The sequence below is a fragment of the Chaetodon trifascialis genome, chromosome 3 (assembly GCF_039877785.1).
Source record: "Chaetodon trifascialis isolate fChaTrf1 chromosome 3, fChaTrf1.hap1, whole genome shotgun sequence".
NCBI classification, from domain to species: Eukaryota; Metazoa; Chordata; class Actinopteri; order Chaetodontiformes; family Chaetodontidae; genus Chaetodon; species Chaetodon trifascialis.
In genome coordinates, this window is record NC_092058.1 from 19,106,270 (window position 1) to 19,322,736 (window position 216,467).

The following is a 216,467-nucleotide window of genomic DNA, read 5'->3' on the forward strand; positions in this document are numbered from 1 at the left end:
AAGACCAACATTAAAGCATAAATCTGACCACTGATCTTTGTCCTACTTTACCATACTACAATAGCTAATGGCGTTCCTTCATGAACGATGCTATTCCTTTATTTCTTCTACATGAATCGTCAACTTGAGGTCATATTAAAGACCCACAGGTTTTGTAATTTATAACTTAATCAGCTGTTAACATTAAAAAAGCCTTTCCAGCCAACTCAGTTTTAGTCAGCATAAACTCATCCATTTCCGTGGATGTCAGAATGTTAATCTGTCACTGCTGCCATGCATGAACGGAAAGTTTGAGAGGTGCGGCAACAGTAACAGAGGCAGCAGAGCTTATTTTGCCCATAGCCTCATTTTTTCTCTTCAGACGTCATCATTTACTCATTTCTTTTTGCTTCATACACTGCATCACATGCTGTCGTTACAAGATCCTGTTACGGCCTTTCTGCTTCACTGGACTGTTTTAAGTGGAGAATAACGAGGGATGTGAGGGAGGGCTGGACGGGTAACGTGCAACATATGAGTCCCACACAGAAGCCAGTCTTTGTATGCACACCCCCACCTCTAAAGATTTGCTTGTCTATGTTTGGTCTGGTCTAGGCTTACCAGGAATATCCGTTTTGGATGATGAATATCATTTATCAAGCAATTCTGTCACTTTTTTAAACAATATTGAATTTGGCTTCAGCCACATTGTTTAATTTGAGATTGCTATCAGGTTCAGTCATAGCAAGCAATTTTGTGCAAAAAATACAACTTAAAAACACTGATAATGTGAAGCTTCAGTACTTCTACTTAACTTCAATAACTTTTATTAATAAGGTCATTTGCCCCACAGAAAATTCTTACCAGGTAAGTTATTGTAAGTAGATAAATGACACTAAAAACTGGAGTTACTATAACACTGCCTACTTTTACTGTGCCTACTTTGTGTTGGAGGGAGAGCAAAGGGGGCAAGAGAAAGAGAGAGAAAGCAAATGAGAGCGTGAGGGAGTCTTGGTTCAGTGGGCACTGAGTTTAGTGGGCCTCATTAGAGATGAAGCTTCATAATAGAGGATACTCACTAACAACCCGCTGCTTTGACTCCACCGGGCCCCTCAGGATTCAGAGTGGACAGGCTTGGATGAATACTTCAGGATTAGGGGGTGCCCCGCTCGGGTCCCCGGGAGTCCTCTGCTGTTATTTATCTTGATGAAAGAATCACCCTGAAAATCAATAACATTAATAGACTAACCCATTAAACTGAACTGGCCGAGCTCCAGGAAAGGATGAAGTGATGCAAGTGATTTCTCTACACCAGCACCCTGACAAAAGCTGGGTTCTTGATAACTATGGAGAGGTGACTGATGATTTGAAGATAATACAAATAACTCTAACAGTTCCAGGACAAAAAGACTTCAACCTGTATATAAGGCCATTTCCTTACTTTTGCCACCATAAAGGAAAATTGAAATGAGATTTAGGATTCTAGCTATCTAAAAAATGTATCCTTATCAGCCTTTTAGCAGAGAGGCTCGTTTGTCTTTTGAAATATTGAGTCATGAACTTAAGGTAACAGTTAATTTAGGGCACAGCTTTTTAAATAAAAATAAATAAATAAATAAAAATAAAAAACAGTTCTCTCACAGACTGCAGCTTTTCCACTGGTGAGCTGTCCGGTCAGGTTTATAGGAAGGGTTCATGAGGCCATTACAGGCTACTTGGCAAAGTATTCTGAACAACTGATAAGATCAATAAGTGTGCTGCATCATTTCCACATATTCAAATACCTTGTACTTCAATATATTGTATGCAATAAGAGCTCTAAAGACAGACTTATTTTGACATTAAAATCTCACCCACAACAAGTTTATAGTGATCTGAGCTCAGGAGAGGGTCCTCAGTGAGTGAATAGACCTCAGTTTGGTTATGCTGTGTGCATTCAGTCGTTATCTCTCAGAGATTTCTCTTCTTATTTATCCAGCGGCTAAGTGGCTGAAACTTAATATGTATCATCTAGAACAACCCTTACATTACAATATATGGGCATTTATTTTGCGCAGAGTTGGCACATGATTGGAATTCATGACATTCTGTATTAAATGTCTTTTTAATCGTTCTGCTGGTACGAGGCCTCTTTGCTCATTGCTTCAGATAAATGTCTTTTGCGTGCAGTTGCTCACAAGGTGTACTTAATCATACATGACGGATACATATTTTACTACTCACATGGCAATTACAGTTTTTTCAGGTAATTTAACAAACAACACACAGTTTAACAATGACAGGATCAGTGAGGGTCCTGTCAGATGATCCTGTGTTTCATAAGATCCTAGAGGACTCACCAAACCCAAAACATGACAAAAAAGCTGTCAAAGCATGTTAGATTAAAAACTCTGTAACATTTTAAAATGAGCATGAACATGAACACAAGAGTGCACAGTGAAAGCATGACAAGCTGACAAAATAAAAACTGTTAATAGCATAAGCTTGGTCACATCAATACAAACATCCCTCTGCGTATCACCAGAGGTAATTCTACATTTAGTCCGGTCAGTCATTGAAATGGGTTGATCAAAATGTCATAGAGAAGCAGAGGAGCTGACGCAGAGACACATGGAGGCCTTTGAGTCAGTGAACGTCTCGGCTCGGTTCCTCAGAGAGGAGCAGTCTGTCACGGCTATGTTTCTGCATGAATGGTCAAGTGGTTCTTTGAGGCAGTGATGTATCAAACAAATGTCAAACCAACACATTTACAGTGGTAACACTGTGGAGAAGCCGACAACATTCAGCTTCTCTGTTTAATATCCCTCCTCCCCTTCATGTGCTCCAGAAGGACACAATGTCAAAAGTAGTGCTGAGCATTTTCTTATTATTTAGTGCTTAGTGTCAAATTTAACTATGAGTTGGTCAAATGCAATTTGCAGTTCCTCTAACCTTCACTTGAGATAAGCCTTTTCTTGTGAAAGTATGCAGATAAACAAAGACATAACTTATATTTTATTTCTTTCTCCAACTTTATCAAATCTTATGGAGCCCCTAAAGTGCCACGAAGAAAAAAAAACTACATCGTGCCCACGAGATACTAAAACGTGGGCACAAGATACTAAATTGAGCACACGAGCGCATGAGATGGAGTTATTTCCCATGCTTTGACTTGTCCGTGCATACGGCTCTCCATAGTGACCACTTCAGATGTTCACAGTCACAAACGCACTCAATATGCACTGAGCTAGCATCATGCAGATAGGTTGTTTGCAGACCTAGTTGTCCCTTTCCAGAATCATTTACACTCACAATATAATCAAATTAACTTACCAATACTTGAAGTAGGTGTACTTGTAGGTGTAGTACTTTGACGCTTCAATGGAGCTGTCTATTGTGTTGCCTCCTGTCTAAATAAATGAATGTGTATAAATGAATGAGTTAATTAAATCAAACGCACGATTTATCTTAAACGTGTGCACATTTTAGTATCTTGTGTGCTCGATTTAGTATCTTATGCGCACGATATAGTTTTTTTTATTTTTCTTCGTGGCACTTTAGGGGCTCCGTAAAATCCAAGGGTCACCTGGATGGATGTTACATGAACTTCGCCTTCCACATGTCCTATTAGCTTTCCGAGCCTACAATCCATAACCAACATGGTGTCTAAAACCCTGCAGTGCTGACATTTGTTGCTGCAAAAGTGTTGTACGGCACACACAATGACTACCTGGGGAGAGAAGGACACGGACAGTTTGAAGACATTTAGTGCCACTGTCATGTAATGCTAATGAGTGAAATGTGGCAAACATCATTCAGCTGTCCAAGGATTCAGAATATTCAGCAGGGACAACAGTGCTAACCCCCACGGCTGCATACAGATCACAGTAAAGCAGACACAGAGCTTGCGGATGCTTTCACACTACATAACACAGTACGAGCCAAATGACATTCACAGTAGAAAACCGAGGCTGTCGAAGTGAAGGGACGCTCTAATAACACAGTTTACAGCACAAACTAGTCAATTTAAGGACAAATCCATCCCAGCCAGTAGACATTTAGCTCATCTTAGCTTAAAGACTGGAAGTGATGAAACAGGTAGCCTGACTCTGTTCAAAAGTTAAGCTAAGCTAACCGCTTGCTGGCTGTAGCTTCATATTTAGCGTACACACAAGGGTGCAATCAATCGTCTCATCTAACTTTTGGCAAGACAGACGGTAAGAGCGTTTTCCAAAAGTTTAACTATCCTTTTACTGCTATTTCTGATTTGTTATCTGTGCAATTGTTGCAGCCGAGTGTCATCTAGCCAAAAGTCCACTTAGCTGAGATGAGCTCTGGGCCTGAACAGAGCCACTTTTAGGACTTTGATGAGTAAAAATAACAGAAGACCTTTAAAAACACCACTAACATACAGCACATGATGGTATTCTGTCAGCAAAGCCGACCTTAGTGAGCGGCACACATTTTTTTTATTTCAAGTAAATTATGCTGTTTTTATGTGATTCTAAACTTTAATGTGAGGATGATGTGATGTCACATCAACCTAACTTAAACCATTAGAAAATGAATTCTGTTGTCAGCTATGACAATCTGTTCCTCTACAACAAATCACAAAGCTGCTACCCTGTTTGTGTTTGGACCCAGAAGTAGAGGTTAAAAACAATAAAAGACATCCACATATACCACAGATCCACGTGGAGGTCATTGTAACTGTTCTGTTCCAGTGCTGCTGTCTGCAGCATTACAATGAGCTTTGGCTCTTAGTCTGTCTGAGTCGATACTGCAGCCAGAGGAGAAGAAAGAGGAGGAAATAGATGAGGGGAATGGTGAAAAAAAGAACAAAAAGGTGGGTGAGCTTTCATGATGTAAAGGAAGATATTCTGTGTTTTCTATTTACACTAATAAAATCTGAAGTGACGAATTTAGCGATTAGGAAATAATTCCTTATGATGGATACACTTTGTCCTTTTCTACCTGCAAAAAGATGTTGATTAACTGCCTTGATTAAAGCTTGTTTCCGTTCACTGATCATCTCGCTCTTTGGGATTCTCTGATGCATGTGCGCAACCAGCTCTGACAGGATCTTCATGGTGGGTGGACACAGGTGGAGAATGAAACACATATTGGACAGCAGCTGTTTTAGTGGACAGCCATAACAAAGCCTTTAAACAATCTGCTGAGAGACAGGACTTGTGTGGGCAGCAGTTTACAGTTAATCTCCCATCAGTGTGCCATAATATGGTGACTTGAGACAGTGTTGATGCAGCTTCGTAGGTAAGCAGTTTTCTTAATGAAACCGACCTTCAGCCAAAGTGCTGCTGTTGCACTGCATGAGCTAAATCACTTCTACTATGGCATGGATTTAAATGAACAGTTTTGACAGGTGTTTGTTTAATCTCTGCGAAAATGAAAGTGTAAAAATGACAACTGTTTTTGGTTTTATGTGCAGGCATATTAACAGGCGATGACATCCTGGTGTCCCCTGGTTGCCTGGCAACCTCACAGTGACAACAAGACTGCAGGGAGTTACAGCGTGCAACCGAGAAATAGTCCAGGACACAACGTCCTGTGAAAGATGTTTTATATTTTAGTTTTTATTTGGAGAAAAACTAATTCTACTTATTCACAATCACACTGATATTTGTAATAATGTAAATAACTAAAAAACAGACCACACCTTACTCAATATAGTGTAATATGCCTCAGTCAATATGTCAATATGTAAGTATGTGGACATTTTTTTGAGTTGAGTCTCCGGACAAGTCAATGGGAGTTTGGAAATATTAACAGCAGGACAGAGAGGGCTGCAAAACAGGAAATTAATCATGGTGTACATGAAGCACGTGTCTCAAATGTCACTGACGTTTCCGCTCCATTGAAGAGATGAAGCTCGACGTCAGCTGAAAACATCAACTCTCTGTGGAGATGGGAAACTGTGACCTTCCACAAACTAATATATATAATATATATATATATATATATAAACAAATATAAATGCCATATTTCATTATGTTTCTACTGGGGTTTACATTATCTAAGGTTTAGTTGGTGCTCTTTGAAATACATCATCTTGTTGGGCCTTGGTTTAATCACACCCAACTTGACAATTGGCACGACGAACTGTTCATCTTGATGCACTCACCTGCTAATATTTGCATAAGAATACTGGATAGAAATGCACCTTAATTCGCATTTCTCTTTGCAGATTTCCTAGAAATTTGGTTAAAATTTCCAACACAGTGGAGAGCATGGTTGATGCTATGCTATAGCAAACCAAGTTATAGTGACAAGAGTACCTATAATACAGCACCAGTACATTTTCATGGGAGTTGTAGTTTTTTGTATGGATGCCATTGTGTTAGAATATGAAAAGTATGGTCCAGGAATGCAGCTTTCAGACTGATGAAAGAAATGCTGAATGGCACACTGCATCGAGTTGCTGTTGGAGCTGAGGCCAGCCTGGACAGAGTCATGCTAGCTGATTCCCCCTGTTTCCAGTATTTATGCTAAGCTAAGCTAACTGACTTCAGCTTCGTATTTCCCAAAATGTCAAACCACTCTTTTAAGTCAGAAAATACAGGCCCACACACAAAAAACATATTATCAGGTCCTTTTGAAAAATGATGTTGGTTTCACTTTCATTTCAAAGCCCCTGCAGGCATCTAAACTTTTAATCCTATTTTTTTTTTTTTTTGCCCACAATGGCTCACTTTACCAGCAAGACCCCTTTAAAGTCCAAGGGTTTCTGTTTATGACACCTTGATTTTTGACAACTTGCTTTATTCCAATATATTTACATTAAGCTGTGACCCAGAAGATTAATGTTTGTGTTATGTTGGGGTTTAAAAATGTGTCTTCCTTTCAAACAGCCTGAACTGTCTGAGAGAGAAAGAGGAGAGAGAAATGATTCAAAGGCCCAGCCCGTAAAAGGTTTGGATTGGAGCTCAGCCTTTACAATGATCAAAGTGAATGTCACACTGTGTACTAGAAATCCATAATGAATCCAGGGTGATCTTATTAAAAGTGAAGAGACACAACATCTATTCAATCCAGCAATATCTTTTAGAGAGCAATATAATGCCAAAGGCTTTTTGGTGTGTGCCTAATTCATTTATATTCTGGAAGCCGGTAGCTTCGTCTTAAAGGTGCTGTGCACAGAATAACCTCGTGCACCGTGACTGAGTGCAGATATTGTCATGCAGACTGAGATGTTGTTTGTGGTACAACTTGGTTTGCATACATTTCTGATACAAATGGAAAGTCTCTGATATTATTTTAAACAACAGGAAATATTATCTCTGTGGATCAGAGGCATGTAAAAGTCCATTATAGCCATTTAGTTTAGAATAATGCTTGTATTTTTATTATTATTTTTTTTTTTGCCTCTGACCAATTTAATGTCTCTCTGCAATTGCTGTTGTATCAGGAGAGCATTAAATTACAATCTGGAGTAGTAGCTTGTTTTTCTTTCCTTCTTGAGAGCCTCTCTGCCCACAAATTACAATGGAAATATTATTAAATCACTCTCCAATCCGTCTGTTGCTCAGATAATTTCAGCCTTAAACAGTCAAGTGTTTTCTGATTGTAACAGTCTCAGTAATTACACCTGTTGTCTTATTTTATGCACCAGAGGCGCTTCATGAATCTGCAAGCAGATGTTAGAAAGTTACAGTCATTTGCTCATTTTTATAGACAAGTTTCAAGCTCAACATTAAGAAAAACAAGCTTGACTTTATGTTTTTTTCATGGAGTGAGAGAGACATGACATGAAGGAGAAAGGTCACAGCAGGATTTCATGCTAAGCCAGGAGGCGATATGTTGGCTCTGCAGCAGGGCTATAAAAGTACACCACTGAGAGGGAACAGTTTTGTGATTTGGTCCAAGGGAGAAGAAAGTACCTATTATTAGCCTTAACCGAATCTAACCGATCAGCAGCATGAAATAAGGATGCCTGCCTTCTCATCTCTTGTTATTACGCAGTGAAAAACTGCTTGTATTGTTTTTATGAAGATAAAACTGCACATTATAAACACTTCAACTGTAACACAATGCTCATGTTGAATTGAAGCTAAAACACAAATTAAATTGCAGACAATGTTAATTGTTCTAATTGTGTATAAGCCATCTAACTCTTGAGAAATGAGAAATCATTTTGTATCATTTTGATATGAATGTCCAGACGCCTTGGACTGGAACTTCAAAGCTGGGTGGCTGACAGTTCGGTGGCTTTTGGGGAGCTCAGTGAAGAAATGAGACAAAATCAATCAGAATATAAATCTATTTACACTGTACCGATAAAGCTGAACATCCTTTTTATGTGAGCAAACTCATTTCCCGGAGAATCGCCTGAATGATAAATGGACAGTGCCACAGTGAACCACAGGCTCATAGCTCACTGGGTGTGTGAGAGACGATGGAGGTCCACAGAATTCATCCAGAAATCTCAACATCTATTTAAGGAATGCAAAAGCATTAACTCTGTCCTGCAGGGAAGGAATATTATCTGGTTTATATAGCAATCTTTCTCACACCACTTTTTATTATTCTTTTTCTGTTGGTTGCTTTGGCCTCATTAACTGTGTGACCAGGCTCCAGTGAGAGCTCAGTGTGGTGCAGAGCTCAGTTTTATTCTCACAGGGCTCATAAGCCTCTTCTGTGGCATCAATGTTAAATCCTGATGCTCTGATGATGCATTTATTGTCTCTCATTATAAGCATGGAATCACTCAGTTATGATATTATGATGCTGAGATCATGATAAAGGCACATGCTACAGAATCTACTTTAGCTCAAAGGTCAAGATGTTATCCAAACTTCATTTAACAAATTGAGCCAGTCAGGTGACAATAGAGGCTGTTTGCTTACAGGCCAGAGGCAAGTAAGAACGTGTTGCATGACAGCTTATAAAAGGTCACAGTATACTTGTATTGACTGATGTGATGTAAACACAAAAAGCCATGTTGAACAGCACATGCTTAGGAGGATGGCTGTTCATTATCTTGAAGGTGTAGCACAGCGATTGCACAGAACTGATGCAACAAAGGCTGAAATATCCCGACTTCATATTCTCATTATGAGTCGAACACCAAACATATTGAATCCGTCAGTTCCCGTGATGAAATTTAATGCCTGGTGAGATCATCAGAGTATTTTTTCAGACTTGACAAAGCTCACCAAGAAAAAATAAAAACAAACAAACAAACAAACAAACAAACAAACAAACAAACAAACAAACAAACAAAAACAGCTAAAACTACTGTTATTATTCTATGTGTGCGTATTTTTAATTCTAAAATTTTAATGATTGTGTTATGTGTCTGTTCTTGACATGTTGTATTTTATAATTTTTCTGACTTTGTAACGTACTATCTTGGCCAGTTCTCCATTGAAAAACAGATTTTAATCTCAGCGGACTTCCTTGTTACATAAAGGTTAAATGAATACAGTGAAAATAAATGAAATGATGACTGGTGATGCTGGAATATCAAAGGTAAATACTTTGTGTGAAGAACTTAAAATTTCTATAAAAATATTTATGAAAAAACTTTGTTTCCTGTCATTATTATAATGGAATACAAAGAAGAATTTAGTGTAAAAACTACATTAAAAGCCTTGAGAAAACCTTGACATCCAAAGTCAAATGGCAGAAACAAGCAGACATACTCTTTTACTGTGCTCTCGTTTTACAGACTTCATCATCTGCACTGGTTCTTTGGAACAAACATCATCTGCAGAAACGGAGAATAAATCCCTTTGCAATCCAAACATTCCTCTTATCCTGGGTCATGAACTGCAAAAAAGTGTTCAATCATCAGCGAATCTATTGGCCAGAAGTAGTTGCTGAAGCCTTTCAATTTTCCAGGACACAGCACAGGAGCAGACCTCATATTTGCCACAAATACAAATAAGAAATAGGCCGGTTGGTGGTAGAAAGCCTTTCCAAAGCCCAGCAGGGCCGGCTGATTGGCCAGGGCCACTTTCCCTTCCCAGTGAGCCAAACACAGATGATGTAATGAGCATTATCAAAACCAGCATTGTGAGCACTGTCATAGTTTTTTTTTTCCTCTATCAGCTTAATTGGGGTACAGAGACATGCTGGGCAAGTCACACTGTGGCACTGTACTGATTCTCCAGATTAAAAGCAATCTGTATGATAGATGCGACCACGTGAGCCATCAGAAATGAGGAAAACTTGAATTTCCTTTTATGTTCTCCTTGTATTTGATAAAAACCCACCATTTTCAGTCTGGCTGGCAAACTGTAGCAGAGAAAGGTTGTAATATGTCTTATGGTGGTCTATCTTTATTACCCCACAATTCACTGGAGCAGACCATACATGATACTCACGAAATGCAGATGTAGGCTACATCCACACAAATGTATTTTCATTTAAAAACACTTTTGCTGTGTTTACTCCATGCATCCACAGTACTCTGGTGTACTCAGTAGCATTTTGGAAATGCTGCGGACCTCATTTCAGTTTGAAAACACTCATGTTTGCTTCCTGATTGGGTCTGCTCAGTCACGCTTCCTGGAATAAATCAAACTACACTGGCCTGTATATATTAATGAGCCTTTACTTTCAGACATTCAACGTGGATATGAATTACAGGTGTTGCTAACCCTGTCTAGCAGCTGTCGTGCAGTTAAATTCTGCATTTTATCATGTTACCACTGCCTATATGTGCAGGATGCAAACACCTGCACACCCAGTATAAGAGCAAGATCATTTTAATCCTAAAACTCTGGTTTAAAATGATGTATGGATGTAGCCATCGTCTGACTTTGGTTCATCATTAGTGATAAATCTCTGTTGTGCTAACTAGCTGTCTTTCTACTAAATTAAAAAGGCCATATTATGTCCATTTTGCAGTTCATACTTGGATGTCTACTAGAATGGGTTTACATGCATTAATGTTCAAAGAAGACATTATTTTTTCATACATTGGTGCAGCACCTCTATTCATCCTCTATCTGAAACACTGTTTTAGCTGCTGTCTCTTTAAGGCCCCCCTCAAGTAAAGCCCAGTCTGCTCTGATTGGTCAGCTACCACAGGCCTAAGGCCTGAGCAGGCGCTCACAGCTCTGCCAGAGTTTAGCTGCACTCCTCTACCATGAATACCACCTCAAAGACAGATTCTAATAAAACTTCATCACACATGTTTGAGCAGGAATCTGATTCGTATCCGCCTCAGTGCTTGGTGGCCCACTAACATTTCAGCTCAGTAATGGCCTTTGTATGGTCTGAGCAACTGGTCTGAACTTTTCAAACATACTTATCTATATCATTACCTTCAGGGCATGTCTGTCAAGTAAATTTAAATACAGTACGGCAGCAACAAACACATACTGGTTAGGATCCTGGAGCTCAGCAGGCTTCGTGTATCAACAAAGCTAACGAGAGCTGAGCTAGTGCTACAGTATAAACACACCAAAAAACAGCAGTTACTGTCGTTATTTAGTTGGCTTCAAATGAGGTTTAATGTTCACACAGTTTCTCTGAACTGTCCCTTAATATTGCAAAATTAGTCAACCATTATTCCCAGTCTGTGGAATAAGCCACATTAGCAACATGCTAACACCATGTTAAACAGGCTAACTAACAAAATAAACAATAACACATAAACATGCAACTCCCAAATTTGAAGACAGGTCACAGACCATTGCTAAAATTGTACCTTAACTGGCTCCCATTGACAAAGCAGTCCTTCTAGTCCTTGTGGGGCTGTTTCTGTCACATTTCCATTGAAATAAAGTTAATCCCCTGAGTTCTGACATCCTCAGATGGTAGGAGCAGATGAAGAGTTTTGTGTTGCTTTACTAATTGGCATACTTTGCTCATACCCACATCTTCACAGCAGACACTCACTATGTTTACATGCAGTCAATATTCGGGTTATGGTCAATATTCCGGTTTCTGAAACATTTGGAATAATCTGTTCACATGCGTGAGCAAACAGGGGTAATCAATTGGGATATCCCGATCAAAACAGCAACGCACGGACAACGTGTCGACGCACAGAGAACGTCATGACGCAATGCGCGTCATTTCAGCTTCTTCTTCCTGTATCCAAAAACAACAACAACTGCGGTAGCAGTCGCCTTCGTTTGCGCTTTGGTGCTGGTACTGACCCACCACCAGTACTTGACACTATTCTGTCTCACTTTCTTCATTCATGGAAGGCGAGAACGTGAAGAAATAGGAAATGAAGCCGGAGCTGTGGCATCCATATCCATGCTACCTGCACTCAAACGACCAAGATTCCTTGTGAACAGAACATGTGCAGAACACAAATTAATGTTCCGTTCAGTGGGGATATTCCGATAGGCATATACAAGACCAAAAATTTGCGTTAGAAAAGGAGTAACCCAGGGGACATATTCGGGTTTTTAAAAAGGGTTTCTAAAGGGTTATTGGTGTTTCCATGGCCGTGCGCAACCGGATTATTGCTGATATTCCGGTTATGAAAGGGTTACTTGACTGCATGTAAACGTAGTGAGTGAGGCAGATCCAGGCCTCAGTGGGCAGGATGTCCACCTGTCACTGAGCTGGACGTGTTGCTGTGCAACATAGTGAGACGGAGAAGTAACGGAAGAAAAGGCAGGACTCCTGACAAGGCAATTGAGGACCAGTCATTTCTGCAGGAGAAGATAACTCACTTTGGCATGGACTTTGGGCTTTGTTGCTATACAGACATTTTACATGCACAAAAAAGACAAAAGGAAAGGGAAAACCCCCCAAAGCATAATATGGCCTCTTTAACATCTATGCTGAAAGGTATATAAAGATTAATCCCTATATATAAAACATTTAAATGTGTGATTTGAAGCTAGTTTAATTACACCTAATCACATGTCCTCTGAGCTGCTCAGTTTTGTAATCAGAGGAAATATTCAGCTGCTTTGTACTGTTATCTACAGACCTCCCAAGAGAAAATCCTCTCAGAATTCTCAGAGCAGGTGTCTCTAATTATCCTGAGCTATGAGAGAGAGTTCTGCTATTCTGTGGTTTTAATATTCATGTTTGCTCTCCTTCAGATCCTCTCTCTGTTGACTTCATTAATCTGATTGGCTCGTTGACTTGTTCTCAGACAGTTAAAGGGCTGACACACTCAGAAGGTCACACACTTGACCTTGTTTTTTAATTTGGGATTTGTTTGGAGGCAAAAGACAGCTATGTATCTGATTACCAAACAATCACTTTCAATGTGTCAGTGATACAACCACCTCAGATAGTGGACTTTGAATACTTTTCATGTACGCAGTCTTCAATCTTACACCGGAACAACTAACACTGATGTATGTGCCAGTTTGACTTAAGTAAGACTCTTAAATAACCGTGCTTCCATCCTGGACTGGATTGCTTCTGCTTCACTGAAGGAACACAAATCAAATTCATGTCTATGGCTTAATGAGTACACTTACATTCAAAACAGCCAAAAAGGCAGAGTGAAAGCAGAAATCTGAACTATCATCTCTTGACAATCTGAAGACTCTAATGTGTGCTTGTTAAGGATGCAAGAGTGCCTTTCTTTCTCATTTAGTTGCAGACCACCACAATAACGCGTTCAATATCATAAACCATGTTATTATTGCCTCCTCACATTCTGAACGTCAGTGCAGCCCCACTAGATGAGAAGAATTTCTCGTTTATTTCTACCCTCAAAGGCACCGTTTTTCTCTCAGTCTCTTTTGCAAAGCTGAAGGACTGTTTCGCTACTACTTCGCTACTTGCAGCTAAACAATAACAAAACAGAAATTTTACTAATTGGTCCACACTGAGCAGCTGAGGTGCTGAAACATCAGCTGGGTTCTTTAGCTCCCTGGGCCACCTACTCTGCCAGAAACCTAGGAGTCACATTTGACTCCAAGCTTGTTTCCTACATTGGATCCAAAATAAAACTGTCTTTCAGTGATATGGAGAAGGTCATACATGCTTTTATTTTTTCTAGACTTAACTATTGCATCTCTTTGGGTTCACGCCTCAGCCAGAAGCCACTTTCACAGCCACAGCCGGTTCAGAATTCTGCTGGCAGGATGTTAATGCACCAGGGAGCACATCACACCTACTCCTAGTATCAATGCACTGGCTTCCTCTATATCTTATAGTACCATCTGCTCTATATGGAAAGTGTCCTGAGGCAACTTCTGTTGTGCTTTGGCACTTTATAAATTGAATTGAATTGAACAGAGTGAAAGACTGGGGCTTATATACTGCAGGCTCCAGGTGCAGCTGATGAGTGGATTGGCAGCAGGTGTGCCGGTGAGTAGACGAGAGGAAGAAATATTGATGTTGGCTAATCTGAATTGATATTTTTCATAGAGAGCTAGCAGCTAAATTTGTCTTCAGCTAAAGCTATTGCGGTTATCTCTGCAGCTAGCTCTCACTTGATGCAGCTCTCTAGCATTAGTTAGCTGGCTGTCTATAGTAGCTGAGGAATCCTGGCAATAGCAGGTAAGGCATGAGGTACTGAGGTGGAGAGCAGTTCAGAGATATGCTGGAGCACACAGAGTTCAGGTGGTGTGAGTACTTGTGTTGAGGGCATGTGTTGGTAGAGGCAAAGGGTAAAACTAGGTGGTAATGGTTGTGGACTTGAAGCTCGAGGCTGGGCGACACAGGAGATCAAGCATTGATAATTCACACGAGCGAAACAAAACTAAACACTTATACTCACAGGTAGGACTAGTAAACAGCCAACTCTACCACTAAGAAGCAGAAACAATCCGACGAGTCCTCTGCAGTCCACAGTCTTTATGCTGTGCTTGATTGCGATGAGTCCCAGCTGTGTTAAAGCCGGCTCTCAAGCCACCTGGAGAACCACGCCCAGCCTCTGCCAAAGAAGGAAACACAGGAAACAAAGCCCCACACCTCTCCACAGTACACAAAAAAAAACTGACCCCACGTTTACACGTAGCAGGGTATTTTGGAAAACAGATATTTTGGCCCCTCCATTTTCAAAAATAACATCGTGCACACAACATCGTTTTCAAAAATGTTGTCGTTTACATGAACCTGGATAAATACACCATCGAGCGGCATCATAACTATGTCAAACCTATGGGCGCGAGTGTAAACATAGGTCGCTCACATGACGTTGAGTATTTTCATGCATGTTGTGACGTTTTGGAACCTAAAACGCTGTTTAACCCTGTTTACACGCCAACACATAACCAGCGTTTTCAGAAATTGCGTGTAAATGAGAGGCCAAACCGCATGAAAACACATGCGTTTTCCCTAAGTGTAAACGTAGACTCAGTTTCCCAAACCACCACACTTTGCTCTATAGTTATTAGCCTGTTTGTATTTTCACAACCAAACACCAAAAATTGAGATTCACACTTAGTGGAATCGATGCATTAAATTCATTGAATGAATAACATGACAATCATCAAATCTGTAAGCACAAAATGCAGCTTAAGAATATGACAGGCTCTGGTATTATTAACCTGAAGCAGAGATTTGTTTGCTCACTGTGTCACATCAGTGCCAGCTTTGTCTGAACCCTCTGACGACGCAATGCAAGCAGCCCAACTGTCACAATGAATCACACTAACAGCAACAGCTGCCCAAATACTTTTTTATATGCAGGCTGTGAAATTTCAGGCTTAATCTCTCCCATCACGTTGATGATGACGATGTAATATCCCAACTGCTGTGAGACATTTTACTGTAAAGTATGTCCAACACGGGCATTCTGCAAATAATCTCCCAGGCCCTGCTGAGACTACTCGCATCCTGCTTTCTCCATCAGAGGTTTATCACTTCCACACTTTTGTCGGCGTGTTGTTAACACACCATGTGGGACTGAGACGGTGTGGACGGATGGACGGGTCACCAGAGGTTCACTTTATAGAGAGAGACAGGCAACGAAGAGGGGAAACAAACAAAGGCACCTCCTTCTCACCAGGAGAGGAGCTGACAGAGAGGTGAGGGCTCAGCTGGCACTCAGTGTCCGACGGATGCTCGGTCCTGTCAACGTGGCTGTGAAAGAGGCTGACTCTTAAAAAACTCCGGCAAAAATTTGCATTAATTTCCATTTTGCGAGCAAACCAGCTTCACTTCTACTGGAAATAATATACTCAATAAGTTTGTGTTTCGCACCAAATCAGAGAGAGATTAAAGAAGTTCTAAAGGTAACAAGGAGACATGCTGCATTCTAAAGTCACAATTGTATGTGTATAACAGAAAAGAAGACATGAGAAATTATAAGGGCATATTTCAATACACTAAATTTGTATCCGCCTCCTTAAATAATGAGAGAATGAATTTACACAGTGTCACCCACAAATCCCTTCCACAGAGTCAAATGTGGATGTGTTCCTGTGACAATGTTAAATATTTGAACAATGATAATGAGCAGATACAGTATGTGTGTTGATATTTCTTATCTTCTTGGGGGGTATATGCCATAGATAACTGAAAACAGATTTAGAGGGATTTAAAGATTCCCTTTTCACAGACCGTTGATCCAAAGGATTAGCTTCATGGCCCAGAGAGAGACCACTGGTGAATGTTATTAACAAGTCAGGCTGGACACCACATCAACCTTGGTTCAGAGCTCAGCATTTACATATCACCTGACTACATGACACACACACACTGGTATATTCTTTCATGGCGATCCAAATGTTAGCGATGAGAATGAAATGAACTACTTTAATTACGCAGACACTAGCTGTGAATTACCATCAGCTCCTCTTTGGTAATGATGTTATATTACCTCAGCTTCCTCGAAGTGTGTTTTAAATAACAAATTAGCTGTACATATAAATGGAGAGTGGGTTGACAAAGAGTCTGAGGTGCATGGAGACAAACACACACTCACTCATTACTCACAGAAACAAAGAAAAGAAATGCTTCTGAAATGCTGTGTTTATTCATTATTGTGCTCCCTGCATTGTCTGCTAAAAGAGAGGCACTGCATAGCTCTGATATGCCTAATTAGCATGTGTGTTTACCAGAACCAGAGACTGTGGTGGAGTGAAACGTTGAAAATGCCACATAAATATCTGCAAGTAAATATATTCTGACTCATAATGAGACAGTTAGATGTGTCTGCGTATTATCCCTCAGTGTAGAGACACACACTCCCACTCATTATTGCATCTCCATTCTGTGTTAAAGGTGCACTTCATGACAAAGTATCTTAGTGTTTATTTGCTCCATTCATATTATTTGTTCTCCACACAGCAGTCAACAATGGAGCAGTTTTAATTAAGGGGAATAAATGCAACCATCCATCCATTCTTTAAAGTGCTTATCCTGTCCGGGCCATGCAGGGCTGGAGTCTATCCCAACATGCACTGGACAGGTCGCCTGTCCATCACAGGGCAAACACAAACATAAACAGACAAACACATTCACGCCGACAGGCAAGCAAGAGTGCTTCAGTTTGGATAAACTGCGAGTCTTTGGACAGAGTGAGGAAGCACGCAAACAGAGGGAGAACATGCAAACTTATTCAAATCCCCACAGCTGGTGGTTCTGAACTTAGAACAGCTAAATGACATCATAGCAGACATATTGTTATTACTGAAAGTATTAGATAGATTGCAATGAAATTTCACATTGATGGTCCTCAGAGGATGAATCCTACTGACTTTGGGGGATCACCTGACTTTTCTTTTGGTCCCACCATTAAGTTGTATTGACAACTATCAGATAGATTTCCATTTAGTTTCTATGAATATTCATGGCACACGGACCAAGATTTCTTAAAACTTGTGTGATCCCCTGATTATTAATCTAGTGCCACTGGTGGGTCATTTGCTTTATTCTTTAATTTCTTCGCCCTGTGAAGCCTTCAGTACTTAAATGCATCAAATCTACAGTAAGTTGTATTTGCTGTATGCCTTTATGATACTTTTCAGTTTGTCTGATGTCCGCCTTGGAAAATGCTTTAATTGTCTCATGTTCTAATGCTATCTTGAATCCAAAAGGTAAAAAAACAAACAAAAACAAAACATTATTATTGAAGTTTCCTTGATTTTTTTATTTACAAAATGAGTCTTTGCAAGCTCTGGCATTTGTGTGTCACACTTTAATTGATTAATATAATGAAAATCTACTGCATGTGAGAAAGCTGCTGTGTAATCAAATGCAAAGTAGGAAGTCAGACTGATTTCTAAAGGGAACTACTGGTATAAAAACTATTGGCAGGACAAAAACCACATTTCCTCTCTGAGACATTACTGCTGGTCTTGATTTGATTCAACACATCACAAAACATACAGGATTGATTCCAAAGCAGATAAAAAGTAATTAGGTTTGATCAAAGTTTCATTGCAACAGTGAACAGTGAACAGTTCTGGGAAATTCATTCAAAACCCTTCAGGACTTCTGTATCTAATCTCAAGAATCCACTCATTGCCTAAGATGAGATGAGATGCCATAAATGTGTTGTTACTTAAGATTGTTAAGAGTCAGTCTTACTGGCATTGTTTCAGTCATGTTTCATTTACGGCGCCTCCGGATTTAGAGAAAAATAATGGGAAAATGTAAGGAGCATCGTTTCCTCATTTCTCCCATATTAGTGTCTTTGAGAAACATTTCCCAATTGTAAAAAAAAAAAGTACACTCCAAAATCCAATCATAGTGGAGTTATGGACATCTTGCCAGACGTTTCTTTAAAGCCTTGAAGATTGAAGTGGAGCCTGCACCTGCTCATATCTGATTCTCTCCGACGTCTCACAGATTGAATACTCAAAGTTGCAGGAAGCTCAGATCATCTCCTAATAATTGGTGGTTCTCTGCTCCGTCAGAGAAAAAAAATGTGTTCACCTCTGCAAATCTCTGAGGATAAAGCACTTTGCAGTTAGACAGACATCAAATTGATTCATTTTTCTCAGTGCAAATTAACAACCTTTCTCTAGCAGTGAATACAAAGAATTATAGATGGAGAAGAGCTTGCATGGCTGAAACATTGTTTCAGAACAGTGATGTGAGCCCTAAATACTGCTGCCCACAGTGCTGCAGCTCATATCCAATGCCACAACTTCTTATCTCATCTCTTCTTAAGTCCTTTCAACTGTTTAAGAACAAGAGCAAACTGATTCCGGCATTGAAACTGTAGGTTTGAAATAGTTAGTAGTAATAGTTTGAGTTATTTAATATGCCAATTCCATAAAGTTGGGGAACCTATGAGCATGAGATTTAAAGAAGAAAGATTCAAAAGGATGCATTGAAGGTTGAGATATCCAAACTTTCAGTCAGAAATGGTTCTGAAAGTAGAATTCATTTCCTGTATCTGTGTCACGTGAGTTTCACCACTGACCTGACGAAAGAAGGAGAAGTAAATATTGGACCCATTTTTCACAAGTCACATATTTTCTGAAAAATGAAAAATGACACAAAATTGCATTTCTCAGATCGACAAATCAGGAGAAGATTAATTTTGTTGAATTTGTATTGTGTTTAGTGTTGTATTGTTTTGACATAGACAAACAATAGTCCATCAGGAATGGATTGGAGACAGAAAGTATATTCCATTTCTTTAAATTGCCTTTCTTTGAAATGTCACATCTTTCGTTATAGAGCATCTTTGTTTCAGTTGCTTGTACAGGTCAAGCTATTAAACTTCCCCTGATGCAACCCTGTCCTCAGTCTCACTCTAATGGATAAACAGCCTCACATTTCAAACTCTGAACCTTCCAGATGCAGACTTTCTGTTTAAATTTGTGCTCTCTAAAAGCAAGCAGAGATTATTTGAGTGATGTCATTTGATTTATTTTGCCTGACTTTTCAAAGCTCCTCCAAAGCCACAGAATACACTCAGAGGCCACTTTGTTGGGTACACTACAATCTATTCAAGTTCATACAAAGCTCTGCCATAGGTTCTACCTTTAAAAATGTATAATGTTAAGTTTTTGTTGTTGGAAATGTATAAATCCAATCATATTTATTGATCGTAGTTAAAAGGTGGTGGTGTTGTAGTGGACTAGTTTATATTAGGAGGTTTTTCAAATCTTTTGTCCTTCCTATTTACATACATATCAGTGTCAACAACAAATGAACACTATAGCGTCATAAAAATGTACTTTATTAACAGGTGAGGTGTTGGATTGGGTTGACCAGCTGCACCTAATATTTGCTACAGCTTTTACTTAAAGTAAATATTAGGGCTGTCAGTTTAACGCGTTAATTAGATTAATTAATTACTCTGCAAATTAACGCGCTATAAAAATTAACGCAATTAATCTTGAGTGGCAAGTCAATGCGCAAGCATTTTAAATTTGGCCCTTTGAGTGACCCGTAGGCTGCAGTGGCAGGTCGCATCTTACCTGCGCCACTAGTCAAAAGCAGGGTGACAACAGACATTGATGCGACACCGCAGAGCGAGGCAAGCCTACTTGGACCTTTGAATGGCAAGTTTATTTATGAAAAGAACAAAGACCGGACTATTAACAAGAACGCAGTGATTTGTACCTTGTGTAAAAAATAATTTTCCTCTCACCGTAGCAGCTCCAGCCTGAATTATCATTTAAACGCTACATGTAAACATGTAGTTGCTGCTAGTGCCGCTAGTGCCGTTAGCTGCCTCACGGTAGCACCGTGAGCTCACTCCACCAACCCACACTTGCTGAGTTAGGAAAACGAATGAGCAAAGCCACGACAGAAAAACTGACAAACTCAATCGCAAAGTGGGTTGCTGCTGATTGCAGGCCGATTTCAATCGTGGAAGACGAGGGCCTAAAAGAGGCGTTTCAGATAGCGTCATCTGACTCGAATTTCCAGCTACCGTCGAGAACTACAGTGATGAAAAGAATTCACCAGCTGTAATGTGAATGTCAGTGAATTGTAATGTCCTAGAATTCAAATTCTTTATTTGGGGACCGTTAGCAGATATGAAATTAAAATGCGATTAATTAGATTAATTAATTACAAATCCTGTAATTAATTAGATTAATTTTTTTAATTGCCTGACAGCACTAGTAAATATATTTGCTCAATGATTTTAATATTTCTAAATGCTAAATTATTGTCTTTTACTGGCTTCTGTTTTTAATTTTCCTTTAATTGTATTTTATCTTTCTTTCTTTCTTTCTTTCTTTCTTTCTTTCTTTCTTTCTTTCTTTCTTTCTTTCTTTCTTTCTTTCTTTCTTTCTTTCTTTCACTGAGTGCATGCAGATGACCCAGATGACCAAAGAATGTTTCATGTAGGTAATGTTTTGGTATTTCAGTCAGGATCAGACGTCCTTCTCTCAGGATTATCGTGCTTCTGTTTCAAACATTCATGCATTGCTGCATGCTTTGCTCTATTTCTTGGACTTCAGCACACACGTGTCATGTCAATATTGTAATTGTAACAGTGCTGGAAGTAAAATCTTGCTGTTCCCAAACAAAGAATTCATTTAACCTGATTGAGTTTTGCAGTTCTTGCAGCTCTACAGTCTTTATATGCAGCGAGAGCACAAACAGGCATCTGTTGTCAATGATCCCTTCACTCACCATCTGCCTTTGAACCAATTCCTTCTCCCCATCACTGACATTTTCAATTTTCTCTCCATCTTCACTTTAATCCAGCTTGATGCTACTACCTGCCCTCTGACTCCTCTTCCATACTGCATGCTGTTTGCTATGGGCATCTGAGCAGCAGTCAAGGGCACACAGTGGCACTTGACAAATTTCTTTAAAAGCTTCTCACCAGATGAAATGTAACAGAAATGATGCAGTGTGTCTTAAAACGTATTTTAGATAATATGTCATCTTCCTGCAGGGTGGAGAAGATGAAACAAGCTGTGACAAAACGAGAAGAGATTTAGTATCTCCCCTTATGTCTTTGGTCTGTTCCCTCTGGACTTACCAGGCTGTCTGGGTTGGTTTATACCTTGCTTATGTACAGCTGCTCTGTGTTTATCAGCTGCTGCGTCAAAATGACGATTGGATTTTAGTTAGTTAGTAAATGGCACAACTGGTGCTCATGTGCTGCACCAGAACGTAATAGTCCTGATGTTAAGGACATACTGTATGTATTTGTTTGTTACTGGATAGGATGTAATGGATTGGAAATGTACAAGCTATTTGTTCTATGGCACTCAGACTTGGTATTTTCTCACACTGGTTGGCCAAAACAAAGTCATTTTCAACAGAATTCCAGACAACAAGGGGGCGGAAACACGACTCTGTACAGTATGTCAACACAGCCCAAGAGACGGAAATGTGTCCTTTGGGAAAACTAAAGGACTTTGATCAGAGCAAATGTCAAAAATACAGTTTCATAGCAGTTACTGTCATCTAGCTTTCAAGAGAATTAGGAAGTTGTGACAAAATAATGCATTAAACCACTCATGAAACAGAGTTTTGGAAGAAATAGGTACATTGTATATGATCTACTGTATGCATTATTTCTCTTCACATTAAAAAAGTGTAGTAAAAACACCAAGTTAGTGGCTGAACAAACTGTCAAGCTGTCTTTCCTTGGAGACGTATGCAGTAAAATGAAAATGAAGAGAAATTGAAAAGAGGAAGTGTTAATATATGGACTTTTTGAAGAACATCGGAGAGAGTCAGAACTGAAGGGGCATATGAGGAGATGCCAGGGGAGCAAACAGTGGAGATGCTGAGTTAAGCCATGCCAAGATCATCCTGAGAGAGCGGGCTGCTTGATTTGTTGTTTTGGGCACTTTTTCAACCATCAATTTAGTAATTTGTGGGACTTACAAGAGACAAATTTCAAAAACAACCATCAAAATCAAACTAAGAGAGGTTGAGATGTCCTGATTTTAAGACCCTTGGGTTGAGCTCCAGAAATATAAGCCATACATTTCCAATCAAACGACTGAATAGTCTCTTTCAAACACCCCACAGATCATCACTTGACTTTCACCAATCAATGGCACCATATCCAGAGACCAGACATTTATAAAAAATATACCCAAACACATGCATCCAGCAGTCTGTGAACACTTACACACACATGCAAAAGACACAGGCTGTTTGTTGCAGACATGACACAGCACACGTATTAGATGACGGATTGTACAAAACGTCTTGTTCACTGGTATGCTAATGCCTGTGTTAAATAGTGGACAGAAATGGACAAATCTATCATTAAAGGCTTGAAGGATGACTGATGTGAGACAGGCGGTGAGTCAGTGTTTATGGGAACAGCGATGACTGTGGACAAATTCAAACAATTCTGTAAGTTTACACAAGATGAGAAAGTTGTGAAAGATTTTTGTAAACTCAGGAAATAGTTGTTTGGTAGTGGTACTTAAAAATTACTTCATCTTTGCAAAATATGCATCCAGCTTCCTCTAAATTCTACAGAAACGATCAATTACGAGAATGGCAATTTTACATAAAATGACTTCAATTTTTCCCTACTTACATTCATGTCTTGCTGAGGAGGTTTGCAGCTTAACTAAATAAACTTACCTCTCAGTCTTCTTGTAAACTGCTGAAGTTGATCAGAACGACTCTTGGTGCCAAATAAAACAAAGCAGAAGATGCCTGTTAAAACTCTCCAAGCATACTGGGTGTGTTTGCAGACAAAGACCTGCATCTCATTATGATAATATCCTTCAGTGATGGTCTAGACGAGCCATGTGAAGCATTACAATGTTAGGCCTGTGCAGATAATGAGGGAAACACCTCTTGGATGGACCCATGATGCAATCATCTGGCTACCATAAGATTTGATTCAGAACTGAAAAATACAAACATAAAAAAACCTTCAACGATGCAGAATAAAGTTTAACCTTCATTCTTCAGCTACTTTTCACACACATCTATCAGAATCAACCAGAATATGTTCACGTGCTGTATAAAACATGTATGGTTTAACACTCACGTGAGGCTTGTCAGTGTAATTTCACGAGAGCCTTTGAGATGTTTTAACACTCACATGAATCTACACAGTGACGTCAAATTGTCTTTACATCAAGATCAGTTTACTCATCAAGGTGAGCACTAATTAGCCTGTAAAAGCTGTTTTGAAACATTATTTATGGCTCTGGGGGGAGCTTTTGACAGTTTAAAAAATAGCCCTGATGAAATCTTCAGGATTGTCTCAAATTAGGAATAAATATTTTTAAAAGAAAGTTTTGAGTCATAAAGTGAAATGTGAAGTTTGGGAGAAATGAACCATTTGTATTATTGGAAATGTATGATCTAGTATTTCTTACTGTAAATGGACCAAACTTCAGACAGATTGCACCACACACATTTATTTGTCTTATTTGTGCATTTCGTTGTTCCCATCTTTCTTCATGATGTTTTGTTGTCATTTGTGACGCTTCATAGCATTTAATTGTTCAACCTCTGTATGTTTTAAGTATGAGAGTGCTTCTGCTATTTGTTAGCCACACTCACGTCAAGTTTTCTATTGTAACTTCTCCAGTTTCCATTTGGTTTTGTTCTCATTTGCTTAGTGGGTGAGATATTTTTACAAGATGCCTGTTCTTTGTCTTTCCTATTTAGACTGTCTTACATTATTTACTGACTGTACTCTTTTAAAGCCTCTTTACACTGAAGCCACAACTCAAAATTTTGCTTGAAATCCTCAGCCCTGCAACTCAAGAGACAAGGCTCATGCCGTGATTCGATTGGCTGAGTGGCAGGAGTGCCAATGTTAGTTATTGCCCATATTGCAGGTTTTGACATCAGCTCATATTCTGATGCATTTTGTAGGTCAGCAGATGAAGTGCTCATAATACGCTGCTCAGCCCAGCAGTAAAGTGTCTGAACAATTCCCTTCATTTGCACAGTGCTGGAGAGGGTTGATGAGGAGCTGCACGTTCTCTCCCTAAATTATCATGCTTCAACAGCCACCACACAGTTTCAACACAATGGACCTCAATACAAGCTGGAAAACATTCAGCAGGGCCGTGAAGGGTCATTTCTGGGGAAAAAAAAGTTGCTTTTGAATCAAATATGGTTTTTAATCTGTGGTGCATCAAAACCAGGTGACGATAACTATCAGCTATTAGAAATGATAAACTGTAGCTAGTAATGTGAAAACAGAGACAAAAGATGATCCTGTGTGTTTACTGTGTGTGCACTAAATGCATTTATTAATATGTAAATCCAGGTGGAGTAGAGCAGGTCCTGCTTCTCCTCCGCTGGATGAAGCAAGTCTTCAGACTTTATCAAAAAGTGACATTGTTGATAGCATGTACATTTTATCAGCAAAATTCACTTTTTTTGTGAAAAAAAAAAAAAAAGATACAATTTTCCCTCTTTTGAACAATTATTTAATTGAAATCATCTGAGATGTTTAGAGGGTATGTCTGTCTGTGGTGGAACTACTAACAACTAATAGACATCTGAAAGGCCCCAACTAGACACTGCTTTTTTATTTTTTTTATTCAACTTTAATCTTTATGCAGTACAGTAAAAAGTAGAATATTTAACTCTTAGGTTTGGTGGAGTAGAGGTAGAGCCAAGCATAAAATAGAAAGAATCACATACAAGTACCTCAAAATTGTATGTATGTACAGTGTTTGAGTAAATGCACTTTCTTTGTACCACTGATGGACACATACTGTATAAACTTAATGCACAGGGCAGAGTAATAGCTTAAGAGCATAACAGCATCATTATTAACAGAAAAAACAGTGGACTCTTGTTTTTAATCGATAATTCTGACATTTCCACTGTGCTTTATCTCTCCTTCACTATGGACAAGTAAAATCTCTTTGAAACAACTGTTTGATTGGAACGCGTGGACCGAAGTGAATAAGTAAAAGGGCCGTATTACAGCTGTAAATCCCTACACTGTTATGAGACTATAACACAGTGAAGTTAGAATCCTGCCAGACCAGTTTCAGTGTTTATGGACCTACTGGGCCTCCAACTGCCCTGCACTCATGGATCTAACATAGGCAGTAAATAAATATTGAGCAGTGATCATAGACTGTAGCAACACTGTTCTCGGTCCGGTGGTGTGATGCTATACAAAACAGGGTGATTACACACTAAATAATAAACTTCTCCATTTCCAAACACAGTGCATCACTGTTTCGTGTAGTTGTCAACCTCAGTTTGCACGAAATGCTAAATGCACTGATGAATTTGCCAGTTGCGTTGGCTTAAATTGAAGTGAGTGACAGACGCAGCAAATATTTACAGAGATTTGCTCCAAGCCCAGAGTGTGCTGCTTGAGTGAGATGTGTGACGGAAGAACGAACGCTGTGGTTTTACTTCACAGCCTCATCCATCCTCATGCTGCCTGCCTGCACCTGTTGGCTCAGTGGTGTGGACACAGACTGGAGCTGACAATCTGCAGCTACACCAGGCCAATATGAAAAATAGTCCTCGCTTAGATTTGTCTTAATTAAAACAGCTTCCAGATACTGTGTGACACCGTTAGGATTACTAACGACCCTGTTGCTGTGGTAAAGTTTGGACCATTGTGCACTGGCAGCAAGAGTGAACAGCAGTTAGGTGAAAACACTCACCCTGAAAAGGGTAAAATCAAGAGGTTCCTTCCTGGTTGTTAAAACATGCAGTGCTGTTGTACATGTGCATACGTGTGTGGAGGAGATTGCTGGAAAAAATGAGTAGTCCTTACTTGGCATTTCTCTAATGATTTGTCTAATAAAACTAGTTCTCCTTTCACTAAGTAAGTCATTGTTCCTCAGAAGACACTGCTCCATAAAGGCTGTTGCGATATTTCTGCTGTGACTTTTTGCAGAAGGTCAGCAGGTTGTATGAATCACTTAAAAATGGTCATCTATCATCAATATTAGGTTGTTCCAGCAAAGATCAATGCAAGATAATGACTGAACACATGCACTCATCGTCTTCAGATATGTCATCAGGAGGCAGACGCACAATACTTATGCCTTTACACTGAGATAAAGGCCAAACAGAGAAACATTCAGACTTTCATCCAATCTGTTCAATATAGAAAACATCAGTAATGTAGAACAGTCACAGTGATGGAGGCCAATGATACAGACCACCCAGAAGCTGCCTGGAAGACACAGAGCACGCGATTACAGTGGATAAAGATATGTAGAAACATTCAGCCAGTTAACTGCTAATACAGCTCGAACATGAGACCTCATCTCAACACTTTCTGATATGGATTTGTCCATGTGGAAAGCAAACGTCATCATCATCACACTTCAAGTGATTATACGAGCTCATTCAAGGTGACTTAACTGTGGTCATAACACCTAGATATAATGAGTTTTATTATTGACATTAATGACAATAATAACATTCTAGAATGGAACGTTCCTGAACATTCTGGAACAGAATGTTATTGTTGTCATTAATGTCAAATTATTATGCATTCAGTGTGACAGCACCCCTACACACTAGATTAATATGGTCATTCACTGGTATTGTGCTGGTCAGAAAATCTCCACTTTGTTGATGACTTCACGCTGTTTTCTGATGATCTACTAAAATAACAAGAATCAATTTTTAAGAGGTATGACAATTATTACACGCTGCAAATTTTAATTTAAATCTGAGACCGTGATTCAAAATTTGCATTTTCTGGTGATTAAATTGAATGAATTAGTGAGTTTTTCCAAGTCAGTTTTACTGTTATACCAACAGTACTGAGCTTCAGCAGAAATCAAAAGGCAATAGATGCAATACTGTACATAAGAAAGTGAATGGATTCCTATGCCTGAACACCAAGACACATTGCTTCATTAATGTACATGTCAAAACACCTTTATTACCTTGGTTACATGTATAAAAACAAACTTATGTATCAAACACAAACCAGTTTTAATGTCAATCATACAAACAAGCAAGTGATGCTCATGACACTCAGAACACTTGAATCCACTCAATATCATGATCTCATTATTTCTCATTATCTCGGAATTCTTTCCACCTCAGCAATGAATTGTTGTATTTACACGTCAGTAAGATGTTGTTAAAATCTTGGAAAGTGTTTAAAAGGACATTTGGCTCTGTGACCATGAGCTGAGTGTTCCTGGTGTGGACTCTGACAGTTTCATCACTGGAGGAAATTTTGTAGGCGTGATGAAAGTCGGAGAGGACTCACAGACACATGAATGATTGAGGACAGAGACAGGCTGAAATCATTCTCAGGGGAAAGGCCGTCACTGTGGTCAAGGTGAGAGAAAGAGATCTATGAACAGTCTCAGCCCATTCACAAACTGCAGTCCCATTCGCAAACATGGTGCAGATGAAGGCACCACATGTGCTGTATCTGCGTGCTATGTAATTGCATGCTTTTATGCACCTTGTTCTTGAGTCTCATTTGCATCTTTATCGGCTTGTTTGTCTGTCGTGCAGCTGAGTCCTGCTGTTTCCGTCTGATACAAGCTGATGTTGTCTTGTACTGTTTTATTGTCTCCCTCCAGCATAAAGCATGTGGCCATTTGTCTACATCCAGCTTCCTTTCTGTGTGTCCTGTGTCAAAGCTTCACAGGCTTATACTTTTCACCCACTCATGCTTTCAACCTGTAACTACAGTCATACTGAGGAAAACCATGAGGGATATACAGGAGTTAGGATCACATTTTTAAGAGCCTCCTAGTCTAAATAAGTATTGTATGGTATAAAGGTGAGTCTAAATGATTTAAGCATGTGGATTTTTTTCTTTTTTCTTTTTTTTTTTTTTTTTTGCAGGAAGAGAATAATGTTTTGGTATTAATCTAAATTCCCTGGGTGAATGTCACCAACTCTTAATTGGGCTTATTTCTGAGAAATAAGCCTTCGCCTGTCTTGAGCCCGTCATGTCCAAATAAAGAGCAGAAATTCTGCTGCAGTGGCTGATGGCGCAATTATCAGGATGACAAATTCAGCAGGAAACGACACTATCTGGAACTAATTCAGTTTCTTTTTCCGACCTTTGACACATGCCTGACGCGCTTTTGGAACCTGCTTATGACTCATTCACTACCCCTCGTCCGTCCTGTCCCTCCGCCAGAAGGACTGCAGGGACCGTTTAATTCTCGGGAATCACCGCCTCGGGACCGTATGGAGACCAAGTTCTGCGTCTGGCGCGCAGCTCGATGTCCTGGACCGGATCCTAAAATAATTCAGAGCAACAGACATTACCTCTACCACTGTGGGGACATAAAACATGCGAAACCTAAGTCAGGGGGTCTCAGTCGGTGCCCACAAACTCAAACAGGGAACTCCCTCGACGTGTTGAGGCTGTTTTCTCCGCTGAGCGCACTCTCCTCCAGCATCCGCCAACATGCCTTCGGGTCTGCCGGCCTCGAAAGCCCTCTACATCGGGATGGAAGTGGTGATCGCCGTGTCGTCGGTCATCGGTAACGTGATGGTTGTCTGGGCTGTGCGCATTAACCGGTCTCTGAGAGACACCACGTTCTGTTTCATCGTCTCCCTGGCCTTGGCTGACATTGCGGTCGGGGCTCTTGTCATCCCGCTCGCCATAACCATCAGCATCGGACTCCAGACGCACTTTTACAGTTGCCTGCTGGTCGCCTGCACAGTGCTCGTCCTCACGCAAAGTTCCATCCTGGCGCTGCTGGCCATCGCCATCGACCGCTATCTGAGAGTCAAAATACCCATGAGGTAGGCACAAAGGTGAATTCTTCTAGTTTTCAGGTGTCTCTTTTACGGGAGCCTTTGTGTCTGGACCGCTGCTTGGACCAAGGACACCCATCAGATCGGTCGTGACAGTGCCAGGCTGGATTTTCATTTCAGCTCCAAGCAGAAATGACTGTAATCTATAGTGTTAAGGTGTTGCTAATCATTTTCATTAGTTTACAGTGGCGGTAATGTTGGGCTACATTAATCTGCTTTGACATCTAATATCTCTACCTGGAATTACAGTAAGTCAGCGATTCAAATTTAAGGCTATGCCATTGTATTACCGGATTTTAATATAAATTCTAATTATACTTACACTTATCAATTCATCATTCATTTATTTCCAACCGCTTACAAAATATCCCAAATTTAAGTTGTAAACTGAAATAAAGTAATAGACATGTCATGATGAAAAACAAAAAACCCCACACATACATGTTGTGACTCTACTAGTTATTTAGTTTAAAGAATCATTGATTGTTAAACATTTTTCATCAAAATAATTTTAGTTTATAGGATACTTTCAGATGATTTTGGAAGTCTGAATTTACTGCAGCTACAAACATATTTGTAACATGCATGGTAGTTGTATAGATTGATAAGAGTTTAGAAGAAAGATTATCTTGGTGCACAAAAAAAGACAATTTATTCTATTTACATAGAATTACATTGGGATGCTCGATGCCCAAGGAAAGGTCAAAACCCATCTGGCACTTTTAAAGCTGTTGAATTTCACATTTGTCGGGAGGCAAGCTGTTCCCCAGCCTGAGCTATAGCAGCATGTATAAGAAGCATGTGGAAGTCAAATATTGCTCTTCTTTTTGTTTCATTCTGATCTGGTTTGTTAATAACTAAATTGATGGTGAACTGGCATTTCTGTTGCATGGTAGATTTTCTCCTCCTGTCTTGCCTCACCCATCGTTTTAGTGAAAACTCAAGTTTCCACTTTAAGTTGGCTCACAACAATAAGCCTGATGAGTCTGGCAGAGAATGCATGATTGGTCAATAGGCTCATGGTGGCTGGTTGATGGATTGCATAATTTCTAAAGCTGGCAACCCACACACACAATGAAACATTCACATACACTGGACGCTGTCACCTAGAGGACACTTACACAGGTTGCAGTGACACTACAGGAACAATAGAAAATATATTGTGTAGTATTATCTCAGTATTATCAGCTTCACCCTGGTCTATCAGTGTGCTGCAGCATTTCTCTGCCCTTTTCATCACACAGTGGTGTCCTTGTGTACTGGGTGTAGTGACAGTACAAGGTAATGGATGGGAAATATCTGTATTAATATTATCTTGTAATTCTAATCCATTTGAAGATATTAAATCTTTTCTGTACAGTATATCTCATCAGGATTGGCATCAACAGCAGAGAGAGGTGCCAGGTGCCTCCCTACAAAGAAAATTAACAAAAAGCATATTCTATAGTCACAAGTTAGATAAATTAGAGACTTCCCTCTCACTGCTGACATGTTTGGCTTGATACTCCCATCTGGACAAGTTCAGATTTAAACACCAGTTGTATTTTTTAATGTCTCATGGTAAGTGATAATGGGAGCCACAAATTGAAATGAGAATATTGCAAGTGTGCTTAGCCGAAAGATTGGATTTGTAGGTGGGAAGCACAGATTTAAATTCCTCAGCAAAGCGGAGGTAGATGGAGGACAGTCAATTCCAGAAAGACAGACAGCTGATCTGTATGCAGACAGACAGCTGAGCTTTCCAAGCAGCTGCACTGAGAGTTATACAAGTCAAGATAAAAACCGTCGTCACATATGGGAAGATTTACCCAAGACAGAGTCTAAACATATCTGAGTATTCATTCATTTGTCCTGTGTTGTGTCTGCCTCACCCTGGCTGAACTCTCGAGTCTGAGTGCACAGAGAGAACGCAAATGGGAGAAAAAGAGAAAAAATATGACAGTTTGGCGCATGTCTTAATATGTGTTTATGTGCTTGCATCAGCGCTAGCGAGGTTAGCCAGGGACTAGACATGATAAGAGCAGAGAGAAAAATATACTTGCCATGTGCAAGAGAGCGAGAGTGAATGAGTCCCTGACATGAGTTACTCACCCATTTCGTCTGATTGAGTCAGCGCTTGTTCTTTTGAAATAAAGGTGGAATTAGAAAAATCAACAGCCCAGTTGACCACAGGAATCTTTCATGTCCGTTCGACAATGACTAATTGACGGATCTGTCCAATAGCAGACCGTTGTGTGGGAGAGACCGGACCAATGACATTTCATGAAGATAGCAAAGACTTGCAGACTGTTATGTTAGGCATCACCTCCCACAGTTTTCCTCATTTGAACAGCAGAGATATCTTAGCCTGGGTCTCCCTAATGTTTGATAGGTTTCTAAGAACACAGCAGTGATTTCCAGAAAAAGATGATCAAGAAGGTCAAGTCACCTGCAGCAAACCCACACAGATCAAACAGAAACTGGAATAACAGGGCAGAGCCACCTGTTGGCACTCCAAAGTGAGCACTTCCTGCATTCCGGCTGCGATGCGGCTGCCTGAGCTGATTGCTTGATTGCCAGAGCTGACAATGCTTGCAAAGTGACTCTCTGCTCTGCTTTGCTTTGAGAAAAATACACGCCTCGTCTGTTTTTGTCACCAAGCTGCACAGAGCAGATTGAGCAAGGCAAGTGGTCAGATGGAGAATCCAGTCATCCTTTGAAATAAAACACCCTGTGCAGACCCCCGATCATATATCAACAATAAACTAAACTGCAACAGACAATAAAATAAACCATTTAACTGCATAGCCTACTTATCCATGGCACAAACATCAAGGAAAAAATGACCAAATCAACAAAATCTGAGTGGCCGTGTCCGGTGAATCTGTGGGTCATGGACATTGCTCTATAGCAGACATTACTAAGCCAGTTTATTGACTTCATGACTCCTCTGCTTTTGTTTCAGCATCAACTATTATAGATAAGAGAACACATTTTTATCCTGTAATAGTTACATTATCTTAAGAGTTGAACCAGCTCCCCAAGATAAAACCAGTACAGAGATGTACTCCCTTCACAAAGGGAGCATTCATTTTAAATCTTTTGCAATGAGTTAGATATTTCATTGGACTGAATTAAAAACAAGATACCCCTGTTACTTTGCAGATTATTTAAAGGTCCCATATTGTAGAAACTGAGATTTCCATCTCCCTTTCTTTATGAATTATTATAAGTCTGTCTAGGTGCTATATAAATACTGTGAAAGTACTAAAATGCTTAATCCGTTGAGAAGTGTACACAGCCTGTATTGCAGAAAATGTTCCTTTAAACGAGCCGTCAGGACTCTGTAATAGGTTGAGATGTCAAAACTACGTAGTGATCACTCTCAGCCATGACCCAAGAACAGCTGTGGTAGCAGAGTGGATGTGGAAACATGGTGGGTGGTTCCGCTCAGGCCAGCTGACCATTCAGAGCAGACTGGACTGGACTGGACGAGGCTTTAAAGAGACTGGAGCATTTCAGACTGAGGGGGAATAGAGGTGCTGTAGCAATGGACAGTTTGAAAAAATGAATGTGCTCTTTGAACATTAAAGCATATAAGCATTTTCTCGTATGCACCCAAAATAAAAGTATGAACCTGAAAACAACCATAAAATAAGGCCTTTAAGGTGTCACAGTGTTACCATTTTAGGTGAGACATCAATAATAATGCATATGAATTGATGGTGAAAGCACTCGAAGCATGAAATATAATATTCATTTGGCAAAAATAGAATAATGTTAAACAAAACATGTCTGTGTCATAAATGTGTCACAGAGGAAACAAGGAATCGAACCCAAATGCAGACTAACAAAGGCGGAGCTGGTGCAGTTCAATAAATGTATTAACAAAAAAATGGCAACCAGGCAAAGATTCACAGGAGGATGATGTCAAAACCAAAGCGTAAGCCACAGAAACGGGGCACAAAAATTCAAAAAAACACAAAAACAACAACAACAACAACAACAACAAGAACAACCCCAAAACCCTACAAGGTAGAGAACAAACAAAACAAAAATCCAAAAACTCTGGGAAAGACAGGTTAACTCCCAAGAAGGCTGCAAAACTTGACACATGAGGTTTTAAGACAATCTGGCAAAAACAAATATAATTACACTGAGGAGGGAGAACTAATGAGGCACAGGTGAAAACAAATGAGGGACAGGTGACAGCAATCAGTCAATCACACAGGAGTAAAGCAAAATATAACACACAACATAAAGTTTCAACATAAAACAGGAAATAACAAAACAAACCAGATGATGACAGTCTGTCTGTCTGTCTGTCAACAGAAGTTTTGTTTTTCTTAACACTTCATCCTTTCCCTTGTTTCTATAGCTACAAGCGCGTGGTGACGCCTCGGCGCGCTGGCACGGCCGTGTTATTGTGCTGGCTGGTGTCCATCATAGTGGGCCTCACGCCCATGTTGGGCTGGAATAACCTGCAGAGTCTCCGCGACAACGGCTCCCTGATCACTGATGACCTCTTGGTGACTTGTGAGTTTGAGACCGTTATCAGCATGGACTACATGGTCTACTTCAACTTCTTTGGCTGGGTGCTTCCTCCTTTGCTCCTCATGCTGGCTATCTATGTCGAAATTTTCTACATGATCCACAAGCAGCTCAACAAGAAGGCGAGTACTTCCTCTTGTGTTTGACAGATCTGGTCACTTTGTTTGATATGCAGCAATCGAAAGATTAAAACAGACTTAATGTGAACTGATTGGAGTAAAGCTGAATTATACGCTGATGACCTTCTTCTTTATCTCTTTGTAGGTGACAGCTAGCCACACAGACCCCAGCCGTTACTTTGGCAAGGAGCTCAAGCTGGCCAAGTCGCTGGCCCTTGTTCTTTTCCTCTTCGCAGTCAGCTGGCTCCCGCTTCACATCCTCAACTGCATCACCCTCTTTTGCCCTGCTTGTGATAAGCCAGTGTTCCTCATTTACATCGCCATCATTCTCACACACGGCAACTCGGCCGTCAACCCCATTGTTTACGCTTTCCGCATCAAAAAATTCCGCACAGCATTCCGGAAAATCTGGAAACTGTACGTGCTTTGTCACGATCCAGTTGGTCGTCTTCCTCAAAGAGGGAGCCAGAGAGGACAGAGTCATGAGAGGAGGCTGAGGCAGAATGATGATGATGATGATGACGTGTGACCTTTGGCAAATAATTGAACTCCTGTGCAACTGTTAAGTTTCACTCCACTGGTCCACAGAATGGAAAAGACTCCAGCATTGTTTTCATGCTCAAGGAATTACCAGTCAAACAGCCTCAATGGCATTGAAGTATGTCAGAGGGGTTAAAGAGTTGATGGAGCTCCATCGTGGACTGACTGATTTCCTCAATTCAACACATTGTAAGAGGACAGGATGTCAAAGCAGCATGGAGATGGGATAAACATCCTAAATCAGACTTTGATTTAAATAAGACTGATTGCTTGTGTCTCCACTGGCTGACTGATGATGTCGTATGGGACAAGGGGCTTCTCATCAGCTTCAACACCAACCTGTTGAACTTGAGTAAGTGTTTATCTGTTAGCACACACGGTACACTAATAGATTATGCTGTATTATACTTTTGACCAGAACTAAAACTGATGGCCTTTTTCATGTGAATGATCTCAAATAGTGAAGCATCATGTTATGTTCTACATTTACATGCTTACTTCTGTGGCCTTAAGGACAGAAAGTGAAATCAAGAAGGACTGTGATTAGTATGAATCTGATAAACAAGTGGAGGGTAGCAGGAAGTTTGCGCAACCAGCTTGTGCTTTGAGAGGAACCAGGGCACAGAATTTACCGTATGCTGGCTGGATGAATGATAAAATGTAGAACTTACTCACTTGGAACTGCACTGATATCATTAGACTCATGGCCCGATGTGTGGTGCATTCCAGAGCATGTGAAGGTTTTTTTTTTCATATTTCTGAAATCATTTGACTGACAGAATAACTAATTCTAACTAACAGTTAGTTGAAAATAGCTTTCATTCTAAAAAAAATCAAAAAAACAAAAACTTGACGCTTTTTGTTAATTATTTGTGGTCATGGACAATGGTAAAATCCACGGAGCCATCTATAGAACTATGTAAGTGTAGTTTCATCAGTTTTTTTGAAGGGATGACTGTGAATCTAAAGAATAATGGAGCTCCTCCATCCAGAGAGCTTCATTTGACATGGGTAATAATCATTGAAACCTGATAATGAACCTTGTTGTACATGTTTCACCAGGCCCTTTCCACCACTCGCTGGTGCTTTCAGTTTCCTTTTCGCATTGTTTTCTCCTGTTTGTTTGTGATGAACTACCAATGTAGCATCATCTCATTTTCAGTGCCATTTTTTGTTACAGGGCTGACTTAAACTGACCACTGTGGCCCTTTAAAATGAGTGAGATTTGACATGAAAGATACAAGGAGAGACGGGACTGCCGACACTTATAATATGTACTGTATGTAACTACTATATGTATAAATACAAATGAAAGCTACTGTATAAAATTCACCTCACTGAGCAAACAGCTCTTCTCACAGCTGTGCATCTCATTGGATTCTTTTATGACATAGATAGCAGAGGCAGGAAAGTATGCAAAAAATTTGACAGCATATGGTGAGCCTGGATTAAAACTCATGATGCTGTAGGTGCATTAGCAGGTGCAAGCACCAAAATCCACACACCCTTTCTCCCCTTGCTGCTGTGTATTAAGGCTAAAGCCATTAGTGGTTGGAGGCCATTTTTATGTGTGCACACCTCGATCCTCTGTCTCTTGGCAGACAGAGGGCTCATGTGTGAATAAGTGAGCAGGTTATGAAGGTGAGGGGTGAGGTGGGGCCGGGTGGAAGGATGATTCTGTTTACAAGGGACAACTACAGCTGAGGAACTCATCAAGAGTTTACATCTCTGTGGAGGTCAACATCAAGGCCATCCTGATGCTTTCCCATCAAATAAAGAGACCTGTTAATGTGACCCTGTTGATCTCTGTCTTAACAAGCTGTGGTGCTGTGTGGTACAACATATACAGTTTACACACACACATACATAGCGTCTTCATCAGACAAGTGTACCCACTGTATTTTTAATGCTGCTTTTGTAGTAATGTGATTCTTTTCTGTGCTCGTGGGAAATGCTTTTAAAGCCACTATGTGTAGAATTTGACATTATACAAGATACGTACATTATAGCATATTTCTAAGTCTTTCCCAGAGGAAAATTAGTGCAACATTACCTTTTAGCCCATTCATTCTGTCTCTTTGGGCCAACATATGCATGCAGATGTGGGGATTACACAACATCTAACAGTCTTTTTTATTACTACCACTGGGGGGTGTCAAATCATAACATTGTCAATTCTGCATATAGAGGCTTTAAGTTTTGTTCTGTTTACTTCTGTGATAAGTTAAACATGATTTGTGCAATATTCTTGGATATAAATGAACAATATCAAAAGAAAATATATAGACATGTAGACACTTAATCAGAAAGCAGTAGTACGTCCATCTCTAATGATGAAGGAATAAGTCAATAAACAGGTGAATAGATGGAGTCAGAACACAGAAAGCAGACTCTTAATCTCAGCCGAATGTGTACATTGTGTCAATGCAGGTGGTGTTGAGTGCTGTGCTGCTGGGAAATGCACCATTCCATCAAACACAAGAGAAAGACAATAAAGTTGCTTTTATGATGGATGCTGAGTATAAAGAATTTGATGTCAGCTGTTATCAGGTAGTTTGGATATTCAAGAGAAGTTCATCGTAGGTTGTAACAACACAATTGTTTCTCATGAGAAGAGAATCTCCTTCTTTGTATTGGTAGTTAACGTGTCTATATGGCATCAGTGTTTGTACTTCTAAATGGAGCCCCTTGGTTACGGTACTTTTAAGTGGAAGCACATGCTTAAAGGCATACACAGTGTCTGCTGGAAATATCCACCCTATAAATAAGAGAGAGTGGACTCCAGCTCTTTCTGGGCTGAAAGTTAATTTTCCTCTTGATCCACCTCTCAGCTGGTTCCATGTGTGGAGGCTTCAGGACGCCCCCATCATTGGTGCAGACTGCCAAACAGCAGCACAGAGAGAGAGGTGTTACTGTGCAAACAACCAGTCGACTTTGGGAGTGGTCGTGAATGTCTGCAAGGCCGAGAATGCCAACGGCTGTATATTACTTAAAATAAATACATGACAAGCTAATTTATCGAATGTCAAAGTCATTGCTCTGCAAAGACGGTATCAGGTGTGTGTTGAGTCAAGACTGTCAGCAAGAATTTCCCACATATTTACGAGCACCCTTGACTTCCCACCTTCCTCACAGAGGTGAAAATCTACAGTCAGATGCCTTTACATCTCAGTGTGAACTGCAGCCACAGAGCAGTGGGCTCTGTGATCACGACAACAGAGGAAAAACAGAAAGACTCAGTAAACGGAAGAGAAGCATTCAAACGCCATGCAATAATTTGGTCCGGGCTGGTTTGGTTTATTTTTTTGTCGCTTACAATCACAAACTGCCCTCTCCATGTGCACTATATGTGGCTGGTTTTAAAGTACGGGTGGCAGCTTTCACACTGGTGTCTGGGGATTGAAAGTGCTCAGTGCTGCACTCTGCTGGTAACAGGCCAGTAGTGAAACAACATGTGAGGTAAGGCAGGGCTGTGGAGAGATTATGAAGACAAGTTTCCTCAGAAAGTTCCAGATGTCAGCTATTTTTCTACCAATGCAAATCTTGCCTATTATCCAGTACTGGAGCAGTTTAATGACTATGTACATGCAGATTATTAGCAGCCATAAAAACATCTATTCATCCTTACAGACACAAGAACAAGTCTCACTTCTCACTTCTTCACACACTTATAGGTTTTTCACAGGAGCATTATATATGTGTATACACATATTACACAGTATGTACAAGGTAAAAGATCAACCTTTTGCCAACTGAGATGAAAGGCTTTCCTCAGACAGGAACACTAAACACATTTGTTAGGCCTGACATTTCTCATATCTCAAGTCATCTGCTCGTGTTATTTTCCTCCTCTGTATTTAATGTTTCCAGTTTATCCATCTCATTAAAAATGTAACGGCCTGGGAAGTATTCACTTAAAGTTCACCATTTGTATTATTCTCTGTGAGATAAAAGAGGCAGATACTCGAGGCAATACTTCTACAGAACAGAAGATAAAGCATGTTGGTGCAGTGTGTGAACAGCAGTATTCAGTACACTGCCCCTGGACACATGGGAATGGGGGTGGGGGAATAGAAATCAGGCTGTCTAAAAATGATAAACAAAAAAGTACATGCCAGATATTTCGCAAGGCTGACTGCAGACTGACAAATGCTTGTGATTTACTTGAAATGCTCAGGTAGAAGTATTTGTCCCCTGATAGATGCTGAGGCTGTACATGAGGACATCAGTTTGGGAGAGACTGCACAGGCCACTGTACTGTGTAGACACTTTTCAAGACAGACCACATAATCAGAACAGATTCTGTACATTTCTGATTCATAATGAAGCAGTAATTGGAAAATTGGTTCAACACAAACTGAACACAAGGAAGTCTGTGATGTTGAGAAATGGCAGTAATGAGTACCTTAATTCTTTGCTTAATTTGCCATTGCATGCTTTTTATTAGCCATGCCAAGTGGCATGGCTCGACAGACACCAATGTCCGTCTGTTGGTCTGTCCAGCATTTTGGTCCAATACTCAGTCATTCACAAAGAAGGATGGAGCAAGGTTCACTGCTTTGTGAACACATGATTGTATAAAGGATATTACTACAGTTCATTTGCACATGATTGTTTTTATTAACTTTTTACACAGCATTCAAATTTTTTAAAATTGGGATTTAAGTAAATATTTGCAAAACCAATGACAATCCCATCATCCTCTGCTGTACTCTGTATTTAGTGCTAATTACCATTTTAGCATAACTAAAGGTTAGTACCAGACTGACAGACCCCAGCTGGAGACTTGTACTATAAAGCAAGATGAATGGGTTAGTGAGGAATGTTGAGCTGAGAGCCAGATTTTTACTGTAAGGGAAGTGTCTCTCTTTTAACCTGGCTAGAGTAACTGATGCTGCACACCCCACCTTCTTCAGAAGAGCTCATGTTCATCCTTTCACTAACCACTTTCCTGTCGATGAACAATATCATCAGCTGATGGAATACACGAGTAATGTCGCAGACTGAAGACATGTAATAACAGTAGCACAAATTGTATCCTTCAAGTTGTGATTTTTTGAACCACAGACAACATAAAGCACGGATGTAGTCTCCATGACAACACCCATAGTTTTCTAAAAAGCCATTATGAAGCTCAGTGACAGGGGATTGTGCTATTACCATCTTGGTAGCACTTGAGTGAATTATCTAAAAATTCACTCTACACTCTTAGGTATAGAGACCAAAACAGATTTTTGTAGCAGGCTGTAAACATGTTTATGATTGCTTTAAGTTTGTAATTTTAATATCTATCTTTGGGTTTGACTGGCTTTTTTTTGAGTGGCCATTTGAGCAACTGCAGTTTTTGGCACCTTGGCGTTGGCTTCATTTCTGAGCCTTGGAGGTTCCCTCATGGCGGGAACCAACATGCATTCAGTGAGTGATGTTTTGTTTGGTTTTTTTTTTTCCCGATTTGCTTCAGGTAATATTAACGCTTTAATCTTCACACAGCACATCATCCATAGAATGAAAGAATGTTACATAATTGATTAGTCTATGGGTATTTATCACTGACAGTATTTGATCAATGAAATTTGTTTGACTTTGATTTGGCCAAAGACTAAAAAGATTTTCTAGAACCCTTCATTAGTCAGACCAAAACACAATTCCAGAGTATGATATCTAAATATCGTGTTTAAGTTTAAGAGCTTGAGGAAGTGCAGTTTTCAATGAGAGTGAGTTGATATTAGCAGTTTTCTGCCAGCATGCCCCTCTTGTCTTACCTGCATGTTGCTCTTTTTTATGTAATATCCTTGTTTACACTATGCATAGCTCTCTGTTATAATCTGCTCCTCTTGGCTGAAGTAGACGGCACATAATCTGCTTATTTTGTGCAAAAGAGTCAATTGATGCACCAAATGCCCCTTTTTATGCAAACACGCCAGAGACAGATGAAGAATATCTGGGTTACCAAAGAAAGTTGATAACCACTATTTTGATGCTCATTATCTCTGACTGGGGTTTTAGGTTTTATCAAGCCAGATTATGTAAAGAAAGCCTGGAAATGTCAGTCTTGCTTCATAGTTTACCCCCCTGGTTTCACTTTAGCTGTCACTGTGCTGGAACCAGCTCAAATGCATTGAAGAGATGGGTTATTACTGTTGGGCCTAATTAGAAACCATATGGATCAGGTTTGCCAAATGCTTAATACGAAAAATGTGACACAAAGATTCTGTCATCAAATTTTAGTTTTGATTGATAAATCCCACCATTTGGCACTCCAAGCTGAGTTTGAGTTAAAGTAACAATTTCAGGGAAATTCGTCCAGAATCGACGTGGAAATCGTCATTCAACAGACCAAAGCTGCAGGTGATGATTGTGTTACAGGACAACAACTTCTGACAGCATGTTGTTTGTGATGTGTTCATTAGTCAAGCTTTGTTTTAACAATCGCCAGATTTCAGCACAGAAAGTCTGCAAACATGCACCAGCAGTACTATTTTGACTGAAAATGAGCTCATCTCCACATTTCTAGTATTTAGTTTTGTTTACAAAATGTTAAAACATTCTCTACAAAAATATCTATCATGTCCAGAATTTAAGACACAACTCATTTTAAAGTTTCACTTTCTTTTTTATTGAAATTAATAAAAAAATTACCAAAAAGTGCCCTTTTCATTAGGTCTTCTATATGCCGTGAATAACGACAAAGCTGACAACAAAACATTTTAATGATTTCGTGGAGTGTGCTGCTTCAACCCTGCACATGTAAACGAGCATCATTCAAGTCTTTCATGTCTGGGTTTGAATATTTAATTTTAACTCCATCTAAACATTGCATTCACTGTTTACAACTTTGAACAACCACAACCCAAATATATGTAAAGCTGTATGCGATTAAGTCATTCAGCAGACTTTAAAAAACACAAAAGAAAATCAAGCTTTAACAACTTAAAACATATGAAAATACCCGTAGATTTTTGGGAAGTTACAAGTGAAAGAAAACACAATCAAGTACTTGAAGTCCCAGCATGATTCAGCTCCAAAAATGACACATTGGATGCGTACAGGTATGAAAGTGTGAACAAGGTGGGTTTAACGGTTTCACTGTTTGTGCCTCTGTGAATTCTGTACAACAAGACAAGCAAAAGGAGCCCCATTAGCAAAACTAATCAACTTAAATATTATTGTTTAAATTAGTGAGAAATTCAGAAGCCCAATGAAAATACCTGCATAAAATCGGAGCCTTCACCACCGATCGCACAGAAAACTTAGAAGACAATCAAGAATTCTTTCTAACTGTGCAGCGGAGAATAAATTCATTAGTATCATGTTGTGCTTGTCAGTGTCTTGTGATGAAAAAACATTCGATTTATGAGAATGAAAGGGACATATTTCGATTGTCGAGCGTCTACTTCATAATAACCCACTTGCTTGTTTAATAATTCATATTATTTTTCAACCGGTGCAAAGAGTGCAAGTCAGCAGGAAGCGAAACTATTTATCTCAATTGCAGCTGCAATCCATTTTATTTACTCCTATAAAAGGTCTTAACACACATGGTTTGCATCAACCTGTGACTTCCATCACCAGAGCATGGGGTTACTACCAGATTGTTCAATGTGAAAACTCTTTCTAATTCTAATTAAGACGTTTAATGTGCCGTCAGAAGTCTGCCTGTGTGACGAAAGAACCCTGAACGGACAGATTTCAGACTGATACAGTGCTTCCACGAGGTCGGCTGGTGAAATGTTGCTGTTCAGGTGGTTGTTCTTTACAAAGAAGCTGTTTTGGCAAGATTCAGTCTTCAATGTGTACTTTGTCCTGAAAGAAACCAACAAACAGGAATTTAGAGAAGGTCATAAAACACAAGAGTCACTCAGACTGAAACTGGACATGTGGCTTAAAACAGAGCGACAATGTAAGGGTGCAGATGCAGCCGTTTCAAAACATTTGCATGGTTTTTCAGTGTGTGGATAAAACAAATTACAATTTTGTAGATGACTTGTTTTTTAGCTAGTTTTACTGTACATTCAATAGTAATAAGTATAATAAGTATTAATGCAGGATGCATACACAGTAGATACAAATACAAATTCTAATACAGCAGCGTGCATTGGCTCAGTTTTGTTTTTTAAATGACAAGAAAACCCCCCCTAGAAACAATTAATTAAGCATTCAAGCTAAAAAAAAACACACAAAAAATCCCTTGGTGGGGCTGTGTTCAGGTGCTGGTCACATAAATATGATTCAGGAAATCCCGTTTGAGCGATGGATCTGTATCAGAACATCATTTTATCTATGATTGCAACAAGTGAAGTAAACAGTAAAACATGGCGTTCGTCTAACAAAGTATTCCACCAAGAAAGTGTGCTTGAACATGTTAGCTCTGCCAGGTGAGGCTGCATCATGATGCTGCAAAAGCTGACAGACAATCCAGCGTTTTCTTCTGGATCTGAAGCGGACGAAGAAGTTTAATCTAACCAAAATAGATCACGCAGGAAGTTCACAATCTATTTTAGAGTTCACTTACAGAAGTAAAACAATGATAAGCTTGTCAGCTATTTCCTATAAATTAGGGTAGTGAGGTCCAGTGCTGCTTCATTTCATAAGAATTAAATCAGCCGGGTAACATCAGGGAAGTTGTAATGGCTGCTGTACTGTGCCAGTGTGGCGAGGTGGTTTGATAAAATGGAAGAGGAAGCACTTTGCCTACATAATGATTTCTCGTAAAATGAGGGAAGGTAATGAAAAGAAAGTGAAACTCAACTTACATGGCATGTACTGAGACACACCTCCAATAATAAACTTGCTGCATGCTGGATCAAAACCTTCCTCTTCTTCCCTTATATTGTTGGTGAAATATAAGCTTTGATATGTCAACGAATTGGATTCATTTGTATGGCTGAATTTCGAATCGATCATGAATCATATGACAGTACATTGTTATCTATTGTAAGTTGACTGCTTGTATAAACTGTTATATTGCACTAAAACGTCTGGGGTAGCACAATGAGAAAGGTAACTTCCTGGACTGACACCATATAGTTTAGTTTCAGTGTGGGTGCAAAGGGCTGGTGCACTGCTTAAAAACCTTGACCCTAGCAATAATTAACATCTAATCTCATAACATCAAACACACATCAAGTCTCCTTTAGCTTTAATGTTGTAGTCGTCCAGCTGTCCTGACTTATGCAAGCAATCACAACTGAAAGAATAAGAAAAACCTACTTACCCATCCACCTTGCTTGATCACCCATGAGCGAACACGCTGGTTAAGGAATGCATCCATGGCACTCTTGACTCTATCTTTCAGCTCTGGGGATGATTTGACAACATAAAGCCCAAAGGCTGCTGAGGCCCTGATCAGCTGCATCTCTGGACTCACTTCAGCCCTCTGAGAGACCTGAGTCTTACACAGAGCCTCCACGCCATGGCTGAACGCTGCTTCTACGGCCTAGGGTGAGATGAGACAAGGGTCAAGACATCACACAGCAGGAAATTCAATGCAAACACATCACAGCTGACATAAAGGTGGGTCTTCCTTGCTACACCTATTTTCCATTGAACTTCCTTCAACCACCTTTTTGAAAAGGTCAGTGTTGTGACATTTGCACATATAAAAAAACCTGCTGATATCCAAGTATGTCATCATGTTTAGAAGTAAGCGTGACTCTTCTTCTGACCAGAAATGTGGGCTTTTGTATTGCGCATGCATCTTTAGCCCAGCCTTACAAACTGTTGCTAGGCAACACACAGAACGGACTGTAGACCAGCAAGAGGCCGCATGTTCTGAATACGCTGAATAGATGTCCAAAGAATGCTCCTACAACACAAATCATATCAGCATATCCCATCTTCCAAACGCTTCATCAAAACGCTGCATTTGGAATAAGGTGTGTGTGTGTGTGTGTGTGTGTGTGTGTGTGTGTGTGTGTGTGTGTGTGTGTGTGTGTGTGTGTGTGTGTGTGTATGTATACCTCCTGTGCTGCTGCTTTCTTCAGGTCAGCCAGCGCAGCTTTGAATGTGAGGTCGTCATTCAGGGTGTCGGCCACAGTCCTCAGTTTATCAGCTATCACAACTGGGTCAAAGTGATCTGAAATAAACACACACAGGAGCACAGGTATTGTCAAGCGTTAATAAGCATGGACAGCAGGCGGAACGTCTGCAGTCACGGACGTATTTTATGCATTGCGTAATTTACGTACTGAACATACATGCCGATACGGGACTGAAAACAAGCTGTAGGTGCCGAGACAGAAGAGGTAAACAGTGAAGTAAAGGCGCATAGTGCCTGCCTGTAGCCTACACCAGTAATGTCAGATATTTAATTGGTCAATAACAAAAACAATGGACGGGCGCCCTCTTAGAAAAACCGTCAGCTGATGAGTCTACATAGCTATGCTGGTACACCAGCATGGTGTTGCTAATAACGCTGTTGCTATGCTGGTTATACCAGCATCACTAGCAACAACATGCTACAACAGGGCGGAGGGACAAATACCATATCCGCGGGGTGAGACTACCTGCCGTGTACAGTTCATCATGGGTTTCAGTATTTTTAGCTACAGTATCTCATGTATGCTCGGACATAACCTGACTGTAACAGCAGCCGAACGGCATCTTTTCTTTGGTTCTCCGTCGGAAATTGAACGTAACACACAACATTACCGGAGCTGAACAACCGAACTCACCGTCGCTCCCCGCCGGGCCGTCGGTCAGAGAAGCGTCCAGTCTAACTGGAATGCAACGAAGACTAACAATGTGGTCGTCCTCAAACAGACAGTTGATAATTTCCCTCGTCTGCCACTCGACCTGTGCTTCAGGTGGAGCCATTATTGCTGAATGACTGAGATCGGCGCGAGAGCGCAGCCGCAAACCTTACTCTTGAACTTCCGGTTTTATTGACCTGAATGAGCGGTGGGAAGAAATATTACTCTGAACTCTTACTCTTTACTCTTCTACTGCACTACATACTTCACACCTGCAGTTACGTTACATTTCGGATAAGATTTTATATATGAAACATAAGATTGTTTTGTCAAATGTGATTCATTGTAAAAGAAATACAACCCTCAGTATAAAAACTACTAAAATAAGTTACACATTTGCAGCACTGAAATGCTTCTCACATGTTATTGTATCACTAATTTCAATCAAGTGAAGCATAAATCTAAATCAATAAATATATACATATGTTAAACACTCTGAATGGAGCTATTTGCATAAGTGCTTTTACTTTTGGTTCAAGTACTTTTTGCTGTCAACACTAACATTTTTGAGTGCATGACTCAACATCTGACTTCTGACACCAACGCCTGGAACATATTCATCCAAAACTGTCAATGCAACAGTGATTTCCTCAATCGATCATAGATTTTTCATTTAGGATTACTGTAATAGGCCAGCATGTACATTTATGTCCCAGAGCTGAAGAAGGAGGAGGAGGAAAAGAGAACATCTGTCCACTCATCTGTTCGTTTAGTGTAAATGATGGATATATACCTTTGCATTTAAGAGAGGAAAATCAAATCAGTATGTGACTTATAATGTGTTCAGTTAAGCTTGACATGGAGCTTTTTCAGTTCAAATAAGAGGAAGCCACAAAGCCACTCTGTAATGAAAAAATAACTGTGCTTCCGCTGCCTGCAGAACAAAGTCTGAACATTTGGCCTTTTTCCATATTTCAACACCATGAACATCATGGGGAGTTTTATTAAACTGAAGCATACATGCAGGGATGTGTCCAGAATCACAAAACATTGTTCATATATATTGAGTTATACTCATTGATTTTGCTCTATAATATCACATCTATTACAAATTGAAATGTCAATGAAAATACAACTTTTAATGCAAATAAGGCTTAATCTGTGCAACGGGTACATTAAAGAGGCTCAGTAATAATTTCTGCCTCCACCTTTAATAGAAATGAAACGAATGGAATTTCATTTGTAGTGCTCATGGTATATTATAAAGATAATTTACACAATTCAGCAGCAACATCACTTTCCAGGGTTGGCGCCCAATACAGATGAGATGAAAGGATAATCCACATAATAAACTGCCTCCAGTTATCATGGAAATGTGAGAAAAATGCTCTCACTTCCACTGGCTGAAGGCAGAAATCTCAGAGACAGATATCTCTAATCTTTGACAAATAAAAAAAGAACTTGTATTATTGCTGCAGCATTTCATAGTGGAGGTGACTTGCTTATCATTGGCGTACCTCAACCTGAAGCTAGTTATGTCAGCTGATGTCATTATTGTGGCAGTGATAGCATTATCCCCTCTTTTTCAGCTGATATGAGAAAGTCAGTCAGCTTCTCAAAACTGGATTGGAATGGAAAGAGGTATTCAATTCAATTCAATATTCCTTTATTAGTCCCACGAGGGGAAATTCCAATATACAGCAGCATCAATGAAGTGTACAAAGTATTAGAACAAGTGCCATGCAAATTCAAAACAAGTATATATACAAGAGTGGGATAAAAGAATAACGTCATCCTAAGAAATTGTAGATAGTATTTACAGATTGTTATGCACTGATTATGGCACATTATTGCATTATTGCACAGGTTATTGCACAGATTGTATACATATTATTGTACTGATTACTTGGAGCAGTTTCTGCAGGAAGGAATGACCTGCAATACCTCTCCTTCACACAATTTGGATGTAGCATCCTGTCACTGATGGAGCCCCTCACTGATAGTAACTGATAGTAACTGAGGTAGTAACCAAACATAAAAATAATGGAGTATAATGTAGATGAACCATCAGCTGGGTTTATGGGATCAAAAATAAGGCCTGCTAGGTTGAAAAAAACCTTCATTGAAGAAGCCTGATCCACAGGACTAGAATGCAGGAATGATAGTAAGGTGCAAAATAGTTTAAATACTTTCCCCTGATACTCAAATTGAATGTTTTTACAGCCAGAGAGCTCAGAAAGCTTAGTAAAACCAGTGTGATCAGTGCTTTATGGGGCGCAGTGACATAAATTTAAACACACATGCAGATATGTGAAATTCGTTAGTATTCCCAAACCAAATGAATGAATATACAAGAAACTCATGATGAACAACAGCTGACACTGCAAATAATTCTCCTCCCTACTATTTCTTAAATGTATATATGCATGCTTTCACACAGATTGCTGTGCAATCAGTATTTACTTTAGGAACATAAAGCTCTCTAGTTTTTATTTTGGCCATCTAAATAGACATGGATTTATACCTGGGCTACGAGGAACAGCTACAGTAATGAAATATTGAGAGGGACAGAAAACTAGTTTCTGTCTGAGACCTGAGGACTGGTAGCCACAGCAGTGATGAAAAACCATTCTGCCATTCTTAAAATGCAGCTCAAAAAGCAGCTACGTGTTCGTCTGTAAAACTCTACAGAAAATACTCATTCTGTTGGTTAAATGAGTGTTAAGATGCTGAAAGACAGATAGAAGGAGTGCACAGTCAGGCTGACAACAACTGGGATGGAACAAATTGAACCAGACTTCTCTCATATGCTAATGTAATTTTGCTGCTCACAACAGGGGAACTCCAGGCCATGCAGAGCACTGGCACCAACAATTTTCTGAAAGTTGTGCTACAGTTGAAAGTAAACTCAAACTCAGATCTTTATTTACATTATTTCTGAACTTTACTTGCATGTCAAGTAGAAGGACCATGACCTGGATGAATGAGAGTCTTCACAGACATAAACATGACGCGGTTGCTTTAGATATGTTTGGACAACAGTTTGACCCAAATTTGACCACTGATCACCTGAAGAAAACACACACACACACACACACACACACACACACACACACACACACACACACACTGCACACTGGCTGTTGCTTTTTTTCTCCAAAAGATGGCGACATTCACTTACTGATGGTGTTCTTTGTGGCACGCTGCCCCACCCTGGTTCACACACACACTGTGACAGAAAATGAATTGAAGCTGATCACCAAAACAATAATGTTTTTTCCACAGCATCTGATCACTCACATTCATAATTACAACAGGTTTCCATTGGTGATTGTGCATATTTGTGAGAACCTAGTGGGCACACACATCAGGATGATTACAAGCACAGACAAGCAGCAACATCACACAGTATCACAAAATACATACAACAGCAAACTGTGACTCGTCTACAAACTGAACCAACCATGCACATGTGTGCTGGTGCCTTTGTGCAGTGACCTGTATTGTAGGCCAGAGACACAAACTAAATTATTCAGTGCTGGTACTATCTGCTGAATCGAGGGTGACTTGCTGCATCTCTGTCAACACTTATAATCCTTTCTTTTTTAATCTTTTATAAATCTTTTGGTACCACTAGCTTAGGCAAGCCAAACGGCTTGGGAACAGCTTTGCGTCTGAGGGTGCCTCACTTCTCTAGACTTGTATCAGATCATATATTTTCACACTACTTTCTGTTCCTCTCTCTCTCCACAAGGAAGCCATTCACTCATTAGCATGCACCGTATTAACCCGCCTCCACCTGTAGAACTTGGCATCCATCTTGTGACACCGACACCAGCATCCATTCCCAAACCTTTCCCTCCACTCAGAATCAATTTGATTAAAGACAAGCTGGAGGGTTAATGTTACAGACCAATTATGGTGTTTCAATGTCAGTCGTATTAATCCCACATTCTGATATGAATTGAAATGAAATCAAAAATGTCTTGTCAAATATATATTTCTGTAGTTCCACTAAGTCATCTCTTTTGGTTCTTTACACCACATTATACTCATCTTGATAAAAGAATGTCTTGTTTTCAACAATGAAGAAGCACGATTAATCCAACACATTGTGCTCGCAGGATGAAATGGAAATTGGGCTGCGATCATCGCTACTGGAAAGAGTAGAGTCCTGATTAGGAATCGGCACCAGGATAATCAGCAGGGAGGTCACAGCCACATCTGTGCTGTCTGACACACTAAAGACAGTGTGACGGGGCGCGCACACACACACACACACACACACACACACACACACACACACACACACACACACACACACATACAACTTTGTGTTTCCACAAGTCACAGATAAAATAAACATCATCAAAACTCATTTACTTTTCCATAACAGGACAACGAAATCTTAACACATCCTTCATCTGTTGAGAGTAAAATGCAACAAACTCATTAAAAATCTGAGAGGGTAGAGGATGTGAAGCTTCTTGACTGACATTATACATTGAATGCATAATGCTTAAAGGTGATGATTTAATCAATTGCAGCAGAAGCAGTGACAGAGTGACTTTGCCTTCGATACTGTCACAAGCTCACATTTAATGGACAGCAAAATCACACCCAGTACCTCATTAATGCAAAAAAAAAAAAGCAAAGTAAAAGAAAATAAAGTGAACAAAGTAAGTAAAGATAATTGTGAATTCTCTGCTGGATCATCTCCTCTGATAATGCTGTGATTTTAGGCACAGGCATAAGACAAGGCAGCATGACACTTAAAACTAATTAAAAACACTAAGACAGGCAGCCTGTGAGAGAACAGCAGTACAGTAACAAAGACAATCAGAAGAATTAACACAGACTAAAGAACAGTATATATGTATACGGGGAGGGGATAATAATGATATCAATAACTGAAACCCACGTGTAATGTTTTTATTGATTTCTGACTAATAAATAAATACACACAGCGACAGCGAACTTGTCTTTAAGTACTCAGTGGAGCAGAATGTTAAACTGGGTGTGTCTTTGCTGTGGGAAGGACATGTGACGTGACCCCCCACCCCCACCATTAAACGAGGTTGGAGATGTTTGACAGTGGCAGCAGCATCAGTTTGTTTTCTGGCTTCATGGTTGTAAAACCAAAGGGAGTCATTTCTGCATCTTTCGAATTAGCACCAAAAGGAAATTAGAAGCCAGAGAAGAAAAGCTTTCAATTCTTGTCAGCTTAGCTGGGATCCTCTCCTCTGGGCCTGTGTGATGAAACACCTGATCAATAGTTGCAGGTGTTGTTGTTTTTCCGCCAATGCTGCTACAAGTAAAGGTTCCCAGCATGTCGCTCTGTGTTATTCTACCTTATTTCACCATTTTGCTGGTGAATTTTTTTTTACAAAGCACATGGTCCTGGTTTAAATTCTCTTCTACATTTCTCTTCTTAAAATACATTGTGTCCACTTGGTCTTATCTCTACTGTACAGGTGCACATTGGAGTGAAGCCTGCTGATCAAGTTCAGTTAGACTGGAGCTGCTGCTGCTGCCGTCTTGCTGTAACATATATCAAATGCACCTTATGCAATGTGGCTGGCTTTTGAAGCTGGCACTCTGTAGCTCAGTTTTGTCAAGTACTGCTGCTGCTTGCTAGTTCTGCTATTACTCTGGAGGTTTGAATGATTGCAGTTGTGCTGCTCCCAGCTGCTCTTTTGCTTGTGTTTCTTGCTCACACTGCTGCTATCTGCCTATGCGCTGAACTTTGTATTGGTATGGTCGTGGTATTGCATGAACTTACTTGTCTTTTTGATTGGTTATTTGACACATTTATTATGATACCTCATTAGGGCTTGTCGCACTGCAACTTTCTTAGCTCCAGGCTATGGGAGCTGTTAGCCCCAGGCTAAGAGGGCTTTCACCCTTGCACAATCCTAGCATGTTTCAAAGTGTAAAACAGACTTTAGCCTATAAGGCTTTCTGGCCCTGCCCCAGAGCAGGGTTAGCCCTGAGTTTCTGAGGTTCGCAACTCAACACTGGGCTAAAAGGTATCAGGGGCTAAAGTCAGCCAAACAGAGTAGTCACATGTCAACCTAGAACATAAACATTAGTGGCACATTTCAACACACATTTAACCCAGGGCTTGGGTTAGGAGGGTTTTGTGCCTTGCTCGGATGAAAGGGTGTTGGACAGCCAGAGCAGGTGCTTTGGATGTCTAATTGTTGCAAATGGGTTCCCAGTGGAGTTAGTTGAAAGGCCGGTAGAGCGCACAAAGTACCCTTCAGCATCTGTATGAGACACCGTGTGGTGTGACAAACTGGCTGTATTTGATGCTCTGTGAATGAGAACAGGTTGGACAAGACAGCAGCACAACATCTCTCTCATAGACTGTATAAAACAATGGAGGCAGTTTCTGTAACATTGCTCATAGATTTCATAGATTCACATGGGTGGAGCTGAGATGGGCCAAATGAAGCCTGGTTGCTGAAACCTAGTGGCTAGCTGTCAATCAAAGCAACCATGCCCATAATTATGTGTCATATTAAGCCTTGCTATAATTTAAATGGTGAGTTGTATATAAAAAAAATCACCCCTATACTGTTGTCATGAACAGGGAGCTTAGCTATCGAGATCAAAAGTGTTTTTTGTTCCAGCCTGTAAACATGTTTATATCTGCTGTAAAGTTGGGAATTTTAATATGGGGGTCTTTGGGGATTGACTTGCTTTTTTGAGGAAATGCAGTTTTTGGCACTTCAGCGTTGGCTTCATTTTTCAGCCCTGGAGGTTGCCAGGCTGGGTTTTTTTGCCAAAACATGTATTGTAGTGAAGTGGTGTTGTTGTGGATTGTATTATACTGAGAGCTGTTTCTAATGTTTTTCCCTCTCCATTTACAATCATGAATACTTTCCAGCGGGCTGCAGCACCACCACTAACGATGGCCTTAACAATCAACAGAATTAACATCACTATGACGATGTCAACAAAAATTCTAATAATAATTCCAAAATGTGTATTTTGTGACAGATGTGCTGGATCGCATTAAAATGCAAAGCAGTGACCAAGGAGTGTATTAAAGGAAGAAAAAGCTTATTAAAAAAACAAACAAACAAAGAAATACATACATAAATATATGCATATTTCAGTTACATATATTAATAATAATAATTCATAATGATAACACCATGAAGTGTTTATGAATAGAGAGCTTACTTATACTGCACTGCTCTCTTGAACCCAGCATTATTCAAAGATATCAGGGATAAACCCATAATCGCCACTGACAACTTTCCCTGCTGACATCTAAACAGACAGCAGACAGGACAGACCAGCCAAGGTCTGATGAATGCAGTATGCTGCAAGAGTCCATCACGCATTGGTATTTTATTCTAACTCGCATCAATCTGTCATAAAGAGTCCAGTAGGTAACATGGAATACTAACACAGGCAGAGCTGGTGCAGTTCAGCAAATTAATTAAAGGCAACAAATAAAGAGTTACAGGAGGGAGAGGTGAAGATCAACACCAGAGATAACAGGATAACCAGGGTAAAAAAAAAAACAAAGCAAAAGTCCAAAAACACAGGAAACCCTGACTGGAGGGAGGACTGATGAGGCATAGGTGAAATCAAATGAGGGACAGGTGACACAAAATCAACAATTACAAAGACGGAAAAACAGAGGAAATGAAGCAGAACATGCCACATGAGGTAAACCTTCAACATAAAACAGGAAAAAACAAAACCAAACAAACCAAATCACGACACTATCAGACAGAACCATTGGTTAACAGCTTCATTAGCTGCCAAGGTGGCAGAGGATGAATTACCTTTGTGGTATAATCAGTAAATCTGTGGGAAAGCACCTCTTATATAATCAATAAGAAAAATATGATCTATTTGTTTTCTGGACAAAATTATCCTGCGGGATCCACTGTTTTTGCACACTGTGTTTCTCTCCTTCATTTTCTTCTCATACAGTTTTACTGTTTGTAGATGAAACTTTTTGCCTCCAGATTCTCCTGCGAGTCACATTTTTCAGTCCCTCCTCCCCTCCGTCCTCCTGACTCCACAATTCGACATCAAAATTAATCCATAAATTCGCTACAATGTGGGAAAATTGTCTCAGAAATTAACAATTTTCTGGGGGATGAACCCCAGACACCCTGCTTAAATTTCTTCTCCTGATTTATGATGTCTGGAGGATGGCAAGTACGCTGATCAACCATTCTTACTGGGCAGGAATATTAACATGGCTGCTCATCTACAAAGACTTTAGAGTTATGAATTTAGCTGCTCAACTTTTTAATCAAAGTTCCTGAGGGTTGTGGAGTGATGACCCCGACCCCTGTGGTGGGTAATGTCACAGCAGGACTCGATACCATATCGCATGGAAAAGTTAGCAGCAGGGTGTGTGTGTGAAAAGGGGAAGTTATCCCAGGGTTAAGTCTTAGCCCGGGGCAAAGGATAGCCCTGGGTTCAGAATATGCAGTGTGAAGTTATAGTGCTGCCCTGCTGTTAACCTAATGGTGAGATATAAATATTTGAGTATTGTGAGCTATGAGCTGAATTGATTTCCCCTCAGGTTGTTGCTTTTGTTTTGGGGAAATTTTCTATTAGCTTACTGCTAACTGAGGTAGACGTTAAGACTGAATATGGGCTTTGTGTTCTGCGCACAGCCCATTTACAACTCATATCCATGTAATAGCAGTTGAATAAATGTAGCAACAACATTAACATAAACATCAAAACTATTCTTCAGGATTAGCCACTTTGCGGCTAATGTCTGGCCCACATGTGGCAGATCCCAGAAAAAACCTGGTGTGTGTATAGTCATGTCTAATGTCACTCTCTGATCTCTGTTGAGCTGTGCTGAGCTTATTGTTTTCTTATGGTGAGTGATGGAGTCGCAGTCAAGACACCACATATGAACTCTCTTTACATACTGTGTGTGTATTGGCTCAATTGAACTAATATTAACGCATAGAGTTAGCTAAATATCACTTTTCCTAAATCATTTAGCTCTCAGTAACCATGTTTTTATCATACTATTGATACAATAAGTCAGACCAGACTTGTCAAAGCCAATGCTCGTCTGACTTTGAGGGATATTCTCTGACAATGTTCACAACCTGAAATATTTCCCGCATCAATATTTATGAATGAGCATGATATACAGAACCAATATTCACCTCAACAAGACTTTCCTCTTTGTTTTAGATTCCAGTCCAGTGGTGAGGGTGCGCTTCATGAATTATTGAGCACAGATTGGAGCATGATTGGCAGGGAGGTTACATCTACATGATAATTTATCCTTGATGGTAAAGATGGTGGCTCATTTTTTAATTGTATATTTTGGTCTGTTCATTCTCTGGAGGAAACAGACGTCGACTTTCCACTACATGAATTAATTCACAAGGATCATAGAGCTAGTCCTTGTTCCTACTTGCTTTCTGCTGCTCTTACTCATCATCCTATTCTAATGTTTGATTAGCAGCCATCCATCCATCCATTGTCTATACCCAACCATCCCGTTTCGGGGTTGCAGGGGGGCTGGAGCCTATCCCAGCTGTCGACAGGCGAGAGGCGGGGTACACCCTGAACTGGTCACCAGTCGATTGCAGGGCAACATATACAAACAAACAACCAGTCATGCTCACACTCACACTAAGAGCAATTTTAGAGTCATCAATTAACCTAATGAGCATGTTTTTGGTCTGTGGGAGGAAGCCCGGAGAGAACCCACACATGCACGGGAAGAACAAGCAAACTTCACACAGAAAGGCCCTGCTCGACCCGGGGATCGAACCGGCGACCGTCTTGCTGTGAGGCACGCGCACTACCTGCTGCTCCACTGTGCCGCCTGTTTGATTAACATGTTCATGAAAATGTTGCCTTTTTTTTTTTGACCAAGACTAAACATCCTTTTTGGCCTCAGTGTTACAGCTGAACACCTGCAGATACTGTGACCTCCCTGTGTCACCTCGCATGTATTATGAGGTTTATGATATCCAGTCCCGAATGAGGTTAGTAGCCTGAATTGGAGGGAGTTTGAGGTTCAGGGGACGAAAGCTGCTGCCCTTTATGTCTGGGTGCGAGTGCCCTTTTCAAATGGCACATCAAAACATTTTTCCTCATTTGTTGTCTGTGTCTGTCATCAAGCTGAAATAGAGGAAATGTTGAAACAATGCTAATTTGGCCAATTTTGCTTTTTGTTTTACATGATCTTCAGAGGGTGGTTGTAAATCTTTCTCATTGTGAGCTCAGTTCCTCTCAACAAGTCGCATAAGAAGAATATTTAACCAAATCTGAGTCACATTTCGCAACATAAACTTTCTCTTGTATCTTCTGCAGCCGTTAGTAAACGGAGACGCATTCAGACAAAGGTCACCACTTAATTCAGAAACCAGCTGATCCTTTGCTCAAGAAAGTTGAACATATAAGCCAACTTTTTTTTTTCAGTGTTCCCTGTCAAGTGTGATATCCAAAACTTCCCCCAACTATCACTCCAGTACCAAATGGGATCTGCCTGGAGGTTCTCTAAATGTAGGTCATGCACATCCTTAGCAGGTGTCTAAATCACCTTAGCTGGCTTCTCTTCTTGTGAGAGGAGCAGCTGCATGAACCTCCTGAACTCCCCGCTTCATATTGCACAGAGTGAAACCAGTTGCCCTGCAGAAGAGCCTCATCTTGAATGATTGTATCTGCAGTTTCTTCCACTACCCAGAGGCTGTAGCCATAAGGACTAAACTTGTAAGTTTACAGCAGCAGTAGTCAGGAGGTCGAGAGCAGTGAGGTCTTGTGGTTGCATTGAACTACCTCAGGACTGCTGGTTCCCACTTCTCCTGGTCCTCATTCAAAAAGACTTGCCCTTTTAGGGTTTAATTGTTCCAAAAATGGCATCAGAAGCTTGGGACCGTGTGGTTCATTTGACTCCTCTCTTGCTGTAATGAGCAAGATGATTACAATAATTAGTTGATGTGGCTTAGTGCAGGGAACACTTTCTTTCCTGTTTGCCTTTCCAGAAGAGACAGGAAAGACTGAGACAGACAGGGAAGACTCATTGTACTCATGTCAGAAAAATAAAGGACTCTTTACCCTGGTTAGCAGCAGTGGTGAATGTAACCTAAAGTACATTTACGTAAGTACTATTCTTTATCTGACAGCTACAGCACTTTATGATTTTTACATAAAAACATACAAAGAGCTCATAAAATGTGATGCTTTGTTATAAATTAAACGACCCAACAGTATATTCAAGTACAGCTATATGATTAGTCAATTGATCACTTAGCCTATTGACAGAAATTTAATTTACAGCTGTTTCAAAAATCGTTGAAGGCGTTTTCATGACAATTTATGGTTCGACTTCACAAATGTGAAGATTTGCTGTGTTTTTTTTTTTTTTGGATTAATTTAATGAAATTTAATAATTGGAAAGTAATCTTAATAATTTTCAGGTTTGGACTGTAAGGCCCGTGAAGGTGTCACTTTGGACTCTGGATTAAGATTAAGATTAAGATTAAGATTAAGATTAAGATTAAGATTAAGATTAAGATTAAGATCCTTCCTTTATTAATCACCCACACAACACAACATGCATATGCTATTCGGTGCACACAACATTACATGCACATGCCATGCTTTGGTGAAATTGCTTCCTCCACATTTAACCCATCCTGGTCAGTCCTTCCCCCGTGACAGACCAGGAGCGGTGGGCTGCCAGCCGACGGCGGAGCCTGGGGACTGAGTTCCTTCTTGTCACTGTTGGTCAGGTGGTGGTCTTCTTGCATGTTTTTAGTGTTTTTTTTTTTTTTTTTTTTTTTTAGGGAGGATACCCCAGGTGAACACGGGGAGAACATGCAAACTCCACACAGAAAGGCCCCCTTTTTCCTCAAGCAGCAGCCACCAAAGGCATGGTGGAGGACACACCCCCGGTGCCCACAGCGGGATTGATATTATAAACTGACAACAGTATAGACAATCTGACAGATGACAGAGAGAGTGTCTGTCGTCTGTACGAGACCATCCATCTGTCCATCCATTTACTGAAGCTTTTGGGGCTGAATCTCACTGAGGACCCCCAGAGGGCAAATGTGGGAAAAGAGAGCCAAACACAAGGTAGACACACAAGAGAGAAACAGAGGCAGAAGCTGTAGTTGAAGCAAATGTTGTTCAAGAAAGGAATGATTTATGACAAAGGTCCAGAGTGGATCTGTATGCATACGGAGTCAAAAACTGCTCTGAGACAGACCGAGGCAGCAAACAAGTCGCTTTTCACAGAAACTTTGAGCAATAATCAGACTGTTAGATGGATACATTTTTCATCCCCAAGACTGTTGCTTTACTCACAGTGTTGGCTATAGTTGTATGTTAACTTGTGACAAACTTTCTTTTTTTAATCTCTCTGGTGAGACAAATTACAGGCGACAGTCGAAACTTATCTACTCGCTTGTTATAGGATGAATCACGTTGACTTAGAAAACATGATCAGAGGGATTTCAACATCGCCAGAAATACTAATTCAACTTCAGAGGGAGGGTGACCCGCTTGTGGTAGAGGCACTTTGTCCAGTCTTGACACCGGCCCCTGTAGCCCACCTACCACATACAGAAGTCAGTCCTCCGAATCAAAGAACATTAAATGTTGTAAACAAGTGTCTTTTCTTAGAAGGAACCAATGTATTCTCAGTCTAAAATTTGTAATGAACACCATGAACATTACCTGTCACAATGATGCATGACGCTGGTGTCATGATGTTGTGGTTGACAAATGGCTAAGCAGTAAAAGCAAAGACGTTAAAAACATAACTGTGTACTATGAGTGTATTTTAGAGGCACCAGAATCTGTAAAGCTAGTCAGGAACCATATTTAATACATTATTACTGGACAGGTAAACAAAAAACAGGGCCTTTGACACCACTTTGACTCAGACAGATGGGTAGTAGTGATTCATTCGCTCAGGTAAATTTTTCACTCGCTCACTGGCTGAGGCATTTGTAGGGTGGTGTTTCTGAGGGAGGTTTTGGCTGCTGAATGCGGTTAGGGTTCAGTTAAGGTGCTCAGGGTTTAATTCAGCTGAGCATCTGTTGATGTTAGCCACTCATTTGATGACTCCAGTTACTGCCAAGTCATATAACTGCTTGGCAGTAGTCAGATAATTGTTAACATCCCAGCTGCTTCTGCCGTCTTCATCTCATTACAGGGAGACTGTAGACACAACAGTACCTGAGTACGACCGCAGAACTGCTGTAGAAAGGTTAAAGGCCAGCCTGCGGTCCTGTGCCAAAGTGCTGTTTGATACCCACCATACATGGACAACACAGGAAGGCCAAGAGACAATCTGGATGAACAAAAATAGACGTGGCAAAGTGTTTGAGGTGTTCACTTCTGTTAAACACTTCAGGGGCCAGAGTAGAGGACATGGGGAAATACCTCATAGAGGAATCTGACAATGGACAATTTGAGATATGAGATTCTCAGTTAATGTTGTAAATTTTTTATCCTTTTCTCTCTTGCTTTTTGATATCTGAGACCTGAGTCGTTTAACATTGGGTTGCAACTGATATGAGACTTGCTAGCGGTAGACTAAATTTGGTACACCTTATTTTTCTATTTCATCCAAATACTGGAGGTCCTGTTTGAAAACTATTAAGGTTATAAACTTAAATTATTGATCTGAGAAGTGAAGTCTAAGTGGGAGAACGTGAAGTGATCAGTTATAGAGAAGACGTAGCAATACAAAAATAAGTAATCTTGAAACAGAAAATGTGGATAAATGTAAAAAGCGTTTACCTTAAATTTGACATTTTCAGGAACAAGCTTATTTTCCCTCTTGTAGAGAGTCAGATATCTCTCCAGCAGCAGCTGGTTAGCTTAGTGTAGCATAAAGACTGGAAACAGAGGGCCGGGCCAGCATTCAGCCATGCCATGCCATCTTTATGCGAAGCTAAGCTAACCAGCAGCGAGACAGAGAATAAGCTTATTTCCCAAAATGTTGAATGCTGGATCAAACTGTGGTTTTAGTTTCAATTCATAACAGTGCAAGAATAACAAACTGAAGACCACTGTCTGCTTTGCAGATACAGTGCATTTAATATGAACTTTAAGCTTGACATACAATTTGGTGGTATTATATTCCCCAAAAAGTGTGTTTTGGTTCAGTAAACTGGTTGCATTTTATTTTTGTTTTTTCTTTCTGAAACTTTGACAGTCGTTGCCTTTTTTTAACTAAAGGTTGTTATTTGAGAAGTATGCATACAAAATGTATTGTGAAAGCAAGTGCATGAACTTTTTGACATGCAGGAGCAATGCAGCAAAGGGCTCTTACACAACAAAGAGATATTTAAGGAGGATGCCAGTAGAGAAAAGGCCACCTTCTTTATCTAACCATTATTTGGACAACCTTTCGTGCTCATTAGTTTCAGTCTGTCTGAATAATTCTCTCACCCTCTGAAATATATGGTAACTTCTCAAGTGCTAAAAAAGCCCATCCTTTGGAAATACTCTTTTCCCATACCTTGTTATTTCTTCTTGGCTGAGAAAATATTCTCCAGAAATCTGTTCAAGTGAATCCCTGTCAGACAGTAAATGCCAGTTGAAATGTGGGCAGGGGCGCACAGATACCATGCTTTTTGGAAATAACATGAATAGATGTTTGATGAGAAGACATGGATTAGATGACTGCATGTATATGCTGTTTATGTTATAATACGGCATTTTTCAGTGGAGCCTATGCACCACCTGCTATGTTGACAGCAGCTGTACTCTGCTGCTGAGAGAGGCTATTGTCAGCTGAAGTGAATGTATTTTCTTACATTCAGTTTGGGGTTTGATCAGGTTTTATGACAGCTGTCACCCATGCCACCACAGACTGCTGAGTCAAGACATGTACATATAGGACATGATGCAAACAGAATAATTTAATAAGGGCAAACTTGTGTAAGATGTAAAAAAAAACCTGAAGACATTTCTAAGTTTCCTCCTAGCTTGAGGAGGAAAGTTAAAAGTCCAGAGCTCTCCTTTATTTTGTACTTAGTTTACATTGCAACTCACAAACCCAAGTGGTAGTTAGGGGAAGAATGATTGTAAACGATGCAATTAAGTGTTCTATATTTGCACTTTCTAAAGGGTGCCTTTGTTTTTTTCCTTGAAAGAAACTCCAATTAGCACCTTTTATAAACAGCATTTTGATTTAGATTTAATGGAGCATATGAATGTGTGTGTGTGTGTGTGTGTGTGTGTGTGTGTGTGTGTGTGTGTGTGTGTGTGTGTGTGTGTGTGTGTGTGTGTGTGTGTCTGCCTTTTTCTTCACTCCAACACATTATTTAATAGATGTTATATTAGCCATATTTGAAAATGGATACTGAGGACATTGAAGCATGGCTTGTGTTGAACGGAAATGGTCCTAACTGTGCACAGATGGGTGACCAAATTAAAGGAAAAAACAACATTAAGTGTTTTAGCAAAGTGTTGAGCCACCAAAGGCCACTGGAGCAGCTTCACTGGGTTTTTGCAGTGGCCCTGCAGGGATCAAACACTGTTCTGTATGGAACCATGTGCATTTGTTATGTTTCTGCCCTCATCTATTCCGCTTCTCTTCATTTATTAGAAAAGCAAATCAGTAATTCAGGTTTTCAAAATAAACTCCATAATTCAGACATCTAATATGATTCCTGACAATAGGTAGGTATGAGCATCATCAAAGCATATTTAGGTAGTACTGATATACGACTTGGTGAAGGCAAATATAACCTTTCAGTAAGAGATGTTTGCAAACATCTTAAATGATAGTTCTCACTGATTACAGCTCAGAGAGATAATGATTATAACTCTGTTATCATTGGGACGGCTGTGGCTCAGGAGGTGTAGAGTGTGTCGTCCAGTAATCAGAGGATCGGTGGGTTGTAGTCCACATATCAAGGTGTCTTTGGGTAAGATGCTCAGTCCCAAATTGCTCTGTGTGTGAATAGTAATCACTCCTGATGAGCATGGTAGCCTCTGTGTGTGTCTGTGTGTGTGTGAATGGGTGAATGCCTCTTGCTTTTAAAGCACTCTGTGTGGTTGTAAGCCTAGAAAAGCTCTAAATACATGCAGCCCATTTGCCATTCACATCATTCGGCATTGTACACTGTCACTGACTGTCTCACAATCTACCCCTTATTCTGACGGAGATGTTGAAATTATTGAAAGTCAAAAGATCCTGAATCTTGTTCTCAGGAGTTTTTACAAAATATGCAGACAAAGATGGTGCATTAAAAAACATGTGGCTTCCTTGTGAAGGAAGAAGAGGGACATTTGTGAAAATAGATTATCACATTCTCCTTTGTCAATTTAAAGATAATATCCAAAATGTGTTATGTAATATCCTGGTTTTATCCCTCAATTGAAAAATGTAGACTGAAACCAATTTTATCAACAAGTTAGCCTTTGGTGGCTAACTGAACACTTCCACGTATGTTATATTCCTACATGGGGATTTAACCTCTAATGTTGTGCTAATTAATCTGGTATGAATTAACTTTTGTATGTTCCCTATTTTGGTTTGGATTTTTTTGCTTCAAGGAAAGAAATTGGAAAACAGTCAATACAACATACAGGCTGTAGTGACTTAATTTCCCCAGTGTGGGATCAATAAAGTCTTATCTTATCTCTGAAAAAGGTGTACAAGACCTCTCATATCTTTTTAAAATGAAATGGCAGAACATTGTCATACAGACAATACAAATGATAACAAACTCCTGAATGACATTGACTCCTTGTCCATCATGCAGAAACCACAGAGCAATTGTGATGTTGCAGCTGTCTTTCATGAGGTTTTGTGGAAATTCAACTGCACTGATGAAACAATCATATCATAGAAGTGACAACACGCTTGCCATATTGTTCCAGACAGGATGATCTGTTCTGTGACTCTTTTAAAGTTTTAGAAATGTTGTGAAAGTGATGAATAATGTGAAATTATGAGTTTATTATTTGAGTTTCCCTCAAGCAGTTAGCACTCAGCTAATCAGTCACCAGCAGCCTGACTCCATTTTTAAAATGAACCTCACCGTTCTTCTGTATTTTAAGTAACAAATTAAATCACTGAGTACAAAAATCAAAGTACAACACTCCAAGAACTTTTATAAAAGTAGTCATTTTTTAATTAATTTTCCGTTAAGGCAATCCAATACAAAGCATTTCACAACCCACCATATGACAATAATCATGTACAATAAAAACCCATTTAAAGGAAAGTAGAGAGTCATGCAAATCAGAAAACTCAAGAGATATAAACAACAAAGAGAAACTGCGGGATTCAACAAAAAATGAATTTTAAAAAAGTGTTAACTGTAACATGCTAATTAGCTACAGTTTTTAACCACTGGTGAGACAAGAAGTGTTTGGAGAACCAGGCACAAGAGAGAAGAAATAGCAAACAGTCCACAGAGCTCACTGCCATGTTTGGCACTGACATGCATGTAATCTGGTTGGGCTGGTTCCTATTTTACAGATGGCAGCACTGTGGGTAAAAACTCTCCAATGTACCCCAAGAAAACATGCAGTCAATCCGTCATACTAATAAAATCAGGGCTTTAAAGAGGATATGAAGTCACTGTAATGACAGAAACGGGTGTGATGGCTTGTCATACAAACTCCAAAAATAGATAAATAAATATCTTCAAAACAGCATTATTCCTGAAAATATATATAAACATACACAATGAGCACTGCTCTCGAGGATAAAGTGCTGTTGGGATGCTTTTATTTATTTCATCTATTTCATTCCTATGTTACTCAACAGCATGTTATTAATCTGTATGTAACTGTTTCACTGTCTGCTGTTCTTTTGTTTTGTATCTCGACACCATTGTAAATGAGAATACACTTTATATCCTAAGTCTACTCTTATCTTTTTGCTGTTGACCATTTCTTCTCTTATACAAAGATTTACAAGCAAACTGCTGTTTGCCATTTTGACCACCATCACCTCATTATCTCTCCTCCACCCAAGAGCCATACTTGTCCACCTGAACTGCTTTCCAATACAGGGCTAAATGAGATGGAGTGACTGCCTTTCACATCGTTAAGGTCTGTACTGTAGTTTGCTACATGAGACATTTGAATGGAACATTTTCAGCTCAGATTCATTCACCCTCTGCATGGAAAGGACACCTTTTACAGTCTATTATACTCATTGGAGCATTGTTTTAGTGTTCAATTAGTCTCTACTACAACGAGGGGCGCATGAAGGTCAGAGCAGTAAGCAAAACCAAGTGAAACTGGATCATTTTATGAAGAGAACACCAACGGCTGTGGTGACAGTGACAAAGATGGAAAAACTACAAGTAAAATTTAGTAGCAGTTTATATCTATGCTAAATGCTAATATTAACATGCTAACATACTCGGAATGACAATGCTAATGTCTTGATGTCATTTATGTTCTTGGTCCTAAAGAGGTACTGGACAAATAGAATTTTTGACCTGACCTGACACGACAGAAAAAGTCAGGAAATCATGATAATCATGAGGACACGTCCTCTGGGGACAAAGACATGTGAACCTAAATTTCATGACAATCCATCTGATAGTTGGGGATACTGCACACTGCTGATGTGGCTGACATTCAATTAAACTAAGTAAATGCAGGCTCTGCATCCCATGAAAATCCCTTTTTATGCAGCATGCATATGGCTGCCTTCAGTTCTAGCCTTTCTCCGTCTACTGTATGATTTTTTACTAGGGTGTCCTGTTCCTTTCAGCGCGGAGCCAGAAGTCGAAAGGCTAATAATGTAGCTGTGTAACTATGGCACTCTAAAAGAAAAACAAAACAAGCAGGAAAGAAACATTAAATCTCCAGTTTGAGCAGAATTACCACAACCCTGATTCCAAGAAAGTTAGGATGCTGTTAAACATAAATAAAAACAGAATGAATTCATTTACAAACAAACTGTGATCCTGAGCCCATGTAGTAACATCCTTTATTCAATCATGTGTTCACAAAGTGGTGAACCTCTCTCCATCCTTGCTTGTGAGCAACTGAGCCTTTCCAGGATGCTCCTTTCATACCCAATCATGATACTGTCACTTGTTACCAATGAGCCTGTTTACCTGTGGAATGTTCCAAACAGGTGTTTTTGGAGCATTCCACAACTTTCCCAGTCTTTAGTCGCTCCTGTCTCAACGTGTCTGAAACATGTTGCAGCATAAGCTAAAACATGAAATGTAATGTCTTTGTACTGTTTTCAGTTGACTATATGTTTTAAACAGCATCCCAACTTCTTTAGAGTCAGGGCTGGATGTGGTTTGTCAGATGATGGTAGAGAAAAGGAGATTTCAGTGTGACATTGTATTCTGTACTTTTATGAAAAACTCTCCCCTCCTTGTGGCTGTTATCATCCTACTTATGTATCCTGTGTGCATACTGATTAAAACATCCCTATAAGGATCATATTCCCTTTAAATGTCTTCATTTTTAGAGCATGGTCTCTGTATCTTTGTAAGGTGACACGTCATTGGACCGTCAGGGATATCGTTGCATCACTGCGCAAAGATGCATCTCAAATTACAAGCTTTGTTACTTATGTGGTGAAATGAGATTTGCTATGTGAAAGCCAGTTTGTTTTTGTTTCTTCAAACTAAACTGATGTCACAGATGGTGAGAGGCTAGAGAAAACTAAGATTAGCACAAAAGGATCCCCCTTTACCCTGTGGTACAGACAGATTGTTAATGTGTTTACACATGAGAGAATTACTTATGTACTGAATGTAATGAACATAAATCCTGAAACTCTCGAGACCACTTGTGAACTATCTCCCACCAGAGGCTTGTAATACACTGCGGCAAGGACTCGGCTGTATAAAATGTTAATCTCCAGGGAGGAACACTGGCTGTGATCGCACTGCGTCACAGTGTGATGTCTGTGATGATGGGGGTTATGTGGCCGCTGGGTGCGTACGGATTTGCGCTGACATGGAAGTCTCAGAGGTGCAGAGCTGGTGTGTTTGAGGGTAGTATCAGGGCTGGATTAACCCGCTATCAGGTTCTGGGGTAGAAATTATATATGGGCCATAATTAATCACCATGTTCCTCCAGTTCCCTCAAATCATTTTACATAAACTAACCAGTGTTCCTTCAATTTCCTAAAATACACATTTATTTTATTAATAGGAAACATGTGTATAATGCATATTAATGGATGCATTAACTGATAAGGGAGAGGTATGAATACTAGATTTTGAATAATCACTGCCTTAGGACCCTTACTTTGCGTGTATATTGTGCTTTATTGGTATATATTACCAAAAAAGACAATTAATTAAATTAGCAGAAATAAGTGTGGAGCAGTTGCCTACTTTTCCAGGTTGGTACTCCAGCTATGACAAGTATGAATTATCATTATTATTATTATTATTATTATTATTATTGTTGTTGTTGTTGTTGTTGTTGTTGTTGTTGTAATTGTTGTTGTTGTTGTTATTATTATTATTATTATTATTATTATTTCTTTGTCCTGTTTCATTGTCTGACTTAAGTGGTTTTTACTGTATCATACAAAATGTACTTTTTTGTGGATTATAAATATAGAAAGAAACAGAGGTTATGAGAAAGCAGTTAATGTTCTTCCTGTGTAACATCGTCCCTCAATGACAGGAATTCATCCTCACTGAATGACAACCTTAAACAAGCCTCGGTCAGTATGCTGAATTGCAGCTGCAGTACAAAGATACCTGACTTTCATGAATAAATTGGGTACTTTCTTAGGAACAAAATGATTAAATATGATTACCCTGGCAGCAGCGCCATAATCTTGCCCTTGGTATAAAGAGAGTTTGTCTTGTGCTTTTTATATGCGATCACTTAAAAATAACTGGTAACCACTTCAAAATGGATAAAGCCTCTATCATATGTCCATGCCACTCTGAATAACATTCGAGAATAAATATATTGAGATATGGGGAATTAAATTCTCATACAACATGCTCTTATAAACATTTGCCTAATAAACAAGAGAAGACGTGACACCTCATGGTATGATAATCCTGATTAATGTTCAATGTAGTCAACTGTGATCCTCCTTCATAACTAATGCATTAGCAGATATAGAGATAATCTCCAAATATAAAAAACTAATTCCAGAAGGGATAAGGTGTCTAAAAAATATCACTGAAATAGGCCACACTGATGACGAGGAAGGCTTAGGTCAAAGTTCACGTGTCCTGATACACTTAGAGAAACAACCACAAACAGGCACAAGTTTCAACCACAACATGACCTTTTTGAACCGACCTGCTGTCAAATCAGACGTGAAACAGTCACTGCCTCGGTGTCGCTTAAAAGGCTTTCACCAATGAGTCCTGGAAAGTTTACAGCCTCTCTTTAAGAGAAATCAGCCAAATAAATATATCACAGAAAACCAAAAATAAAAAGTCCTGCTCCAGTAGTCACTTTGAGTATATGGCACAAAATTCATCACCCATTTCCTGGTGCGTCAGCTCCAGTTTGCACCAAAAAAAAAAAGAAAAACAGGAGGCAGAGAGTTCCCACTGGACTCTGAGTGGCTGCTGCATGCTGTCAGTCCTCAGTGAACAGCCAAGAGGAGGGCTTCAGATCTGTGTGTGGTGTGTGTGTCCAGGCGGTGTGTAGGGGGGTGGTGCTGGGTTGGGTTTGATCCCCCGGCTCTTCATGTAAGAGATGAACTGGTCGGGGATCTCTGCTAGCACGTCCTTAGCGAGCCGAGCCATGCTCAGCACGTGGTTGCCAGTCCGGTCCATATAATCTCTGAAGGGAACAAACTGAGGAAGAAGAGAAGATGGTGTAATATCAGTATATTTATGTACAGTAGTAACTTAATGCTCATGTGGATAAAGAATACACACAGGACTTGACAGCATATGGTTTCCTCTGTCCACAATAATGCCATGTGTGGTTTTGGGGCTGTTGTAGTGATTCATGAAAAGCTCTAAATACTTTTGACAATGTATGCAAGTAGGTTTTGGGAGCAGGGTGCTACACTGAAAGGAGAAATCCAGGGGGCTCATGTTTAAGCCCCCATGTTAATCAACATTTGCCAGATCCTGCAAGCTTCAGGATGCTGATCTGTTACTAATCCTGTGCTCTGGCTTCCCTCGGGAGAGAGAGGAAATAAATGAGCCCAAGTGAAAAGATATGTTTTTCTACAAGGGTCTGATAAAGGCAGGCTTACCTTGGATTTTCCCATCTTTTGTATTATTTGTCATAGCACGTCAAGGCTTCCCCTGGGAATTTGTTTAGCAGAGGTGGTAGGCCACACATCCCATCATATGATTAAATAAGAGCAGTGGATGATGGCCAACACAACCATTACAAATAACCATTAAATACCATAAATTGCATTGGGTATTGCCCCACTTCTGCTTCTAATTAACTCTTGAGTTTTGACACTACAGACACAGAAAGGTGATCAGTCGGTGGAAACACCTTGGCAGTTCTGTGAATAAGATGCACAAAGTTTCCCTGTGACACAACACATCAAACTTTTCAGCGCGCTCTTCTCAGAGGAATTCATAGGAACCACACAGATGTCCTAATCTGTTAGGGCTGTCAGTACCAACAGATGGTGTTTTGTCAAAAACAGACATTTTAATGTCCCAGCACAATGGAGGTAACAGTGTGAGTGTACAGCGCAAATGTAAAAATATGACACACACATGCTGTGAATCACTGGAAATGCTGCTGCTCATAAATAGTGATCTGTATCTCATTGCCAAAGACTGCATAAGGGACATTGCCTTTCATGCTGTAAAGGGCAGTCACCTGAACAATGTCTCTCTCTGCCAGTTTCCCCCGGGACGAGATCCTGATGTCATCACCATCCAGCTCTACCATAGCTGGAAGACACAAGTTCACACACACATGCACGCACGCACGCACGCACGCGCGCGCACGCACGCACGCACGCACGCACGCACGCACGCACGCACGCACGCACGCACGCACGCACGCACGCACGCACATGCATGAATACACACAGTGTGAGAACTATGCAAAGACAGCTCCCCTTAGAACAGGGACAATGTTGATACACAACTTATGTAAAGGTTTATTTACTGTGCATCACATTAATACCATAAAGTTTTGCATTAACATTAGTAAAGGAGAGACGACATTAAGCTCTGAAGCTGTAATCTGTCTCTATTGCGTGTCTAATAAACTAATAAGTCCTTCATTGTAGCCTCTGTGCAATTTAGAATCATCTCTACAAAACAACGCAAACCCAACAATTAACCTCAGCCATTTCTTCTACAATTATGCCTGCATCCACCTACGCATTCCCTCCTCTGCTGACTCGAATGAGTTTGTACAGTAATTTTGTCTCGGGCATTTCACTGAATTAGTGTTAGAGAGGTTAACGCTGGCTGTAACAGTAATAGACTGCAAGTTGTATGAATTACAATGTCACTGATTTGTTGCTCTTCTCCTGTTTTAATCAGTTTAACTGATGAACTGCCAACGTTTTAAAATATGTTTTCTTTCTATCTTACATTATATTATATTACCTGAATATTTACTAGTTACATTTATGCAACAGTTAAAATAAAATGTCACCATACCGTCAAATTCAGCCTGACCCACTCCAACTATGATGATGGACATAGGAAGCTTGGCACCCTGCAGAGAAATGCAAAAAGAGAAGTAAAAATATTTTTTTGTTTCAACATACACATGTGCATATTTCTTTATTAAAAGAGAGGAGAGAAGCGCGCCCACATCACCACTGACCTGTCGCACTCATTACTGTATTTCAGACATTATAGCAGTTACGTGTTCACCCACGCAGGTTACAACCACACAAATGTTCTGTTTCACCTTTTAACTACCTGATTGGCCTTTAATAAGACAAGGCCTCCAGAGAGAATTAGAGGGCGAGTTAGAGACAGGAAGTCAGAGGAAGAGGGCAAACTGGGGAGATGCATCAGTAGAAACTTGTTTTTGTCTCTGCTTTCCTTATTCTTGATGTTTTATGTCCCCAAATCCAATTTTCTGTCATGTGAATGCTCCCTGACTCTTATCTTGTGTTGACAATTTGTGTTTGCCCACTGAATGCTGGTTATCAGGCTGGGGAGTGGAGATTAAACTCACTGACAACGCTAACAGTGTCCCAAGAGATACCGGGCCAATAGGTCGGCTGTGTCAGCACTAAAGCTGTTCTGACAGCTTAAAAAGCAATCACATTCATCCCCAGAATCCCAGCCTGGATTCACAAAACACTGACCTGCAAAAGGAACCGCATTTTGACATTACACAGGCAAACTCTAAGAAGCTGGTTGAGGCAAAAAAAGAGACATTTGCTCACACGAAGGAAAAAACTGATGATTCTGGTGGCAGAAACCTTGACATGGTCTCATGTGGCAGATCTGGCATGGTGGCATTTGTGAGCTGGGAGAGGAGGGAGAGGGAGGAGGTGCCATCTTTAATCAGTACAGCGACCGTCCTCAGTCACCCGCCCAGTCACTCCCAAGCCACACCTCAAGTCAGATAACACTGCTGATAGTCTCCTTACTGTGGAGGTGTACTGTCGCTGAACAAAAGCAAACTCTTCATTGAAACAGCAAAAGATGACAACATCTATGAAACTGATAGGGTGTGCAAATAGTTTGATATCATGGTATGCTGACTGTCCGATGTCAAACTGCACTGCGATGAGATGTTGATGTTCACAGTCTTAGTTTAGCATGTTAGCATGCAAACATTTGCTAATCAGCAAAGAGTTGATGGGAATGTCATTATTTTCAGAGGTATTTGGTCATGAACCAGAGGACCGGACAAACTGAAATTTGGCAAACCAATTTATTGAGACATTTCACACAAAAGTGGCACAATAAGAAAAGGCAGGGGATCATCTCTGAACAATGAACGTCTAAGATTTGGTACCAATCCATCAAGTAGATACTGAGATAAGTGACAGGTACTGGTTGGACTCAATGAAAAGTCAGAGGATCACCGAAATCAGTACGAGTAATCCTCTTGGCGCCATGAATGTCTCAACAAAAATTCATGGAAATCCATCCAATAGCTGTTGAGATATTTCAGTCTGAACAAAAGTGACACTAAAAACTTTACAGGTTTACATATGAGGACTTTCTCTGACATAATGGTTGATTACATTGAACATCAGTAAAATAGATTTACATGTGGTTACAGTGATTTGCATGTGTTTGCTGTATTGAGACATTGATGACATTGATCATTATCAAAAATGTATATTCTAATATTGATTTTTTAGCCAAAGCAGCCCTTGTAAAGTACATGATTACACACTGTGTGTATTCTGTAAACAATTCAACCAAAACAGCTTCTTTCAGTCTCTTCAAAAGATTTGCATCTGACTTGTATTATGTGCAACTTAAGTGCTTTTCTTTACATTGTGCTTGGGTGACAGTGACTGCATCACTCTCTGACAGGCCAGCTTAGTGTCTGTTGTTGCAAATTCAGGATAGATGTCACCATCAATGCTTAACGGCTAAGCTGCGATTATGTGTAAAGAGTTTTCTGCAGTCATGTATTTTCACAAAGCACTCATAACAAGTGCAGTTTTATCTCGAGCACAAGACAAATGTACTGCGGCAAATCAGGCAACCTCTTTTGCCACAGGGTTGAGAGCACTTTCTGTTGACGCCACCTCAGCTGCAGCACATCAACGCGATTATCAGTGTTAAACACAACTCCTGTCAGTGCCTGTCCTCCCACACACACACACACACACAAACACTGGAGCTGGAGACATGCGCACACATCTGAACATCAAATGCCACCAAAAATAACCTGGCAATCCACCATGCCCCAGTTTTGCCATCCTCCTGTCGCCCTGACTGGCAGGCGAGATCCAGTGTAATGAGACAACAAAACAAAGCATCAATCAGCATTCATTACGTCCACAACTCAGTCTAAATGTGCTGCTTCAATCCAAATGTCATCCATGTGCAAGCTTTGATGGGTGTGTGTATGCTCTTGCATGTGTGGCCACACACCAACAAGTTTATGGATATATGTTTGGAGAGGCCTGTCAGCACAGGGGTCACCTGAGTCACGAGACCATCTCTCATTGGCTGTCTCAGATCTTAAAGCAGCGGATTGAGGACATTTAAAAAAACAGCGACCACTGAGTGCAGATATTAGCTGTTAACTGGCATTAAGAATAGCACATATGTTAGTACAGAACATCAGGAATAATGAGCAGCTGTCACACAGTTCTCTATCCTTCACATGTTGACAGACTGAACTGTGTTGAAAGGACATTAAGGATTTAATGCAAATTAACGCTTATGTTTTAGAATAAATGTTAATGCCGTCACATACTTTAGTATTCATGTAGACACTGAATTCATCCTGATAAACTTTTGTTGTTGGTGAATATCTCCTTTAGTAGAGGCTCAGTTTCTTTACTTGCGCTGCTTCAGTTCTTTTACTTTAATAACTGTAATCTTGAATCAGTTTAATCACATTCATGTTACAACAAGAACGCACCCAGAGAGCACATACCTCTGCCAAGACAGCACAGTTCTTTTGATTTGTTATGAATATAAATGAATTAAAATAATTCTGCAGCTCCAGCTTATGCCAGATGAATATAATGGAAAGGGACAACTTCAAAATAAACATCATTTCTTTTTCCATAGCCCAACTTTCCACGCAAATTTAGATATACTGCTGATTAACAGGATAAAAAACAAACAAAGAAAAATCTTGGTGCAGGTAACAACGTACATTAAGCAAGTGTCATTTAAGGTATTGTATTTTGTTGCTTTATTTACTGTTTCTGACTTTAATACTGTTTTCAATGCAGCTCCTTTAGGATTGCTTGATTAAATGTCATTAATAATCCAATATGCAAGAGCAAAAGTGTAAAGAATTGATTTAAAACTCTGCTTATCTGCTCTGGTGTAGCAGGCCCTGCTACTGTAACTAGATTACTAATATTACTTAGGGGAGTAGCTGAGTATTAACCTTTAAGGCCAAGGAGCACACCAGTCACTTACTACATTAGTACTTTGTGGAAATCGGTTTGTGGATGCTGTCAGAGTGAACAGAGTGGCCAACATCATCTGGGATAGCGTTGCATTTGGTAATTGCATCACTTCAATCACAAGTCTTTTTCCTTGTTAAAAGTGAAACACCGCTTACAAAATTACATTATGTACGAAGTCGAGGTCTTTTCTGTTTCCTCATACTTGGAGTGGGTGCTTCAACTTCGGCCAACTCATGGAGTAAACTTTCCCACGGTTAGCTAGCTGACTACAACAGGGGACAGTTGTTTTTTCAGCTGGCAAAATCGACAAATGAGAAACTACTTCTGTCTGAAATGAATATCTGAAATCAACGACTCATTTGTTCAAAAATAACATAGAATTTTGATGGCATATAAGCCACCATTATCAATGTAACTGCAAATGTTTCTAGTGTGAAAGCTTGATGTAGATGTAGCAACAGTAACTAAGGGAGCAGGATTTAACAAATGGTTCAGTTATTGTAAGAAGTATCAAAGCTGGAATCTGAAATAATGGTTGAATGCAGTGAATAGTCAGTACAGAGCAATAGGCTGTGTCGTCTGTTCCACTCATGGAGAGGACTGTACTTGTTGCTGCTCTATATATATCAAGGTGTTTTTGGTTTTCTTGGTTTCACATCACTAGGTATCCCATTACCTCCTACACAGCAAAGTCATGCATCCAATCCAAAGTGAACGGGGGTAAACTGGTTGTGAGGGGACTTTTGGTGGGTGATAGCACTGACACAGAGATCAAGCACAAAGCACTGACAGATAACAAGTAGAAGATGAGAAAAGGAAGAAATCAAAGACAGCAGATGATTTTCTTATGGTCTGAATGCTGACAGATGTATGGAGAGAGCAGATGAGGACAAAGAGATTTAGATTTCTGAGAGGGAAAGAGATGGAGAGAGACAGCACAAGTCTTTGTACTTGTGAGTGAGGGAGTCTCACAGCTCCGCAGAGAAAAAGAGGCAGAGGTGGCAGAGGGACCCAGTTGTGAGCAGAGGAGGGGGATGCTGAATGATTGACAGGTGGGTTTCTGTAGTATAGCAGATTCTGTTGTGACTGATAAACCCCCTTTGTTCCCCCACATGGGTCTGTATCACTGAAACACACAAAACACTTGCATGCACAAAGGCAAGCCCACTCCACACGTTCATACTCAATGTACAGAGATTTGTGCTCACTCTGACCACCTCTCAACCCCGCTCTTTGCTGAAGATACCTTCCAGCATGAATAAATATGAGGAAAGACTTGTATAACCTCAGCAGCGTGTCCTACCTTGCCCAGCATCTGTGGGGAGTAAAAGGGAAAGCGGTGGAAGCAGCAAGCATCGGTAGACAGTCAGAGTGAAGGCAGTGAGATAGAGCAGCAGGCAAGATCTTAAAAGGAAGGTGTGGCTGTTCTAATGTTTTGACTAACAGTCGCAAATTCCCTTTAAATCCAGTCTGCTGGGTGTTCTGTGCCTGCGGCGGGAAGGGGAGGAGGAGGAGGAGGAGGGGAGAGGAGAGGAAGAGACCAAGAAAGAGGAAAGGAAGCCATCCACCTGCTATCGAAAGCTGGAAAAAAGGGCAGGTTTTGCGGAAAGCTCAGGGGAATAAAGCGCAATGCTGTGTTTTTATTTACAGATGCAGCTGCATTTTTTCAAACGTTGCATTTTTTTATAAATATGTTCACTATCTTCATGGGTGAGACGGACAAACACCTGCACCTTAACTTAAGGACAGTGGAGGATTCTTTCACAGGATGTGGGCGTGGAGCTACTTCGGCGCAGTTGTCAGGTAAATCATTAGTCGATATATTGAGCTTTAGAGTATTCTACGCACGGCAAAAGTTTTTGAAACAAGCAATTACAGCCCAAAAATTGCAGTTATGTGAAGCCATTATGGTAATTCTTTATCTTTACAGATTGAAGTGCTGCTGTCACATGCTGCGGCTGAATCAGAGTGACAACTGCAGAGAACATCTGGGCCACATGTTCTTGCCTGAGAGGGAACGCTCCAGCTAATCAGAGACACAGTACCTCCATGCTCAGAGAAAAATATTATTATTGTGGAGACAATTAGTTGATTTAATCAGTTAAAGGACTGACAGTAAACTGACATCAATATTGATTATCAACCAACTGTTGAAGTAATACTGTACATTAAGCAAGTACTCAGCTCCTCAAATGTGAGGATTTATTTTTTTAATTTTTCTTTTTTGATACAGTATCATTATGACCTGAATATCCTCTGGTATTAAACTGTTGATCAAACCAAACAAACATGTTAAATATGTCACCTTTTGCTGTTGGAAATTATGATGGACATTTATCACTACTTCTTGGCTTTTAATAGACTGATTAATTGAAAATAATTTTGGGTTTGTTGGTCAGTTTAAAGGAAAAGTTTGGTATTTTGGGAAATATGCTCTCGTTCAGAGAGTTAGGATGAGTAGATGGATACCACTCTTGTGACTGTACAGTAAAAATGAAGGTACAGACAGCAGACGGGTATCTTAGCTTAGCATACAGACTGAAAACAGGGGGAAGCAGCTAGCCTGGCTCTGTCTGAAGATAAGAAAAGTCTCCCTGTGAGCACCTCTAGAGCTCACTAATTAACACATTGTATCTCATTTGTTTGATCTGTATAATGACTGAAGGGGAAAAAAGACAAGCTGTGGTGTTACGAGAGGTTATCTGCTGGACTCTTTCTTGGCTGCAAGCTTTCTAACAGACTTGTGTCACCATGAGGTTTCCAACCCACCAGCAAAGAATTTATTATCTTTGGACAGAGACAAGATAGCTGTTCCCTTGTTTTCACTATTAATGCTAAGCTAAGCTTATCGGCTGCTGGCTGTAGCTTCACATTTCTCCTACAGAGAGGAGCGTGGCATCAATCTTCTGGAATCCCCTATTTCACAAAATTTCAAACTATTGCTTTAAGCCCTTGATTTCACAGCACTGTCCTCTTAAGAAGCAGATAAAACTAAAACATGTCTAGTTTTATGTAGGATGGTGTGTCCCCCCAGTTTCCCATTCTTACATTTACAATGGCCTCTTTGGTCTGGGCCATGTCAGAAATGACACCGTCTGTGATGATGAGGAGCACAAAGTACTGGGAGCCATCCTGCACTGCTGCTGCATACCTGCACACACACACACACACACACACACACACACACACACACACACACACACACACACACACACACACACACACACACACACACAAAGAGAGAGATACAGAAATTAGAGGATGCTGTATAATCTCTTTAATACTCAGCAAATCTGATTTATTGATGGATTTATCTAAACATTGATGTAGAAAATAAATCCATGATAATATGTTTTATCACACATTCTCACCACAGGAAAATTCAATAAAAACGTTCTTTGTCATTGCTGTACCCCTCATTAAAATGCCTCACAAATACACATGGATTAATCAGCCCAAACAATCAAGTTTAAAACAAAGCTGCCTTGCAGCGTTGGATTCACTGATTAACACATTTGTTAAAATCTCTTCCTACTTGAGTTCACTTATTCAAATGCTAAACACTTGGCGGTGTATTCTTACAGCTATGGCTCCCTGTCGCAGTTTGAAAATCGTGAGTCAGTTTTATCAGAATGTCATTTTTAATTACAACAGAGAATTATCGTAATCTGATGGAGAACTGTTTGGATATGGCTCAACAAATGAAAGCCTGAGGGGAAAATTGACAGTGGGAGGTGGAGGTGGAGGTGGATGTCAGGGGCACCAGAGTCCACTCAGATCATATCACCATTTGCATACTTTTTAATGTGTTTCGCTGTTTCTTCCAGCAGCTAAATCCACTGTTTTGATAGCTGTCAGCCAGTATAAATTCATATTCAGGCAAGCTGCTCCTGCTTGTTGTGTCTGGCAGGACAGATATTGTCAATGTACCGGGTCAGAAAAGCAGTGGCACAGGAAATCAAAGCCAGTCGAGGCCAGCAGTCAAAAATGTTGATGTGAGTGTTATTTTGATAACTGAAATCTTATTGAAGATCACAATCTTGCAAACATTGTGGCACAAAAGCAGAATTCTCCTGAAAAGCTGATGATAAACATATCAATTAAATCATTGTCAGTAGGTCTGTTGGAAAAGCATTGAAATGTGTCTCCTCCTCTCTGCATATAAACACTTTTAGAATATATTTGTGTGAAATTAACTGTTCACTGTTCTAATTGTTGTGTATTTAGTATTTGAATGAGAATGACAATGGGAATGAATAATGTAAAAATCACACTTTCAAACCATCACGATATAAAGTCAGATAATAAAGAAAAAGCGAGTGATAGATTCATCAAACCTTACAGTATGTTGAAGTATCTCACATCTATTCAAAGGGCAACTCTTTGTTCTTGTTGCTTTGCTTTAAAAAAAGTAGGAGCTGTTCATCAGCTGCTTTGCTTTCTCACCTGGCAACATGGTTCACCACAGGAGCGAAGTTAGTTGGCCCGTACAGCTGCACTGTCCTAAGACTCTGGTGGTATGCCTCTAAGATTCCCTCAATGCCATTGCAATACGGATTTTCCATGTTTCCATTCTGAAAAGGTGAGAAAACACTGAAAATCAATTTCATGGACTTGATGAATGCATTTATCAAACAAAGAAACACCAAGCTCTCTGTCAAAGCACACTGGTCACATTAGATGCTTATTGCCAGGTCATGCACAGAATCCATAAATAAGAAAAAAACCCCACTTTAAATTAGGGGGGAAAAAAAGACTCAGTGGCATTGAAGTTGGAAATAAAAAGCATAAAATAATAATCAGAAAGTGAGATTAAAGGAGCTTGACGTCACCAGTGGAAACTCATGTGACACCCGTCCGTCAGGAGGCAGCTTGGCTCCAAAGCCCAGAGCGGGGAACATCTTGTCACTGTCGTAGTCCTGAATGATCTCCCCAACAGCCTTCAGGGCCATGGCGTAGGCGTTCAGCTGGTAGGGGTTCATGTAGTGCAGCGAAGTGGACTGAGAGGGGTTACCTGTCAATTACCAATCAATCAATGTCGAGGTCATTGTGGTTGACGAGGGACAAAGACCTCACTTCTAGAGCGTAAGATACAGTTTTTATGCACCTCTTCTGTAATAATGTGGCATTAAAATATAATTGTCTTTGCTGCCACCATGCATCACAATTAACATGTTTCCTGTCAGGTGGAGCTTTGTGTTCCTCGGAGATGATAAATCATTAACAACGGATGAAAGGAAAGCCATTGTGAGAACTGAATTCCTCCAAATGACAAATAAATTGAGCATATAGAATGCTTGTCAATAACTTTGACCTTCTCAAATATCCCCTCTGTAATAACACACTGTGCAGTCATTCAGTATTATCAGTTTGGGTATTTTGGATGTGTTTCAGAAAATATTGCTGTCATTGCGCTCAGTGAGGTTGTAGGTGACATGTGCTCAACATTTGATTAGTTGCACCTGCTATCTGACAGCAGATATCCGGCGGTTTGCTTGGCCAGGCTGTGGACTCACATTGTGTAACACAAGTGATCTTATCTTATCTCCAGAGTGCAACAACAAATTGTATGTCACCTTGACCAACACCACGGATGGAAATCTCAGCTGTTTGGGGAAACTGACTGTTCACTGTTGCCTGATACCAGACAGAATTGTCAGCTCGTTACACTCTGTTTCCATCTTCAGTCTGACATTGCCTCCACTCTGACCAATTTTTGTCGGGGAGGGGGATTCAATTTTCCCTGACCAATTGCAGAGACCAATGTATCCACATAAATCTCATTTGACAGTGATGCGTAGATATGCTGACATGTCGGTATACAATATATACATACAATACATATACATATACAATTAATAATTAATATAATTCAAACAAGTGAGTTATTTTACCCTCCCCCAAGTGGCCATTCAAGGAACTGCAGTTATTGCCACTTCTGCTACGTCAAGCGCTATTTACATAGCAGTGCTAATTAGATCAGTTGTCTCACACAATATTGGGATCACCTGGTCATGTTGTTGTTATTATAGTCATAGTGACAGGTCAGAACGCTTTGATAGCTACGATCATAACAGAAGTTGACCGATTGTGTGAGCGTCTTCACTTGTTAATGATCTGTAGAGGTCATGGAAATACCAGCCTGCTCAAAATCATGAACAGCTAACATTACCATAAATCCTGGTATGAAAGCATCCAGGGCTAGCTTCCACAAATTCTGGAAATACTGCACAGTAGATTTGCTTGTCATGTGCTAGTAACCTGTAACCCCACAAAATGGATTTTAGCTCTGCTTGGCTTTGGAGGAAAACACCGGTTGTTACTACTGAAAGTAGTAAGCTGGTTAGCCAGACATGCTAGCAGTACAAAGGCTTAAAAAAGGCCCCACCTTCCAAACTTTTGATGTGTCTTGTATTTCTCTTACTGTAGCCCGATGCGCACCATCTCAACATGTGGAAAACTCCAAAGCTTGACAGACCCAGTTACGACTGCTGGACTATGATTGGGCAATTGCTGGTTGGGTGGGAGAGTTTAGTAACAATCAACTGGGAAATGAGGAATTCAAACTTGGCACATCAACCTTTTGGAACATGTGTTCAGGCGTCATTAAGGACAGTAGTGTAATTAGACTTAAGTGTGGTTCTTTACCCACTGAGAAGTCTTTATGTCAATGGGAGGGATTTAGACCATTTGCTTTCTTTTATTTTTGCTAAATTGCCTGCTACAATCAGTATTTTGACTGTATTGACAGAGCATTTAGGAGGAAGAGCAATCCAGGAACAGGCTATCACTTATAGGTGACAATGTGTGTACAGTATGTGTCCTTGCACCTTCTGCTTGTGTGTGTTGTGGAGTGATTGATTCTGAAATCGGACATGCCACATACAAAGAGCACTACTATCTATTCTCTACGCCCCCAGTCCCCCTCCAACACACACCCACCCACCCACACGCTTTGCTGTGAGTATCACTCACCATTAGATGCTGTGAAATCGATGGCCACAGTGAAATTGATCTGCGTCCTAGAAAGGGGATGGAGAAGAGGGTATGGGAAAAAATCAACGACAGACCAGCCAGCAATAACAACATGCCAGGCCTCATTAAATTCCAGTGCTCTCACATTCACTCACACACACATATAAACAGTACACACATACTACATGTCTAATACGAGAAAATGTGATACTTAAAACAGAGGAACATCAAACAAAATATGGCAAATATTTCTTATGATGATTACAAATAGACCAATATTTAATTGCCATACCTTCTCATTTTATATCTTGTCATTTTTATATGCATTAAGACACAGAGTGCAGTTGCTCAGTCCGCAAAAAATATTTAAATGATTACATTCATCTTCTTATCTGACTTTCACCTCCATGAGAAGGAGTAGCAGGAGGTACAGATGAGACACTGAGCTGGGTAACAACCAATTAGACTGATGGAGCACTTAAGAGCAAATCATAATCCAATTTTCCCTGCTGATGAAGCAATACCCTCTTCTTGCTAATTTACGACAATGAGACGAGGCCGTTGGGGCCTGAGCGACAGCCTCTCATCATCCTCACTGCACGAGAGTCACCAGAGAGGAAGGCAGAAAATGATACAGTAATAAAATGAGCGCGTTAAAGATTCACATTAACCTTTCAGTGTGAGGTGGGGACAGAGAAATGCCACAGCCTGACGCGGCTAACCTTACCATTAATTAAACTTGATTTCATTAATTCATTAAGACTCTTGAATGTATTATTCTCTCTGCCTGCGAAGGCCGGTTTGCAAATTGTACACTAATGAATGAGATGTTTTTCACTGTGATTCTCTCTTCAGGTTTAGATGTGGATTCCCCGTCAACTCTGTCTATGTTTGTGTGAGTCTGTGTGTTTGAGTGTGTGTGAACCTTTGAGCTTAAAGGTCAGTATTAAAAAAAAAGAAGCTCAGACATCTTTTGCAGAGTCTTGTCACTTTGTTGAACCCTTGTAAAATGAGCCTCCTTGACACTGCAGTACGTAGTTAACTCTTTTCTCCTCACACAACTGCAGGGTATCAACAGTTATTATGCTTTTCTCCGTCGGAAAAATATCACCTTTTGCTGTACTAATACTAAAATTTCCTGTTTTAGTTTTTCCCTTTAACAACATGACTTCACCCCAATTAAAATTCTCTAGCAGTGAAACTGAATGTTCAAATTATTTATTGCCTCATATAAGATTATTATTTGACACCAAATCATTGATTACAGTGGTTGTCAAATAAGACATAAAAGCAGTCAGAGTTCACATTTGCATCATGACAAAAGCAAATATTACAGAGCTGGTGTAAAAAAGAATTTTACACGTGGCATTCCTCCTGTTTTCAAGCGGCAAAGAGCTTGGACAGTTTACACACTTCCCCTACTTCCATCCATTTCCTAAGAGGCAAAAGGCTCAGGAATTGCAGGAAGTGAGTAATGTTAGCAGGCAGACTGATGAGAATTATATTTTTGAAGTGACGCCACTAAACCTTAAGGTTATTGTATCATAGATCAGCCAAAGCCAGGAAGCATCAGTGGAATCTGTCACACTTGTCAGCACTGCCACAGCCCATAAAACCCATGACAGCCTCCCCACTGTGATAGGACAGTGGACATCAAAGCACAGCCCAACCTGCCTGAAAGGCACACTTCACCTGAGACATACTTGACATTCCCCAAGCTCTAAAACTGAAGGTTGGTACGCACTACAAAGACAGTTTAGCCTTAGTTAGCTCACTTAAATATGTTTGGCACTTAAATACTCCAGACAGCACCTAGTGTGAACTAATCAATCTCGCAAAGTTGGAGTGGAACACTAATGGTGCCACTATATTCTTATATTAACAACTTCCCAAATAACTACTGTACCCAATTATCTGAAAGGGCTCACTTGTGATGACAAACCCATGTAAAACTGTCACCAAACTCTTTCGGTTAATTGTTTAGGTTTTACAGCTACTTGTTTGGTTCAGCGTCACCTCTCTCATCAGTGCCTCCAGACGCAGCATTCAGCTGTTTTCAATAATGCTCTGATAAACTCACTGTATGCTACCTGCTCCATGAGCCTACACTGGACCGTTTAGCAGGTAAATAACCAAATATCTTTGTTGAGAGTTGGAGTGCAAAACAGAGCTGAAAGGAGAGTGGAAATTGGACTTATATTAGCCAGGTGGCCAGAAACAGTAGCTCAGTGTCTTTTGTATTTTTGCTGATGTTGCTTCTCCCCTCCTGCTGCATGTGTGCGCTACTTTTGTTGTTGCTGTACTACCTGATGCTGCTATTTGTTAGCCACTTGCCCGTGGTAGCGTTTTATGCTATTTTCTTTTATGTAATGTACGTTGTATGTGTTGCTGTTTCTTTTATCTTTTGATACCCCTCTAGTCCCTGTCCTATTCTCCTCAAAAGGCTCTTGCCTTTTACCAGGCTGCCATTGTAAATAAGAATGTGTTCTTAATGACTTGCCTGGTTAAATTATGGTTAAATAAAAAAATAAATAAAAAAAATTGAATGTGTAAATGCTCAGCTGTTTGCGAGCGAACTCTTTAAGGTGGTAATATGTCAGTGTGGTCATTACAGTGTGCTGTGCTGTGGCCAAATATATCAATGAATGAAGGCTTAAGCAACTCAATGTGATCCTCAATACCACATGAAACGTTTTAAAACATCATGAAAAACAATGAATCCTGAATGGTGACATCATCCGAAACCGTTACCTGCAAAAATAAAATCTAACTTATAAAACCTATGAAATGCTGAAATGCTTTAGATAGTCTGACCCATCTACCCGTCTGATCAAATAACATAATATTATAACCTAATTTCTCTCCTTAACTGATGTTACACTGGTTTACACTGGACATGTTCTGTTTACTTGCGTGTCATTTCCACTCACCCTCCTTTGATGTAATCTAAGAATGTGAACTCTGACTCCACTGAGAACGAGAGCAAGGTCACCTGGAATTGAACACAAGGAGAAACATTTGATTAAACATTGATGTAATGATCTTATCCTCCTAATATAAAAACAACATCTTGAAGTAGCTCAGCACTTTGGTAAAAGATGTGAGCCGGCTGCTTTCTGATGACTGACTCATTTACATTGCCAGAGGACAAGTTTGAAAAGAGGATGAGATGCATTTATATGCATTGCTTGCTCATGTCCTCACTGCTGGATAAGTTGTGTGAAAATTGGTGTCTCAGTTGGTGTCGCCCACTCTGATCTCTCAGAACTTATGTCCTTTAAGCTCTGCAGTGCTTTCATCTTTCACTTTGTCACAACTGCGACAAGTACACATCTTGCATAATCGCCTATAGTACCACATACTCTAATATACAACACATCTAGAACTATTAAATAGGTTATTTTGTTGTGGCTACTAGTGAACAAACAAGGCCCATTCTTTTTCCTCTTACCAAATGTTTAAATAAACAGGTGTGTGATATGAGAATTAATTTTTCCAGCACATAGAAAGCACAGATTGGCGTCTTCTTCCAATAAGTCTGCACTTGATGTTAATTAATCATTCAACACAAGCACACAAGTCGACACAAAAGTAGGTGTGGAGCAGAAAAGAGGCACAGTGCCAGTCCTGGTTTGCTGCTGTCGCCATACTCACTGTTCCAGAATTGACATATTTCTTTTTCTTCATTTTCTTCTTGGTATTAATCACCTAAAAAATACACACAAAGAGGTACAGATGACCTGAAATTAACATATGTATAATATAAAAGAAAAGGTATTCACCCCCCCCCCCACCCACACACACACATATACATATTTGTATATACACATTACTATATGTACACATACTGTATACAGGTGTGTAAACCAGTGCCAATAATCAAATATTGGAATTTTGTTTTAGTTTTGCCAGCGCTTCCAAAATCAGATGATAAATAAATATATATTGAAACAACATGAGCCTAGTTGAGCAGGTGTGACTTGAACGGCTTTGTGCAAAAACAATTTTAAAATTCTGAACATAAGCGTCTTATAAAATCTGTTTCAAAAAACTGATTTCCAAGGCTAGGCTCTTCAGCAGCCAACAATTTATTCAAAGAGTCCGTCAACCATTAATCCACCCAAGAAACACACTGCATTTGCAATGTGTAATTGTAAAACTCCCTATTTCTTGCTTGCTGTTTTTTTTTTCCTTTTTTTTGTTTACACACATTAAAATACAATTTCCATCACTTATTTAATCCCCACCCCCTGTACTTTTACTATATAATTCCTTTCTAAATGGGTGCAACCAATTTAACGCAGGCGCAAGAGCATGCCATCACATAATTGTATGTATTTTATAGGTGGGATGAACAGTGACTTTGTTCATGCAAGTTGACAGAGGAGATTTTAATTTAATGAAGATGAGAAAGGACGTGTGCACATGAAGTAACAGATGGGGAAAGCCTAGCTCATGGGAGATCGCTTAGAAACACTTAATATAGCAACACTTCATCTCGAGTGTCTTATACATGTCAATCACTCTACTGAAGGCGACAAGACTCCAAATTCAAACACAAATCTGGGGCTTCAGAGAATCGATGGGTGACACAGGCTTAAGCCTGCAAGACTTACATTTACTTTTTCTACCGCCTCCAGAACAAGAGAAAAATGTCAATCCAGAGACCAAAGATGTCTCAGCTCATTACCTTGTTCCTCTATGGCTGCTAGGCATGAAAGTGACAGCCCCTAATTTAACATGGGGGGGGTGGCAATTTGTCTGACACACTGAACAATCTGCTGATGCAAAAACTAAAGGGCCTTTCAGTCTCACTGGGAGGTAGAGAGGAATCAAGAGTAGCGGATAATGGAGCTGACATCCAAAAGACAGGTATTTGTCCTTCGGCTGAAGGCCACCAAACCACAGAGGCATGAAGGTATTGACATGCCCTCCTTCATGGTTTTAACTTTCAAGTGCTAGATTTTTATCCAAGAACTGAAATATTTCCTCATGAATTACCATAATAAATTCTGCTCCGGACACAACAAGGATGATTTCAATCAGCATGACGCACAACTTTGTCATTTTCGGGCCTTGCACATCAACGCTGGATTCTGGGATGAGACATTTAAATGAGTTGTGTTTGTAATTTGCATACAGAGTTGTATTGTGTGCTATTAAGAGGCACGGTAAGATATCCCATGAGAAATACTGAGAAATAGCTATGATCATTCTAAATCCCCGGATTGTTCTCCTATTAATCCTGTTTCACGCTGCTGCTAATAGCCCCATTTCTATGTATGTCAGCATCCAGGTGATTATTGTGGCAAACTAAATCTTGAAATTTGAAAAGAACAACAAGACCAGAAGAAATATTTAAATGGATGCATAATTGCTTGGGGAAGGTGGGTGGGGTGCACAGAGACTGTACCACATAAATGCCCTTTAAAGAAATGAAATGGGAACGTATGGAATAACTTTTTCAACATGTTTTTTAACTCTTGAATAAAACCGTGTGTTTGGTGCAAGAGTAGAAGATATCCATGGAAAGGAATGTGCTGCGGTAATGGAAAAAGGTGCAACAGTGATGTCAGAGGTAGAAATGTCACTGGTGTCAGAAATGGGATCCAAGACACCCGGTGCAGTGGGATTCCAGATCTCAGGAGCCGACAGACACGCTGTTGAACTGTGAAAACTGTGGAATTGCTCACCTCGTACACATTGAACTGGCTCTGCCCTCGAGCTAGCTCTCGGTAGCTCGTTGTAAAGTCCCCAATGAAGTCGTGGCTGGGGGGTACAATAAAACGAAAGGAACACCGGTGAGTAAGAACAAATAGCTGGTACGAATAACAGGACAGATGTTTAGACAAAATGGAATGTCGTGACAGGGAATGATTGGTTCCTTGGGAGTATGTGTCTGGAAAAAGTTTGATCTTAGTTCATGTTTGAGTTCATATTTTATAATTGAACATAGGTGGTTCTTTAATTAGAAGATGAACTGCAGGTTAAACAGTCATTAATTCAATACCAGTAGTATGTCTTGGCAATCACACTCACCTGCCATCCCTATCCCAATCATACACCTCCACCTTGATTGTTCTGGGAAAAATAATAATAATAAAAAAAAACATCAGACACACAGGCAATCAGGTTAGATTGTAAAGCAGCTAGTTGGCAAACAGTCTGACCACAAGGACCACATGATCGTCCTGTATACATGTATAGATAGAGAGAAAATATGTAAATATATGAGGCCTTCTTAGTGACAGTGCTGCTCGCCAGAGGAGCAAAGCTTGGGGGATGTTTGGGATCTTGCACGTAGGACAAGTCAGTGCAGAAGCTGCTGTATACTGTGCTAGATGAGAGATAACTGAAATATAATGCTTAGCTGTCTTGATATTCTGCTCTCAGCATGGAGAGAGATCAATTCTCATCCAACCAATTTACAACCATTTTGAGAAAATTAGTGTGGCTTGCCAGTGTCTGTCTTCGTCTGCTTCAAAATGATCTCCGAGGTGCAACATTTCCAAGTGCTGTCTGGAGTTGCCTTGTAAACAAAGAAAAGTTATGTTTGCACTGAGTGTATGCTTGAGTCTAAAAAATACTGTACGTGTTGTGCATTTTCTTCCTTAACATGCAGAGCCAATATATAAAAAATGTCCGTTAACTTGCTGCCAGTCTTCACTACCTTTGTTGGCGCATTGTTATGCTTGTTGGCATTAATGCCACCAACTGTCAATCAGCAGAATAGTGTGAAATCTACTGCAGGATGCGGATTTGCTTGTCCGCACGCTTGCCCGTGCATACCCATCTTTGCGTTTGTGCATGCTGCAAACAAAACCGGGACCCACTTGTTAAAAGCTCCACAGCACTACCAATGGTAAAAAAGAAATCTTGAAGTAAAGCAATTGTCTTAAAAGAAGAAATTATTTTTGCAGAAAATGATCGGGGGTTCCTTCTCAAGAACTTAATAAGCGCCATTAAGGCTTTTATAATTAACAAGGACTGGAGACAGCAGCTACAGGTGTGTACTCCTGTTTCATGCCAAGCCTTTGAGCTGTCATGTTTCCTGTGCCAAATACATGGGGCTCATTGAGGAAAAGACATTTATTTTGAGTCTGTTGTTCAGTTTGGTGTGTTAATGACTAAATTATGCACTGGGTTGAGTGCATCTTCATCCATATCACAACAGTCATCATAGCTATGTCAAAAGAACAGAGCTATTTTTAAATATCATCCTGGAGCCACAACAGGTATTATTCAATACCCTCTGTCTTGCCAAACATTCAAATTGATCCTCTAAAGTCAGCTGATATAATCTCCAGATCATAACCAGCACGAACATAAACATAACCTGATGGCTCTCCATGATGTATAGTAGTCCAGTAGAAATTCTAGTGTTAAAGTCTAGTAGTCCAGGTAGAAATTGTGGGTAGTTTGCTGTCTGACCAATGATCTTAAACATTTCCAACCACATGGCTTTTGATTACAGTCTTCTTCCTCTTCTTCTTTTGGATTTACTGGCGGTTGTCAAACAGCTTTTGGATGCATTACCACAACCCACCGATCTGGAGTACTTAAAGTGTTTTAAGTGAAATAATACTAAGGGAACCACAAAATCCATTAAAATGGTTTTGTTCTAAAACTATGCTACTTGCCAGCTTTAGAACAAGGCGGAGCAGTTGGCTGCATCTTGCAAGAAAAAAAAAAAAGACAACTTGTATAAAGCACTTCTTCCAAAAATTGTAACTTGCAAAAAGCAGCACGTTATCTTCCAACATTTAAAAGAACATCGGAAAAAAGACGCTGACGACATTTTACACAAATGCAGCAGAAACAGTGTCCCTGCAGAGTGAAGAAGAAGAGAAAAACTTTTTTTTGCACTTTCATTCCTTAGTCACATTGATCTCAACCCCATGTCTCCCCTCTCTCCCCCACTTCGTCTTACACAAGTACTGACACCAGCCCAGATCCAAAGAAAACAGAAGCAAGCGGCACATCAGAGACTCTTTCCTGTCACTGAGGAATTGAAAGATCCCTGAAATAAGCCCAACTTCCTCCCTGCCACCTGGCCCCTGTCGTTCTGTGGTGACAGTTTGTTCTTTTGAGGTTATCTTCAAGGCTGTGAGCTAGAGAAAATGTGCTTGTCACCCAGGTGGTAGAAACATGATGCTTATCTTCCCGTGTGGGAAAAGAGATGGAAAAAGTACAGGTACGACAGATACAGAAAGAGACAGGGAAAGGCATCCCTTCCCCTGACCAGTCAATAGGCGCTGGGTGTTTTAGTGCACGCCATGTTGCTCAAGCATCAGGAAGCTGTCATAGTACCGGCTCAAAGCATTTGCCATCATTTTATTCCAAATCCTAACTTTCAGCTGCATCAAAGGATTCAGATGCTCAGATCCTCGAGTGGCTCCTTGAACTCTCAGAACAATATACACTCCAAAACTAATCTGCCGCAGATATCTCCAGCTACTATTCTAAGGCATCTTCAGTGAACATGACTCATCTTCAGTAATGGAGGCGCATATAATTGAGGAAAAAAAGGAGGCTGCATTTGACACTGAACACTTCTTCAGTTCCAATTACACAGATCTGTCTGTGATCTCTTGCCAGTGATGAAAATAGACTATGTTTGAGTCACCTGGGTGAGCATGTTAATGAGAAAGAATGGATTCTTTTGATGTTTTCCATGAATTATCAGCATTAAACATATATACAAGTACTTTAGGTACCACCTACACAGAGGAAGCGCAGTATACGGGGGTGTGGAGTATGTATATATGTTAAGATGAAGGGAATTTAAATTTCTTCACACACCAGTTGTTGAGCAGAATACACAACTTACAAGCACCTTCCATTTCCCTCCTCTCTCTTCACACTCCTTCATGCTCTTCTCCTCGACTACTCATCTGGAACAGGGACTTTGACTTACTAGATTTCTGTTTCTCCTTCTGTAACAATTTTTTCATTTTTCCTTCCTCTCCTCTCCTCTCCTCTCCTCTCCTCTCCTCTCCTCTCCTCTCCTCTCCTCTCCTCCTTTTTGCTAAAATGTAGTCTATCGCCTCCAGAGCAAAATGTATCCACATATGGAGAGATAGTTTGTTCAAGGAAACCTCAAATGCTCGCTGTCACAAGGGACTGGATCTGGCGCTTGAAGGACAGGCAGCCTAATCACTGTGCCACCCTGTCGCCAGCTGGCAAAGTTGGAAGGTGGAGGTGTTTTTATCCTTGTCTGTGTGTGCAAGATATTTTAAAAGGTTACTAACAAATCTGACTAAAATATGGTAGACAGATAGCCTTTGGCGACGATTCAGATCTGGAGTGTTGTGTCCTAGCAATAACAAGCAATGCTTTCCCAATGACAGATTATATGCAGCCACGATTGTGCTTGATCCAGTGGAATCTTTGTTCAGTGTGGCTGCACATTGTTTGGATGTTGCCTTTGTGGCAGAAAAAGAATTTAACATCATCATTTTTCTCTATAAAGAAAAGATAATACCCAAATCACAAATCCCTTTCTTTGTAATGGGGGCTGTTGATGATGCACTATGTACCAGTGCTTATTTGTCGGGTTCGAGAGACAAAGTCATGACATTGTGTTTTCCTCCCTTTGTTCCTTTAGAGATGTCAGTTGGGAGAGCAGAGTAGCCCTTTGCTGAACTCGGTCCAACTTCTCCTTTTGCCCTTTGGTGCATCTAATGAGAGGAACATACATAAACGAAAGCACTGATCTAATTAGTGAAACGTAAATCAGCAGTAGGTCATTCACTGACATACTTGAGCTAGTGCTGTCAACAGATGCGTCTTGCAGTGAGACAGAGTAGAGTAGTGGCAACCCAGATAACAAGCCTTTGGGGCCACAGACACTGACTCTCCACCCAGATACAACAGCAGCAAACATAGCAACGTTTCTTACAAGCAATCAGTCTCTTGTTTAACTCTTAATACTTAGGGTCCTATGCTTTGTGGGTCACATTTGATCAAATGCTGTGTCCTTAGACTTGGAGACCAAGCATGTAAAGAGGCCATTTGAAGCAAGAATAAATAAGGAGACAACATCCTTCCTTCAGGTTATCCTTGTATGCATTTCCATCGACAAAAGCCTGAGTGGAAGCACTGAAAACATTTTTTTGCTTGGCTGAGGTGGAAAAGTTGGGGTGTTAATGAGGGCTTTATGCAACGAAGTGTAGACGTAAATCATGATGTAAATGAAGGATGTGAGTTTAAAGTCCACTGATGCTTCTGCTCCACAGGAAAGAAAAATGAAATGGTGTCAGAATTAAACATCAGATGTGTGTGGAGTGAGGAGGAGACTGTAACCTTGCTCAAGTCAAGACATGAAAGAAACCTAAATGCCATATTTCCATCAAGTTTCTTTTTATTGTTTGTTCAAATTGTGGGACACTGTCTCCTTCTCCTTCTTTTTTCTTTTTCTTCATTGGTTTCAGGGAGCCCGACTGGAGAATTAGAGACATCAGCTGTTTATTTTTGACTCCTGAGCTTAATTTATGTTGAATAAATCCAGAAGCGATGGGAGTTTTTGGCTGAATCCAAATGTCCACAGTGTCGAGGGCTTTCTACAAGGGCCCTCAAGTGGACCTTCTGCAGGCATTGAGAGAGATTTTGCTGAATTATTTAGTTTTCTTTGTTATTGTCTGCAGAGTTAGACAGGCAATGGTTTTCGTCCATGTGGACTTATGGTGTGAGGTTTTAATGTGGATATAATATTAGCAGCGTTAAGCATCATGTATAAGGCTAGAACTTTACTCCTTATACCAACCTTACTTTTTACGCTGTGTAAACTGTAAATGTTACAGAAGCTGCCAACACCAATACAGTGAGGAACTTGTAGAAGGCTTGATGTCATGATGTAGAGCATGTCACAATACAGGACGTATGACAGGGGCCTGCGATGAGGGCTCTTTGGGTCCTGCAGTGGACCAAAAGGACAACAGGAAACAACCTCTGTAAAATGTCTTGTTTTAGGACATTCAGCCAGGACCAGGACCGCCACGCTCAAGGCTGTTGTGGTTGAGCACTCCTTTTGACTGACAAAAAGAGCTTTATCAGCTGGAAGTATTTGATCCCTATTTGGTTTAGATTTTTGATATATGTAATTAAAATTGTTCTGAACTGATTTAGGCGACTTTAAAATCCCTGGCTCTCTGGAGTATGAGCACCATGTTAACACTTCAAAAATCACTGGAAACTTTCCTTCAGTTGATGGATATAAACAGTAATTACATAGAGCAGAAGCACTGACAGCCTTTAGGGGCTGTGGGTTTTTTTTCCTTCATGAATACAGCTTGGATAATAATGTAGTATCACAGAGGTTGGAAAAAAATCTTTAAATAAGTGAGTTTCAGAGGTATATACTGTAATTGAAAAGACAGACGTTCCCACTCCCCTCTCATAGAAATAAGCACCGGCACACAAAGTTTACTCCTCCCATGCTCAGATATGTAGTATGTAACCTGTTTATAGTGCTGTCTCTGTGATATTTCAGGACTTGCAGCATTTCAGGCTGTTTCAGCTCATGGCTTGTCACATTTTATTATAGTCTAAGTGTGGCCATTTGTGTGTGTGGGTGGGTGGGAGTTTGTGTGTGTGTGTGTGTGTGTGTGTGTGTGTGTGTGTGTGTGTGTGTGTGTGTGTGTGTGTGTGTGTGTGTGTATGTGTGTGTGTGCATGTTTGCATGGTACAGGATCCTTTTCTGCAGTGCCTTTGACGCCCAGCTCAGTCCCTTGTGTATGGTTGGCTCTGACAGGGTAGTGACCCTTCTTGAGCTCATGTGTGATTGGCTGGCTCACACACTTTCACTTAATATTTCTCCAAGTATTAAACACTTTTGAAGGCAACCTCATATGTCTATGAGACAACTAACTGTCGCTATGTTCCTGTCTGTCTGTATGGGTAAAGTACACACACACACACACACACACACACACACACACACACACACACACACACACACACACACACACACACACACACACACACAGGGCTCTCAGCATTCTCAGTAATTAGAATTTGACCGCACACAGAGAAGATAGGACAAACACCTTTGAGAGAGACGAGAAAAGAGGGAGAGGCAGAAAAAAGATACAGTATGCCACATGAAATATTTCCCCCCACAAAAGTAATCTGTCTGTCACTCCTTTTTCATCTTCCCTCATGGCTCCTTCATGATTTAGCTTGTTTTCTTCCCAGCTCTGTCTTTTAAATTAGAGGCAGGCAGATAAGCTGGGAGAAAAATGAATTCATATCCCTACTGACACAACATGTCTACATTAATTATGTGCCAAGTGGGAAGAGCAACCCATCATTATTTTAGATATTTAGTCAGCATTGTAACTCAGAGCTTTCTAAATATAAAAGCCAAGCAATGGTGAATGGACCAAGTTAAGTTAGTTAAGTATTCAAAATATTTGTTGAACTATATATTCATACATTGGTAGGTTCATTTGACATCTTATTTCGTCATATCAATTTACATTATGTAACATTATGCAACTATTTTACCAGTTTTCAACATCATTTTTGATGGCTTGCAATAGGGAGAATGGTCTATGCTCCAAATGCAGCCAAACACACAATTTAATCCATTCTTTACACTTTTGCTCTGATATTTTCAATGAAAAGATTCAAAATACTGCCCTCCAAATTCTTTCAATGCCAAATATTTATCTTACTACAGCCTCATGTACACAGCGTCAAAAAGTGGAGAAATCTTAGCTGCACTCACCGAACCACGATTGGACAGCCAGTGTTCAGGACTGCGGTCAGTTTACACACACTGTTGTGATTAAATATAACTAAATGTAATGCTTGTAAATTTCTATTGCTCAGAGATCATATCTGAGAAGAATGGTGTTGAACAGAGACATGGAGGTCACTGGAAATAAGAGGCGCACTGTGCCTGACCCATGCTATTCTTGAGGAAATCAATATCAAAGGATGTCCTAAGCACGCAGCAGAAGAAATAATCTGCCAGTATAAAGAATGGGTCTCTTAACAATGCACCATGTTGAACTGGTATTGATTTCTGCTGGTTCAACTCATCGACACTCAGGGTGTAGTAATGGCTGTCACCAGTATGTACTTTGTTAGTCTGAGAGATTCTGATTCGGGGCCATGAGGGCAGTCGATAGATTTGCAGAAATCAATGAAGGCAGAAGGTGTCAATGGGGCCTGCTTATTGATTAACTAACTAACATTATTCAAGGCATGTGTGCAAGAATTTCTAAATGTGTGTGGTGAGATAGAGTAGATGAATGCAGCCAAATGCAGCAGTGAAAGGATAAACAGCAGCTGTGGGGTTCAGGAAGTCTTAAGAGCAGGTGGAGGTTCCACTGTACCGGTCGTAGTCTCCATTGCAGAGCGCCCGTACTGGGATAGTGAAAGGCTGCCACACCGGATTTAACGTGTTCTTCACCACCTCTGTTTTATGGCAGATAGTAAACCTAGAGGAGAGGAGGAGGAGTAGGAGGAGGCAAGTTAGGAAAAGATGTGTCCAAAAAGAGGCAGAGATAAGTATTTGTTAATTATACAAGGCGGGGGGAGATATAAATATGGAAATAAGGGGAGGGGCGTGCAACTGAGGAGACAGAAGCAACAGGAAAGATAAGGTCATATCCTACAGTCGCAGGAGAGACGCTTTAAATAGGGCTGTAGCCAGCTTTGTTTACCGCTTGGCCTGTCTCCCAGCTATATTGTGTTTCAGACCACAGAGAATAATTTAATATTTCAGTATGGCTTTCAAATCCTTTCCCTTGACCACAAGTGTGACCAAGATATGCAAATATATTTCTCTGATATCTGAAATGTTTTCCAGAGCTGAGCCACATAAATTCCTATCAAACGCCCCCCAAATATCCTCTCCAAAAGCAACAATGCATAGCACTTTTTTTTTTTTTTTCCCCCAAAGCCTTGGATTACTTGTGCTCCACTAAGTGCCTCAAGCCTTTTAAAGCCCTGTGATTCTTTTAGCCACACAGGCCTCTAATTTGTACCCCCCTCTGGCACCAACAAGAGACACTTCTAGCACATCTGTGGGGATCCATTTCCCACCCTGTTATGTATGAAAAAACTACTGAGAAAAGCAAGAAGACAGCTAATGAAGCACTTGCTAAAGCATCTCCAGCTATTGAGGGCTGACGCTGCCACAACCTCACAGCCCCTCGGGAGGATGAACAGCACTCTGGGAAAGCGTGAGGAGTTCGGGGAGTGTTATGCATCCCTCTGTGAATTACCTCAGAAAGTGACAGTGTTTTTCTTATTGATGGAAAATGCAGATAGTGGGATATTTTTGCCCCTTGCTTTCATACTTTCTACAGTAATTGCCTCTCTTTCCTATTTGCTCTCCTGGAGTCATTTATGTAAGACATAGTCATGGGAATTGTGGTTTTGTTGTGAACAGGATACTTGCCTCCGTATGCAGCCTCTTGAGTCGTGCATGGCTCGGTAACCACTGCAGCTCTCCTCACATATTATACATATATCCTCATCCCCCTCAGCTATAGTGTATCTCCTTGAATGCTGCCTATGTTCTTGCTTCTCCCTCTTTCCAAGATGCTTTCTATTTGAGTTTCTTATTATGTCACTGTGACCTTTATGGTATTGTACTGGTAGGAGCTAATTTACCCTCCTTCAAGAAAGGCAACCTCATACCTGACACTGTCTTCTCAACATGGACTTTGGAAAGCTTTGGTATCACAAAATTCAGCTTCTGCTATTTCAAGCGTGACTTTTGATAGAAGTTACTTCACTGTATCAGGACTACATCTCAATGGAATATGTGTGTCTCAGGGGTCTTCTCAAACAGCAGTGCACCTTTTTAAACACAGGAACCACAAAACAAAATCACATCAAGGACTCACGTTCCATCCTCGTTGCTTCTGTAGAAGACCATGAAAGGGTCTGACTTGCCGAAGAAGTCCTTCTTGTCCAATTTGTTGGCACAGAACTGCATAGTGGCGCTGTCCTGCAGGTACGCATGGAAATGTAGGGAGACAAGTGTGAGGTTGGGGGGAAGGTATTATTCATGTAGTCTATTTAGCTCTTCTTCCCCTACTTCTTCTCTTTTATCTTCTCAGCTTACAGTGGGACAGCAGATGGAGGCAGCTGTCTGTGCATCACACAGTAAGAAAATGAATACTGCATGAGCACTGTAGTATGTTTGTATCTATGTGTGTGTGGGGGGTTTACTCTTATTCATTTTTCTTGGCATATTGCGAATATTTTTCAGAGAAACAATCATTTTAAATATTTTATTAGATCTACAGAGCAACAAATATATTGGGACAAATAAGTCATTCCAAGGTAAGCATGTGTGCACACTGATCCATTCACAAAAACTGCTGCAATAATAGCCACACTAGCAGACCTGCGAGGCTGTAATGATGTAATGATGTTATTCCTCTGTCTGTTACAGAATGTGAAGTTTGACCTGAGGGTGAGGACATCGCCTACGTGCTTTGTCACCATCAACTGTTAGACCAGCTGTACATTGAGCATCGTATATTCCAAGTATATTTCAGTTCACTGGGAACCAATTAGACCATATTGCAAACCAAAAATGAAATAAAAGTGCAGCAGAGAATGGTGTTGGTAAATGGAGATTTGAGTAGCACTAACATGGTATTTCTAAACCACTGTGGAGGAACTGATGTGCTATTGATGAAGTAGATAATTTTAAATTAACATGAGATAACACAGACTAATCCAAGTTAAGGTACATATTGTTAATCAGCATGATTAAGTAGAAGACCTAATCAACTCTGACTCCAGTTGGGTTCAGTGTTGGGTATTTAATTCAAAATCTTTTGCATTAATGTCACATTGCAGCCATTATGAGTCACCACATAACTGCTGGAGACCAGCACAATTACTTTCAGTAAGAATAGTAGAACACGGTGTCCTGTCCAGTACATCCTCACACACTAGCACACAAGTACAGATAGTGTATGCTCACACAGCCCATACAAATACCCACAAATGTAACACAGCTGCTGGAAAAAAGGAAAGAAAGTCTCAGAGAACGATTTCATGAATCGCACTATACAAAGTCAATTATTTGGAAAAATGCTCTTCACTAATTTGTATGAGGATGTGAATGTAGACATATGACAGCCATCATTTTAGTCTGTGTATTGTGAATGTTACATGTTACATCGTACATTCATGTTACATGCTACTTACATGCACTCACTCATATGAACAACTGGCAGTCAGCCTCCCATACATTTTAGCTTTATCTATAAACACAGCCTGTGTGTGTGTGTGTGTGTGTGTGTGTGTGTGTGTGTGTGTGTGTGTGTGTGTGTGTGTGTGTGTGTGTGTGTGTGTGTGTGTGTGTGTTCAAGTATGCAGGCATTGTAATCCCTAACCATAGCACCGTATCCACCCACCAGCGCTCCTGCTAACATTAGTGCCAGCTGCTTCCCAAGTCTAATTCCAGCATGAGTAATGGCCATCAAGCTAACACTTCTTTCTGACACCTGTCACAGTATCTAGGAAGCATCAGATACTTCAAGTCTGTTTTATCCTCAGAGAAACCGCAAACACAAAACACATTTTTTGCCTTAGGCGTTGTGGTTCTTGTGTGGAGGACTGCTTTGCTTCTTATTTAAGCTAAATAACATGACAGTGCACTTAATGTCGATCTCAATCAAGAGCCACATCCAGAACTTTTGGGTGTTATGTGGGTTAGAATATATGTTTTAGATATGAATTATATTCATAGTTTTTGCTGCAGCAGAACTGCAATTGTAATGACCTCTAAATCAAGGTTGGCAAATGATTAGTTTATTCACAGAACTGGTGTTATTAATCATGTTTAGTCCCCACTACATTCTGGATGAAATGAATGTATTAGATAGGCGCATGTCTCTTCAGTGTAGGGCTTATGTACTGTAAAATTACAAAGCTAATTAAAGTATAAAAGGAAATAAACTGTTAGTTGGCCAGTTAACTTTAATTAAGCTCAGCAGCTGCTGCACATAGTTCAGGTCACTTACCTCGAATATGGTGCAAAAGCACTCCACCAATTTGGCAGTCACGAGACAATTTCATGAAGCTCCCTCTGGAGCCAAAAAGGGCTTTATACAAGTTTTTTTCACATGCACCCTTTTCAGTACTTTCATCATCACTACAGTGGCTCCTGTTATTGTTTCTCCAAAATTCCCCTCTACATGACCAGATTAATGAGATTCGTAGAATTTGGGAGATGCAATTTTTATACATGACTAGAATTTCATTTCTGTATCAGATTGGCAACAGTTAATCAGTAAACAAAATTCTGTGGTGATGTATTTATATGAAGAATTAACTGTGTCTGAAGGTGACCGAAGTCTATTGTGGATTCAAAAGCTGAACTAACAAAAGCCATAGAAACAAATGTAGTTGAAATAAGTCAGAGACCAGCAGTAGATGCTGGGAGATTAATTCTCAAAGCAAACCAACCCTTACTCTTTCTCTGTAGTACACTCTCTCTCCCTAGTAAATAAGCCTGATTGTGCATTTTCTCCACCAACTGTTTATCATGAAATGTTGCACTTTTACCAACCCCAAGTATAAATCAGTTGACTGCTGTTGAAGCTTGGACTGCTTGTTTACCATTGCATTTCCCTCCCTGTTCTTGGCTCCTCTTGTGTGGTGGCAGTGCAGGGAAGGAGCCTGACTTATCTCTGGCATATGGGCTGTAGCTAATCTCTGAAACACAGTGGGTTCATTATAGCATGTTCAGATGCTATAACAGTAGATTGTCAGAGCCTGAGGCCTTACACTGGGCAGCCATGGTGCCACTAATGATAGCTTAATAGCTTTTTAATGTTGCAGCTTGCACCTTGTGTCTGGCTACATGCCGAGTGGCAAATCAGAAAAAGAATGTGTGTGAGGTTGCGAGTGTGAGAGTGTTTCTGTGCACATGTGCCAATGCCCATTTTAATTCCTGTATGCATCTTGAAACAGTGTCCTCTCTGTGTGTTTATCGCACACAGCCAGGCAACGTGCAGCACACACTTCCCTCTCACACACTCATGAACACATCCACTCACACATCCACTCCACTCCAGCAGCGAGGGGAACTTTATCTGTATTCCTACCCTCACCCTGAGGACACACACACACACACACACACACACACACACACACACACACACACACACACACACACACACACCGCATGTCTGCCATTTCACACAACCCGAAGACTCTCTTTCACTCTTTTTCATTCTCTTAAAAACACTCCTTCAACCCTCCCGGGGACTGTTGGCTCCCATGCTGCGTACTGATTGACACACAAGCAGCTGAACGCTTATGTCATCCCACCATGAGAAAGCAGAAATATTTGCTATAGAAACAGATTTCATTTCATCTCGCTTTCTGTCTTCTGTCCCTGGATGCTGGATATGTGTGTTTTCTAGTTCAACAAGTACTTAACTTCACCAAGTATAGACAGTGACACTGTAGTCTGTCTATACACATGAAAGCAGTGTTCAAGTTTACAATTTGGGCTGCACTGGATAACAGAGCGCACAAAACTCTGAAGGCACATTACGAACAATGTTTGTCCCAGCACCTCATCAAAGTGACTAAAGAAGCAGCCGGGAGATCCAGTTTTCTTCTCAACAGACTGTGATTAGCTCAAGGGAAAGACACAGTGCAGTGAGACCACATGCCTTCATTCAGTCTATTTTTTCCAATTTCCATGATCTACATGCTCCAAGTTCATTAGTTACAGTATGGACGTTATGTCACAACAGTAACTGCTAACTGAGCTGCTAATTCAAAGGCCTGGATGCTGATAAATGTTAAATCACTACCTGAAACTTGGCAAGAATGCAGCTCTCTGCGCTCTCTGGGATTTACTGTAGACACCTACTACATCAAAGGCGAGCTCACTGGCAGCATGTACAGTAAGTTTGTGCCTCAGCTGTGTGGCCCTGAAGGAGCATTGTGGAGTCTCCTGTTCAAACTGAATTGAGCGAAACTTGTGTTGTTACACCCACCCACATTAATCATTTCATGTTGACCACAGCGCGTTGAGTCCTCCTGGAAAAAAGGCTTTTTTGTGGTGCATCGGTTAAACTATCGAGAGGAGAACAGAACACATAATATGGAGTATAACATCATCATGATGGAAATAAGACAATAAATTAAACTGCAGTTTCTTCGGCAAAACCCATTTCTAAAAGTACTATCATTTCCATCTGTGTTTAAAAACAAAATTACCTTTAATAAATTAATTAAAGTGATGTCTCTTGTGATTGGACCAGCATGAAGCCGATGCACACAAGGCTCAGACAGTCAGTCCACATTTATTTCTGACTCAGATATTTTCTTACCACTGCACTTCCACTCGTTATTGTGTCCTAGAGAAAAGGAGACACATTCTGTTTCTGTGATTTAGGAGCTGATAGCAAATTCTCTGGTGTGACGTTAATGTGTGAACTCAGCGACAACACACAACACCCTCTACAGCAGCTCACATCACCATGACAACGATGTCAACCGTAGGGAAATGGACTACATTAAAAGCACATTCACCTGGGGACAGGATCGCTGTGAATGATCTCCAGCTACACTCCATTCAACATCATTAATAACTGATTTATCAACAGAAAATGGATTAAAAAACTCATCAACATTACACTTCATACTGTATTGTAGCCGTAACAGAAAAAATGATCAAATATATGTAGGGCTAATTAGCCAACAATTGTTTCATATTTTCACGTCTTTACACGAAGAAGAAGAAGAAGAAGAAGAAGAAGAAGAAGAAGAAGAAGAAGAAGAAGAAGAAGAAGAAACGTACTTTTATTGTCACACACAGGTTAGTTGCACACTACATGCACACACGCCATGCTTCCGTGAAATTATTTTCTCTGCGTTTAACCCATCCTTGGTCCGTCCTTCCTCCGCGGCGGACCAGGAGCGGTGGGCTGCCAGCCGACAGCGGCGCCTGGGGACGCAGTTCTCTTCGTCATCATTGATCAGGTGGTGATTTTCTTGCATGTTTTTAGTGGGGGTATATTTTATGGAGGACACCCCAGGTGAACACGGGGAGAACATGCAAACACAGAAAGGCCCCTTTCCTCGAGCAGCAGGCACCGAAGGCATGGTGGAGGACACGCCCCTGGCGGCCACAGCAAGAATCGAACCAGGACCTTCTAGCCGTGAGGCGACAGTGTTACCACTTGTCCCACCGTGCCACCAAAATGAATGCTATTTGTTCTGTTGAACAATGATCTCACTCAGGATGGACTGGGCCTCTTCCACTGGTGAGCAATTTAGATCCACGCATTTTCTGAATTCATTAATAGTCTGTGGGCCGGATGTGGACCACTTGACGATCATTGTTATGCGCTAGGTCGGACTTTGTGAAGCCTTAGTCTAAAGGCTCAATAACTGCTGCTTCTACGACCCAGCTGGATCAAAATAGATTAAAGTAGCCGATCAACCAATACTGTCACCCCGTCAGCTTCACGTATATCAGACCCTATTAACTGTAAACACAAGGTTTCACTGGTTTGCTCCTCAGGAATTAAAGAGGCTTCCACTGGCTCGCCGATCAGATTGCGCAAGTAATCGCAGGTTTCAGTTTTCAAGCAGGCAGAGTTTGGCAACGTTGCTGTTCTGAGTCAGCGAATGGAAGGACACACCAGGAAATCTCTGCAAAGCTAATAGGCACATAAAAGCATTTATGGTGATGGAATGTGTTGGGGATATTAAATATGCATCTGCTCCTGTCTCATTAAGGTTCTGAGGCACGAACACACACTCTTGCAAAGGTCTGTGATCAACAGCCATTTGCTAATATGGAGAGAATCAGAGTATCAATATTTAAAGAGAGGGGCCAGGCTGGATAGAGACACATTCACACCCTCGGCGGAGTAATGAAGGAGTGTTTGTGACAGGAGAGATGAGCAGTGTGTAGGTGTGTGTGTGTGTGTGTGTGTGTGTGTGTGTTATAGTTACACTAATAAAGGGAAGAGAGACAGGGAGAGGATGTAGTAAAAGTACAGTGTCAGGGCCAAACCAGTGCATTTACATGAGAATCACATCGGCATGAATTAGTGTGAGCCAGTGGGTTTCTCTTGAGGTTAAATGCGGAAAAAAGGTAAATGAGAAAGGTGGAAAGGGGAGGGTGGAGGGATGGTGACTCAATTAACTGCCAAAGTGATGAGGCTGGGAGGAGAAAAAGGGGGTGTAAAGGATAGGGAAGGTGGACATAACGTGATAAGCAATGACAAATGACTCCCTGCTGTTTGTGAGCAGTTCTCTGTGTTTCCACAGTGCACACACACGGGGACAGTCTCAGAGTTATGATAGCTAACATACAGCACATGACCCTCAGTGAGACGTGTGATTCTACAAATTGGCAATTCCTTTCCTGGATTAGCTCCCTTTTTTCTTTCTTCATTTAAAAGCCACAGGATAAGAAATCTGTGATTTATGTTGTTTTGTTGGTTTGCAGCATTTTATAAGGATTGCCAAACAGAGTATGTGAGTGGAATGGAGCGGCAACAATTTCTGCTCCCTGCTCAAAGCATCTTCTAATCGCTCCTCTCCAAGCTGCTCCAGGTTTTCTATTTTCTACATTTGATATTTTCTCTAACCCACTTGTTCTCTGCTCACGCAAAGAGAAAACCTGTTCTAGTTTGCACTGCACCAAACGTGGTGAGAGCCGCCCTTCACCCTTTACTGCACAATGTGACGCGAAATTTAGAGGCATCAAAGAAGACAGCAAAGTGAATGGAAGCGCAGGAAGTGAGGCAAACAGAGGTGGATCTGTCATGTGAAGAGAAGCAATGATTTTGCTCAAACTTTATGGTTGTCCTGATGATATAAATGCACAAAAATGAAGAGGATGTGGAAGAAAGAAGGGCAAAAAAGAGCACAACTGGAGTTCCTCTCATGCACAGACTCACCACACTGTCACAGCAAACAGCTGGAATATCAGCCATCTCCATTGGCTGTTAGTGGCCAAAAGACACAGACTGCAAAACAGTCAAATGGTTAAATTTGTGCAAAAAAGGCAAACTGAAACTCCTCCTGGGGTTGTATCAGCTTGTTCGTGTGATGGAGTTTTATCTCGAAGGGAGAGGGAACACAGAGAAACGCTCCAAGCTAAATCATGCTGCTCTGCTCCCACTCTGCACTGCTCATATATCCTGTTACAAATATGTTAGACAAAAATAAAAAAGAATTCCTACATGGAGCAGAGTTAGATTGCTTTGCAAGAGACATTTGAGATGCTGTTGGTCCTATCGAATTCAGTAATACAGTATACTGTAAATACTGTGATGTGGGCAGGGGCAGGCAGTCAATATTGTCATGAAATTTCATACGTGAAATTTTGAAATGCTGCTATCATTCGACTGATGGCAAGCATCCACCTGAGGCTCCAGCATCCAGATCTGCTGCTATGCAGAAACATTTTCTATCAGAGGAAATTCAAGTTTCCACCGTGCAAGTTGAAGCTTTGTTCAGTTTCTTTTTAAAAGGCATTTCCAGAGATTTACCTTTACTTCACATCTTTTAAAACTGGCTTAATGACAGTTGAGTGATTGTACTGTAGTCTTTCTTTAAATTAAAAAAAAAAAAAAAAAAAAATCCATTGAGAGTACAGGAGTCTTATGTTCCCCCGCCTTTGCCACCCACACAAATGGGTTGCTTCAGGTGTGTCAATAGAGTATGCAAGTGGGAGTTAATCAAATTTATGTAACCCAATATTTTTATAGTCACAATGTTTATATAGCTGCAAAAAACTTTTAATAACCAGCACATGGAGTTGGAGAAATGTTTCAATATGCTTAAGTTGATTAATTTTACCGCTCCTCTCATAAACTTGATCACATGGGAGAACAATGTTTTCCTAATTGCCAGTTTTGTTCCTCAGTCTCTAACAGTACTTTGTCCACATGGTTTAGATGTGTAAAAGCCAGACTGTTATGGGATGTTTTCTCCTACCCTTCATTTTGCTGCTGAATCTGTGACTACCTTCGGTATTACACTGAGAAATACCTCAAACCAAGTCAGTAACTGCCTCAGGTAGAGTGCAGGGTTTGTGCAACTTGGGACATTTGCTAGAATATTTATTCAGGTTGTGTGCAGGCTTCGCGGGTAATATTACATCCTGCATGAGAGAAAGTAGAGAAGTATTGCATTCAGACTATTACAATAATCACATCTTCTCTGTCAATCAGTGCTGATGTACTGATGAACTAACCAACACCTTTTCTTCTCAGCTCCTCGAGTTTAATCATTTTTAGTTCTATGTTAAAGAAGTTTTTGGGAAAAATGGTCAATCACTTTCTTCCGGAGAGTTACTGTTGATACATCGAGCCAAGAAATGCTTTACACACATTTCATTCTGTGTATGAATGAAACAATATAACAAGATACAACAAATTAATTATTGAGTTTTAAATGTGCTGATTTTGTTACTTTTGGACAGAGTCAGGCTAGCTGTTCCCCCCGATTCCAGTCTTTATGCTAAGCTAAGGTAATCAGATACTGGCTCTAAAATGGCAGACTTACCTTTTTTTGGCATAGCTACAGAGCTGACACTTCTGTAGCAGCACCATAGGCTACGGCTTAACTTAAATTTCATCAAAAAGCAAAAATGTAATCACAAATCTGTCTTACAGCAACTATGGAGATTGGTCATCTTGGGCTGCTTATATTTTCTCCATTGAGTTCCCAGTGCCAGCAGAGATTGTGAAGACCACATTAAGCAAGCTAAAAAAAGGATTAGAGATCTTCTGCACTGGCAATATAATTATTTGATGGTTTCTGTTGTCAAACTTTTTGCTACTGTATGACCTTAGTTTATTAGCTTTAGCTGCTCTTCTTTTCATCATTATCCTAATGATGTTCAACTAAGTGAGAGAAAGAATTTTTTAAAAGGTGCCACAACAATAAAAGTTTCTCTCTCCAAACTTCTTTGTACTTTGTAGTTTTATAATAATGTCTCAAGGATAAATCTGCCAACTCAAGTCAATAAAAGCTAAAGGCCCCAGAGCCAAAATAATTGCAGCATTTGAGCTACAGAGAAGTTCTTAATAGACAACTCTGTTGACTTGTAAATGTTTCATTTCCCAAGATAAGCCTGTTCCTTTGGGGCGTGCATGAGAGCAAAGTAAAGAGTGCTGTCATCTAACGTTTCTATTGAATATTATTAAATACTGCTATACAAAAGTTTTCAACACAATCCTGGAAGAATTTAAAAAACACAGGCTGTTTGACGATAAGTCTCCTTTAAAACTGGCAGGAAACACAAACTGCACACCACTCACTTTCTGCACTGACTGCATCACAGTGAAGGTTCGCTGATGAGGTTTAATCATGGTCATGAACGAACGTATCACATTTCCCTACTGAAGGGTATGTCAGGAAAACCCCCCACAAAGACAGTCACATGCCACACAGTCACTTCTCTTGAGGCAACATCGAGGATGGAAAGTGGCAAATCATGTCAGTTCATGATGCTCAATGCATGTTAACCTCCTCAGCCTGATCATACCCAACAGAAGGTCCATCATTAGAAACTCATGCTGTGCCTTACTAAGATAACTGTGTTTCAGTCAGGACCACTTTAGTCAAAGAATATCTATTAAAACTGCATAAATTACATTTGGTGGTATGGCTCTGTTCTCAGACCTCCCTGTCTGTCCAGATGCTTACATTAAAAAGCCTGAAGCACCTCTCATGCAGGCACAGAGGGAGCAGCGAGGGTAAGCAGGCCAGGCCAGCTTCAACAGGGCGCCCTGTCTGAGATATGCCAATAGAATGCGAAGCAGAGAATGAGCTGAACTGTTTTGAGATCAGCTGAGCCATCAGCCAATGACAGTAGATTGTGAACTAAGCTTGGTTTGGATATAAATGCTTTGTCTCATTTTAAAGCTACGAAAGTTGAAGCCTCTTGGGGCAGTGGCAACAAGCTGCAAACATAACATGTACCATATAAGTTAATATGGAGAACTTGTTAGGATATCCAATAGATATCAGCATTAATTGGAATTGTGCTCGTGTGAATGTGGATACCTTTGTTTTGATCTCCACCAGAGCTTTCTCGCTGAAAACATCATCTGTGAACACTATGACAGCAGTGCAAACAAAGTGGGCCTAGTTACCACTTGCAGATGCACTAAAGCTCCAAGGAGCTGAAGCTGAAGTGCAGAGTTGGGTGATAATTATCTGTGGGTTCATCACTATAAGCAGCCCCTTTCACACCTGAGTAGTCATGTGATCAATTGTTAACATACAAAAAAAAAAAATATATAGCAGCCTTAAGTGACAACAACAGTCCATCTTGTTTTGTATTCCGGGCTGTGTAGGTGACACCAAATTCAACAAAGCATCTGGCAGCTTCCCATGTTAATGTAGGCGTGTTTGTATGTAAATAAGTATCAAGACGGGTTGTGAACGAGCATGTGTAAGAGAAAGTAAGCACGATCTCTGTATGAATGTGCATGCTTGTGTGTGCGCGTGTGTCCCATAGGCTAAAGGGACAAGGTCAGGCAGAGCTGCGTTTTAATTAACCAGCGCTCGGTCTCACACTATCATCAGCCATGCTGTTCTAATAGCTAAGAGCTGCTGCACGCTGGGTGTGAAATAATCCTCTATTGATTCACTTCACTGTCTTTGTATCAGTTTCTCTCTCTGTCTCCTTCTTCTGCACACACACACACACACACACACACACACACACACACACACACACACACACACACACACACACACACTCTTACCTTACTTTAACTTAGCCCATGTCTTCACCCTAAAATGTAATGATTTATGGAGACCTGCATTTTGTCCCCACAAGTAAGGCGAGTCCCCACAGTGTGACTGTGTAAACAGATTTATGTCCCCACAACGTAAGGAATACATGGACACACACACACAAATCTCTGTTCCTCTCCATCTTATCACTGCTTGTTTACTCTTTCATTTTTATTGTGCCATCATTTCTTTCTCCTTTATTCTCTCTCTCTCTCTCTCTCTCTCTCTCTCTCTCTCTCTCTCTCTCTCTCGCTCTGTTGCACTCTCTTGCTTTTCAATATCCTCCTCTAATCTGTGTGCTGGGAGCCCAGTGAAGCATTCACAGCTTTACAGCACAGTGTTGGTTGACAGTCAGCGCTCACCCCATCATGTTCCTGGGCCATTTCATTAGACTGGGGGACACTCTGCAGAGTGAGAGGAGCTGCCCTGGCTGTTATTTTCTCACAGGGGTTTGTGTGTGTGCCTGGGTGTGTAAGTGTGATTGGCGCTGTAGCAGGTTGGTAGGTAGGTAGATAAATTAGATAGATAGATTGATCTGTTAGTTATTCGCCCCCCGCCAAGGGGCAAATTCCACCTTGCTCCTTCAATTATCACATTAGCCATTTTTAGCTAGTACAGTAAGTGACAACAGGAAGTTTCGTTTGTCTGCATCTGTGGCCCCTCTGAGCTTCCATACTGCTCAATCCAATGTATGTGTGAAGTCTGTTTCAGCAGGCTCTGCTGACAGATGTTTGCCTGTTAATGTGTGTTTGGCAGGGGAGATTATTATGGCTTACTCACTCGGCAATTGCTCAGCTCCTCTGCAGACAAGATGATGGTTCCACATTTCTTCCCTAGGATCCCTCTGTGGAGCAAAGAGACAAAACAATAAGAGCTTCACAGAAATGAGGGGAACATATCTTCTATTTGTCTATCATTGGTGGTCAAAGAGATCAATAAAGGCCACTGCATGAATAAAATGCCAATTTTCCATATGTGATTTAGTCCTCCTGACTATACTCAACAGCAAAAAATTGATTTTCTGTAGGTCAACTTCAGCTTCTAGTTTGATTTCAAACATTTTTCTGATGGCAAGACGATACGAAGAAACTAATCTAATTTCTGTTATAACTGTCTGGAACTCTTGCATTTCCTGCAAGAGCCAGTAAGGCTTGATTACTTGTGAAATCAAGTCAAGATAAGCATTACTGTACTATTGCACATCTTAAAATACCTCTTTGGAAACACACTGTATACTTTAATGGAGTCTTCCCTTCTTTTTTCTGCTGCTATCTTTGTATTACATGTGCCTGGCTTAAGGGCAAAATAACAGTGCTGGTTTGAACCTTCAGATAGCTGTGTTGGTAATTATTATCATCTAATTCAGACTGGGGTTATGTGCTTATTCACATCTGTCACACCTCAAAGAAGATTTTAGAATTGGAAAGACCATCAAAAGCTCAACTCTCTTGTCTCGTTTATTACACTTGATTCAAACAGCACAGAGAGGGAATGGATAACTCCTTTGAAGTCGACACAACTTTTTTTTCTTTGCCGGCTCCTTTGTCTTTTCCACTTACTTTCCACTCAACCGTCCTTTTGTTTGGAGCACACCAGGAAATGTATTTGTCTGTATGTCTCAGTAATGTCTCTATGTACTGCCTGTGTGTGCGCGCGTGTGTGTGTGCCTATGCTAAGATTTGAAGTGTTGTCAAATATGACTAAATCTGTTCCATCCTTTAGTCCGCTCAAGGTGACAGATGGAATTGAATTGTACCCTTGAAATGGAATTTATATATGAGGACATGAGAAGTTGTAAGTGGAAAATATGTAAAACAAAAAAAAGGGGGAAAAAAGGGGTGAGGGGGTCATTTGCTTCCCCTCGCATTTTATTCCCAGGATAGTACACCATGTCATTAAGAGGTGGTGGAGGGGGGAAAAGCTCTCCAACTCTCTCAGGTCTTAAACTGCCAACTGCTTACTGTCGAGCAAGCAAGCTACTGTAGTTAGCTTGGTTGACAGCGGGACTATAAGTTCACACAATTTATACCATCGACTCCTGTCTCATAACTGTCAGCAAACCAGTCCTCTGTTCTGGAGCAGTTTATGCTTCAATAGAGGAGGGTTAAGGTGGATTGTGGAATACAGCTAATAGTAAGCTACGATCGCTTCCTCCATTTTGGTTAGGGTGATTAGGGTTAGGGTTCTCCTTTCTCTCAAAGATCATTGCTGTCAAGACAGCTTCCTGAATCTGCTCAATGTGAAAAATGTAAGTGGATCTACTTCATCTCTCCATGTAAATCCACTACTATGGCAATTCCTTTAGTTAATGACCTCTGCCGGCTCCGCAGTCCTTCACATCTTGTCATCAAAATGAATCCAGGATCCAACCAAACTTTGAGCTTTTTCCCTCCTTTTCTGGCCTTTTCAGCACAAATGTCACTGCTTATAAACAGTGAAACCCGCTGGTTGGTGTCCATGTTTGTTTTGTGTATATATAATAATGATTCATATAATGAACTGAGCCAAAATAAACTGATGCATGGATGAGAATTCACTGGCTTGCTCAGTCTAAGAGCTGCTCCACAGTTCTGTGATCTGGATGGAAGCTGCATTTCTCTTCCTGAATCTGAGGATTGACATTCAGTTCTCTGAAACTACACACATTTAGTCAAGAACTGTCCTCAAGTACAATTATGAGGTACTTGTACTTTGCACTTTTCATGTGACTTCCTTGAATTCGCCATGAAATTGACTGCCTGTTCTTACACCAAACCTCGTCTCTCTGTGACGCCTTCAGGAAAAATGTGGGAATCAAATTAGATTCTGTAATGAAGTTGGATAAACCAGAATCCCAGACACCCAACATTAGAGTCACCACTTCAGTGTCTGACTAAATGTGAAATATGGACACAACCTCCCTTCTGTTCCTGAGTTATGGTGTTGAATAATGGCCAAGAAAGTGTCTTTGCAGAACGTTGAGAAGCTGACCTTTCACCTTTTGGATATAACACATCTTCATCATTTCATTCTATGAGACATTTGTGTGACATTTTGTTATAATTAGAGTATAAATTCTTGGTTTATGACCAAAAACCTGATTTGTGAGGTCACAGTGACCTTGACGTTTGACCTTTGACTACCAAAATCTAATCAGTTCATCCTTGAGTCCAAGTGAATATTTGTGCCAAACCTGAAGTAATTCCTTCAAAGTGTTCCTGAAATATTGCATTTATGAGAATGGGATGGATGGAGGAGCAGACAGCTGGCACAGAGGCAAAACAAACAAACAAAAAAAATCAGGTGAATCCAGCTTCAGTCAACAAAACAAATGTGTGTGTCTAACTTGGAGAAAGTCATCACCACCGTGATATTCATCCACCTTTATTACTGCAAAATGCTCTGGTGACACTTAAACCTTTTAAATCTGTCTCCAGCTTGTTCAGAGTGCTGTGCCGAGGCTTTTAACATCATCAAGAAAGAGACCATATTACTCCTGCTCCTCTCTCCTCGCTCCACTGGCTCCCTCTTAGCTCTAGAAGAGTTGAAAAGCTTGGTTCCTGTCTTCAAAGCACTGAATAGTCTTTCCTGTGCTTATATAAGTGAACTCCTGCAACCAAAGGCCTGTCCTGGGTCCAGGTCTTCATGTTTTGGTGACAGGATCTTCTCAGCACTCAGTGTGCCTGTTGTCCTCAGAGGGTTGGCTGAGTACATTGTGAACTCATGATTTTATGCTGTTATTACTCTCTTTTTTGCAAAACAGTGAAAAAATATTCAAAAATATTGAATTGAATTATAAATTGTATCCAGACAAAATCCATCCATTGGTCAATATGAGACCTGTATAAAAATATGCTCCACTTAAGGCCTATAAGCACATCGACAAACCATTCCTCATGATTCCCCAGAAAATATATCACCTTTCATTTATCTGCCTGTGTAACATCGGGGTGTGAGATCCTCCTGGCCATTATCTGTCTCACGTGGGGACTGTGAAGTTTATTGTGGTCATTCTGCACGTGTGTTAATTGCCTCATTCATCAGCTGTGTGTCACACAGGGAGGAATGTGTCTTTTTGGTGATTAGAAAATGTTCTATGTAAAGCGGCACTGTGGTCGTGCACGGCCTCTGAACACATTATCTAAGGTGTGCGTGTGTGCGTGTGTGTGTGTGTGTGTGTGTGTGTGTGTGTGTGTGTGTGTGTGTGTGTGTGTGTGTGTGTGTGTGTGTGTGTGTGTGCGCGCATAAGACACGGCATCATTTGCAGGATATGAATGTCGACATACTTGGATTGTAAAACGTGCTGTCACTATTTGTAATCCAGGCAGCTGTTTTGTTTTGTCCTAAACACATTTGGCAAAAAAATAAAAAAGCACAAGTTCTAAAATGTGAAGACTTAGACTTAAGTTAAGATTTGCATTACACTTACAGTGACAGTGGTATTTCTACCTGCAATTTGTCTGTCAATTTCCACAAAAGATTGACCGACTTGACATGACGGCCTGAGGTTTCGCACACAACATCATGAGGTCAAAAGACTGGGTAAAGTGCTCTCCAGCTGTGTGTATAAGTGCTTTCTGCTCTTTGTGCAGAGGTGAGTGTGTTCTAAGGGGAAGATGGAGGCCTTTGATTCACACAGTAAAAGCTCCCATCGATCTTCAGGTGGGGAAACCCACATGCATGGGCAAGTGATGAAGGGAACTGCGAGTGTTCACCTAAAATCTTACACGCTTGCAGACATTTGGCACCTTATCGGCCACTGCCTCAAAACTACAAGTCCAATAGACAAATGACTCCATAACTACATCCTGCTCCCTTCACCTTCCTCAACCGAATCAATTCCCTCTCGGGTCTTCCCAGAAATAGACAGACAAAAGAGTTTGGGTTACACAAGTGAATCTGCGCTGTGCTGACAAGCTATGGCTATACACGCTGCACAGCAGAGCAGCTACGGCTTCAATGACCAACCTGATGCACAGCCACAGGAACAAGCTTTGAACCATAACCCTGTTTTTCTGTATGTGAAGAACATGTTTCACATCTGTACAACAACATTAGTTTATTGAGGGTGCTTTTTAAAAGTTCAGACATGCAGTGAATGGATGTTACTAAGAATATTAGTTGTGCCGAGTGCTGTCCCAGAACGCAAAAGCTCAAAATACAATTTCTCTTTAGTATTTTAATGATATCCTTTAAAAGGGTGCATATGTGAATTAAAGGTCAATAGTCAGCTTTTTCCAGCCTATAGTCCAAAACCATTATTCTAATCCATTTTTATGTAATGGTTTCACAAATTCCCACAAGTGAGAGTAACGAACTTGGTCATTTTTGCTTGAAAAATTACAATTAATTAAACAAACAAACAAACAAAAAATGTGTGTGCCTGTGTCAATAGGAATCCTCAAGATCTTTCTCTCTGATCGCTCTCTATATCCACAGTTGTAAAACAACCATATTTTGTAAATATAATTTTCATAAATCTGCTGCTGTGTAACTCACAGAAAGGAAAACAAATCAGTTGGTGTTAAACTGCAATCTGTCTCCTGCTGGATTTGATCCATCTTACATGCCAAAAATCCCACCCATCTTATTGCTTGACAATATATTGGAAGAAGGAGATGAAAATGATCAAATAAGATTTCATTAGCACCTTGCTATTGATTTGCAACAGCAAAAAAAAACAAAACAAAACAAAAAAAAAACCCTCAGGTACAGACTTGATTTCTAATTTGCCTCAGTTACGGAGGATAGACCTCCTGAGGGTGCTCCCTCATATTACTAAAAACCTCAAACACTAATCTAATAAACATGCCAGGCTAATTTTATTCTTTGAACTGCACCTGGGTTAATTAGAGGGCTCTTGTTGCAATAACTTCGGAAGTCTGAAAAGGAAGAATATATATTTTTATCTTCGAAGAGTCAAAGCCGTGGTGCATGCATAATCTAACCTATCCATTAACACGGTGCTTCAAAGAGCCACAGGGTACACACAGGAGCGCTTTTGAACCTCTGATATTAAACAAAGGAGGGCTGTATATTAACACACACACATGCAGAGAAACACAAACACTGACAAACAGAGACATAATATTGCCCATAAGAACATGTAAATGTAGAGAACACACTTGCACAAAACCCTTTCAAGCATAAAGACCAACAGACATACATTATTGTGCACGCACACACACACACACACACACACACACACACACACACACACACACACACACACACCCTAAAATGTAATGATTTACATTTTGTGGACCTGCATTTTGTCTCCATAAGGAAGGCGAGTCCCCACAATATGACTGTGTAAAGAGATTTATGTCCCCACAACATAAGGAATACATGGCCACACACAGACACAGACACAGACACACACACACACACACAGACACAGACACACACACACACACACACACACACACACACACACACACACACACACACACACACACACAGTGGTGAAAATCTGTAATTACAGAAATCTTCAGGGAGTCAAAGACTAAACCAACCTAACAAAGCTGCTGTGAATAAGGAACGGCTAAATTAATTTTGCCAAGGGGGATATGAGACGGACGAGAGAAGGAGAGAGGATGGAAAGTGTGTAACTACTGGGTAAATTTGGAAGCTGTTTCCAGCCTACAATTAACCCGACTAAGAGTCTAAGCCACGCTAGCGGCTCTGTGAGGCTGAACTGAGAATGCTGACATCAGCCTGATAACAAGCTCACAGTGGCAACGCTGACATGCTGATGCTAAGCAAATATAATGTTTACCATTTTCCTCATCTTACTTGAACATGTAAGCATGCTAACATTCACTAATTAGGAGGAGGATTATTGGACAAATGGAGATTTCACACCAGATGAAAAGCCAGGATCTTCGAGTTGGATATCTGGACACATTTTATTTGCAATTCATCCAAAAGTTGTCAAGCCTTTCAGTGAAAAGCTCAAAACCCAACCTCATGGTGACACTAGAGGAAGAGTCAAGGCACCCTCCAAAGTCAACAGAATTCCTTCTCTTGGAATCATGAATGTTTGTACACAATTTAATCCTAATCCGTCAAATAGTTCTTGAGATATTTCAGTCTGGACCAAAGTGGTGGATGGCAGACAGGCAGATGGAGCAAACAAAAGCCTCCCCAGAGCCATGCTGCTTCTGGTTAAAAAGCAGAATGTGATGAACTTCCAATGTAGCAGGTAGATAAACAGAAAGTACTGCATGTACATAATTTTGAAAATGTAATTTTAAATCATCCTTAAATCCTACACACACAAAAAAATATATTAGTATGTATGGTGATTAAAAAATGTTTGGATATAATGTATGATCGATGTGGAACTAAGTTAGAGTCCAAGTTTCACTTTATTTTATGAATGAATATACCTACAATTATTCCAAACAAAACAAGGTTTCAAGTAGACACACAAAGCCATTGAAGTAACTCGAAGCATAGAGGTCTGCGTTCAGGGCCAAGGGCCATTGTACATAGTCAGACTTCTGTAGAGTCAGATTGTGCTGGAGGGCTTCCAGAAGAGCACTCTACCACAGGGATCTACAGTAAAGAATAGCCCATCATTGATTCACTTTGTGCAACGGCTCGACTGAGAGCCTGGAAAATTCACCATGATTAACGTAGAAAAATGAGAGGTTTCTACTGCGGGAGAAGGGCAAAAAGGTTGAACGATGAATTGAGTCTGAGGACAGCATGACACAACAGCTATGTAAGGTGTTCCAATTTGCACAAGTTGCAAGTACTATTGCAGTCGAAGGGAAAAAAATCAAGCACTCAGGCACAAAAAGGTGAGAGAGAGAGAGAGAGAGAGAGAGCGAGTGAGAGAGAGAGAGAGAGAGAGAGAGAGAGAGAGCGAGAGAGAGAGAGAGAGAGAAAGAGAGGAAAAAGAGTCTGCACACCCAAATCAATGCGAATGTTGCTTTTGTCCACTTTTCTATGTCAAAATTCAGCACAGGGAAGAAATGCGCAGATGTTTCAGCAATGCCTTTGTCAGTGTGCAACTGACACAACAAGGTGTTATTTTAACAATAGCCATTCAGTGTATTTGCATTCTGTAAATGCTTACTCCATTCTCCATTGTTGGTAAGTCATTATACCTGTGCACAATAGGTGTACAAATAGGCATACTAGGCACACCGAATAATTGAACAGGACACAGGGAACTGGGCATTATAAATGAATTTTGGAAGTGGATTTATTATCATATGTTATTAGTATAGTATGTTGGATTATATTGATTACCATTAATCACCCAAAGTTTTCCAATTTGTTCATTGTTGGCATTTCTGTTGGAAGACAGTGAGTCAAGCTGACTGATAAAGCCATTACATTTTCCAATGTGGGGACTGGAGTGCATAAAGATTACAAGAAATCGCCTGAAATTGTACTTTTAAGATCTCTGGAAGTATTTCCTGCTCTTGAGAAAAATAAAGTTTTCCTGCCACCATTGTCACTTCAGGCCAGCAGCACTCAGCTCAGACATAATCAAGCCCCATGTCTTGTGCCCTGCCTTTAAACGCGCCTCAGTTTTATTGCTGCTGGCAGTTTGTCTAAAAGGAGAACTTCAGGTTCACACTCAACACCTCACCTCAGAACTATGCCGTGAAAAATTGTCCAAGGATACATCATCCTTCAATCTACTGGCATTTTCTGACAGCTTGAAAGCAGTTTATGGAGTTAGAACCTGACATATACCTCCCACTCGATCGTTTCTCCCAACAAAACATGTTTACCACTCCTACAACATAAATGATTTCATATCCTGCCACTCCTCAGTGAAATTATTAACATTTGCATATAGAGTTGCCCTCATTATTAACAATGATTAGTTCATGTACAGGACACCGGCAGCTCACTCTACAACATGGGGCGCTGTCATCACCTTCAGCTGAATGCTCATGAAGGTTTTCATAAATCACTTCCTGTCCAAGCCTTGTGCTCATTTACTGAAGAACAGTGGTAAAGGTGCAGGATCACTACATGTTCCAGTGACCCTGTCAGACAGAGTGTGAACATCATCTGCCTAATCCAGAAAAGGAACTTTCGTCTGCTGGTACTAAGAAGCTCAATATCAGACAATTAGAGTTAGTCCTCTTTTAAATAAGTAATAGAGAACACCGACCAATTGAAATGAACTACATGTTGTTTAAAGCTCTCTACCACCAAGGACCTTCCTCAGTATATATCACATCAATGTGTGTCCATGATCCTGTAGTTAAAATGATCTAGTTAATTAATTCAGCACCAGTTGACATAGCCTATTTACACCCTGCATAACCATCTGCCTTATCACATGGAAAAACTCGGTATGAAGCCGATCGTGTTCATGTGAAAATGCTAGCGATGTTTCAGAGACAAGACAGAGTGTGTGTAGCAGGCAAATGCAACACGTCACGTTCGTGCCTCCTGTATTCCAGCAGTTACACATATAGACAACCATCTGTTGCAAACACCCTGGAAAGATTTCTCAAAACTGAAGCAGCTTCATTGCAAAGGCTGGCACTTTTCCTATCCAATCCCCCAAAGAATCACCATCACACCGAACCATCTGGAAACAGCTGTTGTCTGACTTATCAGTACGCTCTGAGGCGCCCCTTTGCTCTGTGTTGTATATGAGGTTCTGGTTGCCTCTTATGATCACCATGTATGTCAGAAAGTTTCATGAAATGCTACCATTGCGTAAAAACTTAAAAAAACAAAACAAAACAAAAAAAAAAACGAAGCACAACCTTTAATAAATGACACGGTGCACACACATAATTCAGTATGCTGCATGTTGGATGCATTGTCTTCCGGCTGCAGTGTTCCAGTCTGTCGCATTGCCAGGTTCACACCCACAGTTCACCTAATCCATTCCACTCCACAGCTTTTCTCTGAAATGGCGATCAAGAATAAAAAAAGGCTGAGCGTTTAGCCTCCTGGTAGCTTTTACTGATCTTCAGGCCACAAACCGCACACTGTGACCAAGCTGAGCAGGAGGCATGAAAACAAAAGTGCCATGGGGGAGTCCTTTAGGGAGACTATCGGGGGTGGTGATTATAGTCTGCCATTAAAACCGACCAAATGCTCATCAGTATGTTTTGGGAGGGAAAGTGAGGCTTCAGCTCTTGAAGACAGTTTCCAGTGATGAATACTGGCTGCTGTTGTTAACATGCCACAACAACTATTCGTGCAAACCTCATTTTATGGATACTTATGCTTACCAGTTTTTGCAAATAGGGATATCTTGTGAAGAAAACAACACATTGAACACAGATTTCTTTTATGGTCATGTTTTTTTTTGGAAAGGGCAAAGGGAAAAGATTTGCTGGTCATTTAGAAACGTGCAACAGACATTTTTGGCAAACAGTATAAATATCAGTTAAACCAAATGGATTAAAGGATTGAGCGGAGATGTAGGAGCTGGAAAATATAGTAACAATAGTGAAATGCCATGCATTGAACACAAACAAGTGGGGTACTGTAAAACGAAAATTTAACACAGCTGAAAGACTTTTTTGGGAGTTTTAGAACAAATTCGGGATGAGGTTACAGTACGGTTGACACAACACATCTTTCATGATCTGATCATTTCAGGATCACATGTGGGTCCGAGCACTGTCAGGTCATATTCTCTCTGCAATCTAATGAGTTAAACCATGTCTGTGGACAGCTTGCTTTATGCTTGGGATGACATGAAAGAGAACAAAGAACTTGACTTTAAATTAAAGTTGAGAACTCAAAGCTCAAAAGACACCAAAAATGTAGCAGTGATTTGGGGAAATGTGTGTAAAAAGATACAGAAGACATCTTAAATATTTCCATTTGATGTCACTGTCATTGTCATTGACTCCTGGGCGTGAATATTTTAAGTGTTAAAGATTCATGGCTTCAGCCAAGTGTTGAAACTCATACAAGAACTTGTGCTCTAAATGTAAAGTACTGTAATAATCTGAGGTAAAGAAGGTGGAGAGGAAAAGCAAGAAAATGTGACACATAAATTAAAACAGTGCAGTCACTTCCAAATGAGGTGTATGATTTCTGGTCCATTGCAGATGCCCACAGACACAGTGTCAGTGTTAAACATCTACTGAGTTATAACACAGCCGTTTAACATACTGCAGGAGGTATTATTTGATCACCCACTTATTCCAGCCCAGTATCCCTGGGAACTACATTCATATGAATCTGCACCTCAAGATTTCTATCCAGTGCAAATGTTCAGTGCGTACACAGGAAGTAGTGTGTCCTAAGGGGAAATTTCATGAAGGAGACTAAAGTTCACGTTCCATTAAGGACCTGCCATCAATGTTTGTGTTTCTGCTCAAAGCAAGTATGATATTTCCAGAACCTTCACCAAGTGTTTTTGTTGGGTAATCATAGCCACATCTTAATACAGGGTCTTGCAGGATCGCCCACTATTGACGTTTTTCCATAGAAGATACTTTACGAAGTGTGACACCTTATTGACCCAATTCCCCTTTCTTTCCTCTCGCCCTCTTTTGATCGCCTTGGTGATGCAAACTCAGCACAGCATGACAGTGGATACCAATTAGGGATGGCAGAGGGAAAAGTCTTTGGCATTAGTGTTTTCAACTCATTTTTGCTTCCATTCAGGCTAATGAGCCAAAGAGGAATTACTGCAGGGATTTACTTTAAATTCACTTGCAATTAGGATATGCAGCAAAGCACTGGGTACATGAGTTACCCCTATCTACTGTATGCCATGCAGTGTGAGCAGAATCAACACCATACATGATCCGCTGATACTACTCCAGCATGGCACTGTGTTTCCTCTCTTTTCAACTGACATTTACGTTTCTTGAATTTTAAGTAAAGGAGGAGAAAAATGAGGACTGAGGACGGGTGATTGGGACATGAGCTCCTGCTGAGTTTGTCTCATTAAGTATAATATGGCAAATGTCTGTTGTCTTGGAGCTCGGAGTTACTGAACTGCACATTAATGAAGAGCCAAGTGGAGGATGTACTGAAAACAAACTTCCATAGCTCTCCTTCTACAAGCATGATCTCTTAAAGCTTGTTTAGCTCCCTGCATGTTTGGGCAGCTTAGAAACAGGTTCAAAAACACTTTACTTCACCTTCTAATTGGTGGTTAAGTAATAATTAGCACTGGGCAGTGATTGATGGTGGTGTTTTTGCTCTTCCAAAGAATCTGTTTAGAATTCAAACAGTCTTGCAGTGTGTTTTCTTTGATTTCCTGTTGGTTACGTTCAGTTTCTAGAGGTGGCATTCATTTCTTTCTCTGTTAGTTACACATGCGATTATAGATGATGAGAGGATGGCAAATTTCTATTATAGAAGTTTCATATATAGAGGAAGGCAGAAAATGACTACAGAAGAAGATGTTGCACATTAGTAAATTACATGTTGTGCTAGTGCAAAGTGATTGTTTAAAGCACTTGCTGCCAGTCTTTAACATTTAGCTTTTCAGTTTCTGTCCAGCCTAACATGATGACTCTAATTATACATTCAAGCTGAAAACCAGTGACTGTTTGTCTGTGGCCCTTTTTATCATCATTGAAAGTCATGACGGTGAAAATACTGCCGCAAAGAATATAACGGAAAAAAACATTCATTCAAAAATCACTTTACAGGAGCTGCCTCACACAAACAACCACTAGCACCAATAACAGTTAATTATCTTTACAGAATTTTACCTCACTGCCTCTGTCAGTGACCCTCTGATTGTATTGATCCTCATGGCTCACAGCAGGTCCTGTCCAATGATTTTTTTAATCTGTTTTACTAGGTTTTAGGAACGAGCTAGAATCTCCTTAAAATCTCTATCCTCAGAGAGGACATAAACATATGTGGCCTAGACAATGATTTGCAATAGGCATACTGAAAAAATAAATCCACCCAGAGAAGACATGGACACCTCGTCTCATGTTCAGAAATGTCTTTGATGTGAATGATGACAGGTATATTGATTTACGTTGTGTCAAATACTGAAATACTGACACAATAGAACAAACATAAACTGGAATATCAGACCTAACACATTCATGGATCGCTTTGTCCAGTCTATCTTTAGGTCATACGAGTGCTCTACTACATCTATACATCTATTTGGTGTCACAGACAATCCCATATGAAGGTGAGTATTTACACACTGAAGCGTGAAAGGAGACCAGAAGGATTTCCAGGTTTCAGGCAGGATTTCTCTGGAAAATCTTCTGACAGTTTGTGGGAAGCCAAACATCGGTCTGACAAAGGAGCATCTTCACTGGTTAAAGAAGATGCTGTGTCACTCCTTCGCCTCTGTATTATTCAGGGAACAAACTGAGCACACTTTGATGCGTTCAGTGAGGAGACATGTTTCTTCCACACCACCAGCTCTGTAACCATTCAAACCGAACACGAGCACAAGCATCCAAACATACAACAATGTGCAGCGGAGCACGGCTGCTCTAACACAATTACTGACTTCACTAACTCCACCAAAGGGAAAAGTGAAACACTATTTCATTGCCGTGAGGACAGAGAACAGACACAGACCCCCACCTGAGACATCCACCTCCTCAATTATCCACTGCTGATTCTACAAAGCCTCAGCCATTCGAGACCTCATCTGACTTTATTACAATGGCCACCAGAGAGATGGTGCCATTAATCAAATAGAAGAGGGAAAGAGTGAGCAGTCACCTAGAAAAGCCAAGGAATGAACTGAAATGGCTGCTGTAGCATCTCTGCTTTGCTTTGCTTCTGCCTGAGAGAGAGAGAGAGAGAGAGAGAGAGCGAGACGCAGCATCCATCACACTTCAAATGAAGCACACAGAGCATCAAAAGGCAGCAACTGTCATGTCTGTCAAGGTATAGGGGCTGTGGTTTAAAGTGCACTTCATTCATATCTGGAAATGAGGGCAGTTAGAGACAGATATGTGGTAATTAGGGGCAATGGTACTTGATTGATGTGTCTTATTATTCCATTTTTGGGTAATATTGCGTTCCCCTCTGAAGCCTTTTCATCTGCTGGAGTGCAGACTGTCAAAGCAAACATCTGGAAATGCAATTTCAAAATAAGCCAGATGAAGAAAAGTATGTTGAAGAGAATGCGATATTCAAAGAGGAGCACATTAAACAGGCTTGACAAATTTCATTACATGTGTTTTCTCTGACTCTTCTCTCTCTTCTCCTTTGTTTATTGCCACAAACACAGAGGGTGAAATGAAATGGGAAAAAAAGCCTTTTTCCCTCTTTCTGTTGGGGAGCAAATGACACCTCAGGCAATTAGCATCGTAACAATGGCAGCCAATCTCTGTAATGCTTTGTTTGCCATTAATGCTGCTGAGTCCTCACATTCGTTTTGGAGGAAAATCAATGCTGTTTGCCAAAATAGCTGTCTCCAAATGTTTAAACAGGCTGGGCTTAGTGTGTTCTGTGGGTTTCCATCAGTCTGCTGGTTCCCAACCAGGTGATTGCAAGGTTTAAATTCAGGGTGCACTGTAACCTGATAAAAGCTCTCCTGAATTTGTTAATTTAGTGCAGCAAACCCACCCTGTCAAGTTGATGGATAGCCCCAATTGAATCCACAATGACAGAAAAATTGTTTTTCTAACAGATGGCTCGGCTCGGAGAGAGAGTGAGCCATGATCAATTGCTGCCTGCAGGAACAGGAAACAGAGTTTTGCTCAGAGATATTAGACACAAGGGTATCAATACTGGATGAGCTTTCATCCACACGACAAACACACTTTCGTTTCAAAAGCTGTTTTGCCATTTGCTGTGAATGTTTCTGCGGGGGTTACCTGACCTACTTCAGGATCCTGCCCACAACCAGGATGAGCACAAAAGTCCGGCCATGTTCAGACAGACAACAGTGCTGTGAGGAAAAATGAAGTCATGTCATTCATTTCAATGAGATGACAGCACTGGCACAGCGGGGGTGCCAATGCAGGGTTGAAAAAGTTGAACCTGGCTCAACTTTTGCATTACATTGTCATGAAGAAACGTACCGTGCAGGCATGATGTGTGAGAGCACATTCAAGGAGGATGAGTTTGTAATGTAAGAGCTGTAGATTTACTGTTTACCCTGCAGTCATCAAGATGGAGGATAAAACAACCCTTTCCAGGGTTGTAAAATCGTGTCTCGTTACATTATAAACCACTGGGCAGTGTTTTGATGTCAGCCTGTACACTCATGGATCTATTACTCAAATGGCAGTCCTGCACTGCTATTTTATCTTCTGCACAGTAGCTGTAACAACATGGCCACCCCAACACTGCTGCTTGCTTTTTCTTTCAGTCTGAAGAACTCCTCACAGTATTATGCAAACCCTAAATACATACAGATGCAGACAGCGGTTCTGTTTATACACCAGCATCTGCCTGGGCTGGATTACCAACTGGGCAAAGTGTGCAACTCCACAACGGAGTCATATTATTCATTTAACTTGTGATAATTTGATCGAATGATCGAATCCATTCCTTCCTCTACGAGTGAAATATTCTTGTGACACTGGCTGCAACATGAGCCCAAAGCAGGATTGATCCACCCCTGTTCTTGACAGTTGAAGAGATGTTCTTCCATGAAAGTCTACACCCTTTTTTTCTCTCCAAACATAACTTTGCTCATTGCAGCTGGAAAGGAAAGTTGTATTTGCAATACATTGAATGTAAGCTCTTATTTATCGAACATAGGCAAATTATTGAATTATGATAATATTTTCAAAGCCAATCTGGACATAAAATTGCCTTAAAAAATGATATAAATAAGTGCAGGAAGGCAACATGTAATTCTAATATTAATGCATTTGTTACATCTTCCCACTATCAACTCACTTAATGAGCAGCGTGTGATGCTGCCTTCAGCAACTATATGTACATTGTAGCATTAAATTAAGTTTTAATTAATGTTATGAGAACAAGTGTGAGCCAAGCAGCACATTAATTAATCAAACACTGTATTCAGGTCTAAAAATAATGAACAAAAGGTTATTTGCATTAACCCTAGTTGAGACACTCTTACATTTGCAACTTTGTCAAAAGATTTTCAGTTGAGCTGATGTGGGCAGATGTGGAATATGCTATGCTGATGTGTTTTTCAACAGCGTAGCATAGTTGTATTCTAGATGGGAAGTTTGATTAAGACAAGAAAGTGAGAGAAGAAATAAAGAAAATGCATGAGGTAGTGCAATTTATCACAATGTGGACTTTTACAGTGACCAAACGTTTATCTCTAGAAGTGTAATATGGCTCCAAACTCCTACCTTTTCAGAACATGACAAAAGCTAATATTAGTCGTTATAATTATAGAATTACAGTGTCACAAGGGAAAATAAACTTGTTACCATTTACCATATTCACTTTCCTGCTACATAGTGTATGTACTCCAAATGGAAGCTGCAGAAAACTGAGCTAAGACGTCTTCTATCTGTGCATCACCACGCTCGCTCTCACTGCGGTGAGGCAATGAAAAACAGACAGTATCAAAGCTTCATTATTGGACTGGGCCTCGTTAACATCATTGGACCATTTTTACAATCAGTGTCAGTTCATCAGGAGATGTTTTTGCCAATTTCACAGTCATGGAATTATTATCATCCTCTGCAAAGCACTGATCTTCCCTTTTGATTTCAGTGTTTGCAATCAGAGAGCTTCCTGGATCAAGGTGGTATTGTTCCTGAGGGGGAGCCCCCGAAACATTCGTTTCATTTCACCCAGCCCCTCAAACACAAACTGCCCTGAGCATTATAGCTGTCACTTTTCATCACAGCATCAAAGACTTCCCTGTAAAGCAGAAGGTGGAGGAGGTATAGCGGAAAATATTTCCTTCCTTTCCTTCTTTCCTTTCTTCCATTCCATCCTTCCTTCATGGAAACATTGGTTTGCTGTCACCTCAAAGATTAAACGAGCACTAACCAATTCATGAAACAAAGCAGCAAGAAGTAGCAGTTGTGACCACACTGTGACAAGATCTTTCTTCAAAAGGCAGCAACTAAACTGCTGGACCCCGGATGGTTCTGTAACCTGTGATTGACACAAACAATAAAGTCACACTGCTGATTCACGAAAGAGAGCTGGAACATCCTCTAACCTTCTCGCTCCTGTCTGACTGTCCACCATGCCCTGTCCAGATTTTATACTGTTGCTATGCCTGAAAAGCTTTCCATTCTCACAGTACAGGAAGCAGTTTGCAACGACAACAGTGGCAGATTTACCCCAAAATATTTGAAACAATGGCTCCACAGAAGTAGACAAAAGCAGGCTCATAATTTCCATCGATGACCTATTTTGCTGACTGAAATTAAGTCCCATTAGCAGATTTGATCACCTGTAGCTAGCTAGCTAATTCCACCAACATTAGCTGCATGAGTTGGATTAAAATGCCTCCTCCAGCTCACTTTTGAATGTTTCCAGCTAATTTGTTTGAAAAAATAACCAATAAAAAGGGTTTTCAATATGCACTTAAAAGCTGCATACATGATAGCAAGTTACGCATCCAAGACCAGCTTCCACACAGTGAGGAAAAACAACCTCCATTCCCAAAAAGTTGTGAAGCTGTGTAAAAGGAAAATAAAACAGAATGTGACAATTACATCATCCTTTTTGACAAATACTCAATTGAAAACAGCACAAAGACAATATGTTTAATGTTTGACCTCATCAACTTCATTGATTTTTGTAAATATATGTTTATTCTGAATTTGATGCAGCAACATGTTTCAAACACGTTGGGACAGGAGCAGCTAAAGACTGGGAAAGATGTGGAATGCTCCAAAAACACCTGTTTGGAACATTCCACAGGTAAACAGGTTCATTGGTAACAAGTGACAGTATCATGATTGGGTATGAAAGGAGCATCCTGGAAAGACTCAGTCATTCACAAGCGAGGATGGAGAGAGGTTCAGCTCTTTGTGAACACATGATTGAATAAAGGATATTACTACTGTTGTAATGGACTCCAGGGAAAAGACAAGGAGTGAACCCAAAATGCCGACCAAACACAAGGCAGGGCAGGTGTAATTAAAATAATTTATTACAAAATAAGGCAACGAAGGACTCATGAGTAGGTGAAGCCGGCGAGAGTCAAAACCAAAGCAAAATGTCCACAAAGCAAAAGAGAAAAAAAAACACTGAAAAAGGGAACAGAGCAAAGGTCCAGCGGAGCAACAAGGCACAGATCCAGCAAGCAGTTAATCCTGGAAATGCAATCTGACAGGAAACACGAACGCCACATAGAAGGGATGAACTGACAAAGACAAAGGAGAACACGCTGACTTATATAAACAGGGGAGGAGAACTAATCAGACTCAGGTGAAAACAATCATACAACACAGGAAGTAAAACAAAAAGAGACAAATGAGGAAAACCTTCAAAATAAAACAGGAAATTAAAAAAACTGAACAGACCAGATCATGACAATTACATGAGCTCAGGAATGCTTCGGAAAACTGTTGTTGGTAAACACAGTTTGTTTGCAAATAATTGCATTCTGGTTTTATTTATGTTTTACACAGCACTGCACAATGCAGCAGGCAAGAACAGGGTTTTTTGGTTTTTGTTTTTTTTCTTTAACATAATTTGTAACTCCATAAACTAATGTCATTATCAAATGGTGTGGTCCATGGCTTTGAAAAAAAAAACAAAAAAAAAAACTCTGTGCTCTCTGTTAAAACAGCAGTTAGCTAGTCACTGTGACATGCTAATGGTTGCAGCATGTGTTTGAGCAGACAAGCACACTGTTTCATCCATTCCTTATGGCGTGTTCAGACCTTATGTCCAACAGACATATGGGGGGAAAGCCAAAGCTGCTGTTCCTGGTTTCATTTGCTAAAGTATGATGAGGTAATCTCTGCTTCGGAGAGAATCCAGCAATTGGTTAGAGCTTTTTGTTTAAAGTACAGGTACAAAAGTTCAATATGTCAACATCTGATTCATCAACAGTACAACAATAAATGACTCAATTTTGTCAACCTCCTGTCTATTATTGGAATTTGGACCAACCCACACAGTGACATGTAATACTCTTAAGCTGAAGGCATCTAGTGACTTGCTGCCAAACTTTCCTTGAATCTAACCTTGTGACCCGATTGCAAAGTGCTATCTGTAGCCCCTTTTCCCCTCATCAAAGATCTACAACAGCCATATTCAGTATAGACCTCCCAGAAGACAGAGATGGAGTTGCAGCCTTACAAAAACCCCAGCTTCCCATCAGCCTCATCTTTAAAGAGAGACAGCGCAAAGAGGAAGGAGAGGAAAAGGTTAGGTACTCATGTGGAAAAGGAGCCCTCGAGTAGTAATTACGCTCTTGGCCATTACTCTTTTCTGACCACCAAAATCCCCCCAAGGAAATAAGTCTTATAGCTCATATTTACTGTACAATCTTTGTCTTGAAGGAAACCTGCTTCTGCAGTCCAGTTATTCCCAGAACGGACATTACTCTTGTGACAGCGACCCCAGCCAACAATGGCGGCTTCCCCTGAGAGCAAGCAAAGCACTGCGCTGGATCCAGTGGAATGTAGTCTAATCTGAAAGGGAGTCACAAGTGTGTCAGTGTGTGTGAGCAAGAGATAGAGGGTGAGGGTGAGGGAATGAAAGATACATGACAGCATAAAACAAAGAGGGATAGGTGAGGGGATTGTGTTTCAGAGCTATGAATAGCTTCTCTCAAAGCCTGAGCAGAGGAGCATGGCTCTAATGTATTTGTCTGTGATGACTGTGTGTGTGTGTGTGTGTGTGTGTGTGTGTGTGTGTGTGTGTGTGTGTGTGTGTGTTGTGTGCACATCTGTGTGTGCCCATGTGTTAACAGACAGAACTCTCTTTGTAAAAGCGATGACATTGGAGAGACTTGATTTATCACTTTGTTCAAGACAGCAAGAAGCAGAGAGGGAGACAGTATGACAGCTTTATCAGTCCAGCGTTCCAGTCCTCCATTAGCACACCATGCCAGAGGAGGAAAACACAGATGGATGTGTGAGTGTGTGTGTGTGTGTGCGTATCTTAACACAGTTTGTGAAAAATCCTTACAGATGGGATTGTATTGACCACATACTGATGCTCACATTTGCTCGTCTTGTATGTGGTCGCAGGGAGTCAGCGGTGTGTGAGGAGTGAATTTTAGCTTTATATAGGAGTCAGACTGGGAATGTACCTACAGTTGCAATCAAAATTATTCAACCCCCATTGGGCTTATTGGCAAAATATACAATTTCTCAGCTGTGTGCTATAAACAAATTACACAAGAACTGTTCAAGTAGTTCAATGAAACTAATATTACAAGGGTTTTGATCCAAATTCAACACAAAATGCTACTTTTAATGACTACTGCAGTCTCAAAATTATTCAACCCCTTCATGACAAGCATCTTCAATACTTAGTAGGGCACTCTTTTGCTGTTGTGACCTGCTGCAAACGTGGTGCATAGCCAGACACCAGCTTCTGACAGCATGCCTGAGGAATCTCAGCCCATTCCTCATGAGCAATGGCCTCCAGTTCAGGAATATTCTTAGGTGTGCATTTTGCCACCGCCTTCTTGAAATCCCACCGGAGATTTTCTATGGGGTTCAAGTCAGGCACTGGGATTCTTTTGACTTGGCCATAGGTCTAACTTGCAAACACCAATCTCAGCAAACTCCTAGCCAGTCCAGGTATTTAGACTTTAAACTTAAGACTGCTTCTTCATTGATCCCAATCTGGGAAATTGTTTTGCTGCAGTAGCAATGAACAAAAAACATACAGACGACCATAAAATATATACAAGAATTTAAAAAAGTAAACAAAAAAGTGAAAAAAATATGGACAGAAAAAGCAGCAGTGAATACAAGATAAAACTAAATGTAAATGTAAATATTCTGTAAAAATAAATAAATTGGCCTGTTGTAATGTCTCAAGCACACCTGAACTAATAAGGCCCTTGATTAGTTGCATCGGGTGTGCTTGAGACAGGGGGTTGAATAATTTTGAGACTGCAGTAGTGATTAAAAGTAACATTTTGTGTTGAATTTGGATTAAAAAACATGGTAATAATAGTCTTATTAAACAATTTCAACTGTTCTTGTCTACTTTGTTTATTGCAAACAGCTGAAAAACTGTTGCCAATAAGCCTAATATGCAATGCAATGGGGGTTGAGTAATTTTGATTGCAACTGTAGCTTGAAAATCAGACTGTTTCTTTTCACTTCATTCATTCAGCCTGACATAATGGTCATGTTAGCTGATTCACTGTTTAAAGAGGGGAATATTCTGGGGGGTTTCTTCTAAACCAGTTTGTAGCAATGACTTATCTGTCCCACACACTTCACTTCCAGCCAACATGGATGCTGCTGAAACAGTTACTACAGGAGTAAAATTATGATTAAATGCAAGGCTATGGTCTCTTATGTGTCAAATTGTGTGTAAAATCAATATTAACACTGAAATCCTTAATTTGAGGTGACCAGCTGTATGCTTCATGTAGCAGATTGTGATTGGCCAAGTGAGATGTCAGTTGAAACCTGAGACTCCAGAGAGTAACTGGAGACAAGATGGCGCCAGTAACAGGAAAAACACAGAAGATAACCAGAAGAAAAGCACATCACTTGCTAATCTGAAAGGAGAAAACATCTTTCTTTGCATTATTTGCATGTTTTGTTTTGTTAAATACTTTTACTGCTGTGGATCATCTGTTCTTTGTTAATGTTACCAGACCATTACTGATGGTGTTATCCATATGTTGATCACTGAGAGACGTTGTCAGTGAGTTGCCTCAATTTTAATGATGAGTGTTTGTTTTGGTGTTTATTTTGTCTCCTGTTGTGATTGTATCTTGAAATGGTTAGCATCAATCAATTCACGAGAACCTTGGCTTTCTAACAATGTATACCACGAGTATAAATCTGAATGTACCATCTGTTTCAATACACGGGAAGAAAAATAAAGAAATTCTTGACTGGCTGTCAGAACGGTAAGAGGTTTTAACATTTATAACACAGAGCATAATATGATGATAATAGTCTTATTCCCTCCTATGAACCTCTAATTGGTCAACTGTTTCTCCGAGGGGTGGGGAGACGGCCTTCATTGGGGACAACATTGGAGAAATCTGAGATGTGGGCAGCGATTCAGGCGTCTGGGTTGTATGTTTGTGTGTAAAGTTCTTGGTGGCTACTGGCTTGTGTCAAAGTTTAGAATGAGAGGGATATATCCCAATATGTAACTTATGGTTATTTTGGCACAATGTTTTTGTCAGTCGCATCAGTTAACTACACAGCAGCAATACCTGACAGTAAGTTGGTGCAAATTACGAGTAACAGATTTTCAAGATGATCCAAAAATACACGAGAGCCTTATCATACACAAATGTCACCCAGAGAACACGCCAACATGAGCTGTTACAGCAGGAAATGTATTTCCAGGGCCTGCGTTCCTGTGCATCTGCATATCCTCGATGGGTAATTATTAGGCCCAGTGGAGCATGGCTCACTCAGAGCCTCAGTTAGAAATAGCTGGTAGCCATACCAACAGAAAGAGATGTGTGGTTTTATGACAGATGAGGTGAGCAGGGAATAGAGAGAGCACAGATGAGAAGCAGAGAATGGAAAAAGATGAGTATAAAGAAATAGACACAGTCAGACAGACACACCTGGCCTGCAGAGAGAATGAAATTGTTCAATTTTTAAAACTGCTGGAGAGGTCTGGACAGATAAGGTAAATGAAAATCTTGCTCCCCAACAGCTTGAGCAAGGCACTTGAAGGGTGACTTTACCGATTTTCAACCAGTTTTGTATCATTATGTGTGGCTGGTATGTGCAAATGAGCAATGTTCCCTCCATGTTGCCTGCAACCAGCTCCTCGCTCATTGTTTCATGTCATCCGTCTGACTTTTTTTTGTATGCCCGCCTCCACAGATGCATGGAGTATAGAAGTCAGACGGCTCACGACACTTAACTCAAGTCAAACTGTCAAACTAGGCAGTGCTGATGAAAAACGATTCCAGATTCTGTTACTGCATTACCTATTTCTTGCCTAAAATGTTGTCAAAAACATATTTTACTGTACTGTTTAGCTGTAATATGAGAAGGTTTGTGACCGGGCCACCATTGCTTGAAAAGGATCAGCCCAGCTCGTAGTTCTTCAGTGGGAACACTGTGGTCTGATGCAGTGCACTCTTGTTGTAGGTTTTCTACCTTTTGAGCAAATTGAATACCACAGCCCTTTTTCTCTGTTTGCTCTGGTCATGTAGCACCAATTTCACAAATATTTGTGTCTCTCTACTGCAAAGATCATCTTTCCAGCAGTGAAATACTTTTGGAAGTCCCAACAACCTGGTTGCTTAATGACTAATAGTTGGGAAGTGTGACTGACATGACATTGACTCACAGGTGTCACTATATATCACATCATCTGTATGAATAATGAAACTGAGTTTTGCTTACACAGGCATCACTTCCACACTCAGAAAAACAAAACTTTGCTCAGGAAGTCTCAGAAAGTCACAGCTTCTACTGTAGATCTGAGTCAGATTCTTGCAGTGGCAATCCAGCAGACTCCATTATTCTGACTGGTGTAAGTGCATCTCAAGCCTAAAACTTAAATTAAAATTAGGTCTGAGAGAAGTTAGAAGGCCAGAGTGGGGGGATCGGACCCTGGCTGTGATGATGAAGATCATTTCGGGAGCAAAAGAATCCATCTGGGACCGGATTCATGACAATAAAATAGAAAAATAAATAAATGATCAATGAACTCAACAGTGACACAGTCAAATTCAGTATAGTGTAACGACAAAAGTGCCAATCCATAAAAAATGTCATTTTCACGCCAAATTCAGTGTAGATATTCCTGGCGTTTTGGACATTGTAGTAGATATACTGTTTGACTATTAAAGGTCAGGTTTTGAGGTATCTCCCCGCACAAGTGTTTCTGTTTGTCACCTTCTCTGACCACATGATCCCAAACACATCGCCAACACACGCAGCAACACTACAGTGAGGACTGAGGGATGGCGGGAGGCCATATTTGCAGCCTCCGCTCCCAGTGTGGCTTCCCGGCAACTCAGGATGTTGCACTTTCCTCAATTATCTAAGCAGCCCACAATTTAGCACTCAAAATATGTGATAGTTTTTGTTGTGCAGTTTCACAGGTGATTTAAGCCTTTTCACTTTCACTTTAAATGGTGAGGAAAATATTTTGATAGCACGTGGGATTGAAGAATTTGGAAGAAAAATACTGTGAAGCACAGAAGCACCAGACCTGCTTGCCTTGTGTTTTTTGCAGAAGGTGAGCATGGAAAAAGCTTACTGAGACCTAAAAAATAATATTCATATACTGTATGTTGAAATCATTCAACTGTTTGCACTTACACAGTCCTGAATGTGTAATACAGGTTGGATTGGTCAGTCCTCACTAGAAATTCCTCCAAATTTCAGGTATTTATTATAGTGCAGTACAGGCACATTATTCATCAGATGGCATCCTCTGAAAATAAACATTCAAGAGGTGTTTCTACATTTTCGTCCTCCCCACCTATATACATGAGAGATGGAATAATATTAGAAACACCTCTTATCATAATGAATTCAAGCATAACATCACCACTAAATATGACCCCAGTGCTAAAACATATAACTGAATAAACACCTTTAGTGTCAACCAAAACGGAACATATTAAATAGCCATAAAAGTAGACATTATGGCAGAACAGATGTGTTGGATTGCATTAGTTTGTATAGACGTAGTTAACAAAGTAAAGAGTGTACAGTGTTCTGACTGGAAATGAGAGAGGCCTGAAACTTAACAGTCATATTTGAACACTTGACAGTGGCGGTCCATGAACACAACAGTCAAAGTTGGCCCCTCCTCTCCAGCTTCCTCTTGGTTGCATGCCTACAGTCTGGCAGCTGTACTCACTTTTTTTAACCCCTTGGTCCTTAATTTTTTTTACACTAAGACAAAGATAAAGACAAAGTTTAATCCACTCCTCACATGTTTGCTTTAGAGAAAGTCAAAGCTTGACAGACCTGCCGGTGCCTTGTTACAGTTACTAAACTATGTCTGGACAGTTGCTATTTGAAGGGGTTACTTGACAACAATAATCCATGTACACTCTGTAAATAAAGTGCTATCCAATCTCAAAAGGTATTACGGCTGCAGATATCCTACAGTATCTGTCACTTCATCCAGGAGTGCCTGAGGCCAACGGGAGACAGGGAAGCTATGGTGTCAGGCTTGGTTTGTCATTATACCCAGCTGGATATCCTGCCTTTGCACTCATGCCTCTATTCACGTTCACAAATCTCTTCCTTCCATTTTGCTCCTGTGCTCTAGAAATCTTCACCAACATTCAGGGAATACTAAAACGCTGAGAGGCCAAGCATGATCAAACACTGCCTCCCAACTTTTTTCTGATGTCTTTTCTGTGTTTTTAATCACTGCTTCACACTGCAGTACTAATTCACTGCACACCCCTCTTCTCTGTGGTCACTAATAACTGCATTGACCCAGGGCCTAGATTATTCATTGTCTGAACCACTGGTATCACAGAGCCAACAATTAATGGGTATGGCAATACCGGTGGAATATGGTGTATAAACAAAATTGACAAAGAGAACTAATAATAATAATAATAATAATGAGTTAATGACACAAATTCTCCTGTGGCTGCTTGTCTATCATCACTGTGTCCCTGAGTGCACCATTTAGCCCCCATCTGCTGCGGTGGAGCTGCGCTGTTTGCTTTTGTTGAAAACTGTGGTGTTTCCAGTCAGCTTCAGGATGCTTAATGTGCAGGTGGAGGGAGTGCCTCACAGAAATACAGCATGCGTACAAAGTCGAACAACCCCGAATAAATAAAGGCAAAGAAAGAACATGATAATATCCCCCTTAGAATTGCTCCACCCAGGGTTTCATCCAATTTTTCTTTCACTCATACAGTAAGGCTGGGTTTGATAGGTTAACTGGGTTTGTTATGTCTTTCTAATGCTTCCTCTTCCTTTTATGTTTCCTTCTTTTTCTACTTTTCTTATTGATTTATTGTTTGGGTGCTGTACTGCACCTTTTGACTTTATAGCAAAATACTGATTGCTCATATAAATGCTATATATGAAGCATGATTCAAACTATGCTTCGAGTTCTACACATCTGGAGTCACTGTGAGGCTGTATTTGGGCACAGGACTACTTTGAGCTAAATGCTAACATCATCATGCTAACATCCTTGCAAGGACAACGCCAACATGCTGATGTTTTGCAGGTGTAATGTTTACCATTCACATGCTTAGTTTAGCAAGCTAACAAACAAACAGCTAACAAAGTACTATACGGATGTGGGGCCGATGAGAATGTCATTAGTTTTGAACATTTGTAGCCACAAACCAAAATATCAATTTAAAAAAACTGACCTGCTGCTGGCGCTATGTGAAATATCAGGGGATCAAGTTGAATTAACACCTCTAAACTAATTTAATCATAAATATATTATTATAAGCTTTGCAAAGGTAGGGCCTCTTGCAGAACTGTTGTATTGGATTGCATTAGACTCTGTGTTAACGGTACAGTATGTGTCTATGACCTGTGGATATCAGATGTTTTGTGAACTACTGATAAAACTCTCCACTGAAGATACAGCTGCCTGGAGCAATACCGCTGTGAGGATAAACACAGAATAAATAATACATCAGAAAAATTTGAAAATGGTCAAATGATTTTTTCAACGCGCAGAGGGTAGTCCACTGCTGCTGCTTGTCATTTGTTCTAAAGGAATAAGCATGGATTTAAATTAAGCAGGAAAATTAGCTTGTAATCTGTCTGCATTCAGACCTTTTCTCCACTATTATCAGCAAACCTGCAATTGACTGGCAAATTTGCGATTCCCTGCATTCACAGGCTTTTTTCGCTGCAAGCGCAGCAAAAACTTCTGGATCCTTTGCTCAATTAATTTCTCACTCGTGTAAACATTTTGCAGTCATACTAGAAGAGAACAGCTGCAGCATGCTAAATAAGCTACTGCCATGTTTGGATCATTCCAAGTTGTGCTTATTATGGTAATATACAGTAATAGGCCATTTCCCTCGCACTGTGAGAGGGAAAACACACACACACACACACACACACACACACACACACACACACACACACACACACACACACACACACTGTGTATACTGTACACAGAGTTATGGTCTGGACTCTAGAAGCTACACAAATGCAGAAATATGCTTACACACTCTTTGCATGAGGTATATAAGTGTATATAAATGCAGCTTTGATTGGCATACGAGTGTTTGAATATTGCTAAGACAAATTTCACATGCCACTACTTGCCACCAACTGAAAAGATATTGCATTATGTCACTGACTAACATAATGCATACTAACTATGCATTAGAAGCACGTTTTCACTTCACCTTCTGTTTGTACAGACACCAGTCATATGGCGCACTCATGAGTTAGTACAACAATACTAGCAACAATGTTTTGGTTCTTTATTAATATAGGACACTACTTTAAACATATCAATAATGTTATAATAAAGAGGAAAACCTTTTTGAATTACACGTGTGGGGCTCACTTTTTCCTAAATTTTCTATTAAAAAAAAAATGAAAGAGCAAAGTAAACAATCGGCACATGCGTCGCTAGCATCGTCACTGCACTCCCGTTTTAAATTATTTATCTATGTAAATATGAATGACAAGATAATTTTAATCTCTTTAATGAAATATGTATTTGAGGCCTGTGGCAAGAGAGGACTGCAAAATCTGAAGCGAGCATAAAAGAGTAAAGCACCTTTGATGTGCAGATGAAACAAAATGTCTTGTTTGGCGGAAGCGCTGTTTTTCTCTGTTTCTTTCTTTCTATTGCTTTCACGCGCGCGCACACACACAACGAATAAGTTTCATTAACATTTAGGACAAGGAAAAGTCATGTGCTTCATCAAAACACAAATCCCTGTAGTTCTTTTAAAAGGTGCATCATATTATCATTAAACAATTTTGTGTGTGTGTGTGTGTGTGTGTGTGTGTGTGTGTGTGTGTGTGTGTGTGTGTGTGTGTGTTCTGGAGGTTTCATGAAATGTCAATATAATTTTCATGGCAGACATTTTGACTTGTCACAGCAGGAAAAACACATTAACATGAAGAGCAAAACATTAATTATGACTCAGTGACCCACTAAGCCTTCCAGGTAGTCAACACGCTCAATGTCCTGAAACTGAAACAGCTAAATAGCAAAATCATTACCATGATTTTATCACATCTATGCTTTTCTTTCAATGGCATGGAAAAAACATTTGCCACTAAAAATGTGATTGTCTGATATTCTAACCCAAGTCTAAAACTCTGTTGTTGAAGATAAGATACAGTTAATAATATAAGCTTGCTTAACTGATCTCTGATCAGTATCTGTACAATCAGTTAAGGTCATCTTAGCAAGTTTTTTCAGTCTAATGAACGCTGCATTAAATAAACTATTGCCCTTTTTTTTCTACACCTGCTGAATGAATGTGAAAGTCGCTGATGTTGATGAAACCATCTTTACTGATGTCTGACATTGTTTATAGGCCACAGATGGACTTCTTGGCCGGAATTTGAAGTGTCAGTGCTACTTGTCACTAAAGGTGAGCAGGCCTCTTTCAAAGCTCTTCTTAAAACTCACTTTTATTTCATGGCTTTTTCTTAACTGAGGGTATTTTTGTAATTATTGAAATGATTTAGTGTTGTTTTATATTATATGTTTTGATTTTTTTTCTACTTTTATTATTTGGTTTTACTGTAAAGCAACCTTGTTTTGAAAAGGTGCTCCATAAATCAAATTATGTTACAGTGCTGAACACAATAGCTGAATTAGCTTCCCAGTAAAAATGTGATTTTTCAAGGTTTGTTAGAGGCCGTTTGATGAAATCAGTCTGGATTTTCCCCATGACCATTAAATCAGGCCAATGCATGGCTGTGTGGGAAACAGGAAGTTCAAACAGTACTTGTAGTACTAAAATTAATGAATAAAATATGTACTTTTTAGCATGAAGCAATATAAATATGAGTTGAACAGTCCACATGCTGACACATGTTGGTGTTGGTGGATTTCAGTCTCAGTGTTACCTGTTCACTCTGCCGGAGGTCAGCTTTTCTGACGGGAGATGACACTGTACAAACAGTGCTCTGCTCTCATGATCATGTATGCATATATGCACACGCACACACACATTCTGACATGTACACGAATTATTTTGATCTGAGTGGTGTATGTGTTTGTGTGGCTTTGGGTGTGTTTCCTGTGTGCTTGAGTGGCCTCAAAGGGAATATGTAAATACGACAGTGCAGTAAACAAAGACTGACAAGAGCCTTTGAGGCTATGCAATCTGATACATTCATTACTAGTCAATGTTAATTACTCTGTGCCTTACAATACAATTCAGCCTTTTTGTGTGATACCAACATACACAATGTAGTTGCAAAATCAATCAACACCAAGGCCTCTGCTGAGATCAGGGTTGCTGGGCTGTGCAACTATTTTGGCACTGAGGAAAAAGCTTCTTCAGCATCCATTATGCAATAAACGGCTGTTAGACCATGTGGGAAATTTCTTTATTCTTTATTACCACACATTCAAAACCAGCACATGAATAAAAGCCACTAAGAGTCCATGTCAAGGTGTCATAGTTAGCTCAGCAAAATATAAATATGGTGTGTGACATGAGCATATTTTAGTGAAGACTTATGGCGAATGAATAGGCCCCATGTTTGAATCTTTATGCAATATGTACTGCGTTCATGTTAAACATTTCCACTGAATATTGTCTGCTGTCCTCTGCTTCTTCACTTCCACTCACACACACACAACCACTCTCTGAATGGTCATTCATGTCACCTTCTCTCTCTCTCTCTGTACTTTCAGGAGCCTTTTTTTCCCCATAATTAAAATCACAACGGCTGCTGCCTAATTAAACAAGCACTCGATTCAGGAAGATTAAAGCCATTACAATTAGCCAGAGAAGAGAGAACACGGAACAAGAATAAAATCCACTCTTATGCATTCATATGCCATTTAACCATGGGGCAAGATTTATGAAATCAGTTAATAATACACAGTCACATTGTGGGGACTCACCTCCCTTATGGGGACAAAATGCAGGTCCCCTTAATGTAAATCATTCAATTTTAGGGTGGTATGTTGTGTATTTTTGATGCATACATGGTGCATACATTTAGGTTGTTGGGGGCAGTCAGAGAGACAGATAGTTCAACAGCCGACTGCTGCCTAAGATCCTTTCACTCACCTCTTAGTCAAAGATTTATTCCATTTTATGTGTGTGTGTGGGTGCAAAGAGGAGCAGAGGACTGGTTGAGACAGACATGAAAAACAAACACAGGCTCTAAAACATTCCTCCATTGGCTCAGCACAGCTTAGACAAATGTCTTGACATTTCCAAGCACTGAAACATGAATCACTCTTCATTTCCGCAGATACATGAAAACAGACTCCACTGGGTGGCACATCTACCAGGGCAATGCATCACTTTGTTTTAGCGCGTGTGTGTGTGCATGTGTGTGTGTGTGTTGCTCCTCCACCTAACTCTCCCTCAGAAGGTAAAACAAAGCACTGCACAACTGTTCCAGTAAAATTTGAAAAGCTGGTGATCAACAGTCAAGTTCACACAAACTGCTCACACTGAAGGTTAATATCTGACAGCGTTTGAATGTCAGGAAACACACTCTTTCATCAAACTGTCATGTGAGAGCACAGAAAGGAACTGATCCCAATATTTAACTCAGGAAAATGTCAAAAACAGTAATAAACATGTTACATCATTAACAGCCACATAATAAAGCCCATGTGGAAAGCCTGATGACATACTGCTCCACACAGAGTTGTGCTACTTTGGTGGCTGTTGATCATTTCAGAAGAACGCTTGCCGTACATGCATCCTATATGGTGGAAATAGCAAAACCAAAACTTTTTGTTGCAGAGTTGTTGTCCTCCACCATGAGGAGAGCTTTATTTTTGGAGCCTTTAAAGACAGATTAAAGGCCACCATAAGAATAAAATTTGGCAAGCAGTTATCTCTCTCCTGCAGAGAGTCTCAAATTAAAAATGAATAATTTGGCAAGAGCTTTATTTCAGTTTCTAACCATGCTGTATAAATTCTCAGTTAAAAAATAAATGGTTTGATATTAAACTTGTAATAACATTATTGAGGTTCATGCTCTCAATATAGAGGCTTAAGGCACACTTATATTTGCACTGCTTAAGACCCCTTAAATAAGCAACATTAACAGCACATGCACTCCGAACACACACACGAGTGTCAGAAAATGTTCCTGCAACAGTTTTGCAACTGTGTCATCATCGGGGGTTGTGCTGTAGGGAGAAACAGACATTTTTGGTATGCTTCAATTGCACTTTTACTAATACAATATACATTATTTTCACTGCATATATGAGGTATACATGAGGCCACTCTTGCACATCCCTGATGATGACCAGTCAAAACATCAGATCAATGCCGTGAAGAGGTATCAAAAGAGAATGTACTGGACACGGAGGAGAAGCCCAAAAAGGAAACCTCTTGCAATCAAATAGTAATACTAAAACAATAAAATAAGGACGAATGAGAAAAGGTATAAAAATAATTGAGATGAGCGGGTTAAAAAACTGAAAAGCTGAAAAACAGCTCATGAAAAGTTGATGTTTTGGAGATGCATGGTTTTCACAAGGTGTAGCTGAGGTTTTAGAGGTGCACTGAGAGGTGCATACTACTGTAGCTCCTCTGCAAGCCTCTTTGCCCTACAGTTACCCAGAAAACTCTTCTTTTATCCCCACATGGTTGCATAAAGCGATCCGTATCCAAGCATAACATCTCCTCTCTATGTGCTTCCCCAAATGTAACACGAATGCAAATTCAGACATTTCCTTGAGCGAAGATGTTATTTATTATCTGAAGGTTACAGTATTTAGAAATGATGAATATCAACTAAGAAAGAAGACCCAAGTTGTGATAAACAGGAATTATTCTTTGCTTAAATGATAGCTTGATGGATGAGGGCCCTCTCTCTCAACTTCAGTTTCATATGTTAGACACTCAACACTTGAAGTAATTCATTCCCTTTGCTCAAAATTCAGCTAACGATACTTTTAAACTGTAATTAAGCGTCAGATATCCACCAATACTACTACATGGTATCAACCTGTCATACAATTCAATATTCCTCTTAACGTTCTCCATGGTAACATAACCAGCGCTCAGAGCCAGCAAGTCTCACCACATGAAAACTTTAAACGACTTCACCTGAATTACACCAGAGCTCAGCAGACTGACTGATGATGACGACCACGATGGTAATGGATGATAGAAGTATAAAGACAGATTACAGGATACTCCATTAACGCTGCATTTTTCTCAGTGTGAAAGCACAAGCGGAGGGACACGAGCAGTAATTTGGGTAATTTTGCACCGCGCTTCACCCTTTTCTTTAATGACAATAATTATCTGTGGAAAACATCTGTAGGATGTGCTGTCTCCTTCTTCCTCTCCTTCTTTGTCTGTCAGTCAGTGTCTTGCTAAATCACCAATGTGTCTCTTGTTCTTCCTCCTCCTCATCCTCCTGTCTTCTCACTTCTTAATGCTCTCTTTGACCCTCACTCAGTTTCTCTCAGTTTTATGTCCTCGTCAGTCCATTTCTGTAAATTTCTCAGGACAAATGAAGCTAAAATATTGGGCTCTATCTTGACTCCCCTCTTAGCACAGTGGGCTAAGTCACATTTGGAGTCAGGGGTACTTAGGCAGTGGGAAAATTGACTGAAAGTCTTACTCACCCCAGTGGCTTCTCCAGTCGACTGGCCGGTGATCCAACAATCTCCCCAAGAGTACAGAATGTCTGACCCAAGAAGTCCTGGAAGGGAGGAGGGAAGGAAAGATGGAAAAAAGGAGGAAGGAAAGGGGGAAAGGGAGGACAGGTTGATGTATGTGAAGTTGAAAGAGAACAAACCAGAGTACAGTCAAACTTTTGGCTAAAAGAAATGCTGGTTTTTGAGCATCACCTTGTTTGGGAATTGGGATAAGCCATTGATTGCAGTGGTGTCACCTGAACACTTGTTATATTTTGCTTACAAATGACAAATTACATTGTTTGATGGCTTTCTGTCCGCTGTGCGCTGCCCAATAATGTGACATCACATCCAGTTTTGGTGAAAAATGTAAACCAAATGCTGCCGTACTGTGACCATGAGGGCTATGTATGCATGGTGAGCATGGCTTAATGCTGTGGTTCCCCACAGGTCTGTCCTCAGGCCCTGAATATTTCCTCAGACATCAGGTCACGGTCCATGTGTACAAACCAGCAGACCAACTTACCACCCATTCAGTTTATTTTCATCCATCTACTCCACCTGTCAGTGGATTTAAATCACGGAGGAGATGGTGCTAACCGCTGTGCAACTCTTACTCACAAAATTAAAACTTCAATGTCTTAATTACAATTGGGACTTCAGGATAAATGACAGAAGGAGCACTGTAGTCAGAGAGTGATAAAAAGAGTACTCAAAGCAGTTACAACTATTTTGGGCTTATTCAGGTTACTAAAACGATATTTACAGCCTAACTAACTATAACGTTAACACAGAAGGGAAACACTGCTCGAACAGACCCCAGTTGTGGACCGCAACCAACCTGTTGGAAACCACTGCTATAGTGAATCATGGAGGATACCAGACAAATGGGAGAAGATGGCGGTATTCAAAGCAACGTGAACAGTGACAACTAACATGTTTCACAACTGTATTAATGCATTTTTGGAGACAGAGCGACAGAGTTTCAGTCATAAAAAGTCACGCAGTGTCATCCGGCATTGATCTGGTACATTAGACCATTAGACAGGATGGATAAAAAGAAATAAATCTGCGTGTTTGGTTTCAACAGTCTCTTTTTTTCCAACTCATCATAACAAGGATGTGGAACAATCCAAACCAAAGGCTCCTTAACTTTGGCCTTGGCAGACAGGACACACTAAATAATTCAACAGCGGGTTATCGTGTATTTCATTTCACTGAGTCTCTGGTCTGTTATACCCACTGACTCCACTCTGTTACGAGGAAAAGACCAGAAAGTCTCACCATCTTCATTGTGTTACTAAAACTGCTGAAAGATATGATGGAATATTTAGTTGCATATGGTGAGCGCTGTAGAGAGTGCAGAGACGATTGAAAGCAGCCCAGAGCTGGCTTGGCTCTCAGTTTCTTGTTCTGATCAGTGACACCATCCTTCCTCCTGAGAAAAGGATCGCTAATGTGAGGACCCCTGTCTCCTAGAAATGACATTTATATACAACTAATTAGCAACAGCAAAATGAGTTTTGAAGGAAATGTAATCAGATCACATTTCTATTAACATAATGAAAAAATGTTATTAATCAATGTACCTGTGTACGTATGTTTAAAGCCAACATTATTCAGATTTCTTTTGGTTGTGTTTAGGCACTGACAGCACTTGGTTAATGGTAGGGAAAGATCGTGGTGTGTTTAAATACAGAAAAAGTCAGCAGCAATCACAATCTTTCCCTAAAGTTAACCAAAGTGCCTTTATTGTCCAAACCTGACCACGGTCTGGACGAGAACTCTGTATTCTGGTCTCACAGTCCTGCACTTTGTACACCCATCAACCACCCTGACCACCTTCCTCCAGCTATGGCTCCGAACATTAATCCAGGCAGCAATAATATTAGTCGCACGATGCAATTATGAATCCAAATTAGTTACATATACACAGAATTTCTAGGAGACAGGGTTGATGTGAGACAGCAGCCATGCAGTGTCAGAAGTTAGAGAGATGCTGGGACCTACGTTGAATTCTGCGGGCTTCCAGAAAGGTTGGGCAGCAGCAGCAATAACAGCAATGACAACAACAACAACAACAACAACAACAACAACAACAACAACAACAACAGAGCACATCATATACCAACACACAGCACTATAACAGATACCTAGCACTCCTAGCGCTGCTCAACATGAGAGTGAGAGTGAGACTGAGAGTGGAGACAGCGTGCTGCGTCAGAACTAAGACCCCGAGCACACAGGTGGAGTCAAAGCTAGTGATGAAAAAATGCAAACCCTCGTCATCCAAATACATCAAATAATCATCAAAACTGATTATTTTGAACTTTTTTCAATGCTTTCTGTCACCATAGTTTCCAGCCTTGTGGATAAATACAACTTGTCTTGAGTGAAAGAAAAAAGTATCATGTAACGTACATTTCTTAAAGTGGAAACTAACGGATAAAAGCATTGCATAATCAAAGCTTTTCTACATGACAGTGTGGCAAGTTACTGCACAATGCCTACTACTGGAGCAAATCAAAACAAAAGCCTGTATAGGACTCAGTCACAGATATATAGAGATAGAAATTGCATCATTTTCATAGCACAATTACACAATGTGTAAAAAGTCAAAAAACAAAAACAGAAAAAAAAACATGTGCATTTGGATACTTCTATGATCAGGCAATAAAGGGGTTTGCTTTATTCCATCAAGAAGAAACCATGCAGCAGGCCACATCGAATTAAAACATTCACAAACACAAAACCATAAACATTGCCACCATTAGACCACTGATAAAAAAGAGCTCAGCCAATCTAAAATCACTGTGAACATCATATTGCGTAAAGCAATATTCACTTTTTCCATTTTCAGAGGCATTCAAGCCAATAACTCAGATTTCACTGAAGACCGGCCTCAATTTATCTGTGGTTCAAGGTTAAAATACGTGCACTCACATGTTTGGACAGGTCTGGGCTTTTGGAGTCGACATCGTACCTGAAAGGGAACAAAATGAAAGCAGCAAAGCCATTTTACTTCCAAAACCGTCGAGGAGTCTCTTATCTAAGTGGGGAAATTTTGACCGATAGGCCTCTTAAAGGCAAGATTTTAAATGAACCCTGGTGATCTGTCATCACTCAGAGCAGAAAAAAATCAGAAAACCACATTTAATCTAGTTTTTGTTTTTTTTGATGCTGATTTGGTTCGAAGTTAAAAGGACATGGTGTTTCTCAGAGTATGTCTGGAGAAGGGAAAGGGCATGATTGCTGTTGGGGTAGGGTATGAATTTGAATGAAACGGAACAGAGAAAAGAAAGATAACAGAATAAAAGAAAATAAGATCATTTCAATTTGCTGAACTGGAAACCACAGTATGAAAAGAAGTGGGTGGACCTAATGGGAGATCAGAAACAACGAAGGTCAGAAAAATTCAGAATGAGACGAGATAAAAAGAGGACAGGATCCTCATATCTTGTCAGATGTCACTGCATGTGGGGACAGAGTAATTGGGGAAGGGTTCAACAAGACCCATTCTCCTGTTCCATAATAATGAGTGGTGGACCTGGTCTGATTTGCATGTGAATATAAAGCAATGAAAGTGAAGGAAATGGAGCTATGTGATGTACCAAGATTAATCAATAGATCCTGTTCACCTGCAGATTAATCAGAAACAAACAGGCAGAAATGAGCTACAATTAAAAGCCCACAAGAAAATGGTGTTGATAGCCTGCACATACAAAACTACTTGATAGAGCTGCCAAACTGCATCTATTTTTAGAGAAGATAAGACTTGATACAGAATAGAAAAACAAGTGCACATTATGTACAGATTAGAAAAACACTTATATATACATTTACATTATATACACATTTTGATATATGTATGTTTTAAAAAATACCTACATGTTACAAAACTACTCCTGATGTCAGCTGACCTTCACTAAGCTTTAGCCTCAGTCCTTCAGCAGGATATCGAGTATGTGGCCATCAAGTGCATATTAAGAATCCTTAACGGAGGCTCTTGCTTTAAAACGTCAGCATGTGATGGTCGGACACTTCTCTGCACTTAACTGCTTTTTGCACATCTGGTGAGATGCTAAACTGCATCTTGTTGCCTCAGTACTTGTACTTTGTGCAGTGAAAATAATAATAACACGTTGAATCTAATCTAATCTATTTCAACCTAGCATCCTCACCAGCTGATGATCAAGGTAGAAGATATAAAAATAAAACCAAAATGCTTGACAGGCCTGTTTTGTATCGTTACTAAGCTATAACTGGGTGATCAGTGTTCAGGGGCAGAGTTTACAGGAGCCAGTTTCCTAAGACGGAAAGATGGCAGGGCCCTCCATCAGCACAGAGCAGAAAGATACATCACAGTGAAGGAGGACAGGGGACAGGAGAGACGATATGATGATACAACTTTAAGGGAAATCACTCACAGGTCAAAGCGAAGGTTCTGCTTCTCCTCAAAAAAGTAGTCCAAGATGTACTTTCGGACAAAGTCAGGGTTTAGGGTGTTGTCTATCACCTCCGTTCTACCGAACTGTGGAGGGAGAAAGACAGATGGAGGTCAGCAGAGACAAATGGTGAAAGGGGCAAGACAACAGAACACTGTTTAATACACAAATACAGTTAGTGCTGTTGTCTCCCTGCACTTTATCTTTGTTTCCGCTCTTTTCTTCTGTTTCTCAGACTCTGGCTTATTACACATGCATACACATAAATTTACAGAGGCCTGATTAATGGAGGTGCTTTCACACGCTGCTGCTGCTGCTGCTGCTGCTGCTGCTGCTGCTGCTGCTGTGCAGAAGAAACCAGGGGTGTGCTTCCTGCTTCCTTGATCCTCGCTCCTCTCCCACATTAATTACAGCAGGATAACTCACTCATCAACCCCACAGAGAGATGGAGATAAAGGAAGAGGTGAGGAAAATGTGTAGGGAGAGACAGAGAGAAACAACATGGGCGGACTGAGAGAGAAAAGGAGAGAGGAAGAAAAACGGCCAAAGAGGTACGAAGAGCGGGTGGATGAAAAGGGGGTAAAATTAGAGTGGAGGGCTCGCACAGAAAAGGAGGGTGGGGAGGGAGAGGAGGGGGAAAGGCAGTGTTTAAGGCCTCCTAATTAGTGGGATTCTCACTCCCAAAGTGCCAAATGCAGGGAAAAATGCCAGAGAAAAGGCTGGCAGAGACCCAGCAATGCCACATGTGTACTGTACGAAAAGCTGATTAAGAGTTTCAAACGTGAGATACAGTACATGATGTATAAATCATTTAAAACCTACCGGACTTACCCCATTTGATCAAAATGAAGTGTCAAGATTTCATTCTTTTTTTCTTATACAGTTATTTATATTAACCACTGGTTTGGCTCAAGCACAAATAGAATACAGTCAGATGGCAGCAGGTGGTGAACGAGTGCAGGGAGTCGTCATTTGTGATCTGTAGCACGCCACAATTCATGATATTATTATGAGGATCACACACCCCAGCTGTTTTGCATGTGTACCCTGTCAGTGCACACAGAGACCAACAAGTATGTCAGTTAGTTTGAGGAAATCACAACACAACTTTATTTAGAAATACGAACCATCCGAGCACACGATAAACCCAAATATTAAGCTGCCAGACTGAGTCCATATTTTACTTGTGTGGTCTGAATTGCTCAATAAATTAACAATTAATGAAATAATGTACAACCAGCTGCTGCACAGTCAACCTGGGGATTTTGAGGGGGGCATTTGTCCTTTAAGCCAGGTTGATTATAGCTCACAAAAACACTGGGATAAAATCTAACGACAGCACGGTATGTGTTGAGTGAACTTTTATTGTGACATTTGGTTTCATTTTTATTCCGCAAAAAGAAAGAACAAACCTTTGATTCCAGCCATTAGTGACTCTTAATAATGTGTTTCTCTAGTTACATTTGTTTTTTTTTCCTTCGTAACTGATTTTAATCAAATTCATTTTGACAAATTGATCTTTATCTTAATCCTTCATTAACTTTATTACAGTTACCGGGTTGGTGATTCATTTCTGGCAGTAATTGGAATCAGAGTATTGCTGTATCGTGTCCCTTGCCTGCAGTGTAAAATAAAAATGTAAAATCTGACGCGTAATATCATACAGCTGTGTTTGAGGCCTGTTTTATTGAAAAGCTGGCGCATCTCCACTTTCAATCAATGTCAAGGAAGCCATTTGCAAGTCAGAGTCGATCTTGTTTTTCCATAATGTTGACGACAGGTAACGTAGGAGTCAATCCATACAGTAAAAAGAACAAATGCAATACATTGTGGGCAATTAGGACAACACAACAGCTATAAAAGCATACGCTTCTGTGCTGTTACACAATGCTCAACACCTCTTTGAACTCTGTTTTTTAAGGTTGTATTTTTCTCTGTGCGAACCCACTGACTGAGGATCTAAATTTAACAGCAGCGAGGGAGAAAAGTAGAGAAAAGGACGCGGATGTTTAGTCTGTGAGCCTCCCAGCCTTTCTGAGAGACCCTGAGGTGTTGATGAGGCTGCGAGCACATGTTAGTAAAGAGGCGGGCGATGGCGAAGATGAGCTCCATAATGTGATTTCCCTGCTGAGTGGAAGAGACAATACTGTGCCGCAGAGTTCATTAGGTACTGCTGGGCTGCTGGAGCTGGCTAATGAGAATTTGGCATGTAGTCCCTGACCCGCACCCTCAACATGTACACACACATGCAGAGTGGCTAGCACACACATACATGGCAAATTGAACTCTTCAGGCTAGCGACAGCTACCACAGAGACCTGCGGAGTCTGATACTGAAATGTGAACATGTCCGTTAAAGAGAGCATGGTGTAAAATAACAGGAGAGCGATAACAGGACTCCTTCATTATCTCTGTGCTTCTTTTGTTCCAAACCTGACAAAGTTTCATTATCTTCTTCCCTGTAGCACAAAGGACCCACAGCTGGGGATTTGTGCCATCTGAATGTCCTGTAGTTCTTTGGCCGCCATGGATTTCTATTCTCCTTGTACCATGTTCTTTGACAGTAGTTGTTGGAGACTTGTGTTCTCAGAGAGAGGTAAATGAAGGTGGTGTGGATTAGAGTCGACTGAGCTTTTTCTTGTGGATTGGCCTTCAGTGAAAAGCACTGAGGTGTGTTTAAAACAGATGGAGAGAGAGTGCAGAGTGCTTGAGTTGGTGAGGGAAGACAAGCACACATGGCACGTGCAGCATGGCTTCACGGGAAGATAAAGCCCAAAGTTTGTTAGAGCTTTGAGCGACAGGTGTATGCATGCACCAAGACACACGCGTGAAGCGACACACTCAAATAGTGTGTGATGGCACAAGCAAATTAGAGGGTGGGAAAAAGATGAAAAAGGCCAGTCATGTCCCATCTTCATTAAGCTACTGTAAATTAGCATTAACCTCCTCTCATGCTCCGTCCCTAAAGCAGAATAGACTTGACAAAGAAAAACAACTTTTTGCCATTTTTTGTAAGTGGTGTGGGTTTTCTCTCCAGGCAGCAGTCATGCACTGATGTACTTGTGTACACAGGACGCTACGTGGGCTGCAGCACACCAAAGGTTGTAATGTTTTGGCGGTAAGTCAAATAAGGACAAATGCATAAGGTTTGCTTAAGGCTGCCAGGGCCAGCCCTGAGCTGTGAGACAACTTTGGGGTGTGGACACAGTTGGAATTGCAGGTCAAGTGACGCCCACTGGCTCAATAAGACTCAATCATTACAAATGAAAAAGAAAACAAAACAGCACTCAAATTGTAGTTATCAGAATTGAATCAGGCCCAATAAAAGCTGGGAATTTTTGAGCAACAGTATTAGTTATTTTTGAGATATTCATGTGTGTGGGGAGCAGGCAGGAAGCCAAAGGAGGACCGCTCAACTCATCCTTATACCTAAACGACTGAATATGTTGATTGGCAGTGACTCCCAAAATGACATACAGTATATCAGCACTGGAGAGTACCTGCCACAAACATACAGCAGGTCACAAACAACCTTCACTTCACTACTTTAGTATATTAGAAATATAATTTAAGTATAGAAAATTCATTACAAGTACACTTTGAATTTTTGTCCCAAACTTAAAGTATGTTTAACATATACCAATCCTGCAACTATTTGCACTTCAAGTATTACTCAAATGGTATCCAAGGACGAAGTAAACTTGAAGGTGACAAAAACAGCACAAAGTGTCCTTAGTGCATTCTTCAAATGTGGAATTTAAGATAATATTTTGTCAGCTGGGGAGTTCAGTGAAAAGAAGATTTTCCTGGGGTTACATCACCCTTTAGTCACGCTAATAATAATTTGTTGTAACTGACTTCCAAGAGTACAGAGGTTTGTTTGATTCCTCCCCTGGTTTCATTCATTCTTTTATAATAAGAGGAGGTGCTGAAGCTTGCAGCACAGGTACGTTAAGGAGAGGCGAATGGTCAGGCAGTGCTTCTTAATCTTTATTTTTTGGCATTTTGCTTTTATTTGACGACACTGTACTGAGACAAGTTGTGTTTACGTAACTTGTTTGAGGACGGGTTTCTGTCTCTTGTCAAAGCATTTTCTGACAGTGCTCTCAGTGCTCCTCTGACGTTTCATTAGTCAACAATACTTGAAACTGTTTAACATTGCATTTGTAGAGAGTCGCCCTGCCTGCCGTCTGGTAAACATCTCCTGTGACCTGAAAGCTTCACCCAGATTCATTTGCTCTGTTTTTTGGAAGGGGAGTCGTTATTGTTGTTTTTTTCTGATATAAATAAACCATCATCTGGGGTACTGTACATGACGACAGACCCAGTTAGTAAGTCACTTACAATGATCATGTTGTTCAGCTGTCAGTGTGTAACAGAGATTGAGAGCAGTTTTTTGATAGAGAGCCCAAGTTACATAACGGCTTTCACACTTCGATAAACATACTGAACTCTGAGGGAGAACAGCCTCTGGACCAGGAAAAACCCCTCCAATCAGCCCAAGCGTAAAACCATCCTAAAAGTGTTTTCCCACCAAATCTAGAGCAAAGCACTCAGCTGTGCAGGCGAATGAACATGTGTAGCCCAAAAGCACACAGATTGTTTAGTTCTGTGGTCGTGCATAGCTACAAATCTCCATCTTGAAGAGCACCGGCTACATTAACAGGTCAGACATGATGGCTTGCACAACACATACTAAAGGGGGTGGAAATCCTTGTCAAATGCCAACTGAGCCTGACCGGTTTTGTCGGGAACCCTGCTGAGTCACCTGTTTGGCTTTGCTTGCTCTGTCTGAGGTTTGGGAGGGTTCTGTCGCACACAGCATTACCTGGAGCTGCATCATCACCCACCACTTCTAAACGATATGATTATGAATGTGACGCTTTGCCTCCGCAAGGAAATGACTCTATTTTTAGAAAGTGAAATGCTCATTACATTAATTACATTTGTTGTATTTGACAGAAATAACAGCAAACAACAGAGCGATTGTGTGAGTTTTGTCTGAAGTGTGAAACAGAGTTTAATGATGGGAAGATCTTTACATATGTGCACGCCTATACTTTAAGTATATGCACATATGCATACAAATTTTCTCACAAACGCACACAACAACAACAGAGTCCTCCGCTCGGCTGCAGCCCACACAGCCATCTGCTTTGAGCGGGTAAACACACAAGCGGGAGCTGAGGGTCATCCATTAAATTAAGATCCATTATACATCCACAGTGGATTAGGTCTGTAAAAATAATATCTGTGGCCACTTCCATGCATTGACAATCTGCACTGTGAGATGAGTAATGATGTCAAACACGGGGGCTGACATCAAAGACAGCTACCATATAGTGGTTGTGTTATGGAAATGCATGCACACACACACGCACGCACACACGCACGCACACACGCATGCACGCACGCACGAACACACACAAACTTTTCGGGGATAAACAAAACAAAAACAGTATCTCAGAATTGCAATTGCAGTACACAAACAGATGTATATGGATGCACAAGCATTTGAAACATGAACTTAAAAACCACAAAACACAATCTAACAAATATCGCTCTCTGGGTGTTTATTTTGGTCTTTCTGTGTTGTCTGCGTGAGAGAAACGTTCCTTTTTTACTGTCAAGCTTGTCCTGCTTCGCTAGAACAAGCAAGTCAAGTCTGGAGCCAGTACACTGTTAACATTTGGAACCATGCTTGGGTTTTAAAGCACTGAAGTCAAGCATGAAATCTAGTTGCATCACACTTTCTGTTTATCTTTGCAAAGTTTTGCAGAGTTTAGACTTGTGTTTTTTGTTTTTTTTGTTTTTTCAGGCTTGCTTCATTTAACCTACTTAGGCCTGTACTTAATCACACAGGTGGAAAAGAGTTCCAGCATTGTTTGTGTTATTTTAAAAGCACCTTCAGATTTTTGTCCCAGTGTTATTACAGTATGTCCTACTTTATTTTTCTAATGATTCATTGTCCTTAGTGGACTGCAGCTTGTGATATTCTGTATTATTTGATATTTTCATCTTCTCCTGTCTGTGGCCCCAATGGTCAATACTAAAGATGCAAATCCTGAAAAGGGCATCACAAACATCTTTTTTTTTTTCTTTGTGAGATTTGTGGAAAATAATAACAATGTAGAATAATGCCAGCCTTATTCTTTAAAATGTCACAGAAATAAAGATTATTATTATGATCTGACCATTTTTGCAGTGGCGAGTTCAAGCACATTGTAGGCTTCCATAACAAATGCTCAGTTCTAAATCCGTCCATACTTCAGTCTCTTCTCAGTGCTGGAGAGGCTTGTAATGTAAAGGAAATGTACAGATTTCAATTCAATATTCCGTTCATTTATTCATCGGCTATCATTATCTTCTTTTGTCCAACTGCAGAATAAAAGAATTAATGAATGGATAAACAGGCTGACTGGTCTGATGATCAGTAGAGGAGTGGACGGCATAAACCAAACAAGGCTCAGAAAGATCTGCCTTAATGCCTGCCCGCTGCGTTCTTTAGACCTGGAAGTGTCAACATATTGATCATTACATCGTGAGGGTTTTTTCTCTGTTGGCTGGAGCGTCCAATTAGAGAATATTTCCCTGCCATTTTCATTTTCAACTGATGGCTGAACAGCTTTAATGAAGAGTGTGTGTGTTTGTGTGTGCACATGTGTACACTCACCTCTCTCCACTGTTTGGTTTCAACACCTTGCGTATAGAGCACGCATACTGTGAGAAAGTTGCAGATAGGGACAGTAAGGGATGAAACGTGAAAGAGAGAGAAAATGAAAGGCAAAAAGAGAGAGACAATCAGAGAAATGCAGGCAGATTCCAAATGGGAAATCAATGTGAGGGTTTTAGCTCCAGTACAGTGAACAAACAGCCATGGCACTCTGAGCAAAACAAAGATTTCCCAAATCACAGGGCAACATATCCACAAAGACAGGCAAAAAAAAAAAAACAGAAGAGCAGAAGAAAGGAGAAAAATGGAGCACGACTGAAAGCTATGTTTTTTGTTGCTGTTTTTAAAGAATGGAGAATCTGTACAGGGATGACAGAAGAGCACACTCAAACATTCAGTCTCATACTTACGCGGATCTGACTTGGAAAATGTGTCTTTATCCAGCAGATTTCTGGAGAATGAAGAAAGAGAACAGAAACAATTGTTACACAGTGACAAAGACCTTCTCGTTCGTGCTGACGTGCTGCTATCATGGATCATCTGAGTGCTCGCTGCAAAGCCACTTTTTGGTCAAACTGCATTTTTTCTAGATTCTATATTTCAGCTTTTGTGCATATACTGTATATACATCCCCATTTCCAGTCCATTTCTTTTCTTTCGGACTGTGTGCTGATAACAAGCAGGATGGTCCCTCTCATCTTTAGCTAACCATAGTTCAAATCAACGGCGAGACGTTCACCAGCCGTTCATAATTTCTCCAGTCTTTTGTTGCCACTGTCCCAACTTTTTTGAAACATGTTACTGGCATCAAATTCTAAATGAGGATATAACTTTGGGGGCAGTGCACATGCCTCACAACAAGAAGGTTGCCGGTTCGATCCCCAGGCGGGGCCTTTCTCTGTGAAGTTTGCATGTTCTTCCCGTGCATGCGTGGGTTCTCCCCAGGCACTCTGGCTTCCTCCCACAGACCAAAAACATGCTCATTAGGTTAATTGGTGACTCTAAAATTGCCCCTAGCTGTGAGTGTGAGTGTGAATGGTTGTTTGTCTTGTGTGTTGCCCCGCGACCGGTTCAGGGTGTACCCCGCCTCTCGCCCGTTGACAGCTGGGATAGGCTCCAGCCCCCCCGCAACCCCGAAAGGGATAGGCAGTACAGAAAATGGATGGATGGATATAACTTACAATAACAATGATATTTCTCAGTTTAAGTGCATCTGATATATTGTCTTTGTGCTATTTTCAATGAAATATGGGCTTTCAATGTTTTGCAAATTATCACAGCAGACAGCATCCCAACTTTTTTGGAAACAGGGTTGTACTGTCAGCTCTCACACTCTCACTCATTCTAAATCCGGTCTTTAATTAGATTCTGCAGACCCTCCACACTGTTAGTATCACTGCTACATTAGAAACTGACCAAAGCTGTTAGCATGAAACATTTAAGATTCACATTAAACATACAAAACTTTACTCTTTTAAGTGATTATCCAGCCCTCCGCCCCCCCCCCTCCCTTTCAGAGATTTTTCACAATCACACTTGGCATGAAAAGCTACCCATGACACCTTGCAAGTAGCTGAAGGAAACAGAACAAACCACAGTAGTAGGTGGCAATATAATAACTTTAGACATTCTACACAAGAGGAAGACAAACGATGAGCCTCCACACACACACAGCATTAATCCTTAATAGAGGTTCCCGCTCTGCTGTCTTCTCCTGTTCAAGTTTCAAGTGTTTTCTGGGGGACTTCTTGTGCAATGAGTGATTCCAAAACAGGGTATTAAAGTACTTCAAGGATACTTTCACACTAGTAATTGAAGCTGTATTGTAAAGGCCCACGCAGGTGTTGTCAATCACTCTGGCTGATTAGGCTTCTGCTGAGGGTGGGGGTGGGCAGAGCCATGTTGGAACCCATACAACAAGTCTTTCAAACTAACCCTACATTTACATGTAGCAGGGTATTTTGAAAAACGGATATTTTAGCCCCTCCGTTTTCAAAAATAACATCGTGCACACAACATCGTTTTCAAAAATGTCGTTTACATGAACCTGGATAAACACGCCGTCGAGCGCATCATACCTATGCCAAACCTATGGGCGCGAGTGTAAACAAGGTCGCTCACATGATGTTAAGTATTCAGTCGCATATTGCGACGTTTTGGAAACTAAAACGCTGTTTAACCCTGTTTACACGCTGACAAATAGCCGGCGTTTTCAGAAATCTCCACTTTGGCCGGAGTTTTTAAAAATGATTCTTTTCCGTGAAAAAAAACTCTGTTTGCGTGTAAATGAGAAAACATATGCGTTTTCCCTGAGTGTAAACAGGGTCTGAAAGACAAAACATGTTTGTCCACGTGTCTCTGGAACCACAAATTCAGAAACCACAGTTTGGTTTAAAATGACTACCTTTTTAAGATTAGAGAAGGTTTGTCGCCATGGTTACAAGAATATACATGCGGTTGAGATTATGGAACGATTGTGACCGTGTTCACAGGCACGCCAATATTCCACAATTATTCTACCTATGATAACATCGGATCATGTAAACAGCATTTTCTGCTTGGATTTTCCGTATAACACCTTGTTTCAAATGAAGCATTTTCAGATTCATGTGGGATATGCTGATATTAATTGTGTGTAGGAGCATTTTTTGGACATCTATACCACAGTTTGCCTGTTTACAGTCAGCTCTGTCCATAGCCAAGCCAACAGTTTGCAAGGCTGGGGTAAAGATGCATGCACAAAGCAAAAGCCCACATTTCACACACCTGCTTTTTAACATGATGAATCACTTGGATATCAACAGGTTTTGGGATATGTGCAAATATCATCACACCGACCTTTTCGAGAAGGTGGCTGTGTTTGTGAATCAGAGTATGCACAGCTGCATGTAAACAGGAACATTAGTGGAATATTCATTTGCACAAACGTGTAGACAGCTTAGTAAGAATATCAACTTTTTCAGAATATGAGCAAAGAAATGAACATTTTGTGCATGTAAATGTAGTCACTGTTTTCTGCTGGTTTGACATGGGAAATGAAGCATGCTTATGATACACACCCACACAGTCCTCATGGAGGTCTCTTCAGCCAAGATGATGCAAACCACCTGTGTGCGTTTACCATGGGTGGCTTTACATGTAGGTTCACCAAAGAAACTGTACATATAATTATTTTATTCTGGTTAATTAGCCTTCTGCTCAGGTTCATGTTGGGTGGAAACAGCCTGTGCACACACCCACAGTCCTGGGAACAGCTCTAATCAGTCTAAATAAGTGAAAACACCTGTGGGCGTAACATGGCTGTGGAGGAGCCTCAGTTCCAAATGCAACCTGTATATTCCCCAATGCAGCTGCTCTCACCCTTCATGTTGTCCAGCTAAAATATAGTACCGTATGATGATTATAATACACTATTGATGTCCTTTTAAAGTATGTTCAAATCAACATACCCATTTGGTTCAAGTTTTAATCAATGACTTCATGTGCTACTTAAAGGTAGTTTTACTGAGAGAGCGTTTAAACATGAAACTACGCTACACGATTTCGATTTCTTTTTACATTTACAATCTTATGCATGTGTAAGCCTGATCTTTGTAATGTGCCCAAACACTTACTCACTTCTACATCCACAGACTACAAAATCAGCGGGCTGGGAGGCATATCGGCACAGAAAATTGTTGGGTTTGGTATATCGTACAATAGCTGCCTGATTACTAGCATGTCTCTGTGTTTACTGAGCACTCGTCTCTTTTTCTACCCTCCAAACACCCACCACGCCTCCCTCGTTGCGATTGCATTCAGTGTGTCACCTCACACTTTTCATATTAAAGTGAAAATAGTTGCAGGGAAACAAACTTTTGTGTGAGATTTTGTGCTGATTTATTGATCATCCTGTGGATTTTACAGGCAACATTGTTTGAAAACATGCCAGTTACCCTAAATTTGAATTTGTATCATCAACTCACAGACTAATGTTATTCATTAGCAATTGCTAATTATGACAGCTAATGTCAAGAGTCATAGTTTCAGTCCATAAGCTAATCACAGATTTTAAAGGAATTCTCTGAACATGAGGTTTGATTAGCGCCTGCTGCAGTAATTTCCAGCAAAGTTTGGAGACAGAAAATTACAGGCTTGAGTAATGTGAGGAGAAAAATCAAAAAGGTTATTGTCAAGGGTTTTTTCATGCTGCTTCTCTGCCTGTCTGTCCCACTCCAGCATGCAACCTCTGTCGCTTAATCTGTGAAGTGCAGTCTTCCACATTCTCACATTCTCTAAATGCTAATGTGTGCTTCACGCAGGACAGCAGTGAATGGACGAGACAATTAGCTCAAACATATAAAACATATAAACATATAAAACGTGGTTCATCATAAAGTGACATGCTGAGAGGAATTTCTACAGGTTGGTGTTATTCACAATACTATAGTGTAAAAATACTAAACACTTAAGTGACTTCTGGATTTATTCAGTCTCTGTTGAGGAAGAAGCTTCTGTATTTAAAAATTCATCAGAAATTCATGCGCTGTTTGACAACTTTCACTCAAATTTTCATGTTGACTTCAGAAGTTTTGATCTTTAATTTATTGACCATTAGTGTCAAAACACAGAACTCAGAGCAATGCATCATGGGAGTCTTATCTGAGAAACACTGGATGTTTGATCAGTATTTGACTCCTGACAGTGAGGAGTTCACATCTGTTAAGTGGAAGTTTGGAACTGGGCTGCATTGGGAGACATTACACTTTCTTTCACACTTGTGCAGGTTTGTAGGATTATGTTGTTTTTTTTTACTTATTCATGCAAACTCATCTCTCAACAGAAGTTGGATGATCTTACCTGATGTATCCTCACAAAGCTTTGATAAGATTTGTTAAGATTCCCTTCTCGGTGTAAACCAGCAATTACCTTTACATGTCTCTTCAAAAAGCCATAACTCCAGTTTTCCGGGTTTATGTGATCATTTTTCTGTGTTGCGTACAACTAAAATATTAAATGTTAGATTGAGTTTGACTTTCTTTTGGCTTTGGGTCGATTTTTAAATTATGTGTTGCTCAAACTCTTTAGTGAGTAGCTCAGAAAAGGAGAATATCCCACTTTGCAAATGAACGTGGTGTTCTTTGGAGTTAAGAGTTACAGACAAATGCACTTAGAGTTCTTTTATGGGTTTCAGGTGAAGCCTTTATCAATATTTGGAATAACACAAGAGCAGAAGGAACCTTCAGGTTTGTCTTCTTGTACGTAACTATGACCAGAATGTTACTCAAACTTTAATCAAATTTATCCAACCGATTTAATGTTGCAACTGGGTGAGAAGGGATAATCTGGTTTTAAAAGATTTAATCTAGTCTTTTCTGACTGACAATGCAAATGAAATTTTCACACCACAGTCAGAGCACAGGAAACAAGCATACATATATTACAAGAATTTTTGCACAGCATCCAAGTCGAAGGCCGATTCTTTCACTGAAATTTATTCACCCAGCGCCAAGCTTTCAGATTCTTGCCGCACCTGACATGAGCATTACAGTCTTTCCCTCTGGGCGACTGCACTTTCCTCTTCTCTTCACCATTCTGTCTTTCTTGATCTATTCTGAGCCTTAATGTTTTTTCTATAAATCCGACTCTCTAAGTTAATCTCTCAACCTCCGCCCGTGTTTCGAGTGTCCGTTTTACACCTCCATCACGCTTGCTTGACCTTTTCATAATGCCTGCCAGAGGCAACTGTGTACCCAACACTATTACCCTTCTTGTTTTCTCAGTCACCACAGTGACACAAGAGGCCTCTGTTGAGATGCCAGAGCCCGCTGCCTTCTTTTGATTCGTGTTTCTTTCTTATTTCATTTTCCTCTGCAGTTTCTGTCATCCTAAATCTTCAGCTGTGGTCTTCCATCAGCCTCAATCTATTTTGATCTTTTCTCTGCTTCTCTATTTCCTCCTCCCTTTCTTTACAGCTCTCAAGAGCCAGTTGAGACAACAAAGAAAACCATGAAATCCTGACATGTTGTTTTCCATTTTATGTTCAAACTTTCAAAGACAATACTTGCTGATGTTATGCAATTGCTTGCGATTGAAACGTTGCAGTATTTAAAATTCTAGCTGCAGAGTCGAAGGTCCAGGCAAAAGTGCCTTTCATTACAATTTGATCTAAACTGAAAAGAAAAATGGATTTGGCACTGCAAAAGCACAATAATTAAATAATCAAACTGGTACAGACTCAGCACTGACTGTAAGAGTCATTTCATCCGAATCACAAATGTTGCACTGCTCCAACTCCAGTAGAAGAAAGTAAGTTTGGAAAGAATGCCATGCTGGTTTCAGTTTTAGCTTGCATGCTAAATGTCCATTGGATGTATTGTCATATAATAATAACTGGATGCTTTGTTTACTTTAATATATTCAGCTCTTCCTCTTCCAAACACATATTCAGTTACATTTAGCTTCCCTCCACCAGCAGTCCATTTTAACAGCAAGCAAAGAATACATTATACACAACGTGCTGCAGCAGCGCCTCTTCATTTCTAACTAACTTTTGTGCGAGATTTGCTCCGTGAATTAGGTTTTTAATTGAACCTCATCATCCTCTGGAGCAACTTTGTTTGAAAACATGCCAGTTACCCTAAATTTGAATTTGTATCATCAACTCACAGACTAATGTTATTCATTAGCAATTGCTAATTATGACAGCTAATGTCAAGAGTCATAGTTTCATAGTTTCAGTCCTAATCACAGATTTTAAAGGAATTCGCTGAACATGAGGTTTGATTAGCGCCTGCTGCAGTAATTTCCAGCAAAGGTTGGAGGCAGAAAATTACAGGCTTGAGTAATGTGAGGAGAAAGATCAAAAAGGTTATTGTCAAGGGTTTTTTCATGCTGCTTCTCTGCCTGTCTGTCCCACTCCAGCATCCAACCTCTGTCGCTTAATCTGCACAGTCTTCCACATTTTGACGTTCTCTAAATGCTAACGTGTGCTTCATGCAGGACAGCAGCGAATGGACGAGACAATTAGCTCAAACATATTATTCTTAAAACGTGATTCATCATAAGGTGACATGCTGAGAGGAATATCAACATGTTGGTGTTGTTCACAATACTACTTTCTTGTGTGTGCCTTACATCCCCATAGATACATTTAATCACTGTTTGACTCCTGACAGTGAGGAGTTCACATCTCTTAAGTTTGTGGGTACTTAAGTGAGCGGATTTTTAAAAGTCATTTCAGAAAGTCATTTCACTCTAATCACAAATGTTGCACTGCTCCAACTCCAGAAGAAGAAAGGAAGTTTGGAAATAATGCCATGCTGTTTTCAGTTTTAGCTTGCATGCTAAATTTATCAGGGACGTATCGCTTCTAATTACTGGATGCTTTGTTTACTTTATTCAGCTCCTCAAATACAGCACACAGCGTGGGGCAGCAGCCCCTCTTTATTCCTGCTCCATTGTTATAATTTGAGTGTCAAAGTCCTCAAGTAAACATTACACATAATACATATTGTAAGCTGCTGTACAGTATTGTGATCTTTTACAACTTTAAGACCAATAAGTCAGTGACTGTCTGCAGGTGTGTAAAGATTCAAATGTATGAACCAATCGAAAGCACACATTGGATCCGAATTCAACAAGAAAACTATCACAGTACAACTGTTCATAGTGTGTGAATCTGTGCAAATTTCAAACAACTTTGTACTATACTTAACTATTTTTCTAACTTCTGCACAATGAATACTTTTACTTTTGGTAAAAGTAAAAATAAAAGTACATTTTGATGATGATACATTTGTCCTTCTACTTAAGTAAAAATTGAAATGCATGACTTTAATTTTCTAATGGAGCATTTCTGCACTGTGGCACTGCTGCTGTTCCTTAACTGTGCGCTAAGTGCCTTTCACGACTTCGTAGTTACAGTTACATCTTTAGCTAATTTCAAGAGAGATTTGATCAAAGAGTTCAGGGATTTCATTTGATTGCTTCAAAGATTACATAACTGGAACTCGGATACCTGAAAAAGACATGGGTGCACTCTTATTACGTATTAAGTATTCTTTCTTTGCTCTGTTTATTTATTCCAGACATTGCTGATGAATTTGAGTGTATCAGTGAGCATGTGTTTAATATTTCAATCAGAAACGTTATGGGTTATATCAGTGTACATGGAGGATTCTCTTTGTCTTTTCCTCTATGAAAAGATGGCTGTGGAGGCGGTGGAGGAGGATGCTATTTTTCTCACTTCATATTAAAATTACACTTCATCATAATAAATATAGTGTGGGAGTCCACCTGACCTTTCATTTATTCTATTTTTATATTAAGAGCTGTTAACTCTGAGTGAATCAGATCACATTGAAATCCCTACAGCCTATCATCACAAATTAAAGGAAACAGAGCCAGCGTGTGTAAAGGTTGGCGACTGCGTTACAGAACATTATTCGTTCGTTCGTTTGTGTCTGAGTTGGAGGATAAAATTAAAGACATGTCTTGGATTAGCAGTAGATGGCACATGTCAGAAAATATCAGAGACTTGTTGAGCATCCAAAGATCTGCTGTGAGCTATTTGACTTCATTTGGGAGTTCTCTCTAACAATTTCTCATTGAGAAATACCAAAATAGCCATAGGAAGTTCATAGGGGCCATAAGGGGTGTTACAAATGGTCACCAAAGCATGCAAGCATCCAACCAATTATCTTAGTATTCCCTCGTTTCTCTTTCTGTTTTTTCTAATGTAGTTCATATTTCCTGCACACTGGTCTAAAATGAATCAGCCCATATGTCACCCACCACTGCCTCCTCTCTATCCTTGTCATTTCCACCTCCTGTTCATCTGTCAGCTGTGTAATGGTCTCTCCATTATCTCTTGTTCGATGCTGCCTCCAATTGCTTTCATTCCTGTGCCCCTGGTCTTTATTTCCCAACATTCACTCAGTCAAAGCATGTTTTTTCAGATGTTTCAATCACTCTGACATGCCAGAGATCACTGGTTAAACAAAAATCTCCAAAAATTGCAGATATGTGAGAAAAACAGTTTTCTCTCTGCACCGTCATGCATTATTGATTGAAATATATAGTTTTCACATTTGATGAATGCCTGCATTGATGTGGTGAAAGATTTTCCTGAAACAAAGTCACTCTCACGCTGCAGCAAAGGCAAAGTCGATGTAACATGGTGGTTCAATCACTCTTGCTATCCGATAAACACTTTTCTAAACTGATATCTTAGTAATCTCATGTAAGCTTTTATTGGAAGCCATCTTTCATAGTCAGAGTGTGATGATGGCCAGCAAATGCCACTTAGAGTACATAGAGTATATCTGTAATCTAATACATTGAGATGGAAAGCAAACTGGCAGTCAACAATGCTGCTCTGTATACAACAATTGTTACATACTGTGAATTAAACACAGTAACTCTTCATGTGTTGAGGGAGTGCTTCCTCTGTTTTTCTGCTGGAGACAGAGAGGTTGTTGGATACCAGCTGTGGTTTGGGCCACGAGCTCCTCTGGGAGAGGTGTTGCCATCTTTCCAGAGAGATAATTGGTGAGGAAGACGTTTTATACTTTGGATCCAATAACTTGACTGTCTTTTGAGCATGATAGATGACCGCCTACTGTATGTTACTATGGTTATGTGCTTGAAATGCAGTTTGCTGTATGAAGGAGAACATCCAGGTTTAAGCCCATGGGTTGCACATAGGTTTCCAAACTAACTTTGTGGACTCCTGATCACATTCTAATGCAACTGATGTGGTTACTGAATAATGCTAGCTTAAGTTTTCTTGTTTTGTTTTTTGTGCACATTTGTAATTGTATGGTGGCTTTGAGGGCTCAACATACTGCAGCTTAAGAATGCATATCTAGAAATGCTGCCTCGTGATTGTGTGCTGTTCACATCCATGTCTGTCAGACTCAAGTTATCACTATATTGACATGTATGATTCAAATGAATAACTTCCAGTCAGAAACATGCTGTCTTTACTCAGAGACTGTTTTTACAGAGGAGCACACAGGACTGACAGAGAGCTTCATCACATGGTGCAACAACAAGCTCAATATCAGCAGAAGCAATGAGCCTGTGGTGGACTACCAGACAAACAGGAGCCCCCCTGCCATGGTTGTCATCCAGGTAGAGGAAGTGAAAGATGATCATTCTCCGATCGTCATTGACACATGCTGTGTTGGATGTTTCTGTACATGAATAATGGTCATCCCAATGTTTCCTATTATCAAAGAAAGGCTAAGCCTGTCTATCTCGAAAATGAAGCTTTCTCACATTCATGAAAACAAACAACACAATGAGAGGCACTTGGTTTGTGTCCATTAGCAAGCAACACAATGGGGGGAAAAGTCAGGACATAATTACAGATTAATTACAACAATTACAACATCACAAAAAAGTGGAAAAACAACAGAATATACTCTTACTTATTCACTATGAGGTGGTCATTTTCTGTCTGTTGAATAATTAAAAGTGCTTCTTGTCAAATTATTAAAAAGCTTCTACTTTTTGACAAGTACATTTTAAAACCTGTGCTCTAGACCTAAAACAAAACCAATTTCCTGTCAGCTCACTTACAAGTGGACGGTAACTGCAGTCTGGAAACATAAACACTCACAAATGATAACTGTCTTTTGGATTAACATGTTATCCATTTATACAATGTGATTATTAGTGTTTTTTATGATTATTTAATTAATCTAAATAGTATGCTTCCCAAACTGGTAACGAGTAAAAAACTTCTTTTTTTTGACCTCAAGTCAATTAATAATTGCAGAGGACATCTGTGATCTTAACCCTATGCAAATCTACAAAGTCTGTAATTTGCTAACTAAAAATTCTAATGCAAATTACTGTCATGTTTTGCCAATTACAGAGGTCATGTAATGCTATTAGTCCCGCGTAAATTATAATCTTTCCCAGTCAAGAATTATGGAGACTGCGCTGGCAATTATAAATGAAAGTTTGGAAAGGGTGTAAATTCAGGAGGCTCACTGTTCTGACATCACTATCCCCCAGATATGATGTCAATAAATTTGAACAAAATACAGACTTTGCTTATCCACACAAAGTAGAGGCCTTGCTGTCAGAGTGGAGTAGCTTCGATACACAGTGTGTTTGAAAAAGGATGCGTTGACCACCTGTGCAACCTATTGTATTCTAGTAGAACAGCCTGCATCAAACACTGCCTCCGTAAATGTAACAGTTTTGCTGACACTCTTTCAGTGAGGTGTTTCATTCTTTTTTGAGGCCATATGTGTGTTCTTGCTTTTATCCTTATTATTTCTGTGTTCCTGTTATTTTCGCACAAGTTCTGTATAGATTAAGTAAAATATCTCAAATTCACAAATAGGTTGAGAGAACCAGGCTTTTATTTGGGACAGCCTTTATTCTGTATTTCCCCTGTTCCCTAGTTACTATGAAGTTAAAACTCAGTCCATTTACTTGTTTGTTGTGGTAACTTTAGTTTAATACTCATTTCTACAGGACTCATTCCATCAGTATAGCAAGAGTCATGTCGGGCATTCTGCTTTGCCTTTCCAATAAAGCTCTCATTAATCAAACTCAACATTTCCTAAAGAACTTTCATATTAAAAGTTCAGTTCATGTATTTCCTCACATTGCCACTTGATGCTGGTTCCAAAAGCAATTCATTCCCATAGACCCCCACATTATTTTCCAACTTAACAGCAGAAATAAACATGTTTACAGCCTAGTACAATGAACGGTTTTGGATCTAGAGCTAATTTCCACATTTGTGTCAACTGTACGGAATAAATCTTTATAGTCACTCCTTTGAATTATATTAAGGCTATAAATGATGCATAATTATGGGGATGGATGCTTTGAGTGACAGCTAGCCGCTAGGTTTCAACAACCAGGTATCTTTTGGCTTGTCTCAGCTCCACCCACAGACCACCTCTTTACCTATTTTTGGATTAGCCAGACACTGCCAAGATGGTGAAGGCCAGAGCCACTGTCACTGAGCTTCACTGCGGCTCTTCGGAAACCTACGGGTGACGTCACAGAGACTACATCCATGTTTTATACAGTCTATGTTTTACAGGTAGGCTTTTAATGTTAAAAACAACAGAGGGTGCTGAGCTCAATCAGGAGAGCAATAAAGAAGAAATGACTGGAATTAAGAGTATGTGAACATTGTTTCTGTTAACAAATAGAAAGTGGTGTGGTTTGTATAACATGATGCTGTTGTCCTGAATCGTCCTGACGGAGGAAATGTGCATTATGTTGAATTTACAATGTGAGCTGTAGTAGTAGGTTACAGGTAATTTCACACCCTGCAATGGGTTTTTTCTGACCTTTATTTGTTCGTACTTGCCATGCCCCCGGCCATCATTTGAATGCCAGCTTTTATGTGAGAATTTGGTTCTTTAATGTTCAGCAAAAAATTTAAGCAGTAAATTGGCATCCAGGGTGAAGGGAATCGGTTGATTGAGGTCATGATAAGATAAATCTTTATTGATCCCCAGAAGGGAAATTCAGGTACTGCAGCAGTGCAAGAACAGAAATAAGGCAGATAAACAGACCAAGTGAAAAATGAATAGTGTGAGGTATGTCAAACAAAATTAAGAATAGAAAATTAAAAAGAATTATAAAAGTGCAATTACAGACAAAATGTAAAGGCAAGAGTGGCTGCTGTGTAATCACAGTGGTGTGATTAGTAGGCAAAGTCAGCAATTCTAGTACATAATACACACTCACTGAAACACACCCCAATTTAATCTTCATGTCAACATGCAAATTGTGGCATAAAATATATATCCACCCATATACAGTAGAGCACATGCATAGACAATGAGATGTACATGAAGAGACTCAAACAGGAAGTGGGACAGAAGCACGACAAAAAGCTGCACCAACACCAACACCAACACCAACACCAAGCCAGCATGAGCTCAACCTGAGTGTATTCAAATCTGGGTCTTCTGAAACAAAACCTCATCAAAGCGACTCTTTTATTACCCTGTGTCAAGTGCAGCCCCCACAGCACCACAGCATATGCCTTCCTACACAGCAGCTCCAAGTCAACAACGGTCCTGTCCTAAATTTTGAAGTAGACCTCACCCAAAATGTGATCACATCAAATCCCCAGAGCTTTAAAGCAGAGCTGCATGTAGTACTCAGTGAGGCCCAGAAAAATGAAACCAGTCTTTCGAATCATAAATCAGCAGAGACTTTGAAAATGGTTTGGAAGAGTGTATGTCTTCGGGGTTGCAGACTGTGATAATTACTGTAAAATACAGTTTGCTCCACAAAGCAGTGAACAGGAGATGTTGCTTAGAGGACAGTCTCATAATTTGAGGTCACTGTATTTTGAAGAGAGAAGGATGATGAAAAATTAGATTTTTCAGTTACTGTACATGTGAGTTTGTCTTAAATATTCCTTTAAGGACAAGAATAAACTTTTCACCAGAGCATCATAACAACTACTTCTGTGACATCAAATATTTAAAATGCGCCACCAGATTTGCATTAGGTGTTGCGTAATCCATTTCAAAGGGATTGGCAATACTAAAGGGGTTTCAAACTAACTTCCTGAAACACAACTTCCCTTATGTAAATGAGGTTATGAAAAGATCTGAGATGTGCGGAGGCAGCGGGGCAGGATTTGGGTATGTATGTCTCTGTGCACAAGGGAATTTGTGAAATCAAGAGAGCAGGAATGTAAGAGAAAATCAAATGTAAGAACAAGAAAAGGAAAGGAGAAAATGTGTGTCAGCGTGTGTGTGTGTGAGAGAGAGAGAGATGGAAAGAGAGGGAGAGAAAAATGAAGTCCTCAGAGATTAGATCAGAAATAGACTGAGTCTAACGGAGTTCCTCTTGCACAGGGAGAAGAAACAAGCCCCTGTTAGACAGACACACAGACATGGCTGACTTTATTTACTGAGATCTGACACAAACCACAATAATTAGACAGCTCCTTCCCTCTAACCTGCAGGAGGTTCCTCAGCTCTCCAACCCAACTGCTGTGAGTGCAGGCTGAGAAAAGCGTGATAAATATCTGGGGATGAGTGGTTCTTTTTGAAGAGGCGTTTCAAGACCTGAAAATTGAGCTGATGATATTCTTGACTTGGAATAAAGCACAAGTCAGCATAAATAGGCTGCTACAGGCTAATGCTTAAAACTTCGGGAGCTCAAAGATTTTAACTTAAATGAGGACTCCTCACTGATACTGCTCACCAGATGCATTCATTTCCACTGTATTGTATCAGTTACATGTGAATATTTTCGGAATTGTCAAGTCTTGAGGGATATAGTCAATACATGTTTCGTTCACAGCATGCCCTGGAAATTTGCATCCAAGAAAAGACTTTCAAATGCATGTGTGCATCGAGGGTGAAAGGTTCCCATCGAGGGTGTATTTTTCTGCTTCAAGGAGGACAGTTTGTGGGTGTAGAATGAATCTATACTGTATTCATGCAGACCTCATATTGACCTCTTGTTCGTACACAATGCAGCACAACTCAAGACACACTGTGTGTGTGTGTGTGTGTGTGTGTGTGTGTGTGTGTGTGTGTGTGTGTGTGTGTGTGTGTGTGTGTGTGTGTGTGTGTGTGTGTTGTAGAAAATAAGAAAACAGACTGGAACTGGATATTTATCACCTGCAAAATCACTGAGTAGATAACGAAAGGCACAGCTGAAATGGAGCCAAACAGATTTGGCAAAATGTACTGTAAGTTTGTATCAAGGCAACAAAGATGTGTTTCAACAGCAGGCAGAAAAAGTTGGTGAACATAGTGGCGCATTTAAGAGCTAAAGAGCCAGATATTCCCTCAGGAGTTGGTGGAGAGTAAAGACGGAGCTAGAAGAGAGTGGAGACAAACACGTTGCTCCAACTGCTAATGTGTAAATAAGCAACAGTTTGCTAGCAAGTTCACATATTGGGCTCTATTTTCGTGCCCGCCACTGGGTGACGGGGGGTGCGCACCCCGCGCAGTGGTATTTTTGTGTAGCGCACTTGATATTTTGGTAAACCGAGGCGCACAGAGGTACACCAGGATGGGCGTTGCGGCGCAGTAGGGGGAGGATTTTCGCTCCATTTGGGTCTGCGCTGGCAGCGTAAAAGTGCGCTGAAAGCTCACCACCCCAGACCTGGTCAACTCTGTGTGCCAGCGGCGCACCGCTGGGCAAGTGGATTTTTGTAAACCGGTGGAGTTGTGCGCCCACGTCACCAATACCTCACAGGCAGGTTTCCACAGTGTCTGGCATTTACTGCGATCAATAATTAGCAACAGCCACGATTCAATGCAACTATCTGAGTCAGCGCATACAGTCAGACCTAGATTTAGATATTTTAATCAGTATCTCATCTGACCACATCGCAAGCGCGTTTGGCATGCATAATGGTCACTCAATCTGACCGAATGTACACGAATGTATCTCAGAGCACGAGAGAGAGAGAGAGAGAGAGAGAGAGAGAGAGAGAGAGAGAGAGAGAGAGAGACAGACAGACAGACAGACAGACAGACAGACAGACAGACAGACAGACAGACAGACAGACAGACAGACAGACAGACGGGAAAAAGTGATGATCGTTGTCTGCTATTACCCACGTCATTTCATTCCAAATACAAATGTTATCATTGTAATGCTTAACGTTATCTACAAAGATGGAGTACATCATTGCTTTGAGGAGGATGAGGAGCAGGAGGCTGAGGATTTACCATAAGGACCTCATATTTAGACATGAGTGAGCAGGAGTGCAGGTGGGCCACGAGAATAACACCTTCAACACCATAGGCTATGCAATTTTCTTTAATCATCTACTCTTTGCATGTCACAGGAACAAATTACATCTGCCAAGGGAGGTCGTCGACATGGTAGCGCACATCGTGGCCTCTGATGCGCACCCCGGCTGTGCTCTCCCGGTTGCGGTAAGGGTACAGCAGCTCTGACCTTCTTTACCACCAGGTCTTTTCAACATACCGTGGCTTCGGTGGTGGGGATCAGTCAGTCCGCCTTCTTCTGACATCAGTGAATCGCTTTTTGCATTGTGAGCCTGGACCTCCCGGACCAGAACATCAGTCTCCTCCTGGGAGAAGTTTGGGCGTCGGACAGTTTCCTGCGCAGGCTCAGTCATCCTCGAAACTTGCCATGCGCCTCACTAGCGGCGTTTTTAAAGGTGAGGTGAGGAGCTGGTGTGATTGGTGAAGATTGGACTCGGCTGTGTCAAACCCACTCCACACCTTCTCCCCTCCCTCCTTCCGAGTTGTGCCACTGGGTGGGACTGAGATGAGAAGGGGGAGTAGTTGCGCCTGCAGCGCAGTGCACGAAAATACCAAAGACTGCGCTGCCACGCCCCATCGGCGAAGCGGACCTGACTTTGTGCCACGCCGGCGGCAGAAACAAAAATAGAGCCCATTAACTTAAAAGCTAATGATGTGTCAATGCTGTGTTGACAACTTGCTGCCCCAAGTGGCCAAAAAATCAGTTATTGCGGGATTAAAGCATGAGATAGATCAGAATTTTTCAAACAACAGAAGGCACATTAAGAGAAAGCTGCACCACCAATGATTATTCTGATTTACAAATTTGAAGAAGAAGACTGCTTTTTAAAAGTGCATGCCAAAAGTTAGAATCGCTTAGGTTTTCCTGAAATCAAATCCTGTTTTTATAATATTTGTTGTCTGCATTTTTTCGGCATTAACCAATTCAGTGTATCTGCTTTCTGTAATTACGTCTTTACAAAGTAGTTTTTATTACAGGTGGTAGAGTCTGCCATTTCCTCACAATCAAATTACTGACCTACAGACAAGTAATTCTCAGGAAACGATGCATGCACATAATCCAGCGTTACTATTGGTAGTTTTATCTAAATGGTAACAGAGTCTCATTGTTTACTGGCAACTTTCCTAATAACATATCAAGTTGTATTAAGCTGCGGTTCATGCAAATCCAACACTTCCTACTGCTGCTGCTAGTTCATGTCATAATGGTGATGTAGCGTAATGTATTTGTACCCAAAGTTAACACTGACAGCAATCACTCATCGAAAACGTTTCTTTTCCTGGAGTGTATGTACATGTCATTGTACTTTGGGGTTCAATGTTTATTAGTTACACACATTTTAAACTGTTTGAAAATGAGCCTAAATGTCACTGCAAGAGATAACTATACACCTTGATGCTCCAGTATTGGTTATATATTTGTATGTTTAACAAATCTTATGCTTAAAAACCCTTTCACATTTATTTTAGTTTAGAAAAACTGCTTTTCTACCTCTTGAAAGCCTGATGCTTTGAAAATGTGAGATGTTCATGCAGCAATGACAACTTGTCACTAAAGAAAAGCAGAGAAGGGCTGAGTGTTTTCCTCAAGGACATTTAAGCTTGGATGGATTGTAATAAGGAGGCTACCCTCACACTCTTGAATGAAAAAGCTTTGCCAGTGAGGCAAAATGAAAGGAACGTGTTGATGGCAGTGGCAGATGACAGAGGAAGGGAGGAGTTAATGAGGAATGAGGAGGCGAGAACAAGGTAAAAAGAGAGGTGAGCTTAGGGAGAGGAATTATAGCAGGAGATGAAAAAGGAGCAAACGGATGGGAGGGGGAAAAAGAGATAACATTGGAAGCAATAGAGGAAAATGAGGAGGTGGAAGAAGGGGAGTAATCTGTTTATAAGGGCGCTAGGGAAAGCATTATGCAGCAGTGTTATTAAAGCTGGGTGATGTATCAAAATGAAGTTTCACAGGCCCTTCATCACTGTCTCTTTTCTTCTCACTGTCTTGTCTGCATTATCATTTTAGCAATATAGGTGCTCCAATAGTGACATAAACATCGATCTATTGTAAAGTTTAGCCCTCCACTGAAGGCGATGTTCTCTAATCCATTTTCGCCTATAACAAAAAGAGCAGTAGCGAGTCATAAATGAAGCTCTTTTCACAGACTCACTCATCTGAGTCCAAACTGTAGTGCTGGCATTGCTTTAGTGTCGGATCGATGGCAGAACCAAGCAGGATCTTTTTTCCCACCAGCTGTTGAATTATTCAGGCCAGGACTTCCTCCTGGGAGATTCCTGCTCAGCCTGCCAGACAGACACAGCGAGCTTGCAGCCTGGCAGGGACACTCAGCATCATCACAAAATTCCCAGCAGCATGGACTGTACCATAGCCCAAGTCAACACAGGTCAGGTGAGGGGCAGCATTATAAACTGCATGGTTAGGTCTCTGACAAACCGTGGTTCATTGATCATTTCTGATTCGCATCATCTGTTCCTCTGGGTGGGACGTGATTTTTCACTTGACTACCATTGTCAGGTAAAAGTTGGCAGTTTTCACGTTGTGCTTTTCAGATGCAGAAATCAGCTTGTATTTTGTGGGTAAAACAGGAAACAGTATCACACTGTGCGCCCCTATCCGACTGAAAGAGTGCCAAGAAGTTTCCAGCTCACTGCCTCAAGATTTACGTTATGCTGGAAGTGAATTCAGCAGGATCTGTGAGATGAAAAGCAAAACGGAAATGAGAGTGAGTCCGTACTGTAAAAATAATGTCCTAAGAGGAAAAGTTTTGGAAACCGCAAAGTAGGTCAGTGTAAAATGTGCGATTGTTTCAGTGAAGTGGGCCGCTGTAGAGAGAGGATCTCATTGTCGAATGTCCCTCCTTTGCATGCTCGTAAGATGTGTTCCTCCTCCTCAAATCATTCACTGGCACACAACATGCAGCAGTGTGGAGTAACATTAAGACCAAGAGTCTGTGGTCAGGCTAGCAGCACTGTTAAGCTGTACTTGGACACAGCAGTGGTTTAAGCTAAATGCTAACATAACAACCTCATCTTAACAAGACATTATAACGTCTTACTGAGATTTTTATTACTGGTTCGGAGTAACTTGCTTCAAAATAGACTTCCCGGAATCATAAAGTCGTTTGATCAACATGACAAGTACGAAGCTATTTTTTTCAATGACAGAATTTCTTTGTATCCAGAAAAGTACTTTTTGTATTTTGTACTTTTTAGCCTGGCTGCATTACTTTTAAGGTAACTGTGAGTTCTTCGAGACTACATATTTTTACTTGTTTTCAAAATTTTGGTATGTGATAATTTCCTGTTCTGCTGGCAGATAAATGAGCTCATTTATAGTAATCTGTCCCCTGTTGAAATTAGTTTTTATTTTTGCAGTGCATGCTCACAATGACAACGTTAACATGCTGGTATTTAGCAGATGTAAAGTTTGGCATGTTAGCTTCTTATTAAGAAGAACAGCTGAGGCTGATGGGAAAGTTTTGCAGGTATTTGGTCTTCAGCCAAAATTCTGGATTGAAGCCAGGGGATCAACAAAATCAGTCAGATTCTGTCTGCAGGGAAAGACATTGCCATTACTGGAGACACACTGCTAGCATGGCTAAACACTGCGCAAATCCTCAAATCAACTGTAGAGGTTAGAAAATAAGACAAATGACTGTTCATACAGTTTATATAATGATGTAGTTACTGTGAGGAAGGGCAAAGACATTTAAAAGGGATTCCGCCAACACACAAATAGAAAAGCTGGTATTACAATAATAACTTGATGAGAGGACTTGGTATCTTTGGGAGCTGGCAGAAAAATGTATATACAGCTTTATTTACAGTCATTTGTCTGAAGGAATATCCTCAATAATAATTGTCTTAAACCACTACAATGGAATCACATCCTTATGAATGCAGCCAGAAGAACAAGACACACATACACTCACATGCCCACACATCCATTATCTATTTTCCCTCAGGGTTGGTAACGCCATAATCAAATCCAGGCATGTTGCTGGTTGAATTCCAGCCAGTGAAATGTGTTGCATACCCCTTCCTCTCCTCATCTCCTCTTCACCTGTCACTATCAAATAAAGGAAAAAATAAACAGGAAAATAAAAAAAATCCAGTCATCTCACCCACACATTTTCACACATCTCCAGCTCTGCTGTACCACACAGGATGATCTTGCCCAATCAGTCTGTCCTGCACTGGGGGCACAAAGCCAGGGCTGAAATAGCACCGCAGGCCCAGAAAAGGCAAACAATCTCACATCTACTCAGAGGCGTGAACTCATGTCACGTATCACCCACTATAAGATGCTGGTTAGCCAACAGCTGGTAAAACTGGCATTTTAATGACAGCATTAGACTGCTTTCATTCGCTTCTCAGTCTCATTTGTGTTAATATATATATATATATATGTGTGTGTGTGTGTGTGTGTGTGTGTGTGTGTGTGTGTGTGTGTGTGTGTATATATATATATGTATATATAATTTAATAAAGAATAATTATATTGCCTGACTGTATTTTGCTGAGTGTCAAGATATCAGCTTTAAAGGTTAAACAGGTAGAGTATGTGAAGGATCTGCAGATTAGTTGTCATTTCAGTAAGTAAGTGCACCCAGACTCTGACAAATAAAGTCACAGCCACAGCCTGCAATGATACCTCAAATAAAAAATGTGCTTCAATAATGCTTCAACTGAAGATCTCATGTGACGTGGTTCAATTGGACACATGGAGACTGTGATGGTGGACTGCCATGTTTCTGCCCATTGGCTTCCTAAGATGCCAATGGGGAGAAACAGAGACAGATCCAAACCTGAGGCCACATGTACCTGCAGCAAGAGGAGCTTATCCGAAGGGTGCCAGACTTTGTGTCTAATTTTAAGCATCGCAGACTCAAATTTCCATCACCTTCAGCAAAGTCTGTTCAAATAAGCATGATGCAATCATTGGAATGTGTCAGAATAGGCATATAATTCATGAGAGGCTGCAACATGTGCAGAGAGGCACACGTTGGGAGCAGCCAGCTCACTGAGCTCCTAAAAAGAGACTTCTTGATACCAATAAGCATTCTTGCTGTTGCTCCATCATCGACTGGAGGAGTCCAATCACCTGCATACACTGGCCTACTCAAAACAAATTAGTTTATTGCATTGGATTGGGATGCATGATTTGTGGTGGATATGGTCCTTGTGAGGATGAAAAAGCTTCATCCTTCTAATATCCAGGTGATGGTAGCTGTCCACAGCTGTGACTCACTTTCCTCAATAGCTCTGACTAAGAGCCATTAAGCTCCCATTACTCCATCACATATGCCGGGAACGGATGCTTTGACCATTGCACAATGGGTGCAATTCACACAGCTAAATGACTGTCCATGCACCTGTCCAGTTTATCAGAAGGTTCTGATGCTCAGAGTTTTAGTACATCAGGTTTTTTTTTGTTTTTGTTTTTCTTTTGATTTCAGGTGAAATCTTTGGATGGTTAGTCTTTGAGATGACTTTGGAAACCTTTGAAAAAGCCACACTGTAATACTTTGCTCCGCTTTAAAAGGCTTTTATGTGTAATTTCACACATATCACACATGTTTAAAGTACTAACAGTGATGTATTGCAGCACAGAGAGCACAGCAAAACTGTAATTTAGGGAATCTAATGATGTGTGCACATCTTGTTTTTCACAATTTGTTTCTGGCCTTGCACTTTTGGAAATAGGTATGTGTGTACAGTCACTCACCATACTAACAGAAACTTCAGCACATTTAAAACTCTCCTGCGTCTGGCATCATGAATGGAAATAATGGCACCAGTGGATGTAAATTTAGTATTAAGAGCTTTGTCTGCTGGTGCAACGCCTATCTCCTCCATCCTTTTGAGAAACATGAAGTAATAGTGTTTTACCCATTGGCTGTTGGTGATCGCTCGTCTGTAATTATCTCTATTATAATTATAGTTATCTGTATCTATATTAAACAGGTCATCTAAAACAAATACAGTATCTGTTTCCTCCACAGACTGCTCTGCATTTACTGTGAGCTCTATGATGTTTAGGGCATGCAGAAATATGGCCTCTTAGCTTTGTCAGTAGCTCCAACTGAAAAGCTAAATGAATCCAGTTATGCAATAAAATAATAAGACTCCTGAGCAATCCCTCAGTCCAGTGTAACTTGAAATTATAATGACAAAATGCTAATCAGGGAGCCAAGACAAGCAAGTCATGGACCCTTGGTCAAATGTTAATAATGGCTCCTCCAATCAGACAGATGGCTCAGGTGACCCATGATTCCCCACATGCATATCAAACATGTATAAACACTCACCAATCCCTGACCTGAGGCAAGATTTAGAAACAAAGTTCTGACTGTCACAGTAGGAACTGCTTGTATGCAAATGTTTGAATGTGTTTATTGTGTGAAATCCAAACAGATTGCAGTCATTGCAGTTGTACCAACACACTGCTGCTCACGAAGATATGAACATTATGGTCCATTTCACAATATCAAATTATGCTAGTTTGTCTTTTTCAATGCCTTCATGCCATTACGGAAACATCAGTGCACTCCTGTAGTGTTTGGCTTTGTGTGACAGTGTGGACATTAACATTGGAGCTTTCAGCCATCGCAGTAAAGCTGGCTGTAACATCACTGATATCATGGGGCTTGAAAAGAGCAACAGCAACATTTTGATGCCAAACTGAAACGATAAAAAAACGAAATGGAAAATGTCCGGCTTACTTTCACAAACAGGAAAGCAACACAGAAGGCTGGCCTTTCAGGGTGTCAGAAATGAAACATTGCAGCCAAATGTGTAATAAATTACAAACCCTGGTGGAAAATATTCCTTTTTGGAGGATCAATTACATGCAAAGTCTTTGCTCAGAAAAATCTGAATACATTTTACGTGATGTATTCTGGAGAGAAGAATAATTTAAAGGAGCATGCATGGTGAATTTGCATATGAATATAGCTTAATATAGCTCACTGTTATTGGAGTTATATTTATGTTCCTCAAATAAAACTTGCATTTGACCACTAGTTGTTTGCTCGGCAATCTGCTTTACAAGAAACATTACATTTTATGGCTCTTACCATCAAACTGAGGCCACAGACTCCCATCCCCAAACTGCAACTGGAATTCATTTTAACCCTATAACATGTTTACTGGTCACAGTCTTCAGTATTTGGGACACAAAGAAGGAGAGAGACCTTCAGTCCTTCACCGATGAATTTGACTTTGTCTGCCCATGGCTCCTCAGCTCTTGCCAGTGAACCAGCAAGCCTGTATGCCAGAGAGCACAGATCAAAGTCCCGTCTCAGCCTCTCAGCCACTAAAGCCAGCGTGACAGTGAGCCATCATTAACACACACAGAGAACGTTGCCCTCTTCCTTTGGACTTAACATCACTTATGTGCAGCCGCTGTCGACCACAACCTCGTCGGGCCTCATTTGTATTCAAGGAGATCCTCTCACCCGGGCTCAAGAGCTGAGATGCGAGCTCAATACAAGTGTGGATGGTAGAGTTTGACGGGTACAGGAACTAGACAGTTAACTCTCGGCAGCAGAGCTGACAGAGCTGATTATAGCCATTGCTTTGTTAAGATGCTGACAACTGAACAGTGCTGCTGTCAGGGCTGGAGGGGATTATTGGGTGTCTGACGGATAAAAATCAAGCATCTTTATAGTATCATGGTAATGAAAGCAAAAAAAGAAAAAAGGTCTATGTAACTGCAAAGATGATGACATTTTGTTTTTTATTCATATAAAACAGGCAAGTGAAGGAAAACATAGCTTTTAAAGTGCGGATACCAGCTCTTGACATGTGCACATTTATAATCTTTTCAACATGCCCACAGTCCACTTTATTGATTTAGTGAAAGCATTAGTCACAGTCTGTCCGTCGGTGTACCGAAGGCTGTGAAAAGAAGGCATTTAAAAAGGCAAATAACAGCATTGAACTGTGAAAGATAGTATATGGTGCTCAAAAATGATGTTTGCTCTCTACAATCCACTCACCCTGATGTCAGTAAGTAAGTAAGAGGGGAGAAAATAATTGATTGGTTCCTGCCAGGTCAGGAGAAGAGAGTGCTACATGCTGAAAGCCTTCCAAATGTCTTTTGTATGCAAAGCGTTCCACACAGACACAGCAACATACAATATGCTTTCTGTAGTTCAATGCAGTCTTGAAACAGAAAAAAAACTGTTTTGTAAGCAGAAACAACTCTGATGCATATTTGATGTGCTTCTGCTGCTTCTAAGCTTCATAAAGTCTTTTAATTTGTCTCCCTGCTGCGTGTTAAGACTGTGACAAAACAGGCTGAGACAAAACACACACACACACACACACACACACACACACACACACACACACACACACACACACACACACACACACACACACACACACACACACAGTGGCCACAAGTGACCACACAGACGTCTACTGTCTATCTGTAAAAGCAAAAGCAGAAGAGGAGGAGGTGGAATAAAAAAGCATGTAGCTACTATCACCAGATTTTGTGCCATTGCCCCCAAGAGGCCAGGCCCATGTACAGTAGCTGGAATCAGAGAGAGAGAGAGAGAGGCAGACTCATCAGTGCTGCAGGTGTTGGGAGTACCCTGGTCTGCAATGCTGCTCCAGCTTAACGCTGCAGCTCATATAGAGTGAAGTCAGAGGAAACGGAACGAGATCTGTGGGGCCTGCATGAGGGAAAAATCCCAAAAGTGCAGACTGTTCCACTAAAATTCAGGTGCATAAACTATAAACAGATGATTCCCATAGCTTATGAAAACGTGTGTGTATGTGTGTGTGTGTGTGTGTGTGTGTGTGTGTGTGTGTGTGTGTGTGTGTGTGTGTGTGTGTGTGTGTGTGTGTGTGTGTAGTGTGAAGAGCCAGTAGGTAGAGGTGGTAGTGTGATGTCCCCTATGGTTACACAAAGCTTCAGGCCAAACAGCACATCATCTCTGTCTCTTCGGGTATTTTAGTTGTTACGTACGTGTTAAGATATTTGTGTATAGAGGAGAAAACCAGCTTTCTGATTTTGCTCCTGTATTTTGTCTTTATTAATTTGGTCATTTCTTATTCAAAACTCTCTCTCTCTCTCTCTCTCTCTCTCTCTCTCTCTTTCTCTCTCTCTCTCCCCACTGGTGAAGTCTCTTAATTTTGGTCCTCCTTTCTTGCTGTCATCTACATGCCCATAATAAAGTTGATCTAATACAATTTAAATATCCAAAATATTTAAGGTCCAGTCTAGTGTGTAGGATTTAGTGGCATCTAGCAGCGAGTTTGCAGATTGCAACCAAGTGATTAGTGTGACCACGAAAAAAGGGAAAGTATTTTGTTTGTCCATTCAGGGCTACTGTAGAAACGGTGGCAGTAAAACATGGCGGACTCTGTCGAAGAGGACCTGCTCCTTCTGTAGATACAAAGAGCTTATTCCAAGGGAACAAAAACACAGCTATTCTTATTTTCAGGTGATTAGACAGCAATGAAAATGTATTTACGGAAATTCTATTCTGTTTCTGCAAAGAGAGCCCGCTAAATCCTCCACACTGCAATGGAGGATGGAGTTAATGGAGTTGACACTTCAGTACTTTATACCCTTTGCATCACCCTTTGCAGGATTCTCAAAGCAATAATATTACAGAAACTACAATAGCTTATAGTTATATAGGTTATGTTTTATGCTTTTAAATTGGTGAGTAAATACTGGGTTGTAAAATAAAGCGCTCCTTCAGGTTTATTTTGAAGTATCATCATTCTTATTTCCAGCACATGCTCACATTTCACAGACATACTGCATCATAAATGACTGAGACTCTTCTGCCGCCTCTGTGTTGCTGTGGTAATAAAACTTCATCACCTGTAAGAGCAGGGCAGAGATTTTCTATCACTTTGTAGACTTCTCTCTAAGCATGTTAGTCTCTTATTTGCATTTCTTAATGAATTCACTTCCCAGTGACTGTGCAATGACGAGCAAGTTTCTCATCTCAGTCTGTATTTGTTTTTCTGTTCCCTCACCAATCACACTATTTTTCCTCTCTCCCTGCCTCCAACTCTCCCTCCACACCTTATTTTCCCTGACGGGCTCAAGTCAGTTAGGCTGTGTGACATCATGCAGTGTGTGTGTGTGTGGGGGGGGCATCTTTCTTTTAGTGATGTGGGCCAGTCATCTGCAAGATAATAATGTTGCAGTTTGCAAAGCTGAGCTGATGTTTTATACACTACATTCTTCATATGGTTAATTAGCTTCAGTGATGCTTGCAGTACAGACCATATTCACACCAAACATGCTCAGACCCACAGAGATGTCATGTGAAAGAGCAGAGCGATGAGAAACCGTGGCGTCTGGGGTCCCAGGGGGTTTTCTCCACTGTGTGAGATGCTTTCATATCTCTCCCAGATCGGGAGAGGAACCTATCAGACGCTGGAACCAGGGTCCTCATGAGCGCAAATCTATATGCAAATAAAGATCTTCCAGACATTTAGCAGAGGAGTTTAATCACAGCACACGGAGCTGAGAAATCCCACATCTCCACTGTCATGGAGCCATGCACTAACTACAGGAATAGAATCATTATATCACAACTGCAATCACCAATTAAAAGTAAAATTTGCCTGTTACAAGACCCGTGTTCACCTCATCAAAGATCTTCGATTAGGTGTCACTCTCAAGAAACGGGCAGATCATTAATGGTTTAATTGGTCAGTGTGAACTTTGACCCTGTGCTTGGATTGGCCCTCACCCTTCACCTCTCCTGACCTTTGCTTCTCATCAATCATCCTTCAGTGTCAGTGTGTGTCATGTGTTCGGTTCGTACGCGATGCCCACTGGGAAACAGAAATTGAGATAGCACAGCCAATGCATTGCATTAGCCTAGTGAGCAAGCAGTCAGAATGGATTAAATAAAGCAAAAACTTCTTTAAATACTTGATAATTTGGTGGAGGCTGTTACATTATACCTTTTTTTATTGTGCCTTGGATGGAGCATTTTTTCCATCCATGTGGAAAGAGGAGTATGTGATATTTGGAAAGCAGCAGTAAGTGCTACTAAACTACCTTTTGGGTTTCTCAAAGATTGCGGGGTATTTATTTTTCAGAAAAACTGATGCCTAACTGCGCGACTCAAATGTAATGATAATGCACGAGAGGCACAAACTGGGGCTCGTGGGATGACGGTTGTGCTGAAATGAAAGTGAATTATTGGCTTTAAAAACCCAAAATTGTAGCTGCTTGGTTTTGTAGATTTCTTGCATTGGCTCCAGGCAACAACCACCAGTAATGCCAGGTGAGCTCATCGCTTATCAATATCACTCTCAGCTGCTGGTGCTTCTCCATTGACTGACCTACTCTTCAATGCACAAGCCAGACAGTCTCTCATCAGCTGACTGGAGAGGCTGGTAAACGGCCATGGGCCACATTAGACACATAAGTACTCCTTTATGATGTTTGGATTGACTGGGCAGTTCGACAGTGTAGCAGAAATGGGACAACAGACTTCCACATCGACCAGGGACTGAACAAAGGGCTGAGCAGAGGACAGCGGCTTGGCTTTGTGGCTGTAGGATTTACACCTGCACTTCCTGTCCACATGCCAATTGTGCCCTTCTCCTTTCATTTCTCCCCAGGAACCAGACCACTGAGCAATGCTGGAGTGTAAACACCAGTTTAAGAAAAAAACAAAAACTGGATTTTAGTGTCAAACTGTTTCAAGCTTTGCCACAAATGTGATTGATGTGTCGTTTCCAGCAAAGTGGACCTGGTGACTTGACTGTCTGTTCATATATAACATATGGTTGAGGTCTGGCAACTAAAACACCTCAGCAAAGGTTCTGATCTTGCAACTTCCTGCCAATGAACAATTCAGTCTTCTCCTCTCCCTAAATGAAACAAACCAATTCCCATCATTTGCCCCTTTATTTTACAGATCCGCAACCACCCCCGCTTCATTTGTCAGTGGTCCTGATAATAATACGTTGTCAAAAAGGGGGGTGTAGCCTCTAATAAGGGGTATTAACCCAGAGGGAGCAGCTCTCATGATGATTTGGAGGTTTCAGAGAGTGTGTGCACATGATGACAATGGGAGAATAGTGAAAGAGACCCCACAGGGAGCCTCTTCTCTTGAATAGGAATCTGACTCACACAACATCTGTACAAAGGATTTGGAGGATTTGGGAGGCCTTGAACTGTAAATGGGAGTGTTTGAATGGGGCAGCAAGATTTAACTGTTGAGTTTTTCTGCTTCAGGAGTGCCTGATACAGTCGCCTCGTATCAATTATTTATCATACCACCACAGGAACTGCAGTGTGTGTGTGGGAAATTTGGACCTTTTACATACTTGAGGCATCTTTAAAGCTCATTAGGCTGCAGTCCATGACAATCCTATACTGAGCATGGTTACAGCAAACCCACCTATTCAGTAAGCTTGTTTAGAATATGTTACATCTATATTCCATCCACATTACATCACAATCAGTCACATTTCATTGAAACTTTGCATGCATCAAATGTATGATTTTCAAAGATGAACCGCCTCAGCCTTTCTTGCTCTTATTCTCACTCATTCACACACACACACACACACACACACACACACACACACACACACACACACACACACACACACATGCAGTGAAGCAGGAGGGGAAAGCATCGACCCACCCCATTCGATTAATGATTTCTTCTTCCCAAACTCCTCTTCTTTCTGGTAGGAGGCTTCTGCACCACTACTCTGGCTGTCTATCAGCACAGAAGCTGATGCACAGCAGCCCCCCCACCCCCACCCCCCACCCCCACACACACACCGTCAGAGAAATAATTTGCGTAAATGCAGAGGGCTGTCAGAATAGGACTCATGATTTACCTGAATGGTGCTTAATTGAGCATCACTGGGGCATGTAATCCCAATCACCTCATCGTTACAAGCTGAAAAATCCAAAATCCAAAACATGCAGGGCTTTGACTGGTACGCAACACTTTGCCAGCCGCCCTCTCCGCCTTTAAACTGATTCTCCACTATCGCCCACCAGTTCCTGCACCAACACAAACAAGTAAACGGTTGTTCATTCAGCAAATTGAAACACACTCATTTCTTGTCTATTTTCTTTTTGGTTTTTTTCTTTAGTCTGAGCTCAGAGATGTGGCAGCGAGCTTCTCTGCACGTCAGAAAGCGCATCAATAATGCACACACAGCTTGTTATAGCTCAAACTCACTCTGCTTGGATGGCTCACCAACCTAAGACCCAGCATCAAAGACCAGAGAGATGTGTGTGTGTGTGTGTGTGTGTGTGTGTGTGTGTGTGTGTGTGTGTGTGTGTGTGTGCGCGCGCGCACGCACGTGCAAGGATGCGCACACATGCCAGCACTTGAGTGTATGTCTGAGAGGCGAAAGGCGTTGAAAGCACTGAGTTTAAAACCTTTCCTAATGGGGAGTAGAGTGACTGTTTATTCTCACTGAACGAGCCCTGCAGGGAGATTCATTTGGCAAAATGTCGCATTATTGTGACTTTTGGCACATCACAGCACTTGGAGCTACATACACTTCATCATTACAATGAGCTGGTCTCACGTGGCTCATAGTGCGCGCGCGCACACACACACACACACACACACACACACACACACACACACACACACACACACACACACACACACCTTTTTTTTGATACCTGACAAATCGACGTAAACGCCTGCATGCATGGATTAGTGTGAAGTTTGGCGCATTTTCAGACCTCCTTTGTGATGGCAGGGGTCAGAAACGGCTTCAGTGGGAGATGAAATGCGCACAAACCGAAGGAGAACTCACCGAGTCTTGCTAAGAAAGACTGTTAGTTAGACTCGAAGTAAACTAAAACCACGCTGAGTCTGGATAACTTAATCCTCTCGATGAACGAGCCTGACTCAACCCCACAGGGAGGGTGGGGCGCCGTCAACTTTTCTACCGTCTTCTCCCACCGAACTTTCCTGACCCGCCGGCTGCGCTTCCGGCGTTCAACTCACCTGCAGGACACGGTGATTTCTACTTTGGTGGCGGGGATGTTGCCGGTGATCGGGTCGAAGTCGTACACCGATGACATGTCCTCTAGCTTGTCCATAACGTCTCCCTCCATCATCTCCATCGCGAGGTCTCGGGGTGGCTCGGGTCGGATACGAGAGCCGCACAGCCTGCCCCTGACGGAGCGCGTCGAGTCTCCGGTCACTCCAGAGACCAGATCAGAGACCAGATGGCCTCCGGTCCGACCGGGTGAGGCAGCCACTTCACAAATGTTGAAGCTGGAGAGGAGGGAGGGGGAGGGAAATGGGGAGTACTGAGTGAGTGGACACCAGCAAAAGGCAGAGGCGCACTTGGTTAACTGTCCGTGCGGCGTAATAAAACGAAAAAGAGAAGAAAGAAAAAAAGAAAAGAAAAAAGAAGCTAGGACAGTATCTGAGATGACTGTTGCGCCCTCACCGACCGGCTGTACATCACATGCAGAGATGGACTCCTTCTCCGCTCTTCGTCTTCAGTCTGCGCGCACAGCAGAGCGTTTGAAGAGAAGACAGGCTAGATACTCTGAAACACACCCATCCTCCTCCCACACGGAATTACAGTCAAGTGCAACCCTGCCCATGCCCCGGCGCTGCTGCTGTCACCCTGCGAGCAGCCTTCGTGCTGCTCACTCAGAGCGTGTGCGCGACGGGCTGTCATGGTAATTTAATTACGCACTGACGCTATTTAATATTTAAGACTTTATCTGAGGTGTGGCACAAAAACCGCGGCGTGAAATCCTTCAAAACCATAAAATAAAGATCAGTTTGTCAGAACAGACATTTGAGACCGTGCTGGTGAGGCACATGGCGTTGTCTGATGAGTCCAAACGCAGTGGTCGGGACCCTCCAGTGGGTCGCAAGGTAAATCTAAGGGTTCTGGAGATTGTTAACATGGTAGGAACTGTTTTTTTTTTTTTTTTTTTCAAGAGTTTCTGTTGATCTCTTCATGTGGATTATTGGCTCATGTCACCTCACCAGCCTCCGTAAAATGATTAATACAAATCAGTCGGAGAAGGAGCCAATCGCTTAAAGGGCTCTCAAGTAGACACAGCTTTGTTTTAATGGGTCACAAGACCAAAAAGTTTGGAAGGGCGACTGCAGAGCGAGGGAGAAACGAAAAAAGACAAGAAAATTCAGCACCACAGCAATGGACAGCTCCCAGAATGAACCATCCAGCTCCACAACGCTGAACAACCAGCAGACAAGAAACTTCTTTAACGTGTAGAGTAATGATTGTGCTGTTAGTGTGAGAGGTTCAAACCACAGAACGAATGAATGAATTGGAGATAAAGCTCCCATCTTGTGTAATTTCATACTTTTTTTGTACTGGAGGAGGCATGTGCATGACATTTTAAGAAATGCAGTTACCAATTAAAATGTGTTCATGCTGGCTGATTTAAAAATCAATATTAATTACAGGGTCGGAATTACATAGAGATTTAATGGCCACCATCCATCATTAGCTTGTATGCAGACTAAGACCTGCCCTGTAAACCACATTGTAATGAATATGCTAAACTGCTGCAGCAGCCGCCTGCCAAGAAAGTGATGGGTTTGTCATTTTTTGGATAACTGCACTTCCTAAATGCACTCTGTGTGTGTGTGTGTGTGTGTGTGTGTGTGTGTGTGTGTGAGTGTGTGTGTGTGTGTGTGTGTGTGTGTGTGTGTGTGTGTGTGTGTGTGTGTGTGTGTGTGTGTGTGTTATCCTCCTTGCTGTTTATCTCACTCATTCTGACACATCTCTCTCTGTCTTTTTTCATGCATAAACAAAGGAGTTACAGCATATACAGTATATGCGGGGCACATAAACACCAGTAGTCGTCAACAAACAAATATCCAGCTGTTTTCCACAGATTGCTGGATGCATCAAGAAACAAACAACTTTTGACCAACTTGGCAAACTACAGTTGTCCCTTTTTGGTCAACGTGGAGGCAGAGACATCAGATTTTCAGTGTCATTGTAGCATTTCTGACACTCTCCTTGTTACTCACTGTCACGCGTGCCTCACACACACAGACATACACACAGCTATAAATCATTCTACCTCCTTTCATAAATGGGTGCCGAAACACACAGCTCTTTCTGCATAGAGCACCTAGCATCTGGATACTGGAAATCAATTTATACCGGCACAGGACGCTTCTGCCCACACAGCCCTCCAGCTCAGGATCAGGAACACACACACACACACACACACACACAATCATTTTTTCAAGCGTATGCACCAATGTGGACATATAAAAACAAATTACCTTCTCATATATGTTACTGAACGGCCCATAAACAGAGATAAAGAGGCACACATCTACATACACACCCTGTTCTCTCCCGGATGATTCATGTATTTTAAGGGCTCGCTGTTCAGTGTGGGTGAGCACATTATTGCAGATGTTCCAAGGAGTGGGATGACAGGAGCAGGGCCAGAGGATGAGAAAAAAAGAGAAGGAGGAAAAAAAGAGGAAGGGAAGGAAGAAGACCTTCAGAAAAGCTATTTTACCTTGAGTGGTAACCTGCGGTATCACAAATGCACACCAGATATCGAACTGAAATTTATAAGTTTTCATATTTCATTTGCTAGTTTTGAGCAGTCTTCCTGCAATCAGATCAGTTTTGTAACAAACAGCACCTCAAACAACAGCTGAGCATTCAGAATAATAAGCAGAGATAAATTAACACTCATTGACGCTGGGAAACTTGCTGCAGTGACTGCAACAAAGACTGTTCTGGATATTTTCACATTCTTTCCATCTGGCAGCATCAGGCATAGATTTTTTTCAAACTGCCAGCAGACTAGTCTATATTTTTCTGGAGCAGCAACGGTGAGAACAAATAACACAACCGCTGGGAAGATTTTTTATTTTTAGGAGTTTATTAACTGCATTAGACCGCTGCCTGTTCCAAAGAAACAAAAAACTATACCATGTGCATTTCTGAACATTTCAATGTGTTGACTTGTTCAGTGATCAAAAGCAAAGACCAACAATTCACTGGATATCTCCTTTAAATGCTATTGCCATCCAGTTGCGATGTACCAGGAGGTGGTCAACGCTTTGTACTGCTGGTCACATTAATAACACCACAGTGGACTCAAATGTCCCTTTTCCTCCTTCTCTGTCCTATTCTCTCGGCTTCCTGCAGTTTCCTAAGCACTAATTACTGTGTTTATGCTTACTTGCGTCATGCTGTCCAAAAATATCGCCTTTCTGGAAGCAATTATGCAAAAACAGACAAATGCCCTGTCAAACAAGTGAAGCTCCTCACAACTAAATATGCGCTATTTTTCTCCCACAACCTGGAAAATAAAGACGTTCGTTTACTCCTCTAATCTCATTCCTCAGTCGGCTTGTTTCAAACAGAATGAAATCCACTAATTAATACATGTTGGATGTCCAACCTTAGACTTATTCCTAAACACAGGAAGTGGCTGGAAAATACTCATTCATCAGGGAATCTGTTGGTATTTTCATCAAGCCTGTGACGCACTCTTTTGAATGTGACATCAGCTTCGTCAGCCCTAATGTTGTGGTGGCTGGTGGAGGTAACGAGAAGGATCAGTGGTGGATGGTTAGTACAGTTTGCTCTTAATAGACAATGTGCCTTCTGCTGTGTAGGAAATTGTGTTTCATCTCCAGCGCATTTCTTGGGACCATTATTATAGGAATTCTTACTCTGATGTGTAACTGTCCAAATGAAGATGACAGGATTTCATGCTGAGCACCAATAATACAACACACATTAAAAAAAAACTTAACGAGCTCACAATAAATACAAAGACCACATGTATGTACAGTTGCAGCCTACTCATTAATGAACCTAGAGAAAGGTACATCATAGTGGAAGAAAACATTTCTCCAACAAAAACTGCCTCATAACAAACAATGTGCTGCAGCCTGAGGAACTGTAGTGTTGCATTTTAAATGACTTCAACTACTTTTGCTCAACTTGAAAAGCTCTGACTCTGCTTTATGCTTCAAGTTTTCAGAGGTCTTTTTTTTTTGTAGAAAAGAGAACCCACCAAAAAGACTTGTTTTAATAATATGCAGTGCTGAGGCTTAAAAATAGTGTTAACACTCAGAAAGCCTTCCCCTTAAGGTCTATCACCTCTCATGCAAACAAGACTTCCACTAGTAAGAAACCATTTCCACATCTTACACTGAACGATCACATCAGCTAATACAGAAAATCTGCATTATTGCAATGTGAATTGTGGAATAAAAAAAACATCCCACAAAAAAGTAGGTGATGTGCTAAAAGCTTGCCTGGAGAAAACTGAGATAGAGCAGTGCGCTTGAAACAGCACTGGGAGGAGACTTTCTAATGTGGAAACACTCAGAGTTTCTTAGTATTACAGTAATGCCCATTTGGTGCATCTTAAGTGAACACCAGTGAACCCAGATTTATGTGGAGACGTCAGGGGGTTTGATAAACCCCAGCCATGTGTCCCCTCCCAGAGTGTAATCCTTCTCTGTGGCCTGGTGGTTTAATCCAGAATCAAACCCCTCCTGAGGTGGCAAACATCACAGAGAAACCTTTAATGACAAACAGACAGAAGGACAGACAGGCATGCACACTTGCATGCATACAGTATTTATGGAAGACGACAGCAGCCTAGGTGGCTGATTGACTGGCTAACGGCCCAGCGCTCCCTCAGGCAGCAGCAGCAGTGGGGATTCAAAGAACTGGATGACGGATTAGAGCCACAAAACAATAATAATAATAAAACAAGGACAGTTTTCCTGAGCCGGTCCACACTTGATACACAGGCGCTCAAACTAATTATGAATCTCTTGATTTAACACTTGCTGCTGCTCTTAATCAGATGAGTGGCTGCTCATCCAGAAGTTTTAATGGTGCAAGAGTTCCTGCGCTGTGGGCAAAGTTCACTGCTGCTTCAACAATGAAGCATATGTCGAGTAGTTTTAGCTCGTTGCTAATAACTGCATAATGTGGCTGAGTTCAAATATTGAAAATGAAGGGAAAATGATACCAGGCTGGGAGGCAAAGAATTCCCTACAGGCAAAGCTTGCACCAGGGATTTCTGAAGAAATCGACAGACGCACTGTGCTCACTGGCTGCTTAACGTCACCACTGTGAATGACAGCACCATTGCACATTGTGATGACACTTACAGCCCCTTTGACTGTGGTCATATCCTTAAATTAAATTGAGCTGAGTAAGTACTGCTCATAGATAACATTAGTCCATTAGTAATAAAATATTTTGTGAGACCAATAGCCTGTTTCTATGTCTCCAAAAACAACAATAAATATTATATTTATAACATATATAAATATTCAAAAGATCAGCCCGTCCATTCTGTCTCCTTCCCGCTCCTTGCTGAAAAGACATAAATTCAACATAAATCAAACCTGTGAGGCACTGAAAAGGCTGTGCATTTGGTCACCTAAATCAGACTGATCACTTAAGTAATATGTCACAGACTTTGATCTAAGTCTTGTATGTTGTCATTTTTCTGACTGAAGTTGTACATACATCATTTCCCATGAAAGAGTAGCTCCATATTTCATTTCATCTGCACACCAGATATGAAGCTACAGCTAAGAGGCAGTTAGCTTAGCACCTCAGTAAATAACCCTTCATATAGGAAGCTAACATGCTGGGACTATTTCTTTACCAGGCACAGAGACTTTTCCTTGTCTCAAACATGAAATACTTCCAGTTCGTAACGGTCCATAAAAACACAACACAAACAACAGCATTTCACTGATTCCAGCAAAGAAATGGTTCCACTGATTAAACTGACTGTTTAATGTGTTAATTAATGAGCTTTAGAGGTGCTGGTAGAATCCAAAAATGTGGAAGTGGGTCCTCTAGATATACTGAGGTAATCAGAGGGAATGGGGAACAGGTGAGTGAGTGGGTGGAGTAAGTCAGGTGGTGAAATTGGCAGGAATGTGGAGGGTGTGGCTGCAAAGATGGGAGGGTTAGTAGGAGGGAAAAACCAGGTAGCCTTAGTGCAGTGTTTCTCAATTCCGGTCCTCGGGCCCCACTGCCCTGCATGTTTTAGATGTTTCCTGCTCAAACACATCTGATTCAAATGAGTGGCTCGTTATCAGGCCACGGCAGAGCTTGATGACGAGCTGATCATTTGAATCAGGTGTGGTGGAGGAGGGAAACATCTTTACATTTAGGGAAAACGCATATGTTTTCATGCGGTTTGGCCTCTCGTTTACACGTAAATGGAGTTTTTTTCACGGAAAACAATCATTTTTAAAAACTCCGGCCAAAGTGGGGATTTCTGTGTAAACAGTGTTAAACAGTGTTTTAGGTTCTGAAACGTCACAACATGCGACTGAAAATACTTAACGTCATGTGAGTGACCTTGTTTACACTCACGCCCATAGGTTTGGCATAGTTATGATGCGCACGACGGCGTGTTTATCTGGGTTCATGTAAATGACAACATTTTTGAAAACGATGTTGTGTGCACGATGTTATTTTTGAAAACAGAGGAGCCAAAATATCAGTTTTCCAAAATACCCTGCTACGTGTAAACGCAGGGTCAAACATGCAGTTTTAGTAACACTGCTTTAGTGAATGAACAACAGAGGGATCAGGAGGGGTTCATATTTCCAAACTATTGAAGTATTTCATGTCTTGTTTAGCAAGGTTAGTGCCTTAGTAACACACACACCAACAACTCAAACTTAGTGCTGTAGACATGATACATGCTACACAGCATAAAACGTCATTGAAACACTAGCCCCCAGCAAAAAACTAAAAACTAAAAAAAGTTCCTCAGTTATTCCGAGGAAAAGAAATATACAGTAATTCTGTTTCTGCATGTGCTTTTGTAGCTCATACTACAGGCATTCATGCATGTACTTGTGTAAATATCACATACTGTACTGGTCAATGTAACCTTTTATCCTCTGACTAATGCTGCTATATCTAACCTGCAATGTGACGAGAAAGAATATTTTTTCCCTGTCATGTGAGGCACTCATGTCAGATCACAGAACATGTTGCACAATAAAGACCACATTCTCAATAAGACAGGCGATGTGGATGTAAAGTTCAGGTCTTTACAACATAATAAATTGGTGGCATCTTATTCATATTCATTCAAGCCAACTCACTCATGTCCTGAAACATTAAGGTGACTTTGACATTTTCTAGGAACGGTTTCACTGAGCAGTTTTTATATTATACACATGAAAGGACTGTATAATTGGTTTTGTGTGCATTTAAAGTTTTTTATATGAAGAGGGCTGTATTAAAAACAAAACAGCAGATTGTGTTAGAAGGTAACAACCGTCAAGTGATCCTGATAAGAAGCACAGGAGGTGGATAATGTTTGACAGGACTGCTGGGATGACGGATCAAAGGTCCAGGTGTGTTTCAACGTCAGATCCACCTTCGCACTTCGGAGGCATCTCTGTCTAGGAGAGAGTGTAAATCTGATCGGGGTGAGTGTGTCTGAAAATACTCCCACTCAATACTTCAGTGGATCTGACAAACTACTTTCCAACACATGTGCATATGCTACATTCAAAGGCTTTCTAGTGTGTGGGAACATCCTGGTCCTCAGCATCACGATGGAAATGGCGTTCTACCCAGCGGTGGCACTCTTGTATTTTTTCGGAGTGATGAAAGCCTCACAGGATAATCGGGTGGAGCTGAATGACCAAGCGTCCATGAACGTGTTCTGCCTGTTCGTCTTGGCACAGCCGCTGTGTCTGGTGCTGGGAGGATACACTGGCATGGCCACGTACCTCCTTACAGCTCTGGTCTCCTACAACTTCCTGCCTTGGAGGCAGACAAAACAGCTTGCAAAAGAAAAGGACTCAAAGAAGAAGACAAAGTGAGAACAAGCAGGCAACACTGCATGGAGATTAAGAGAGAGAGGATTCAAACAGGTTGTGACAGAGAAAATCATTTATGTAAAAATCAAAATTCAATGTGAATTTTTTTTCCTATATGAATAAATGAATATGTGGCTCACTTGCTTAACCACACAGTTGTCATTAAACCTGCTGAGTGTTTTTCAACTCCAGCTGTAAACATCTGTGAGAGAGTACATTCAGTCCTCATTCAGTGACTCATTTTATGATTGATGCAGCAGTAGGGTTTATTTTAGACAAAAATGGACGGATTGCTCTGTAGTTTCCATAACACGTCACAGCCATAATTGAGGAACTGACAAGTAGAGGAGCTGGTCTGTTTGGGCCAATAATCTCCAGACCAGAACTGAAAAGTAGTTCAATATTACCTTTCCAAGATGAAAACAACATTAAATGTGTCATTTTATTTATTTATAAAGTAGCTGAGTGAGAGATGACAAGATTGATACTGCTGTCAGGTTAGCTACCCTGAAGCGCACTAATAAATATCCTAGGGGCTTAGGCTATGTGCTGGTGTTGTGCTTTAAGAAACATCCCTGGTGTGAAAAGCACCCCCTGCCTCTGATTGGTTTACCTTGAGAGTCTTACCCAAACCTTTACCAATGTCACACCTCATGCCTAAACCTAACCCACATCTTGTGACTATCATCTCTACGGGGTGTCTTTCACGGCAGGCCATAGCACTGAGTCACTGGCAGCCTTATGGCAATGGCAAGCATCCAGGAAGAGAGGTACTGTGTGTTAACTGGAGAGCTCTAGAGGTGCTGATAGGCAGACTTTGTTCCCTATGGCTAGCACTTACCCCCTTTATGCTAAGCTAAGAATATCAGTTGTGACTACATATTCACCAGACAAATCTTTTGTTTAATCCTCAGCAAGAAAAAGAACGTGAAACAATTTCTTTAAGAGAGGAACAGGTGAACAAATTTTGGACAGAATTTGGACTTTAGCAGACAGGGAGCCAGGGTAAAACAGGAATTCATTGAATGGATAATGAAAGGAGACTCCAGGTATGCAGGAAACTAGGAACTGGGAAGTCCTGGGAACATCAGGTGAGGCACAAGGTACTGAGGTGGAGAGCAGTTCAGGGATACGCTGGAGAGCACAGGTGGTGGTAGAGGCAAATGGTGAAATGAGGTGGTGATGGTTGTGGACTTGAAGCTTGAGGTAGGTGGAGGCTAGAGGCTGGGCGACACACTAGATCAAGCACTGGTAACACAAGAGAAACAAAACTATATATGCTTAAACTTGCAGGTAGCACTAACCAACTCTACCACTACGCAGCAGAAACAATCTGATGAGTCCTCTGCAGTCCACAGTCTTTATGCTGTGCTTGATTGCGATGAGTCCCAGCTGTGTTAAAGCCGGCTCTCAAGCCACCTGGAGAACCACGCCCAGCCTCTGCCAAAGAAGGAAACACAGGAAACAAAGCCCCACACCTCTCCACAGTACACAAGAAAATACCTGAGTTTCCTAAACCACCACAGATAAACCTTTTTCCATCTCTGAATTACAGTCCTCATATGAAAGCACATCACTCTGGACTGTGAGAAGTGACTCAGGAACACAGGAGACAGACGTGATTGCCGCTTCTCATCTTTAACATTATATTCAATGACTGACATTCCAGTTTAGCGTCTATAGAGAGTCATTTGGATGAAACAGCGTTATAACTCCAGGGACACCTACTCAACATGAATGTGAACGATCTTTGAATGAATGCAATATTACACACATTCATGAACACTGCCTGCAAATCTGTCCACAAAACCTAATTATGACAAACACTTGGAAAAAAAAAAACAGCATTGTGTTTTTTAATTACCCACCCGTGTTCATGAATGACAGTGCGCCCTTCTGATGTGGCCAAATCTGGCAGTGTGTGTGTGTGTACGTGTGTGTGTGTGTGTGTGTGTGTGTGTGTGTGTGTGTGTGTGTGTGTGTGTGTGTACGTGTGTGTGTGTGTGTGTGTGTGTGTGTGTGTGTGTGTGTGTGTGTGCTGTGTAAAACTGGACTCAAAGAGAGTGTATAATAGGATTAGGCCGTGCTATTTAGTTGATAGTCCGAGGCTTTGTTCTGTGGTCAGGCAGATGCTCACAGTGTGTATCTGAGAAACAGTGGGGATTTTTTTTGAAGATGTTTATGACTTCCCTCAGCATTAAAATCCTTTTTGACTTCCTGTTGAATTAAGTCATTTTTCAGGCTCTGAATGTGTAGTCTGTCTCTCACAGTGCCTTGTTTCTCTTCTTAAAAGTGTGAATTTATGGAGGGTAAATAAGGTGATTACCTATTGTGTCAAGCTTTCACCAAAAAGGTTGTATTTCCACTGTCAGTTTCTACATGTTCCTTCAGGATTATACCATTATACCAAGTGTGACAATGTTTGGCTGTTGCTCTCTACATGTTTGTTCCATCTCCTGTATGAGCTGAATATGTATTCTGGTCTCAAATTCCCTTCCTTATTGTCATGTCATTGTTGTCTTCTGCACCCTCCATTGTTTCAAATTAGCATAAATTGTCTTAAATACTCAGTTATTGCCCTTTTTGCAGCCTTTTTCTCAATCCTGTCCTCTTGGCTACATTATTTCTCCTTATGGTTGTTTGTGCATCCATCTCAGTCCTTCTCTGCATTAAAGTTTCTTGCCATGCTGCTGATAATCATCAGTCCACTTGATTTATTTGTCTCTTTCAGTTCTTTTTCAACATCTGATCTCACTCCCATTATCACAGACTGAGAGCTGTATTTACCAATCAACAGAACAGCCTGTTACATCTATAAAGATATAATCTCTAATTGTTACTGGATAACTGTCTTTTTATAACAACTGCATCACTGCGATTATACACGTTTAAGGAAATAATTAAAGCAACACATGTTGGGCTGGAGAAAAGATAAGTGAGTCATTTTTCATTCCATTTTTTTAGGCAACTCTAATTCACTTGACTGAAGCACTTGCAAATAATTGTGCTGTACTTTGTTATAATCGTGGAAGCAAATGTTTTGCTATCTGTCAACTATGAGATATACTAATATTATTTTTAAACCTGCATCACTTGTCTGTGGTAGCAGAAACAACCTGAAAACACAACATGGATAATCGATGTTACCACCTTAAGTTAAAATGTTAAAATGTTAGCCACCAGTGGTTTGTTTGCATACCCAGCAGTTACGGAGCCACATTAGCATTCATTTGGAGTCGTGTGTGTCAGCCTGATAAATGAAAGCCCAGTGTTAACTGCCTTCTAGCTCTCTTATGCTCTCTGCTAACTTATGAGGGAAATAGCTGGTTTCGTTGCCAAATACTTCACTGAGTTCACCTGCTAGTTGCTAACTTTGCCTGGTGTTTGGTGCTGGTCGCTAACATACAGTTTCACTTTCACATTCACTGTCATTTGAACATACATATTGATTATGTCAGCTTCAAATATACATGATGATGATGATGGTAATGATGATATAGACTTACTGATTCTGTGAGGCTCTACTTTAACACAGTGATGCTTTGAGCATAATACTAACACCAGCCTGCTAACATGCTAACAGTGACAACTGTTTAGCAGGTATGTTTACCATGCTCACCATCTTAGCTTATTGTGTTAACATTTGCTCTTTAACATGAAACACAAAGCCCAGCTGAGACTGATGGGAGCATCAGTAGTTTTGTAGATATTTGGTAATAAAGCAGAGAATTGGATGAATTGGCTTTTTGTCCTGATGCCGGTGTTAGATAATGGAGCACCAAAGTTATAACAATTCATCCTCTGGGGACCATGAACAACTGTGTGAAATTACTTGACAAACTGTCTAATATTGTTGAGACATTTCTGTGTGAACTGTGGAAAGTGGCGGACCAACCAGCCGCCCCACCGACAGAGCCATCCCTGCTAAGTTACAGTATTTTTACTTGCAATACGAGAGTTAAATTCATTTTACTTCATTCTTAAGTAAGCATAATGAATATGGGACATTTGCTGTTTTCTCAGGGTATTTGGCTGAACTTCAAATTGATTTTTATACTTACAGGATGATTGATAGGATAGGACAAGGATTGATGGATCAGCAAGAAAGAACAGACTTACTGGAGCGTTGTAGTGTAATGAAACAGACGAAGACATTCAAATGAAATTTCAGGAGTTTATTATATAGCAGAGAGCAGATGGAGCACATACAGCTGGGACGTGACAGGGTTTGAGTATGGATGTTTATTTGTTTGTGACTGGCATCTTCAAATGGTTCCTGCCTCCTCGGAAGCGTTAATGGTCGTCGTATATCACAGTGCTTGTGTCTCCCGTCGCTGCTGGGACAAGCGCAGCCCGACACAAGTTAATGATCAGACTTTGCAAAAGAAATGAAGATGTATGAGTTTTCAGTCTGTATCTTTGGCCCTGAAGTGGAAATAGATGGATCCGGATGAAAAACATTTCCCATGTCTCCATCTAATCCCTAACAGTCTGTTTGCCTCTTTATCCTCAATGATCAATGAAGTCTTTGTCCACCTGCAAAAGGTAAAGGATCATTTCTCAGCTGTTTCGATCTTAATATCAGCTGGAGGAGATCAAGAGCTAAGTGTTGTAGTTTGCAGACAGCTGAGTAAATAAAAAATCCCAATCAATCTGGTTAAAGAACAGAATTGTAATCCCGGGTGTGTGAGCTTGTGAAAACTGTTCATGATCCAAACCACATATGAAAGAAATCAATATCCAATCAATATACAACCAGAAGACACAAATGACAGTTGTTTTTAACTTATTTATTTTCTTGAGGGAACGTCAGATCCTTCATTAAATATGTACTTACATTATTTACAGCAAGATATTTTACATGGCTTGGTCACATGCACATTGTCATATAAAAAAAAAAACTGTACACATATTTACACTCATTTAAGAGAGGGAGTAGTCTGTGCAATAAAAGGCACAAATGACCTTTGACCCTGCATTTATGTCCCATGAGTACTTATTTCACAGACACTGCCACATTTTGTGTTCGCATATGTGAGCTCCATGTGACAACACACACCTGGAGAAGAACTACTTGAGCAGCTGCAGTGCATTGGTGTGCGATGGTGATTCACTGCCAAGCAGCAAAGCAGCAAAGCGCCCTCTTGTTCAGCAGCAATCTTGATTGTGTCTACATGCGATCCCATCCCCTCAGCAGCCTGAGGCAAAGTTGAGAGTCTTTTCAGCCTGACTTAGAACAGAATTCCACAATCTGCAAGACAATCTACAATCGTCAGAATAATGATTGTTAATGTCCTACATACACATTCTGTTTCTTTAAGGCAGTAAGGCCTGTTGGCTGAGGCACGAGGCTGAGGCTGAGGCTGAGGCTGAGACGCTGACTACTTAGGTTTCATTTCCTAATAGTCATAAGATGGTTGGGCTGGGCTGGAAATGCAAAAGGTGGTAATCACACAATCAGTTTGACTGACAACTTAACTCTCCAATCTGTGGTTTTCTGTCCAAACATCCAACATAATGGTTACAGCCACTGTACTATGTGAAATTTTACTGTTTGCCTGGCAAAATTGGTGCAGTTTTGCTTTCAGACAGCTGACCATTTGTTAAACCCCGCCCCTTACAGTGATTGTCCAATCATAGCTTAGTAATGGAAACTAGAGGCAGATCTACTGAGCTTTGAATTCCTCCACGTACCAAAGCAGTGTGCATGTGGCCCTAATACAAGCAGAACTCTCTATGCTGTGAACATTAGCATGTCAAGCTAACTATCTTACCTTTGCAATGTAAACCAGAGTTATTTCCAAAAGCAAGAGGCCAATCAGTAAGTTACTAAATTATAACGAGATTATTATGCAGGGTTACAGGTTACACAAAAAAATATCTGCTTGATACTGGAACAAGTGTTTGTAAACCAAGGTGCCACTACATCAGAGATTAGAGTAACGATAGCGGCTCTTTGTCCTGCTCTTAATTAGCTTTGGGGTTTACACTCCAGCAGCTCAGCCAACTTTGCATTAGACAGAATTACATTTGTCAGACTCATTGGTTATTCCTCATCTTCAAATCCGTTTCTTTGGTAAAAGTGAAGCATACCGCATGAAACATTAAAGCGTGAATCTAAATGCTTGATTGGCGTAGCAACAGTAATCGTGAGGGGCGGGGCTTTGCAGATAGTCAGTGGGATTTTTTTGTTGTTGTTTTTTGTACTTCCATTGGAGGCACCAAAATCCAAAATCGCACACATAGTGGCTTTAAAAAGTGAACAAGAGCTGTTCAAGTGATTTTTAGCTTTGGTCAAACAGCCGTCCAATTTAAAACAGATGCTAATAGGGGCTACTGGGTCCAACAAAAGAATTTTCTTTTAAGCTTTGGCTCCAGTTTTGGGATCAGAGAGGGGGACTGATCAAACAATTGTCACTGCATGCTCACTGGTACTTTTGCTTTGATAATATCCCTTTCTGAAAGGACGTTTCATTGCGTGGGATTTTCCCCTTGCTGACTGTTGCGGTAGAAATTGATTAAGGTTAGATCTCGTCATCCTGTGTCTCTGATCATATCTTTCATAGAGCAATATGACCTGTTTGTGGTCAGTAATATTATGAAAAATGCCTGAATGCCAGCAGACAGCCAGGGAAATAAGAATGGAGCCGGCCTCTCCTGAGCGTATACAAAGGTTTGCATGCTGTTCTGCCAAAGTGAAAATTCACATTCTCAGGTAACATCTGCTATAAAAAAGGGCTTTAAAGGCAGGGACAGGGACATAATGGGGACTGTCATTCTATGTCTTGACTGTTATCTTACATACTGTATCAGCACAAACATCAATATCATTGATTTCTAAACCTACTGTAGAGCTAAACAGATGTGGTTCTTTTCAGTACAATTTCAGTGCTTTAGGCCTCAGTCAGGTCTCATAAACTCTGCCTTTGTAAACTAAGTCTAAAACTAGGCTTAATACATATCTGGAAACAGTTTACAGAGTATTCACAGCAATGTTCATTGTCCAGTGCATCTAAATCCTAACTTGCAGAGATTACTCTGAGGCCAGCTGATCAGACAGAAGTCAGTTAACCTAAACTAAGTCTCCTCGGTGATATTAAAAGAGGGATGACACACCTATTTACACATCATCAGGTAATGAAATGGTGCTGGCATCGGAAGAATACAAGACTCAGAACTCGGGGCCAGGTAATAATTTAAGGCTTCTGCTTGGCTTGAAAAAAATCTTCCAAGCAAGCATCTTTTGTGAAGCACACTCAACTTTTCCAAAAATCCAAACAAATGGCCAAATCCCTCTAGGAGTTTCATAGTAAATCCACTCAAGTGTTAAACATCAAGACTGACAATAAAAGGAGGAATGAGTTCCCTATTAATTGCAATGTTTTGAGATGTCTAATCAACCGATGAGCACCACTAACGGCATGCATCCTTCAGCAAATGTACAAGCATGGGGCACCTCAGAGAGTACCTAAAGCTACAGTACGACAACATCTTCTCTAGCAATAAGCAGGAGTCTGGAGAAGTGAAAAAAATGGAGATAAAGGCTGTCTTAGTATTGTTATCACACGAAACACACCACAGAGCTGGTGAGCAGGGTCAGTTTGGCTAATTAGCACAGATACAGTAAATATATAGTGTACAGTGAAGGGCCCCATGGAGTTTGACTCAAAGTCGAAGAGTACAACCCATTATGTTACTTTATGGAGGTTAATTTCCCTACTGACCACATTTTGTACCGCTCACTGCAGTGTTATAGACAAACCACTATACAATTACCACATTTTATACATATTCAGCAAGTAATCATGGTCAAAAATCAGTGCATATCTTCTCAGAGTTGCAAGACTTTCAGCTTTGGCCAGGTTGGGAAGATGTCATTTAAAATGTGTACGTTTTGTACAGAAAAGCACAGTACATGGACCATAAGTAAAGGGAATCAAATGCAAAAGCAACACACGGGAATGAGTCTTCTACAAAGAGGGGTGGTATGCAGAGCGTACCTTTTTTTCTCAAAATAAAGACAAAAATCTCTCAAACAAGGCATGTGGTTGATTCAAAGAGCAACCTAAATTCACAGGGTCAAGTAATGACAAAACATTATGCTTCTTTACCTGAGTTTCTAAGCATTAACAATATTAAAACCATAAACGCCTCAACAAATCACCTCCATCCACACGTTTGCATTCACTACCACACCCCCAACAAAAAACCACAGCCCATCATTACTTTTGGAGAGTGTCAGCAGCTTCAAACTCGTGTTGGCTGTACGTTCTCCCTCTTAGAGGAGAATTTGCTAAAAAAGTGTGTTTAGCATTGACTAAGTCTATGATCCAAGCTTTCTTTAACTGAACTTCATGTTTCTGGACTCTTTTATAAGAAAAAGTGCACTAAACCTCTGAAGTATTCTTTTTTTCAACGGAAGCAGCAACATGTCAGAGCTGAACAACAAAACTGTGATATTGTGATACTAATAGACATGAACTGGCTTTTCATCAAGCGGTAAGACTTTTAAACGCTGCGTGTCATTTTGGCCCGACACAAAAAAGCCCATGTTCATAAGCTGAAAGTGACGAGAATGCTTTTATCTGCATTCAGAGCAAAAAGATAACTGAACTGACTGTTAAGACTTAGGTTATTACTGTTGCCTGCAGGAGTGTGTATATATATGTGCATGTACGTGTGTCAGTGGAGTGCTGCAGTGCTGAATTTGTTTCATTAAAGAGACACTAAATCAACACAGAGAGGGATGCCAAGACCTATCAGGCAAGATGGATAACCGCAACATCCACTGAAATCTTGTGTGTGTGTGTGAGAGTCCATAGTTTGTGCATATGTGTGTGTTGCCCACACGCATAATCTGCCACATAAACAGATTTGTACATCAGTGCACTGGTACAGGAAGTTTCTTCCTGCCTTTAAATGTAGCAGCAAATAGTGGGTGGAAGAAAATTGGGATTTTAATAAGAAATCCCTCTCAGTTATGACCTACTTTCACCCAAGTAATCTTGCCTGAAAAGCAGCTGGTAGAGCTGCGAGACCCCTAATTAAATAGGCTTCCCAGAGAAGTTCAGTATCGGGGAAGGAGGTGGACTCTTCAGTAAGGCTGGTCAGTCTAACACAGTCGGTAACCTTAAAGAGCAGAGTGGAGCTGAGAGCAGGCGGGGTGAAACTGGTAGGGCTCCTATTACCATTTGTGTTCAGGATAAATAGCAGTCATGGGCCACATATGGTTGGATGGTCGAGATAATGATCCAGCACTTTGGCCTCAATGGAGTATCCGACTCATAAATGTCTCCAGAGTGTGTACTGTGGGTGTGTACTGCTTGGGTCAGGTGCATATGCAGGGGTGTTTTTTATTTTGCCCCCCAGTTAGCACTTTACAGAGCAGCTAATACAATCCAGTCAGAATCCTCTGGGGGCCAGTGCTACCTTAGTTGTGCTACTGGACATGTGCTTTCCTGGTTGCAAGGTCAGCAGCGAGACAGTCTGATAGCCAGAGGGCCACAGAGGACACATCCACACAGAGATGAAGAGCCTCTAAAAATATCAAGCACCAGGTGTTTGTACAGAGACCCGTAAAAATGTTTCCTCCCACCTTGCGCCTTATCCAAAACAAATGAGGTAGGGAAAATAATAAATTAGTAAAAGTCATTACAAAAAAAAAAACAAAAAAAAAACACGACTTGTGGAACACAATAAAGTTTCAGTGGAATACTGAGAGCGACGTCAACAAAAGTGGAAGAGTAAAAAGTGATGGTGTTTTGTGAAACCTTCCAGCGATGTCTCATCCATGATTAGCGAATGTCTATTGGTCATCCATAATTGACACATAGCATGACCCTCCAATGTGTTCAGCATCCTGAATGGAGGAACAAAGGTCCCAGTTGTTAATAAGCGTCCCTCCGGGATTTAAATTCAGCCCATGTCTTGACTTTTTTGACAACAGATACATGAATATACACGTCTTTGAGCAAACTCATCACTCACTGTTCCACAAGGATTCTGAAACCTTGGTGAAAGAACAGAAGGACACTTTTCTTTTCCTTTAAATACCCGGCTGTGGCAGTTTTCCTGTCAGGAGAGCAATTGTTCACCCTGGTGTATCCACGGCCAGGAAGGTACAGTTTATCTTGTCCAAGTAGCATCACACCTGAATGGCACTTTCAAATTGGCAGTAAAAATATTTGAAAGGCAAATTGTTTATTTATTTCTTTTTTTTTGCCTTTGAATACATATTTCGCCTCGGCTTTGTCATTTTGCACCTTGACAAAGCAAAAAAAAAAAACACCACGATTGCCTTGGAAACGGTGTTTTCAGTGTCACATCTCAGTGCTGGAAGCGAGCAGGTCACAGATCAGTGGCTGAAGTAGCAGCAAGATGACCGACAAAGGGACCACTTCGGCTGTCACCTCTTCCTCCACACCTTTGACGTCCAGATCTTCACTGTCTTGTCGCTAAAGAGAGACGGAGAGGAAGCAGAGAGAGGGAGGTGGGATGATGAGCACAGGAAAGCAAGGAGAACACAGAGGCAGAAAATAACAGATCATCAATCAGGCAGTCTTCCCTTTCAAAACAACCCATTGTACATCAGACACAACACAAAGAGATTGACTTCAAAGTGCGCTTCACACACACTTGCCCACACGCACTTCATTAAAGACCCTTCTCCATGGTGTCAGTAAAAAATAAACACCTCTCCAACCTCTCAGAAAAGTATATAAGTATGATTCATAAGTCTGCAACAAGTAAATCTGCCCACAACTCTTCTCCCATCTGACCAGAGAGTTTCATTTTGCCACAGTGCACGGATCAATTAGGCAATCCGCAGGACAGCGTCACGTTTTTCATTAATACTGCCAAAAGAAGTTTGCTGTGCACTTTGGGTAGTGTTCGTGTCAATTCTGTGGATTCTGTCTGAAAGGATAATGCTGACGGTGTTCAATAAATAGTTTGACCTTTTGAGTAATATGTTTCATGGCTTTCGTTGCCCACAGTTAGACGAGACGATCGATACCACTCATTAGCTTAGCTTAGCAGAAAGACTAGAAGCATGGGGAAACAGCTAGCCTGGCTCTGACCAAACATGACAAAACCCTCCTACCAGCACCTTTTCTTGAAATGCCTAACTATTCCTTTAAGCAGAGCACAGCCAGAAAATTTGATTTGCAAAAAAAGTAACTGTGAGTTGTCAGTTGTTCAGTCAACGAGAAGCTGTTTGTCTTAGTGGAGGCAGTAGTCTGCAAATGAAACAGCATTCATGAGAAAAATTTTAAAAATAGAAGTCAAACGGAGCCAAACGGAGCCGCGTGAGAAAAGACAAAACAACCAAAAACGAAAAAAGAACGTCAGAGCAATATCAACAAAAATGAGAAGGAGGATAGCAACAGAAAAGGAGCAAACAGAAAAATGGAGGTACCACCAAGGTGAAGAAAAAGAGAAGCAGAGGAAAAGAAGGTGGAAACGAGTTAAGAGAGTACCAGAGGAGGGGAGGGTTGGTGAGCAGAGAAGAGGCAATCATGGGAGGCTGGTGGCTCGGCCCTTGATGGCCAGGACCCGTCGAGGAAGACACGGGGTCAGGCCTGGCACATAGCTCCACAACTTCACCCTGCAGTCACTGGGATCGACAAGGGGAGGGGGGGGAGCAGAGGGGGAGGTGGAAGGTGAGGGTGAGGAACAGGAGGAGAGGAGGAGCGGTGGGAGTTTGAGAGACCAAAGATTTATCCACAGAAAAGATGATAGAAGAGCAGAAAAACAGCAAGAGATGAAGATTAAAGAAGTGAGACGAGGAGAAGACAGGAAGAAGAGGGAGTAGAAAATTAGTCATCTTCAGTGAAAGCCCACCAGTGAAAATGAACACACACACACACACACACACACACACACACACACACACACACACACACACACTGAGGAGACCGCAGAATGTCACACTCAGACACACAACCAGTAAACAAGCATTATCTGCGCCTGATGCAGCTATGAGCTCAGAAAAAACAGGATGTAGTATGACCCTCTCAGAGCCGCACTAGGCTGACACACGCCTGCCGATGAATGCCTGAGATGAAACCAGCGTGAATCATGATCCAGTTTTTCACTCAGAAAAAGGTAGTTTATTTGGTAAAGACATTTTCTCTGTGTGTGCTAAAGTAAACATGATGTTCTCAGGTTCTCAACCTCCAAACCTCTCTAACACCCTTCTGATGAGGCTTTTTTCCACCAGAAAGCAAAAATGTATTAGTTTATCTCTCAGTACTTTCTGATTTCCCAGCCCTGTGTATGGCACTGAGCACCGAGCTTCAGTTCCTACTGAAGATTAAAATCTTAAAAGTTGTGTGGTTTCACCTTTGTTAAAGGCCAAGTAATTCCCTGAAACAGCAGGGCGCCGTAGTTTTAATCACAGCAAAGGTGCATCTGTTGAGGACTATCTTCAGCAGCGGATTAACACACATTTGGTGCCCTTGTGAGCATTAAGAGCAGCAGACGGCAGATGAAGTACAATGTTCATGTTTCTGATAATGAAGGGACGTGTCAGCCAGAGCAGCGTGATCACCACTGGTGTGTTCATTGATTAGTTTTTGGACAACAGTCAAGCTCTGTGGCTCAGAGGAATAAGATATTTCAGGCAGACAACACATGTTAGCAGGATCAATCCACTGTTTCGTGGGGTTAACTGACAAAAAGAGAATATCACCAGTTTTTTCCTCTAATGCTTGTGCATTACAGTAATTTGTTGATAACAATATAATAATAAAGAAACTCAAGATATTATTATCGTCTAAAGAAATGAGCCTTTTCTCAAATGAATCCTCTCACTGCATCAACAGAATGCTGGACAGACAGCTCAACGTGGACATGAACAGCACTGGATGAACACTGCAGATCAGTGGCAGCGCAGTCCTCGACATTTTTTCGCCTTACCTGGATGCAGTGAAGATTTGTCTCGAGTTGGTGCATATGGCGTTGATGGGGCTGTCGTGACCTCTGACCTCTCCTATGGGGGTGAAGTTGTCTACGTTCCACACCTTCAGCATGCCGCCGCGACAGGCGCTCAGCAGCATGGGCCGGCCTGGGACATACGCCAGAGCGCACACCCAGTCCTTGTGGGCGTTGGGGATTTGCTGTGGAGCGAAGGCACAGAGACGTAAAGTCAGACATCACAGCTCCAGAGTGCACATGAAAAATACCCCAGAAAGCTTCCAGCAGTTACAGGAACGAAGAAGTCATGTGGTTGCTGTGTTCTAAAAACAGCAGTGAAAAACATGCTCAGTGACTCGTTTACCATGGATATAAATCACTCTCAGTGAAGCATTATAGTACTTCTTTAATGGAAAATGCACGTCGTTGCTTGGCAACATACAAGTGTGGCCTGAGACTCACTAACACTGTATTTAGTCCGTAGTTATTCTTAGCTCGCGTGTCTGTGTTTGCTATTTTACGATAGCTTCAAACGTGATTCGTGAACAGAGAATGGATTCATCTGTCGTCACGAGACGCTATTTCATGAAGCAGCGGCAGATTAATGGCAAACAAAGGCTAAAGGGACGTGCCAATGGGATCATAAAAGTTCATGGAAGTGACAGGAACGCTTCAACTGTCTTCATTTCACATTACAGAGCAGGTGTTTGGCAACTTCAGCCCGGTGGGCAGATCTAAGCTCTATATGACCTTTAAGAGGTTCCCTACACATGAATGTTATGTAACAGCTTATTTTATTCACCATTAAAAGACATGAGAATCAAACAGTATTATTTTCTGCTATTTTTGTCTTAGATGAATTGTTCCTGCAGCACACACTGTGACACACCCACAAAAACATCTGACAAACAACGTCTAAACTGACTCTTATTGTCACATGTACAGTATCTGTGTGAATTACAGACAGTGATGGAGGTAGTGAATCATGTCTGTGATGATGCAGCACTGCAGAGGTGAGATGTTAATACCAAATACCATCAGTTCCTTAAAACACAGAACAAATGAAACATGAGGCTTTAACAAACATTCGTCATACTTAGGGGTTTCACTGTTGTGGGCTGCAGACTAACTGAGCACAATGCAGTGGAGCTCATGCAGAGGACGATAACTTTCATCATGTTTATCTACTTTTTCCTGTTGCGTTTTATTTGCTTCTGTCATTAATTGAAATTTTAATGTTGCATTTTTAGATTAGCTTTCAATTACAACAACCCTGCTAATAAAGCCCCATTCAATAATGGTTTCCATCAGGTGTCTAACATAATCATTTGTTTGTAAATGTCATTCTGTACATTCATCCACACTAAAGTTTGCCGTCAGTGTGCCATTTTTCTCTAGTTTAATAGTCAATAAGCTATAAAATCTATAGCTATTCCTCATTTGCATGCAAATGATCAAAACAAAGGAGCCACAAGCTGAAGTACAAGCATTGTGTTTCCGCTTTCTACGCAAAAAACTAAGTCAGAAGTGTTATTTAACTTAAGGCACTTTCCTCTTGACACAGAGCTCCAAGTTGTTTAAGTGATTATTACTGAACAATAGACCGAGTCAAGAGCAATTTCAATATTGTGAGTGACATTATCCAAATGGCTATAATTTGCCATGTACCACATAATCTAGTGCAGATATCACATTGCTCTGTTTAAACAAAGGTGTGGATTTAAAAAAACGGTATGACTCAGACGCTCTGAACAATCTATGATTCACAACAGAACATGAAAAGGCCTATTTGAGAGCACACGTTCTCCTGCTGGTCCCGTCCCTTTAGAAACAGAAAGGGTAAAACAAGTGGTTACAATGCACCAACAGCAGGTAGGACTGCTGAACCTCTGGATTCATGCTGCTTACACGTAAGTCTGATCTACTGCGTCAGCATCATACGAAGGATCTGATGGACCAGGAGGACAGATGTGTCCTCTGGCAGAAAACTGGTGCTTTTAGGATTTTGTCCATTTCGTCCATTCTCTGCTAGAGCTAACCTGATGGATTGGCTGGGCAGATGTACAGTCTGATATTTATTTATTTATATTTTATTTAGTCTCTGTCAGATTTTACATTGAGTTAACAAGACAGTTAAGCTCAGTTCAGTTCAGTGAAAGAGAGAAACTTTCAGAAGGCTGTTTCTGTTTAATACAGGAAATAGGGCGAAGAATATTTCCTTTTTGACATTTTGTGAGTTTAGTTTGTTTATATTACACTAAACAAGCTAAGAAATGCAGCAAACTGGCCGCTTGTGAGTGAGGGTGGAGGGGAGACACGCCTGTGCAAATATAACGCCAATTGCCGGTTGTTGACTGACAGTTTCCAGCTGGAAAAATATGACATATCGCCCAACCCTACAGGGGATCTAAACAAACATTTGGCTGTGTTACGTGTGAAATATCTGCTGATATAAAAAATAATTAAAATCCAGTATGTCTCAGGCTCTTTTCTCATCATCTCCAAATGCTGTTTTGTGTGAAGATCTCAGCAGGTCGGCTGTTTCACACACACTGGCTCTGAATCTGCCACATCTGGCATCAGCTGATTACTTTCACTTTCACTTTTCTCAGCTCATGTAAATCAGACATTATCTGCATTTCCCTCTGGCAAATGACAAATCAGCTTTTCTTTCACAAGAGCATCGTACGAACGAATCACAAGGGTGCCATGGTTTTCACTGAAAACAGCACATTTTGCTAAATGTGTTTAGCACACAAGTGCCCACAAGTTTTGTCATTTATAGTTTGGATCTCTGGGCCAAAAAAGGTTGAAAAATTAGAAATTCATCAATCCAAAGTCAATTCAAAGACAGACCCCCTCCATCCACAGGCATATGAGGTGTGGATGGGGAAGAGCTATTACAAAAAACTAAGAGAGAGCTCTCACATGCATGACATCTACCTCGCCATCAGCTTTACAGCTTTACACCAATGGGTAAAAATGTGTTAATGTTTTCCAACACCTCACAGAGAGCAGCAGCACACTGCAGCAACAGTTGCATAAGCATGTCAAACCAGTACAAAGCACAAACTTGAAATTGTTTTTGGAGGGTATATTAAGATGTTTATCAGGCAACTGGGAATCACCAAACTACAGCGTTGAGTAATTATAAACAAATTGCTTCACATGCTCTCCCAAGAAACACACTATGGCGTATGCATTTTAACAGAGTGGTCATAGCCAAACTGCTCGCAGCAGCAGTCCTGGAGGATTTTCAGAGTCTTCTGTAATATATTCTATTATACCCTAAGCCACAATTTGATCCTATTACATAATTAGACGGAGACTACTGAGTTAGAGGGGCTGTGAAATGGATTGTGTTGGCTGCTTCACAAATGAGGTTAAGGTCATATGCCGCGGACCACAGAGTTGATTTAACTCAGCCTGTGAATGGAAACAATAACGTCTTCTGTTCTGTGTTCTCTGTTCAGACAAACAAAGGCTAAATAAGCTTATGCAAACAACTTGAGAAAGTGCTGCTTAATATGCGTATTACTATGTGTGCAAATGAGTAAGCCACATCCACCCACAAGGTGCAATATCATGCATTATTAACATATGCAGGCAACAGAGGATACACAAGAGGACACCACATAAGTCAACATGCGCGCGCGCACACACACACACACACACACACACACACACACACACACACACAGACACACACACACACACACACACACACACACACACACACACACACACACACACACACACACACACAGTCTGTCCTCTGTGGTACCTGTGCCTGTGATGCCTTTGGCATCTAACATCCTGATGTTGACACAGAGCTTTCCTGCCACATTACACATGACGACTTTCTGTTGACTTCCACCACAGAGCGAACACTCTGGGTAAAGGAGGACATGAAGGGAGCAGTCCACCAACTGAACGCTCAACTGGCAGCGCAGCTTTCCTCTGCAACGAGTGCTGCGTGGGCACAGAAGTTTTGTGTGTGTGTGTGTGTGTGTGTGTGTGTGTGTGTGTGTGTGTGTTTTGTCAGGTCTGTTTAATGAGTGTCATTTTAAAATGAAGAAGTTGCACTATTACACAAACTGGTTGAAGCTCTCTGGAGCTGATGGACATTTCCAGTCATTAATCTTAGTTCAGTGATCCGGTTCAAACGCTGTTTCTGTTTAATTAATTTTTTTTTTTTTTTTTGTCTATTTAATATCTTCCGTAGAGCAGCAACTAATGGTTGTTTTCATTCGCACTTATTTAGCTCTTCAATTAATCGTTTAAACATGAAGTCTATTGAATGACCACAAGAAGACATTTTCAAGTTGTTTTCCTGCACCACACAGCTAGAGTGACATGAAACAGAGAAAAACACAGAGTCCTCACATTTGTGAAGTTTAAACCAACAAATGATTGAAGCCAAACTAGTGGCTCCAGCGATAGCAATGTCAGGTCTACCACTGTGGTCCCCTTAAATATCTCATCAACTATTGACTGGGATGCTGTGAAATTTTGTACAGACATTAATGTTTCCCAGAGGTGATCATCTAACTATTGCTCTGCTGCCACCATGAGACTGACTTTAACAAGTCTCAACAAATATTGATGTTGCCCTCATGATGGATCACTGGAGGACTTCTCTTCTTTTCATCATCCAGTCAAAATCTTAATCTATCCAGTACTTTTACAGTTTATGATGCCAAACTAATAACATTCCCATCAACCTCAGCTGTGCATCGTGTTGTGTTGGGGGCTAATAAAGAAGTATAAGCATGCTAACACACTAAACTACTGAGACTGTGAACATGACATTGTGAGCTTGTTAGCATTTAGCTCAAAGTACCAGCCACAGGGCTGCTAGCATGACTGCAGACTCTGAGTCCTGTGCTTTGATCAACTGATCATCAAAATCACGACTCCGCACTAGAAGCAGAGCAGCTGTCCTTTCAATGTGGCGTCCTTGCTGCCAAGAAGCATTTTTCCACAATAATCTCCCTCACGCTTTTTACACTATCTTGGCATCACATAGATCATATGGAAAGAATGGCTTTGCTCACCAGATAAGGGTCAAGAGATCGTGAATGAACGGCCTCAGAGAAGGATGTTGGCATGTTTTTACCTGCAGGCACGTAATGTCATGAGCAGCACTGATGCACATTCAGGGTTTTAATATTTGATGTATGAACTCTGCATTCACATGAATATGAAATCATTCTCAACCCTGCTGACCTCACATGTTGTGCAGGAACACACTGTACAACACATGCAGCCTACATTTTAAAATGGCCTCGGGGCGTGTTAGTATGTCTTCAGCTTGGTAAAGGAGGCTTTAAGAAATCCATAACGTATATCTTAACATAAACACACACACACACACACACACACACCTGAGTGAGTTCCTGCTGCTCCAGATCCCATTTTTTGATGCCGTTATCTCTGGACCCGCTGAACAGCACGTCTCCCTGTACCGCCAAACACTCGATGCCGTCGTAATGGGGCGGCTCAAAGTTATGAGCTGGACCTACGTTACCCAGAGTTCCCTCTGCCACGTCAAACACCTGAGGAGAGAACAGGAAACGGGAGACTGTCAACGATGCGCCTACATCTGCAACACTCAGGTATGATCTAAATACGTGTGTGTGTGTGTGTGTGTGTGTGTGTGTGTGTGTGTGTGTGTGTGTGTGTGTGTGTGTGTGTGGGTGTATGTGTGTATAATACCTTGACATAATGGTCTTTGGAGCCAGTGATTACTTGGTCTTTGCCCAGCAGAGACTGTCCCACTGTGAGACACATGACAGAGCCAATGTGGCCCGTCAGCTTCCCCATCCCTTGCATTCTACAGACGCGTGCGCACGCACACACACACACACACACACACACACACACACACACACACACACACACACACACACACACACAGACAGGCACAAAGAAAAGGAGGTAAAGCAAAGATCTGTGAAATTCATTGCTTACAAGAATTAGATTTTCAAGGTGCCAGTTTCACTGAATGAAATCACTCTCGGTCTCAAAGGTGAGGTAAAACTGCTGAGACACAGCGATGCCATGGGCAGAGATGATACTGAAGAAATGTTTAATACATTCATTTTTCATTTCTGCGTCATTAAATGGGTCTGAGGCCCTCAGCGTAAACTGTCTGGTCCGATCCGTTAATCACTTCCCAGCAGAAGCATAAAAACTGAGAAGACACCAGCGTTACCAGGGGATTTCAGAAATGGGTGGCTTGTAGAGAACGCGCTCACGTACACACTTTACATCGCCAGTTCCTGTACTTTTCTTTTGACAGCCTTGTTAATCTCCTCCGTCAGATGTTAATCAGCTTTCTGGTTGATTAACACCTGACAAGAGAATATATACATCCACATCCGTGAGTAAAAGAATTTCGAGCTGGCTGCAAAGAAACTATCTGCATGAATGAGGAGGATGACTGGGCATATAATTCAGTGAGGGAATTAATGAATACATAGTTACAGGAATGAATGAATAATTTAATCAATAACTGGATGAAGAGTTTAATGAATAAATGAATGAATGTACCTGTTGAGATCCCACATGCGAACAGTGTTTCCAGCTGCGGCGTAGAGCACAGACCCTGATGGGTTGAGGGCTATCTGGTTGATCTGACACTCGCCCTGCGCAAAGGTTATTGTGCGTGTGGTGGTGCCCGCACACGCATCACCTGAAACCACCTGCCCAGATGAACTGTGGGGGGAGAGGGAAGCCAAACAGTGTAAGAGAGAATGAATAAAAGGGGTCCATGAGAAGAAGAAACACTGCTAAGAAACACAACAGAGTGTAATGAGCAGAATTTTACAGATCAGATCAGATTTTCCCTCATTTCATTTGTCACTTTTTCTGCCACTTGATGCACACAGCTGAACAGAAAAAGCATATCCTAAATCACTTCTATCAAATATCTCCTAAGCTGCATTTTTTCCAAACATTGACTGCTTCATCTGGCTGGTTGCAGGGAGGAAACTTACGTAAGTGTGCGGACACACTTGGCAGAGTCGCGAATGTCCCACACCTTGATGTAGGAGGTGGAGACAGAGAAGACCAGAGAGGAGGAAGGACAATATTTCACTGACACCACATTGTTTGGGTGGCCTTTAAGGGTGACGATCTCCTGGCCTGTTACCAGGTTCCACATCTTACAGGTCCGATCTGGAAGAGGGAAGAAGGGCAGGTCAAATCCTCTGCACAGCAGGAGCACAGTGTGGGTTGACATTATACAGTATACTGCACAAAACGGATGAAAGATTCTGTTCCTGCTATTATTTTTGCTCAATGTCTCATTGTCAGTAATGACTTTTTTGATAAATTTAGCTTTTATCATTCTAGGTCTAGGTTAGCTTAAGTCTTCACGCTGAGCGTAACTGGGAAAAAAGCCAGGAAGCATGGTGGAACAGCTGGCAGGACTCTCTCCCAAGTTAAAAAAAATGACTATCTACATCTCTGAAGATAACTAATTAACAAGTTGTATCTCATTTGTTTAACTGAACACATGGTTGGATTAAATTAGAGGACACTTTTGGAAAATACACTTATTCGCATTCTTGCGGATAGTAAGACGTGAAGATTGATGATACTAAACTATGAAGCTACATCCAACAGCCAGTTAGCTTAGCGTAATGACTGGACACAGGTGACAAAATCTGTCTGCCAGAACCTCTAAAGACCACAAACTAACACGATTTATCTTGTTTATTGAAGCCATACAAAACCCATCAAACTAAACATCTTATCTGATTTTATAATTTCACAGATTAAACAAGCAAGACAAACTGGCACGTTCCCTCTGGAGAGAGCCAGGCCAGCTGCTTCTGTTTCTAGTCTTTATGCAAAGCTAGGTTCAGCGAACAGGTGTGTTTCCTAAAATGCTTAATCTTTCAGTAGTTTCAGTAATTGTTTTGAGATGACAAGTTTTGAGTCATCATCTTACTGGCTTCAACATTAATAAGATCCATTTAAAAGAGCTTTGGAAACACACACGTAATGCTATACAAAACGAATTAAACATCAGCCATTAAGGCCATTTAAGGGTTTATGTAAAACACCCCGTAAAGGAAAGAAGTCACAGGTTAGCTACTGCTATGTGTACCTTTAGATCCAGTGAACAGCAGCTCATCTGTAGCATCCACACACAGCACTGGCTTTGAATGGCCTTCGGCTACAGAAACACACTGCAGGGGTGCCGTCCGACCCCCCTTCACACCCCCGATGGGATTGATCACACCCCTAAAGATCACACACGCATATGCAGTGTCACAGTCTCTTCAGCATAAATCAGAGAGGCTGATTTCTTTCCACATATCTACAGATGTAATGCACTGTAAAACACAGGCCAATGACAAGCATGCACACAAAGACACAAATGTCCTTTCCATCACACACAGAGAATACAAACCCATACAAACCTCGCTGGATACACACAGACGATGTACTCCTACAGAAGACTATGTACATATGAAATTACACACACACACACACACGCACACACACACACACACACACAATTTCAGTAGGAGGCAGTAAGAGCTGCTTTCCTATTAAACTTGTGTTTCTGTCTCTCTCTTTTCTCCCTCTCTCACACCCTCACATATGCACACACATTATACACACAGCCTCTTATATTATGTGCACTCAATCTCTAGCTGTGCCTCTGCCCCCCTCACCCTCCCAATCTATGTCCCACTGACAGGCCAGAGTCCCAGAGTGCCTGGAGAGCAGTCAGCAGAGTGAGACAGACTAGGCAGAGGGTGAGAAGAAGAGGGAGGAATGTGGGGAAATTGGTCCCTGGTGGGCTTCCTAATAACACCAGCGGTGGTTAGTGTGTATGTGAGCGTGTATGTCGGTGAGAGGGAGTGAGGTAGGAAGCAAAACAGTGAGAGAGCGCCAGAGGATGTGAGGAGGGAAAAGAGAATCTGTGATTACACCCAAAACTTGGGACAAGGTTTGTTTTTGCACAGAGTGAGCAAAATACAGAAGAGTGTGCTTGAAACTTGTCAAACATGGCAACATGCTCCTCTTCTGTGCCTGCATGTACACTGATGTCTCAACGGAAAACACACGTCAACTCAAAAATTAAACACTAAACCATACTCTGTGTACCTTTTTCTAAAAAAAAACAAACAAACAAAAAAAAAACAGTGCATAAAAATGCCGACCAAAATCAAAAACTGTCAATCATCAGCCAGTGAAAAAAGGTTGCATGCATGTCTGCCAAGTCTCATGAAACACAAAGGAGAACCGACTTGCGCAGAATAAAGCTCAAAACAAATGTTAACAACAGCCTGGAACACCGACTACACAGCAGCCTGCAACTCAAAAATAAACCACAGCACGATGTCCTGAGACGTCATCATCACCACATGCAGAATCCATTCTCCGTCAGTTGGGTGGGAGCTGACACTCAGTTCAGCCACCTCCACGGCCAATCACCTATCGGGGCCCAGGGGAAAGGGAATGTGGTACATGTGGGTGAGTGAAGGGATGTGGCAAGATGATAACATAGTCACATCATCAGCTTCTGCTCCTCTGCAGAGCCGCAAAACCTGACGGTGATGGCGGGTGCACAGAGAGAACACAGCATCATCTGTCCCACCCTCATTTGGGTCCAATTCCATTTTGGAAAGACTGAAGATAGAACACGGGGTATTTTTTTGACAAGAAGAAGAGAAAACCCTAAATGTGACTGTTCTATTAATATCATTCCTTAAAGAAATTGAGAAGGGGGGGATTCTCAAAAAATAGGAGAAGGACTTGAGGTGCACTTTGATTTGAATGAACCTTATCACTCTGAGCAAGGTCTTACGCTCCATCCTCATTGGTTAAAATGGGAAGTCAGTTCATCACCTTGTTGTCTTCATGTTAAATCAATGACATATTAACTTTAAAATGAACTACAGTTACCATGAATTGTATGCCTCCACCAACCACGTTACAGTTCACATCCATTTCTGTCCAGACTCATAATATATGCAGTAAAGGCTTTAATAGCAATTTAATAAAATAAATTAGGTGTATTTTGTGGTGAAATGGAAGTTATCACTACATGTATGATTCCAGGGAGAAATTGCTGAGATGTTCACGAGAATGGGACGGACATTGCCTCATTCTCCAATGGATAGATGGGCAGCCTTAAAACATAACGCCAGCGTGGAGGCAGAAAAAAACACATCATTTGCTTTACCTCATTATCCTACCAGACTCTCTATAGTAAGAGTCCAAAGCTGCTTTGTTTACCTGTCAGGAAACCATTATGTTGCATTATTATGAATACCTCCTCTGCAGATTCCCTTTTGTTTTTCTCTATAAGGACAAGTACTGCACATACTGTAATACTGCTTAATGCAGCACTCTGTTTCTTACAGCAGTGCACTGGTCCAAATGGCAGAAAGTGTTCCTATTCTATCAGCGCCTGTGGAAGATATCATAGTGAGCTGTGTTATGCTCTATGCAAGGGCTGCTAATGGATGTTGCAGGGCCAAGCACCATGAGACCAGCAGACTAATGAAAACATGGAGGGAGATCAGTGTGTGCTCTCTGCAGTACACAGAAAAACAGCCGTGGTGAGAGGTGCATCAATTTGTGTGTGTGCTTGTGAGAAAGACACAGGAATTGAAAGGATTGCTCAGAAAGAAGAGGAGAAAGTTCTGTTTTATTAAGTAGGTTTTTCTGTTTGTCTTGAAGGAACAGGTTGACACATTAGGAAATATGCCTATTTGCTTTCTTGCCAAAAGACAGATGAGAAGATGGATACCACTTTGATATGTGTGCACTAAGCTTCTGCTGGTTGCCTGGTGAACTCACAGTGATAACAAGACCCCAAGGAGCCACTGCACCCGGTCCAACGATGGTCACAATTTGTAGTTTTTATACATCATCTTTTGAAAGAGCAAGCTAGCTACAGAGTGATGCCGATCTCCTCATCTAATGCTCAACAAGAAAGCAAACAAGTGCACTTCCTTTATCTCCTATGAATTTCTAACCCTCCTTCACTGCAGTCGTCGCTGCACATGAAGTTATGACATATCTAGGAAATCATGCTGTCTCATAGGTGATTAAAATACTTGCCGCAAGGTGTCTGTTTAAATGATATTTGCTCTTTTCCATATTTGCTTCCTTTTTTTCCTGCAGAAAAGTGGTAAGGTTCATTCAGGTCTCGTGTGCGAGCAACACCACAGAGAAACACGACATCACACAGGTGAGAGAGGCCGGCGGGTCAAGAACTCCGCGTGTGGTTAAAACATGCACCACAGCGACCTCACCCACAGAGTGGGAGGGGGCAGGGAGGTGGAGGACGAGGCCAGGCAAGGCACCAGCTACTGGTGGAGGTGAGATGACACCAGGTGAGTTAAAAGGCAAATGGGAGGACAGAGAGAGAGTGACAAACACAGTTCCTCTACCTGAGCACCTCGGAGAGCGAGGAGTCGCTGTCATCCGACCTGGAGGCAGAAGAGGAGCAGGAGAGGGGAGGGTGGGTGGGAAGAGGAAAGGGTTAGCCACGCTAAGGAAAGACAGAAGGGTTACTGGCAAAGGGTTAAAGGGAAGAGTGACTAGAGGAGTGGTTTTAGATATAAAGCAGTGAGCGAACAGGCAGGAAATCTCAGTCAAACAGTAAAGCCTGTCCAGCAATTATCAGGCAGTTTGTCATGAAATGTGCTTCTTCTCAGAGGTAACCGCTGGACAGGCCGTATTCCTTGACCAGTGTCTGCAGATGTTTACCTTAGTAGAGCATGTTTACTGTAGGTACACCCACAACAAACAATGGCTGGTTTAGTGGCTAACATTAAGGTTAAAGGTTTAAAAAAAATAGTTTGACATTTTGGGAAATATTCATATTGTTCTTGCTGAGAGTTCAGTGAGAAGACTGATACCACTCTGATGTCTGTCTGTTCAGTACAAGGCTACAACCAGCAGACCGTTAGGTTATCTTAGCTTAGCTTACATTATCTTAGTTTAGCTTATCTTAGCATAGCATGAATGCCTGAAACAGAGGGAAAACAGCTAGCCTGGCTCACTAATAAACAGGTTCTACCTTATTTGTATAAGAAAACTATCTGTAGAGAAGACATGTTCATAAATTAAACAAAAGAAGATAGTTGTTCATTTCTGACCTTTAGAGGTGTCGGCAGGTGGATTTTGTTACCCTCCAGGTTAGCTGTTTCCCCCTGTTTCCAGTCTTTACACTAAGCTAAGTTAGCCAGCTGCTAGCTGCTGCTTCATATTCAACATACAGACATGAGAGTGGTATCAATCTTTTCATATAACTCTCTGTAAAATGTCAAACTATTTATTTGGAAAAAAGCAGACAAAAAGTACTGAAAGAAAAAGGGAAGTATTCAAGGAGGAAACACTGAATCCAGGCTAGTCATACAGAGGTCAAAGAACTGCACGTGACAATGTCTGTAGCCCTTATCCCAAATGTATGACTGCTCTGGTGCCAGTGTCCTCTCCCACATTTACACTTTCCAGCCATATTCAAGGAATTAGTACAGAAAAGAACATAAGGGACAGCAAACGGGGTTAACAGAAGTGAAAATCCAGAATGGAGGACAAGGTTGTCAGTCAAACTCACAGGCGAGTCCCTTCAAAGCTGTCAGGGGGGAAAAATCCAGACCACGCCAATACAGGACCACCACAACAGCTCAAAAGGAAATGCTGGTGTGTGTGTTACAGTGCAATTAAAGTGTTATTATATTGTAAATATTTTATGGCCTCAGGTTTGCCACCATAAGAGCCTGAGCTTTACACTCATGAGCATGAAATAATAAAACTAAATGGTTCTGGAAATGTCTGGGGGAGGAACAATGTAAAAGAGGTGAAGAAGAAATTCCTCCATTTCTTGGTATTTACTGCTGGCCATAGTGGCTATTAGCATAGTAATATCAGCTTTTCCTTCAGACTCTCAAGACAAAATCCTTTTCAAATTCATTGGTTTTCGAGGATGCAAATGTTGTGTGGAGATTAAAAAATAGATCTGGGAGTCAAAGCTTCTTTATCCACCAGAAAACAACAGAACCTTCCTTAAAATGAATTTCCCTAATTCTCGCGCAGCTTTTAAAATCTGTGTCAAATGCTTGATCCCAGTCTCACAAGCAAACCCGCCTGAATCAGTCAAAACACAGAGGCAGAGCGCATCCGCACCGTCACAATCACTAAAACGTGTTATTGCATTTTAATGGGATTTGTGTGAACTTGCAAAGATGCACTTGAACATCACTCTTCTCTCTTGGCAGAGCAGACAGCTTCTGGTTTGACACCCAATTAAAAAGAATTCATACAGATGACACACACTGGCTTTCTAATTATTTTTCAATAAATTAGCTTCATTTAGCTTTGAATTTATGCTTGTGATGATGAATTCAGTGTCAGACTAAGGTCAGTGTCAGTAACGTTAGGACAATGAAACCAAACAAAAGGAAAACAACACTTTAAATGATGAATCTTTGCTTCATTTACGCCACCCACTCCTCACTCAAGACAAGAGTGCAAATGACCAAATGATGTTAATACTTTTCATCAATTGTGAAAATGCAAATGCTCCCTGCAACCAAAGACAAAAGGAAAAAACCTCACACCAATTAATCCTCCTGCATTACGCCCTACGGGACGGCTTCTCCTGTGGGAATGACAAGCAAGACCCTAACCCCGAATATCCTTCCACAATGTCACCCTGAGTCAATTCAAAATGGCCTCCAATGACAACAGCTGCATAGAGGGATGACAAGAGCCAACTCATTTACCTACCCCTGCTCCATATAATGAGCACCCACAGGCTCCAGCACACACACGCACGCACAACACACTGACACGTTCAGCACTCAAACACGAACACGACACCCTAACTCATTTCACACAGCATCGTCGCTGAAAATTAGAGGTCAATAAACCTCAGAAATGTTCCGGATTAATAAAGATTACAAAACAAACAACTTAACAGCAGAGCCAAACGCTGGCTGAAATTAACTGCTGACATTTGTCTGAGCGGAAAGCTGGAATTGACTGTGAGCAGGAAGGGAAAAGGCCCGAAGCTCATTCCTGTGTTCCCCATCGCAGCTGACATTCAGATGCCTCTCATATGTCCGATGTGTCCCGTCTGATGCAGCCAGACTGCATACTTTCACATCACAGGTGTTTATTACATTGTTTTACCTTTATGTATGAAAATAGGATGAAAAAGCATTAAAAAATGGCCATTAGACACCACATACAACTGCAGCCTCAAAAATTACCATAAATTTGAATCAAACACTGTCAACAAACCTGAATATTCTAAGATTTATAGCAGGGTTGTTTTTATTGGATCAGACTTTACAAGCTTATTTCTCTTTCTCTCGCCCAAATGCAGATCATGTATATCATCGTTGTGCACATCACTTCTACAGAGGATGTTGCTATCAGAGCTGCCCCCCCCCCCCCCCCCCCCCCCGCAATTGCAGTGTGTTACGCCTTGGAAACACACTGCAATTGCACCTTGTTGTCAGTGTTGCTAAATGCAGCCCTGAGTAGCCCGTGGTTGTGGTTTGAATGATCAGATCTTCAATGCCTCTTGAGTGCATTTAACACCTGGATTCTGTGAACGTTTGCACCATCTGTCCCCTGAGGAACTACATTAATGCCAGACGAAACGTGTTTTTGCCTAAGAGTGGGACTCATCTGAAGACAAACAGCTGGAATAACAGACGTTTAAGAGGCTCATCTACACCATGGACAAAAGCACTTTCCTCTTAAAAGACTTGACCTTCAGCCTATCAACAAGGTCGGTGAAGACCTTAAATCATGGAAGAAAAGAAAAGAAAAGAAAAGAAAAGAAAAGAAAAGAAAAGAAAAGAAAAGAAAAGAGGTTCATTCAGTCAAAAAGAGACTGGATTGAAAAGATGGGAATGTGGGGACAAAAGGATGAAAGCAGTGTGTGAGTGTGTGGACCTGTGCAGCTGTGTACTCACTTGTCCAGAGCTGAACCTTGGGTTTGGTTGCTGGTGAGCCTTGAGAAGACGTTGCGGTCGTTCCTGGTCCTCAGAGGAGGGGAGGAGGGGGGAGTGTAGCCGTCAGTGGGCCTGATAGGGGAGGACGAGAAGAATTAAGGGAGAAGTATGAAAATTATGTCACACAGTCAGAAAATGTGATTGATCTGCCCACGAAATGAATTGGAGCATTACGGTGCATGTACCTGTACGCACGGTCGTAAGATTTCCTCCTTGTTATAGGGGAAGTGTCATAACCCCGAGACTGCCTGGGACTGACGCACACACACACACACACACACACACACACACAAAAGCAAACTAAGCAAATCTTAAAGGGAATGCACAGGAGGATGACACGCATCTCTGGAAACTGGAGGGAATCTACAAGCAACACGGGTCTTATGGAATTTAACATCATTTCTAGCAGAGTAAAGCAGCTTGCAGACTCATTTCTTTAAATAGCAAATTGCACACAAACGGGCTTCACATCCCAGAGGACTGATGCAAATTTCATTGATTTCTCCTTTTCCTTCCCTGAAGCAGTTTCATAACCTAAAAAAATGTCAGGCCTCCGGCATTTTTCCACTGGGTGTTAGTTTGAAAATGTGCAACAGGAAACAGACTTGGTTTCCTAATCAGGAAATGTAAAGTAAAAAGATGGATATAAAAATATAGTACAATGGTTGATAGCTGGATAAATGGTTGACAGTAAGCTAAAAGTAACTGATGAATGGCTGACATATACAGTAGGCCTACAGCCCGTAGTGTAATAATGGCTGTGGTGATGATGTACAGGTATTATCTGAGAGAAGTTATACAGTCCTCCATCATTCCCCTTTCCTGGTCACACTTTAAGGACATGCCCTAGCTTTATATCAGTGATCATTATGGTTCACTTACAAGGTGTGTCCCCTGACAGGGAGGCTGATGGTGCGGGACACCCGGTCCCTGTGGTAGGGGTCTCTTAAGGCCAGGCTGAACCCCAGACTCGCTGTTGCCAGGCTCAGGCCATCCTCCTGGATGTCTGTCAGTGAGGCCAGAGACTTTGTGATGTGCTGCTGCTTGCTGCCTGATGAGGGGTCCAGGATGGGACCCAGATACTCGGCCGACACCGCCTTCATCTGAGCAGACAGACGAGGCTCCATCTGGGTGAAAAACGAGCACTATTTGTGTTACAGAGGACCATCGAGGGGAGAACGAGAAAGAAGGAGGAGGACAGCGGGAGAGGAAAATGTGGCATAAAATGAAGATAAAGATTGAATTTAATGAAGGCACGAACTGAAACTAGTGTACAGCCTGAAAATATAATACAGCATAGACATTCAGGGAAAATGCCAAGGAGAACATGCTAGAAATGAGAAAGTAGCCATTGTGGGACAAACAAAGGAAAGGACGAAACACAATAGAGAACAGAGTGTTGACAAGAGGATAAGAGGGATTTGATGTCAAATCAGGGGTTCCTCCTCAGAATATCCAACCAAGCTGGAGGAAGAGGAGGATTTTTAAGTGCTTGCTTTTACTGCCACCTCATGGTCTCACACAAGAAGGGCAGCTGCTCTCACTCACAAGCAAACTGTGGCATGTTTTGACAGCGAGAATTAGAGCGAGGGTCTAAACACAGTCATTAGTGCAAAAACACCAGCGTCACTTGACAACATGCAGCATCATTCATAAAACTCTGACAGGCTCGGATACCGCAAGACTCAGCACTACCTGAAATTCTGAGCTGGATTTAAGAAAACAGGGTAGATTGTAGGTTTAAGGCTAGTGTCTCTCAACAACAGAGTGAGATAACAACCATGCACTTCAAGCTTCAGCTGTACCTTCATCTTGAAATCATCTTGGCTGTTGGATTCTTTCATTTGAGATACACTGCAGAAAAAAAAGAGAATGAGAGAAATAAACCCGTATTCAGAGAGCAACGAGAAATGAAGTCCGTGTTTTTCAGATGAGAATACGACAGGAGCGCTTTTGTGAAACAAGGCCAACTTTAGCCGACTGTCGTGAAAGTTTTTTAAAAAAGAGGGTCAGGCTGACAGGAGGATGTTGTGTGATGCTGTGTATCAAGGAT

At 40.9% G+C, this 216,467-nt stretch overlaps 4 protein-coding genes across 14 annotated transcripts in view; 1 reads left to right on the forward strand and 3 right to left on the reverse strand.

Annotated features, from left to right (window-relative positions):
• The first annotated feature begins 28,807 nt into the window (after positions 1-28,807).
• LOC139329510 (adenosine receptor A1-like) lies at positions 28,808-37,148 on the forward strand. The gene is made up of 3 exons (XM_070959873.1): positions 28,808-29,436; positions 33,806-34,100; positions 34,243-37,148. The coding sequence occupies exons 1-3, from the start codon at positions 29,096-29,098 to the stop codon at positions 34,624-34,626; spliced, it is 1,020 nt and encodes a 339-aa protein (XP_070815974.1). The 5' UTR covers positions 28,808-29,095; the 3' UTR covers positions 34,627-37,148.
• A 4,085-nt stretch (positions 37,149-41,233) lies between these two features.
• Positions 41,234-45,461, reverse strand: LOC139329044 (bcl-2-like protein 15). Its single transcript, XM_070959167.1, has 4 exons — positions 45,311-45,461; positions 44,597-44,712; positions 43,852-44,073; positions 41,234-42,440 (listed from the first exon to the last, which is right to left on the reverse strand). Exons 1-4 carry the CDS (start codon positions 45,450-45,452, stop codon positions 42,417-42,419), a joined length of 504 nt encoding a protein of 167 aa, XP_070815268.1. The 5' UTR covers positions 45,453-45,461; the 3' UTR covers positions 41,234-42,416.
• A 20,337-nt stretch (positions 45,462-65,798) lies between these two features.
• On the reverse strand, positions 65,799-179,320 carry cpne5b (copine Vb). Of its 4 annotated transcripts, none has more exons than XM_070959645.1 (22): positions 179,086-179,175; positions 178,635-178,907; positions 149,308-149,348; positions 148,898-148,944; positions 142,208-142,311; positions 140,724-140,763; positions 139,791-139,805; positions 137,769-137,845; positions 105,825-105,888; positions 94,136-94,239; positions 92,615-92,719; positions 85,311-85,352; positions 84,965-85,040; positions 82,926-82,979; positions 82,202-82,263; positions 79,272-79,318; positions 77,129-77,310; positions 76,743-76,870; positions 75,345-75,447; positions 68,881-68,938; positions 68,084-68,157; positions 66,767-67,083 (listed from the first exon to the last, which is right to left on the reverse strand). In XM_070959645.1, exons 2-22 carry the CDS (start codon positions 178,751-178,753, stop codon positions 66,895-66,897), a joined length of 1,731 nt encoding a protein of 576 aa, XP_070815746.1. In that variant the 5' UTR covers positions 178,754-178,907; positions 179,086-179,175; the 3' UTR covers positions 66,767-66,894. The 4 variants fall into 4 exon arrangements, with proteins under 4 accessions (XP_070815747.1, XP_070815746.1, XP_070815742.1 ...); XM_070959641.1 differs by having other exon boundaries at positions 179,090-179,135; XM_070959646.1 differs by lacking the exon at positions 139,791-139,805 and having other exon boundaries at positions 65,799-67,083; positions 179,086-179,320.
• Positions 179,321-196,711: 17,391 nt separating this feature from the next.
• Positions 196,712-216,467, reverse strand: part of kif21b (kinesin family member 21B) — a 54,761-nt gene continuing 35,005 nt past the window's right edge. For 4 of the 8 annotated variants that reach the window (XM_070958286.1, XM_070958285.1, XM_070958284.1 and 1 more), the window contains exons 23-35: positions 216,220-216,268; positions 215,297-215,541; positions 214,600-214,668; positions 214,376-214,486; positions 210,833-210,871; positions 207,526-207,662; positions 206,408-206,588; positions 205,962-206,126; positions 205,125-205,242; positions 204,794-204,964; positions 199,410-199,609; positions 197,969-198,105; positions 196,712-196,945 (exon numbers count right to left, since the gene is read on the reverse strand). In XM_070958286.1, coding sequence (XP_070814387.1) covers positions 198,006-198,105; positions 199,410-199,609; positions 204,794-204,964; positions 205,125-205,242; positions 205,962-206,126; positions 206,408-206,588; positions 207,526-207,662; positions 210,833-210,871; positions 214,376-214,486; positions 214,600-214,668; positions 215,297-215,541; positions 216,220-216,268 — 1,585 coding nt within the window. In that variant the 3' untranslated portion in view covers positions 196,712-196,945; positions 197,969-198,005. The remainder of the gene's footprint in view (positions 196,946-197,968; positions 198,106-199,409; positions 199,610-204,793; positions 204,965-205,124; positions 205,243-205,961; positions 206,127-206,407; positions 206,589-207,525; positions 207,663-210,832; positions 210,872-214,375; positions 214,487-214,599; positions 214,669-215,296; positions 215,542-216,219; positions 216,269-216,467) is intronic. The other 4 variants (XM_070958291.1, XM_070958290.1, XM_070958288.1 and 1 more) reach the window with 3 other exon arrangements.

Coding starts and splice junctions, on each gene's coding strand:
- cpne5b (XM_070959641.1), bottom strand. Junction 142,312..148,897: donor AAACCAAACAGTGGAGAGAG/GTGAGTGTACAC, acceptor CTCCCTCCACAG/TTCGGTAGAACGGAGGTGAT. Junction 105,889..137,768: donor CGACTGGAGAAGCCACTGGG/GTGAGTAAGACT, acceptor TTTGCTCCACAG/AGGGATCCTAGGGAAGAAAT.
- LOC139329044 (XM_070959167.1), bottom strand. CDS start 45,452: ATGGCTCCACCTGAAGCACAGGTCGAGTGGCAGACGAGGGAAATTATC. Junction 44,713..45,310: donor CGGCCCGGCGGGGAGCGACG/GTGAGTTCGGTT, acceptor TGTTTATTTCAG/ATCACTTTGACCCAGTTGTG. Junction 42,441..43,851: donor TGATCAAGCAAGGTGGATGG/GTAAGTAGGTTT, acceptor GGTTTCTTTCAG/GACAAAGTACACATTGAAGA.
- LOC139329510 (XM_070959873.1), top strand. CDS start 29,096: ATGCCTTCGGGTCTGCCGGCCTCGAAAGCCCTCTACATCGGGATGGAA. Junction 29,437..33,805: donor AGAGTCAAAATACCCATGAG/GTAGGCACAAAG, acceptor TTGTTTCTATAG/CTACAAGCGCGTGGTGACGC. Junction 34,101..34,242: donor ACAAGCAGCTCAACAAGAAG/GCGAGTACTTCC, acceptor ATCTCTTTGTAG/GTGACAGCTAGCCACACAGA.